Below are 288,358 nucleotides of genomic sequence, written 5' to 3' on the forward strand. Positions count from 1 at the left end.
ACATAATTCTACTATTTGCTGCTACATACATACACATGTTTACATATCTATACATATGCCTCTATACATATACACCCACCCACCACACACAATTCTACTGTTTGCAGCAATGTGTATATGTGTGTATATGCGTTCACGTGTCATGGAATGTGCTCAGCAATGAGGGCAAGAAGCCGCAACCATGACCCCGTGGTCCAGAGACAGATAGGGAAGGACCCGGGGGACCCGGACCATCCACAGCCCATTAGGAACTCAGGAGACCTGAGGCCACATGCTCCGACGGCCACCGCGTGCACGAGCTTGATTTTCAAAGATGTAAGCTTTAAATGCTATTTATCTGATGGTGATAGTTGGTGGTCAACCAGGTCTTGCATGTTTTTTCAGTCATTTTACTTTGACTTTCTCCTTGCTTACGCCAGTGGATTGTCTTATATCTAATCTTGTCAGAAATAATGACTGTAGTTGCTGAAAACAGAATGAAGGGTCTCTGACTTTTGCACAACACCTTATATATTTTAATTGAAATGTCCCCAATGCATGTGTGTATTTTCTTCAGTCCTGTTGGAAAAGCATGCCAGATGTCTTTTGCTTGATAATGAAGTGTTTAAAACTATGCCAGTGCAAAGAACCTTAAATATAAGATATGACTTTGCCATTATTGTGAAAATGTGCAAAATAGTAAAAATATTATTTTATTAAGTGATACTTTTTTAATACCACAAACAGGGCAATTCCACCTCTGCATTTAACCCACCCATGAAGTGAAACAACACATACACACTAGTGAATGCACACACACTAGGGGGCAGTGAGCACACTTGCCCAGAGCAGTGGGCAGCCCTATCCACAGCACCCGGGGAGCAATTGGGGGTTAGGTGTCTTGCTCAAGAATACCTCAGTCATGGACTGTCAGCACTGGGGATCAAACCAGCAACCTTCTGGTTACAGGGCCAATTCCCTAACCTCCAGCCCACGACTGCCCCTGTTGTGTTTCCCAGATTTTTTACATTTAGTGTATATTCAGAAAAAAAATTTAAAATGGCATCTGATAGTCTTCATAACTTAACTATAAGCCTTTTTAACTCAATTAACACAGCACAGTGGACAAAAGTTTATTCTTTACATTTACAGCATTAAGCAGACACTTTTATCCAGAGTGACTCACAAAAGTCAACAGATGTGTGCGCCCAACGAATCTGCCAAGGGTTTAGTTGATCCTAGCACATTTTCTCTATGAGATCTTGTTTAGACTTAAGTAAGCCTTAAGGTCAAATTTATTTCTACCTACATTCTTCACAATAAAGGCTCTTGGCTTCTAGGAAAAAAAAACATCAATGGGAAGATTCCAGGGAGCCAAACTTTCTTCTATGGGTCTTCTAAGATGTTGCTGCAAAGAACACTTCAAGTTTGTAGGTCAAGAGTAGGCATCTAAATCACACCAAATAAGCAATGTTCCTACCCTTCAAAATGGTAGGCTGCATAAGATTTTTTGTTTTGTTTTTTTATCATCATGATATTGGCTTTTTCATAGATCTCTGAAGTGGTGATGTTGTTCTTTAATCTGTATCAGGCCCATATTAAGAACTGATGTCTGGTTTGTCTGAGTGAAAATGAATGGTGTTTTCAAAAATCACTGCTGTTGTGGCCTGTTGTTAAATAAAAAGTCCTCCATCCATCCATTATCTTCCGCTTCTCCGGGGTTCGGGTCGCGGGGGCAGCATCCTAAGCAATGAGGCCCAGACCTCCCTTTCCCCAGCCACTTCCACTAGCTCTCCAAGGGGGATTCCGAGGCGCTCCCAGGCCAGCTGGGTGATATAGTCACGCCAGCGTGTCCTGGGTCTTCCCTGGGGTCTCCTCCCAGGTGGACTTGCCTGTGACACCTCCCGAGGGAGGCGTCCAGGAAGCATCCTAACCAGATGCCTGAACCACCTCGGCTGGCTTCTCTCGACGTGAAGAAGCAGCGGCTCTACTCCGAGTCCCTCCCGGATGACCGAACTTCTCACCCTATCTCTAAGGGAGAGTCCAGACACCCTGCGGAGGAAACTCATTTCGGCCGCTTGTATTCGCGATCTTTCGGTCATTACCCAAAGCTCATGACCATAGGTGGGGGTGGGAATGTAGATCGACCGGTAAATCGAGAGCCTTGCCTTTTGGCTCAGCTCTTTCTTTACCACAACAGACCGGTAAAGAGCCCGCATCACTGCTGACCCAGCACCAATCCGCCTGTCAATCTCCCGCTCCCTTGTACCATCACTCGTGAACAAGACCCTGAGATACTTGAACTCGTCCACTTGAGGCAAGAGCCTATTCCCGACCCAGAGAGGGCTCTCCACCCTTTTCCACCTGAGAACCATGGTCTCGGATTTAGAGGTACTGATTCTCATCCCAATAAAAAGTTCCCAAGTCAATATGGTTTGCCATAGATACATTTTTCCTCTGAGGTTGTTAGGGAGCCAAAATATTGTTACATGCAAGCCAACACCATTGTGTACTGAATTAACATCATAACACCAAAATACCCCACACAAACTTTGTCAAGTGTTGCAGTTAAGCTGCTTTCTGCTTTAATACTAGTAGTTTAAGTAGCTGGTGGTGTTACACAGTCATGCAAAGAAGTAAATACACCCCATTAAAAGTTTTGACTTTTTCAGCATATTTGAACATAGACATCAAGCCTTTATTTAAACAGTGTTTGTAAATAAAGGTGATATAATTTAGAAAGTAGCACCTAAAATTAACATTTTATCTTCCTTTATATAATTGAAATAAACAGAAATGCAGTTTCCTTATGTGGAAAAAGTAAGTACACCCCAACACATCACCTCTTTAAATGAATCACACATAAATCAGGTGCATCCGATCAAGTGGTAATGGTTAGAATGACGTTAGAGAATGTCTTGGAGAAAATTGTCTTATTTAAACCTCAGATATCTGTTCTGGTTTGCTGTTTGCTTACTACAGTGCATGATATCATGTCTAGATCAAAAGAGCTCTCTGAGGCCTTCAGGAAGAACGTTGTAGATGTGTTTGAGTCTGAGAAGGGGTTAAAGAAGATATCCAAAATATTGGAAATCAATCTTTCCACTGTCTAGTAGATTAGCTACAAGTGCAGAAGATTAAAAACACTGCCAACAAGTCCAGGCCAGGCCACCCCAGCAAATTTAACCCAAGTACAGAGTGTGAGATATTAAAAGAAATCTTTAAGAACCCCAAAATTTAATTACAGGATATGCATGTAGCTCTTGCCACTGTGGATATTAAACTGCCTGCATTTACCATTAGAACAAAATTGCAGATATTTGACATACATGTGAGGTACACCAGGAAGAAGCACTTGCTCTCTAAAAAGAGCATCAGGACAAGGCTAAAGTTTGCTAATGAATATCTTGGTAAGCATCAGACCTTCTAAAACATTTCTGCATAAAGGAGTGGGCAAGTGCTTCTCCCAGTAGATGTCAGAAACAGGTAGACAGTTATAGGATGTATGTAGTAATTCATAATTCAGCGATGTTAGGAGGACAATGTATGCTGGATGAAAACATATCAGTTTTGGATCTGATCACTTTGTTTACCACAGAGTTCAATAGAGGTGATTTTCAAAAACAGCATCGATTTTTCTCAAAGAGACAATCTGCTTAGACACATACGTTCATAATAGGGGTAAGACATTGACTACAGAATGACTCACAACTTCAGAGGTCTAATATTGAAGAAGGCTGATGAGCTCTCTAACCAACCACTTAGGGTCAATTTCCCAGGCAGGGATTAAGCCTATTCGTGAACTACAGCACCTTCTGAATCTTCTTCTTCTTTCGGCTGCTCCCTTAAGGGGTCGCCACAGCGGATCATCTGCCTCCAAAACTACAGCACCTTCTGAATGCAGATTCTAAATTGAAAGTGGAATGTAGCCCCAAATTTGCCTTAAATGTTTTATCATGTGCTCGGAGTATTCTGATCAAATCTCAGTCAAGCACCCACTTTACAGTCTGGTGCAGTCCAATCACAAGTTACAGCACATCATTAGGTCTGCAGAAAAGACCATAGGAGTGCATCTAGAAGTATAGTGTGCAAAAAAAATCATTGCTGACCCATCACACCCCCTCTGTCACCTCCTGCCCTTGGGCAGGCGCTTCAGAGTAATGAAGGTTAAAACAACCAGACTTCAGAGATGTTTCTGCCCTCAAACTATTATACTCATGCACAGTTAATGCACACTGGCACTGTATGTGTTAGATTGCTACACCAGAGTGATTTAAAATTTAGTATCACTACCTTTCATGTGGCTTCTATATCACACATTTTATACACATACTCATTTTTACTTTTGACATGTGTCTCAGTGAATGTTTATAAATAGATTTGCATCTGCGCAACAGTTTGTTTATTTGAAAAAGACTGGGCACCCCTGGTTAAACAGAGAACACACAAACAGATAATAATACACTATTACTGTGATAAATTTACTTGAAGTCTGGAGAGGCCATGAGCTGTTGCTATAATTTTCTGGATTGTTATCTTGAGATAACAAGATAATAATTTTGTTATCTTGAGATCACAAGATAATTAACTCATTACCTCAAGATAACAACATTGTTATCTTGAGATAACAAGATAAGTAACTTGTTGTTTCAAGATACCAATTTTAACAAGATAATTAACCTTTTATCTCAAAATAACAATCCAGAAAATGATAACATCATGGCCTCTCTGGACTTCTGTATAAATTTCACATATTGGACTCTTCAGTCCGCTGACCACAGAAACAAAGTTTTGCCATGGCCATCCAAGTCCCCTGACCTAAACCCCATAGAAAACTTGTGAGATAAGCTGAAGAAGAGAGTTCACAAGCGTGAAGCTTGGAATCTGAAGGGTCTGGCGAGATTTTCTATGGAGGAATGATCTCGGATCCAGTCTCAATAAGCATTATATGAGAAGACTCAGAACGGTTATCTTTGCAAAGAGAGGCTGCACAAAGTACTAAATTAAGGTGTGCAAACAATTGTGGCACAGAATTTGAGTTGAGAAAAATATTTATTTTAAGATAAGATTTGTTTTTTTGTTTTTTTCCACTCATTGTATTTCAAATAAAAGTCATTTTTTGAATGAGAGATCAATAGAATACGTGATAAAGAATGTTTTTACAACCTGTCTTGCTCAAGTTCACCAGGTGTGCCAATATTTGTGGATGGCACTGTAGCTCACTGTTTTACCAACAGACTTTGGGTAAATGCACTGAAAAGCACAAATTTGGAACCTATTAGTTGTCTTTGGTGATTAATATTGTTGATCAGCTCCATTAATTCAGAGAAGCAGGTTTCCAAATCTGATTAGATGGCATGTGGCAGTAAAGTGCTGCACATGGATTAATACCCAACACCTCTTGAAATAGAAGCAGCTGCTCCAAGCATACAATTGAAAAGAACCAAAAGCATTCTTGATGTCAGATGGTTGGCATCATTGTTTGGAACAGTTCTTTATGCTAGTTTAAAGGCTTTAGATTGACTTTTATCTTTGTTAAAACAGAATCAGAAGATTTTTTGATATATTTTTGATGCCAAAACTGACAATCAAGGGATACTAAAAGCGTCAAAGTAAATAATTTCATTTTAATTAAGCCATCGAGACAGAAACAGAAACAGGCACATTTTCATATCAGTGCTGAGATCTCCATACATTATCACCATATGAACTGAACAATAGTGTTCCTACATTGTTGACATTAGCAGAAAAAACAAGGCTCCAACACCTCCCAATGCCTCATCTCAATGTAACCCAGGAGCTGATAATAGACATTTACAGTTATACATTTTATTGATTCTAATGTCAGTCTTTTGATGAATCAGGGCCACTCAAACAAACAAGTCTTCAATCACGTCACATCAAGGATGCACTAATGTGTAACTCTTATGATCCAAGGGTAATATTGTGGCATTTTTTGGTGTTCTGGTTAATTGCAGTTATAATTACAATTAGATATTACCTACATAACAGGAGTCACACATACCACATGTTATTTTCAGGCTACTCATAAGTTGGATGGCATTAGTTGGTATGTACAGGCTAGCAGAGTTTGGTCACACTTTATTTGGATGGTCCCCTATAGATGCTCTACAGATATCTAAATCACTCACAAACTTTCTGGTGATGTTCAGCTGATTATCAACAACAGTATGGTTAGGGTTAGGAGTAGGTGTAGGTTTTGCCTTGAGGTTAAGGTTAGGGCTAGGTTTAGGGTCAGGAATAGATTTAATAAAATCTTTCATACTGAACTTGAAGTTCAGTTGCAGTCAGTAGATATTTAGTTGAATGTTCAAAGACGTGCTGAGCATTTACAAAGCACCTAGAGTGGACAATCCAAATAAAGTGTTACCCAGAGTTTTTATATCTTTTTGAATTTTGCATCTTTTTAGTAAAAAATCTTGGAACCTTCCAAATTCTTGGAATTTTTGCTCAGACTATCAAAAGATATCAGATATCTTGTCAGAAATGATTAAACTAGATTGTCTATGAACTGAAAATCCAAAACAGTTTGATAGTGATAGCACATTCTGTTGCTTATTACTATGAAGAAATATATGACTAGAATAAATTAGCCATATTTTTATTGTTTTTCTCTCCTATAAGATCCAGGCTAAAACAATGATAGCCAGTTGGATCAGTACTTTTAAAAACATTTTTAAACAGAGATATAATAAAAACAATAAAGAGAGGATTACAAACAAACACTGGATTATGGATTACTGTATTTGCAATATACAGCAATATAATCATAGTATGGAATGTCTTCCATATTGCACAGCCTTACTTTGACTATAACATCCTATACTGGCTTTGCTTTGTCTATGTTCACTCTCACTATGGTGTAACTAGTTTATACTTAATTAATATGTATTTATTCTGCAGTTTATTTCTACTCATTTACTCTTCCAGGGCTTTTAGTAAGCTTAAACAGTGCTCACATCACAGCTGTTTAATCACACATTCGTCTCTGTTTATGTGCCAAAATAACTCAAGCCTTTCTTGTTGGCTGTTGTCAGATCGAAACTGCTTTATCAATAGATAAAAAGAAGCAAAAACAACAGGGCTATTTTGGGATGTGCCCATCACGCCATCATAAAATGCTTCAGTCTTTTCAAAAGCTCAAATTTCTTTCTTATACCACCACAGTAGATTGCTGCTTTGTTATGCAGGGTGCAATCAGAGTTTTATGCAAATATAAAATGTATTTCCAGTTTCTTTAGGGTTTTGTTTTTATCTTTTATTTTTTACAAGACTATGGAATGGCAAAGGCAACCCGTCGTAAAACATTATGTATGACAAACGCAGCAATTCTCTTTCTGCGTCTGTGGTTTCTCCAACAAGGAACTCATCCAAAAATCTGTCCTCCACAGACAATAAGGACTTGATCAACACACAAGAATGCACTGTTGGTGGAATCTTACAGTAATTCTTGGAGCAGATGGGGGAGAGGGGGCGGGATCTGGGATGACACAACCCATCACCCATCTGACAGCACTCTCAACCCATTAGAATCATCCTTCTATCCAGGCAGAGGAATGGATGGAATGGTGGACGGATGGATGGACTGCGTTTATTTTCATTCCAAAAAATTTGAAATATGAGCGCTGAATCCCTCAACGGGACGCTTCATAAAACCTGGAATGTGCTTCAAAGAATGTGCACTATCGGCCCGGCATGAATAAAACAGCTGCCACTTAGCAGTCTGCACAATGCCCAAAGGTTTCACCCAGAGCGTGGTCTGGCTGTAATGGCACACACTCACACAGTTTGCCCAAGCCTTTGTACCACCCTTGTCTCATAAACGCTGTACATTGTACAGCTCAGCTCCATTTTGTAGCTCATTCTGATGGTACAATCCATGATAAAAGAGTGAGCAAGAGAGAGAGAAAGAGAGAGAGAGGCCAACCTTACAATACAAATGAAAGTCATGCACAAAGTGGTCTGTGGCCTGGTGTGGACCCACTGAAAAAGATCACAGAAACAGTGTCAACACTACTCTCAGAGACTGATATGTTCTATAGCAAAACCAGCATCCTAGACAACAAAATATAATATCTTAGCAAGTGAAAACAAATGTAGTCAATATGTCTAATATTTATCTTTATGAGAAGCTTGTGAGAATGTTATGAGCTTATTCTACATATCTCTATATATTTGCTTTTGTTTTAAGTTTTTTTTTAATTTATTTTATCCAGTGAAAGTGTCTAATTCCATATGCAAATCATTTTACTAGTTTTGAAAGCACTGCTTGAAAGTACTAAAAATTATCTGGCAATTGAACAAGATGATTTCATTATGTAAAATAGTTTTTTAAAATGGTAAACCTTATAATATTCGTACAACAATTTCATAATGAGAAATATTAGGTCAACTGGCAAGATTTAAGATGCTTTTACTTGCTAAGATATTTTTGTACCTATATGGTGTCTACACTATGTAAGCTTTAGGGATTTGGAGCCCTCTCTGGTGGAAATCTGTAATTGCAAGCAATGTGCAAGAACATTCAGCAACAATGTTTGTGCTCCCTATTCCTTTTCGTTAGCAGGTGAATCTAATGATTGTGAGCATGTTGAAAGAGTTTTCAAAGAGAACTCAGTCAAAACTTGGTGAAGGACACGTCGTCTGATGTTGTAAGTGAAATATCTACTATTGATGTCATATCTTCTAGATTTTAATGTTGATTTTGCATTTGAGACCTAAACACTGACACTTTTTTCTGAGCCTGTGCATGTGAAGTTAACACACAAAAACATGCAAAAAACCTGACAGCTTTGATTTTTAAATGACTGTTTCAGGTTTTTATGAGGCATCAAAACAAAGAAAGAACTGTGAAATAAGCCAGTGGTGAATGTTTGCTGAGTGACATCTAAGCTGTTTTAGCTTTAAATTCAGTTTCTTATCAGACATGCAGTCTGAAATAATAAAATAAATCTTTGACATCTTGAAATTCTTATTTTTCAAGTTCTTAAAGAGGATTTAAACATTTCAATGATTGAATTGTGCAGAACAATTGTGGGACTTCCCCTTTAAGTCATTGAAGTGATTCCTCACCAGTGAATAGTGGATTGGTACAAATCTGGAAGCGCAAAATCAGTTCTTACATGAAAAACTGAGAATTTTATTTATTTATAGAACAGCTACATTTTTACATGGAAAAATATTTTTTTCACTTAAAATATTTTTTCTTTCACATTTTTTTTTCCTAGTGAATTCTTACTAGTATCATCTGCGACTTTTTTGTCAGATTTACTTCATTTAATATTATTTTCGCTCATTGAAGTAGAACTTCTGGTTTAAAAACTGTAAAATACACATTTTTCACGGTTCCGTAAAACAGACGAGGTAAGTGTAACGTCTTGGTTTCAGGCTCTAACGTCGAGCTGACCGCTTTCTCAGCTCAGAAAATAAGACGATGCTGCCCCCTGGAGTCAGTCTACAGCACAGCTGTTACATCCAGGAGACAATACGAACTGATTGAATGAATGTTTGTATTTTCAAATGTGTGTATTTTCAGAATACCTGAAGCTAGAAGTATCAAATACAAATCTGAGTGAAAATGTTAACAGGCGGTTTGTCAATAACCCCTCTGCGCATCGAGCAGTCGAAATAACGTTACACACCACCTACCGCCTGGAGGCGCTGTTCAAAACCAGCAGCGCCTCAAACCCTAACGTCCCTATTTACGAACCCGAACAAAGACCACAGTGGTCAAGCGCTCTGACCTGTGTGAACCGCCAGGATTTACTGTAAATTATGGGCAAAAAGCATAAAAAACACAAATCAGAGAAACACGCGCACGAAGGTAGGACACAGTTTAGCGTTATTCTGTCTGTTTTATTGTACATTTTGAGCCCTCGTTTCGGGCAGCTGGCTAACTTCAGCTTCTTGCGCGAATATTCGCGTTCCGGCTTAAATGCTGCCGCAGTTTTCATTACAGGATGAAACTACTGAACCATTTAAGGTGGACCGCGAAAATTCGAACAAGAAGTTGGCGAGAAAGAAACCAACCTTTCTCCGTTTACTTAGCCGGGTTTATTTCATTTCTATGTGATTGACGGTTTGCTAGCTTTATAAACAGACTTGCTGGTTAGGTTAGCTAGAGAGGAACTGAAACCAGGCTGTTGTAGACTTCTCACTAGGGTTAGGATAGTGTTAGGTTAGGGTTAGGATAGTGTTAGGTTAGGGTGATATTCCGATTTTTAACGTCACAACAATTTAACTGGAGACTAACTGTGTAATAAACTGTATGATAAGTGTAATGTCGGCTTTATTAGTACTAGCTAGCTAACAAGGGCTGCGTGCTGACACGTTGATGCTCAGTGCAAACTTAACCTTAGTTGTGTAAAACAAGACTGAAAATAAGCTTACAGATTACAGACTTATCGATATAGAAGACCGTTGTCTGTCTGCTGTAGTCTTCTTTAACATGCACTGGTGCACTGGCGTTAACCTCCAGCTTGAAAGGTAGTGTGTAGCCACTGGAGCAGGGGTGCTCCAAAGGAGAGTCTTTACAGGAAAATCAACTGTGGCTTTCACCTTGGCCCACCTTCTTACCAAGATAGGAGACTCTAGCTTTACCAAACTCACATTTGCAAGATGGAGTGTAAGGGAAGCTTTCAGAAAGCGCTCAAACGCATTTCAGAGGGTTGTCAGGTGTTCAGTCCTACACCACATCATCATCTAAATATGCCCTACAGTTGTCCATGTTCACTAGAACTTTCCACAGAAGATGTTGGAAGGTGGCAGGTGCATTTTGTAATCCAAAAGCCATTACCGAATATTGTAGAAAACCATCAGATATAACAAATGCAGACAGTTCAGCAGCAGTAGGGATTAAAGGAACTTGCCAATATGCCATCAACAAGTCAAGCTTGGTTACAAATTTTGCAGAACCCACTTGATCATGGGGGCAGTCATGGGCTGGAGGTTAGGGAACTGGCCCTGTAACCAGAAGGTTGCCGGTTCGATCCCCAGTGCCAACAGTCCATGACTGAGGTGTACTTGAGCAAGACACCTAACCCCCAATTGCTCCCCGGGCGCCATGGATAGGGCTGCCCACCGCTCTGGGCAAGTGTGCTCACTGCCCCCTAGTGTGTGTGTGTGTGTGTGTGTGTGTGTGTGTTCACTAGTGTGTATGTGGTGTTTCACTTCACGGATGGGTTAAATGCAGAGGTGGAATTTCCCTGTTTGTGGGATTAAAAAAGTATCACTTATCAATACAGTCTTCCATTCAGGGCAAGGAATTTACCTTGCGATAATCTGTGCAAAATCTGCTGGTGCCATCAGGCTTCGGTACTACTAAGCAAGGAGAGCTCCATGAACTCTCACTAGGTGTCACTAGACCATGCTTTAAAAGATATGCTACTTTCTCTTGTATGTTCAGGTGTTTTACAGGAGTAACACAATAAGCATTTTGTTTGATGGGGGGAATGGCCCTGCACATCAATATCATGGCTGAGCACATTAGTTTGGGTTGGAACATCAGCAAAGAGTGGTCTATATTCATTTATTAGCATTATCGTATCCTTTTGTTGAGCTGTAGAAAGATGAATCAAGTGATCCTCCAAATCACTCAAAATAGCAGATTTCACCAAGGACTTAACGAAATGTGGTATCATGAAACGTGAGTTCATCATCCACAGCATTGTTCTCTGGCTCTTTGGTCACAGTTACCACTGCCACCGGTTTAATCTCACAAGGGTCATCACCCATTTGCTCGCTTTGCATTTACAATTTCAACATGTTAACAAGACAAATCCATTTTTTTCTCTGGCGATCTGTTGTATTAACTACATAATCTGTTTCACTCACCTTACGTTCAACAGTGTAGGAGCCTGAAAACCTTTTTCCTCGTCCTCAGTAATGAGTTTCTCCCTCAGACATTTTAAGGGGCCTTGGATGCAGTGGTGCAGCTGAAAAATCCTGATTGAGTTTTCCCGTAACCTGACAAACAAGAAACGATTTAAAGTAATCGGCTTTGAGACGGGGCCAAAAGAAAAAAATTCATGATCCAGTGATTTTTCATATACCCGCATGACCAGAGAACACATTGTCATGGGTCAAGCTGAGTACCTGTTTCCAATATTTTGTTGGAATTACTAGTTGACCTGTAGTTACACTCCAATCCACATTAACTGTTTGGAAGTCCATTTTCTCATTAATACGCCCTCTTTGTAAAAATACGTAACCGTGTGCTGAGACATTTCTTCTTCTGTTACTGCAGTTTGCCTACAGTTAGTAAGAGACAGATCCCTACTTTGTCCCTCCATCAGTGTTGCTTTATCAGCTGTCAGTTTTAATGTGGTGCAGTTTTCTACATTTTCAAAATTGGCTTTTGGATAAAAACTCGGAGGGTAAAATTTCACACACGGAGAGCATCTCAGCTTTGGTTTAAAGAAAGCTCAGGAACGTCTCAAAGATCTACTTGTTTAGCAAATTTGTGTGACTGCGCACGAGTTACAGCACATACAGGGAACAGAGTAATCTCTTCACTTGTACAAGAACATTCAGGCACATCTTTTGTCTCAGGTAAATGACTTAATTTACCACCATCTAGATCATTCCTTAATATAAAAAACACCCTTCATGGATAATTGAGGATGAACTCTTACCCTTACAGTACCAGTCACTAAACTTGTCTGAAGATGTACTGAGTGCAGTGGAACTCTGCATACACTCAAGTCCATCCCCTGAATTAGCACATCTGACCTGCAGGCAGTCAAATCAGAAAAGGGTAAGACAGAATCAAGAATAAATGACTGTGCAGCTCCCGTATCCCTCCGTATTTTAACTGGCTTTTGATCTTTTCCCTCTCCAGTGACAGAAACAAAACCATCCAAAGTGAAAGGCTCATAAATTGACTCAGGTACACTCTCGTCAAAGAACCTTTTTTGGGAAGTAACAAAACCAACCGCTTTTGGTGCATTTACGGAAGGTTTTGAGAGAGAGCGGGGAGTCTTTCTTGTAAGGCAGGAGAGGAGGTGATTAAATGATCGGTCTCACAGCTGTAAAAAGAAGCACAAGGACTGCTGGACAAAGACGAAACGCAAGCCGAATTGGAAATTCTATTTGATTGCTGAAAGTTTCTAGAGTAAGTTCATCTGTGCGGGCTAAAATCGCACAGGGGGCGACAAAAAGGCGTTTTAATGGGTCAGAATAAACTCATCAGCAAGAACTGCTGCTTGTGAGAGAAACAAAACCTTTTGCTTATATAAATATACCTCAACACATTCGGGTAGACCGTTTTTAAATTCCTCCAATAACATCAGTTCTTTCAACTGGGCAAAAGTTTCTACTTTGCTGGCGACGCACCATTTATCAAACAGAACATTCTTTTTTTTTCTTGTGAATTCTACAAAGGTGTGATTGGTGGTTTCCACGTGTTTTCTGAACTTTTGACGATATGCTTCAGGTACCAGTTCATATGTACATAATACCCGTTGCTTTAACCTTGTTCTATGTTCTATCGACCGAGAAGCACACAGTTCCTGGGCTATGCAGGCTTTATCCGCTATGCGCTCAAAGGCAGCAAAATATGAGTCGACCTCAGTTTCTCTAAACAGAGGGACAAGATTAATGTACTTGCTCACGTCTAGCCCCGTTGTGAAAGCAGGGGCAGACACAGAAGTTACCACACTAGCGGAGGGACCAGAGGTAACCACAGGAGCCAGAGCAGGTGTTGCAGCTGCAGCAGAGGGTCTACTTGGAGGTAACTGGTCCGTGACCCACCGTCCAGCATTACGCAGGCAGAGTAATTCTGTTTCATGCTCCTGGCGCTTAACCACTAACCTCAGCTCCTATAGTTAAATAGTAAGCCGCAACTGTTCGACAGAAGCCAGAACATTCGGGTCTCTATCCTGAACAGGAGCAGAAGCAGTGTGAGCAGACTGTAAACTGCTAGTAGGGCTGCTAGGAGTAGTCTGAGAAGTTGCTCTCATTTCCAGCAACATATTCTCTCCACCAGAAACACCCAGCTTTACTGACTCGGGGAACACAGGCAAAACTCCCTCATCTGTTTCTGATATGCTGCTTCCCTAATCACACTTTTATGGGCTGAACATGAGACAGTAACACCAAAATAGCCGATTTAACCAAATCATCCTTATGACAATGATAAAGATTTATTGAAGTTGAAACATAAATGAGAAAACCGAACTAAAACAACATAACAAGAAAGGAGGGTAGGAGAAAATAACAAACATAACAAAGCTGTTTTAACTAAGTAACTATCTAAACCTAACTAACAAAAAGAAAAGAAAATACATCAATTTTAACCTAACTCCTTAACTAAAGCAATAACCAGGAGAAAACAGAAACAAAAATGTCCTCCCTCCCTAAATGGAGAAAGTGTCTAGGCCTCACAGACTTTGATGAAGAATATACAAACTTCAAAGGTAACATTCACACCATATGAGCTGGAGCATACGTTAAAGTTTCAACACCATTTGAAACATAGGTTTTACATACCACATTGAAAACCTTAACACCTTGTGAACTGCTAGCTACTCTAATGAAGCATGAGCGTTTCTCAAGTTTGTGGTCAGGGAACCAGGAAGCAACAGTATGCAACTCTCCTGCGTCATGCTTCCACCTTGTTACAGTCCAGCCTTTATAGGTTGAGCCCCCAGCAACATCATGAACCCTGGGGTCGTAACGAGTTTTAGCAAGGCTCCTGGCCTGGCTTAACATAAATGGTCTGTTGTAGTTGTGCAAGACTGGTTGTCTACCTGCTCTTACTCTGAACTCTTAAGTGATACTTTATTAATCCCACAAACGGGAAAATTCCACGTCTGCATTTAACCCATCCATGAAGTGAAACACCACATACACACTAGTGAATACACACACACTAGGGAACATTGAGCACACTTGCCTGGAGCGGTGGGCAGCCCTATCCATGGCGCCCGGAGAGCAACTGGGGGTTAGGTGTCTTGCTCAAGGACACCTCAGTGCCCTGATGGCAACGTTAACTGGCAACGTTCCGGTCACAGGACCAGTTCCCTAACCTCCAGCCCACGACTGCCCCTCAATGATGTTTATTTTCAGACATAATAAACACCTACCTTAGCTACCTTAGCTTAAGCCTGCTATTGGCTATTGATATCAAAAATGTTTGGCATTTTGTTTGGTAACCCTGGAATTGAGGTATATCTTTCTGAACCATGGACTCAGCCATAACATTAAACCTCCTTGTTTTTACAAGCATCATCCATTTTATTAGCTCCATTTAACATTCCATTTAACAACCCTTAGTAGCTCTTCAATTACAGACTGTAGTCCATCTGTTTCTTTGCTTATGTTGTTGGCTCTGTTTCACCCTGGACTTCAGTAGCCAGGACCACCACAGAGCACATATTATTTGGGTGGTGGATCATTCTCAGTACTGCAGTAACACTGACGTGGTGGTGGTGTGTTAGTGTGTGTTGTGCTGGTAAGAGTGGGTTAGACACAGCAGTGCTGCTGGAGTCTTTAAACACCTCAGTTTCACTGCTGGACTGAGAGTAGGCCATCAACTAGAAATGTCCAGCCAAAAGCATCCTGTGACCAATGCTTAAGGACTAGAGGACAACAAACCAAACTGTGCAGCAACAGATGAGCAATTATCTGTGACTTTACATGTATAAGGTGGACCAGTGGATGGGAGTGGATAGTGGATGGACACAGTGTTTAAAAACTTCAGCAGCAGTGCTGTATATGATCCACTTGTAACAGCATAAAACATGCAAACACATTACCACCACCATGTCAGTGTGACTGCAGTGCTGAAAATGATCACCACCCAGTGCCTGCTCTGTAGTGGTTCTGTGGATCTCTTGATCACTGATGAATGGGACACAGGTGGGATAACAAATGATGCAGAGAGACAGATGAACCGTAGTATACACAAATGAGTAAATAAATAAACAAGCACGAATGTTTTGATTGTTGATGGTGGTTTTCATGAAGGAAGGAAAAAGAGAGATGTTTATAAGAGACAGTGGGGTATATTGACAATACAGTTTTAAATTTTAAGAGACTGTTTTGAGCATCGACTTTGATTATTTGATACTGTACTGAAATTGTTATACCCTTTTCAGTTCTAACTTAAGAACTTAAGGTGAGACTGAAGTAAACTAAATGGATACCTGGACATTTGCATGACACATTAAGGCTTAGCTTTACATAAGATTTTCGAATACTTACGGCAGAACTGTGACTGTTTAGACATTTTTCACATCTGTGAGGTGTTTATGTTCGACAAACTGTACTTACATGGTTGTTTCTGGGCCTGTGTTTCTGCAGACTACGTGGAGCGGCCATTAAAGCTTGTTTTAAAGGTGGGGGGTACTGAAGTGACCACCGAGCACGTTGATGACGAGCAGATAGATCACGATAAGCACAAGGATAAGAAAAAGAAGAAGAAAAAGAAAGAAGATAAGGATAGAGAGAGCCCTCCACTCTCCCCAGGGGATGACAAGAAAAAGAAAAAGGCAAGAGAACACATTTTGGATTGGCATTATCCTGTATAAATATGGAAGTTACAGGAATTACAGTAATTTCAACATTTTTGGCTCATTCTTTTGACAAGCTGTTGTCTATATGTAAGTGCAGATGACGAAAAAGAGGAAAGGCCAGGACTCAGCAGACATGGATGTGGATGAACAGAGCAGAACTCCAGTCCGGTCTGATGTATCTCAAGATAAGCCTCTCACACCCTTGCTGGCCAAAACGGAAGGTAGTGTTCATTCAGAGTTACTCTCTGTGATGTTTGACTCTAGAGTTTAAAGAAGGAAGTCTGTTAATTAATTTTTTCCCTCCCAACTAGAAAAGGAGCAGACACCGCTACAGGAAGCACTGAGTCAGTTAATCCGGCAGTTACAGAGGTTTGACCAATTTAAAGATTTATTTATTTATTTATGGGTGATTTTTGGTGAATTATTGATGTCTCGCATGTCTGTCATGCAGTGAACAGATACATTACCTGATACCTGAATTGGACTATCTCTTTTCACCTTTTATAGTTAATGAATGCCCTAGACTCTGGCGATCCTTTTCAACCCCTAGTACAAAATGAAGCTGATAAATGTAGACGGCATGAATATTAAATGTGTAATTGCTTCAGAATTTATGGTGTTTGTTAGACTCTGTTTCTAGAATTATATTCATTGGTGTTGGCATGTGTGGTCTTTTCCAGGAAAGACCCCAGTGCATTTTTCTCTTTCCCTGTAACTGACCTCATCGCTCCTGGATACTCTCTAATCATAAAGAGGCCTATGGATTTCAGCACTATGAAGGAGAAGGTGAAGAGGGAGTGCTACCAGTCTCTGGAGGAACTGAAGGTATCTTACATCCCTACTTGATCCCAACATCACCAAAACCTCTTTCAGCCTGCTTAAACTGCATCAAGGTTGTCATTAGGGTCACGCAGACTAGTCAATGTGGTTTAGGGCACAGTATGACCTACTGTGAACTATAAAATTGAACAACACTGCGAACAGTCACTTTAGATAAGAGAGTCTGTGTTCACAAATGACCTCCTGCTTTATGAATGCTAACTCTGGGGTCGTCTGAACTTGCTGCCCATTTTGTTCATTGTTATAGTTCACAGTAAGTTGTACTGTGCTCTTAACCCCATCAGGAAATCTGTCTGACCTTATTGAAAACATAGACGCGCTTTAAGCAGGTTGAAATAAGTTTGTGGATATTTTTTTACAGAAACAATTTGTTATTTAGAGGGCTTCTGTATTATTGTGTTTAACAGCATAATTCTCTTAACTCCAGTTTTAATTAAGGAAGCTTAACATCTGGGTTAAGTAGAAAATTGAATGCGTTTTTTGCTGAAGCTGCTTTCAGAAGAATAGCAATCTCATGCCACGTTTGTTCTCATCTTAATGGATTTTTTTTGAACAGTTGGATTTCAAGATAATGTGTGAGAATGCTATGGTTTACAACAAACCAGAGACAATTTACTACAAGGCTGCCAAGAAGCTCCTCCACTCTGGCATGAAGATCTTGAGCACAGTGAGTTATGATGGAAGACTGCTGAAATCTTTTTTTACATTCTTAGTGGTTAGTTGCAGTGATGTGAAACAGACACTAGAGGGAACCTGAGTATTGTGTTGAGGGTTTACCCTTAATATAATTGGAGATGATAATGTTATACACAAGTAATCCTGATCAAGATCAGGACAAAACATCTGTAGTACCATTTGCAGTGTGTGTGTGTGTGTGTGTGTGTGTGTGTGTGTGTGTGTGTGTGTGTGTGTGTGTGTGTGTGTGTGCGTATACAGGAAAGGCTTCACAGCCTGAAGCAGAGTATTGAGTTTATGGCAGACTTGAAAACACCAGGCAGCAGGACAGTGGAAGATGGGGAGGAAGAAGGGTCATCAAGTGACCCCCCCAAAGACGGGTCATCACCAATGGATACCAGTGACAACTCTCAGTCGCCCAGGGTGGCGAGTAGAGACACACCCAGGTACAGTCCTGATACCCTAGATATCTGTTCTATGAACAGCACAAAGGCCTTAACTTGCCAAAGAAAAACTCTGGCTTGTCACAATCATGAAATATTGTCTGATGATTAATAGTCATACAAATAAATAAGATAACGTAATAGTGTTCATTTTTGACCACTGTGACCATGGGTTAGGTGCATCCTTGACAAGGCACACATTGCTCATTGAAATGACATGGACAAAGGTTTATCACAGCTAAAAATATGTAGGGCCTAGAATTAGATTAAGCCTGGTCTTGTGCGAAATTGCAGCGACAATGGTGAATCATCCTTGGAATTTATTTTTAGTCTAGGCTTAGGCTTAATATGAGTCTGGGAAACTTGGTCTGTTTTTGGCTGTATTTTGTAGCCAGCAAGTCTACTTAAGATTACTTACCAGCTCAACGTGGTTTGAGGCAAATGTGATTTAGGCATGCAATTTGCACTATGCTAAGTGGTGGGTTTATGTTGTTATTGTTTGTTAGCTACGTTACCTTCATTACAAAAATAGAGAAGCAAACTTTGTACCTAATAACATTGTCAGTTGAAACGTAAACATTGTGGTTGTGAAATTTAAGAACTGGATGGTGATTGTGGTCAGCGCAAATAAATTGCAAGAGGCCTAGAAAACCTGCTCTTAGCCCATCTAACCATTACTTTTGGGCAGCACTTCAGAATTACCTTTTACTTTCAACTTGCTGTAGCCGCACTTGTCTTAAAGAGCGCTTGTCTTGACAGTTCTTCAATTACTGTCCTCTGCCAAAATTGTATATATACATAGTTTTAAGCTAGAAGTAAAAACTCTTATGAGGTTCTGCTTTCTGTTCCTCTCACACAGACTCCCTCTCTATCTCTCTGGGAACATCTTTAGGAGAAGAATGTGTAAAATCATGTTGAGACTTGTATGCCATCTAACGCGCTCGTGCTACCCACGCTTCATGCATCACATGCTGTGCTCACTCCAAACACATGCTTGATGGTTAAATACATGTTTGGGAATTTGAAGGAGCTGCCTCTGCAGGGTGGGGCAGGCTGAAACCTTGCAGTAGAGGAAAAAGCAGTGGGGATAATGGCATTTATGAAAACCACAATCAAATATTTTTGCCATAATATACAATTACTAGTAATTTGTTGGTTGTACTGCTTTTTAACTTTTGTTCTATGCATTTTACTGTTTTCTTAACTTTTGAAAAAATTAAATTAGATTTTTCTTCTTAAGAGGAATTACTTTATGTAACCTGGCTTAAACATTTATACTGGTATAATTTCAGAAGCCAGATGATAATGAGTGGTGTCCATTTTCTAATAGCTTTTATATGTCCTTTTTCCTGTCTCCAGTAAGGACTCTAAAGATGATACTCAGAAGGGTGTGAACCAGGCAGAGAAGGATCTAGAGGAGATAAAAAAGATCATTGCAGAATCTGGAGGTAAACTCTCCAACAGGAGTCTACAGTGCGAGGTAAGATATTATTGGCCAACTGGCCTCACCAGTACGCCTCACCAATATTCCACATTTCTACCACTTAAAAGGCCAGAGTTCTTTTCTGTTGTTTCTCAAAGTTGTGCATCACAGCGCTCTTGGTGTCCTGTCACAAATGTTCATTAATTGATTTAGTGACTGTATCAACAAATAATAAATAAAGGTATTTTTATTCTGCTTTTTGAATTGACTGTCCTGGTACATTCGATGGGTGCAGCATACCTGCCTATATGTTGAGAGATGCTTGAAGGTGCTAAGGTTATTTTGTTTACTGCCAGCTTGATTTTGAGAGGAGAAAGTCTGATGGCACAACCACCCTGGGCTTCTTGAACCCTGCTGACCTGAGCGCTGGAGGTAGGCCCTCTTGAACATAATTAGACCAGGATTGGAATTGGTGCAATTAAATAGTGTTAATCATCAAGGGAAGGTAGTGTTCAGGCCTTAGATGTCAGGATATTACTTCTGTTTTAATATATTGTTCAAATGAAATTGCGTAATTTAATTACTTAGTGAGTTTACATTTACATTCCATTTATATTCTACATTTCCAGCTTTGAGTCTGCATATGCATGAACGTGGCAAGAATGTGATTCTTTTTTTTTTTTTTTTTTTTTTTTTTTTTTCTTGTTGCTGTGAAACAAGACTGTGCTCTCAAAATACTTTAACATTCAGTTCATAATAAATTGCTCCTCTTTGACGTAGAGCTTGCTTTTTCTATCTATCTTTCAAGATGGAAACTGCAACTTCAAAAGGTTAAGCTGAAGCTCTTATTTAATGAAACTCAAAGGCCTGGCAAGTAGTAGTAATTTTGTTATTTTTACTTCGTCTCATCCTCTAAAAGCTAAGCCCCATTATGTTTGATATGTGTGGTTATCAGATCCTGGGTACTGTCCGGTGAAGCTGGGGATGATGGGAGGCAGGCTGCAGACAGGCATAAATACCTTGCAGGGCTTTAAAGAAGATAAGAGGAACAGAGTCACTCCAGGTAATATAATATTACATTTCAGTCCTGTTTGAGTCACTAGAGACTGTACGATACCACATTAGATTTCTGATACCTGTACTGCAAAGCCCAACTACTGGCTGATACTGATCTGATGTTTTCTACAACTAAATTTTAAAATGAAATATTTTTAAGTGAATAATTGGTGTACATGCCGAAACTGTTCAAATATTTAGAAACTTTAATAAAACGGTAACATGTTACAGAATTGGATAAGCTCAAAATGTCACTTTAAATATTAAATAAATTATTTATCACTCATTTAATCATCAGTATTCATTGCCAGTATTACTGTTGTTGTTATGATTGTTGTTGTTAAAATATACGGTACTGTGCAAAAGTTTTAGGCATCTAAGCAAATTTTTTAACAATTTACCTCAGCAGTGAGTTTATCACAATATACATTAGAATAAAGTCATATTCATAATTTAAATAAACATAAAAACAAAAAAGTAACAAGAATTTCTTGGGTCCATATTTTTCCTTGACACCTTCACAGCCACCACAGAGACTTGTTAATATCATCAGTTACATCATGAGCACAATTTAATAAAGCACTGACTAGTCAAACCAGGAGTCACTTTTTAACTATGTATAATACTGGGCTTCCTCAAGGAGAGGTTTGAAAATGGTTAAACAAACGCACGATCATAAAATCACTATTTATATATATATATATATATATATATATATATATATATATATATATATATATATATATATATATGTATGTGTGTGTGTGTGTGTGTGTGTGTGTGTGTGTGTGTGTGTGTATATATATATATATATATATATATATATATATATATATATATATATATATATATATATATATATATAATATAAATATAAAATGTGTGTGTGTGTGTGTGTATATATATACTCTATAAATTTTGGTCAGTCAAATATTAACACTTTTCTCAGCAAATAAACACACTACACAAATAGATTTTGAAAATATAGTTATAGTCTATAAGTTAAAGGGAAAACATTACAGATAAAGAACTGTCATAGGAGGTAACGTAAAATGCTGTTCGGAGAGATTCAAAATCAAAGAAGTTTGGCCATTTTTTTAAAAACACAACCAAACTTAAGATAAAAGCATAATATTTTTCATGTGCATCAAATTCTTCTTGTTCAAAGTTTCACACTGATGTTACATTCAAAAGTCAATTATATCAGAATGGAAATATCAAACATAAAATAATTTTATTGATTGAATTGGCAGAACCAAAATATGCAAAACATACAGATCATAAAACATACATTTTATTTGGCCTTAGTTATTTTTTACAATTAAAATGCATCACTTGCTTATGCTTTATTATTGAGATTTAACACTGTGCTGTATGAAGTTCAGTTGTTTTGCCAGTTTGGATATGTCAGCACCGTTAGTTTGTAGTGTTCTGTAGGACTGTTTGCACATCGGCTTGCTCATGTCTTTTTGCTTGCCATGCTCATATGCCATGAAGCCAAAGTATGTCTAGACATCACTCCTACTGCTTCTTTGTTGGTCAACAGTGCTCATGAATGGGCTGCAGTTGCCAATTTATCAGAACATACTGCACCATGTGACTGGCCATGGTAGCAGTTGTGTGTATGATAAATGCCATAAATGTAGATGTAGAAATTAGTACCATTTCAGAATAGAAATATATTGATATTTTTGACAACACTACTGACTGCTGCTGGGGTATCACTGCAACTTTTACAGAAAAAGTCTCTTTGACTGGCTTGGGGGAGAAAAATTCCTGTCTGTTTTTATATGACGTACAGGCAGATTATCTTGCTCTTTTTAGATGTGCTGCTACTAGTGATTTGCCAGCATTTAGATCCATAATCAAAACTTTCCTTTCGGAATCCATGTACTGAAGTGTGCGCTTTTATTTAAAAAAAAAAAAAAAACTAGGAACAGTCCCAATTATTCGCTGCAGCCCTAAAAACTACTGATAACTAGATAAAAGCAAACTCTATTATCTGCTAACAGAATTTTACAATTTCTCAGCTGGAATGGGCAGGGTAGACACTATGCTCTTTTATGTTTATCCACTGGGCGAGAGAAAAGCAGAGTTAGTGTTTGTATGTGTAGGAGAGAGGAAAACACGGGCTTGCCTTATAGCTAGTTCTACACTGTCTGAAACAGTTGTTTATATATTTTTGTGCTTGTAGCTTTCATTGATTTGCAGTTGCTCTTGCACTTTTCTCTTTCACTTCTGCAGCTCTTTGCTGAAGGAGTGAAACTAAAGTGCTTTTTTGAGTGTTTTTTTCTGTAAAGGGATAGGTAGGGGGTTAATCTAGCAAAATGTTTCCTGAGATGTGAAACATGACATTCTAGGCATCGCTGGGTCACAAAATTGGACGCTTTAATCATTTGTCAGTAGGTAGTATTGCAGGCTAGGGTTCATGTTTCAGGTGTGTACATGATTCTACCCATTATACTCATTTGTTTTGCATCCTTTGTTAAATCTCCCTGCCTATTGAATGATCATCCTAATTAATAATAGAACTGCAAATGCAATACCAGGAACTCTCTGGGACTGATATTGATACTGAAGTTCTCTACTAGATAATTGTAATAGAGGATTAGTAATGTTGATAATGTTATGCTAATTTGGTGAAACATGATGCATCGAGAACTTTGTGATGTGTGGTGAACTGAAAGTTCCATCACAGCAGTGGCATCAGGAGATTGAATGTGCTGCTCTGTTGTATTACGTAATCATTAGACCATATTGCGTTTGAGATTTGCTTATTGAAAACTGGCCTACTTAACAATTCATGATTGACAACCAAAAATCATGTCACTAAAGCATTCTTAACTAAAACTGTCTCAGTAGACTGCTTTCCAGTCCAAAATTAAGAATCGGTGGCTACAATAATAGAAACGTGTTTATTGTATATACATTGTATTTCTAATTAACAAACATGTTTAAACATCAGAACTGAGCCAACTGTTGAACTGATAAAATAGATGTCTATTAAATACTTCACGTTAGTAAGAACATTGCTGTTGTGGTGAGCATGGTGGTCCTCCTTGACGAGCTGGGTCACCCTTCCGTGATCAGATTTGCATTATGTCATTAGGAGCTGCTTAGCCGCTCGTGGTATAACTACAGTCCATTTTAACACCTTATTTTTTATTTATGACTTGATTTTATTTAAGGCTTATAGTGATGTTAGATGAAACTTTAACCAATCGAATAGCCACTGTGATGCCAGGTAGAAGAGCTCAACAGTAAAGGACCACTACAGTCACCTCAAAGTCTCCCTGGCCATCCCAGGAGTTACAAATTGTGGTTAGTGTTTACAAATGTCTAATTGGTTTTGATTTGTCTGACAAGTTTATTAAAAAGAAAGAAAAAGAGTGCATAAAGTGAAATCTCTGAGGCCAGTGAATTTTGGGGTCACATGCTCTGCACTTGTAGTGGCCAAAGTGTGAAAGGCTGTGGCCAGGGTACTGGGCAGTAGGTTGTGTTTACCTCTGAAGTCGGTTTAATTTTTTTTTACCGTACTAAATGATACCAGCCAATGTTATCTGAATTTCTAGCTTCTTATCAATAATGCTATCTTTTTATGTCGGTTGGCCTCTAATAATTACACACATTATATCCATTGTACATTGGATCTGAGATTGACCTGAATCTATTTATGTATCACTTAGTGAGACAAAGTATCACTTGAGAAGTGCAAAAAATCTACTTTGGCAACCCAAATACACGCTTAACTGAATGCTGAGTTTTATTTCTAGGGCTGTAATGCAGCACAGTGGGTCTCCCGTCAGCATCACTTACTCGGCTGTGAATCTTGGAACAAGTGTTCAGGGTCCATATGGTCATTAAATCATGCTAGGAATGGCAGTACAGAGAACAGAAAAATGGATTGTTATTGCATGGAAAAAGGGTGTTTGTCTTTCCCTGGATTCATGATCTGTTAACAATAGCCAGGAGTTGAATCATTCAGAAAGGATCATTTTGGAGGACACAGTAGACCCTGTTGAAATAATCAGCACATGGAACGTTAAACTGCATTCTGGAAAATGCCTGGCTCTGCCAGCGGTGATGAATCATTGAGAATACAGCAGCATTCTCTGTTTGAAGTGAAGAATTTAATTTCAAAGAGGGAAGTTGATCAGCCCTTATGTATGCTTATCACTTGATGATTCACCGAACAGTGAAGTGCTCAGTTTTATCTACTGAAGCTCCTGTTTCAGTTATGTTATCACAGTGTTAACTTCAAAACAGTCCTGGCTGCGCTGTGGTGTTATACAACAGTTCTAATCATAAAACTCCCTATTTATTTTTATAGATTTGTGTTATGTAATTTGTTAACAAACATTCTGTATGTGTTCCTGGATGCTGCAGTTGATGGCAGATTAAATTAAATTTAATTAAAGATTCTAATATGTAATATTCTGTGTATGTTTGACACTGTTGATGGTTTATCAGATGTTTTTGTGACAGTTTTCTGATGATGGTTCTTGTTTGGGGGATTTTTGGTCATTCATCCTTGCAAAAGGCTTCTAGTTGTGTGAGATTCTTGTGCTGTCTTACATGCACTGCTTTTTGGAGCCACATATTTTTTAACTTTTTTTAAACTTTTTTAAAGGCCATGTCCAAACCAGCTTGCACTTTTTCAAGTAGCTGATTGTGTATTTTGAGGTCTGCTTAAGATCATTATCCTGTTGTAGAAGACATCCTCTTTACATCTTTAGCTTTTTTACAGATGGTGTGTTTGCTTGTTGTCACAGGCTGCAACACCAGTCTGAAGCATGATTGATTCACGCTCATGTTTAACAGTTGGAGAGGTGTTCTTTTAATAATTTGGCCCCCTTTTTTCTCCAAACGTATCTTTGCTCATTGCAACCAAAAGGTTCTATTTTTCTGTTTCATCAGTCCACTGATGCCAGATGCTTCCAAAATGCATCAGACTTGTTTAGATGTGCCTGTGCAAACTACTGATGTTGAATTTTCTGGCAAGGACGCAAAAAAAGTTTTCTTCTGATGACTCTTCGATGAAGTCCATCTTTGTGCAGGTGTCTCTGCACAATAGAACAGTGCACCACCACTCCAGAATCTGCTAAATATCTATTCTGAAGTCAAACAAGGATTTTGATTTGCCTTTCTAGCAGTCCTACGACCAGTTCTCTCTGAAAGTTATCTTGGTCTTCCAGACCTCAGCTTGACCTCTGCCATTCCTGTTAATTTGATATTTGTTAATTATGTTATAAACTGAGGAAATGGCTACCTGAAAACACGTTGCTGTCTTCTTCTAGGTTTCTCCTGCTTTGTGGGCAGCTGCTGATATTGTTGGGAGCTTGAAGAGTCAGTGTATTTATACATCACCTGGCCTTTCCTAATGATGATTGTGAACAAGCTGTAGCCTTAACAAGCTAATGAAGGTCTGAGATCTTGGAAAAGGCATCTCAGAGTCTTTTGGGGTGCCCAAACTTTTGCATAGTGGTCCTTTCATTTTTTTTCACTCAAAAATTGTACAAATTACAAAATAAACTAATCTTGCTTTAAATCTTGTAAGGAGATTTCATGGCATTTGGAAATCTGTTCATCTTCTACTCACTTAACTATTCACAGTAACAGATATTTTGACTGGGGTGTGTAAACTTTTGCATGCCACTGTATATAGGCTTTATTTCATATGTGCAGGATTCTGTGAAATGTATAAAGCAGGTATTATGTGTATGTGCTGTGGCCTGCAGGCCTTGAACATGTGCTTCTCGTGCTTTGGCTCATAATTGATATCTACGTTATATAGCCACGTGAAACAAAAGCTTTTCAAGGAGAGAAAGCCCTGCATTTTCCTTTAGCATCAGGCTTTTATCTTTTCACTGGCAAAACTTGTTTGTGTGAGTGAGAGAAACCTATATGTATGACCTTGTATAACATTTTTCTGTGTCTCTTTTTCCTTCTCCTTTCTTGCTTTTCTTTCAGTGACGTATATGAACTATGGGCCTTTTAGCTCATACGCTCCTACATATGACTCCAGCTTTGCCAATATCAGTAAAGATGATTCAGATCTCATCTACTCTTTCTACGGAGAGGAGTGCAGCCTCCAGGGCTCTGAAAGGTATTTCTGAGAGGAAATATGTTATTTTGGATCTCATAAAGACATGTTGGTGAAATTAGTATTAGAGATGCCACAGATCTGATCAGGTATTAGGTTCAGATCAGTATCAGCAGAAAATGCTGGATCAGATCTGGTGTGGCCAGGGGGTTGGGATGAAAATGAATCCAATCAAATATTGTAAAAACCCTTGATGTGATTTTGTTAGCTGTATATTTCTTTCTCTGGGGTGCCTTTGTGTAGCTGAGTATGAGGTCTTCTTTGTGATGGTCATCTTAAGTAAAGTGCTTTCATTAAAAATAGCTCTTTTCAAAACTTAGTAGTTTTAGATCGGTGTCGGCCAGTGCTGAAGCGTGGGGGCAGGTTGTTAAAAGGAAGAATGATGGGATGTTTTTTAGTATGTAATTAGTGTTTAGAAAGCCTTTAAAACTACAGTGGTCTTCATCCTGATGTGTCCCTCTGAGGCAGGCTGGAAGCCCAACCCTCACTCAATCAATGCCTCTATTCATACTGTCATCACACTCACCTTGAAATATATTGTGTGTGTGTGCGCGTGTGTGTGCGTGTGTGTGCGCTGCAGTACTATTGCAGATTTCCTGGCTAAGTCAGAAGAGCATATGACCAGACTGGCTGATAATATTTTGGATGCGCTGACCAATGGAGAACACTCCAAGCAGCTGAAGGAGAACGAGGCTGTAAGAGTTTTGTGAATTCCCTGTTTGTTTGTTTGTTTACTTGATCCAAAAAAGTTGTTAAAGGATGTGCATAAAAACTGTACTGCTTTTGCTTAAATGGCGGTACAAGATATTAAATATTAAATTAGATATTAAATTCTTTTAATGCTGTTTCTGAAATTGATTTGTGTAACATGTTCCAAAAACACTGGACATGGGCAATTTACAACTAGGCACATTGTGAAATGTTATAAACAAACAAAAATGAACTGGTGATGCAGTCATGCTTCTAAAAGGAGGGTTAAGAGGAACATCCAGTAAATGTCAAATCCGTTATGATTAAGAATATGTTTATACTGCCCACGTTGCAAAAATATAAGCAAATTGCAAATGTGGGAAAGCACTTTTAAGGCTGAAAGATACATAACCATTATGGAGCAACTTGTGTTCCAACAAACCTCCAGCTCACGACTGGGGCAGTCCTGTGACCAGAAGGTTACTGGTTCAAGCCCCTGAACCGACAGTACCTCATTGAGGTGCCCTTGAGCAAGGCACCCCGAGCACTGCGGTAGGGCTGCCCAGTGCTTTGGGCAAGTGTGCTCACTGCCCCCTAGTGTGTGTGCTCACTAGTGTGTATGTGGTGTTTCACTGCACAGATTGGTTAAGCGCAGAGGTGAAATTTCTTATTCTTATTGTCCATAACATGGAAGTACAGCTTTGTTATTCCAGCAAGATAAAACCTGGCTTATTGCAAGGCCTCAGAGTTCTGTGACTCAGGATCAGGTTTTGCTTTTCATATTCTAGTAAATGTGTGGGTATGGACAGAGGGTAGCTTCTTCAGAGTGAACAACTTAATGCTTATTGGCAGTGAGGCAGTATTTATAAAGTACCTCAGTATATGAGATGAGCTGTTTGATCTCAAATCGACACTCCTATTCAGAGATATAACGTATGTTTTTAATGAATAAGTGCATGCTGAAGGCTTCATATACAAAAGTATTAGCACGCTAACACTGTTCGAGAATCTGTTGTCTTCTCACATAAAACTGATGGAATCAAAATAATAATTAGATCATATCTGTTTCTCTTAGAATGCCCAGGAGGTGGAGGAGCCAACAGAAAAGTCAGACAAAGCAGATGACGTTGAGGTAATACAGAAAGAAAGGCATATCAATTTTTTAACAGTACACAAACGCTCTCTAAATGTGTCAGTGACAAAGACATTGTATGAATTGTGGCAGTGGTTGTTGTTTGCCTGACAGTGCAGAGCCTAATGGAGAAATAAAGCAGGCTGAAAGTGGAAATGCATCATTTTTGCACTCGCCACACAACCGGCCAATATATTTTTTTTTGGCTGATCTTTATTGTAATTTTGTGATGTGAATGTGAGGCTGATATTTAAAAGCTGCTGTTAAGCCTGTGGCAAAATGTCATTGCATAATTATGCATGAGTCATTGTGCTAAATACCCAGTTGTCTTATTTTTCATGTAACACTTTATTTGATTCATGTTATTGAAATAGACCATTGATTTGAATAGGCACTTTGGCCCATTAAAGAACAAAATAGTTTTTTTCTAATAGAAAGTTCTGGTAATGTGTTTCATGTGTTAATTGACACCACACAGTGTGAGCTTCAGGTTTAAAAAAAAAAAAAAAAAAACACAGCTAAAAAATCATCCACTGGCTCTGTTGGCTATAAGAAATCAGAATTGGCCATAGAAGTTCATGATTGGTGCATTCCTTACTGAAAATTATGCAATTTGTGTGATCCTCAATGAAACTTTGACTTTTTTCGTAAATGCATGGGCAACGAACGGTGAAGCTTGAACGCATTTGTGACTGTGACTGCAGGACTGAACTGACTTCTCCAGGAAAAAAAAAAGCTATGGAGAACCAGGCCCAGGTTTTAGACTGACGTCTTCCTCTCTCTCTGCTCCAAAGCAGCTGTGTCAACAAAGCCAGTCCACCCTCTCACATGCATACGCACATGGAAAGAACATTTACTTTACCATCTCTCACACACCCTCTCCAACTGACGGAGCAGCAGCCATGAGCGCTTCTGAGCATGCTTGATCCGACAACGGAGCAAAATAATTTCAGTATTGTGTCATTTTATAATCTCAGCGCCATGTCATTTGAAGAGGTCACCCCAGATGCCTTTTTAGAACATAAACAGATGATTTGACCATTATAGTGTACTATAGCCAGTATGATCCTCCATGTGCCTTTGTTGACATAATCAAGTAATAAAAGCACCTGCAATCATGCAGGGTGGAACATGTTCCAACACTTTAAACAATACAGTACAGTCTGTTGACAGTACTGTTCATTTTCCTTGAGTAATTTCTTTGTAGATCTGTTACTAACTAGTGCTCACTACAAAAGTATTCTGGCAGGGCATAATGTATAGTGTGAATCAACAATTACTATTAGATGGAAAGGTTGCATGAATGTGAATGTATGTGTGAATGAGAATGATGAAAGGGTTTTACTGTGCTGTATGTTTTCAGAGAAACTGAAAGGGTACATGTAATACCTCAGCACAATGCAGCTTTTGTCATACTGTGTTTCCAGGTGCATTCCACAGACAGGTTGAGCTGCCATTTAGGTGGACAGCTCTTCATGTAGATACTTTGGCAACTGCTGAGCCATTTAAACACACATTAAAAGCAAAAAATCACATTTACCCAGTTACCCAAGTTGTAGTTGATAAAACATGTAAATGGCTTGAGTCCACATTTTGGGCTGTTTGGGTGACTTAAGTTCTAGTGTCAGCAATTTTAGCCTTGCTGCTTTTTTCTAAACTAAAGAAGATAAATTTGGGCTCCAACCATTTCATGGCTGATGGGCATAAAAAGTTTTCTGTTGAACTATTCCTTTATAGTGACAATGTGTCAAACTTTTTAAAATCCAGTTTTGTGGTGTAATTTCTTACTACTATGACATTATATTATCAGCTTTTTTAGATGCCCTCAAACTTCTCTCACTGTAGGTGGTTGGATCAGAGTCCAGCAGTGGGAACAGCATGACTGCTCTGAGTTCAGTCATGAGTTTGGGTCTGGGTCTTGACATCTTGCCTGAGAGCTTCGATTCAGAGGGTGAGCGTGCACACTTGTTAAAACACACTTTACACATCATGTTTCCAGTCCTTCCTTTGAAGCTCTTTGTGGTTCAGCTTAGATCTGCAGAGTAAGTAAAATTTTGTGTGTCACTAGAATACAGCTGCATGACTCTCACTGTTGGAGAGAGACTTGTACAGAGACTGACATACACATGTCTGTGTCTTTCTCCTTTGCTGTGTCTCAGAAGCAGAACAGTTCCAGAAGAAGCTGGATGAGACCACTTTGCTTCTCAAGGACCTGCAGGAAGCTCAGAGAGAGAGACTAAGCGCCAAACAGCCTCCAAACATCATCTGCCTACTCGCCCCTACTGCTAAAGAGCTACAGCTAGGTACAGTCACTGATGATGTCTACATGCACACCAGTGGTTTGATGATACTCAAGATTGCTGGTCGTAAGATGTTATCATCTGACAGCCAACATAAGTCCAGATAAATTGTGGCCAAAAGTTTGTGACAGATTTGAAAATGTGAACACATTTTTGGCACTTCCTGCAACACCAAAAGAAACATTGAGTGACAAAAGGGTAGTTTGCCTGTGTAGTTAAATTAGACAACGTTCAGAGCATGTCAACAGGACTAAAACAGGCTAATATTTCTACAGCTCTTGTAAACATTGTCAACAGTCGTAAACTTTGTTTCTTAGTTGGGCTATTGTGCTTATGTATAGCTTAATTATATTATCTTATTTAAAAACCAAACCAACTTTGAGTGAAAGTTTGCTTCCTGTTTCTAGTTTACAGCTATGGAAAAAGTTTACACTTAGCGCAGTTGCTGAAAGTGTCTTGTTTCCATGTGTAGCGGAGAAGGTGACCGGGAACCTGGCCCACCTGACTAGTCAGGTGACTCCAGGTGATGTGAGCACTGTGTATGGTATTAGGAAGGCCATGGGCATCTCACTGCCTACCGAACCAGAGGAGACACTCTCACACCTGACTACAGGTAAACCATCCACAAAACCTACAGGTAACATAGTTAACATGCAGTTCTCAAAAAACACATTCATATGAGACTGCAGAAATGAACAAACTCCTTTTAGAAATGTAGACCTTCTTTTTAACCATACACAAATGGAGCTAAAATAAAATAAAAAAAAAAAGATCAAATATTTAAAAAATTCAGGCATATTTTATTTAAACAGCTTTTATAGCTGAGTAAAAGCTTAAAGCAGAGCAAAGTAGTCTCTGTTTTTATTTATATTTTTTTAGCCTATACTTGTAGCACATAGACATTTATAGCCAAGGTGGTAAAATGGACATAAGATGTGGCTCCCAAGATGGTTTGATTTGTTGAAAGGACAAAATTGCTCTTCTTAACATTTGGGTTGTGACCCCTGGTTTAGCTGAATTTGTAGTGAATGTACCTTTTTATTCGGTGTTTGTAAGCATTGTGCCCATCACATTTTCTCTGTCCACAGCAGACATGGATATAATATGTATGGGCTCTGACGTCGTCCCAGCCATTGCAGTCTAGAGAACCCATTCAACTCGAACCGTGCTCGGTACCCAATGGTGCTCTATTTGTTTCATGTTTGTATACATTTCCCTTAATAAAATGTTTTTTTCTGTATTTGGTCATGTTCATTGTCAGCGATAGTGTCAGTTTCTATAGAAAACAGGGTGCTATATCAGGATAATCATATTTAAAATTTTTAAATACTAAACACTTTATAAAAAGCATGGACTCAAAAGCCATCAGCTGTACAGTAAGGGATAATCTTGTGAAACACATGCCACAGCAACTGTTTGTCTCCAGGCACTTTAATATCTCATCCCCCAAGCTTATACTGGTCAATGTTTTGAAAACTTTAGCTGGGATTTTTGAAGATATAGTGATGTCCTCAGTCTCTAAACGGCTTTGAGCCAGGAATGGTCAGGCAAGAGCAGCCAATTAGCTGCTAATTAAAAAGAAATCCTAGAGAATGCTGCCTTAAGCATCAACATTATACAATGGAGCTTCAAACAGTTACTATTGTTGAGTAGTTCATGCTTGTTACATGCACACGAGGCAACGCTTTTGTCGTGTTAAAAGAAAGGCATACCTATTACAACAGCAAGGAAACTGCTGAAATGTGTAAAATTATTTATTCCATTCTTATACTGTACAGCAACTTGAAAGTCAAATAATTTCCTTGTAGACACTCCAAACAGGCAACAGAAAAGGCAGCTCACTAAACAGAGACAGAAAACTTCAGGCTGTTTCAGTTCAATAAAGGTACAGTACAGATACAACACAAGTCCCATGTTATTTTTGCTGTGTGTACTTTACCTGTAGCCAGGCACATGGAACCCAGAAATCAATGTTCCCAATTTTTTTAAACGAGTGATTCCAGCACAGCAAGAACCAGGGCAACAAAGTGATAAGACGGACAGGCAGATGCGTTCAATAACAAGTGCAGCAAGTAGCTTGACCCAACCATCCAAAGGGAGGGGCCAGAGTGGCAGTCAAGATACAAAAATTATTTCAGAAATACTTCTTAAAAGTTTGAAGGTAAGTAGAAAAGTCCTCAAGCCACATCATTCACATTCTTTTTTGCAATTTGAACTGATTGTACTGCAGCATTTTTAGCCATAGAAGACCACATAACGTTTCATCTTTGAATTACCGAATTATGGGAGCCATAAAATACCTGTTTGACTTCATCCCTCAAAACAGAAGCTTCGTTGAGAGGCACTGGCTTAGTAACACCACACCAAAAGGCAGAACACTATGACATGATAGACAAGAGAAAACAGAAAAGAACTTCTAGACAGCATTAACAGCTTAGATTTACATGTCCAAAAACAAGTTCAAGAACAGATTTTCTAGAAACAGAAGGTACTATGTTAGAAACGGTCCTTCAGCAGCAAATCTGTCCAAAACCTCACAAAAGGATTTCAGTCTATTTTTCCAAAGGCTTCATATTATGTGCGAGGAAACCCAGAAAAAAAAAAATCATGTTCATGTGTGCAGTTCAGCTCATCTGCTAGTAATCTCAGACTTAACCAAAAGGATGATGGCTACAAGCACAATATTCAAAGGTCACAGGTAACTGTAGATCAGAACAGTGCAGATGATTTCAAAGTCGGTCACACTAGACTGTTCTGTTGTTCCAGCATCAGGTGGCAAAATTCAGTCCCCACCATTCAAAGTATATGTTTGTGTTCCAAACTGGTTTTTGGTTGAAAGAGTTTTTAGGCATCTGTCCTAATCATCCAACATTCCTTTAAAGAAAAAAAAAAAACACATTTCAAGTGAATCTGGAAAGATGTCAATAGACTGACATGTCCTAAAAGTCCTAAAAAAAAATACCATTAAAAAAAAAAAAAAACCTTCCTGGTGTGGTAGAGTCAATACTAGATGCAGCAGCTTCAGCTGAGAGCCATGCCCTGCTGCTTGTTGCAATCTGTACACACAAAAAAGGTTTTGAGCTCCCCTTTTCCCTTCACGTTTATCAGGCCACGGCACTCGCACGAGTAACCCAGCTTCTGCAGGACATCCGACGTCTCTTCTGTTACCTAGGACATGCACAATTGTCAGTTTACTACAGTGGTGTGAAAAAGAATTCTTATTCTTTTGCATGTTTGTGATACTTAAATGTTTCAGATCAATAAACAAATTTAAATATTAGACAAAGATAACAAGTAAAAATGAAATGCAGTTCATAAATGAAGGTCTTTATTATTAAGGGAAAAAGTGATTGCTCCCTAAACCTAATAAATGGTTGGGCCACCCTTAGCAGCAACAGCTGCAATCAAGTGTTTGCCATAACTGGCAATGAGTCTTTTACAGCGCTGTGGAGGAATTTTGGCCCCACTCATCTTTGCAGAATTGTTGTAATTCAGGCACATTGGAGGGTTTCCGAGCATGAACCGCCTTTTTAAGGTCATGCCACAGCTTCTTAATCGGATTCAGGTCAGGACTTTGACTAGGCCACTCCAAAGTCTTAATTTTTCTTAAGCTAATCAGTGAATTAACTACTATTATCATCATATTTTCATCAGTATAATGCTGATTTTGTGTTTGAGATCTCAACTTACTTTTGAGGCTGTATGTGTAACGTTTATCAATAAAGACGTAGGATGTGGTCTGAAAATCTGGAAATTGGCCTCTGACTTCTAAATTATTACTTTACAAGGTGACTCGTGGCTGCACACTACATTTTAGTGTTTTTTTTCCTCTACTGACTCAGTGATGCTGCCTATTTTAATTAAAACAATGAAAATCTTACATAGCAACGCTTAAAAAAGGTCAATTAGAATGATGAGGTAAGAGGCCCTGCAAAACACAGCTAATGGAAAACTAGTCAGGATTAATCAATTCTGTTCTCTTACTGCATTACAAAGTGATCACACTGATACATTTCTTAATGTCACATCTCTGCACTTGAGATTATCAACTCTACCAACATGTGTGCTTGTCTTTTTAAGTCATTTTCCTACATTGATTTTTTTTGTTGTTGTTGTTGTTTATCACAATGGTTCATAAATGACACCATCTTTTACTTTGTCACTGGCCTTTTACTACATTTTTCAGACTCCAGGACATCTGTATACATCCAGAAAAAGCATGTGTAACCCAATGTTCCCCAATTATAGTCCTAGGGGACCCGTACATTAGGATGGGTCTTAGTCTGATTCATTAGCTAATGACCAAAGCATCTAACATCATTCGAATGTAGACAGAGGGCAACTGATTCCAGTGACGCAACATTAGTAATGCATTTGTTATTAGTGGCAGCGCTGTGACTCCATGTACCATTTTCACCGTTTAAATATCACATATGTGACAGTGATCCTGAGCTGTGTTATTACCTAACCTGGAATCAGACACAGCCCACTTGATAAATTCAGGGTAATAGTCTTTAAGCAACCGCTAGGTTATGTAAGCATACACACGCAAGTGAGTATCGGTGAGGCCCAGCTGGGTGTGTAGCAAGTGTTAAGCAGGGTGCAGTCCAGCAGCTTATGGCAGTTACCTGTATTTTGCCCAGTTCTCCGGTGCTCTCCATTCGGCTGGCGACGTTCACCGTGTTCCCCCAGATGTCGTACTGTGGCTTGCGTGCCCCGATCACCCCTGCTATTACTGGCCCATGGTTTATCCCTAAAAATACACACAATTGATGTCCTAAGAAAACACTTAACAAAAATATTTATGTCCACAGGATGCAAGTTACAGAAACAAGACAAGACATGTTTACGCACCATGGGAATAAACACAATGTCAAAATGTCATCTTGAAATGCTATGGATAAAAGGCAGCAGTGGCATCACTGAGCACACACTCACTTTTACATACTCTGGTATTTGTGACCTAAAGCTTTTAAAGCCTTCCTTTCAACTGCTAATTACTATTTATACCATTACCACAAGGATCCATGAACATACGTGGGTGCTAAATGAAATTAAATTCATTTCCAGACTAAATTCTTTGTCACAAGCACACCACAAGGTGCACAAAGGTCAGAGACTACCTTTTTATCTACTTAATTTTCAGCTGAAATGGCCATTATGTCTAGTTATTTATTTTTCAGTTTAAAAAGGAAAAACAGGAAACATCTTTAACAAGGAATCACCCTAAATCCTTCAACACAAAATATGATATAAAATCTGTCAGTATTAAATTTGTCCACTTTCTACTTTTGCCCATTTTTATGTCCTCCCAGCAAAAGCTGCTCCCGAAGGAGTCACTGACATTATGTTCCTCTTCAGAATGACACTGACATTCACATACTCAAACACACTATAGCTACCTTGCAAATTTCTCTCTCAAGTTCATCTAAAATAAGGAGATTAGATATAAAATAATCCAGTTGTATAAGGATAGGGAAACTCACATGGAAAAAGTTTCCAAAACCGGAGTTCAATTTTTTTTTTAAATATACAGAGAAAATGGGATTCCTAACAGTTGTGCACAACCTACTAGACCACCAAATAAGCAGCACATTACGGTTTTAACTCTGAGAGGAGAAAATCAAGCCCCACTTCATATCTGAAAACATCCACAGGTGTTTTTGTCCATCTTTCCATTGTGAGAAGACAGCTCAACATTAAGTCTCAAAGGATATGTAGCTGTCACTGAGAAAAAGAAATACACAAAAAAGAATTTGGAGTAGGATGTATGGATGTACACCATCAAAGCAATGAAGGACTCTTTGAAAGATGTCTACAACCATCAGTCAAGCACAGTGAATCAGTGGCAGTTTAAGGATGTATAACATCTGGAGTTGATTTGCTTTTTAAGTGAAGGCATAAGAAATTCTGAAAATCTAATTTTAATACACCACACAGTTCCTCTGCAAAACACTGGATTATTAGGAAATTCATCTACAATAAGAAAACAACCCCAACCACTCTGCTGATGAGATCAAGATGTACGTATCAAAAAAGCTGCTGGTGTTCTCAGAACAATGGACTGACCACCCCAGAGTTCAGTTGTCGACATCACAATGTTTTTTGGGATTACTTGGATCGTGAGAAGCAGGAAAAGCAACCAACTATTAAGACTGAACTTTGGAGTTGGGGAAAACTATTCCTGCAGATTTCTTAGAAAATGGAAAGCTATGGCAGCACAGCAGTGATAGTTATCAGCAGTGATATTTATACGTATACACACAGACACACACATGACCCACAGAAATTAATCTGAGGGCATAAAGCAGCTCTTCAGAGAGTTAAAGGCCAGGCCTGCTGCTGGAGCAGCTGAGCACTGGACCATGTGCTTTTAATAAAAACTTTTCTCCTCTTGAACTCCTTGGATTTTTCTTTGTTATTCCAATATTTACTACTAGAGATGTGCATTTTGTAATGTGTATTCTGACGAACTGCCTTCATAAAACAGGTCATGATGAGTGCTGTTAATATTTGAATTCAAATGAAAGTTGACACAGGAACGAACCGGTTAATCGGTTGGCCAGTTATCCAGTGTTTATATTTTATGCATGATATTTAGCAGCGTTAGAGACAAAACACCAAACATACAGATTTCCCAACAAGTATTTAGACATTTCTGTCATACTGAAAATGCATTAATATCACTGTCAAACCAAGTGTCATTTTTTTTAAATATTCCAACACTTTTTTTTGGCAACTCTGCTGGCTTCTGCACATTTGCATCCTAAATCCCTTTGTATACCGAGTTCATGATCCCATCAGTGAACACAAGCTCACCAACACCATTTTAAGAAAAACAAACTTTAATGCTTATACTTCTGTCCTTTACAGTAGCCTTAGTGTGTGCAGTCTGGTTGGAATTCTTCTCTTGGCTTTTTCCACACAGTCTACCGTCAGTCTGATGTACTAAAAAGTGTTTTTCTCTGGAGCAAATACAATTTTGTGAGGTAAAATTCAAGTTCTAAATAGTTTCCAAATACTTTTTTGGGCCACTGTATGCTGCCACAGTCTGTGTACCATCAACAAAGACTCAGGTGATTTTAAGTTGGGTTGTTTATAACAGCATCCCATTCTTAAGATCAAAAAACCTATTTGACTGTTCTAATAGATTATTTAACAAGCTTTGTACTCTGTGCACTGGGAAATGTGAAAGAAATATTAAGCTGAAACGTACCTAGATCTTAAAAACTTGCCTAGTGAACATGATTAGCGAATACAGACATGCAGAACACATGCATGACCATTAAACATTAACAGAAGAGGATGCAGGGGAGACTGAAGTGTTCAATTAAGAATTTATGCAGGCACTGTGTGTGCATGTGTGTGTCTGTTTCCTCTCAGGCCTCCCTGGCCAAATAATCATAATGGTGTGTATCCACAACACTCACCCACGCGTAGTCTAAAACTGTTAAATGAGTGCCTGTTGATGCCGTCCAGTTTTCCCATCATGGCGATGGCAAACTCCACCATAATTCCAATCTGGGCCTGCTGCCTCTCTCGGTCCTGCCAACACACAGCCCTCACACTTACAATATGGATACTGAAGGAGGAGTGTGTAGTACATGGACGAACATTTATGATGATGAATTACGTCACAATACGCTTTCTTCAGCGTACTGTGGATTTTGTAAGTACTGGTCAGAACAACAACAAGTTGTATGAAACAAGTTTTATTACAAAGAAAGTATAATTGAGTTAATGAACCCAAGGGTACAACTCACTAAGTTTTTTGACAGTTGCGATATTTACATTTAAATGCATTCTTTAAGCATTTAACTTCAGATAAAAGCTTAGGATGTTTTATGCAAGCATAACACATAACTTAACCCATGTCGCAGCTCACGCTACTATGCTTTTGCAAATGACACATGCAGTGTTGAAATGTTCATTATTGCAAATACCACATAACACCAGATGAATAATAGACTACAACTTTTATGAGCATCAGGGTTCTAATGTTTAAAATAAATGAAATTTGAATGGACATGAAGGTTTGATGGGTTCTCCTAGCACGTGCAACTACACGGTTTCAGATCAAATCATTTGTATTACTGTCATTTTTCAAAACTGGCTAGCCAGTGAAACTTTAGAGAACAATATTGAATCTTTATAATGAAAACCTAAATAAGCATGTCTGGGGATGTATGACAAGGCCCCCTTTTCTTACCCCCAATTTTCAAAGTTTTTCAAGATTTTCACTTGAATTTCTTTTACGCCTCTCAAAGGCAAACTTCCCCATTGGATTTCCCATTTAATGTAGTTTTAATTTAAATGTACTGTAAAGTAGTTTGAGCTGTATTTTTATATATAAAAGGTGCTACAATCAATATTATTATTATTTGCACATTATTATGATATTGCAACTTGCATTCCACCATAAATATGTGTTGTTAACATATATGACATTTTACTACTTGATGGCTTAGCAGAAATCATTTTCATGATCAAGAAGAGACAACAAATGCAAATCACAGAGTGTGTAATTAGGGGCAGGGGCAGTTTAGTAATCTGAATGGTTCTGTATTTACACATCCAGGTTACATTTGCCCACTGCATAGATGTGGCTTACATCCTACAGTGTACACTATGCAGAGTCATAAATAAGTAGCAATAAACATACACAAATTGTAGGACTAGCAGAGCTGTAATGATTAGTCAACAACGCTGATCTGTTGTTCATGGTAAAAAGATAGCTCTATTATTAGTCCACAAACATGACTTGTGATCCTTCTGATTAATGCAAATATACCACAGGAAGCATGTGGGGCAATGCAACTTCTATTTTTCATTGTACTACAAAGGAAGCAATTGTGTGTCTCACACACAGAATTTTATTTACTTGGCAGTGATGGAAAAAAAGCATGACTGTTTGATTAGCTGATTAATCAAAAAATAGCTGACAGATCAATTGATGGTAGAAGTAAGAATTATTTGCAGCCCCAAATAAAAGAAATAGTAATAATAGTTTAATAATATACACAGTAGTATGCTGATGTGTACATATGGGTCAAAATGTATAGCTCTTTTGTGCAGTTCAATAGTTTACCTGGTGAATCTCCTGTCCAGGTGTTCCACTAAGACCAGCAGCCGCCATGTAAGTGCTGCCAATAGTTTTAATCTTTTCTACTCCGCTGAACTTGGGCTTAGACAGCAACTGCAGAGGGTAAAGAAATAATACAGTTTTAAACACTTTTTCACTGTCGTAAAAATAATTAATAAATAAATAAATAAATAAATAAGCAAGCCTTGACGTTTAGGAACTGATCTGCACAAGGACGACAGAAAGGTGACTCATGAACTACGCATCACAGCCCCAAGCTGCCAGCCCACCTCATCGAAGTCAGCGATGATCTCATTGAGAAGTCTCAGACACTCCAGTCCCTCTTTATTGATGTCACACTCTGTGTAGAACTCCTTAAAGTCAGGAACTGAGGCGAACATCACACACACACAGTCATAGGATTTGTAGTACAGGTCCTGGACAGGAAACATACATGTGGAATTAGTTATTAGATCAATACAGCTAGCCCAGATACAATAATTCAAACTGCAAATACAACATAACCGCAAATGGCAATCTGTGGGTTCAAGCATGCGACAGCACAATGAGCCCATAAGTAGTTTGAGCCAAGGATGTGGTTTGGGCCTTATTTATAGAGAGAGGATGAAAAAAGCAAGGAAGTCAGAGTGTATCAAAAGGCCTTAATTTGTCATAATTGTAGCGCTATGGTCTTTAAATGTGATACATGCTTCATTTCATAAGTACTGATATATTGAGCTTTGTAGATCATTCTAAAGATTGTCAACACAAATGTCAAAAATACATGACTAATGTTAAAATTTGTGACCGTTGTTTTTGCAAAGTGGATTTGTTCCCAAAGTTTAACTCTTTGATATGCATGCCATATGGAAGCCAGTGCTCCCATAATCTAAGTGAAAGGAGTCAGAATTGGTCAAAAGGTCTCTATATGTTATGAGTATTGATCAACAAAGAGGTCCACCAAGTTTTGATCAGAGTGACCTTCTAAACTTTGTATAATACCCTGTAGTCATTGTATGAATTAGTTAAAATACCAAGGACTGCAATTTCTTATATAACATGTAATTACAAAGTTATTCAGGCCACATAACTGGATCAAACAGCACCAAATGTTTATCTGTAGACTACGTGGTAAATCTGTAATGACATTTTTTATGATTTTGTATTTTTGAACGCTAACGCGCCCTCTTATGGCCAATCTGGACCAAAATATACATACATAACTAGAGTGTCAATGTGTTCGACATGTGTTAGAGATAATCAGACCACCTCCTGATGAGTTATAGCAATTTATGTTAGAAATGCAATGGCTGCAATGATTAACTGATAGAGAGATACTATGATGAGTAAGAAAGTCAATATTTTTTATCATTATTACCTAGAGAGGCTGAACAGCTGGGATCAAAACCTAGAAACTAGTTCAGAAAATGCCACTTTCAAAGAGTTAATAGCTGCAAACCAGAGAAGCATTTTAAAATAACTTGCAATTGTTTTGCTGGACCATTGTAGTGCATGGCACTGCATGGTGTACAACCAGCTGTCTGCTGTGACTATATTTATAATATATACTTGATTTTTATAATTAGTGGTCAAATCTTTTGAAATTTCACTGGTTGTTAGGAAATGCCTACACAGACTCACCATACCAGGTTCAGGATGATTGGTCATATTTAAATCTGTCAAATGCCAGCTGAAAGCTAACTGACTGTTGACAGTCAAATTTATGGCTATCAAGTTGCTCTTGGAAATTTACTAATAGTTTGTCTCAGAGATGCTGTTGTAAATTGTTTGATGCCAGTTACATGTGAATTGAGCATAAAAAACCTAGGACTAGTTTGGACTAGTAGGCAGAGCTAAATGGTCCAAACTGTAAATCTTGAACTGCGTGCTTGAAACCTAATGACAACTAGAGCATAGGCATGTGAGAGACTGATAGGTGTATGAAATGACAGCAATGGTTATGGAAATTGGAAACATCAGAGGACCAAGTTGAATGATCCTTATATTTCATAACTTTGACAGGTCTACATTTGAAATTGAAATATGAATAAAAACATTACAACAAAATTAAATGAAATGTGTGACATATGTAGAAGGTGTATGTGAGAAAATATTTAACCAAAAAGGGATATTCATTAAGTAAAAACTAGTAAATGTGACATTGCGGATGAAAAACATACAACAATACCATTGTTTTCCCTCTCAAAATTGTTGCATTCCCTTAAACACTGAATTCCCTTGCCATAATTTTGCATTCTCTCACAAAAGTGTTGCATTCCCATTCACTTACAAGAGAAGGAATGCAAAACATTTGCGAGGGAAAGCAAATTTATTGTAACAGAATGCAAAACGTTTTTCAAGGGAAATTATTGGGAGCTAATGCTGTCATTACCTTTTTTTTTTAAGCGGAATTCAATTCCTTTTTTTTTTTTTTAACTCAAAGTTCAGACATGAAGCATACTACCATAATATGAATGGTTTTTATTAGCGAATGTGGCAACATTATTTGCTCTTTAACAGACTTCTTTTTTAATTGTTGCCAATTTAATAAAATCTAAAAAGGACTTCAATGAGTAAGTGGACTTAATTACACTATGGCATTTGCATATTATACAACAGTGTACCATGCTGAGAAAAACTATTTGCCCCTCACCCAATTTCTTCTATTTTGCTAAATTGTCACATTTAAATTCCATTTGTGGATAATGGCTCTCCCTGTGGCTCCTTGGAGTCCTAGAACCCTTTCCTGGTAGATTTCAATGACTTTGTTTCGCATCATTTGAACATGACTACATACAAAATGATATCTGATCTTGGTCCATTTTGATCCTGCACTGCTAATCTTTTTCCTCATTTATTTAGGTGGAAGAATGTCTATAAATAAGTATTTTCTCATTTAATGATGTGATGAGAACTGAGAAGTGTTTCAGTAATCATGTGATTTGTCAAGCCATTTTAAAGCAAAGTACAACTTTCCTCGAGCACCTTAAATATTACAGATATGTTTCTCAGTTTTTAAATGCTCATGTGAAAGATTAGTGTTATAGTGTTCCCAAGACCACCCTACTAATTCTACTCTGTAGCGTAGGCTTCCTGTCGAGTTTATGATGGTTTTGGGCCAATTCTTGAGAAAATTGGAGCAGCTTGGGGGAAAATGTGCTGGGAACAAGAACATTTCTCGTAATAAACTCATCGACACACTGCCAACATTGTCCTTATAGTGGAGAAAAAAAGAAATCCACAGGCTACAGATGACAAACAGTGAAAAGCTTTTAACAAGAAGCTCACTGAAAACTCTGAAATGCATGACAGGTCCACACAATCTTACAGGAACAGCCAAAGCACTCCTCTAACACACCTGCTCCACCTAATCTAGGTCATCAGAAGCTCACAAATATTTGAGACAGTGCATCTTTAAGTAGACATGCAGATTCTCTAAGGTCTGTCCAGTGTTTCCCCACACATAGACTATATTGAGCAACAAAGTATGTTGATGGCCACCTAAGTATATTTTGACATATTTTAACAATATTCAGTTTCTATTTAGTCCCATTTTTACAATTTACACAGAGAATTTTAAATAAACAAAAGACAGCACACACTGTCATTGATGCAAAGCATCAGGTTTTACCCCTGTGGTCGTTTGCTTACTTGCCCCAAACCTGTAGTAAACAAAAGTAGAGTTTCCTACAAATGCTGCAATATTTGGGCACTGTTTTGATCTCAGAAGAGGAAATGCTGATCTTCTACTTAATTGACTTTTTGCCTGCATTTAAATCTGGTCTCTTATAGCTCCAACTCTTCACATGACATGTTAGCACAAATGCAGTGGTCTACTGCTTTACTAACTGTGTGATGTAAGTTCATATTTGTGGTACAGAATAGTTCTCTGAGTTTTAAAACATTTTATTCACTGCAGGTGCATGCAGGAGGATGACAGTAATGCCATAAACTTGCATCATCAGACAATGTTAGATTAACAAGTCAATTAACTGGAAATATGGATTCCCAGGAGATTCATTTGATGAGACTGCACAAGACACATTTGCTGTGTAGCATTACAGCCCTGGTACTCAACAAGATTGTAATGTATATGCGCCAACACTGCAGAGCACCAACTAATTTTACTAAAGGACTACGCTGCTTAGAGAAGAACTTAACAGACTTCGCCGAAATAGTTATTAATAGAAAAAGACTTGGACTGAAAAGGCTTAATTTGGGATGATGGGTGCATAGGAGGTGGAGAGCAAGGCATGCAATGCTTGATGTGATTGCAACGACAGATCACCATTAATACAATTATTATAATACAATAATTATTATGAACTTAGTTCATAAATAGACTTAGTCTGCATCTATAAAAACCCAACCTTAAAAGATATTTCTCTGAAATTATTCCTGTTCAAACTGGCCTCATGTATGGATTCAGTGTATTGTACTGGATTCAATAAATAAAGCCTAACAAAAGGACATACAAAAGAGAGTTATGAAACATGTGCTTTTTGAAGCTTTGCCTTTCATTATTTAACAATGTCAGAAGTTTAAACTACAGTGGGCAAAAAGCTTACAGAAACATAATTTAAATTTACCTGCTCTGTTAGCAAACCTGAAATAAGCCCATACTATGCTCCTTCTTAAACTGTAAGTAGTGCAAAACATCTTTAAATTAGATGCGTTGCAATGAATTGGTATGATACAGAATGGCATGGTATGAAAGCCTGGGGCAGGTGAAATGGATGACTGGACTGAGAGTCATCTTGAACACACCTGCTTGGTTCCTACCTTGTACTTCTGGTTTAGTAAAGTGTTAGTGGAGAGCAGCCCCACCTCGTTCTTTTTGTTCTCCCCAACGAAGAGAGCGGCCACATGCGCTGGGAGAACATTCTCCAGTAGGAGCCGCGTGAGGTTCTCACACAGCTCAATCTCATCCTTATCTGTGCGGTTCTTGTTCTTCAAGAGGAAGTCCTGACGGCAGCAAAACTCATCCTGGGAGGAAAAAGAAGAGTTTAATTACAGTGGGTCGCATATTGTTGCTGTTGTTTATCTGTAAACCAGTAACATTATAGGAGAACATGGAAGAAATTTATAAAATAAAATTAAATAAATAAATAATTTTTAAAAATAAATAAAATAAATAATAACTGTAAAATCTATTTTCCACTCCAATATCAACCTTGTTTTGTAGAGAACTCTCTTAATATGCTGGATTGTTTTTGTTATTTGGCCTACTTTTTCTTAATTATCATTCCATGTTGTGTTAAATATTGACTTGTGATCCAATTTGATAGACCGATCTGACAATTTGGCTACTAGCTACTTTTTCAATAAAACCACTTCTTTTTTTTTATAAGTAATAGATTCTGATGTACACTAAATGGCTAAAAGTATGTGGACACCTCTCCTAATTTTTGAGTTCAGGTGTTTCAGCTACACTACTTTTCTAACAGGTGTACATATTCAGACAAACATGGGCAGTAGAGCAATTCACACTGAAGAGATTAGTGATTTTATACATGGCACAAAGCAGGACCACACAAACTCACAGAGCCAGGCTGTGAGTGCAAAGCATGTAAAAATGACTTATCTTGTGTAGCTTTACTCACTACAGAATTCCAGACTGCCTCTGGAAGCAACATTAGTACAAGAACTGTGTCGGGAGCTTCATGAAATCGGTCTCCACAGCTGAGCAGCTGAACACAAGCTTGCATATTAATGTTAAGCTTCAGCTGGAGTGGTGTAAAGCATGCCACCACTGGACTCTAGAGCAGCGTAAATGTGTTCTTTGGAGTGATTAACCACCCTTCACTGGCAGCCTGATGAACAAATCTGGGTTTGGCATAAGCCAGGAGGAATGCTACGTACTATCATGCATAGGGGGTTCAAGTTTGGGTTAATCCCTTCACTTTTTGAAGGCTAATGCTAATGATCAGCATATTAAGGCATTTTAGACAATTATATGCTTCCAACCTTGTGGCAACAGTTTGGAAAAGACCCCTTCCAGCGCCCCAGTGCAAAAAGCAAGGTCCACAAAGACATGGTTTGACGATTTTGGTGTGGAGGAAGTGGCTCGCACAGAGCCCTAATGTTAACTGAAGACTTTGGAATAAATTGGAACATCAACTCCAAACCAGTCCTTCTTATCCAACAGCAGTGCCTGACTTCAGGAAAACTCTTGACTGAATAGACACAAATTCCGCTCAGATGCATTCCAAAAATCTTGTGGATACCTTCCCAGAAAAGTAGGGGCTGTTGTGTAAGATGGCCACATTAAGGTCTATGGTTTTGAAATTGTACATCCAGCAAGCAAAGCGAGATGGTAAGGTGTCCACATAATTTAGTGTGACAATTTTCGGGTGGGCTAAAATTTGAAATGTATATCTTTAGTGTATGTAAATCGGCCTGAATAAAGCAGATAACCAGACCATGAATATATACCTAGATCGGTTCCAATCTTTTGGTTCATGCTGATACATTCCCATTGTTTTGCTCTAAAGTCCATCTAGTGTCTTTTTTGCCCCACAGATTCTATATATATCTACATTAATGCCATGTGTAATATTCTATATTTGTGACATAAACAGGGTGTACAATGTGTTGCTTGACAAAGAGAAACAGTGTGGTGTGTGTGTGTACCTGACGTGATATAAGCAGCATGGTAAAGAAAAACAGAGTGATGTAGATGCAGCTCATAGCCTGTGGGTCTTTCAACAGGCCTCCTTTCCTAAGCAACTGCCCAATCTCCTCAGAGCTGTGAGCACACAGACACATAGTTATCAGCACTGCAACTCCATACACTGTAAGCTGCCAACACAGCTATACCTACACAGTTCAAAATGCTATATTTACAAGCATGTGTGTGCAACTCTATACCTAGAGTTTCCAAAGAGCAAGCAGCTGTATTTGTTGAACAGATTGTTCTTGGTGCAGCAGATGATGATATAATAAATTGCACAGGCGATGAAGAGGAAGGCCACTTTCAGCTCGAAACTCACTCTTAAAAACACCCCGCACACTAATAAAGCCAGGATACAGCTGTACACTGAATACTGAGAGAGAAGGAAACAAAATATACAATAAAATAAATTAAGGAATTATGATGCTTTTCAAACAAAACAGGGTCTAGGTAGGTATACTGAATGAAATCTTGTAGTTTTTTTGTGCTTAAGCACTTAGTGCTTAGACTTAACAACAGCTTAGCTTAGACTGAGCAATTGTGCGTATCTGTTGTGTGTCAAAAGATTATAAGAGGGAGAAGTTGTTTGAATTGTGCTTGTTGTGTGTGTACAAATGTACAGTGTTTTGCAAAAGTCAGAGACCACCCTTTAGTACTGCTTATCTGATGTTGACAACTTGGGTGGTCTCGCTCAGTTGGGAAGATGCATATAAAGGCCTTTTTTGAACATTTCTTGAACTTGTGTTTATTATTATTTATTTTCCTTGACTTTCCCTTTCTCCATGTAAGAAGATTATCTTACATCTATTGAAGTCAGAAACATCTCCTGAAATATAATTAAATTGTATTTAATGGCCCCCTGAGACCCTAAAGGAGAAGCGGCTTAGAAAATGTTTGTCTGTGCATGTGTATTTAATGGCCATTTTGACACAAAATTAAATGAATAAAGGGTGGTCCCTGACTTTTGCATAGTACTGTATGTGTAAGTCTGTTTCCATGCATGCACAGACTACTCACAGGCAAGTAGAAGAGGTCTTCATCATTGATGCTTCCATTTTTTGTAAAAGGGCACTTAGTGGAATTGTTTGGCTGTTCAGTACTGTGAAAAACCTGTAAAAAGAGGGAAAAAACAGATTGACAGATGAACAGTGTGATGTAACAAAACTGTTGGGGTATTTTACTCTCCACTACACAATATGTAATTTACCAGGTTAAACAAGGCAATGATGACAATAACCATGGTGGCGATGGTTGCTAGGGGAAGACGCACAAAAGGCCTTTTAACCACTGCCTCTGACATAGCTGTTAACCAGTGACAGGACTCTAACTTCTCTGGGAACATCTTCTGCAAGACAAGAAAAAAGAAAGGGGTACGTGATGAGATTTCTACACATTTTAATATGTACACACATATATTACATTTATTAATGTGTATATACCTGTGCAAGAGAGAGAGAGAATGAGAATAACCTAATCTGTGCACCACAAACATGAGGAAAACATGTCTCAATGATGCAGTTAAAGGGACATTCTGGCAATAAAATAGCATTCACTGTCTTATTTGTCAGATTATGTAATATTCTCTAGTACAGAACTACATTCCTCAGCCTACAGAATTCTCAATTTTCTATCTTTTTGCACTGTTTCACATCCATGTTATCTCACTACAATACCCAGCATGCACTGCACAAATACATCACACAACCACATGCAGTGATAAAGAAATCCATGGGATTTGGGGAGGCTAACAAACACAGACATGATATTAACCTCCTTACAGTGAAGTATCTGGTAACCTTGTGATATCGTATGCAATACAACATCATCTGATTGCGCATCCTAGCCAACACCAATTAACGATGTTATCATATGAGGTGGGGTTAGGTAGCCCAAATCAAAAGAGCCACTTTCGTGTGTCTCCAACACACTGTATGATTTTCAGTGCATACTCTGCACAAATAACAAGACCATAAGTACAGATTGCAGACTGCTCCTCACACTGACCGACTGAAGATCCTCTTAACTGATATCTGCAGTGCCATTCTCCAGTAACTTGTTTCGGTGTGACTATGACACGTTATGTGGTAACACATGATTACTTTGTTGTGCCTGCATAAAGATCTAACTTTAGCTGCTACAAAATGTTGTAAAACCTGACAACAAATCAGGACTGATTCAGGACATGAATGAATGTTTTACATTATAAGAAATATAGATCAATGAAAATAGATTGAGAGATCAACAGAATTACTTTTATGCATCATAAAGGTACGTACAGTGTGATTTCAGACATTTCAATCACCCAACTTGATTGACAATCACTATAGATGCAAACCACTGGTGAGTGACAATACTATCTGCAATTAACAATACTACTGCCAATCAGCTCAAGTCTACTATCTAGCTTCCTTCTTTATTACACAACAATTTTTTTTTTTTTGTAATCGCCCACCATCAAGTATCTTCCCTGAGGCAGTTCTAGTTTTTCAAAACATCCTCCAAAGAAAATCTCACTCTAGAGACTTTTGTGGCACCACTGATGGAGGCAAGTATGTTAAGAACACATGTAGCAATGGTTACATTTTCCATTTCTCCCACTTTCAATTTTAGGCTATAGATTTACTTTTACTGTAACAATGTATGCATATGCACATGCAGAGAGACAGAGACAGACAGACAGAGAGAGAGAGAGAGAGAGAGAGAGAGAGAGAGAGGAGAGAGAGGAGAGAGAGAGAGAGAGAGAGAGAGAGAGAGAGAGAGAGAGAGAGAGAGAGAGAGAGAGAGAGAGAGAGAGGGAGGAAGGAGAGAGAGAGAGAGAGAGAGAGAGAGAGAGAGAGAGAGAGAGAGAGAGAGAGAGAGAGAGGAGAGAGGAGAGAGGAGAGAGGAGAGAGGAGAGAGGAGAGAGGAGAGAGAGAGAGAGAGAGAGAGAGGAGAGAGGAGAGAGGAGAGAGAGAGAGAGAGAGGAGAGAGGAGAGAGGAGAGAGAGAGAGAGAGAGAGAGAGAGAGAGAGAGAGAGAGAGAGAGAGAGAGAGAGAGAGAGAGAGAGAGAGGGGCATACACACGCATATACTATGGCAAATGTAAGTCTGTTTTTAGTGGTCACACATTCCAGACAGTCTTTAGACAATCACATAAAAGTCACATGACATTCTCCACATATAGTACAGTTCAGCACAATATATGTTGTCATCTATGAAACCTCCAAGTCAGGACCTCACATACACATGCACAGACACATTATGTACAAGTACAATTATTATGTACATACATTACGGCAGCTATAAACTACGCTTTATGTATATATTACTGGAGCTAACCACAATGTCATTCGAAACCTCAGTAATCAAAACACAAAAATGTTTGGCTCCTTTTCAACTTTCAAGAGGAAGCTGCTGAATTATGTCTATTTAAAAAAAGCGCTTACCCTCATGGAGACTCAACTCAAATGCCTCAAACAGCAGATTTTGTACTTTCTCCAAGTAGCAAGTAAAACAGGATGAACACACACAAGCCACAAAACATGCAAACCATAATGAGAAAGGGTAAAAATGGCAAATGTCAGCAGCAGTCTAACCTGAACATGACCCGCAAAACAGATGGTGAGGGTCAACAGTAACACACATGCTAACGCTGTAAACGTCACTCCCAGCGGCCTCGGCCTGAAAAACATAGGACATAGACAGCGATATACTCATATGTTAGCAGAATAACACCACAGACATGTAATATGCTAACTGAAGTCCTGTGTGTATTTGTATTTACTCACTGCATGGTGACAGACATCTGAATGATGAAGATGCAAACGAAGATAAAGCTGGCACATCCAATATAGTACTTAAAACTGGGCATTTCTATGGTCCTATACTGAGAGAGACATGACCATTTTAATACTTAATGCATTTTCACATTCGGCTCCATCTGACATGCCTACAAATGCCTACCCTTAACATGAAATCATGAGACAGAATAAAAAAAAAACCTCCTTGTCTTTAAAAAAGGGTGTACTTTAATATATACCATTATACAGTTGGATGCAAGTTTGAAGACTAAAAATGAGTGTGTTCTCCAATTATTTTTACTTTAAAAAAATTAACAAAATAAATCATCTGACCAGGACTGCCAAACTTATGCATATGACTATATATCATCACTGTCATAAGGAAACTTCCTAAATCCAGCAATATGAAAATAACAGCTGCAATGTTTAAAAAAAACTTCACATCGTCAACAAACTGTTGAATGAATAACTTTAAAAGATGACAATGTTTTATTGTTCTCTTATAATATCTCTCATATAGTTTTAAATACATGAGATTTTCTTTTGACAGTGATAATAAATTACACTAGTGCCAAACTAATAACAAATGAAGGTTAACAGATAATAGTAATTACCGAACACAAAATTAAACAGCCAGAAATACAAGTCTCAGAGATGTAAGTTAATAGAACTCAGCTTTTCATTTCACATTGTAATAAGCACAGAAACACATGCACATATTGGTATGAAGAGTGAGCTGCTGATCCAAGATCAGCACTGTGAATGTGAATATGTGATGCTTACCTGTTTCTCTAGCTCTCGCTTTGTGAACCACAAAGTGAGACCTGAGATTTCCTCAGAGTTTTCCCACGGCCTGCAGACAGGAAATAACCATATATGAAGGCCATCTTTCAAGGTAAAGTTTGAAATATCTATTCCAATCCCTGTAGGATTCGACTGTACACGTCAGGTTTGTTTGAGTCTGAGGGATGCACTGCTCTACACATGACAAATAACGATTTTTTAGGTTGGAATGTCCCTTAAACCCTTTAAATCCCAGGCTTATTAGATACTAAGGCTTGTTATTCACTAACTACAGGGACTTCAATGCAAACTTTTAGGTTATAGGGGTGTGTAATAACACTTCATATACATGGTCATGTACTGGCCATATAAGGGGTTAAATTACCTTTTGCTTTTAAATTGTATTTCATGCCCACTGTAGAAACTCATGTTCTTGGGAGTGAGGCATAGGAGACCAGCATGACAACAGCGTATTGTGAAAAGTTGTCTTTTTCAAACACTGGATAATGAATTCATTTGTTAAAGTGGAATTTAAGCCCAATTATGGATATTTAAGTAACACAGTTTTCTTTTGTTAATCATTGATCTGATGATGGCTGCGTTTGTTATCATGATAACTTCATGCTTTTATGAGGAAGATAGAGATTTATTCAGTTGTGCTTGGGTTTGGTTGTGGTTCAGATCAAAACTGGCTGCGCTGCTGTCAGGTTCAGACCTAAATTTCAGACCTAAATTTCAGACCTTTTTAAATCTCTACTTCAAAGATTAAGCCTGGCTTATTGTTGATTATATTTACACCGATGAGCCAAAATATTATTACCAGTCTTTCTAATATTCGGTTGGTCCTCTGCAGGCTGTTAAAATAGCTCAGGCCCGCCAAGGCATAGAACTCTGAAGATGCCCAGAGAGATCTGGCACCAAAACGTTACCAGCTGATCCTTTAAGTCCTGTAAGATGTCAGGTGGAGCTGCAGTGGATTGCACTTGTTGTTCCAGCACGTCCCACAGATAGTTGATTGGACTGCGATCTGGGGAATTTGGAGGCCAGGGCAACACTTTCCTGTTCCCCAAATCATTCCTGAACAATGTCTATAGAGTGGTTGGGAGCATTACCCTGCTGAAAGAGGCCCCTGCCATTGGGGAATATCATTAACCATGTTTACATTCAGCCTAATAATCCATTAATAATCCGACTAATAGCTCAATCGGAATAGAACGTCCATGTATACATCCGGAACAGATTAGTCTGATTGAGGCCATTCGGAATACAATTTCTATCTGATTGAACGAAGTGGGTAATCCTATAAATCATCAGAAGAATAATATCCATGTAAATGGCTGTATCTGATTACATTCCCAATTGGAACCTGTATGTATGTTCTGCACATGTGCGTTCGCTTCATAGCATAAGTTTACAACGTTCAAGATGGCAGGAGCAGAAACTGGTCTGCAGGGGAGACCACGATATCTTCTTCTTGCCACTTCCTTGATACAAATGAAGTATATTTTTCTGAGTCTGCCATAATTTTAAAGCAATTAAAAACTTGTCTCACTCTGACTGGACCTCACATGATGCTCATTGTCATTGTAACAGTTAAGTGGTTCTCTACACAAGCATGTAATTTCGGATCTGATTACTTGTCTGCAGATTGGCAAAAATCTTCGCATGTGAACAGCCACTGCCAAGAAGAAGAATGCCCCTCATGCTGCTGGTTTGTCCCTTGTCAGACCACTCTTAGCAGGTTCTCACCACTGCCCGCCCATTTCTCTCACAAACCAACTGTTCACTTACAGACTAATACATCCCAGACCTTGGCATGCGCCGCTGATCTATCGTCAATCTAAGTGTTACTTACTTCATCTGTGAGTAGCCATATGTTTTGGCTCACTGGTGAATGTGAACAGAAAACATGAAAATGTTCTGCTTTGAGAAGAAACAGAAATGGGAAAGTGAGAGAGACTCACTTGCTGGAGCTCAGCTCATCTATGGTGGTGATCATCTCATTGTGCAATTCTTCATCAAACTTGCTCTTCTGGGACTTATTCCTGCAGAAGTCATTGGGAATTTAGATACACACCCAACCATGCACACACACACACACACACACACACACACACACACACACACACACACACACACACACACACACACACACACACAGAGAGAGAGAGAGAGAGAGAGAGAGAGAGAGAGAGAGAGAGAGAAAGAAAGAAAGAAAGAAAGAAAGAAAGAAAGAAAGAAAGAAAGAAAGAAAGAAAGAAAGAAAAGACAGAGAGAGAGAGAGAAAGTCAGAGAGAGACAGGAGTGCGTGCAGTGGAGAAGGCGTGAGTGGTGGGACAGGGCCAGGGGTCACAGCTATCATCATGCTTGTTATGGAACTCTTCAGGCCAAACTGTCGGTGTGAAAAGGGAGTACGGAGTGGTTTTGTGTGTGTGTGTGTGTGTGTGTGTGAGTAAGTGTGGCATGCAGGATGCCATGTGTTAGTTTAAACCCCTGAGGAAAAAATGTGCATTGATACAGCCTAGGAAGGAAAAGAGCCATTTCCTTACACACAGACACGCGCAGACAAACAGACACATGGACACACACACTTTCTCCAGTCAGTGGTACAGTCTTAACTAGCGATGTGTAGTATCTGGGATAGAAGGCACACTCTCCAGCATGTGAGTGGCTGTTAGGGGTTATGCTGAAGGTCCAGGAGCAGAAACCCAGGGAGTGTTAGTGAAACTGTGGCCCAGGAAAACTGGCTGAGCCAACACGGATCCACACTCACTTATTGGTGCTGAATGGAGGGGCGGGCAATGAAAATGGCTCCTCAAGAGATTCATCAAAACTGGAACCAACAGTGAGAGAGACAACTTTAACTTCGTAACTTTATATTTAAAGTGAGAGAGAGAAAAACTGATAAAGGGGGGGCCTGCTGACAGACAGACAGAGAGAGAGAGAGAGAGAGACAGACAGACAGACAGACAGACAGAGAGACAGAGAGACAGAGAGAGAGAGAGAGAGAGAGAGAGAGAGAGAGAGAGAGAGAGAGAGAGAGAGAGAGAGAGAATACTTCTTAACAGAAAAAGTGAAAGAGCTCAAATATTCTACTCACCTCTCTGGGATTTTTGGTGCTGATCTCAGAGGGATGTCCTAAATAAACATAAAGCACATAAATTCTCATGAACAGTGATTACTGTACTGTAGCAAACACCATACAAATCTTGAACTACTAACTGGCATTACACACACACACACACACACACACACACACACACACACACACACGTACATATGCTCATCTACTATATGTGCGTGTGTACCTTGCAGCGGTTTTTGCCATTGACTACTGCATCAGTGAGGAAGCCCTCTCTGCTCTGCAGGTGGGCGAAAGGTTTAACTGCACCCCAGGACTCCAAATAACGCGTCATTCTGACAGATGCTCTCATCTTCAAACCGTCACTCACACGATGCTTAGGAACACTGCGGCTGGTCTGCGATGGGTCCTTAGACTGTACACGTACACATATTGAAGGAGTTTTAGATTAATAATCAAGAGAACATTAACGATCAACAGTGCAATATGGTTTAATCTAAGCTATTTTTGTCTGATGAATCTTTACCAAACATCTTAAAGTAACTTCTGTACAAGACAAACGCTCATCAGAGGCGTTCAAACAAGAGGTGTGCCACAATGACGTACTGCTTAGGGGTAAGTGAATGCATTTGACTGACAAGAAGGTAAACACAAGAGTGAATTGAGAGAAGATCTTAAACATTTCAAAACTGACATAATGTAATATTAGACCGAACATGTACAGTGCTGTAAAAAAATATTTGCCCCTCACCAAATTTGTTGCATTTTTGCTAATTTGTGACATTTCAATGTTTCAGATCATCCAACTAATATTAATATAAGATAAAGGCAACACAGGTAAACACAAAATGAAGCTTTAAAAATGCATTTCATTTATTGAAGATAAAGATTTATTTAAAACTTTTACCTCCCATGTGAAAAGGTAATTGCCCCCCTGTACCTAATAACCTGGTTGTGCCACCCCTTGGCAGTAACAACTGCAATCAAACATTTCTGATAACCTGCAATGAGTCTTCTACATTGCTGTGGAGGAATGTTGGCCCACTCTTCTTTGTGGAATTGTTTTAATTCAGCTACACTGGAGGTTTTTTAAGCATAAATTGCCCATTTAAGGTTTTGCCACAGCATCTCAAGGGAATTCAAGTCAGGGCTTTGACTTGGCCACTTTAACACACTAACTTTGTTTCTTCTGAGCCATGGAGAGGTGGACTTGCTTGTGAGCTTCAGATCATTCTCCCACAACCCAAATGAGCTTGAGCTTTAGTTCATGAACTGACAGTCTGACCACAGAATATTATTATATCTAGATGACCCCCAAACATCTTGTGGGTCATCTAGATATATTTTGGCAAACGTGAGACACGAAATTTTGTTCTTTTTGGTCAGTAGTGGTCTGCAGCTTGAAACTCTCCCATGGATGCCATTTTTGCCCTTTGTCTTTCTTATTGTGGAATCGTGTGCATTGACCTTAAGAGACAAGTAAGGCCTGCAGCTCTTTAGATATTCATCTGGGCTCTTCTGTGATTAGTTGTTGATGCTCTTTTGGTGAAATTTGGTAGGTTAGCCAGTTCTGGGAAGGTTCATTACTGTTTCTTATCTTCATTTGTGAATAATACACTATATTCCCAAAAGTATTTGCTCGTCTGCCTTCACATGCATATGAAATTGAGTGAGATCCCATTCTTAATCCATAGGGTTTAATATGATGTCGATCAACTCTTCCTAGAAGGCTTTACACAAGGCTTGCAGACTCCGCACAAATTCATCCCAAAGGTGTTCCATCAGGTTCCAGGAGGTCAGGACTCTGTGCAGGCCAGTCAGATTCTTCCACAACAAACTCACTCATCTATGTCTTTATGGACCTTGCTTTGTGCACTTGTGTAATGCACAGTCATGTTGGAATAGGAAAGGGCCATCTACAAACTGTTCCCATAAAGTTGGGAGCATGAAATTGTCTAAAATCTCTTGGTCTGCTGAAGCATTAAGAGTTCCTCTCACTGAAACCAAGGGGCCAAGCCCAACTCCTGAAAAACAACCCCACACCATAACCCCCCTCCACCAAACTTTACACTTGGCACAATGCAGTCAGACAAGTACTGTTCTCCTGGCAACCGCCAAACCCAGAGTCATTGCCAGAGAAATGTGATTAGTCACTCCAGAGCCCAGTGGCAACACTTTACACCACTGCATTCGACGCTTTGCATTGCACTTGGTGATGTAAGGATTGGATGCAGCTGTTTGGCCTTGGAAACTCATTCCATGAAGCTCTCTAAGCTGTTCTTGAGCTAATATGAAGGTCACATGAAGTTTGGAGGTCTGTAGCGATTGACTCTGCAGAAAGTTGCCGACCTTTGCTTCACTATGTGCCTCAGTAACCACTGAGTCCACTGACTCCACGCTGTAGTTTTATGTGGCCTACCACTTCGTGGCTGAGTTGCTGTCATTCCCAATCACTTCCAAGTTGTTTTAATACCACTGACAGTTGACTGTTTAATATTTAGTAGTGATGAAATTTCACAACTGGACTTGTTGCACAGGTGGCATTCTATCACTGTACCATGCTGGAATTCACTGAGCTCCTGAGAGTGACCCATTCTTTCACAAATGTTTGTAGAAGCAGTCTGCAAGCCTAGCTGCTTGGTTTTACACATCTATGGCCATGGAAGTGATTGGAACAACAGAATTCAATGATTTGGATGGATGAGTGAATACTTTTGGAAATATAGTGTAGCTCTCAATGTGGCTCCTTGGAGCCTTAGCAACGACTTTGCAAAACTTTCTAGATTGGTAGATTTCAATTACTTTGTTTCACATCTGTATAGCTGTATATATACACATCACATGCTGCCAGACAGGTTCTGTTTAAGTGATGTTTAAATTCAACAGGCCTGGCAGTAGTCATGTCTGAGAGTGGCTAATGAGATTGAACCTAAACTGAATTTGGTTAACTAGTTGATTTAGTAGCTAAGGGGGCCATCACAGGGTGAGGTAGGGCTGAAGAGCATTTTTCTTATAATAAATGAAATCTTAAAAAATGAAATTTAATTTTTGTGTCTTTGTGCTTCTTTGGTTTACTTTTGTCTAATATTTAAAACAGATCTGAAACATTCAGGTGTGACATGCAAAAACAGAAGAAGAAGAAACTGTGCAGATATACAAAGAAAGAAAGCCAGAATACAATTCTGTGAGTTCAGCAACAGCTAAAACTAGCTTTTCCTTCATGTTGGTTGAGTCTCTTAAAGCATCCTCAGTATTTCATGATGCTCGATGCAAAAAAAATTTCAATTTAAATTTGGCAAAATGCATTTCACAGGCTAGATTAGTGCTTTTCAGTGCATTGGGTGTTACTCCATAGACAATAATAAAATGAAGAAAAACAAGAACATGCTTCACAGAGTTTAAAGGCGTCACATTTTTGAAAGTGAACATTACACTTTATTAGAAACACTTTCTAAACTGATTGTCCATCCTATCAGGTCCACTTATCAAGCACAGGACCACCACCAAGCAGGTAGTATGTGGGTGACGGGTCAGGGCTAGGCACTGTAGTACACGTACACGTGTGTGTGTGTGTGTGTGTGTGTGTGTGTGTGTGTGTGTGTGTGTGTGTGTGCGCGTGTATGCCTGTTGGAGAGTTGCTCTCACACATAGCTCAATGTCACTCCTGTCCACCAACCAAAGGTATCCCGTCAATGGCCAAAGGAAGAAACCAAAGGAGGACTAGAGGATGACTAATCCAAACTTTGCAGAAACAGATGAGCTATTGACTTTGACTTTACATATTCAACCATCAATATAGGAGTGTCTAATGGACTGGAGTGGACACAGTGGTCAAAAACTCCAGCAGCACTACTCATACCAGCGCAAGACATATTACCATGCCACCACCATGTGAGAGTCACTACAGTGCAGAGAATGATCCACCACCCAAATAATACCTGCTGTGTGGTGGTCATGTAAGGAGTAAAATGGGGGCAAACAAATTCTGCTGAGAAAAAGATGAACTACAAAATATAATTACAGAACTACAAAATGCATCTGTATGCTAAATGTAGCTGATAAAATGAATAAGAGCTGCTGCTACAATATAGGCCTGCATAATGAAGTGACCACAGAGTGAATATATTTCCATTTATTCATTTTACACATTCTACAAATGAAAAAACAAAAGTCACACACAGCAAAACATACAGCGTACTCACTCGAGGGTCAATGACCAGGTAGGTCTTGATGTTGAGCTCTTTCAGGTAGGTGTCTCTCAGATGACCATTTCCTTCCTCCACTTCATATGCCTTATTGAGGTGCTTCAGGGTGGCTTCAGTGATATGCACCCGGCTACACCCAACCAGACAGAGTAAACATGAATGAGAAACTTATACTTACACAGCAGATATAATGTCAGTTATTTATTTAACTTTTTCTAATATTGCTTTGACCTTGAAAGTCCTTTTTTTTATATAATTAATATAACTAATATTTATCTACAATGACTAAAAGAGTGGTTGGATAGCAAAGTGCTATTACTATATCAATAAGTGTGATGTGATGGAGTCCCTTTATATACATATGTACATGTGCTGAAACATTAATTATTGATCTAAAATTCAGGTCTTTAATGGCTTTTTATGGCTTTATGGTTCTAAAAGCTTTAATCCAATCTAAGAAACCAATGTATGCATGCTTACATGACCACTTCAATAATCAGAAAACTGCTAAAAACAGATAAAAACTGTATGCATGTAAATGCACCCAAGCCGCTATGGTTAGTGAGTATAAAACAGATTTAACAAGACAAATCAATTGGCAACCACAACCTTCACCTGGTCAGTCTAATTCAAGGAAAGAGAAAGCAAGTAATGTTTTGTACACTCTGAGTGACGCATTCTGAACTGGAACCAAGAGGACCGGTTCTCATGAGGTTACACTTTAAGGAAGCATGTGTGTCACAAACACAAATCAAGCGTTTTAAAATACTAACTGAACTGACTAATGGAGCAGAGACCTTACTTGACTATCCAAATACAGCTCTGGTAAGGTTAGTGTGAGCATGCATATGTTATGTGCTTCTTGGACATACCCTGGCAACCCTCCAGACTCCATGTGGTTGGCTAAGGTGACATCATGTGACCAGACATCAAACTGCCATTTGCGTAGGCCAATCACACCGCAGAGCACATTTCCAGAGTGCACGCCAACTCGCATATTAATGTCCACACCTGTTGCCTCCCGAACAAGCCTGCAAAATGTAATGGGAAAATGTATTCATGTTTTTTTTTATTCAGCCAATAAGTGTGTGTGTGTATATACATATATGTACATGCACTTACTTAATAGCTTCACACATGTCTAAACCCATTTTAACGCAGTTCTTGGCATGTTTTGGTAGTGAGACGGGAAGGCCAGACACACAGTAATAACAATCACCCAGGATCTTTATCCTCATACACTCGTTCTCCTATAGGAACACATGCACACACACAGAAAAAGACAAACAGAAGAGAAAGAAGAGAAAGACACAAACAGAAGAAAACATCACAGTTCTATAGGAGTTTGAAATAAACAGTTGCAGTTAACAGGGAATTCCAAACATTTTTACAAATTTGTGCATCATAAATTGGTTACACCACTACAGCTGACGCTTGGCATTGTACTTATCAATCTTAAGCTTGCATGCTGGTGCTCAGCCATAGAACCCTATTTCAGGAAGTTCCTGATGCACAGGTCTTGTGCTTAATGTTACCTCCAGATGCAGTGTGAGAGGCAACAGAGCATTGGAGAGTTACATGTGCTATACACTCCAACACACAGTGGTCCTACTCTGAGTTTTGTATGGTGTTTACGCTGTCGTTGCTCCTAGATACTTTCATGAAAATAGGATGTGGCAAAGGCAGCATCCTATGACAATGCCACATTTAAAGTGATTGAGCTCGTCGGAACGACCTTCCAATATTTGTCTGTGTATTCTGTGTGACTATATGCTTGATTTTATACACCTGTGGGTGTGGCTGAAACTCAATAATTGTCGATGAGGTGTGTCCACATACTTTTGGTCATACAGAGCTTCATTAACTGAACTAGCAGAGATTTTAAAAGACCCATATGAATTCTCTTTTAAGAGTCAGGTATTGATACTGGTTCATTTCATTTTAGCACATATATATACACATAAAAAGAGTGACAGAAAAACTTTCACTTACTTTGGCAATCTGGTCAAACTTTCCAAAGAGCTCATTCAGCATTATCACCAACTCTTTAGGAGAACAGTCGCTGGCTAAACGTGTGAAACCAACAATATCTGCATACAGGATACTGAAAGAGAATTGCAATGTTTTAAAATCAGATTAATGAGAACATTTAAAAATCTTCCATTTTTTCAATGCAGTGAAGTTCAGAGTTGAGAGCGAAACATTTGCCAGCTGCCAACAACACAAAGGTTTGGACTATTATCTACGACTGGCTCAAGTTTGTTTCTTCAGTAATCTTGGAACCTATGTCAGCACCGATAACTAGCCCCAAGACACTACAAAGAAAATTTACAGCAGAGAAGAAGTTACAGAAGAAAAAAGAACTCCTGATTCATGTAATCCCTCACACTGACAGTGGAAATGATCACATTATTGTGATACATTGATACATTATTTTCCCTCACCTGAAGATTTTCATCATGAAGCTTCATTTAACAATTCTTCATGACTTTCTCAATACCTCAATACATTTTGTACTCCACAACACTTTGCAATTGCATTCTCAGGTCACCTGCATCATCTACTGGCTGTCTGTCAGCGATTGGTGCGTTAATTCTTGGCCTGAATGTCCATGCATGAATCAATAGCTGGCACTTCAAGACCAATTTTGTATTGTATGAAAAGACTCAGACATGCTGTGTGATGTTCAGAAACCCCTAAGCAACATTTTCATTAAAGAAATTTGACGCAGGTCATTTTAAAGCAGCTCTTTATCTCATAAGGTGTACGTGTAAAAGAGAAACCATGGCCTGTAGGTTAATAACGCAAAACGTTGCACCTGATATTTAGAAATTGCTGACAGCGGGACACTTAAAACCCATAAGAGACTGAACACTGCTTTGTGTGTGGTATTTTTGATTTGGGTACTGTTGTCTTCTTGACAACAGAACAAAAATATCACATGCAGGTTTTAGGGAGCTGCGTTCTGTGTGCTTGATAAAATCAGGTTTGATAAATGTTACTGACCTCACTAATTAATTTGTCTTTCATTAGAGGAGAAATTATTTGAATAGCAAAAAAAGTTTTTGTAGAATCAAACTACCTCCGCAATGGTACCTGGACTACCATGCAAAATTCCTTCATGCGTTGATCTTTTACGTTTTTTAAAGGCAGTGCAGAAGATCTGTTGTTTAAACAGACTTCACTAAACCGGCTTTTAGTGTAAAGTTTAAATTTGTACTAAAGAAATAATATCTAAACTCTTAAGAATCCAAAATATTGTCACTCAAATGTCAATAAATAATATACATATATATACATATATATATATATATATATATATATATATATACACACACACATATATATATATATATATATATATACATACACATATATATATACATATATATATATATATATATATATATATATATATATACACACACACACACACACACACACACACACACACACACACACACACACACACACACACACTCACTATATATATATATATATACACACATACACATACATACATACATACATACATACATACATACATACATACACACACACACACACACACACCTCTCCATGGAGACACACCTCCCTTATCGTGGTGGAGAGGTTTGTGTGCTTGAAGGACCCTAGGAGCTATGTTGTCTGGAGCAAAAGCTCCTGGTAGGGTCTCCCATGGCAAACTGGTCCTAGGTGACAGGCCAGACAAAGTGTGATCCATAACCACCCCTATGAGGACAACAAAGCAGGACTTGTGTACCCTGCCCGGATCAGGGTTACCGGGGCCCCACCCTGGAGCCAGGCCTGGGGGAGGTGCTCGCCAGCGAGCGTCTGGTGGCCAGGCATTCACTCATGGTGCCCGGCCAGGCCCAGCCCGAAGGAGCTACGAGTCCCCCCTCCCATCGACCCACCACCGATGGGAGGGGCAGTAGTAGGGGTACGGTGCATTGTGGACCGGGCAGTGTCCGAAGGCGTGGGCCTTGGCGTTCTGATCCTCGGTTGCTGAAACTGGCTTTTGGAACTTGGAACGTTACCTCACTGGCGGGGAAGGAGCCTGAGTTGGTGCGCGAGGTTGAGAGATACCGGCTATATATAGTCGGGCTCACCTCAACACACAGCTTGGGCTCTGGGTCCAATCTCCTTGAGAGGGGCTGGACTTTTTTCTTTTCTGGAGTTGCCCATGTTGAGAGGCGGCGGGCAGGTGTGGGCTTTCTCATAGCCCCTCGACTCGGCGCCTGTATGTTGGGGTTTTCCCCGGTGGACGAGAGGGTAGCTTCCCTACGCCTTCGGGTTGGGGAACGGGTCCTGACTGTTGTCTGTGCTTATGCACCGAACAGCAGTTCAGAATACCAAGCCTTCATAGAGTCCTTGGAAGGGGTGCTTGAAAGTGCTCCTCCTGGAGACTCGATTGTCCTACTGGGGGACTTCAACGCTCACGTGGGCAATGACAGTAAGACCTGGAGGGGTGTGATTGGGAGGAATGGCCTCTCTGATCTGAACCCGAGTGGTGTTCAGTTTTTGGACTTCTGTGCAAACCACAGTTTGTCCATAACGAACACGTTTGAACACAAGGATGTCCATAAGTGCACATGGCACCAGGACACCCCAGGCCGCAGTTCAGTTGCGGCCATGTGTACTGGACACTCGGGTAAAGAGGGGAGCTGAGCTGTCAACTGATCACCACCTGGTGGTGAGTTGGATCAGGTGGTGGGGGAAGATGCCAGTCAGACCAGGCAAACCCAAACGTATAGTGAGGGTTTGCTGGGAACGTCTGGCAGAAGAACCTGTCAGATTGATCTTCAACTCACACCTCCGTCAGAACTTTGACCAGATATCGGGGGAGGTGGGGGACATTGACTCAGAATGGGCCATGTTCCGTTCCTCCATTGCTGAAGCGGCTGACTGTAGCTGTGGCCGTAAGGTAGTTGGTGCCTGTCGGGGCGGTAATCCTCGAACCCGGTGGTGGACACCCCAGGTGAGAGATGCCGTCAAGCTGAAGAAGGAGTCCTACCGGGCATGGTTGGCCTGTAGGACACCAGAGGCAGCTGGCAGGTATCGACAGGCCAAGCGATCTGCGGCTTCAGTCGTTGCCAAGGCAAAAACCCGGGTGTGGGAAGAGTTCGGTGAGGCCTTGGAAAGTGACTAAGTCGGCTCCGAAAAGATTCTGGCAAACCGTCAGGCGACTCAGAAGGAGAAAGCAGTGTGCCACTAGCACTGTATATAGTGGAGATGGTGTGCTGCTGACTTCGACTGAAGACGTCATTGGGCGGTGGAAGGAATACTTTGAGGACCTTCTCAATCCCACCAACACGCTCTCCAGTGAGGAGGCAGAGTCTGGGGACACGGGAATAGGCTTGTCCATTACTGAGGCCGAAGTCGCTAAGGTAGTTAAAAAGCTCCTTGGCGGCAGGGCTGCAGGGGTGGATGAGATCCGTCCCGAGTTCCTCAAGGCTCTGGATGTTGGGGGGCTGTCTTGGCTGACACGCCTTTTCAACATTGCGTGGACATCGGGGGTGGTGCCACTGGATTGGCAGACTGGGGTGGTGGTGCCTCTTTTTAAAAAGGGGGACCGGAGGGTGTGTTCCAACTACAGGGGAATCACACTCCTCAGCCTCCCTGGTAAGGTCTATGCAGGGGTATTGGAGAAGAGAGTCCGGCTTATAGTCGAACCTCGGATTCAGGAGGAGCAGTGCGGGTTCCGCCCTGGTCGTGGAACACTGGACCAACTCTTTACCCTCTCCAGGATTCTGGAGGGTTCAACCAGTCCACATGTGCTTTGTGGATTTGGAGAAGGCATTCGACTGTGTTCCCCGAGGTATTCTGTGGGAGGTGCTTCAGGAGTACGGGGTACATGGCTCTTTGCCACGAGCCATTCAGGCCCTGTACAAACAAAGCAGGAGTTTGGTTCGCATGGCCGGCAGTAAGTCAGACTTTTTCCCAGTGAGAGTTGGACTCCGTCAGGGCTGCCCTTTGTCACCAATTCTATTCATAATTTTTATGGATAGAATTTCTAGGCGCAGTCAGGGGATGGAGGGGGTCCAGTTTGGTGACCTCAGGGTCACATCACTGCTGTTTGCAGATGATGTGGTCCTATTGGGGACATCAGGCCGTGAACTTCAGCTTTCACTGGATCGGTTTGCAGCCGAGTGTGAAGCGGCCGGGATGAGGATCAGTACCTCCAAATCCGAGACCATGGTTCTCAGGCAGAAAAGGGTGGAGAGCCCTTTCTGGGTCGGGGATAGGCTCTTGCCTCAAGTGGAGGAGTTCAAGTATCTCGGGGTCTTGTTCACGAGTGATGGTACAAGGGAGCGGGAGATTGACAGGCGGATTGGTGCTGGGTCAGCAGTGATGCGGGCTCTTTACCGGTCTGTTGTGGTAAAGAAAGAGCTGAGCCATAAGGCAAGGCTCTCGATTTACCGGTCGATCTACGTTCCCACCCTCACCTATGGTCATGAGCTTTGGGTAATGACCGAAAGAACGAGATCGCGAATACAAGCGGAGAAATGAGTTTCCTCCGCAGGGTGGCTGGACTCTCCCTTAGAGATAGGGTGAGAAGTTCGGTCATCCGGGAGGGACTCAGAGTAGAGCCGCTGCTTCTTCACGTCGAGAGGAGCCAGTTTAGGTGGTTCGGGCATCTTGTTAGGATGCCTCCTGGACGCCTCCCTTGGGAGGTGTCACAGGCAAGTCCACTGGGGAGGAGACCCCGGGGAAGACCCAGGACACGCTGGCATGACTATATCGCCCAGCTGGCCTGGGAGCGCCTCGGAATCCCTCCTAGGGAGCTAGTGGAAGTGGCTGGGGAAAGGGAGGTCTGGGCTTCATTGCTCAGGATGCTGCCCCTGCGACCCGAACCCCGGAGAAGCGGAAGATGATGGATGTATGGATGGATATATATATATATATATATATATATATATATATATATATATATATATATATATATATATATATATATATATATATATATATACACACACACATATATTATATTTTTTAATATATATTATTCTGGTTCCTAGCGGAAAAAAAACTTAAAAAGTCAAACGTTTGCTCTCAATAGCTGTGTTCTGTTGCAGCCTTTGTTGAGCTCTGCAATGTGGCAGTGTGTCAGTAGCCCCTACTTTTCTCCTTTTCCTGGGATGATCAAAGAGTGCAGTGGTCGTGAGCATACAAAATCAACATCTAGAAAAAGATCTTTTCTTTATAGAGGGGTAAACATCAGAATCATCATAGCTTGGTCAAGTCAAAATGACCAGCACCCCCTAAAACAAAAAGAAAGTATGTAGAAAAGGTGGCATTATAGCTGGCTGATGGATTTTATTCATTGTTCATTTTAAGGAGTCACAGAATTATTTTACATATTATTTTATCTGATGCCAATTTTGTAATAAAGCCAGAGAACAGTAAAAATACAATACACAATACCTCTTTTCTCAGATATCTACATTAAAACCTTGAGTATCAGCCTTTATCAAGCCAATATTTTAAAGTTACTAAGTCATAATATAAGCTTTTTTCAAATGCAGCATGTCATATTAGATGGCTATTTAAAGGTAACATGCTCAAACACTCTTTTCTAAAAGAAATATATAGCCTAAAGTGCCTAAAAAAATATGACAACACAATACAAAGCAAATTACTGATACACACACACATACATATATACATCTCGTATTGATAGTCATTGAAGTTTTTCTCAGTAGATTTACCTCAGGAAAGTTAAAGTTTAGGGATTTAACAGTTGAAACAAATACAGACCTTTTTTATTATGAAATTTCTTTTTCAATTCTTTAAAAAAAATAAAAATGTAAAGTTAAATACCATCACTTTGAAATAGAAAAATGAATAAGATTCATTTAAAAAAAAACAATTTGCAGTACCTTACAGTGCTCCAATTGATCTATGAAATTATACAAACATTGTTTATCTATGTAATAATTATGTTCCCAAATTTGCATGGACATGGTTTGAGGCAGTTTCGTAAGAATAGCCCTGATACTCGTTCTGACATTACATACTGTGGCTACTGATATCATGTGATGTACTTTACTTAGCTGTAAGCTGCGCCAAAAGGAGTTCTGTGATATTTCAGGCTATATATATTTTTTACACAGTCAGATCAAGATCAACTTATTTGTTTCTTTACTGACTGGTGCTACATTACACTTCCTTATTACACCCTTAAAGTCTGTAATTTACACAACTACAAGAAAAAAAGGACAAAAGTCAACCTTTTGCACTTTTTAAAAGAAATGGAAAAACTACTACTTCTTCAAAAAAAGGAGATACAGCACTGTTGTAGAGACAAACCACGGTATCCATAACAGACAGCTGACGTGTATAGCAATAAAAAGAAAACTTTCAATGACTTTTACTTAAGAGGGTCTATTTCCCCTTAGTATGTCTGCAGTCAGGTCACATATATGGCAGTGATATGAGCAAGGCAAAAAAAACTGCCTTTAATATTTTTACGAGGAGAAAGTAGTAAGAAGTAAGGAGGTGTAAAATAACATGTTTCGTCTCATGGCTTGTGAAAAAGAAGTGTTTGACTTCAAGAAGGCAGAAATATGAGCTTCATAAAAACAGTGTTTATGAAAAAGCTTTCAGAGGTGTACTCACTTCAGGCTTTTGGATTCTCTCACCTCATAAGATAGCTCTTTAATGTGCACACAGATAGGCACACACCCACACCCAAACACAGATGCAGACCTCTGAAATGAGCTTGTAGTCATAAGATCAGAGAACCATCCTCTTTAACAGCAAACAAATCCATGCCATCACTTACAAAATGAGCAGCTCTAAAACAGGGTGTTCTCAGAGCTCAGGGTTGCTAAACTAAATATACTGTATACATCTGAATAGAGAAAGCAGTTGCAAACACCACTGACGCTTGGCATTGGGCATGGTGACCTCAGGGTTATGTGTGGCTGCTCCAGAGCATCTCATTCTATTGGAGATGCTTTACACAAGCTGCATATGTGCAACTGAATGCTTGTGTCAGCAATGAGTGCACCTTAAAGTCATTCATTTCAAGGTGTCTACAAACATTTGGACATAGAGTTAGAGGTGGGTTATACAAAAAAATGATTCATGATTCTTAAAAGCACTTTTTCGTCATACATGATACGTGTCACAATAGTTTTTCTGACATTTAATTTGTTAGAACAGACAAAAGATCCAAATGTGTAATTGGTCAGTATTTAGGTAAAAACCCAATCCAGGATGTGCTCAGAAAACCATACCATTATGTAATGTGATGTAATTTATCACAATAATCCCACTTCTACATAAATTATATATACACATCAATGAGCTAAAGCTTTATGACCACTGACAGATAAGTAAATACTGCTGATTATAACAATGGTGCAGGGCAAGGTCTGGGATTTATTAAACAGTAAGTGAATAGTCAGTTCTAGTAGTCGACATGATGAATGGTGGAAAAATGGGCACAAAAAAAAGAGGCATGAAGACCTAATCAACTATGATGAGCACCAAATTGTTGAGGCCAAAGTCGAAGCATCTCTGAAATGACAAAGCTTGTCGAGTGTTCCTGGTCAGCAGTGGTGAGTACCAATCAACAGTGATCTGAGGAGGGACAAACAATGAACCGGCAACAGAACACTGGATGCAGGCTTTGTTCTAGATACCACAGGGCACCTTTAAAGGTCTTGCAGAGTTCATGTCTTGGCGGGTTAGAGTGGTTTTGGTGGCACACGAGAACCAATAGCATATATAGCAGAATATTTTGGCTCATCAATGTATATAACTATTTAAAAACCACCATATATGCAGAGGTAAGGATTTATTCTTCCCATTTAAAATTCAAATCCACTTAAAATAAAACATTTTCAGTTAAGAATTCATTAAGGAAATTGCAAATTGCTTATTGAATGAGAGAGCTAAAGCCCAGCGAACCCTATACTGTCTCCAATAATCAAGCTGGAAAAATTCACAAAATAGGGTTTGTGAAGATTTCCTAGACAATTATCTCAGGCACCTTAGTGCATGTGTGAACAGTGTAGGTTTAACCTTCTGGGGTCCATGAACTCACCTGTGCATCAATCTCTATGTTTCTAAATAAGTTTCTCTGTTTTTGTGATAATACAGTACAGAAATACAGTTAAAACATTTCCTGAATCTGTAGAGTTGCCTTTTCCATTCCATTTCAACACAAGATGTCATGTAACTCGCATTCAAATGTATGCGGTTATGAAGAGGGGTTGAGATACAGATCATCTGTCTCTCAACATGTGTGGATTTGTGTATCCATCTACAGTTTGTGTTAAACTAACCAACGGACATTCAGGAAATTGTTAAGGCCCCAAATACATCAGAAACCTTTAATATTTTATTCAGTCCACTTTCACATTCATATTTGAAATAGCGTGCCAAAAGTTTACAGCCGCTAAAGTTGCTGCCGCAGTTTTGGAAAGCAGCGAAGAAGATAAGGGAGTATTTTGATATGAAACACACGGGTATCATGTTATATGAAAGTGCCTTTAAAGGCAAATTTAACAATATGCAAACCCCTAGAGGGTTAAATGTTCTGACCACCAGACATTTCAAGCTGAAAGTGAGCTCTGTGTCTAAATATAAAAACTTGCCCGAGAACCAGATATCACAAACATGGGACAGAGGAGAGTAAATAGATATCGAACACCCTCAGGGGTCAGTGGTTTGAAAATTGAATTAATCTGATCACTGTCCACTAATGAGGGTCATGAAGAGTACTTCATGAACAGAGACATTGGGCCAGTCAGAATAAGGAAGTGACTAGGAAGTAAAACTATGAGCGTCAACAAAAGTTCAACTGAGACAAAAATCTGAAAAAAAAAAATACACACAGCTTTCATTTCCTTAAACAAAACAAGCTACTCAGTCTTTCCTCACAGTGCCTGACTGAGACATAAACACATAGTAAAGCCTATGTGTATTGATAGAAATCAAGATAATGAGACAGTGCATGTGGGTTTGTGCGTGTATACATGTTTACCTGACGTTCTCGTGCCTCTTGACGTAGAGACTGTGGAAGTTATTGTCTTTGACCAGTCGCTGCTGTGCCTCCTTATCTTTGCATTTACAGCGCTCCATTATGGCCAACTTCATCTCCATAGAGATATACACCGGCAACACTGACTGCAGCAGATTTTCCTGAGACACACACACACTCCAGTATTAGGCAAAGTGTAACTCTGGGGTACACAGACTACAGAAAGAGTAATGGTCATGTGGTCAGAGAGGACAGCCAGCCTACAACCAAGCCTTAATGTTAGGAGCTAACAAAACTAGATCATTTTTTCAGTTATTTATTTATTTTTAAATTTTAAAAATTATTTATTTATTTTTAAATAAATAAATAATTTGAAAATGGCAGCTTTTCTCTACACTGTAGATTTATTGACAAATTGGCAATAGAAATCAGCCAAAAATTGCATGTAATAAAATGTCTTAACATTTTCTGGTACCACTTTACAATAAGACTATGCATATTAAGGATTTAAAATGAGTTCATTACCACTAAATAACAATAAACTAAAATGTCTAATATGCAGGAATAGCAGAGCAAGCTTGTGGAGACTAAATGCAGTCTAATGTATAGGGTCAAAATAACAGCTAATGGGCTTATGAGGAAGAAACACTAATTTGTGCTTTGTAATATTAATCTCATAACATTGTCAGACTAAAATATGCACCAATGTATTGAAAGCAAGGGAATACTAGATATACAAGTATCATTTCTTCTCAATTTTAACATTTCAAGCATTCAAAGCAGTTAAATTATTGTATCTGCCTTTCTAGAGTTAAAGGTTATTAATTAGGTCATAAACACCTTGCAAATCATTAATGATCATTATAAGTTAAGTGATACTTTTTTTGATCCCACAAACAGGGAAATTCCACCTCCGCATTTAACCCATCCGTGAAGTGAAACACCACATACACACTAGTGAACACACACACACTAGGGGGCAGTGAGCACACTTGCCTGGAGCAGTGGGCAGCCCTATCCACAGCGCCCGGGGAGCAGTTGGGGGTTAGGTGTCTTGCTCAAGGACACCTCAGTCATGGACTGTCGGCCCTGGGGATCGAACCCAACCTTCCGGTCACAGAGCCACAGATCCCTAACCTCCAGCCCACGACTGCCCCAATAACAAATACAAATGACAACAGTATGCTGATATGTCTGATGGACCAAGGACCAAGATGGCGGCGCGTGAACAACTAGAGGCTCAGTGTCTCTTCAGAATCTGCTATTTTTTTTTTATCTACTTTTGACTGGACTATTCATCCCAAATTGCTCGGCGTTGCTGTTCTACAGCAGACAGGAGCTTCTGGACATCAGAACTCAAACCTCTGATAGTTTTATCGGCGTTCTCCGACTCATTCCAGAGATCTCCAGAACACCGGAGGCTGCACTCTTCCCGACTGGGCGGAAGTGCACGCAGATGGCGCCGAGAACGTAAACAAAGGCGGGGTAGACGAGGAGGGCTACGAGCTAAGCTAAAGCTTATACCACACCAGCTGCCCTTAACCAGCATTTTCCTCACCAATGTCCATTCTCTGGCTAACAAAATGGATGAAATGCGGCTCTCCATCACCAACGACAGACGGATTATGGACTCAAACGTCATGATTTTCACCGAAACATGGCTAAACAATGGCTGCCCGGACAACGCTATTGAGTGAGCAGGACGACACACACACCGAGCTGATAGGATAGCAGAGGACTCCGGCAAGACCAGAGGTGGAGGTTTGTGCATTTATATTAACAGAGCTTGGTGCACAGACTCTGCTATTACCGAGAGACAATGCTCACCTAATGTGGAGTTTATAATGGTCAAATGCAGACCTCATTATCTCCCAAGAGAAAAACTTCCATCATACTCACTGTAGTGTATATCCCCCCGGATGCTAATGCTAAGCTGGCTATGAAAGAACTTTATGCAGCCATTAGCAAACACCAGACCAAACACCCTGAGGCTGCTTTTATTGTTGCTGGTGACTTCAACCACTCCAACCTGAAAACAGTCCTTCCCAGATTCCACCAACATGTCTCCTGCCATACCAGAGGGGACAAGACTTTGGACCATGTTTATTCCAACCTGCCTGGGGCATACAAAGCAACACCCCTCCCCCACATTGGACAATCTGACCATCTCTCCCTTTTCCTCACACCTCGATACTCACCACTCATCCAACGTGTGAAACCCACTGTGAGGACAATAAAAGTGTGGCCAGAGGGGACAGACGCTGTGCTCCAGGACCGGTTTAAAAACACTGATTGGAATATGTTCACTCACACAGACTTGGATCAGTACGCCTCATCTGTACTGGACCACATCTCCACCACTATAGACAGTGTCACCACCCAGAAACAGATCACCATGTACCCCAACCAAAAGCCTTGGATGAACCGGGATGTTCGTCTCCTGCTGAAGGCCCGCAACATCGCCTTCAGGTCGGGAGATGCACAGGCCTACAGTGCAGCCAGGGCTGAGCTGAAGAGGGGCATCAAAAACACCAAACACCACTACAAAGGGAAGGTAGAAGAACACTTCTCCAACTCCGACCCCCGACGTATGTGGCAAGGACTCCAGATTATCACAGATTACAAGACCATCAACCTCTCCCCCGCCTCCTCTGATATTTCCTTCCTCAACGAGCTCAACAATTTCTACGCCCATTTTGAGAGAGGGAACCCAACAACTGTAACCAAGGCAGATGTGTCTGCAGACCACCAACCACTGACTCTTTCTCCCACAGATGTAGGAGCAGCGCTGGGCAGGATTAAAGTCCTTAAAAAGAGCATGTTCTGGAGAGCTGGCAGCAGTGCTGACAGACATATTCAACCTGTCCTTGGCCTGTGCTGTGGTACCAAGCTGCTTCAAAACCACCTCCATCGTCCCGATACCCAAAAATTCCAAACCATCACGATTGAATGACTACCGTCCGGTAGCCCTCACCCCCATCATCACAAAGTGCTTTGAGCGACTGGTCCTAGCACAGCTCAAATCCTGCCCCCCCCCAACCCTGAACGCCCACCAATTTGTATACCGCCAGAATAGGAGCACAGAGGATGCAGTCTCCATAGCACTGCACTCTGTCCTCTCACACCTGGACAATAAAAATACCTCCGTCAGGATGCAGTTCGTAGACTTCAGTTCAGCATTCAACACAGTCATCCCCTCAAAACTCATCACAAAACTCGCAGACTTGGGCATTCCCTCATGTGCAAATGGTTACTGGACTTCCTGACCAACCGACCCCAACATGTCCGGTTGGACAACCACTGCTCATCCACCATCACCATAAACACCGGTGTACCACAAGGCTGTGTGATGAGTCCCTTCCTCTACTCCCTCTTCACCCATGACTGCAAGCCTGTCGATGGTTCCAATACCATCATTAAGTTTGCAGATGACATCACGGTGATTGGCCTCATCAAAAACAACGATGAGACAGCCTATAGGGAGGAGGTGGATCGTCTGGCTGAGTGGTGCGACACAAACAACCTTCTGCTCAACGCTGAGAAAACTAAGGAGCTCAGTGTGGACTTCAGCAGGAATGCTGACCCACATCCACCCATCCACATCAAGGGGACGGCAGTGGAGCGTGTGAACAGCTTCAAGTTCATTGGTGTCCACATCTCCGAGGATCTCACCTGGACGACCAGCTGCTCCAAGCTGGTAAAGAAGGCTCACCAGCGCCTCTTCTTTCTGAGGAGTCTGAGGATGAACCACCTGTCCTCAGACATCCTGGTGAACTTTTATCGCTGCACCATTGAGAGCATCCTGACCAACTGCATCACAGTATGGTACGGGTGCTGCTCTGCCTCAGACCGGAAGGCGCTGCAGAGGGTGGTGAAAACTGCCCAGCGCATCATCGGTGCACCACTTCCTGCCATAGAGGACATCTACAGGAAGCGGTGTCTGAAGAGGGCTGGGAAAATCATCAAAGAACCCAGTCACCCAGCACACAGACTCTTCACCCTCCTGCCCTCTGGGAGGCGCTACAGGAGCCTCCGGACTAAGACCACCAGGTACCGGAACAGCTTCTTTCCAACAGCTGTCACACTCCTGAACTCTGCCTCCTGATATGTAAACAAATAACAATGGACTGTACCCTAACACACACCAATAACACACAGACTTAAACACCACTCAACACCACTTACTGGCACTTACATCTGTTGTATATACTGCCCATTATTGTATATACTGTGTAAATATTCTACCTGTTCATAAGTACATACTTATCCCCCTTCATATTTATAACCTGTTCATAGTACTTTATACCCCTTCATATTTATTCATAGTTCATAGTACCTTATACCCCTTCATATTTATAACCTGTATAACCCCCTTCATGTCTATACCCCCTCATATTTTTAACCTGTATATACCATACTTACTGTACATTTGTAACATACATATTTATATTTCTGCTAAGCACTTCTGGATGGATGCAAACTGCATTTCGTTGCTTTGTACTTGTGACATACGCATTGACAATAAAGTTGAATTCTATTCTATTCTAACATAAATATCTTAGTTTCTAAGATAGCATGCCATTTTTTGGTCATATTTTTATAGTTTAGAAGTACCAGTAATAAGTATATTAACAAATGGAGCAATAGAAATTGGTTCAAAATTACCTGCAATAAAACCACATTTTTTGGAAGCACTTTACAATAAGACAGTAAGTGTGTAAAACTCCTTTAGCAACAATACAACTACTACTAGAAAGCCACAGAGGTCAGTCTGACTGAATTTTACACGCTTAATTTTACCACAGCAGAGAATCCTTTTAAAAACAAATGTGTGGGCTGACACACAGCAAGAAGCCAGACTATAGCTGAATCCCAAACTGCATACTACTATATTAAACAGTATGCTAAAAAAATACACCACCATTAGCAAAGCATTCAGTATTATGTACAGAGTAGCTTTATGTGGTTTAAGATGCAGTCTTTAATAATCTGTAAGGTACATTCAACGCTGCTGCCGTTCCACTAAAAACATTGTTGATTGACTTCCTCACAAGGGGCTCAATCATCTTCATTAACTAAAGCGCTCCTAGTCACTAACATTTTCATCATATGTGTTTTTGATTACAGAACTACAGTATACAAGTCAATAATTTCACACGTTATTTTAATTATCTTCTTGGTACCTGCTTTGAAACAGTGAAGTCACAGAAAGAGCTAGTGAGGCTAAAATGTAACCTCCACAAGGCTGTACACATGTCCCTGAATAAACAAAGGGTGTCCATATTCTTATATATATATACCAAGATATTTTTGGACATGTTTTTGCACAGAATATCACCTGGACTGCAAAAACAGAACAATGACCAGTTTTATCACAAAGAGAACATAATTAGTACTTTTTAATTAGATTTAATGCAGTGTATGTGAAACATTCAAGAAAAGCTATTTTATTCATAGTTTTAATAGGTTTTGTTGAGGTGCTACTGGATCTTATTTATTTTAACTCATCAAACCTCAGAACATGAAATATTGTGTAAGTGTGTGTTGGGAAAGTATCATGTATCAAGTATCATGGTGTGATTTTTACCATACCATTCACCTTTTCGCACAAATTCTTTAAAAACATACTACAGATTTCATGTAAATAAAATTGGGAATGGATTTTCATTAGTGAGTTATTTTATTCATGTAGGTTAGAAGCTTTGCCTGGTTTAAGTGCCAAGAATTGTATTAAATTATCTGTGTTTGCACTGCGTTTGATTTTTTTAACCACTGTTACTGTCCCTTTTTGTATGAAAAAGCATTAATCTTTCTTAAATACTTGTAAATGTTGAGCCCCACTGTCTCCTATAGAATTTTTACTCTTCATTAACAAGCCCTTCTAAATCTAATATGTAGTCACAACTGTAGGCTTAGCAAGTAAATGTCATTATTCACAGAACAGATGTTCTTGGAAATTGAGCCTATAGACCCAGTTCCTAGTGACATGATTTGACAGTGTTGGACAGCCTTCATCTTTTTCTTGGAAAAGGCTTTGTTGCTGCTGGCACTGTTGCATCATCTTACAGACTGTAAGCAATCCTTTGTGCCCATTAAACAGCAAAGACAGTGCGTGACCATTCCCCCATCATAGAGACTTAGCAAACTTTCTCTCTCCATATGCGTCATGCATGAAAAGTCCTTTAACACAATGGTGGCGGCTGTGCACGTAACAAGAGACTAGCAGCTCTTATCCTTCGGGAGAACAGAGGTTTTCCTTCACTCTCACTGCGACTTGTTTTCTGAAGACACTGTGTGCGGTTACGCATGCACAAATCTCTGTCTGTAGTAATAATACAATAGAATTTTACCTGTACTAGTGTGCAGAGGGACTGACACAGGGACTTGTAGTCCAAATAAAAGAACCAAAGGCACAGCAGCCTAAATTTGTTAGGTTCCTGGGGATTTTGCTGTCTTTTATTAGAAACATGTCCTTTGGCCAAAAGACACAGACAGAAGGAAGTGTGATATGGCTAGAAATCAAATCAATACATTTTCACTATACACAACACACAAAGTATAACATTATTTAGTTTTTTCGGAGATTTTATAAGTTGGAACATACAAAAAAGCCCCAGTAGCGCTTCAAAAAAATGCTGTCAAAAAAGCTATAATTTCAAACTATGAATACAAAGATTTTTACCCAGTTAAACAGGATTAATTATGCTCTTTTTGTAATGGAAGATGGAATTCAGTGTTCTTCAAGTAATGATGACGTCCACAATAAGCTCAGAAAAGTGTAGTGTGTCATAATTTATCATAATAATATAAAACAAGATGAAATATCATCACATGCCCATCTCTACAGAAGCACACATGGGATCTTCTGAAACAGGCATGTCAAACTAGTGAGCTTTGGGGCCACCGTGTCCTGTGGAGATCAGTGTTTACCCTCATCCATCACGCTGAATTCAGTTCATGAAGGCTTTGCTAATTAGCTGATGAGCTGAGGTGTGCTTAATGAGACAATGTGCTAAAGTCTGCAGTGTTTTGGCCTGTGAGGACTGGAACCTGACAAATGTCTCCTAACTCATTCTGTTCTACTTAGCAAGGTTTCAGTGTCTTCTTTCAGCGATGTCACATATACAGTGACAACAACAAACAAACAAAAGCTTAAGATGCAAATTTATATTTTAAATGAACAGAATCCCATACATCAGCTCCATAACCAGGAAGGCCTAGATGCTAATCAGTTGCACTGAATTAAATAGCAACATCTAAAACAGCATTCAGTGGAAATCAGAGCTGCTGGCCAAAGTTAGAACATCATTAAAAAGCACAACAGAACATACTAATCCGCATGAATGGCCCTTCCTGGCAGTTAAACAGACAAAATCCTGTAATAGACATTAATCTGAAAGGAACAAAAAGAGGCTGGAACTGGCATCCCTGATTCAGTCCTATGACTCAATTATCCTGAATTTGTTTTAAAAGTAAAATACTCAAAGCAAGACAGCAAACAATGCCTATAGTTAGAGCATAAATATTTTTCATTAACAAGGTAAATTCATTTAGAATGCATTATAGCAGCAATTCAACTGAGTTTTTATAGTTTGATACATGAAAATGTAAATTATACACATTTATATATTTTTAATTATTTAATGTATTATGGAAAATACAAAATTTCAGCTATGTTAGAACTTAGCAATCAATACCTTGTGTCCTACTGAACAACAGACAAGTAACTGAACAAAACTTGCACCGAATGCCCCATTTTACCTTAAAACAAAGGTGGTTAAAATAATCCAAAAGAAAAAATTCATACCCGATATCTCCAAACACTACTCTCCAACATAGTTTACACGAAATGACCTTAACATTCTGAAGGATAATGTTTAAAAATCCATCAAAAATACTGTCTTTTGGTTACAAAACATCTGCATGAAAGATGTGAGGAAAAATTCCAATATCAAGCATAAAAAAATTTACTGAAATGGTGGAAAGAGACAGGACTTGTTAAAAGCCTGCAACACTCTGACCATCTAAAAGAGAAAATGCAAAATGTCTGAATGCCTAGACAACTTCAAACTGTCATACCAAACAAGAGATATGCAACAAAGCACTGATCTAAATAAAATACCAAATACTGACTTACCAAAATACATTAATTTTGCTCCACTATTTTTTAAGTACTTATACTTGATTTACCTAAAGCTACAATAGAATGGAAAACTGTATTTACATTGCCATAGTTGGACAGGGAGAGTTCAGTATATGCAACTGGCATGTTGTTGCCTCTTTCAAATAAAAATCCTGTGTTTGCAAAAGAGGGTGGTAAAATGGTCCAATTCCAAAAACTGTTATGTAACAGTCTCAATTCATCAACATTTACCAAAATGTATACACCAGCCCACACTCAAGCCCAGCAGGAAACAGAGCAACAGCAATGAAAAAGGCAGACTATTTGCAAAACTTGTACCGTTCCAGGCTATAAAAGGGATGTCAGCACCTTTCGTGCTCTTCCCAAGGAACCAAACTGTCAACAGGCATGGCTGACATTCCTTTTTAACTGAGACTATTCACCAACTTCTTGACTGAATGTTTCATTCCACTTTAAATGCTAATGAACGTAACTGCAGCACCATTTAAGTTGATAAGAAAATTTGTCCGGTTAAGCAGGTTTCGCTTAGCATTTGAAGAGAGGGGCAGCTCTGTTAGCATCACAACCCCAACAGCAAGTAGCCATGCTGTGTGCTTTAATATGCTTTCTGATGGCTGAAGCCAGATCATTTTAAACTGAAAGTTTCATATGAACCAGTACCTGCTGTCTCTTCTCGATCTCCAGTTTCATTCGGATGCCGAGGCAGCGAAGTGTGTCCTGGAAAGTCTGCCTGAGTGCTTTCTCCATCAGGAACTTATGGAATGCTCCCACTGCACCCCCACACAAAAACACTACAACATTGGAGAAGAGCTAGTGAGGGGGAGAGAGAGAAAGAGAGAGGGAGGCAGAAGGTGAGAGAAAGAGAGATTACTATATGAAATATGTGCCAATACAAATGTATCAATATCCCTGCTGGTTAAACTGGCCAGCTTCTGCAAGATCTGCCATACCTCCTACTCCACTCCCACACTGTACAAATATCTTAAGTATAATATATGTAATTTTTCTCATGAGAGCTTGAAGAACACTGTGGTGATGCTTAGCCTGGCTAGTAGTGTGTTGCTTTATAACTGTGAGCCCCTGCCTGTTAATCTGGCTACTCAATGTCTCTATTTTCTTAGAGTAAATGCTATCTTTGCAAAACCATGTGTTTTTGTGCTGATACATGTCAGCCTGGCCAATGGTAGAATATAAGATTATTAATGCAAAGCATAATAAGATTATTCAACTTACGGTATTTCATGACATTTTACTAGGGACATGCATTCTCACTATTTTTGATATCCAAGTATCCCTAAGAGTTCATGAATGGATACTTAAGCACGGAGAAGGAAAAAGAAAATACGAACATTTTTAGGCAACAGGACTGGTGTTAAGGAGCTAAAGAAAATGATTAGCTTCATATCTAATAAAAATCATAAGAATTTTCTGCTGGATAAGTAACAGAGGCCACTTCTGAGATTTTTTTGGCCAAATTTAGCCAATGTAATGCTGGAAGTGATGAGGACTCTCAGTCTTTGACACAAAGTACCTTCTCCTCAGTGGATGATGTGCTAAAATGTTAGTCTCTCAGAGAAAAATATTTCAATGTTTCTGGACTTAGCTAACATCAGCTGCCCTCCCTCTCAGTCACCTGCTTAACATGTCCTTGTCAATGTGCCACATTCAGGTACATGTTTCACAGCAAAGTGGCAAAGTTTAATATTATAAATATACATGCTCACAATTCCAAAAGTTAAAACATAGAATCTAAGTTTCACAGAATTGTTGGTCTATATATTGTGTCTGTCTTTTTTTCCTCTATGTGTTTCTCTATTTTGTCTCACTTCATTCAACCATGCATAGAAACACGCAACATCTTTTACAAGGTCTTTTACTATTTCATAAGAAATAGATAAATTTCAGATTCTTTCATTTGCCAAGATGTAGTTCCTGCTGTGTGCTCATCTCCAATACCAGCTCTAACAATAAAATAAAAAATCTTTCACAATATATTGTCCCCAAAGTAATTGGTAACAGACAACATCAGATTACCTGACTGATGAGGTAAGGTCTTGGTTGGGCCTTGACCATGCTGATGTGAACTGAAAGAACAATAATATGAGAGACGGAGGAGACGATGCTGAGGATGACAGCGTAACACATCCGGAAAGGCAATAATGTGAACACCGTGATGATGATGAAGAGAAAGAAAGGCACCTAAACAAGAGATGGAGAAAACCACAGTTTCAATTTCAGCCAGTTTTGGTTTAAACAACGTCATCTCTACTGCACAAATGGTGGCAAATCTCCCAATTAAAACTGTATTTTACTCCTGGGCAAGACTTTTTAAGCATGTACATTAAAAGTAGTATTTATATGACATAGGAGTTTTGTGTAAATTTTGAGCATGCATCATAAGTTATGGAACTTGTGCATTTTAACAACATATTTTCTGATTGTGTATTTTTGAACAACATAGCTTTTGAATATCACAATGGCGTGAAGAAAAAAAAAAAACACTCCTGCAGCCACCAAAAGGTTACTGCACACTGGACGAGAAGCACTGCACTGTCAGAGGGTTTCATGCACTAAGAAGCAGACAGTACAATGTGCAATTAAAGCATATAAGAAGCATCGCAAAGAAGCATCAATAAATATCAAGCTCAAGTCCACTCTACAGTCTGCTTCTGGGCTCTTCACTATTGTTTTATGCCGTTAAATCTACTCTTGTAGATTTAACTGAAATAAAACTTTCAACTTCATGGTATTATTCTAGTATTTTATCAAATATGAATGAAATGCCAATATATTCAATATATAGCTCTGCTTAAATGTCAACATTTCACTTTACACAAGATGCACAGTGTAAGCTGCTTGTGTCCTGACATTCTCTTCCTACATTACCTATTTATTCAAAATGATTTGAAATGATAAAAAATAGATTATTAAAAAATAGAAAAAGAATAAAGGTAAACTTACACTCTGATTTGCATGCATTCCAACAACCTCAACCATTAGTCTGTGTGAGAGAGTGTTTGTGCATTACCTGGTCCCAGGGCTGAATGAGTTCAGTGCTATAGATGAAGGTGAAGCCCATACTGAGATGTGTGGCCCACACTACTAGACCCAGGAGCATTGTCCATCTCTGAGTGAATGCCTCTGCACACACCAGCAGAAACACTGCCAGAAACACGCACAGCGCTGCGCTCACCACTCCAACAAATGTAACATGGCCATGCACACTCTGAAAAGACACACAAAGATTGAGTGAATTAACAATGTATCAGTAATTGGGCGTGCATGTGTGTGAAACCAGAAAAAGGACTTTTCACAAAGAAAGCTGAAATTTATCAAACTGGTTTTCCAACAGAAAGGATATTTATAAGTATATGCTAAATGTGCATCACTGTATATGTATATGCTTCAATATCTTAAGAATTTTTCTGTTTGAGCCTGACCCAACTTGATGAGGGTAAAAGCTACACTTTGGAATGGAAATTCCCCAGTTTGACATGTCTGACCCAAAGTGTCAAATAAAACTGACTAGACAGAGCAGTTTAAATTCCCATAGGGACAATAACATACATCAGTAAAATGTAATAAAAAAGAAATAAGATATACTAAAATAATAAGCTACATATTTTTTTTCTATCTATAAATGTGTTAGCCTCCACTGGTTTAATGCTAAAACTTTTTCCGTACATAAAACATAATACATACTGAAAATATAAATGAAATCTTAACATTATTTTGGCTGCATCCAATTCTCGTAAGTCTATTCAACATTTTATTTCCTGAAGAGGAAGAATAAAGTTAGGAGAACACTAAAACAGGAAAAATGTGGCTAAAACCAGGTCAAAGTGAGAGGAGGGCAGCAAGACCCCAAACATGAAATAAGGTCTGAAGGTCTATTAGAACAGTAACTGGTTTAAACCCACACACCATGTTGTTTACACGATTCTTGGTCACACACTGGAGAAAACTTTTTGCCCTCAAATGCACCTACAACAGACCAGCAATGTGCATCAGTATGTTTTCAAACTAATATAGAAATGTCTTGTGAACGTAACCTTAATTTTGCTATTTTTTCTTTGTTGTAACAAAATCTCCCTATCTAACATTATAGGAGATGTAAAAACTTACCTGCATAGAAGAGATTCTATTGCATGTGTGTCAATTAACTCATCACATAATACAAAAGGTAGCTGATGTTTTCAAATGGTACAACAATTAAACAAAAAGGGAGTTACAAGGTTAATATTACAGTAATATTATACAGTAATGTTAATCTTCATACTCCACATATCCTAGTATTTAAATATTGTGTTGTGTGGTGTACTGCTTTCTATACCAGTGGCAAAATAAAAAAATAAAACAATTTGATGTAATGATGTTTTATATTTATGTAGCATTCTGATCTGATACAATGTACAACTGACTAAAGACTAGATATAAAGACCACACATTAGGCTCTGGTTCAAAGCTCTGCCCTTAGTAATTACATATCATTTCACATCTCTTTCTGTAATAAAATTATAGACCACACACTAACAGCAACATCTTCCACCTGAGCATTATTTGCAATGTGTAACAGCGTAGAGGTGGCCCTTATATAAAGCTATGTCAGGCTGCGTCCTAAAACATCCCACTATGTGGGCTCCACTATGCTATGAATCTTAACTGTGCTTTCCATTTATTTAAACACTCCAAGCACTCTCAATATGCTCACTCCCTGAACTCCTGGCTTTTTCCGCAGTGAATTGGATTAACTGAAGAATGGACACATGGTTTATTATACATACAGATTCCTATCCTCCTACAAAGAGCTACTAGTCAGAAGAGCAGTTAAGGGTTTACATAGACCATGAAACACACACACACACACACACACACACACACACACACACACACGATGGCCTGCCTCTTTTCCTCCCACGGCCGATAAGCGTTGAGTAAGACTGGGTTAAGAAAGTTCACACAGACGGTGTATCACTCAACTGGAGAGTGTGAAAGATGAACAAAAAGCATTACACAAGCTGATGCAGTGAAAATATGCAACACTGGGCTTCTGTCCACAGCCTACTGTTTTAGTTTTTTTTTTTTTTTTTTTTAAGTAGAAAGGGAAAGTGGCATGGTTAAAAGCATGCATGCGTATACACACACTGTTTGGACAGTGAGAATGAGAAGGAAAAGGAACACACGACTGAAAACAATAGCAGAAAAATGGCTTTGAAAGACGAAGTGATAGACATGCCAGAACCTGCCAGTGATAATGTTTCAAGTACTATTAATTCCTGTTAAAAGATACGAGCCTTTCCATTAGCCCCCACCCTCCGAAAGTATACACTGTGGAAGAAAAAGCCTGTCACATAACAAAAGCTTGTATCGGCAGCAAGATACACAGTTAATCAGCCTAAAGTTTTAAGCAAGGTCCTCACATTACACATAGATAAAGCCTAAGTTTCACACTTAATGTAGGATAATTAATCAATCATTCTTCATTCAGGCCAGAAACAAACTTGGATGCAGATGTATGTGGATGCAGATGCTTTGAGCTAAGCAGACATGCTTTGTGCGTTTTTGTCTTCTAAAATGTGTAATGATGTAACACCTCATCATTCTGATACAAAAAGTAAAGTAGCATGTTTAGTAGTCAGAACCTGAGCTTTCCTCTATTGTCCCCTTGAGTGAGGAGTGTTTTCACCATCAAAGTAGTGCAAGAACACACAGTTTGTGCAGAAGGACCATGCGTTTGCAATGGCTAAGTATTGTCATTTGCGTCGAGCTGAACATGTTTCTGGCCTAACTCTTATTCTTGATATCTAGTATATATAGCGATGTGCCCATTCAGTTTTGTTGTTTACTTTAATTTAAGTCAATGGAACCAGATATTTTTGCACATCATTTTGGGTTGTTTCATTTGGTCCGTTCATCATGAAATTTACACACAAAGTAAAGGTGAACAGGTGCTTAAAAGACCAACAAGTATTTAAAAAACTGAAAAATGGAGATAAGAGGTTTTGTTCCAACCATTGCCATATCCTACACTGTCCTTAAAGTTTATTTCTCAAATGTCCATTTATGACGTGTGATTTTATGTATCAAAAAGAGTCATAATTAAATGTTACATGACCAGTTTTTCAACACCATTTAATACCTTAGAATTACAAGCTGTTTTTGTTACTAATCCTTTAAGACTGATATATGTACCTCTGTTCTGACTGGCTGACCTGTATTGTGCCTTGTTTAAAAAAATCTACAGTGAAACACTCTTTATAACTTTAGTGTGAATGGGGGGAGCTAAACTGCTGTAGGCTGATGTATGCAAGTACAATGGTTTTTGTCACAATTGTGATGAAAAATCAAATTTTTCTTGACACATGGCTCTTTAAAGTTAGGTTTGGATTGATACTAATTCGATCCATGTTTTGGTATTCACAGATAACTAACACCATTTGGGTAGTATGCTGTAGTCTGGTGATTTATGTGCTGTGCATAATGTGACATTCAGGAATGACATTTAGGTTATGTGCCTGGTGAGGAATAGGGGTGGGAATCTTTAGGCACCTTACGATTTGATTCAATTACAATTCAGAGGGCTGCGATGCTATTATAAAATGATTATCGATTCATCTTGATGCATCTTTTATCATACAGGATTTCTATTTTCCTAATGTCTATCTATGGTAAATGGGGTTGCTGTATCAGTAAAATATTTTTGAGTCTGGATGCTGAACCTCGGCTCCAAAGTGTGCAGCACAGCATTAAAGCCCTGGTTCTCAACGACTGACTATGTGACTGAAGGTCACATAGCAACAAAGTCTTGCCTTGTCTGTAGCTACGAAAAGAGAGATTAAGATGAACATTTGAAGACAAATGGACTTATTTGCATTTAAAAGCACTGCAGTTGTTACCTGGTATGTTAAATCTGCAACAAGAGACTGTCTCGCTCTAAAAAGTTGCGAAGATGAAGTGGCTTCTCTTTCAAATTTTCCCGTTCCACCTTAAAATGACGCAGCAGTCACATTCAGCGCCTCAAGCTAAATTTAAGGTGGCATGGGAAAAATCGAACGAGAAGTGACTTCAGCCTCGTAAATCAGTCGAACACTGAGAGACATTTTACAAGGAACTGCTGTAGTTGCCAGAGACTGTCCGGGCACTGCACTTAGCCACTCCCAAGTTCCGCCTTTTATGTTCCCTCAACATTATGTTAGAAATTAAATATTTAGAAAATCGATTTTTGACATTTTGAGGAATGACAGTTATCACAGTAAAAGCCCCAGTTACAGTAAAAGTTCTGGCACTGTATGCCATTATGTCAGGCAAAGAAAATACAGTGTGTGACACTCACTATTCCATTCTTTCTTACCAGATTAATCTCATTGTGAAATTAAAAATGCTAATGGATAACTTCTACTGAATTGCAATTTTATGTTATTTTACTTGACAAAGATTAGCCAATTCAATATCACTGTTTACTCTAACATGCACTTCAGCCCGTCACAAAGACGAAAGATTAAAAAAAAGACAGACCAAAATAAAGTCTGTAAATGCTTTGTAGACTTAAAATAAGGAAAAAAAATAAACTCACTACAAACACCAAAGCTTACAATCTGTCAGCACCAATGAACTCCAGCACCACTCTTGTCTTAAAGAGAAAATGGAAATAACAGATTTTGGGCAAAAATAATATAGGGCTGCGTGCATATCTTTTTAAATGACTGCACTGGTGTTGCACAAAAATATAAAAGAGGAAAGTTTTATTACTCAAAAGCAGCTGTGGGAAACTGACAGGTTTTGTGTTTTGGATGAATAATGGAGGCTGCCTTGTCAGATAACCTACTGAGCTAACAAAGATAACCAGTGCCATGCTGGATGCTGATGAGGACTTCTTGACAAGATATTTTCACAAGGTATTTTCTCCTTGGTGAATGATGTGCCAACATGTTATTTTCCAGAGAAATATTTTTCATTGTTTCTAGACCTAGCTAATATCAGCTAAAGTATTAAGCCAAGTGTGATACATCTATGCTATCGCTGCCTTCCTACTCTCTACAATGTGTCCTTGTCAATGCAGGTACTTGTGCTTTGGAGTAGCAAAGTATAACATGGTACACTGACTTGCAAATATGAGTAAAACCTATAAATATATAAAACTTCACAAAATTGTGGGCCTGTATATTTTCTCTATGTGATGAAACTTACCTGTACAGTGATTTTAGTACCATTATTAATACTGGCTCCTTAGATGGTTAACAGAGTACTCGAGTACACAGACAAACATATACAAATTGTAAACAAATACAGACGCACTGAAATACAAATGAGGTTTTATAATTAAATTGGCTATAACTTCCTTATCACGCAAATTTCCAATTTTCTCCAATTTCTTTTTTTATTAAAAAAAATAAACAGATTTCTTTATTTGAACAATTTGTTTCCAAATATATTCTGTAGCGCTAAAAATAAAAAGAATACATCAGTAACTAGGATGCATGGACACATTGTTTGCATGGCAACTTGTTTGCTGCTTTTACTCTTTTTTTTTTTTTTTTTTATGAGTGCGCTGCTTGGGGTAGCAGCAGAAAATGTATTAGATCTGCACCTAGTGTTAAAGACTGACAGCAGCTTAACAAGAGCATTAGTAGAAAAGAGTCACACATTGGCAAACTTATTAACAGGTGAATTATTTCCTAGCCACAAACACATGTAAACCCCCAAAACACAGCAAGTAAGGTGGAACTACAAATGTGCATTTATTCAAAGTTACAGTATAACTGCAGTTCATATAAACTTAAGACACCCTGCATATGTTATAAAATGTATTAAGCTTAATACAAAATCAGGGAAAACCAGTCATGCCAACAAGTTCTGTGAGTTTTAACAACAAGGCCATGTCTATACATAAACACTGCACTTGAATAAAAAACATTAAAAATGAAAAAGAAGCAAATTCCAATAGGTCCTGTTAGATGTTCACATCCAACTATACAAATTTTATCAGTTTAGACCCATCAGAATAAGTAACATTTTTCCTTATTATACTCAATGTAATTATGGGCATAAATAGGTTAACCTAACTATAATTGAAGTCAGGATGTATGATTTTTCTCTCTTTTCAGACAAGAATTTATGTTAAAAGTTATTCGTTTATGGCTTAGCCATAAATCGACTGAAAGAAATGTAATTATTTTCCATTCCTTCTTAGAACCCAATGAAGGCCATGAGTTCCGTCCTTCATGCCTCAATATAGACCATTTCAGGGTGATGCTGACTGACCTTGCTTGAACTGTAGCATGGTGTAAATGTACCTCGAGGCTCCAGACTGAACTGATAAAGGTTTATTGCTGTAGTCTACTTAAAAGGCAAAGAATTTTTTCTCCTGTGTCCTTACCCACAGGGTAGGGAACTAAACAAGTGTGGACAAAGCATGTGGCTTTCTTAAAGAAATGGCACAACTCTGAAAATATCTTAGGACAAGACTAGCTAAAGACTAGTCTGAATATCTGGAAAACTGGTTATCATTTTATCATTTTGTAAAAACAATGTAGCACAATGCTTCAAATCATTTACAATAATCCAAATTTCGGGACTATTCAAATTATTTGGACTACACATGTTATCCTTTTTTAAGTTGGTATTTGGTTCTATATTCTTTTTTTAAGCCAAAAATTGCAGCCAAAAATAAATTTCATCTGCGCACGTAGACTGAAAACTTGTTAATAATTCAGGCTACAATAGAGATTGCTCTTGTGAAAACTGCACTCTTTCAAATTGCAATTTTAATATACAAAAACGATTCATTTTTCGGCACTACCTCAAAGTACAGTCATGTGGGAGCATTTTAAATTATTCGATGGTGAAAAATGCTCAGTGGAAGATGTGAAAGAAGTGTCTGGTATAGCGTGGAGGCATGACATCTTTGATGAATTCTCATATACATAACTATAGTGATCCTGTAACACTTTCTATGAACTTTGTGTGATTACCAAAAAAAAAAAAAAAATGCTCAAATGCTGCTTCATTTCTTCAAGTTGGTAACAACTGTTGTGACAGGTTCTGTTATAATTCATGTATTAAACCCTGCTGTAGAGTGCATTCCAAACCAATATTTACAGCATCAGATATTATAATGCATTATGACACCTAACACTGTAGTCATTCTCTTGCTTTATAAAATGTTTTATAAAAAAAAACCTATAACTACTTATAATTAACTATACACGCTCATTACATGCATTATAAAGTACTATGCATGCCATATAACACCTTTTTTTAATATATAAGGATTGTGAACATAGAATTCATACAAAGTGTTACTAGTGATCCTTATTTGACTACCACTGTGTGTCCTATCCACACTGCCTCCAACTCTACACTGTCACATTGCTGCTTTAGGTACAGTTTTACAGCAGTTTTAATACCCGACAGCTCAAATTGCAGATCTGTTTATTGTGACATTCCCAATCTCAAGCGGTCACTGCATCAGAGAAAAGTCTTCAACACACAGTTAGTACAGCGCAGGAGCTGCTATTCAACAACCATACCAGCAAGATCAACAAATTTTTAGTAACTTAGTATTGTAAACAGAGTTCACACAGCCATAGAAGTGTGGAATTTTCATGGATTTCTATGGAGTTTATGCTATACTCAAGCTAAAGTGGAAAAATAAATGTGACCGGTCACAGCGAGTGCAGACTGAAACACTAATACAAATGGAACCATAGCAGGTTTGTTTGATGGATGACTAAAACCATAGCAGGTTTGTTTGATGGATGACTAAAAATGCTTCAAACTACGGGTGGGCAACATGATAAAAATATAACACCACATAACTTAAATACATTTTCAAGATCAAAAATGAATGAGTACAATGATTATCATATTTTACATAATGCACTGCTCTAAATCCAATTAAACAAGACTAATTTTGCTGTCTTTATAATGGAAAAGTCAGTTTTACAGTGTTTTCTAAGTTCTGCCGATACCATAACATGCTCAGAAAAGCATACTATAACATCATGCATCAATTTAAAAATGTTGTATTACTCACCCCTACCTCAAACACTATCGTGTTATCATGAGTATTTCAATACTCCTTTGGAAGATCAACAAATATTCGAAGTCTTCAAAACGCTGTTTATGCTGATCCAGCTAAACTGAAAAGCAACTGTAGTGACACATAAGTGAGAGTGGGATATGTAAGTGAATGCATGTGAATGTCTCACCAGTTGCAGGCCAAAGAACAGCACTAGCAGGGTGGCACAGGTGAGAGCACTCAGTCCGAGCAGCAAGACCAGAGGCTGGTACTGGCTAATGCAAGAGAACTTCCTATAGAGTGCTTCTTGTTTCACCTTCTGCTCATTCAACAGGTACTTCCCTTTAGCTGGCATCCTGACCAATCACAACACAGCAATCAATCGGCGCAGAAAAACACAGCCTGTCCTCAGCAAGGGTGCGGATATGCAATTATCGCCATAGAAACTCTGTGCATGCGTGAGCGAGTGCCTACAAGGTTCCAGTGCACAACATCAGAGTTCTCCCTTTCCCTCTCTGAGGCATTGCACATGCTACTCTCAGTCTCTCTTCTTTTCTGCTTTTTTGCTTTTGTCTTTGGTTTTTTTCTTTCCTCTCTCGTTTGGTGATAGTGATCAGAGAGCTGAGTCCTTCCCAGGGCGAGTTCTGGAGGTTGTAATGTTGCTGGCGGGAACAGTGAAGGATGAGGAAAGTCAGGATGGTTGTCAAGGATACCTCCAGGATTCAAAAATTCCTGAAAGAGAAAGAGGAGAATGAATCAGTGTAATGTCAGAGGCGGAGCAATGGCGCTTTCTTCTCTGCCTTTGAGCACTTGCTTTTGTCAGTATGTCGTAAAAGTTCTCCATCTCCTTCTGCCTCTCTGCCACCCTTGTTTCCCCTTGATCTTATACACACACTCAAGCACATAAACACACAAGACGGTTGAGGAAAAAAAAAAAAATACTCAAATAAGTAGTACATAGAGCAAAAGGATTTACACTGAAAGGAACTTCTTCACTCAACACTGCTTCCTACAGGCAGTTTAACACTATGAAAGTAGTGTTATTTTGATTCTGCACTACTTTTATAGCACTCAATTACAAATCAATGTGAAAAGGAAACCTACAAACTGTACCACATGTAACAGTTCCCACGCTGACTGCTTGTGTGATTTTGTTAATAGTGAAATGTTGCTGAGATTTGGCAGAAGCAGTTATGGACAACAGCCATGAACATAGTCAGATTGACTAATTAGAACAGGATCCAAACAAATGGCCTAACGGTAAACACACACACACACACACACACACACACACACACACACACACACACACACACACACACACACACACACACAGAGAGAGAGAGAGAGAGAGAGAGAGAAAGAGAGAGAGAGAGAGAGAGAAATTAAAAGGGAAGAAGAGAGGGGGGAGAGCAGGGATGAGAGGAGGCAAAAGAATAACAGAGTTCAAAAGAGGCAGAAAGGAAGAGAGAGAACAAGAAATAAAGGAGAAAGGGAGAAAAGAGGCAGAAAACAGCGTGCAACAGAAAAAGAAAAAAAGAGAGATGGAGGAAAAGAGATTTAGGAGAGGAGGGGGAAACACAAATCAGAAAAGAGAGATGGGGCAGAGAGGGAAGACCATGAAACAGAAGAGAGGGAAAGGTAGACAGAAAGAGTGCAAGAAAGAAAATGGGGGAAGGGAGAAAAAGAGGGGGGAGAGAGAAAGATGGAAAAAGAGAGACAGAGAGCAATCAACAGTATATGAGGGAAAATGAAGAGAATGAGAGAGAGAGGGGAAGACAGAAAGAGGGAGTGCAAGAGAGCAAGAGGGCAAGAGAGACAGACAGAGAGAGAGGCCCTAGGGACACACAATAGCCTGCCAGCTCTTTCAGTACAGTGCTTGCTATAAGAACTCAAGCCAAGTCTATATCAGTCTGATACGCTGAGCAGCACATGCACGTACAAACACACCCCTCTTCTTATGTAACGCCATCCAAATCCAACACAATCACAATCAGTCAGCACACAGAGAAGGAAGTATAATGATACACATGGTAAAATGGATTAAGAATGATTGTTTATCATCAGTAATTGGATATCGTCTGCACCGAGACACAGAGAGAGATGTTCTAAAAAAATGTTAAAAGTAAATGAGAGAAAGAGAAGGAAGAGTCCACACCCTCTCAGAACCAACAAACTTTATCTTGTTCACTGAAGGAGAACCAACAGCCAAAGAATCAACATCTTAATCCACACTAGAACTGTAAAACATGCACAGAATATCATATGATAGAGTCATAAATGTAAACACATTTCAGGACACCCACTCTGAGAATGTTTTGCAGTCAGAATGAGCGGTAAAATGCTATGATACTGTTATCACAAGAAATTACGTCACAATTAATATGTAGTAGGTCTGTGCTTTCACTATACTGACCTACTGCATGTTTCACTGAAAAAACAAAATTTAGTCGTGGCTCTCAAGTGGTATAGTTATCTAAAGCTAAAGTTACAGTGCAATGATTCTCAAACGGACTGAGTCCATGCTGACTGGCTCTGGTCTGCATTAGGCCTGTCGCGATAATTACATTATCGACTTATCGTACGATAATTTTTTTAACCGCTATCATTTTTGCCTATGTCGATAATTGGCCATTGGGTTTCCGCGCAAATTTGTTTACATGAGAATTAACCGCAACTACGTTAGATTTCAGAAAGTCACGCAGTGCTGCTCTCTCGAAACCCTCTCGAAACAGCTCCAGCAAGAACGTTTAGAGTCGTCCAGGCCAGATGGACTTTGTTTCAAAGCCACATTCCACAGCTCCGGTGTATTTTGGCTTTAAGCCAAATGAGCGTGGAGAACCCATCAATGTGAACGAGCCAGTATGTCGACTTTGTTTCAAAACTGTGTCAACGAAAGCTGGAAATACAACTAACCTGAGGTCACATTTAAAGCACAACCATCCAGCTCAGTTTTCCGAGCTGAAAACAAAAACTTCAGCTGGAGAGGGGTCTTCCCGAGCTGGAGAGGGGTCTTCCCGTCAGGTGGCTATTACGGATGCCTTTGCTCGGCAGTGTAAATACAAACGCGATAGCGCAAAATGGCGCACACTCACAGATAGTGTAACTCGCTATATAGCCAAAGAGATGCTGCCGTTAAATCCGGTCGAAAAGCAAACATTTATAAACTTTTTGTGAATTTGTGATTCGTATCACTGTGATTTATAGCATATACATATATGGTCAGATAAGAGAGACTCCAAGTACCTTTGTGATTTGTTCAGAGTTTAAAAAAGTTGAATTAATGTAAATGTTACTTTAATATTTATGTTGTTACTTAATGTTACAATGCCATTCTTTTGCACTTTTTGTTAAAGAGTTTATTTTGTTATAAAGGTCTGTTTAATATTTTGTGCAATTTTCTCAGAATCCACAGAGCCCAAGTGTGGTTGTATTTTATTTGTTTTATTTATTTGGGATATTAAAATATTTTCATATTGGAAGCCAAATGTCTGTTCTTAATAATAAAAAAGTTCATTTCACGTTAAAGTGGTGTAATTGTACTATTATGCTACTATATTATTATTGTGGCACATTGTCTTAAAGCTCCTTTGGGGAGCCCAGAAGCAAGAAAAAATTCAATAATGGCACTTTAAAATGACAATTTTATCGTTTATCGCAATAATTTCTGGGACAATATATCGTTCTGAAAATTTTGTTATCGTGACAGGCCTAGTCTGCATGTTTGGGGCAGTCAACAGAAATGAGTAGTGTGCATCAACCTGGTCTCAACCTGTCCCAGACTGGGAAATTGGGAGAGTCCAGAGAATTCACAGCGGGCAGGTAGCACTTTGGCCTGGTTAATGAGAGTCAATGTATAAGCTCACATATAAGAACAAGTACAGTCAGATAAAATATGAATGTTACATCTTGGTGCATATCTGTAGCAATTTAGGGGTTAAACCTGCTGCCTCCACCTCAAATGGTGCAGCCCAAATTTGCTAATTGTAATTGAGCCTTGTATAGTGACAGACAGATTAAGCTGAAGTTAGCTTGTTATTCTCATTTCCTATTCCACCTTAAATGATATAGCAGTAATATGCAGATGCCTGTACAGGTGCTTGACTAGTACAGTATTTAAGGTGGAAAGGGAATTGGAATAAGAAGCATCATATATCATCATATATTACAGACAGCAAGGAAATAAATAAATAAATAGATGGCACAGAGAAGAAAAGCATGAAAAGTCTACTTAAGGAGCATAAGGAAAGATCCAAGCAGGAGGGCAGTGAGAAATTGCTAGTATTAGTTTGTAGCATATTGACCATCATGATAATGTCACGATTAAAAATGCGATAGAATGAAAAACTGTATTTATGTTGGCATAACTGAATAAGGAGAGTTCGGTCCATTGAAATAGCATACCGTGAACCTCAAACACTGACCTTAAAGTCAGTTAACTTCTGTTCCATCAACTCATAGCAGACCATCAACAGCCAATGAAAACTGATAGCGTGAGAAATACAGCAGATAAAGAAAAAACATTCACATGATGAGTTCAATCAAGCATCTGTACAACAGTCCAAAGCTACCACACACACACACACACACACACACACACACACACAGATCATATCTCAAACACTGTATTGTACACTGTATTAGCTACTCTCAATGAAAAGATGAATGTTAACTATGGGCAGGATAAGGTACACACAAACCTTTCTGTGGCCTGTCTGTGTGAAAATGTGTGTGTGTGTGTGTGTGTCTGTGTCTGTGTCTGTATATATGTGTGTGCGGCTCTGGTGCTGCAACAGATGTGAACAGCCACAAAGCCCTCATTGACACAGCAAAGGGAAGAGTCCCGCTAGGAGAATAGAAATGGGGGTCTCAATTGAGTCTTCTGCTAGTATTTCACTCTGGCAGCAGGTGCAGTGGAACGTCTTACCAAACAGCTTCACCATGCAAGCAACATTAAAAAATTCAATTATTTTTCTATGGCCAGATAGGAGTTTCACCACTGATGAATCGAACACATCTACTGCTAACATGTATTATACATTAATGTCACAGGCGAATGTGAAGGTAAATGCACATATAACTGCCAAAATGAAACTTCATGGCAAGAGATTTGCAGTCTACATTTTAAACACACTTTCAATCTCTTGTCATACAGAGCCCAATTTTGAACATAAACAAATGGAGCCAATGTGAAATGTAGCTTGTTAGTCGTCATTACAATTGTAAACAAAGGCTCAGGACATTTGTGTTAATTTGATCATTTATATGAAGTAATTTCTCTCCAAATGATCCTGTTACCAGCATATGATGTTGTATATTCAATACTAGGATATGCTCGGGTTCCTATTCCTTTTACAAGACAAATTTCAGGACAATTTTAATAACTGTTTTCATTTTAATGACACGGAAGGTCATCTTAACATGACACAACTAATGACATTCTTAACATTAAAGTCAACAATACCATCCCTAATGACCACTGACTGACCAAAGAATGGTTTATGTGAGAGTGTCAGGCAGTCAATCAATCATCTGATCACAAGCCCCACTAAAGAAGCTGGTGCATTAAAAGTAGCCTAACTCTTCAAGGCATTCCATACACAACACTGTAGCATTACAAACTACAATAGGTATGCTTGGACATTCTAATAGTGCATTAGCAGCTCCAAATATGCAGAAACAAAAATATGCTAAAATATGTTATTGCTTTCACAGTGGCATGAAGGCCCAACTTCATGTTTTTCCAGGATTTCATTAATATTTCCAAAACATTTTTCCAGCACATGCGGCAACATTGATGCTGCATCACCAGAGGCAGAACAACTCTATTTTTGAAGAAGAGGGGTGTTTTCAAAGTACAGCTATGTCAGTTTAAAAGAAAAAAAAGAAATTAAAAGAACCCTTTTTGATGCTTTACAGAACCCTTTTCAAAAAGGTTCTATATAGAACCATATACAAGACATTCTCCATGAAGGAAACAATCCATGAATACAATAAGATATTTCGCCCAAATCCTTCAGCCCTAATGGCTAGCGACAATGCTAGCTGGACAGGGTCAACTGTCACTGTGAAAAATACACAAGTGCAGCACCTCGATGATCCACAAACATTTAAAATGCTAGACAGATTAATCAATTAAATGGAAAAAGTCGATTATATAAATAAGTTGTAGCCCAAGACAGGTTCTTTTATTCTGTATCATGTTTGCTAGCAATAAATTTCAGACATCACTAGCATCATGTGGTCAGGCGACCTTGAATAAATCATCACAATAAAAAAAATAGACCACACTCTTACCATCTTTTAGACATAAAAATATTAATAAACAAACTTAATAAGCATGTACCATTTTCAACAGTACATTAAAAGAAAATACACAAAACACTCAAGCTACAGTGCATGACCTGTGTTCAGAAACGAACATTATTCGCCATTTCAGTGACCCGAATAACCTACTTCATCACAAGACTACATGCTTATTCGAATGGGTGAGCACAGTCAACAACATAAAGTGAGAGAAACAGAGAGGGAGGGAAAGAGGGAAAGAGGGAGGGAAAGAGCAAAAGCAAGCAAGAGAGCGAGAGCGAAAGAAAGAGAGAAAAAGAAAGAGAAAGAGAGAAAGAAATGGAGAGAGAAAGAATGTGAATGAGGAGGGAGAGAGGACAGAAGAGGAGGGGGTTCAAAGGTCTCTCTCTCATTGCTGGATATTAAAGTCTGAAAGGCAGATGCAGATTATCAGTGGAGTGTAAACAGAGGCTCATGCCAGAGAGAGCAAACACCACATACACATCACCTGAGATGCTCACCAGAGCACCACCCAGAAGGATCAACAGAATCCCTGAGGTTTTCTCAGTATCTCTTGGAGGGATCTAAAGTGAAACTCTAAGGAGCTGTAGCATTTCCTGTTGTGATTTTGTATCTGTGCACAAAGTTTTGGAATATGACTCAAAGCCACAAAATGTCACAGACAGCAGAGTACGGACGAAAGAAGCTATTTCAAGTGTAATTTTACTGTGTGCTCTCTGAGCTTTTCAATACTGAGCTGACTACGAGTTTTAAACAACTAAACCCGACAGACACTCTTAGAAAAGACCACACCACGACTGAGAGCACTCTGCCAGGAGAGAAAAACGGAGAGGGGGAGTGAGGGGGCGAGGGGGAGTGAGGGGGAGTGGGCAAAAAAGAGAAAAGGAAAGGAGAAAGATAGGGAGAGAAAGAGCAAGGGACAAGGGATGAGAGAGAGAGAGAGAGAGAGAGAGAGAGAGAGAGAGAGAGAGAGAGAGAGAGAGAGAGAGAGAGAGAGAGAGAGAGAGAGAGAGAGAGAGAGAGAGAGAGAGGAGGAAGATTGAGAGAGTGAGAGAGAAAGAAGGGGATATGAGAAAGATCAGGAAAGAGAGAGAGCAAGAGAGAAAGAGAAAAGAGAAAGTTTGGGGGGCTAGAGGGAGTGAAAGAAGAAAGACAGGGAGAGAAAGAGATGTAGATGGTCATATACAGCAAGTGCACTGGCATTTTGTGGCTGCTAGACTACACAAAGCTTTCACAGCACCGATGCCAACGAGCCGCTTTTATACTCCTATTCTAAAGTTACTATGGCAAAGGAAGAAGCCAGTGGACGAGAGTGAGAGAGAGAGCGAGAGAGCACGCAAGAAAGAGGGCGCGCACGAGCGAGAGAGCGCGCGCAAGAAAGAGAGCGCGCACGAGCGACACAGAGACAGAGACAGAGACAGAGAGAGAGAGAGAGAGAGAGAGAGAGAGAGAGAGAGAGAGAGAGAGAGAGAGAGAGAGAGAGAGAGAGAGAGAGAATAGAGTAGTCTCTCCACACACAGCTGAATAGCAGTAACTGCACTGCTTTGTCTGAATGGCCTTTCCATTTGAATGCAAAGCAATCAACCGGGAAGGAAAAAAAAAAAAGAAGAAGAAATCCTGGCCCATGTTTACTGGCTACTGCCGTCATCGATTCCTGGTATCTTTCAACACAATACACTCAAGCTCCACTAAACCATGAACAATACAGAGTTATGTGGCACGAAACACAAAATGACACGCTAAAAAGCAACGTGTAACAGTGCACATCATCGCTGTCCAAAGAAACACCAGTATCTCCAAAATAGTAACTTTACAGGAGAGGGCAAAAACATTCTTTATTTCAATGTAAGTCAATGGAAAGAGCAGTGTTTTTCACTGGAGAGCAGCGATATGCATAATTTTAGTTACAGCAATTATTTGCAAATATCACTCAAATATAACTGGTTAGAAAGCCAAAAAACTGACCCGTACATCACTAGGTCACAGGTGTGTTAACTACTCAAGGTGCCAAGTCAAATACAGTAATCACTATTTGAATATTTATTGCACTGCATCACAGGAAAGTGGAGAAAATACTTATATTCCAACATTGTTAAGGATATGACTGAGAAGTGATAGCAAGGCTTATATCACTAAATAAGCTAGGCTGACATTAACTTAAGATAATTTATCTATTAGCATGCAGTGCTGTTCCAGTTGCTGTAGTTTTAGCTCATTATCTAAAACTGTGGTAGTCTCCATTACACTACTCATCCAACACAAAACCCTACCAATGTCCCTTGGCTATTTTGGAATATAAAGTATGTTTTGAAATGTGATGTTATAATTTTGTGCTCATAAAATTCAGGCAAAATCCATTCTCTCTTTTTTGGCTGCTGTTTCTTTTGTTCTCTTAAGAATAGTATCAAAGCTAACAATGAATAGGCCATTTTGTTAACAGCTCAATTTCATTAGCTCAATTTCTTTCTCTCTCACACACACACACACACTCTCTCACTGTATCACTCTCACTCACACACATATACACATATACATATATACACAGTGTGTTTTGTGTAGTTGTCATGCTGAAATGTCCACTGAGAAAGCTGAGAGATAGTTTTTTCAACAATGATGCCTTTTTTGTACATCTTATCTTCTGGGACATGCCGGTCTCAAAAAAAAAAAAACTGCTGGTTGAATAAAAGTCAAACTTTAAGTCAAAATTTGTCAGCGGTATGAATAATTTCAGGCCTCACTGTGTGTATATATATATATATATATATATATATATATATATATATATATATATATATATATATATATATATATATATATATATATATATATAAATATATAAATATATAAATATATACACACACACATACACAGTGAGGCCCGAAAATACCACTTGTGTGTGTGTGTGTGTGTGAGAGAAAACTCTTCTACACATGAGCAACCCACCCTTTAACCTGGCTGAACAAATGGTGCCATCATGGTCAGCGAGACATCTGTGATTCTGTGGGTCAGTAATACAGTAATAAACTACAGCTCGGCTCAACGCTAAGCAATGCCATTCATTCTTATAGAAATAAACCAGCCTGTTTCCACACTTGCAGTTTGTGGTGTTGTTTAAAGATGAAAAATTATCTATCAGAATTTCTAATAAAACAAATAAACCAGTGAGAATTTTTCCTGTTGGCCATTTCCTCCACTACCACCATCTAGCTCATATTTCAAAATTGCTTTGAATATTTGGTTTGATTCAGTTTGCTGTTCTCAGGCACTAATGTGAATAAACTGAACAGCAGTTAACAGGAGATCTTTACATTTAAGAGTTGCATTTAAGAGAATTTTTATTCAACTTGTATTTGTCACCAAATCTTTCAAACACTTTTTTTCTTAAGAAAATCTTTTGTGAATCCAACCTATGGTCTCCAACCAGCAGATATAGTAGTTGCCTCTCTATTGAGTGCTTGCCGTGCATCACTCAACTCTGCATTGTTTATCTGTAAGCAGTTAAGCGTTAGATGAAAAGCACTTTTAGGTCAGGTCAGGCAAATCAATTGAGTACCAAAAGTTAAATTATACATGTACTAGTATTCTAATGTCTCACCTAATGTTTTTGTATCCTTGTTGCATTATTTTAAAAGAAAGAACGGACTGCTTTCTCACATCTACAAAGTGTCACCACAAAAAAGTCAAAAAAACAACAGCTTTTCCATTTTCCACTGAATCAAAACAAAAAAGATCACTAAAATTTATCTACCTCAAACTTATATTCAAGTTATATTTGGGCTGGATTATTCTCTAATAAAGGGGAAGCTAGGTAAAGTAATTTGTAAGAGATTTGACTGGTGATTCAATTTGTACAGGATAAAGCATCTGTCTAATTCCCCCAAACTGCCTCAGATGGCCTGGAGTAAAACATCATAAATGTTAAGATTAGAATAAAATAGATCCAATCAATCAACAAAAACATAAAATAGTTCTGTCTTGCGACAGTTACCTTCAGATATTTAATTTCATTCTCCCAAAATCAAAAATGTTTTAGATTACAGCAGATGTTGTTTTGAACATGGAACAGTGCGAAGTCAAGCTCTATTTTAAGAGTTCACCTTGTGTTCTGCTTGAGGTGTCATAGTCTATTATCGGATTTTGTTATATTACTGTGAGGTTGATTCAAATGGGGCTACCATCATAAAAAATCTTTGTTTGAAGAATTATAGGAGGTAATTCACTTGGTAATTATTACACAAACATGCAAAAACTATGGACAGATTTGTACTGGAACAAAATCACTGATGTCCACAGCACCTCCCTAGATTAAACTAATCCAGCTCAAATATGGCTTTAAATTCTAAAAATGATTGTGATACACCAATTACAACCAAATGCTTTAAATGAATGTCATATAAAAGCACTAATGCTGCAAACAATGAATAAAAGCAAGAATGAGCCACTTCTATTATGTAAAGGTAATTTACTATGGGGGCCATGTTAGCATTTCTTAATAAAGTATGATCTACTTTGGTCTTCTGCTCCTTGAAGCACTATATAGCATCAATTAAATTCAGAAGACCATTTATCAACGTTATTTTCATGGATTAGCAGTGCTCATGCCCTGTACAACATATTCGCTGTGAGTGGTCATAACAGGCTCATACATTCATATGTGTGGTATGAAAATGCGTATGAGCAATTGAGTCCATGTGACATGGCTAAAAGATGAGCAATTTGATTAAAATAACTGTACACTGGTCTAAGTTCATGAATGTATGTGATTCATCATGCTTACAGAACACTTGTTTGCAATATTCAAGATTGCTCAGCATGGCCACAGGATGTTCACTGAAAATATCTGTACTTCTAGATGAATAGTGCTATTGTAACTTGGAACACTAACATTTCAGGTTTGCCCATAAAAAGAAAGCAATACCAAAAGCCTTGGGTGATCACCAAAAGTTAACAATACAATACAACAAATATATTGTCCAGCTTTACTGCATTAAGGCAGACTAACAGAATGGTGCTATATTTTTTTTTTTCAAAGCAGCAGTCAGTGATTGAAAAATCACATAATCTGATACAGCCCACCCACAGTATTCAAGTCTACTCAAGTGATGTGGTCACTGAGTACAAGGACAACAGATAGCAAGACAGAAACTGAACTGCAATGCAGAAACGTGCAGAAGTCCCACAAGACTTAATTCTGAATTTTCCATGTGATGCCATAGTGTTGCCCGTTGCTAAATGCTCACCAGTGGCGTGTCAGCGTTCTGGCACAAAGGCTCAATTCTCTATATAATCTGATAACGACAAATTAAAGATTCACAATTTACACTTGTTAACTTTGTGCTCTTTCATCTCCCTTCACTCCGGTGAAATGGACTAATTCGCCCCACATCACACCCCTCCCTCAGAGCCCCAAGCGTGGTAATGATGCCTCATAGATTAATCCAGCTCTTTGATGTCTTTATTGGGATAATCGGATCGCCAACTTCAGACAACGCCCAGACAGCCAACACACAGCTGCATATTACGCTAACACGTTCCTCCTACTGCTCTCAGTTCAGGCTTATAATAGAAGGATGGTGTGCTATAATCAACAATGTCTGACTGATGCTCTGACAGCAAAGAATGACTGTTTTCCCTCAAGTACTTTGCAGCATTGATAACTGAGACTATCACAGTACCTTCCCGTATCAGTTACTGAACTGGGCATTCAGAGGCTGAATGAATCCATGCTTCCTGAGCTCTGCTATGCTAAGCTAAGCAATGTCTTAAAAACCTGACAATGCTTGTTTTGATTGGACTGTTTTGTTCCACTCTAATTATCTTAAATTACATCAGTGACAAGCTTGCACATATTGTAAACTGTGCAATTTCCAGGAAAGAAGCTTACTATTTATTTAGTTTTATGTATTTTGAACTTAAATTTCTGAAACAATCAGAAGCACCCACTGGTGGTAACTAAGCGTTTTAAACTCTAACCATAATAAACAACTAACAAAAACAAGTAAATATATTACAGGTTTTTGAAAAGACAGACGCATTTTTATTTCTACCATAATAACATAGCACTGATCTTTCACGTAAGTGTAAAGCCCACTCACAACAATATTTCATGAAAAGAAAGAGCACAGAGCTTCAGAGAACAAATTCGATTAGCGAAACACTAGCTGAGACAAATCGCTTCTCTTGTTTATCAAACACAGGAAGTGTGGCTGTAAGCTGCTAGTGGCGCGTACCTTGTCGGAAATGTCCCCTCATGCACTTGCCAGAAGTATGCACCCCTACACACACACACACACACACACACACACACACACACACACACACACACACACACACACACACACACACACACACACACACACACACTTTATTTGGTTCAACACAGAAGATAATTTAATCAAATGTATATAAAGAGTCCAGTATGACAACACAGTTCATTAGTCTATGACTAATGTTCCATTTCACAGAAGGAAGTATTGCGTCAGTCATTTTCCCTGTGATGCAAGATGTTTGGCCTTGAAGAGCCTTACAGATCTGCAGTCCAAGCCTACAGATATCTCAAAGGATGCCAATGATTAAAACAATGAGCTGTTATTTACAATATGAACAAAATACTGTATGACACTTACCAATACACTGCTCTATACTGTGATTACAGTGTACCTGCCAATTTACTGAAAATAAATGAAGATGAACCTTTGGTCTGTGCTGGTTCTGATTGTGTTATTTTTAATGAATTGCACAAAGGCTACCAAGTAAGCTGACCAGGATCCTAAAAAGAGATCAAGGTTTTGGTTTAGACACGTGTCGATATTGTTATTAAGGACACTTTAAAATAGTTACTACATTTTAGTCATGCAAGTTCCAGATTTTTTTTTAAACATGCTGAGTAGCTCTGGTTTCACGAGCTACACTGTCACACTATGATCCCATGCATTTGATGTTTGCACAGCTGTTTTACATTGTTATAAGTCCAAGCCCATTTACAGCTCATGTCTTTGGTTTTTGGGGAAATTCAATTAAATTCTACATGGAGTCAAAGATAAATGCCAAAATGTATAATCAACATATTTCCACTAATAATTGTCATTCAGAACACTACACGAATATACTTTATTGTTTTATACATGTGCTGTGTCCTTTTTTGAAATGCAAAATTGTGGTATTGTAAAAAATGAAAATATGTTGGGTAACAATCAACATAAAATTTTTATATCAGCACATGCCTACTCCACACAGACACACACAAACATTAACTATATATTCATTATATCATGTCAGAAAATTTGCCCAATCAGTTATGTCTTTTTCTCTGTTTAACATCTATTTACATGTTTTGGTTAATGTCAAATATATGAGCATGTATGCTAAACAACCTCTAAAACACTAAAAAACACTCTAAAGCACTAAAACACAACAATGTGGCATTTTCTGCTTTGGTCCAGACAAAGGGAACAGCATTACAGACAGAAACAAACCCTAGAAACTCTGTTAAAGGACTGACAGTTTACTGGGCCTCCAGTAAAAGAAGCAACTGTTGAAGGCAAATGTAATGCATCAAAAATCTCCCCGTTATACTCGAAATAGCATATATACTTGAGGTGCATCACAATATTTCTGAGCATTTGGGAAGCTTAAACAGATAATATACACCAGCAAAATGAAGAAATACTAAATTTAAAGGTTATGAAAAAAAAAAATAATGGCATTAGGTTAACATCCAATCCTTGATACTACACAGTTTATGTTGTTTGTACACAGTTGTTTACAGGCTGTCTACACTTGGTCTCTTTTATAATCTCTTTTACAATACATGCAGTCATTTAGTTTTGTATGACATCCATAAAATGTCATCAGAAAAGCTTCCACAATAACAATAAAATTCATTCATATTGACCCCTACTTTTAACTGTTGAACACAAAGTAAAAATATGAGAAAAATGCACAAGAAAAACAGCACAAGAGTTAATTCAGGGTATAAGAAGGAGGAAGAACCATCTCTCATCATGAGGCCAGACCACATCCCTCCCTCACTCCCACTCTCTCCCTCCCTCTCCCAACATCAAAACAGAGCTGCTGTGGACCACAGCTGTGACTGCGTGCCCCAGTGTAACCACACAGGGCAATCACAGAGCCAAAACGGCCACCAATCAGCACAGTGGAAAAAATACTTAACCACAGCAGACATGAGAGGCATATAAAAGCTCATTCCTAACATTCAGACTAGCACAGATTTTGCTGCTTTCTCCGCCGCTGTTTATAACTTTGTTGCCTCTGAAGGGCCATAGACAAGGCTTACAGTTTTTAAATATAAACTGTTAGTTACAGTTCAAGAACTACATTGAAATCAAGGTGTATTATAAAGTAAACAGTGAATGCTTTATCAGGCACTCAGGCCCGGCATAAGGCTTATACTTATTATGAAACCCAATATAAGTTGTTTCTTCAGAATTTAGATAATTTAGTTTCCCCTTTAACTACCCCTGTATCTATTAAAATATCTTCATGAATCTAAATTCATGAATTCATGATTAGCTGGCCATCCACAATCTGATCTCTCCAACAGTTTAAAAAAAAAACAGAAGAGTACATACATTTCAGTCTTTGCATAACTTTTTAAAGAAAAACTGAAGCTTTTGAAATCTGATATCAGTGATGACTGACAAACAACCCGATGACAATGCTTCAGAGCTATTAATAAGTGGTTTGGGAAAAAGAAATAGTGTGCACCAATTTATTTTTAAACAGTTCACTAAATGCAACCCCAATTGGGACGCTGTGTAAAATGTAAAAGCATATGGTATTTTTTACAATAATAATAATAATTTTCATATTATATATATTTTTAGACACTGCCCATGCCGAATGTTTATTGTCCTGCCTTTTGAAAAACTTCTAAAATATTCAATTAAATAACAAAATAACCAAAAGATTACTTGATCACTAACAGTGGACAACACTTTTCTAAGTAGTGCCCTCCTAAAAGCTGTCAGTCCCACTTGATAGTTGAAAAAGATGCCATCTAGTGTAAAAAACAAAAAAAAAAAAAAAAAAAAAAAAAAAAAAACAAAGAAAAAGACATTGATACTATTATGATGCACTAATGCATTATAATCTGAGTGACACACTTGTCAGATTACACTGTGTGGGAGGGTGCGTGTACACGTGTTAGTGTCAGAGAGATATTGAGTTAGCTTGTTGGGGCTGAATGTCCACTTGAGCAATAACATAGGATCTACAGTGTGATACTGTTTGCTCACTAAAACAGCAGACCATCTGCTCTGTGTGTATAGATCAGTCAATCTCCACCTCTCCCTCTTTCTGCATCCTTCTCTCTTCACCTCTCTCCATATCGTCCTGCAATCTTCACACAGCCCTCACTGCAGCTGATAATAGCTGTTTTCATACAGAGGAAAATATGCGCTCTTGAAAGCATGCTGTGTAAGTGCCAGCTGGAGACATAATGAAAAAGACATATTGGAATAAATGTGATATTACATTGTGCTGTAGCTGAAGTTAAATCTTCTTCTTCTTTTGGCTGCTCCCTTTAGGGGTCGCCACAGCGGATCATCTGCCTCCATTTTGCCCTATCCACTGCCTCCTCTACTTTTACACCAACCACGTTTACACATGTTTACAATTGCACTTTACTACTCATTTCTGCTGCAGATAATCATGTTCCCAGCAAGGCACAGCACTATCCATCCATACCACTGTAATTTATACATTGCACTGTTTCTTGATTAATATATATGGTTGTATATATCCCCTTTTGTATTTTTAATGTTATATCTGGCATTCTTAGCAAGGAGCAAAGTAAGCTTTTCATTGTATATAAGGAAACCTGTTTCCTCTGTACATATGACAATAAACACTTTGAACTTGAACATCTCCATGTCCAGCTTCACTACATTGTAGCTTAAGTTAAATAAAATCACATTATCAACAGTTCAAAGTAATCAGTTGTCTACACAGCACAGCTTCCTAAAGGGCCCATGACTTGGGCAAATAAATAAATAAATAAACAAATAAATGAATTTGAATATCTCTCTACTCCCTGAGTAAGTCTCGATGGCTTTGGGGATCAGTGTGAATCAAAACTCGAGTAAGCAGAGTAATTCCAAGTATATTCCAGTGAAATATGTATAAGGTGTAACAAGCAGCACAAGGCTTTCTTAAAACCTACCAGAAGCTGAAACAGGAAGAAAATGTGACTCCAAACGTAAATGTCTGAAATATGGTAGGGGAAGAAAAATTATTAAAACAATCTACATCAAACAAATTTTCTGTCAACTTACTATTACTTGTGAATACTCTGTTCTGTGTTGAAAAACAGCATTTTAAATCAATAGCTGCCAGTGTCTCCTTACAGAGATCTTGTTTTGTAATATTGCAAGCAAAAATGTCCTTCAGGTTCAGCATGGACAGGTTGCTCTAAGCTTGATATTAAGGATTCCATTAAATGAGCCACACTCTTCTGTCCCTTACTGTACGTGCCTGTCTGTCCTTGGCTTGCCATCTTCTTCTGTGGCACCAGTGCATTAAAAAATATATACAATTTCCATCCACACTGCACTTTAAAACTAGCCAGATTCGTTGAGAAAACTGTGAACCTAGCAACCCTGAGTCACGGGAAAAGAAAACAGCACAGTTTTTCTGGTTGCTGTAATGCAGCTGCATGTGTGTAATCATACTGTAAATTGCAGTTTCACTATAGCAGCTGTTTTCACATTGTTTTGTGCAGTTTCACTACACTGGCTTCCCTCCTTGTGTGCTGTCCACTGCCCTTAGTTTTGGAGAGGCGAACACCACAAATCCACCCAAACAAGGCACCCATGTACATATACATATTTACATATATCATTCAGCCTGTAGCAGTTTAGATCCACCCATACACAATAAAAGTTATGAAAGACTTGAAAGAATGAGGAACAATACAAGGCAGCCAATCAGAAGAAAGGTCATTTACATATCAGTCTTAAATATATAATAACAAAAACAAGCTGTTTTATTTAATTTAATTTTAAGAACTAAAGAGATGTTGGATGTTCATGTAAAAATGTACATTGTAAACCCACAAAACATCAGTAGACCTCATGGAAAGAAAAAAAAAAAGAAAGAAAAATTTAGCATATGGTTCCCTTAAAAGCAAAATCTCAAAGGTCATTGCTATTTTGTAATGACTGGGTCTTTTATCATGTAGTCAGCTTCATTTTCCTTTTGCTCCTACATGACTGTCACTTTGAAGAAATCAAAAAAAGGATGTTACAGCTCCCTGCAGAGAGAGAGAGAAAAACTCATTGCTGAATCACCCTCATAAAAAGACACCACTGTTATCCTTAGGAAATAAAGACAATAGCCACATTACTGCACCACAGCGGGGTCATTTTACAGGGGAACTCCCAGCAGTGTAGAGTAGGTGGAGGAAGACAGAGTGTTTCTTTGTGTGTGAGTGACAGAGAAACAAGAAGACAAAGAAAACTGCCACACTAACTGACTTATCAATACTACTTACATTGATATAACCTACAGCACCAAACTTCTCAAAAAAAAGAAAAACAAAAGATGGCAAATCTTCACTGTTCTGTGAAACTTCCAATTGGATGTAACGTATGATGAAGTGAAACAAACTGATTTGCTAATGGCAAAAGAGCAAGTGTGACTGGATTACAATTTAACCCACAAATTAAAAGGTTTAAGAAAATCTGAGAAAATGTGGATGGTTAGTGCTTCAAATGAAATTATTCAAATGCTTTAAATAACACTGCCCCATACTTGAACAAAACGTGCAAACAGCAATTTATTTGTTGGATTTTTAAATCAATAAAGTGGCCTCTGAATACATTTATTAAAAAATAATTCAAAACATTTCACTTATCATTAAATAAAAGCAAGGCTATATATTTTTCATAAAAGTATATTCCAAAAGATTTCCCCACATATCACAACAAAGCTTAACAATATTCAAATTAGGTCCCACACAAATAGAGGAGTTACTTCCATAACGAAACACTGCAAAGGCATGAATGCTGGAATACTCCACACAACAGAGTTAGTTGGTGTCACTGCATGAGAGTTTAACTTTTTTTTTTTTTTTCTAAATACTAAGCTGCAAGTTACAAAATAAACCTGAATCCACACTTAAGTCTGCTGGAAATAGGCAAATACATCCACCTTATTAAAAACATGAACCTTATGCTTCTCCTCACTTTAGGAGTTCCATCTACCATACACTCCTTCTAAAATTACAATTACAGACTGTAGCTCATCTGTTTCACTTGACAGCTTGTCAGTCACACACTCTCCCATTCATTTTTGACCATAGGATCTCTGTTGACCAGGTATTATCTGGGTGGTGGACAAATTCAACGAGAGCAGTACCTCTGACATGTTAGTGGAATGGTAGTGTATGTTTTGCTACTAAGAGTTCACAAAGTACAGCAGTGTTGTCGGAGTTTTAACTTGGTCAGAAACTGGCCACTGATTAAGGGCTAATTGATGACTAATGCAAATGGTCAGTGGTGAACTCTTATTATAGGAGCCAATCCTTCAGTTCACGTAATAACTGACAAAAGCCACAACAACAATAATGCTAATTTGGACTTTCCAACTAGTAGGTTAGCGCTAAGCTAATGCTGGGGCACATAAAAATTGTAGCAATTTTAGATTTAACACGAGACATTTAAAGTTAGCAAAGAACACGTTTCATTTGAAAGTTACAACAGGCATCAGCGGAAGGGAACCTCATCTCTCTATAAAACTACCTCTGCATAAGAAGCAAAAAGTTCTTAAAATAAAAAAAAACTTCTAATGTCACAACTTTTTGTTCCGTCATGACCTTTTGACCTTTTTTTGATCCATTTGTGATTAAATCTGTACACAGTATAAACAGCATCTGGCATTTCCAAACTGTGTAAAAACAAAAAATATATCCAAGAAGTAACTAAAAACAACTAAATTGAGGTTTTGGTTTGACACAGTATATTTTGATCTGCATGTTGCAGCCGTATAGCGCCCAGACAGAGTGCTGCAACTCATTCTCAAAAGGTGATGAGCGTACGACTTTCAGAAAGCCTAGAGGGACATTTTTTACTCATGAAATTGCTTCCACCTATTGCAAATCAAAATGCCACTGGTTGATTCCTCTATCAAAGCCTAAATGCCTTGCTACTCTGCTATCAGTGATCTAGACAGTGACATTCATAGGAAATTTTTCTGCTCTAGAATGTCTCTACGTCCATAACCATCATTTTCCAGTGTACCAGCTTCATAGTGTATTTACCAGTTTTGTTTTGTTTTTTTAATTCTCACAATCTCCACAAAAAAAGCAAATACACAAATATATCCATTCAAACAGACAGTACCGCTATTTAGAAGACATGATGCCCTGATGATCAGCTGTTCTAAATTTACAGACCAGATGCCCCCAATAACCTCTAAGCATATGGAGATCAGATTACTCTGTTTATGTGTGGTGTGTGTATGCATGTTATTATAGTTAACGTATTTTGGTGAACGCATGGACTCATTCAGCCATTATGGTCTATCATCAGCAGTAATTGGATGACTCATCCACATTAGTCTGTGAATCTCTCCCGCTCTCCCTCTCCCCCTCTCTCCCTCTCCCAGCCATTGTCTCTTTAAATCATTTTTTTAATTTTTCAAGTTATTTTCTTTGAAATGTTAAGCCCCGTTTCTCATGTCTGGTTCATATAACCAGAGCCAAGCTTCGCTGATTATCTTGAGCTTAAGTTAGTTATAAACTTAGTCATGTAGAGTTGCTGCAATTCGTCAATGTTATTGACTATATCAACACTGTAAAAACATATCTGTTTGTGTATTCATGGTCAAACTGTTTGAGTATATTTTCTGTGTACATAGAAAGGTGCCTCAAAGTAAGCTCTCCTAACATTAGTATTGTTTATTATAACATAACTGAAATCTAACCACTGTTAAATGACTGTAGTCATTTTAAGTAACTGCAATCAATTCAAATAACTGAGTAATTATAAAATAATTTCGACAAGTCCACTGTCATTCAGTATTCACACCTTTCTCCAATATCTGTTTTAGCACGGAAGGGCATGTTTGGCATGTTTCTATTAAGAAATTCATTACATTAAATTCCGTCTCTTTTTGTTTAGAATAATAAAAATCTCATATCATGTTCACATCATGCATGAAATGCTACAGCACAGCTTTCTAAGATCAGCAGTTGAAAATCCCACTTGTTTTAATGAATTGTTGGAACTTTGTATTATCCAGTAGTTTTTTTATTTTGAGAATGAATCTTTAGACTACCTAATGTATGGAAATAAACTACACTACAGATTAACTGACTGCTAAACAATTGTTACCAGCAGTCCGAATGTAGACACTAAAGTCTGATCCTAGTTAGCTCTAGTTAACGTATTCTCACAAGAGCTCTGAGAGAGGGCATCATGTTGAGCATGGGTCAGCGAGTTTAGGTCAGTGTCCAAATATGTGTAAGTGTTTTCTTCGTATCTAAAGTGAAGAGTCAGAAAGTTACAAAAAAAAAAAAAAAGAAAAAAAAAAGAAAAAACACAAAATGCAATACAGCTCTAGGCAGGTATAAACCAATACGAATCATTCCACTTAGGCTTGATCCTTTTCCAGACCTTGGAAATACTACACAAGGAGATACGAGTGATGTTAAAAGCAATGCTTAACCATTTCTTATGACACTTTTCACAGGCAAAGTTCACAGCGACATATTGAATGAAATTGATTAGGGCTGTGTTTAAATGATATATTGTATACATAATATGCGCACTAACAGAGTGACAGCTACATTAATACTTATTAATTTACTTTTGCTTTAACATGTAATATAATGACATGCATAAGGCATAATTTAATAATATGCGCAATGTATAATTCAGTCACTGTGATGTAAACAAAGCTATTCAGACTGGTTTGATGTGAAGCAATGCATTGTAGAGAAACATACCTACTCAGATCCTCTTTACCATGGCATTGATAGGAACCAGCTGTTGCAATGTCTACATTAATACAGCCATTTTATTTACAATTTATTTGCTAAAATGACCAGTGTTGTTATATAATGGTAAAAAAGAGGTGAATTTAAAACCAAATGTTTTCTATGGGAACTTATTTTGCCTTATAATGCCCTGCAAGCATCTCTCTGCCATTAAAGTATAACAAAAGAGAGTTCAGGTCAAAAACAATGTATCAGACATCAAGTAAAGTATTCTTAACCATTTCGTGTGATAACTTTCTGTGAGTGAGCTTTTAGAGGCACTAAACACTTCAGAAGCCCAGATCACCACTGCAGCAAACGATTCTCTAGAACTGAGTATTTCATGTGTAACTTTTCACTTTTAATAAAATAATAAAATAATAATCATTTTTGCACATGACTGTTCATTGTGTTGTACCACTGATAAAAACTAAACAAAATGATGTTGCTGTGCTGTATGATCTGTAGCCCCTATTAGTTGAACATTTAATTTATTTTTTTATTTCCTCTTTCAAACATGCATATATTCCAAAATACTGACTACTGATTCATGGCTGCTGCTGCTGTGATTAAAAGTGAAGAAAGTTTACTTTTGAGCTTCTCTGTGCTCTAACCATCACCTCAGAGTGAATCCCACCGATTATATATATATAGTTCTTCAAAGCTACCCCAGCAGCATTTCTTTGTACTTGTACTTACCTTATACATTTCAGATAAGCACTGATTTAAAAAAAAAAAAAAAAACTAGTCACTAGCAATAATCGGCTCTAGTACCAACAGTGAATGAATGAATGTATAATTAAATAATCTACCCTTACATCAAATCATTCATGTTGGACTTGTGCATTTCAAGATATCTGACCAGACAGAGTTAAAATGAATGTTTGTAACTTCCCCTTAAGCCACTGATGACTTAAGCTACCATGTTTCTGGGCAAAGACTAAGCCAAGTCCTAGTCCCAACAGTGTTGTCACAGTTACTGGCCACTAAAACTTTAAAATAAGATTAGGTCTAATCTACACCTAGAAAACAAATGTCTATTCTAATCCTACTCACTTCTCCTGGACCTCTCCTTCTTACCTTTTCTCTCTCCCTCTCAACTATCAACTGCCCCCATCCTCCACACCCCCGTCTCTGTGATCTCAAAGCACTCGTTGTGCTTTGAGTGTTCGGGTGCCTGAGTGTTCAATTACGCTGTTTCAGCTGTGTGTATGTGTGTGTGTGTGTGTGGAGAGACACCGGGCAAGCAGAGTGTATCCCATATGCTGAGTTACACACTCGTTCCTGTCTCTGTGGCTATGAGAGAGGAATGCAGAGCCAAAGGCTCACATCTCACAACCACTACACATGAAAAACGTGCTACACTGCTCCCTGTAAGGACACACAGAGCTGCACCTAAATGACCACAATGGAAGTGCTCCAATCTCAAAGTAAAGCGTTAAAACTTTTTAAAGTTGCATGCAAAAGTTCAGTGCATCATAAAACGCCCCACCACTGGCTTTTTAAATATACAGATTAAAATGCATTTCTATCTGTTCCCATCTAAGTTATGGAACCAAAAACAAGTGGTTCACCACCTATTTTAGCAACAACTTCCTCCCTCTCCCTCAAACACTCTAGAGTGGCCTCTTTACACTAGACTGGCTCTTCACATTTCGCCATGTGCCGGGGACATAGACTTCTTTGGTAGATTGGCTCTGCAGTCCACGTCTGTTGTAAACACATGATGCATCACTAGGTAGTATATCATGTACAGCAGCTACCAAATACAGCATTATTTGCGATAAATAAAGCAAACTTTGAGCTGAGAAATAGCTGTCAGATGTCTGCAGTCATTCTAAATGAAGCGACATGTGTACTTTATAAGCATACAGTATATTTTTCTGTAGTTAGCTAAAATTCACAGAACCTTCGATATACACTTTTAAAATGAACTGCTTGCCTCAGAGCTGCATACTGCAGGCCAGGTGCACTGGTAAAAGAGACTCACTTGCCACTTTTTGTGGTTTATATTGCCAATAGGATATCACTAGACTGGGAATATTAACATAAAAGCAATTTTCATAAACACATTATGAAATAATCTGTTTTTTTTCTGCCACTATCTGTAAGTCTCCAGTTCTCAGTAAACCCGTCAAAATTCCGTCTCAATTATGAGGTTTATCAGAACCAATATAATGGTATGCCACAAATAACTATAGACAACACAATAGAAACAGCACAAGCCACAATAATGTTAGTTCCTTCAACTGTGTGGCTGTGAGTCCGAGAAGATTGTCATGTTTTAAAAGAAAATGAAGCATCCCTCGATATCCTCCCGCTGTTCATTTTTTAATTGCATCTGAAGCAGTCCACTTTCTTTTCAAAGCAGCTGACATAAAGGAATCTCCAGGCTTTTGGAGTTCACTTTAGCATAACACAGACCAGGCCAATGAGGCCTGGCTGAGGAACTGTCCAACTTTGTCAGGTGCATCACACAGCATCACAGTCTCCCAGCCTTGTCCACGCAACAAGCTATTAGCTTGAATATAGTGTGACTGCAATATTTGGCAAATTTCAGCAATGTCTGACATACAGAAGGCACAAGTACATGGGATGCATGTATGAGAAATTTGATTAAGCTGAAGTAGGCTCTTTATTTGACATTACCGATTCACCTTAAATGGTGCAACAGTTACATCCAGGTGTCTGTACAGGTGAATGCAACTGCTGATCTATTTGGGCTGTTTTGCAATACTGACATAGGTTTATCTATATATTATTCAGTTTTGCTTTTACCATCTTGCAAAACAAACATATTTAATGTTTACTTTGTTGTTAAGTGGTTCCCACAATATGCCACAGTTTACCTACAAAAATGTAAAGGTAAATTGAAAAAAGGTATCCATTTAAAAATATGCATATACTGTAACAGATTTATACTGTAAAACTGTCACATTTTTGATCGGTTGTTTTTTAGTTTTAAAGGCCATTTGCCACAAATGAAACAAACTGTGGGTGTGCTTGAGGGGGTGGATGGTGGTGTTTGCTGATGTTTAAAGGTTCTATCAGAAGAGAGAAAAATAAAGATGACATTTGTAAAAGGCTGTAAAAGGATTAAATTAATAAGGAGGCACTATCACAGGAGACCCTTTCTCTCACACACACACGCACACACACGTCAAGAAGTCCATTAGTTGATTCTTCCTTTCACTGACTTCCTGCAACCTACAGAAATTTATACAGACTTTCACTCCCTTCTCTCTCTTTATCTGTACCTACCATTTTCTCTCAAAAACGACAATCTGAAAGCAACCTTGAGATATTCACAAGTGCGCGCGCACGCACACACACACACACACACGTGTGTGTAGGTGTGAGAATAGAAGGAGAGATGTGGTATTAAGCAGCCCATTTGTCTTTTCTTACCCTCTTGGCCCAACATTGTAACTTTGCCTGCTGAGTGTGAGACTGTATATGTATGTATGTGTGTGTGTGTGTGAGGGCTGTATGTTGATTATTAGCTTAGCTGTAATGACAGTGCTGAAACAGATCATTAGTCACCCACCTCTAACACACACACACACACACACACACACACACACACACACACACACACACACACACACACACACACACACACACTTGCTGCTCTCTGCAAGACCAGAGATCTTGCCAAGCTCTATAAAATAAAACCAAATCTTGATACTACACAAGACAGATGGCTTCCCCACCTCTCTCACAAACACACATACACTCTTATTGTAAACCAACTCCCACCTGCTGGGACAGAATCTGCTTGTTTTGCTTATTTAGAAACTTATTAGCTCACGTGGCATTATTTCCAGATTTCTTGAAGTATTTTAAGAAACGATCATATAAACACGCAGAGAGAAATGCTACATTTTTCTTGATTGAATCAAACACAGTTTACATTTCCACTTTTCTCCTGAAGGATGGATGTGACTTTCTACTTCTATTCCTACTTATGTGCATTCTTGTTAAAAAATGGTAATTTGTGACAAACTAAATAAAAATCTTTGAATTTTTTTCTTTGTTAGACAATATGTTTTAAATATCACATGCATGCAATAACAGCATTTAGAAATTGCATCAATAAAGGAAAAGAGTAGATAATGCAGCAGCCACTTTTCTGCAATAGCCTTACACATGAACATTCTACTACCACACAGGATAAATACAGAGCTAAAAACATAACAACTAACAATACACACAGTGTGAGTGTGTGCCATTTGAGGCAAGACTTTTTTTAACAGGACTGAATCAGATTGATTCTGTTTTTCTATTTCCAATCCAGAATACTCTGCTGATAGCGGACCAATATTGATATCCAGGAATAGCAGTATGCCACCTCTAGCATCTGCTGTAATGCTTTCAAAGCTTAAAGCGTATTAATAATAAGGACCAGTAGGGCTGGTGTCAAAGTTCAATGCTTTTATGGTACCAAACAAGTTACTGAATACTACAGAGTATTGAAAAATTCATCCAATACTATATTTCATAACTCAAGCAGTTGATCTCATCATCAGCATCAATGAGCTAAATAAGCACAGTTTTTCATAGATTGCTGATTGGCTGTGTAAATTATTGCTTAGTCTACAAGCCCTTGCAGTTAGTAAATATGCTCACTTATTGCATTTCTCTGGTTTAAACTGCACTTACTTTTGGCTTGTCATTGAAGTGCCATACTGAAGTATCAGTATTGGAGTCCAAGTATCGGTATTGGTATCTGCATTAAAATGATACCCAGTCCTAGGGACAAGTTATGTACATTAACATGTAAATTAATATGTAATATGTTAGTCACTGCCTGTCATTTCCAAATCTGAATAAGGTCATTACATGCATGTGATTAGACAAGTTAAGTACAAGTTGGCATGTACAGACAGGACACTCAAAGCCAAGGCCTGCATGTGCAATTTCCTCCACTCCCTACTTTCACCATACCTTGTGTGAACAGCTTTCAAAATAGACCAAGTCACGCTTTCCTTTTGTTTCTTTTGTTTGAGTTTGGGAATCTGGTACGCTTTGGTGAACAAAGTACAGTGGCTAAGACACCTACATCTCTAGCCTAACTGCGGGCAATATAACTGTGGTTTATGCTTAACATGACAAACAATGTTACAATACATAACTATAGTAGTTAAAGAAAACTGACCATCCACATATTTCATTGCATAAGAGCATAATTAGTCTATATCAATTAGATTTAGAGCTGTGCATGGAACTGATGTTTTAACTTAGACTCCAAGTTTTACTGCAGAAAACCCAATTATCGTGAATTGTATAGTGTATCAGGATCTCTCTTCATCTCTTCAATCATAACTTTATATTTTTGTGTTGTCACCCTCTCCTAGTCTAGCCTAAGCAGTTTGTAACATTTCATGCATCCTACAGTTAAACAGCATTCAGTTAACAATTTTCAAAGCAATATAGCCCCAGCAAAAAACATGGAGAAAGCCGCTCACAAAACACAGTCCTCCTGAATGTTAAAATCAGAAGAGTAATGTTCTAGGCCCTAGTCAACTTTTTTTTTCCAAAGAACTGTTAAGCAAAGTTAATCATTCTAACACAGAGCACGAAGGAACACACAGTGTTTACACTAATGTCTCCTTCAGTCTGAATGAATAGCTTTAACTGAATGATTCTATTGCATCACTTTACCAGCATCTAGATGTTGCTCAACTGGAATTTTTGATATGCAATTCCCAGCTTCTTGTTTAATAACACTGATTATTGCAGGTAAAACAACTGCTGCAATGCAAGGAATGTTTTGGTTCACAAACTACTAATCACATTACCTCAGCATATTCATTGGAGAAGAGTAAGTACTGCCATTTGGGCTTGCAAGTGCCAGACAGGCTGGTGGAAGAAAGGAGGGAAGAAAAGTTGTGTGCAGTGTTTTCATTCTTCATTCAAAGGACAACACAGAAAATAGCATCTTTCAAGACCCTGGACCTCACACTCAACCCTGAACAGGCATACCTTGCACTACTGAGGAATTCTGTCAATAGGAGAGCATTTAGAGTTTAGATGTGATTTGAACAGTAGTACAACTGTGAGTCTTGGTCATTGCTTTTGCCTTTTTTTTGTAACTACCTAATGTGTGTTTATTACTATATGCATCAAACCTAGATAAAGTAAACACTAAATAGCTGACAAATAACTTGGTCCAATTTTTCCAGTACATCTTGAGATTTTTTTTGGCAAATGTTCTCTGTAAAGCAAAATACATTGAGATAATCTAATTTCTCACTGTGGAAAAAAGACAGAAAGCTAAAAGAGTAGTCCACATAACCAAAACATACTTTATTTAAGAAATGTAACACTTTCTAAAGCGTGGACAGTATGCTTATTAAGCTATTTACAAAGTCTGTCAGATAAAGTGTATACACTGAATATATTACACATGCTGAGATTTACAATGATTCCATTCTAGACAGTGAGTGCACGTACAAGTAAAAAAGTAATGTTAGTAAAAGGTAACATAAAATTCAACCTATTAGCAGTGGCTTGGTGGGGTTTTACATTATATATTCATTTCATTGATTTAATCAATAGATCAAGCAATTAGGCTTATTGAATTTACAGCGTACTGCAGCCCTTAACAGACCCAGTAAGTAATAAGGACTGAGAGCATTCACATAAAAGCAGAAGGTGGAACAGGCCATTTTCTGTGAGCAGACACTTGTATCAAGGCCAGTCGGAGACTTCTGCACAACCTAACCACACACCGTCCCATTTCCTTAGCAACCGTGACTCATTTCCCTAACAACACAGCAGAGAGAGAGAGAGAGAGAGAGAGAGAGAGAGAGAGAGAGAGAGAGAGAGAGAGAGAGAGAGAGAGAGAGAGAGAGAGAGAGAGCGAGAGAGCGAGAGCGAGAGAGCGAGAGCGAGAGCGAGAGCACACAAGTACATGAACAAGAAAGCAAGAGAGAAATGTGATGTTAGATAACTCTGAATAAATGATTTCTTTCCTGTGGATTGTAGATTTTGCCCATATTGCAAATCATAGAATTAAATCCCAGAGCAACTCATCTTCACAATGCAGACACTCAGACACTCACTGGCTTTCAGAGAAGTGCAGTTATTATGTCACAGTCATCAAGGTTTACTGTTGCAAACATGTCCGTTTACACTCTGCTACTGTCAGAAAAAACACTGAGGATCCAAAGGGAGGCACCTTCACACCAAGTTCTGCTACTTCACCACTGAAGCTTATAAATAAAACAAAACAAAAAAAAAAAAAAAACTGCTGCTGCTCTTTTGCATCATGAAATGAACCCAGCATTTCAGTTTTGGCTGCTCTCTTCATTTCTCCAACAAGTCCGTTCTCAACTTTTCATCACCACACAATTCCTTGGAAACAGAAACTCATTACAGGTGATTACACTCTCACATACAGAAGCATAATTCACACATAGAAATGCACACACGTGCGCATGCACGCACGCATGCACGCACACACACACACACACACACACACAAACCAGAGACAAAGAAGAATATTCAATCCACACTTAACTGTGAAGGCTCACACAGTTACTGATAGGTCAGTGTTGTGACAGTGGTGCCCTGGTGAGTAGAGATTTCAATACAGTATCACAAAAGCAAACAACTATGTGTAATCCACTGATTCTTCTACCTTGCTACCTTTCTATCTCTGCGTTATTAAATCTTTAACACAAATACAGCAATTCCTAGTGGTTTGAGGTGAAATGTTATGTTCTACATAAACTAACCAAAACAAAGCTTACACTGGGTTTTCTGCACATGGACAGAGAACTCTCTTCAAATAAAGACATCATTCCTGAAAACCCTGCTCTCCTAAACTCTCCTTTACTGGAACAGAAAAAGATTTGACACTACAGAACCTTATTACAAGAAATTACTACAAATGCCTTATGCCTGGAGATTGTTTAACAACAGTATTATGTTTTGACAGAAAATGTTCTAAAATACATACAAGAAAGGTACATACAGGGTGCTGTAATGTACTGTACTGTAATTATTTTACCATTCAATGTATTACATATAAAAAGTCAAAACACATGTAGGTATCACTGGCTATTTTGCATTTACTAATCTGAGCCAAAACGATTTGCACATTTTTCTCCCACCCAGTACACACACAAACAAAAATGATCTGTTCCATACATGTTCCATACATGATTCAACTGAATTACATCTGTTACCCTGCTAGTAGCACTAGTTTCGCTGGCACACACAGACACATATGCACACACACAGACACACACGCACACACACAGACAATTCACATATTCTTAGCACAACAGCATTAGTAATATGCAAGAACTTGAAAGAATTGCAACAATGACTGTTTACTATGTAAACTTGCACACACATTGAATAAATACAGCACAATGACAATGAATATCTCTGCTTTTTAAACGGGGGAGTAGTCTAGATGGAATCAGATACCTAGCATCTGCAGTTTTGAATATACATAGCCAGAGTGAGTCAGTGAGCTAGTGAGTGAGTGGGTCAGTTAGAGAGATAGGAAAAGAGACAGTAAGAGAAGCAGAGGGGCAGAGAGAGACACAGGCAGGATCAGAAAGTGTAAGCGTGTCTTTCTATTGTATTTTTGCAAAAGGAAATCATACAACACATGCAACTCTAAACGGTGTGTGCGAGAGTGTGTGTATGTGAGTGTTTTGGCTTGTGATGACTTTGATGAGGGCTTTTCAGAAGGGCTGTGGGAGGGGAGGGGCAAAGAGGAAATGAAATAATGAAATGAACACAGAAGTGAAGAGCCTCTTCAAGCCCGAGAGAGAGAGAGAGAGAGAGAGAGAGAGAGAGAGAGAGAGAGAGAGAGAGAGAGAGAGAGAGAGAGAGAGAGAGAGAGAGAGAGAGAGAGAGAGAGAGAGAGAGAGAGAGAAAGAAATAGATAACAGATCCTGTTCAATCCTGCTTCATTAAGATGATGAGCTAAATATCCAGAGCTACAGGACTATGCAGTCTAATTTTGGTGTTTTCTCCAGCAACTTAGGCATACAGATAATGGTATAAAACTACGTCACTGGCCTCGACACACAAAACCCTCAGAGTAAAATCAGGCACAAGAATGTCAGACCATTAAGATAAATCCATAAAACCTTTTTGTTTTAAGCTCCTTACATAACCTGCCATGACCATCTGATTCTCTCCCCTTTTCAAGAGTACAAACATTTTTGCTCTGCATGGCTTGTTTAAAGGTGAGGAGTGAACATACATTCTCTCTAAAGTTCAGCACGCGCACACACACACACACACACACAAAGTAAAAGAGTGACACAGGGAAACATTCTACATGTGGCATAAGCCTGCACGCCTCAGTGTGGTTCTGTAGTTGCTGCTTTGCATTTTGCTTTGCACACTCCTGATCAGAATTGTAAATGAATAACTGTTCGACCGTTCACCAACAAATAAACAACTGCTCTAACAAGGCCATCAGTGGAAAAAAAAAGCTACAGTTTATTTTGTTTCCGATTAACAACAGCTCCTATATGAATGGGCTGGTTCACCATTCAAGAACATTCTGATACACAGGCTTACTAAAAAAGTGCATGGCTTAAAACAGTATTGTTTAGGATTACTATTCGAGAGGATGATAGTGACGGATATTGTTAGGATTTTACAGATAGTAATATCTCTGTAGATACTGCTTCTGAAACCAATACTTATTGATACTCATTGATACTTTACTCCACAATTTGGTGCAAAAAATACAGAGATGGCATGAAAAGACGTAAAAACATTCAAAAAATTCCAAATAAATGGATGCAAAATGGCTGTGATCAGAAAATACTAGCAATCAACCATAAGACAATACAAAATTAGTTACTTCTGGTTGTCAGAACAGCTCACACTAAGCTCAAGCTTAGCCTAGCAGTTACCCATTTATACTATGCTAGTTATCCAATTTTAATTCAGTACAGACTCAGCTTAATGTTATTACTTCCCCCAACAAGCTAATTTAGGCTATCAAAACAGTCTAATTATTAATTAATGCTGGAAACATTTTTTGATACCTGTAGCTTTAACACAATTTAAATTAACATTACATAAACACCAATAGCAGCATCATTTATCCAATAATTTATTGATATTTTGGTGTTGACCAGGCAGGAACACCTTATACCCATCCTTTGAGAGCAAAATTATGATTTCATATTTAAGAAGAACTTTGTGATCTATAGAATTTTTTGCTTTAGTAATGTAGAGCTCCATCTTTCAACATGTGCTATGGTACACCATTTTGACAAGGTAGCATAATTCACCAGAACAAGTTCCATACCAAAAATATGCTTAATTATCAATGATAATCATTAATTGTCATTAATTCCCAATGATAACTTTGGGACTGACACTATCTTTTTGCTGTCTTACACTGATAATGATGAGACTGTTTGGACTAGTGGACAACAGCCATGAATACTATAAAATCTACTTTTCTGACCTAAAATCAAATGGTGTTGTGTTACCTTGTTTTTGGAACGTAGCCAGGTAACCGTGCACATGTATGTGATCATGTGCATGTACAGCGGTAAAAGGGAGGGGTGACTGGTAGGAAGAGATGCTAGAGATAAACATGTTGTTTAAGTTAATATGAGAAGTAAAGATATTTTCAGCTCTTTTTGAAACTGTGCTGGACAAATTAGACTATGGTGGAATACCACAGTCTAGGTAACTAAAAGGAAACTGACTCTACCATACTGAAAGTAAACATTCTCTGGCAGCAAGACAGAAAGCTAATTTGACCATGTTCTCCAAAAGAAAGTTTTAGGAAGTCACAAATGAGAGTGTAAACTTATAGAGATGGTAGTGGTGGACAGCTTTCTAGAGCCACTGAGGTACAATGAGCCAAAGCCAGCCCAAGTAATGGCATTTGTTTATAGTAACTTGGGATAGTGATGAGCAGTAAATATAACTTTGGAACTTTAGAACATAAAACTTTCAGTAGCTCATCATCATATATTCCAGTCAAAACAGATATTTTACATTGGATTTGTTTAATATAGTTTCCCCATTTACTTGAATACAAATCCCATTTACTTCATATATACCTGACTCCACCTACCAGAAATACACCCCTTTATATTTATACACTTTTTAATATCTCAACGCATTTACACAGAACTTAAATGATGTGTGCGCTCATGTGTGTGCCTATATCATTCACTTTACAATGGCTTTCAGCTTAGCTCAGCCAGTTAGCTTTTAAATGTGCAAGTGTCTGGTTTAGAACTGATCGCAGTTAGTTTTGACTTCACAGTGTGTTCAGCTGAGTGGCACTCTGAGTGCCAACAGCTCCTAACAAAGGCACTCCAACTTATTCGCTTGTAACCTAGCAACAACTATCATCCATTAAAATAAAGTACCAGTCACGACTTTATTACAAGTAACAAGCACGGGGGGGGGGGGTTGGGGGGGGGGGGGACTATAACGTCAGCAAGCGACCCAAGCGAGTGACAGCCAAAAAACCTGAAGCTCCCATCGTAATCAAAGTTGTTTACACAGCTTCATTTTTAACGGATACCTGTTAAAAATGAATGCAAGTTGTTGATGTTCCACCTTAAACACTGCTGTTGAGCCAGTTGCCTTTAACTAAAACACAGTTAAATTAGCCAACATGGATAAGGAGAAACTAATCCATGAGGTAGAGAAAGGTGAGCAATATGAATATGTAAAGTGTGTAGCTAGGTCTCTCAACTATTAATAGATAAGGTATTTTATTTATTTTTTTGCATGAGCAGGCTTGACAGTTCCAGTGATGACATCCTGAAGTTTTTGCGTGCTAATACTTAATTGAGAAGTCTTCCAGCAGCACTAAGTCTGAGCCTGTCTTATAATAAAATGTATATAAACTTTGAGTAATTTGTTTTTGTGTCATAATTGCCCCAAAATATAATAACAAAAAATGGATAATTGGTATAAATCAGTGGTGTGTAACAGCATAACATACAAATTTGCGCTTTAAAACCATAGCGCAGTGATGGCAATACATCACAGTACAGCACTCCCTCTCATGTATTACGGAGTAATTTTAATGAGTAGAATTCTGAATTTTAGGCTTGTCGGTTAACAAATGATCACTGATGAGAGTCCATTATTGGTCAAAAGAATCTGCCAAATTACCTCTGCTGCTGATTACTCTTTTCTATGCTGTAGTGTCCTTCACAAAAGAGAACTTTGTCCATGATGAGAAAACTGTCATCACTCCTGCCGGCATTACAGATTATTAAATGTGGTGAAAGCTAACGGTGCTGGTGCTTTGGCCCCTGATAAATCTGAAACACACAGACTGCAGAAGTGAGTCATATGAAAGAGGCATTACAGCCCATAATCATAATTACAGCACGTATGTGTATCAGGACCTACGTCTAATAATTCCAGGCTGGAAAAGACAGCTGCATGACGACAGATATTGTTATGTCAACACTCATGAATGCAGGCTTTGATCTCATGTTTATTAATTTGGGATTTTTCCTTTTATTGATAACAGTAGCTTCCTGATAAAACAGCCTATGAAATATTACACTACTGATAATGGCATGTAATATAATGAGAGCTCTGGGAAACATCAGATCTGGATTGATAATGTGTCTGTCTGCAAAGCAAACGATGCAGACGACCCAATTAAGAGATGACATACAATCAGAGAGCAGCTCTCTCAGCAGATGTGCGTTACTCTGAGGACACTGCAGCATCTCTGAGGCTTTTGGATAAAATTCAATAGGCCAGTTACGGATTACTGAAAAATTATTCAATGTATGAATAAGTCTTTACATAAACCAACCCTTCAGTAATAAGCTCGATATACATATATACTGAGATATATACACCACAATATTCATCACACTATCAATACACATCCAATATCATTTTAGACATACAAATTGCTTTTTTAAATATGACACAGCTCTGGTTTACTGAGCTCCCACTACAGTGTTATGAATCCATTCATTTAACATTATACACACTATACCATGCTAAATCCAAATTTGAAGTAATTACACTCAGTAATCAAACATGCTGTTTTTTTTAGTACTGGTGATATCCATGAAATGAAACATGTGACTGTGAGGTAATTTATCAAGATAAAAACAAATATTGCCCAGCTCTAGAGGTTACACTGTGATCTAATGCTTTATTTGATGTTTGTACTGCTGTTTTTGTGTTTTATTGATCTGAGCACCTTTACAGCTTACAGGAAATGCTGCAATGCTATGCTTCACTGTTCTTATGTATTTACTAGAGTACCAAGAGCCTGTCTTTACTTTGTGTGCCTTCAAGGTACTGATCTTTTTTAAATCCTGAAATCAACAAAATGAATAACTACAAACGTATTATTGCTATGAGAAAAACACTCATACACTTATTGTGAACACTGAAAGGTTAAGTAATTATTGTGACACTGAATATTGGCACAAGCTTAGTTATTTAGCTTTCTGGACTGAGATTAAGACATTAAAATAAAAACTTCCAGAATACAGATACTGTAGGAAGTCCCACTTCACCCTAGTGTCTCCTTGCGACTCCTTTTAAAAAGGGGTCGTTTCCTGTCTTTATGTTAAACAATACAGAAAGGCATTCAAAGGAAGGTAAGGGTGGTCTTCCACAAAGTGCTCATACACACACCCACACTTGGCCCTCATAATACTGAACTTATGAAAAAAGACAAAATTTTCTTCTCCATTTATCACATAATACCTCAAAGAGCTGCCAAACATGCAATCAGATGACAGGAGAGGAGCCTAAAGCCATCCTTGTGTAAAAGCACTGATAATACAATACTGACGTAAGCAGTAGTAAAACACCACCAAACACTACTTGACGGAGACTTAAAAAAAAAAGAAAAAAAAAAAAAGTATGAGGTCACAAGAACTCCAATTACTGAGTTCCACATAGTGGAAGAGGAATTTCTTCATGCATCAGTATCAGAACTGAAGTTCGAACTATCCTTCTCTTTTTGGGATCTTTAATTGAAAATAAAATGCTAAAACTGCAAAGTGACATGCATGAACAGAATGACGTTTTTGTACAGGAGCCCCAACTGACAACAGATGCAGCTTAAACTCAAATAAAAAAAAAACATTACTGAAGTCTGCTCACTAAATGTCTAATAGCATCATGTCAGAAGTTAAAACTTTTGTTGTTTTCATAAGTCCCGTGACGTGTCTCAATACATTTGCTTTCTCCATCATCAGCATCATCATCATCATCATCATTATCACCGCCTAATCCAGATAGGGTTGTGATAGCAGTTGGGAGAGCAGAGAATCCCAGATGACCCTGTCCCCCACAACTTCCTCCAGCTCATTCCCAGGGACCCCAAGCCGTTCCCAGGCCAACTTGAAGATGTAATCCCTCCAGGGCATCCTAGGACAACCCCGCGGTCTTATCCCGGCAGGCCGTGCCTGGTACACCCCCACCGGAAGGCGTCCACAGGGCATCCAAATCAGATTCCCAAACCACCTCAGCTGGCTCCTCTCAATACGGAGGAGTAGCAGGTCTATTCCAAGCTCCTCCCAGATGGCCGAGCTCCTCACCCTATCAAATATAGTGTAGCCTGCCACCCTGCGAAGAAAGCTAATTTCTGACGCTTGTATTCCCGATCTCGTCCTTTCGGTCATTACTAACATTCGGTCATTGCTCATGACCATAGGTGAGGGTCCCGATGTAGACTGACCAGTAAACAGAGAGTTTTGCCTTATGGCTCAGCTTCCTCTTCACCACTACAGTCCGGTACAGTGACTGCATTTCTGCTGCCGCCTGTCCCAGCCTGCGGCCGGTCTCACGATCCCTCTTCCCATCACTCATGAACAACACCCTGAGATACTTAAACTCCTTCACCTTGGGCAAGCCCTTTCCCCTTACCTGGAGTGGGCATGCCATACTTTTCCGGGCTAAGACCATGGATTCAGATTTGGAGGTGCTGATCCGCATACCAACCGCTTCACACTCAGCTGCAAACCGCTCCAGTGAGCACTGGAGGCATCCATGTGATTCAGCCAAAAGAACAACATTGTCTGCAAATAGAGACACCAACCTCCGACCTCCACACATAACGCCCTCCTGACCTTGGCTACGCCTTGACACCCTGTCCATGAATATCACGAACAGGAGTGGAGACAGGGCACAACCCTGGCGGAGTCCAACGCTAACACTGAAAGGGTCCAACTTAATGCTGAGTATACAAGCACAGCTCTCACTCTGGGAGTACAGAGATCGAATGGCCCGAAGTAGTAGCTCCGGTACCCCATACTCCTGGAGGACCTCACACAAGACATTTCGGGGAATATCAGTCATAAGCCTTCTTCTCCAAATCCACAAAACACATGTAGACTGGGTTGGCAAACTCTAATGCCCCCTGGACCAGGTGAAAAGCTGGTCCATTTGCTTTCTGCTTTTCTTTATTTATGTTTATTTGCTGCGACCCAATTGATTAAAAGGCACCCAATTCATGATCTTTATATATCCGTATAAAAGATATGACTGTGAAAGATAACAGTTATATGCAGCTGAAATAACTGCAGTCAACTCAAATAACTGCAATCAGGCAATTAAGCAATATTAATCAATTACATAACTACTCACCCTGTCTGGTTGTCGGAAAATGTTTATCAAGTTTCAGTTTAGTGGCACAATGAATTATCCCAAGTTGTTTTATGCAATGAAAAACTATTAAATGTACACATAATGAAAAAGGTGAAAAACTGATTTAGATTCTTGTTTTGATTCGTTCCTTCCGACAAACCTGGAGCTGAATGTTTTAGAAGCAGTGCTTTGCACTGCATTCTAGAACTTCAAGAGCTAGAACTCTTCAGAACAGCAAAATGCTCAGTTGCGCAACACCAAGACTTTAAATATGACGACAGGGCAGGCCAAGCCACACATCTAAAATAGCCTTGCACGTCTAACAATAGGGAGCAGAGTGCAAGACGGCCACAACTACAAAGGCTGAGCAGCTGAGGAAGGCGGCAAAACCAACCTTGCGATTGGCAGCTGGAGTCCTTTTGTTCTAGCAGCAATCAAGCTGCACTTAATCAACTGTCTAATAACTCAACACATTCGACCCCTCTCTCACTAAGTGTAATGCTTTTGCTGCAAGAGTGGCATGTTAAGAGCACAACAACCTTCACAGGACACACACTGCATAGAAACTCAATCCTTCTCTCTCAGCCATGGGGGGAAGCAGGTAAAGTCATGGGAATCAGAAGGAAAAGTCACTCACACATCAAATGCCCCAAGACCCAGAATAATAAAGAGTAAGTGAATCTGACTAAATCTATGAAAAGCAATAATGGCACCACTCCCAGTCATTTTATTATTGCATGCTTTGGTTTTATGTTGGTTGGCTATACAATAAGGCAGGAATGACGTTAAATCAGAAACACATTTACGTTGTTTTCATTTCAGAGGAAACGTCTTCATTACTGACAAATTGTTAGAAAATCATAAAAGCAGTAAGGGAATGAATTTAACCCCTGAAACACCAATAGCTGCAAACACATCACTCAAGCTATACTTAATTCTAACTGAACTGCAGCAAAAGACAGCACACTCTAAACTTTGTACTTTTCTGCATTGTCCTTCACACCAATTTTATTCTAAATTTCAAATGAAACGTTCAACATAAATACCCTAATTTTTGACTCTAATAAAGGTCCAACATACAAGAGAAGGTCCAATGCCTAAGTTTTAACATTTTATAAAATGCTGAGGTGCATATTGTTAGTAAAACCCTGTTCTGAAGCACATGTAAGTGTTGAGTAGGGCTGAACAATCTAGTGAAAATATCTAATTGTGATTGTTGTGACCAATATTGCCATTGTGATTTAAATGCAATTCATGTCTTTATATGACCAAAACTTCCAGTACATCCTTTTTATGGACACTAAACATACTGTGACAAAATGCTAGTTCCTAATCTTAGGTTAAACATAATTTATTTAAACTTAAAACTTAGGACAATGTTGAATAATGTGATTTAATAGAAATTGCAGCATTTGTTCACTTTTATATTGCAATTTTGATATAAAAACAATGAATCCTTCAACCCTGGTGTTGAGTCATCAGTGCCTAATGCTGTGTTGATTTAGTGGTAAGAGCTGTTGCCAAAAAGCTTGTCGCTGAAAGCTTACAACATTTTTCCAAAATGTGCAAACATGTACATAAGTACCTACTGTTCAGAACTCTGCTAAAAGTAGACTGTGAGGGTGGACCAAACTATGACAGAATGTGTTAGGCATAGTTTTTTTTTATACACATGTGGAACATGCCATCAAGTGTTTATGTAGACGTCCATCTCTGACAGTCACTGAACTTCAAGTATCAAAAAAACCCCAACAGACTTTAAAGAGGCAAGCATCCTAATGACGTACTAACTACATCTTACAAGTATCCAAATACACACATACGCACATTATGTATATATTGTCTAATTATAGTCTTGGATGGACAGACATGATCTCGTAACGAGAACATCTGGGGAAAATCATGAGAAATTTTGGGCTAAAAATGCATGGAAACATACACTTATTAGGGTGTGGACAAACCAGCTATGAAATTTCTAAACCAATCCAATCCCTTGTGAAGGCACAGCTCAAAGTAGGATGCAATAGTGTAATCGTGCACTTGATGCAAAACAAATCTGACGTTGTAATCAAGACCCATCAGAAGATCCAAACAGGTTTGTGTTGTATTCTGTATATGAGCCCATCTCTACATCTCCACATAATGAGTTATATTTTCATCTGAAGATAAAAAAAAAAGAAAAAATGAGTAGTGCTCTGAGAACACTAGGGATTTCTAGCATGCATCATATGAAATGTGTCAACTAGCTACTCTTTCTGTAAAAGCACTGCATTGCCGTTAACATAGAAGGTAAAGCAATCAACAGTGGGAAGCCACAACGTAGTGTAGTTTATGGAGGTTTTTACATTGCATGGTTATGGTCATGAGCTTTCAAGATTTCAACTTCAGGAGACTCCAATTTATCCCTAGAGTGACCTCTAAGGTTTTACACACACACACACACCACATGATGCAGTATCAGTCACATGGAATAGTAAGGCACAGCAGAGTTGGATTATGAAGCGTGGTAACATGTGTCAGCCTGTTATTACAGACAATTGCATCACAATATACCTTTCTGAGTATATCACAGGTACTGTCAGAACAACTTGTAAAATAAAGACTTTCAAGATTTCAGCCAATCCACCATTTGCTAAATAATGATTCACACACCTGTCACAATCATCTCTAAGCACAACTTCTTCCATCTAGCGAAGAAAGACTTTGCAAGAGTCTGTCTCAGCTTTATGTAATTGGTTGGAAAGTCTGAACCAATCAAAAAAAAAAGTTTTATCATACCACAAACAAACCAAATCATGGTTGAGTTCGATCTGGACCAAGACCACCTCTTTTGGTTGGACCAAATTTCAGTCCTTTGGTCCAACCATGGCACCTTTCACACCTGCTTTTTTGGTAAAGACCAAACTAAAAAGTTTGAAGATCCAGACCAAAGAAGGTATGTGTGAAAGCACCCTATGACTACATGTTTTTGCCCTGTCTAAGGTGAAATCTCCACACAAGTGGACTGCCCTGTCACACAAGCGTGGGAAAGTCAAGCAGACCAAAGCAGAGAGTCCATAACAGTGGCTTCTCACACAGAGTGTCTAAACCAAAACTGCGGGACACGTGCGAGAGACTGGAGGCAGCAATGATAGCAGGAAGTAAAATAAAAATTAATTCCATTTATGTGTGTGCGTGTGTGTGTGTAAGGGGTGTGAAAATATCCCACAAGACAGGGAGGAAGGAAGCGTTTAACAAGGGAGAGGGAGATATGGAAGGGAAAAAATTCCTCTACAGACATCAAAGAGTCAAAACCATCACGAAGTATGGATCTACACCCACAGCATTGTACACCTGAACACAGTATGCTCTGTAGCAGGGATGCACCAAGGGTGTCTGAGCCTGTTGTTGTGATTATACATTTTTTTAAATATAAAAATGTAAGGGAAAAAATGACATAGCTGTCAAAAGTGTCAGTATCAGTTTGGAATGATGTGCATATCTGCCAATTCCGATACATAAACTTTAGTAAAATGTAGGCATTGTGACTATGTCTACCTAGATTAGCAACACAATAGAACAACTACCTCTACAGAGTTACAGCCCCAATTCCAATGAATTTGGGACGCTGTGTAAAACAAATAAATTCTCCAGATTCTCTGAATCTTTTGATGATATTATGGACTGTAGATGATGAAATCCCTAAATTCCTTGCAATTGCATGTTGAGAAACATTGTTCTTAAACTTTTGGACTATTTGCTCACGCAGTTGTTCACAAAGTGGTGAACTTCGCATCATCCTGGCTTGTGAATGACTGAGCCTTTCAGGGATGTTCCCTTTATACCCAATCATGATACTCACCTGTTTCCAATTAACCTGTTCACCTGTGGAATGTTCCAAACAGGTGGATTTTGAGCATTCCTCAACTTTCCCCAGTCTTTTGTTGCCCCCATCCCAACTTCTTTGGACATGTTGCAGGCATCAAATTCAAAATGAGTGAATATTTGCAAAAAACAATAAAGTTTAGCTGTTTGAACATTAAATATCTTGTCTTTGTAGTGTATTCAATTGAATATAGGTTGAAAAGGACTTGCAAATCATCATATTCTGTTTTTATTTATGTTTTACACAACGTCCCAACTTCAATGGACTTGGGTTTGTACAAATGCAGTGAAACGAATAAAATGCAGTCATTTAATAGCAGTAACAAAGCATTACCTAAATAGTTTGCAATCTAAAACACCTGTTCAAAGGCATTTTCTTTAAGTTATTATCTTTTGATACCGATATCATTCTACCTCCCATTTACATCTTATGTATTTCATTAAGCAGCCTTAGAGATAAAAATACATTGAAAACTGTGTTTTCCTCTTTACTCTGAGCAAAAGACATAATATCTGGACCTCAAGGGAAAATATTAAATCCAAAAAATTATGAGCCTTTTTAGAGATAAGGACTTCAGCAACCCTGAACTGGTTAAGGGACAGGCAACAAGGGTGTGCATGTAAAGTGAGGTGAATCTGGCTGAGGTAGAAGCGTGCGTCAGCAGATTTGCTGCATAATAATAGATTCATCCTTCTTCAAAGGCTTCAGCAAACACACAGCTATGTCCACACAACGTAGTCTTATGATGAAGTTCGGCTGTTTTCACACCTGGTTCTGCTGGAGCCAAATTTCTGGAATTTTCTCTGCTCTTTTAACAAAAAAAAATCTAAATGAACAGAGTACTTCTGTAAGCTGTACGGAAGCACCTGCAGAGTTTGCTGCTGGCAAAAATAAAGTACAAAATCTAAAAGTAAACTCCATGTTGAATCTACTTCGTATGGGTCTCCTTTGAAGCTGCACATTACACTGATCCAGGAACAGCCTTCCCTACATATAACTAAGCCTTGCGTACATTAAATCTGGTCACAGATCAGCAGAAAGAAGCACTTTCGAGAAACAAATGGCTCTATGTCTGGAGCCATAACACTGTGAAATCAGTCAACTCACTGTCGTAATAAAACTACACACCACATTTGCCTGCTCATTAATTCCTATGTGCTGTGTCTCAATGCCTGCATCCTGGTTCTCGCAGATGCTCCAAGAAGAAAGGGAAAAACTAAAACTAATAAAAGATATGCAGGTTTGGCATAACCCCACACACAAGCACACACTTTAGTGTATGCTTGGAGTGCACAAGAACAAATATATAGGAAAAAAAACAAGCAGATTAGGCATCTGTCTGAAAACTGTTGTGACCCACTTACTTTATTAAGTTACACCACATTCATGGAGTTTAGGTTTCATTTTCAACCCATAATAACACTCAGTCTTCATCTATCACTTAGCTATCGCCCTGTCTCGTCTGTTAATGAGAGATTTCACCTCTCCAAGAGCCTAGAGGCAATGTTGCCTAAATCATTTCTGCAGTTTCTTCATTTTCATTGTAATAATTAATAGTCCATTTAATATGTCGTCTAATGTTCCCTTATCCTACTAAGTCTTGCTGCATTTGTTTTTTTTTCTCTGCTTTGGCGAGGTCAGATATAGAGGGTGAGACTCTTTGACCAGCTTCAGGCCTCAAAAAGACAACAGGCTTCCCCTACTAAATGAAAAACAACAGATCTAAACCACAAAAAGACCTGAATTTATTTTAATACACAGCAACAGACGTATCTGTCCAAACTACAGCCTAAAGGCATCAAACCTTCTTTTCTCCCTGCCAGACGCTGACTTCCTCCTTGTTTTCTCACTGCATGCACTGCATTAGAGATTTCTTCAGTGCATGTGTCCCAGTAAGATGTATTCACCCGTTCTGCCAAAGCTGATAGATTCATCACAGGACAGACACTCCACTAACGATTTCAGTTTCACTCCAGCTTCTTCACACCCACTACTGCATCAACAGTCATCCAAAATCAGAACACAGTGGCATGTAGTTATATGAAGACAGTTAACCAATCTTCCTGCATGGGCATCTCAAAATTTGTATTTGAACTTATACTTTGTTTCTGGATAATCTTCTGATTTATTTTGCTGGATTTGCATGACAGATCATGTTCGGACAGATTTCACAGCTTATATTTCAACATTTATTTTGATGCCTTAATGAAGAGCTGAATGCAGTTTGAAAAGAGTTATACAGATTTAGATTTGTGAATACTGACATCTTGAATTTGTTAGCAATGTTAGCTTTGTAGCTGCAGTCCTAATTTAAAGAAGCAAAATTTGAACACCAAACATGTCTTGGCTGATCGGCTACATCTGGAATAAGTGGAAAGCCGTTTAAATTAGATTTTCTGCTCAACCACTACAGTACCTGTACTTGTACTAGTATACTTCTAGATTCTGAGTAATATTAAGAACTATTAGTTATTAACTTTGTTTTTTTGTATCCCTACTATAATGTAAAGCCAGTGGTGGACAGTAACAAGGTAAATGTAATTCGTTACTGTACTTAAATAGTTTTTGTGTATCTGTACTTTACAGAAGTATTTCTATTTTGGGTGACTTTTTACTTTCACTCCACTACATTTCAAAGTATCTTGTTACTCCACGACATTATGCAAAATCCATTGTTCCTTTTGGTTTATGAGTGCCTAAATACCTAATATGTCAAAATGAAAGAAGCGTGAAGCAAGAACATCAATCAGGGCACAGTGCACTTTGTTTTGAGTTTGTTTTGCCCTTTTGGACAAACTGACCCAGTGCAGCACACGGTTCAACATCAGTGCAGCAATGTAAAATTTTGACAGTGTCTCTTCCAACATAAATGATGGAACTAACCTAACTTTGTCCAAACAGACAATACATACGAATACAGACGATACAGAAATCTGTACACATATGCAGTCGTTACTGACGTGTCTTTTTTCTGAATTTACACAAACACTTTCGTTTTATAGTCAATTTATTTTGGCTAGTTTATGTATATGAACAGAGACCTACAGATGCATTACAGTAAAGGAAAACTCATTTGTGAACCTGTGATTAAAGCAAGTTATTATTAAACTTAAACTTGTAATTAAGTTATAAATAAACCTTAAACTGAAACTTTGCTTGTTTGCAAAAAGTTATATCATAGCCACTCAGTTCTAACTAACGGAAATTGTTTGCCTTCAGTGTTTTGTGCTTATGATCATTTTAATAGACGTCAGTGTCAGACTAATTAATGACATTCTATTACCAAGAGTGACACTGGACTATTTCCGCCTAAAATGAGTTAATGAAGCAAGACTCTTGTTACAAACAGTAACAGAACATCAAAGTCATGCTTAATCTTTTAGTACTTTTACTTTTGATACTTAAGTACATTTGAAGGCAAATACTTTTGTACTTTTACTCAAGTGGAGGACTTCTTCTTTTACTGGATTGATATTTTATCTTGGGTATCTCTACTTTTAACTCAAACACATGACTTGCGTACTTCGCCCACCACTGTGTAAATCTAGAACACTAACCTACATAGATAGCTATCCATCACCAAACTACAATTTCAAGCCACTTTTACAATTTTACAAGCATTCTTTCAAAACAGTTCTCATATTTCTGCATTTGATGAGTAAATGGAAAGACTCCTAGATCCTCATTTGAGGATATATAAAAGTTTGTGAAGCTGGTTGAGAGCCTGCTGTTCACAAGATCTACAGGCTTTTATGTTTTCTTATTATGTGTCTGAGGAGACATCTTTGAGCCTCAGCTTGCTTGGCGCACACAGCTGAAGATAAGACGACCATGCTCTAAGATTTCCCCTAGCCTGCATTCTCACTAAAATACCCATTTCCTGTGCTGAAGCTAACAAGGGAAATATTAGTTTAGACAGAAGACAGGCCACAGTTATTGACGTTCAGTGATATCATAGCTTGCCTTGGCTCGGTGGCACAGAAGAAACTCAGAGCTTTTCCAAGTGATTTCAATACTCAGAGCTTTTCCAAGTGATTTCAATACTCAGAGCTTTTCCAAGTGATTTCAATACTCAGAGATTTTCCAAGTGATTTCAATACTCAGAGCTTTTCCAAGTGATTTCAGCGCAGAATGTGAATCATTGAATAAAAATAGCTGTATGGTTTTTGATGTCAACACTACTTTTTTATTGTCTGTCCAAACTTATAAAACCTCAGCAAAAAAAAATAAAAAATACTGTAATGAATATTGTGCAATGTGAAAATGTTTTGAAGCATCACGTTTTTTGCATAATCTGCATGCATAGTGCATCCTATATATTCTGACAATGCATAGCTCAGTAGCAGTGTTTTATACATCACTACTTTGCAATCTTTTGTTTTAAGATAAACATGTGTGTAAATACATATCAGTCCATAAAAATCTTTTTTTAAATAATCAAAAATCAGACTGATTCTCTAAATCCAAATTCTTATCCAACATCAGAATGAGTATCGTTACACCCCTGATGAACAACATGGTCTGCAGGTAAGAAGACAATCATAGCTATTAGCAAATTTAAAATTATTCTACCATTCACTTTTGACACTTAACATTTAGTCTGTGGTCAAAAAAATGCTCAACTGGTCACTGTTTATATATTTAAGTGTTAATGGGGTGTGTAAAAAAATATTCAAATGTACTGTTAACTACCCAGTCCACATATAAAAAACCAAGCTACAACCCCAGCCCATCACAAACACCAACCTAAATTTACAAATATCCATCTCCCACAGCAGTTCAGTCAAGCTACACCTAGTCAAGCTGCAGTTATGAGGAGAGTTTGAATGTGGCGCAACACAGAGCAGCCAATCATCAGCCAGACATTTGCATATATGAGTCTTCATGTAACACTAACAAAAATAGTCGGTTTAATTCTAAAAGACAGAGACAGACAGGAAAATGTAAAGTCATTATAAATATGCAGGGTCATCATAAACATTCACTAACGCTATAAGTGGATAAGAGTGGATAAGAGTGCAAAAAATGTATGACATGCTCCCTTTAATCACCATGTTACGCCGCTGCTTCGACAGAAGAGGCTGAAGAGGACAGTTAACTAACTTTGGGCTGAAGGAGTAAGCAGGAGAAAAGGGGAACCGCTCGGGTTTCATCGCCCTTGTGGTGAGGAAGCCATAGTGTTCGCAAAAAAACTAAGAAAAACCTCAGTTTTCCAAGCAAATGTAGGAAAATGAACCTACTTTATCTCGACCCGCTCTGCACTCAGACTACACTCTCACTCTCACTCTCTCTCATACTCTGAGAATGCGAGCGAGTCAAGGCTGAAGTCAGCAGCTTATTCGGAAGCTCGTGGCGCTAATGTTCCCGTTCCACCTTAAACGGAGTAGCAGCCACACTCTAAACGGAAAACTGGAAGACGCTCGCGGCTGAACTGCAGCTTCGTGTGAGTGAGTGAGCGAGTGAGCGAATGAGCTCACCTGAAGGCTCGAGCCGTAGACGGAGAGAGTAAAACAGCTCCTTCTTCTTCTTCTTCTCTACATTTCTTCAGTCTCTCCTTCACTCGAAGTCTTCCAGCCGGTTCGGTTCCTCACAGAAACATGTTTTTTTCCAGCTCTTGCTCTCACATTAGCTCCTCTTCACGCGCTCACAGTTCCGCTCGGCGAGCTCTGCGCGCGCAAACCAACAGGCAGCTGAACTGACTGTGACCGTGCAGCATCCGCGCGTGCTCGCGCGCGCTCGACCCCGCACGCTGGAGGCGCGTTCACGTCAGAACAAACTGTCAGCCCTGTGAGGTCTTATCGCGGCAGAGGCGTGTTCTGTGTAATCCCTCTGGTTGTAATGTTTTGATTGCTGTATTGACGCGTGTCGACTGTACGGAGCGAACGGCCTGTTAACCGAGTTCAGCTGAGCTGGTGTTCTGTGAGGAAGCGGACCAGCAGTCCTGTTCACGCGCTGTAGAGCTGGATGTGTATTGTTCCATCGGCTGATGCTTTTCCTTCTGCTCAGTAATATTCGTGCAAAAAGGGAATCTAATGTCCACCCTGTTGTGTTTAGTCGAAGGTTCATTTGATTTCTTTCTGTTACCGGTCGGCAGTTTTCTCTGTGGAATTTGTCCGTTAATGCTTCATGAGAAATTGGCTTCATAACGTGACAGTACAACATTCTCAACATCACTCTGGCCAGAGGTGGACGAAGGACACACATCATGTACTTGAGTTAAAGTAGAGACACCCAAGGTAAAATATTACTCCAGTAAAAGTAGAAGTCCTTACTCTGGACCTCAACTTGAGTAAAAGTACTAAAGTATTTGGCGTCAAATGTACTTAAGTATCAAAAGTAAAAGTACTAAAAGAGTAATTATGGCTCTGATGTCCTGTTACTAATTTCAGGTGAAAATCCTCCAGCGTCTCTCTTGGTAAACCAGTCTTTTAATAGAACGTCATTAATTAGTGACGCTGATGTCTATTAAAATGATCATAAGCACAAAACACTGAAGGCAAACAGTTTCCATCAGGGAGAACCGAGTGGCTCTGAAATCACTTTTACAAACAAGCAAAGTTTCACTTTAAGATTACTCTGGAAATTAGTGACAAGTTGAATAAAAACTGGCTTTAAACTCAGGATCACAAATGAGCTCTTTTACTGTATTTACTGTGTTGATCTGTAGGTCTCTGTTCATAAATATAAACTAACTGAAATTAATTTACTATAAAATGAAAGTTTGTATGAATTCAGAAAAAGAAACACACCAGTCACGACTGCATATGTGGACATATTTCTATTTTGTGGTCTATTTACACAAAGTTAGGTTAGTTCATCATTTATGTGACGTATGTGCTCCCAAATTTTTACGCTGCTGCACTGACGTTGAACCGTGTGCTGCACTGGGTCGGTATGACCAACAGGTCAAAACAAGCTCAGAACAAAGTGACCGCTGGGCCCTGATTGGTGCTCTGGCTTTGCGTTTCTTTTGACATGTTACGTTTTTATACACACAGAAACCAAAAGGAACGACAGATTTCTCAAAATGTAGTGGAGTTAAAAAGTCCGATATTAGACTCTGAAATGTAGTGGAGTGAAAGTAAAAAGTCGCCCAAAATGGAAATACTTAAGTACAGATACATGAAAAAACTACTCAAGTAGAGTAACGAATTACATTTACTTAGTTACTGTCCACCACTGCACTTTGGCTCTCATCACCTGCTTCAGTCCCACTGCCCCTTGAATCCAACTAGCATCTCACAAAATAAGCAAACATTTCGCCATATCCCAAAACGACTAGGAACTGAGTACTTGTGTGACGTATGTAACTTGCCACAAGACTCGAGTTAATGCCTGATCGTTACACTGGTTCATCAGTCTACTCAGGCTTTAGCAGGAGCATTAATGGTGTTTCTTTTAAAGATGGTATACATTTTTAAATTTAGTGGTAAGATGGTTCTTTGAGGGTTCTTTGGTAAAGAAACTGGTTCTGTATAGAACCATAAACAGTCAAAGAACTCTGCACAATCAAGGAGTTCTTTGCATCATGAAAAGGTTCTTCAGATTGACCAAGAATGTGCTGCAGATGGTTCAATATAGAACCTTTTTGAAAAGGGTTCTATATATCACCAAAAATGATCTTCTACTATTACAATGTCAAGCTTGTGAGAAATGTAAGAACCTTTTTGGTGCGATATAGAACCATAGACAACACACTCCCCATCAATTTGAAGAATTCAGATGCAGAAGACCCTTTGATCTTACAAAGGGTTCTTTGAGCATTTTCAGTACTAAAGAACCCTTGCAGAACCATATTTATAAAGGGTGTTTTCTAAGAATACTCTCCTAAAAATGTAAAAAGGTAATTGTTCTCAATACTGCCTTTCCAAATCTTAGACTGAGTACAGATTTTGAACATGGTCCCATGGTCCATTCTTTATGAAATTTACACACAGTGTAAAAAGGCAACAAGCATTTTTTTAATTGTTAAAAACTGGAAAACAACAAAAATGGAGATTCAAGTTTGCTTTTGTTTTTTTTGTTAGTTTTTTCGACAGCAGCGATGTTTGGTCTGTATATCTTTTGTTCGGTTTAATTTCACTCTGTTCAGTTGGTTCGGCTCCTTGTACTGATTTGCTTACGATCACAACTTTTGCTTCTGAGCTTTAGCATTTTATTTTACAGCAAAACGATCCAAAATGAGCAACTTCAGTTCCTACACTGGCAGATGGTAAGAAGATTCACTGCAGTCCTACAGGGACTTTTTGGACCTTTAAACATGCTTTTACTTCTAGATTAGTCATTAATTTATTAAATAATACTTCTCTTAAGCATGGTTTTAGACTGTCAACCTCTGAAATTACTACAAAACTCTAAAGCACTGTAAATTAAGCAGTCTCTCAAAATTTGATGAAAACACGTGCCTTCCTGAAGAACTGTAAGAACTCTCATTTCTCCATAGTTTTAACATTTTTGATGTATCTACAGTTGTATTTGCTAGTCATATAATAGATCTCTGACATACAGGATTGTGCTAACTGAAGTCTGGGTACTTGCAGCTTTTTACAGCTTTTGATACATAGATATCACTGATCTCTGCACATTTAGGGGTCTAAACTCATTTTTAGTTTAATTTTGTGACCTTAAGCATAATAATAAATACTTTTTCAGAAAGAGATCCCAGGATAAACTCCATCAGTTTTTGTACCAATCACAACTGTAGCACAGCATTAGTAACTACGGTGAAATATTCACACACACACACACACACACACACACACACACACACACACACACACACCACTTGACCTGCATAGCAATGTTTCTCAGAAAATTCAAACAGACCTCTTTCCCCTGAACAACTGAGTTAACCTGGAAAACATGGCAAAAGACCTTTTTAGTAATGCCAAAAAATGCTGGTACTGTTTTTGTTTTGATACATAGTCAGACTCGTGTGGAGGTGGGTGGCTTATCTACATACCAGTGTACACTGGGCCAAAATAATAGGAATCATGTTGTCTTCACCATTCCACTCGTTACAGGGCCCACTTCCTACATTTGACTTATTTATTCTTGCCTCAAGTTCACCTATAAACTTTGTGTGAGGTTACGTAGTATTTCTTTCTTCATCATTTAGAATTACACAGCCTGTATTTTTTACTGCATGTTCTCGATTTATGTAGATGACCTCTGTTCTGACTTGCTGCAATCTATGATCTCTCATTCAAAAAAAATAAAAAATAAAAAATCAGTCCAGGCTGAAACACTCCTTGTAACTTCAGCATAAATGGACTAAACTGCTATAGGAAAAGGCAAATAAGTAAATGCATTTCTCTGTGACATCAGAAAAACAATTCATTCAGAAATTCCCCATTACCATGTATGGATTGCAGATATATATATATATATAAAGAAAAACTCAGTTACATCGCTAATTTTAACAGATGAAATGAAGTGACACTCAAACTGCTACTTAACAAAAGGTCCAAGACAGCAGTTTTCCATTACGTCCAATATTTTTACATAGATAAGACAAACATGGTACTTTTGTTTTTGATAATTGTGCTGTGGTTTTTATTGCATGGGTTATTATGAATACATTTCAGCCGAAACCATGAATATTGGCATTGGATTGGTGTGTATAAAGATTTCTACACCGATTACCCTTAAAATGCTTTTTCTGCCTCCTTCAGAGGTTTCAAATCTTCTGCCATGTGATGGTACCAACTACGTCAGCTTCATCTGAGGGCATATTTGTGAACATCAAGCTAAATTATTCATATGGATGAACAATCAAATCAAAACAGGTATTACATTTGAATCTGGAACCTCTGCAAAAATAAAAAATTGGGTTGCACCACCACCTAGGGGTCAGCTGATGTACTGCAGTGATAATTCAGTTTACTAGGACAGGAGTCTTAAGCAGGACTTTGATGGAAAAAAGAATTTAAATAATAATATAAAAAAAATAATAAAATCACCAAAAAAAAAAAAACACTACTCTCCCTTTTTTTTTTAAAGTAAGTAGACCAGCCACATATTAAAATAACTTTGCTATCTGACTATTAAAATGGTCTCTCTCAACTTTTACAAAGTAACTTGGTCACTCAATATTCCTTGAAAGCAGAAAAAGGAGGCATTTAAATTCTCAGTGACTCGGCACAGGACCAAATATACCAAAACCAAACGGCCCACAGAGACATACGTGGCCTCTAAGTTCTACCGTCACATTGAAACCGTTTCTGATTGTTAAGTCTTTCATAAAAAGAAATACACTCACAATTACAAATGACCTGGGGGACAGCCACTCAAAGTACAGAAGTACAGCTGGGAAAATGATTTCTAAAATATTCTCTCTCTATTAGTGCACGTAGGCCATGGAAACGGTCGAGATAGTTGCTGTTGTACACCAGTGCGACTATTCTGTCAACAGCCAGTGGAAAAAATAGCATATATATGTATATGTAAGGCTGTCTATGCATGTGTGTGAGTGAGTGTGCATAAGACTGGCCTGCTCACACAAGCCATCTCAAACACCATCATATATACGGACTCTCATGCACCACATAAACATAAATCACAAATGTAAATTCATTTAGAAAGAGACTGCTTTACAAACACATTAATACAGAATTCAGACACATGCAAACGCAAAAACAAACATATACACGCAACTCACACACACACACACACACACACACACACACACTCACACACAAACAAGCTCCCCAGGCAAAACAATTGTTGCATGAATCATTTCTTGGTTAAATATCCATTTACCTTAAAAAGTGTTTTTTCATTAGAATTAGACCAGCACATTTTAGCCCACTCTTCCATTAATTTTGTGCTTCATGTCTGAGCAGAACACAACATTGACATTAGGGATGAACAATGAAGCATTTTTACATCTAATCTGCAATTTGAAAGTTTTTTTTTTTTACAATTCGCAAGAGCTGCAATTTTAACTCCATCCTACACTGATCAACATTCAAGTTGCAACTGGGGAAATTTAACTTAACACAGCGTTTGAGAACAGAAAGTCTGGTATATGGCCCTCAAGATTTAAGCATGAGTCTGAAAAAATGAATGTGCTGGTCTTCTTGGCCAAAAAAGAAGTTTTGGCCAGAGTTTACTGTACAGAAGAGGGGAAAAAAATTCACATTTTAACTGCAATATCAATTTTCCCCCAAATTATTTACCCCTAAACGACACTCCCACATTATAAGATGGCAACTACAGGGTGTCTGTATCTGCCTGGTTCAGAAGATATTGCAATGCTGGAACAGTTTGACTGAGCAGCAAAATCACCAGACTTTAAAGACAACTGTCAGTTATTAGGGCAAGAAGACATGTAATAAAGTATAATAAATGATTCATGTCACTTTTAATTTGTCCTGTGAGCTTATTTGATGATGCTGATGATGAATGTTGGCAACAGAACCTAACTCCTAGCTTGGCTTTGTGAAATTGTAGTTAGTGCGCGTGCGTCTACGCAGTGTCAAAATCTTGATGATCCTGTAAAAATTCATATGAAAATTTCCTTATATTTTAGAGGCTTTTATCCATTTTTGAATGTTTTTTTTCTTACTTATGTTGTTTTTTTTCTCTATAAATCCATCGAATCAGCACACGACAAAAGATTTCCACTCATCAATAAGGAAAAAAGGCAACAAAAAACCTTCATGCATAATTCCTGTCCTGAAACTCACTGCATTTTTTTTGTTTTTTTATATGCATCTTTATCATTTTAAAAATCTCATTTACCTTAATATAACTTTTTTTTATTTGAGTCTTTTATATATTTTTTTCTTTTAATTTTCCTTAGTGAGGCGTTAAGTCCAGGGCTTCAAGGTGTTGCTCCTTGAGTCGCCATCTCTCCAAGTCCTTGGTCCTCCACACCACTTGGGGGTTCTGCAGGGAAAAGGACAGGCACAGTTCCACCACAGGTAGAAGAAGCAGTACAGAAGCCAGTGGTGGAGGAAATTAAACCTCTCCTGCATGATTTAAGCCACTGGAACTCCACCCCATTTGATTTTTTTTTTTTTTGTTCTTTTGCTTTTTTTGAACTGCTTTAAAAAAAAAAAAAAAAAAAAAAAAAAAAAATCGCATATCCCTCAGACAGGGGTAAAGAGTACCACTGCCAGCGCCCCCCTGTGGCTGTGGAAGAACTCGCTTGTGTGAGTCTGGAAAAACAGCACCCCCTATCTGCACAAGTCATCATGCACCGCCTCCCGCTGAGGTTTCCTCCTTTTGTTGTTGCCTTGGTGATGGCCCTTGCTGCTTTGGTGGCTTTTGTTGTTGATGCTCTGCTGACCTTGAGAGCTTTTGCTTGGCCGAAACTGCCGGCTCTGCTGGAGGAGAAGGGTAAAAAAAAATATATATATATACATATTAATACGATGTGCCTTCACAACTGATGTCTGTAAGATCTTGTAGACTTTAACCTAGTACATCAAACCCTTTAAACTAGGAGTTAGGAGTCTGGGAGGTCTGGATTCCTGCACAGTTTGGTATTGTCCTGGTCAAACACACCTGATTAGAACTTGCCATTTAATTTTCACGTTTAACTATTGTCTCCAAGCTGTGCTGGATTCTGGCTCTCCCCACCCCTGCCTATTACACAGCTTTTAAACACTTGATTAGTTAGTCACTGCATTCATTTACACAATAATAAACACAAACTCAAATACAGCACAAATTAATATAGATTTTTTTCCTAACAGGTTAATTTCAGATAAATTCTTCAAGGCAGTCCGTTCATGACAGGTCATGGAAGCCCTCTTCTCTAATTCCCTATGCAGCTCCATTAACTGCTGCACATTCTTCAGTGTGTTTAACTTTGTTATGGTCTTGTTGTAGGTTTTATTTTATCAGTCCTGCTCAAGCCGTTCATAAATGGCCAGTTTCTAATGACAGATCCACTGTCAGCTGAATAGTTTGAGAGAGAGATATATATATATATATATATATATATATATATATATATATATATATATATAAATAAAACCTTTTTAAAATCAATCTTAAGACTAAAAAATCTTATGAAGGATCTGCTAGAACCCTGTGTACAGTGTGCACTTTTTGAGGTAAATGTATGATGACCTGCAGTTCAGGGGATACTAACTGGCAAGCTTTCACTGCTCCTCTCCTTGCTCCAGTGCTAAACTATAGAAACTTGTCTTGGCTGATCGCCTACAGTTTGGGGTAAGGGGAAATTGTGCAAATTCCAGTCTGTTTAGACTACCACTTTAACAACTAAACCTCAGGAAGCAAAATCTGATACCACTATATCCAAACACTTTTATTTCATTTTTTATTTTAAGAGAATTTTAAATGTATAATATTGCTGTCGACTTAATTTGCAGTTTTGTGTTGCTTTGCAGTTGTGCCAGGTTTCTGCTGTGATTCTACCTTGCTGCCTTTGAGGCTGGTAGTGGGTGCAGTCATGGAGTGATTCTGTGCTCTGTGATTGGTCAGATGCCTTTCAGGGTTGTCTCTGTGAGCACTGGAGCCCCGCACGGCCAGCTGTTTCACTGTCTTACAGGGTGTTCCATCAGAATCCTATAGACAGAACACAGGCTGGTCAGAGGAACTGCAAAACATTTGGCAAACCATAAGCCTTCATTTGGTTATTTGGTGGTGTGTGTACTCACCGCATCACTGGACGCTGTAGAGGAAGGAGAGGGTGATGATGATGATGAAGATGGCGATGAAGGTGAGGAGGGAGGAGGGGAGGAAGAGTTGGAGGATGCTTTGCTCCTAGGGGCAGGAGGAAGGACCACAACCTCGTCAGATAGGTTGTTATTACACTCATCAAGCTCCTGAGGCTCCACGAGGAGGGTGACATCATTTCCTAAAAGGGCACAGAAAAGGCACAAAAAGCATTACAGCCTGCCTTAAATCTGAGAAGTACAATTAAGAGAAAAAGGAAAAACACATTCATTTAAAAACCCATTCTCTCTCTGCAGTCAAAATGTACCCTTACTCACAATCCAAACAGTTTTGCCCACATCTAAACAATTAAAAAAAATTAAAAAAGGAAAGGTATCACATGCTCTTTATAGGAAAACCATATCACTGGGTATTTATCTGACAGATGGCTTTGGCTGTTGGTGCATAAGATACAAGATCATACCATTGCAGTTGAGGGCAGGCTCACTTTGAGACTGCCCGCCCCATTGCTCTGTGATCCAATCACGGTACTCTGCTACTTCCCGAGTGACGCGGATTATACGGCCCAGAATGCTGTGGGGCACAGAAGGAAAGACAGACAGGTATGGTTCATATTATAATAACTATTGTGAGTTCAGATGACTACATGCATGTGTGTCTATTGTCATCTTTCTGAATTCTTGTGCATTTGTTTCAAAATCTTGCTAGAACTGTGTGTGTTCGTGAATTCTCACCTCTCAGACTTGTTGTTAGGGTAGTACTTGGCAATAGGAGAGACAGCATGGCTCAGAACAACGTATGCATAATCAAATGCTTGTTTCACCTGCATGGCCCCATATGAACTCCTGCCAACGTCATTTCCTGCTCACACAGAAAAAGCAACTTCAACAAAAGAATTAAAAATACCAGGAAAGCTATTTGCTTGCATTATGCTTTTCCAGAGAGGAGTGACTGAGTGAGTGTGTTTACCTGGCTGCAACGGATCCTCGATGTACAGCATGGATGGCCTATATCCATCCTGCAAGCCTTTCAGCACTTCATCTTTGGCCACATATGAGCCGCCATCTTTTATCCGGATGCCTGTCTTCAGGTAGTTAAAGTGCCGGCCATATAGCTCAAAAAACTCTATTAGCAGGACGCCCATATTGGAATTCGGACTACATGCGTCCTCTCTGTAGTGCAGCTAGACAACACACATACAGTCAATGAGTTTCTACCAGTGTCAAATTGTGATTAGTGCACATCACTACATTCAAAAACTAACAACCTAAACGTTTGTTTCGCTAGACTACTTGGATCAGCAGCTTGTGCTTGTGTGTGTGTGCTTTGGGGTTTGGGTGAGAGTCACAGGCACTTCTGTCTGTGTTTGTGTTACATACTTGTAGGAAACTAACAGCCATGAGAAACAGGCTGTAGGATCCAATTCCTCCAGTGAAGACCTCATTCAGTTCTCTCTGCAGTAGGAACTGTTTTAGCACCAGCACCAAATATGGCAGCACAGGGAATTTCTGGAATGCAAAAAACACACATAGAACTGAAAATGAGCAACTTCATAAAATAGGGCTGCACATAAGGGCCCTGACACACCAAGCAGACTGTCGGCCATAGGATGGCATCAGGCAAACAGTGAGTGTCCATGGCTGACCATCGCTCATCATTTTGCAGCGTGTTCTTCACCACTGGCTCTAGTCAGTTCTTGTCAGCACTGTTTCAGCCAATTGAATGGGCATCTGCAGTTGGCCAAGTTGTGAACCAGCGCAGAATAAATAAAAGAGAGCAAACCAAGCAATGATGCTCCCTAGAGGACACCCAGTGAATAGACTAATTCAACAACCCCAGAGCAGGTAGGATCACTAATTTTAAATGAACAGTATTTGCCAAACACCTTATTCCCAAAAAGAAAATACATAATACAGTTATGAGTGCACCGAGACATATTCTCAAAGTGCTCTGATAACACACTAACGTTAAACAAAGCATGGGATACTGACTTGTTTCATGGACTTTTTTTTTTTTACTTTTTGTAATACGACTGGGAGGATGTGCCAACCACACCGTTTATTTCACTGTTTAATGTACAAACTTTTAGGCAGTACTAGTAGTAACAGTATTTTTAATTTACTACTTTTAAGTACCCTTTTTCACTCACCCAGTCCAAGTGCACTTTCACATGTACTCACTTGGTTTAGCTTAAACATGGACATATGAAGCTTCTTAGATATCCAAGTAATTTAACCTTTTCTTTTTATTTTGCAGTTTTTCTGTCTTGCAGGCTATAGCTCGCTCCTACTACAGAGAGTTGTGCTCTTTCAAGTAGGCGAATTAAGTAGGTCTGGGACAGCTGTAGTCTTTGTGGTGTGTTTGAGTGCAAATTTTCACAGCAGATGAGAGGCAATGCTGAGATGACAGAAGGGGATCATCACTTGGCCTTAGTACTAGTTCCTCTTTGTCAGCTTGGTGTGTTTGGGCCCTAGGGCTACTATTACATTACAAAGTAGATCAGATTTTTTTTCCTCAAATGCATGACAGCTCAGATATTTCTGAGCAGTGTGAACATAAAAATCTGACCTTTTCTAACAAAATTTGAGCCACCTTCATATGTGGTTCTATACATGATATGTAGTTTATTTGTGACCATACAACCATGATAAAAACAGTCAGATTGGAATTAAAGTTTCTGTTATTTTCTCCTCAGCCATATTTTAACTCTGTGTGCATATCACATGTCAGCAGTGGCTAACCTCCCAAAACATCCCAAACAGCAAGAAAATAAGCAAAACATCAATGGGTGAAAAATTTCCAAATATAGAACAAGAATGTGTGTGGATAAATTCACGTGCATACACAAACACAGCATCACATACCTTTTTGAAGTCTTTGATAAGATTGGCAGCCTTCACTCCACTGCGCACGTTAAAGCTGATGTCCACTTTGACCTCAGTGTGTGAGTCAGTCAGTTTGATAATGGGAACCTGCATGGATGGACACACACACACACACACACACACACACACACACACACACACGTCACCTTTGGTACACTCCGCTGTGAGTCTTGCATGTTAAGCAGATTCCAGATGTGACTACACAACCAGATCCATGCACATGCACTATACATACCGTTGCTTTATCAAGCACTTTCACAGAGTTCTCATCTGCGACATTCCTTTTACGTAGTGCCTCCTCCAGTGTCCACAGAGGAAGTGTCTCCCAGTGTCCAAACACCACCAGGTCTATATCACTGAAACACAGAAAGAGTATGACATGCATGCCTCTATATTACTACTGTACAAACCATAAAGCATTAGGGACATCATTCACCAAATTTTAGCTAATTCTTTTATCTGTGATTAATTCTGAAGCTTATTGGCTGGGCTATGTTTGACCACTGTAAAATACCTGACACACAAACCTACAAAAGGGCACATACATTAAATGAACGGTTTAATGCAGTGAAATATTAAGAAGTGTTTCATTTATGGACCATGGATCACAGCACTGATAGTGCAACCAGGTATAATAACCAGGGGCAATTGTCACTGGGGCTTGCTTTAGTTCAGTGTTCCTCAGCACCTCTCAGAAGTCATCTGTATTCCCCATGCCCTTCTCTATAATGTGATGCATATATATATATATATATATATATATATATATATATATATATATATATATATATATATATATATATATATATATATATATACATATACATATACATACACATACATACATACGCAAAATCCAATTTAATTTTTTTTAATATAGCACTATTTTGTTAGAAAAAATAAATACTGAGAGATACTGTACATCTTGAAAACTTTAAAGATCATTACATTTTTGCCCACCTCTATACCTCTACATGTGTGGTTTTCCCACACTTTTTCCTCAGAGAATATATGAAACAGTCTTGTCTTATCACTTGCAGATGTTTGCTTTTGATATGGTACTCTGCTGTAGTTATCACTCTCTCAAAAAGCCTTCCTGAACACCACTAATTTTTGCTGTGCGCTTTCATTTTTGTAGACTCATCTAGCAAAAAACAACTGCCTATCGCACCCTCCACCTATTCAACAATAAACCTACTTGCTCATTTTTAACAAGTGAAATAAAATATATATTTTTCTTAACCAATAGCACTGATCAAACAATTGTTTCTTGGTTATCAGTTAATTATTTACATTCCTACGTTGTTCTCAATTGTGGCTAGGAGCAAGTAACTTATTTGTCATTATATACTTCATATATACATTATATATCATTGTCTTGTTGCTGCTTGTGTAGACTGTGTAGATCATTCTTGTATAAAAAAGCCTCAAATGTAATGTAAAAAAAAAAAAATATGCAAACATCAAGCATCACGCTTCTGCTCTTGATCTTAGTTTTCAGCTGGACTTTCATGCCTCAGTTATAAAAAATGATTGTTTCTCTGTATTACATCAGGCTCGTTACTCTTGGAGAGTCACCAAGTCTCTGTCTGTGTGTAAAAATACACACATTTTCTGGGTAACCCTGTAATTAGCATCCCAGGTAAGCAGTTTAGTGGTCTGTCAGATGAGCGAATTAATGATTTAAATGATTCTATACCCAGAAACACAAATACTACAAAAAATTAAGCACTGTTTCTATTTGTGCACGAAGCAATGCTCCTGGCCACAGACAAAAACAAAGGCTGATTTATTCCACTAATCCAGATTTAGTAATCCAGGTGACGTATAAATATAGTAAAACTGTGACGTGACCCTGGCAACAATGCACAGGATCAGCACAGATAAAAGAATTTAATCCTCAATATTTGGCACAGTGAATAAGTCACACACCATTCTTTCTTTTATTTAATTTCAAATTATTTATTTTCCAGAATTAGGATAAAAAAAAAAAACAAAAAAAAAACACATGCTTAACCAAAAATTGCCCAGAAGTCTTAACAACTAAATACCATATTAACAAGTGTGTCACAAGTGTGCTCACCCTTCACAACAGCTTCTTTCTTTTTCAGAGACTTACATTCAGTTTTTCAAAAATATTTTCATATCCCCAAGATATTAAATTATGCTGAGTTTTTGTTGTGCATCTACTTTTCAGAGTAATGGCTTCCTGACAGCTACACATCCTTTCAGACTCATAGTGATCAGTTGTCTTCTCACAGTGGAAGGATGCACAGAAACACCGGTGGATTTATTCTAGTCTGAAGCAAGAATGGATTAATTTTCTCCTCTCTCTCCAAGTATAAACCTGTAAGAACTTTGTGCTTAAGCACTTTAAGTTCTTTTTATCTAAAGGGGCAGTCTTGATGGTCGACCAGGTCTAGTGTTGTTGTTGGATGTCCCATTTCCTTTTTTATTTTATTTAATTTTTTCAAATCCAGTTTTGGAAACTCCCGTTTTTCCTTTGATTTGCCCCATCCTTATACATGCATAGTATATTATATGTAAACTTCTCAGAAATATCTTCTGAAAAGAAATTAACTTTACTTGTATTTAATGGTCATTTTGACTGGAGATTAAATTAATAAAATGCAGTCTCTATCTGCAAAGTACTGTACATAATTATGTACAAACATCAACCTACAAAACCAAACACCACTCTTTAACCTACAGTTTGTAGCAGTCTAACACTGATTTAAAAACACAACCATTCAACAACAGACCAAAACTCTACTAAACTGTGTGCATGTGTATATTCAGATCACACAGTCACACACATAGTGAGTGTTTTCATAAGATACAGCACATTATTCACTGCATGCCCGAGGTCCAGACATAAGAACCAATGTTATAATTAATTAATTAATTAGAGAGCGAGAGAGAGCGAGAGAGAGCGAGAGCGAGAGTGAGAGAGAGAGAGAGAGAGAGAGAGAGAGAGAGAGAGAGAGAGAGAGAGAGGGGAACCTTACCTTGTAGGCAAATACAGGCCAGTGCTGAAACTGCCAAACACCTGGACCTGTCAAGAGCAGCAACAAAAACATCACAAACAGGTTACCATCAAGCATTAATACAGGCCTACAAATGCTCCACCCTAGTGATTTAGACATGTATACAGATATTATATTAAACCATTAGACCTGGCACTGATACTGAAACCGATCAAAAGAAAATTTTTTGAAAAACTATGCTCTAAAATGAGCTCTTTAAACTGAAGTTCATTATAGTGCCAGAAAAACACTATATTAGCATAATAACAACAACAACGTTTACCAGGGGTGTCCAAGATTATTGACAAAGGGTTTATCCACAAACTGGCTGCAAGTTTCTACCTGATTCTACTTGTTTAATAAAATGGTCTCGAATCCAACTGATAATGTGTTAAACCAACTGCCAAGACTGAACATTACAGGTGTTTACAATAAGCAAGGGAAATGTCCCTGTAAGAGTATGTTTCAGAAACTGAAAAAAAAAAACTGAATAAATGAAAGGTCAACCACTGACATTTGCGCAGGACTGTTCTTACTTGAAATTCTAAAATAATACTTCTTGTTCATGTGTTAATGTCCGGCCACATGTCGCTACTGTTGTCATCAAGTAATCAATTATTGTTATTCGGTGATAAAAGCAATTCTGTGATTTCAGATTTAATTTGTTAAAAAATTACATAAGATTAATTCTTTTATCCAATGCAGCACTCTGCTGGAATCAGCTTGAATCCACTGCTGAGTTTAGGACCAATGCCATTTAAGTCTTGTCCTCACAAGGTGTGTCAACATGCACAGCAGGCCTGACTTTCATTTCCAGAGAGTGTCTGAAAAGGCTTATAGACTTTTGGATTTTAATTGCTATAAGCCAACATTCACATAAAAGCATGCGAATAAATGAGGGAGTATATGTTATGTGAGCACATTCGTGTCTAGTTTCAGAAGTCTATCTTCCACAGTTAAGACAAAACGTACTTTTACACAAATATCCTGATTCATAACCTCTGTGCTTTAAAGAGGCTTTGTGACGCATGTTTGTGTGTTTGGTAGAGTCAGAAATAGAAGTTAAAGCCTTTATTCACCCTCTGCTCTATTTACACAGTTAAACCCTCAATCTTCTTATATATACACACACAGGAGTGGATTGTGATGTGCTAGCAACTACTGTTGGCCTCAGCACTGAGTTGAACATGCTCATGCTCCAGAAGGCTCTAAATATCTCACTCTTACTTATAAACAAACAAACACCCACACACCCCCACACCCACACACACCCCTCATATATAAGCAGGTAAGAATGGAACTGCCTGAAGGTAAAATGTAACCTGAGAGCACTAATAGCAACCAGGTTAAGGCTCAGCAATGTGACTACAGGTTATCATTGTGATATATTTTAGAAAATAAAATATCAGGGGGAAGTTGTTATGGCAAATGACATCACAGCTGCGAATTTGGTCACAGGCATGAGCCAAAGACAAGTACCAGATATTAAAATGCAAGACCTCGAGTGTTCCATTTATACAAAAGTTCTGGAAGAAAAACCTAAGCAAAGAAGCCATGAACATTGCATCAAATGTGCTTTAGTATAGTATTGCCATAGATTTCTGTCTCAATGTGTCCCATACAGTCTTACTTTCATCTACGTGCGTCAGATACTGCTGGAGTAAATACTACAGTCATTCTGCTCTTAGTAGCAGCTGTTCAGGCAGAAATTTTCAGGTTGATGCAATGCCCCAAGACAGCACTGTTGTCTGACTAATGGAGGAACACTTCAGGCAGCACTAGAGGACAGTGCTAGCTGGTTGCTATGCTAAAGGGGTATTGTTACCCTAGGCTAAACGCTACAACCTGTACTGATATTACCTCAGAGAGCAACAAGCTATACTGCGGGAGATGTGTGCTTGCTGAAGAACAGACTCAGTTATTCAGCTAAAGGGGGTAACTTTAATATACATTTGCTTCACATGGTTTGCACATTGCATTATCTGCACTTATCTGTGCCATATCTTGGTATGAAGATTACAACATAAGCAATATCTTACAAAGAATTATCCACCCACTACTGTTGCTTCCCCTCAAATTACTGCCATTACAAATTTTGCAATAAGCATTTTTACTACTGCGCTCTCAATTGTAAAATAATCCACTGCCGACATTCAACAACGCATGTTCCTTGCTTTGGTTACGGTCCATCTAATACCACACATGCACGCATTACTCAGGGGCATGTATGCAAATCAGGGATTGCCTCAGGGTACTGGTTTCCTCTATGGCCAATACGGATAACGTATGTGAGTGCCAGGCACAACTTTACTGTTAGTTCTTTTTTGCAAACAATGAATATACAATGAATAAACAAACAAACAAATAACTAAATACAAATAATAATAATAATAATAATAATAAATGTTAGAATAAATAATTAATAGCCTTTCTGAAACACTGCTATTTTCCAGGCATATTTTGTGCAAGAACTTCACAAAAACACATTCATGACATATTGTATATTGCATAAATTTCTTCAAGTATTGTGAAGTTATATTTTTGCTATATTTGCCTAAGTCTATGTTCTTTTTCAAATTATGGTCTTTGAGGCCCAATTACAGTCCTAGAGTACAGTGGTCTCTTTGGGCTACTGACCTCTTAAAAATATCACAGGACTGTCATGTGGTACGAAGCCCACAGTAGAAAACCTTTAGAAAGACAGAAGCACATTTGCACAAAAGGATGTGAAAGCTACCGTTTGATGAGTATTTACAATAGGCCATGTTTTAAAACAGATTTTGTGTGGGAGAGCTGAAGTGAATGAGTTGGTCTGTATGTTTACAAAATAGTCCAGTGGGAGAGCAAGACTGTTCTACTGTACTCCAAACGCAAAAAATATAAACTAAACCATATAAACACTGTCAAACAAGGCATTTAAACAACATTTTCCCTCTCAGGTTAGAAAAACAAGTGAGCGCGCTCAGTGACTGGAAGTGGAGTTGTAAATTAATTTTAAGCAGTACTGACAGATAGCAAAAACTAGGTAAACTGCAATGGACGTTATTCGTTGGGTGGTGCAGACTGTTTTGAAAGAACAGTTCAAAACCACATAACCATCACATTAAAACAAAAAATTAGTAATCTTCGTTTCTGTAAATATGGATGCTGTCTGTTTAATATTTAAAGTCCTGTGCCACAGGCTTCCCTCAACTGTCATTTTAAAGAAAGAAAACAGAACATGAGAACAGTCCAATGAAAACAAGCAATATCAGGTTTGTAAGACAGGAAAACAGGGGTTACAACATCTATGATATCTGGTATGCACCTCTTCACCATAAATGTTTTAAATTGCCAAAATCTCATCTCAAATGCACTGCTCAAAAAATAAAGGGAACAGTTAAACAACACAATATATCTCCAAGTAAATCAAACTTCTGTGAAATCAAACTGTCCACTTAGGAAGCAACACTGATTGACAATCAATTTCACAGCTGTTGTGCAAATGGAATAGACAACAGGTGGAAATTATTGGCAATTAGCAAGACACACTCAATAAAGGAGTGGTTCTGCAGGTGGGGACCACAGACCACTTCTCAGTACCTGTGCTTTCTGGATGACGTTTTGGTCACTTTTGAATGTTGGTGGTGCTTTCACACTTGTGGTAGCAACACTACCAGGAGACAGGCCAGTACACCGGGAGACGTGGAGGAGGCTGTAGGAGGGCAACAACCCAGCAGCAGGACCGCTACCCCACGCCTTTGTGCAAGGAGGAACAGGAGGAGCACTGCCAGAGCCCTGCAAAATGACCTCCATCAGGCCACAAATGTGCATATGTCTGCACAAACGGTTAGAAACCGACTCCATGGGGATGGTATGAGGGCCCAACGTCCACAGATGGGGGTTGTGCTCGCAGCCCAACACCGTGCAGGACACTTGGCATTTGCCAGAGAACACCAGGATCGACAAATTCGCCACTGGCGCCCTGTGCTCTTCACAGATGAAAGCAAATTCACACTGAGCACATGTGACAAATGTGACAGAGTCTGGAGACGCCGTGGAGAGCGATCTGCTGCCTGCAACATCCTTCAGTATGACCGGTTTGGCAGTGGGTCAGTAATGGTGTGGAGTGGCATTTCTTTGGAGGGCCGCACAGCCCTCCGTGTGCTCGCCAGAGGTGGCCTGACTGCCATTAGGTACAGAGATGAGATCCTCAGACCCCTTGTGAGACCATATGCTGGTGCGGTTGGCCCTGGGTTCCTCCTAATGCAGGACAATGCTAGACCTCATGTGGCTGGAGTGTGTCAGCAGTTCCTGCAAGATGAAGGCATTGAAGCTATGGACTGGCCCGCCCGTTCCCCAGACCTGAATCCGATTGAGCACATCTGGGACATCATGTCTCGCTCCATCCACGCCACCTTGCACCACAGACTGTCCAGGAGTTGGTAGATGCTTTAGTCCAGGTCTGGGAGGAGATCCCTCAGGAGACCATCCACCACCTCATCAGGAGCATGCCCAGGCGTTGTAGGGAGGTCATACAGGCACGTGGAGGCCACATACAATACTGAGCCTCATTTTGACTTGTTTTAAGGACATTACATCAAAGTTGGATCAGCCTGTCGTGTGTTTTTCCACTTTAATTTTGTGTGTGACTCCAAATCCAGGCCTCTATTGGTTAATAAATTTGATTTCCATTGATGATTTTGTGTGATTTTGTTGTCAGCACATTCAACTTTGTACAGAACAAAGTATTCAATCAGAATATTTCATTCATTCAGATTTAGGATGTGTTATTTGAGTGTTCCCTTTATTTTTTTGAGCATTTATATAAGTTCAGACATCAGACAAAATAGTCATATTCAATTGACAACATATTCATATTTATATATGAACATATTTAGTTAAAAATAAATTTCCTTTTAAAGCTACCATGTCGTGTGTACCCATGTGAAAAAAGAGACACATACATCTGCACTGGGCCACAGGTCCTTGATGACTCTCTGGATTCTGTCGACAACCTCCAGCCTCATCCGCTCTTCCTCTGGCCGAGGAGACATGTACTCATAGAAGTCTTTTATCTCCTCATGGAGCCTACACACAGACAGGGAAATAAAGAGCAAAAGAGTTGATGAAGTCTTCAGAAAATGAGAAAATTAGAATGAGCCAGCTTTGTAGAATAACCTCTAAATGCTTTGTCTTAATGGTGGTGCCAAAGGGAAGGGAGAAAAAAAAACAGGTTGATCCATTTACACTTGTCAATCACGCATTCAATCTGCAATGTTCTCACAGGTATTACAGCTTGACAGAGACAAACTGCAAATCTGACACACCCTGTTAAGTAACACACTGATCTAACACAGATGGGGATTTAAACAAGGTAACAGAATAAATAAATCTATTTTATTTGGATAGACTATTTACAAACTGTATGATTCTCAACAGCATTACTGTTAGGATTTGGACCACAATTAGAGTTAGGAGCAAGGTTGCAGTGAGGATATGGTTTTGGGTTGAGGTTAAGGTTTAGGATTAGTGAAAATGTAATGTAATGTTAATTGTCGGTAAACATCTACAAAGCATATTGAAACAAGGCAACAACAGGAGCTGTGTGTGCACTGCAAGGGGGGCCATACAGGTCCTAACTATTACACAAAGACAGGAGCAACATTTAATTCCCAGAATGCAGAGTCCATTTCAAACCTGCAGGCTACATTCCACTACTGGCAACCACACAGTGCTGCCCGGAAGTAACTGGATAGTGAACATTTTTGTTGCTTTGGTATTCCAGCACACTCAATTTGAAATTAAACAGAAAGTCAACTTTCATTTTGAGAGAAATTAAGCTTCCATCTTCTGACCTGAGGATGGTCAGCTCCCTCCATTGTTTGTCCTATCTGCTGATTTGAGGTGGTCAACTCCCTGCATTGTTGGTATGGCCCTTTGATTGTCGACCATAAGGTCACACAATAACCCTCCAGGATGGCAACCATCAGGGAGTGTTGATGTTCGCCATCCTTGCAGGGAGTCGGCACCTCTGTCCTTTTGATAAGGTAATCATCCCCCTGCTTAACCCCCTCTTCTTTATCACCCTCATCCCCCTCGCTTACCACCCGGCTGCAACCGACTAAGCTGTACCCACATTTCCTGTGTGTCAATAAAGTCAAGTCTACGCTGAAGGTCTCCTGAGTTCTGAATCCTGAAAGCTGAATTTCTAACAATTTGAAGGTATGTTTGTCTATATAGATGCAAATATTGATCTGAACCATTTAAGTACCACACAGTTCACCGCTTTAGCCAGATACTTCAATGTCACTGTAATAAAGCACAGACCTAAAACATCAACTGTGCACCACCATAACAAACACAGGATATAGCGCATTCCTTTTTTATGTCCCACTTCTGTTACCAGAATGCACTATAGGTATGACCAATAAAACTTCAATTTCAGGCTCTTCATCAGAACCAAACTGTGCACTGTCATTTGAAACAAGACTGTGGTGGTCTGTGGTGAAAAGACACTGCTTTACAAACCTCAGTGTTGAAAATAGGGAATGGCCAATGATTATGAGGATATCCAATATAATATAGAAATTGGGATACTTGGATTAACATAACAGTGAAATAAAACTTATAAAAAAATAAAAATCAAATCAATTTGTGTGTGTCATGATATACTGAATTGGAGGTTGCAAGATGTTGCACACTGTCAAAAACACTTTGATTTCATGCTCTAAGATGATACTGGGAATGGTTTCTGTAGTTCTATTTAACACAATGCATAAAAACTCTAGAAGTAATAAACCCAAACTAAAAGATACTGCTGCACAACAAACTGGACAAAACAAATTTGGATGAAGATGAAGCCGAAGTCAGCTTCTTATTAGTCAACCTTTTTCCCCAAATACTCCACTCCAACTTCAGTGGTGCAGCAGTTACACTCCACTGGCAGCTGAGAAAAATTTGAACACAAAGCTGGTGAGTAAGAAGCTAACTTCAGCTCTGTCTACCTTGCATGGCTGATTAACCAATATGAAATGGTGAGAACTTCATCAGATGGGTAACCAGAGCAAGCAACTATTTCTTCACATAGGATTTAAGCAGCTGCCAAAGAGCCAGTTATAGACAGACATTGACTTACATTAAAAGTAAAGGATTTTTTTCTTCGCCTGTAAAGTTACCATTTTGGAGATACAAGGTTTTGTTCTGACAGCAGTGATCTGCATCATCTCCTGATGTAAATACAACAGTACATATTGTTGTGTGAAATTTGTGTATCATTAAACCTCTACCAGAAACAGTAAAAATGTATTTTGCTGACAAACTAACATGATGGCACATCGTCCACACATGCGCAAAAAACTTGAAGATGACGAATCTCAATCAGCACCCAGTGTTGTGCCAACTTTTTTTTTTTTTTTTGTGAACAAGGGTGTCAGTAATTCCAGACTCTACTGACTCAGGGATACAACACACACAGGCATGCACATGTACAAAGACACACCCACATCCACACTCTCATGGTAGAGTTGTTTAGGAAAATTGATGTAAATGAAGTCCCTTGGAACTAAAGCCAGCTTTGTTGTGCATGTGCATTAACTGTCCAGGTTTCTGTGCCCCAGTTTTTTTCTCTCTCTCTCTCTCTCTCTCTCTCTCTCTCTCTCTCTCTCTCTCTCTCTCTCTCTCACACACGCAAACTACTACTATCACCTTTTTCTTTCAAATGAATGGCAGCCAACACCATTTGGCAGGTCATCTAACGCACAGACAAATGCAATTTGTTAGCATGGGCTTTAGATGTTGAACACTGTTCAACTGGCTGTGTGCAGAAAGTATTATTTTACATAAACTAGTTAGCAGTTCAGTGAAGCTAGACAAAGCACAGGTAATATATAAATACAGTGAAAACAATGAAATAAACATGATTTCAATGCTGATAAAACTGTGCGTTTATGTATATACTACAGTTCAGACACACAAGTGACCTTGCCCTGTCCACTCACATACACAACAAGGCCAGTCAGTGCCTGGGCAAGAGTCCAGCGGTTTGACCTTATGTTTGACTTTTCCTGAGACAGAAATTATTTAAAATTTTAATTATAGGGATTGTAACTGAAGCTCTAATGATCAACAAACACCTGCGCTTTCTCCTCTAGAGTGAAGAGATCCCATGACGGGCAAAAATAAACAAGGGCAATTATGTTGAGCATTTTTCCAAAAACTGGCCTTTAAAAAAAAGTGTATAATTTTTAATCCTGCCTCATAACTGGTAACTGCTGTCAGGCAGTGTGAACACTTATCTTAGATTAATATCATCCAACAAGCAGGTATGAAGGAGACACACCCTTGAGAAACGCCTAGAAAAGCCAAAGCCAAAATATTCTGCCCACTGTCATGTTTGTACTTAGTTAGCTTAAGCTGTTTATATAACCCAAAATATTGTAGCTCTCTTGTCTTGTACAAGCCTACAATTCACAGTATTCCAAGTATAATTAAAAATGTAATCAGGGTCGAGTTCAGAACAAACATCACAACTGGAGCCACTTCTAAGCAAAACAGGTGCATTTTTTCACCAATAAGCACTAGGAAAAAGGGCACTGGATGCAGTTCACATTTAGAGTTTTTAAAGTAGAGGACAAGAAATTGATTATTTTGGATCAATGTTTCTCTCTCTCTCTCTCTTTTTTTTTAATCTAAGGGCAGATCTCAGCAACTGTGGCTGTCCTGTCTGAATATGCTGGTCAATCACAAAATCAGAACATCCTAAGGTGCACATACTTAAATGCACACACAGAACAGAAGTAGCCTGACAGCATTCATGAGTACAGCATTCATTACTGTCACATGAATTCAGTCACCAAGAAACAAATAACCTACAGATACACAGCGAGAGAGAGCGAGAGAGAGAGAGAGAGAGAGAGAGAGAGAGAGAGAGAGAGAGAGAGAGAGAGAGAGAGAGAGAGAGAGAGAGAGAGAGAGAGAGAGAGAGAGAAACACTGCCATACAGAAAAGTAGGACACAAATATATGGGTTAAAGAACCAAAGGGGTGGAGGGACAGAGGAACAAAAGCAGACAAATCAAACCAGTGGTCTAACAGACAGAGATCCTAAATATAAATAGGCACAATTACTTCTTTTCCTGAATATGCTTGACTTAATATGTGCCATAACAACCTGGATCCAGATCCAGAACTTCTTATTCCTGACAGTGGATCACCTTGTTCACATATGAAAACACACGTAACACAATCTACAATTAGATTTCACTAAAAATATCACTCATACCACATGGGTCAGTTTCACAGACAAGGATCAAGTCTAGTGTTGGACTATATTTTCATTTTAATGTCAAATTTTCATTCAAAATGAAGTGCAGCCCAGGAATGGGTTTAATCCCTGTCCAAGAAACTGATCTGGTATGTTGCAAATTTAGAGTGTTTGTTTGCTTCTGTACAGCTATAAGTAAAGCGCATTTCATAGTTTTGACCCCTGCTCCTTATTAGTCCTTTACAACATCAGTCGCTTTAGCACAGTGACAGCAGAAACCACATCCATGGCTAATGCATCCGGGACTAATCTGAGAAGCATGTCTTCTTGGAGTCTTTTGGTTTGTGTGTTTAGCTGAAGTTAAATGTCCTCTAAAGCCAGACATTTTAGAAATTTTGTTTTTTATTGACACACAACTGAATAATTGTGTATGGACAAAGTCTACTATTTATGTACTTAAACTGTGCGAAAACGCTCTGCCCACGCTACATGAAAAGTAGCCTCTACAGACAGCTCTGTCTATTGACAATTTCAAATAAAGCTATTTCATTCAAAATAAACACAAAGTGCCCAGCGTATTGAGCAGAAATGCTGAGGGGTAGAATGGATCCAAACAAATATAGCCTGAAAAATCATGCATTTGTATTGTGTTCTTAGGCTCTAGATTTCTTCCTGTGGGGTGGTAGACTGCTCAAGTAGCTTAAGCAGGGCTGCTTACTTTTAAAAGCTCATCTTCTGTGAAGTTCTTCAATTTAAAATGATTTTAATTAAAGAAGCTATTAAAGAAGAAATATGGTATCAGCAAACACTTAAAAGTCCTGTTTAGACCTTGCATCAACATTGGACAGGACGTGCAAATTTCATGTGAATGCCTGAAAAGTGTAAACAGACCCAGGATCTATATTCTGATCAGGTCCCTCAAGTACATTTGGACCTTGACAACATTTATCAAGTGCAAGTATAAACGGAATGCATTTTTTTAACTGTGTACAATTACGTCACGTCTCTTGTGCACTTCATCACTATTCAACATTCTAGAACCTCATAATTTGGAAATTAAGCATTGCACACCACACACTGAAGTGGAGCGTTCGCATATCAAAGCAATTAGTACAAAGCACAGCAATACCACACAGTGAGAGTATCCATAAACATCAAGGGAATAGATGTGAAAAGACCAGGCTAGTAGTGTTGGCTGAGGTGACAGACCATTTAGCAAATATCTGTACATCTTAAAGAGTAGAGACTGAATGTAGACTCCTGGTAGAAATTTAAAGGTGTCTAAATGCAGTCTCTATCTGCAAAGTACTGTACATAATTATGTACAAACATCAACCTACAAAACCAAACACCACTCTTTAACCTACAGTTTGTAGCAGTCTAACACTGATTTAAAAACACAACCATTCAACAACAGACCAAAACTCTACTAAACTGTGTGCATGTGTATATTCAGACCACACAGTCACACACATAGTGAGTGTTTTCATAAGATACAGCACATTATTCACTGCATGCCCGAGGTCCAGACATAAGAACCGATGTTAAAATTAATTAATTAATTAGAGACAGACAGACGGAGAGAGAGAGAGAGAGAGAGAGAGAGAGAGAGAGAGAGAGAGAGAGAGAGAGAGAGAGAGAGAGAGAGAGAGAGATCAAAAATTTGACCTACATCCTCAGCAAATAATAAGCACAAGCTTTATAAGGACATTTGCAGAGCTTAAAAACAACCCACCGACACTCAGGTGAAAACCTCTATGCCACTAGATCAGAGAGAATTCTAGAACTTTGTGTAATTCTAGTATTATCCACCACTTATTGATTAACGCCCAGCTTGGGCTGAGCAGAGGCTGGGTTTCTTCAGCTTGACTGCAACATTGGAGGTCGATTCTTGTGGCCGCCAGAGCCACCTTCAGCACAGTGACACACTGTGCCAATTTCAGACAGAGCTAAATTTGTCATACCAGACTACATCTAATCTGAGATGAGCTAGTATTTAAGTGTATTAGCACATGACTACTCTATTAATAGCATCTCAAGAGATCTTAACCATTCTATTAATGGGGTACATTTCAGCGCTCCATATTTCTTTTCCAATTTTCTGAAGTTTCTCCAGCAGCGGCTATGCTGACAAAATTAGACCCAAAAAACAGCACAGTCATAAGGCCACAAATTGCTAAAAAACATGATTAAAACTGCTTACAGTTAAAGATCATCACTTACTTCAAGCAAAAAGGCATATGCTCCTCGTTATATGACATTTTGCCCTCTCAAATGCACTGTGACTGAACTGTACTATAGTAAATGCATCCATAAAAGATCAAAAACTGAGAACATGTACCAAAGTTGTACCTATTTTTTTTCAGTAATTAATTCGTTTGAAAGACTTTACTAAATCATTGTCTCGCTCATGTATGTGTGCTTGTTAGTCAACCCAGACAAAATGACCTCAATGATCCATGACAAATGTATATCACACATACTGTTACATTTGTGGTTCTGGGTTTAATGCAGTAACGGCAACATGCTAAATGGTACATCGTGGCACTCAAAGATTCTGAACAGTGCAGGAAGTTGCTGGCTGAACTTCAGAGCACATTCCCATCGGCCATAAAAACCATTAAACTGTTAAAAACAATGGATTCATGTTTTGGACACTGCACACCAAATGCCCCTTTGAATAACGGACAACATACAAGTAGGCCTGGGCAACGTAATCACGGAGAGAACGAAAGTAGTGATGCTAGCGTCCCCAATATCTCTGCTGCGCTTGAAAAAAAAAAAAAAAACTTAAGTATTTTCTAGTACAGCTTAAGTGTTCGAGTGTTTAGTTATAAATAATGAAAGTGCTATGAAATAATAACATATTAAATAATACGTATATGTACAGTTTTTGAACATGGCTTTGGAAACTGCTTGCAGTCTGATGTTTCTCCAGCACTATGAGCATGCAAGTCACTACAAATCTTCACCAGAAGAAGCTCATGAACGCAAGTGTGTACTGTAATATCATAATGGCAGTAGTTTTTTTTTTAAGAATGGGGTTTTATTATATTCAGTATTATATTATTTGATAAAATTTAAATATTTTCATTAAAGCTGTTCATGGTAAAAAAAAAAAAAAAAAGAATAATAATAATACAATAAATATAAAATAGAAAGTAGCTCAAAACTACAGAACACTGTGGAAAGTATATATTCAATAATCACAATATTTTAACTAGAAAATATTGTGCAAATTATTTTTAGACATTTTCCAAGCCTTCCAAGCCAAGCATTTGTTTTGCTGATGTAAGACATAAGATGTAAGTTTCACTTCTAAGTATACCTGACAGTTTCATTTCAGTCAACACAATGGAAATACAAATACAAACTGCAAACAAAAAGGCCAGTTTAATACACCAATTCAGAGTCCATAAGCCAAGTCCCCTTTACTTATTACACCACTTCACAGCAAATCTGCCTTCATACAGGTACCAAGCTCTAATGGACCAAAAGTTAAATCTTTACACTCCAACACTTCAAAGGCAGCAGGGTTATGTGGAAAGGCAATGCTGCCTGCATAGCTAGGCCATCAGTTTCGTTTCAACAGTGTGCTACTGTGTGACTCAGTTTCATTTCCTCAGAAGAGCCCCCTTGCTACTCCAATTACACAGGGCAGGGGAGCTTTCCTCTTTGTAGCAGCCAATCAGTGAGTCAGTCCCGTCACCATGGTTTTACAGCCATGTGACAAACATGCTCTTACACAGTGGCTGTCTTGTAAGGGCAGACTTAGATCACAATCCAACACACGCATGCACAGATTCTTGCTCTGGCTCGTTACATAATGCACTTGTTTTTATCATATGGAAGTTACACAAGACTGCCAAAGCCCCTTCACACATACAAACAGAGAAACAGACACACAGATTCGCAAACCATTTCATTCCAGGACTCACACGTAGAGAAAGTGTTTGTCCAGAGACCCAACCAACAGTTCCTGAAGAGAAAGGAGACCAACTCATTTTCCCATTACAGTCAATCAGTCCTATTTCACTTAATATAACATTCTTTCAGGCAACAAGTGCAACAGCATGTTTGTATTCATAAGCTCATAGCGCTCAACTTACTACCCGTTTAAGTGGAAAGTCCTACACTTCAATAAGAGGAATATGAATGAAATATGCATTGTATTCCATGACCCACTCACCCCCACATTGTGATCTACCTGTGGGACACAACACAACCACCACTGTCTGAGAGGAAGTCAGATGGGAACGGATGTTTCAGGAAGGGTGAAGAAGAGCCTTAAACTCTGTGCTGGCAAAACAGTGTTCGCGTTACCAGAGACCAAAATAGTTTGAACAGTTAATTTAGCTACACCTAAAAACAAACTCACAACATCTAGCAACCAGCTAACAACTAGGCTAGTTACATACACACACTCACACAATCTATGCTGCTCATCCTTCTGAGTCATGGGGGTGCTGGAGGCAATCCCATCTCTACTTTGGCATAAAGGAAGAAACACCCTGGACAGGTTTGGTTAGGTAAGTTCACATATAGGTGATACCCGTCTCTTCATTTGCCCGTAAAGTGACCCATGTGGTTAGAAATTAAGTATATTACAGTTCTAGTAAACTACAGTACCAATCAATATCACCCAATGTTAATATTAGTACAGATTCCTGCCAATAACACACTAATACTTACAAACAGGTCTGTAATGAACAGAAAGGTCTAAAATGAGAAACATAGTTCCATGCCTTATACCAGCCATTACAGTGAGCTAGCAAAACCCTACTGCTCAGCTTTTTTTTTAAACAGCAATACAGGCTGAATGTACCCAAACACAACCTTTTGCATGAGAACAACAAGCTACAACACAACCGTTTCTGTAGAGAACTAATAAAAAAGAGCCAATTAACAGAAACCTACAACAGTGCTTAGAATGCTGTGAAGATCCCTACCCCTGTTACACATTTATTATTTTAGAGATTAAGAGTTATTGCTACTTATATGAATCCAAGAAATGTACCACCTGAGAACTGAATCATCAGATAATTTACAGCTAACAAAAATATAAATCATATCAAGCAGTTAAGCACTGTCAAGAAAAACTCTTGGATCTCTTTCATTTTTACTCTATTGCATCAAATCCCTGGAGATCATCAGTTATCTAAATTTTTAGCTACCTAAAATTCATTAGTTGGGGTCTAGCTCAGAGTTTGGTGGTGTCTAAGTACTTGCACACATGCTAGCTAAAGACAAACTTTCAGATTCTCCTGTTACAAAGTAGGACTTGGTGCTTTCCTCTTTAAATGACTTACCCAGTACCCAGCAGGAAAAGTAACTCCTAAAAGACCAAATTACGACTTTAAGACCTTCAGTTCAACTTTGGTCATTCTTTCACCTGTCCACTCTGCCCGATCCTGTCCTGACTTTAGCAATACTAACATTGCTAACATGTATATGGCTACTAGTGAGCAATAATCATTTAGCTGAAATGGACCCTTCTGGGATAACATAAGTCATAACATCTTAAACATCACAAAAAACATTTGAATATTTCTTGAATAGCAAAAAGTCAGCTTAAATAACCACATTTGGTCTTTTTTCGTCTTTCACAAACGTATCATTTAAAAAAAAAAATCAATATAGTGATGTTTTAATGCACATTACAAAACAAAAAGCTCTAGAAAAACATGTAAATGTTTGAGGGAAAATTGGATACAAAACACAAGATGGACTGAAACCACTTTGAAACTAGACTTCAGAAGTGTCCATCATTGAAAAAGGCCTATTAACAAAAGCCATAAAAGTTGACAAAAGGGCTGTCAATGCCTGCACTTTACAACAAACCACATAGCCATTGCCAAGATTTGTAATTCCTTGTTATATAATAAGCTAAGCGAAGCCATGTGAACATGTTGAAAAATGAGAAGAGCCACTTCAAGTGCTTATAACAGTCTAAGAATCAAGACGGCACAGCAGGGATTCACCTGGATGAAAAAAGCTGCTTATATGTGGGTGTGAAAGAATCTGGCTAGCACATATTAAAGTCAGGAAAGGATTATGCACATACAGAGTCATCAGCAGGGAAAGGATAAGGCAGTAACTAAGAAGGTATAACAGCTCATGTACTGAAGCTACAGATTATTTATTTATTTTATTATTGACCAGTGGAAATAAGGGTTAAGGCAGAAATTGAGAGAAACACATAACATTAAAAGAGGCTTTTCATGTGATACTTTCAACACTAAATGCAGCCTGTAGCTCTTTATTCAGTTCATTTCTTACAACACTTTGACCATGTAATAAACTGACTATGATGTCTGAGCTGTACTTATGAGATAGCAAATAAATCAGAACACAACAAACATAAAACCAGTGACCAGTAATGCTGATTCTTGGTGATCTGAATGAACCCTTTGACATAAGCAAAAACACCATGATTCCACTGACCTATATTAGCTAATATACTATGTGATAGCTTAACCATGTATCTCCAATAATCTGACAAACAAAATGATCCCCATGACCTAAATTAGCTAATATCCCAGTCGCAGTAAATTATCTTTTCCCCACATGACTAAGTGAATAACCTTTCCTACTTATCATGGCCTGTATGAGTTACGTTTTTCCCACTGCCTTCAGGCCAGGCAGCTAAAGAAGGAATGAGCGCATGCTGGCCTAAGAGAGTCTGACTGGAACCTGACACATCATCTTCAGAGCCAAAATGTGTGGGGATCCCTCAGACACCCGGCAAAGGAATGCATGTCCCCGTATCTCTCCATCCTGCTGCATTGCTTCATCTTTATCCATCTCCTCCTCCTGCTATACCTCTTCCATGTCCAGTCAAAACCACAAACCACATCAAGAGCCCTCTCAACCACAAAAAAGGACTGCTGCATGTCTGCTCCAGAGGCTTTCCCCTGTCTTTTTTTCCCCACAACAGCAGTGCTACTGCGAGAAACATGCAGAAGATGGAACTCCCTCACTCCACAGTGTCTGATTGGCCAGAGGCTTTGTGACATCACAGAGGCAGGAGTCAGGTAACTGAGCAGAAGGAGGCGGGGTTTGTTATGGATGGCAGAGACTCGCTCAATGTGCTGCGAATATAAACAATGGCAAATTCCCCACCACCCAGCCTATGGGCCACGCCACACATGCATGTGTACAGAGCTCACTTTAGCAAACGACTCACCCAAGAAACAAGCTGCCTCATTTTTCTTTTCTCATCCCTTCCTGGCAGCAAGGGTCATGACAACAGCGCTGAAAAATCAGCATGTGACGGACATGCAGCAACATAAAGAATGGCCCTGCTTTGAAGAACAGGTTTAAGAGAAGTAATGTTGCAAGGGGTCTTGCATGAAAGACTTTAACTTCAAGTGGGATAAATGCCTTTAAGAGGTATCTTGGACTTCATCAATACTGGAATACTCTGGAAATGTATCTGTATAAATATTAGTTGTGCATGTTCACCATAAATCAGTAAGAACCAGCACACAAGACTGCACTCAATGAAACACGTGGCAAAATGAAATGGAAACAGTGAGAGGAAGACTGGTGAAAAGTAAGGTATGGTAAAGGTTAAAGCATTAGGACTAAGCACTAAGGAATGCTCTATTGCAAACACTGTGCTTCAATATTAGCCGACAGAAGGACTGTCCTTTCCTGCAGTGTACTTTGCTCCAGGCCTCGCAAGCTGTTACGCATATCACTCTTGCTGGAAAGAAGCAAGTGAACACATCTGCGCTTTAAAAACCTACCTAGTGCCACATCAACTTAAAACGCTCTCAAGCATCCAACCATTATCTGCAAATTACACTTAAAAAGTAACAGCATTATTTGAGGAGAGAGTTCAATGACTCCATAGTGTATTGGCAATAAAAACTTCATGGCTCATCTTAAATAAACAAAATAAATAAATAAATAAAACCACAAAAATAAAATGTCACAGCTTTGGAGGACTGATAAGACTATTTCAAGCTTGTTATGTATGTTATGTTATCTTATTTAACAAGTGAAAAAGAAGGCAAATAAAGTATAAAAGTATTTGCTTAAAGTCAAGTTGGCTGTCTTATAATGACGGATACACCAGAAAACAGTGAATGATGTGTTAATAGTTAGCCAACAACAACAGTAATACACATAAGTAAAAAAGGAGCTGCTATCCTGATATGGATTAAGCGCAGTCTTGGAATAAAGTGCAATGCCACTAGTGAAAAAATACTTTTTAGTCTAAGCTTAATCTTGTTCTGGCAAACCTGCTCATACTACATACTGTACATTGGCAATGTCACAGACATGCCACACTCCTATCGTAGACCATTTTTTTGTTGAAAAGAACCACTCTTTGATCTTAAATGAACTTTCAAATGGATGAACAAATCGATTGAATTGTCTTAAGCCATCTTTCACCTTTAAGACACACAAATTAACCATTTGTTTCAGGACATTAATTTTGATGTCCCAAGACAAAGACAGTGCCTTCACTCATATGTCTTAAGATTTCTTGAGATGTCTTGACATAATATAATGTCTCAAGACATCCTGTCTAAGACTGTCAAAATATCTTAATGCTCAATGACAGCTGGGTGTGTAGGGACTAATAAAAAATAAAGATAAAAGAATTACTAAATCAAAAAGTCCTCTAAGTGGGAAACGGGATATTCTAAACTAGGAAAACTCGTTGCTGGTTTTCCAGATACAGGGGAAATCTCTAAATTCCACAGACCTGGATTTCACTTCATCTATAGTAAATCAAACCTAACGATTCTATTAAAAACCTCTGAACACCAGAAGTTGGCAATCGTGCAAGGAACGTGAGGGCCGTTACACCAGCAGGCAGCAGTAGCCCGACACGATGGGTGGTTTACCGCTATAACAATTTTGACTTTTAAAACACATCTTTACTGCACACTGTCTCCCCTTCCTTCACCCATTCAGCACCACAGAAGCGAGCTCAAGCTCTATCCACTAGTTATACAGCTAGCTTAGCTGGAGAAAACTGCACGTATGCGTTGCTATGGATGCTAACGAAGCACGGCAATGTCAGCTGAGCTAAGATAAGCTAAGATAGCATAGCAACACTCGGGACATTTAAAATGAGTGATTACACAGTAAGCCCACCAAATATGGTGAAGAACGGTCTCAGGCGTCAAACTAGTGACAAAATTTCGAGAACTTGAAAAAAAACTCCCCAAGTAATTTAAGGTGGTGCCTCAGTTTCAAATACCGAGTGTTAACACTACTAACGTTACAGACGAATAACTGACAGATTAACGGACTAGTTAATAACCAAACTTCTGCCATTTGGCACAGAAATGTGATGGCAAACTAGGATATCGCTGTTCAAGCACTGTTGAGCCCAATAGTGAGGCTTGTCTTTTCACTGGTAACAGGAGGCGTTAAGTTATAGGCTTTAATGAAATTTATCAAAGCTAGCTAGCTAGGTTAGCTCGCTAAGCTCACTCAGGCTTCCCCCGCTCACTTACCCCACGATGCCCTCCGTGTAGTTTCTGGTCTTCCACGGCGTGCCCGTGTATGCCTCGTCCTCCGGCCCGCAGCCATGCAGGAGCAGGCTCCTGTTGAAGCCGAACGTGCTCGCCTTGTTCTCTCTTTTCCTCTTGTTACGGTGAGCCGCCGCAGTGACCCCAGCTGTGACCAGCTGCCCTGCGGCTCCTCCGCCGCCGCCGACGCCGCCCCTGCCCGCGGTTCGCCCGTTGTTCTGGTTGTTGTTTGTCTCCAGAGGTAAAAAGTCCCGTTGCTCCGCGACGTCGCTGTCGGCCCTGGAGCCGGACATGCCCTGCGCCTTCACCTCACTGCTCTTGCCGTCCGCCGCGATTCCGCCGCTCGATGAGCCGCCACCGTCGCCGTTCACTTTCGGGCTTGGTGTGGCCGGACCCGCGCCGTAGTTGTTGTTGCTGCTGCTGCTGTTGTTGAAGTACAAGTTGCCGAGGCCCTGCGTGGTCTCCCAAATCTGCATCCACAAGCTGTTGGCGGGTCCGCGCTGTTCTGGCTGAAACCAGGCGATTCGAGGATCCATCAAACGGAAAGCTGGCTGCTGCCCCCTCAGAGCAGAGCAAACAGCTCGGTTCGCGTTCAGCTGAGCCAGTTAACGCCCGCTAACGCCACACCACTCCGAGCTCAGGCAGCGCAGCCAGCTAGCCACTAGCTCGCTAGCTAGCTTGCTAAGGTTCACTTCACCCCCAGCAGCCCCTTTTTGTTTCGCTACAAAAATATCCGTATGTCACCGTAAAATGCCATTAACGCAGCTGAGGGGAGGAAAGACGTACCGACATGACCAGGTTAAAACTGAATTAACAGACCGCGAATAGAGACGTTTCCAGAAGGAAAAGCCCGTCCACAGTCAAAGTTGAGTGTAAGCGAAGTGAAAAAACGTGCGAGCGTTGCCTGTCGAGGTGAAGCTAAGCTAACTAACCCTCTCTCTACCCACGGCGGAACTGCGCCCACTGGCGGAGGGACTGAGAAATGGAACCGTTACGCAAGAGCACAGCACTAATTTTTCCACTTACGTAACACTGAAGCGCCGATGTTGTAATTTGAACCGTAACAATCATTTACACTCAGAACACAGGTAATAAAACATCTCGCTCCATGACAGTCAGCCTATAAAGACCAAAGAGCAGTCATTCTGCAACAAACACCAACACTCCACTCTCCCATACGGAAAATAGATATATGGCCATAAATCCACAAATTTCATAAGGCAAAATATATGCCTGATCCAGGTAGTGGACATATATGCAAGTATTATATATATATATATATATATATATATATATATATATATATATATATATATATATAATCTGTATATATATCTATATCTATATCTATATATATATATATATATATATATATATATATATATATATGTGTGTGTGTGTGTGTGTGTGTTTGTGTGTGTGTACATGTATGATATGTGATATGGTTTATACATTATACTGTATGTCTGATGTACAGATCATATCTGATACAAACACTGGAAGATGTTGTAAAGCAAAAAAATCAAAATGAAATGCAAAAAAAGCTTATATAACATGAAGCTAGCATATATGAGTAATATATTCCATCCATATCTGAAGTGTTTTCTACTACATATTTTTAAATATGAGTGTTATACGTACATGTATTATATGCTGATGTATGGCTGAAATATATCTCCCATATTCAAAAACAGCCCATTTCAAATAAGTTGGCCTATATGTCACATATGTTCGTATGTGATAAATATAGTTTGGATATGAGGGAAATCCATGTGTGCTATGTACTGCCATGTATCAGATTTCCATGTGGGATTAGCAGTCTTAAATAAGATTTCCACCCAATTCTCAAAGTTTCTACATAATGAAATATTTGAGATGTGAACAAGGTCGCTCAGAGTGGGTTCACATCGAACTTACCCAGTCAGAATTCATCACAGTGGTGGTGATAAGAACCATACGCATGAAGAGTCTAAAAAGCTCCCTCACAGAAAGCTAAGGAATGAGTACACTGTCTGAGGACTGTGAATGGGCATATTTGTGTTGCAGACATTGCAAAAATCCAGTTCCTGTCATCACAACAGTAAAGAAATCAGAGTTAAGAGGTTTCTCTATACTGAAGCATCTCACATCAAGCCATTCTGAATGAATCTCTTTATGAATAATTTTGGCAGACAAAGCTATCGATTTCCCCTTTAAGAATGGGGGAAGAGAATATTAATAATTTTCCCTGCATTTAAACACAGATATGGCGCACAAAGTGCTTGTTAGTACCAGTGTTTCCTCTGTCAGTGTATTCTGGCCTCTGTGTGCTATAAAGTAAAAGGATTACAACAAAGAACTCCAACTACAAAATTATATTATATCCCCTCCCATTTAAACAGCTATAAAGCAAAAATACCTACACTTGTTGTAAAAAAGGCTTTTAGACACAAACCCTGTTTCACACACCCATTTGAGGGACAAGCAGCTATTTCACTGGTGTCCTGTCATGAAAAACAGACATTTTAAAGAATCTACTAGTCACTTATATCTTATATCCACTTCTTCCACTTTTTGACAGAAATGCTAGTTGGGTACTTGGTTGATAAGCTAAAAGGACAAAAGAGATGAACAAATAATGTGTTAGAATTCATGCTGAAATGTTCATAAGGTGAAGGCCTGCACAAGAAACAAGTAAACCTGCCAGTGTCTAGTTATGTATTATGTAACTAGGAATGTGTGGAAGGCCACACATGTGAGCGGTAACTATTTGCTCAGTTCCACAGACCTTTGTATGAGTATTTTTAAATGATGATTCCTGTCAGAGGTGCATTTGAGATGAAAGGAATCCAACCTACCTTTTCTCCAGTTTCAGCCATTTACATTTTATTTTCAATACCTTTTCTGCATTTAGAGTACTTGCGAATGTGAATGTCAGAGGCCACCATTTTTATTTCATTTCCAGTCAAACAGCACAACACTGCAAAAAAAAAAGCATAGACCAGCATTGTTGGTTATCATGTTTATTATGTTTCAGTCAAACCTCAAGGCCACACTGGTGTTGTTGTTGGTTAATTTACTACAGTAAGATTGAAATAAAAATTTTGAAATGTATGAAAGACATCCAATCATATTTTCTGTAAGGCAATACACCCCAAAACTAAAAAGAAAAGACCAAACACTGGATTTTGAAGTAAAATAGACTATAAAATTTAATAAGAAAAACATTCAGGATTACAGGAAAAGGAATACAGGAAAAATACAATTAAAAGAATTGCATTGATAAAAATAATCTTAACACATAACCTCACACATAAAAGCTTAAAGAAAGAAAAAAAGAAATCAGCGAGAGAGAGAGAGAAAGAGAGGGAGAGACAGAGAGGTGGGTGGTGAGAGCTTGCCAATCTCACTCAGACTCGAACAAAGCAGTTACATCTTTTATGCAAATTATATGTAAAATAGACAACTTACATATACAAATCCTGCTGTGATGCAGACTTAGATGGGACAGAAACAAACTGTACACAATATCACCGGTGAGATTAAGAGGTCCCACCTCCGCATTTAACCCATCCGTGAAGTGAAACACCACACACACTAGGGGGCAGTGAGCACACTTACCTGGAGCAGTTTGGGGTTAGGTGTCTTGCTCAAGGAAACCTCAGTCATGTCCTGTCAGCTCTGGGGATCGAACCGGCAACCTTCCGGTCACGAGGTTGGTTCCCTAACCTCCACCCCATGACTGCCCCCCAAAAAAAATCGTTTCACTGAGGCCCAGAGCATGTAGCACACTCTGGCCCCACCCACAGGGATAAATTTGAGCCCATTAGCCCCTGCCCCAAGTAGGATCAGGCATGCCTACAGAGGAGCTCCCTTCTGGCCCTGCCTAAAGATGGGTTGGGTTTGAGGGAACCCAGAGGCACATTTGCCCAAATTTTCAAGCCTGAAAATCTGGACAGCACCAAACCCCACCACACTGGGAAGAGCTCGGGGCAAACTGGACAGGCCCAAATCCAGTCAACAGGCCCAGATTCAGTCAACAGAGATTGTGTCCTTCCTAATGACGTCTGCAAGAGTCACTCTCAGTTTCCAAACTGGTCACATTTTACCCAATTATCTGATAATGGAACTACTCAGTACTACACACTGTAATTGCACTAACTTAATTTCAATAATGCATATTATTTCTTCTGTATTTTTGAGTTACTACAGTAAATCTAGTTAGATCAGTTAATTTGGTGAAGCTTTCTAGTATTCTTAGTGGTTTTGTTGGTTTCTGTTTATTAACTTTTCTTTTTCTAATTTATACATAAAATTCTCTTTGAAAAATGTTATTTTTGTCAAAGCAAACTTTCACGTTAAATGTGAATGCATTTTACATGTTTACATTTATGGCATTTGGCTGATGCTCTTATCCAGAGCGACTTACAATTTGATCATTTTACACAGGCAGGCCAAGGCAGTGTTAGGAGTCTTGCCCAAGGACTCTTATTGGTATAGTGTAGGGTGTTTGCCCAGGTGGGGATTGAACCCAGTCTACAGTGTAGAAGGCAGAGGTGTTAACCACTACACTATCCCAACCACATGTTGCTGTTATTCTGACCATGATGGTGTTTTGTGTTCAGGTTTATCAGTTCAGCCTACGACCAGTGATGCTATCAGACTGGCAAATATGCATTTAGTTACTATAGTCCTCAGAAACGCGTGATTATAATTACTTATGCTGTTTATTTCTTATTATACAGAACAGTTCATTTTATGTAGTGGGGTTGTTGTAATTGATGACAATATGTTACACAAGAAATATGGATGTAGTGAAGGTGGACATGGAGATGGTTGGTGTGAAAGTAGAGGAGGCAATGGATAGGGCAAGATGGAGGCAGATGATCCGCTGTGGCGACCCCTAAACGGAGCAGCTGAAAGAATAAGATGTTACACAAGAAAATGTTTGATTTAAGTTAATGTAATTCAACAGTAAGCAGGACTTTTAGAAAACCAGTCCAGAACTCAACATCACCGAAAGCAATTAAAGCTGTTTTATTAAAATAAACTACAATAAACTGCTGCACTATGATATCTAGAACCACGCTGGAAGAATCAAAGTGTTGATGGCACCAAAGAAAAGAAAACTAAACCTAACCACACTTGCCTACTCTGGAACAAAAAGTACACCGCTAAACCACAAAAAGCAACAAAAGCTAACTACTCGACGCTTCCCTGGCCAGTAATCAACAGTACAAGTGACAACACATGATTAAAGAGAACACTAAAACACAGCACACACGTGATCAGTGTCCTCTCTTCAGCCATCTTGAAGGCTTGTTTTTAGGGCTTAGGCTCCTCCCTCCCAACTACACCAGCCAAGCCTTTGAGGTTCTCCTCACATAACTGATAGCAAAGCAGGTACACGTGTGAATGGAGAGACCAGGAGAGAGAAAGAGATACAGAAACAAAAACCCCCCAAAATACATGCTTTATGTAAACTACAAACCATACTTGTACGGTAACGAAACTTCATGTGATATGTGGTTGTGAACAAGATTGTTTTGCTGACCGTTGTCACTTTATTTTTTACCTTTTGTTCAGTTAAATGTTATCAGACCTGGAGGAAAACTTTCACCTTGGACAACACACGTAAATGTGACTTGCCCACCACACCCATGTTACTACTGTCTTCATCTGGCCTCCTGATTGTGAAATTATGCAACATAATCAATGTCTGACAACGAATATTGCCAGTATAAGGACAATGTATAGTCTGTTAGGCTAGATGTAGATGTGACTTTTTTAACTGCCATTTCTTGAAATCTCAAAATCGATTTAAGACTTTAGTTTCTTTTTTTTATTTCATTATCTTTCATTGGTGACAGCACATGTACTAACAGCCTCCACTTCCTATGCAGGTGTTTTTTTGTTTTTTTTTTCAGGAAAAGTGTCTTTACTTTTAGTCATTATTGGACTGATTTAGGCTAACTCTGTGAGGATCTGTTAACAGTCACAAGGGCATTAGTGAGGTTGGGTACTCATCCCAAAGATACTGGATAGAGCTCCATCACTCCAGAGATCTCTGTTCCACTTAGCACAGCCAAACGCTGGATCACTTTATGTCCTTCTAGCTGACACTTGGCTTTGGGCATGGAGACTAAGGCCCAATCCCATTTTACCCCTTGCCCCTACCACTTAGCCCTTAGCCCTCCATTGTTCACGTCTACGATAAGGGTGTCCCAATTTTTGTTAAGATAGAGGGATAGGGTGAAATGTTAGAGCTACATGACCCTCCAAACAGAGGTTTTACAGAGGCTCATTCCAAACGGAGTGTTATCAGAAAAAAAGAAAAGATGGCTGTGCAACCAACAAAAGTAACCCACAAGTATAAGCACACTGCTCAAAAAAATAAAGGGAACACTCAAATAACACATCCTAGATCTGAATAAATGAAATACTAATTGAATACTTTGTTCTGTACAAAGTTGAATGTGCCGACAAGAAAATCACACAAATCAATGGAAATCAAATTTATTAACCAATGGAGGCCTGGATTTGGAGTCACACACAAAATTAAAGTGGAAAAACACACGACAGGCTGATCCAACTTTGATGTAATGTCCTTAAAACAAGTCAAAATGAGGCTCAGTATTGTGTGTGGCCTCTATGTGCCTGTATGACCTCCCTACAACGCCTGGGCATGCTCCTGATGAGGTGGCGCATGGTCTCAGGAGGGATCTCCTCCCAGACCTGGACTAAAGCATCCGCCAACTCCTGGACAGTCTGTGATGCAACGTGATGTTGGTGGATGGAGCGAGACATGATGTCCCAGATGTGCTCAATCGGATTCAGGTCTGGGGAACGGGTGGGCCAGTCCATAGCTTCAATGCCTTCATCTTGCAGGAACTGCTGACACACTCCAGCCACATGAGGTCTAGCATTGTCCTGCATTACAAGGAACCCAGGGCCAACCGCACCAGCATATGGTCTCACAAGGGGTCTGAGGATCTCATCTCTGTACCTAATGGCAGTCAGGCTACCTCTGGCGAGCACACGGAGGGCTGTGCGGCCCTCCAAAGAAATGCCACCCCACACCATTACTGACCCACTGCCAAACCGGTCATGCTGAAGGATGTTGCAGGCAGCAGATCGCTCTCCACGGCGTCTCCAGACTCTGCCACGTCTGTCACATGTGCTCAGTGTGAACCTGCTTTCATCTGTGAAGAGCACAGGGCGCAAGTGGCGAATTTGCCAATCCTATTGTTCTCTGGCAAATGCCAAGCATCCTGCACGGTGTTGGGCTGTGAGCACAACCCCCATCTGTGGACGTTGGGTCCTCATACCATCCTCATGGAGTCGGTTTCTAACCGTTTGTGCAGATACATGCACATTTGTGGCCTGCTGGAGGTCATTTTGTAGGGCTCTGGCAGTGCTCCTCCTGTTCCTCCTTGCACAAAGGCGGAGGTAGCGGTCCGGCTGCTGGGTTGTTGCCCTCCTACGGCCTCCTCCGCGTCTCCTGGTAGCGCCTCCAGCCTCTGGACACTACGCTGACAGACACAGCAAACCTTCTTGCCACAGCTTGCATTGATGTGCCATCCTGGATGAGCTGCACTACCTGAGCCACTTGTGTGGGTTGTAGAGTCCGTCTCATGCTACCACGAGTGTGAAAGCACCACCAACATTCAAAAGTGACCAAAACATCAGCCAGAAAGCACAGGTACTGAGAAGTGGTCAGATTTAAAATACTAATGCTTGCTGACAAAGCCAAAAATGGACCAGCCCCTACCTACTTGATGGCAATGGTGAAATCTCGATCTGTCCCACGAGCCCTTGGAGCTTTGAGTACAGCTCGGCCTGGCGGCATCCTTCAAGGCACATGGAAGACACGCATCAAGAATGTTCTCCGTACTGGCACCCAAGTGGTGGAACGAACTCCCACTGGCTGTCCATACAGCAGAGTCTCTTACTGTCTCAGGACTGTCCTTTTTTCTAAGCTATTGGTAACTAGCAAAAATACTTTCTCTAGATAGACAAAGCACTTCTTGTAAATCGCTCTGGATAAGAACATCTGCTAAATGTTGTAAATGTAAATGTAGCTAGCTAAGTTCCCCGTCTAGCAGTATTGACGCCTCAAGCGCCAGAATGTAACTGCTGCAAGTATATGCTCACCAGCCACTTTACAAGGTACACCTTGCTAGTAAAAGGTTGGACCTACTTTTGCCTTCAGAACTGCCTTAATTCTTAGTGGCATACTTTCAACAAGGTGTTGGAAACATTCCTCAGAGATTTTGTTTATTTATTTAAGTTACTGTTGCCTTTCTATCCTCTCGCACCAGTCTGCCCATTCTGACCTCTCACATCAACAAGGCATTTTTGTCCAATAAAGTGGCAGGCGAGTATGTATGTTTGCAGCCCAGGGAACCAGTGGGTGTAACGAATGGGCGGAGACACTGTCAATCATTTCTTGCATTGGCCAATCATATAACAGATGGACTGTCAATCAAAACTTGAATTGGCCAATCACAAGTGTGAGTAAACCGTCTCATTTTTATGCTTCAGCCAATGGTTTGAAGGTGTCACATATTGTTCAGGCACGCAGAAGTGGGAAGTTTGATGTTGCCTTAAATATCACCTAATTTCTTATTTCAGATCAATACATTATTATAGCTATTGTTTCACATGTGTGTGTATGTATATGTATGTACGTACAATAATTTGTTAACACATAGCTAATCAGCCAATCACATGGCCACAACTCAATGGATTTAGGCATGTAGAGGTGGTCAAGACAACTTGCTGAAGTGTAGACCGAGCATCAAAATGGGGAAGAAAGGGGATTTAAGTGACTTTGAACGTGGCGTGGTTGTTGGTGCCAGACAGGCTGATCTGAGAATTTCAGAAACTGCTGATCTACTGGGATTTTCACGCACAACCATCTCTAAGGTTTACAGAGAACGGTCCAAAAAAGAGAAAATGCCTTGTTGATGTGAGAGGTCAGAGGAGAATGGGCAGACTGGTTCAAGATGATAGAAAGACAACAGTAACTCAAACAACCACTTGTTACAACCAAGGAATGCTGAACACCATCTCTGAACGCACAACACATCGAACCTTGAAGAAGATGGGCTACAGCAGCAGCAGAAGACCACACTGGGTGCCACTCCTGTCAGCTAAGAACAGGAAACTGAGACTACAATTCGCACGGGCTCACCAAAATTGGACAATAGAAGATTGGAAAAATGTTGCCTGACAAGTCTTGATTTCAGCTACAACATTCAGATGGTAGGGTCAGAATTTGACGTAAACCACATGAAACATGTTTGACACTGTAGTCAGAAATTTGTAGTTGTTAGAAACATTTATGGGTGCAGTCATGGGCTGGAGGTTAGGGAACTGGCCCTGTGACCGAAAGGTTGCCGGTTTGATCCCCAGTGCCGACAGTCCATGACTGAGGTGTCCTTGAGCAAGACGCCAAACCCCCAATTGCTCCCTGGGCGCCGTGGATAGGGCTGCCCACTGCTCTGGGCAAGTGTGCTCACTGCCCCCTAGTGTGTGTTCATTCACTAGTGTGTATGTGGCATTTCACATCACGGATGGGTTAAATGCGGAGGTGGAATTTCCCCAGTTGTGGGATTAAAAAAGTATAACCTGAAAGCATGGATCCATCCTGCATTGTATCATGGTTCAGGCTGGTGGTGATGGTGTGGGGAATATTTTCTTGGCACACTTTTGAGCATCGTTTCATTGCCGCAGCCTACCTCAGTATTGTTGCTGACCATGTCCATCCCTTTATGACCACAGTGTACCCATCTTCTGATGGATACTTCCAGCAGGATAATGCACCATGTCACAAATGTCATAACATCTCAAACTGGTTTCTTGAACATGACAATGAGTTCACTGTACTCCAATGGTCTCCACAGTCACCAGAACTTAATCCAAAAGAGCACCTTTGGGATGTGGTGGAATGGGAGATTTGCATCATTGATGTGCAGCCAACAAATCTCCAGTAACTGCATGATGCTATCATGACAGTATGGACCAAAATCCAACACCTTGTTCAAAGTATGCCACAAAGAATTAAGGCAGTTCTGAAGGCAAAAGGGGGGTCCAACTTCTTACTAGCAAGGTGTGTACACACACACACACTCAATTCGTTACTGTACTTAATTAGTTTTTTCATGCATCTTTACTGAAGTATTACTATTTCGGGAGATTTTTTCTCCACTACTTTTCAAAGTCAGGCTTTATTTTTTCCTCCACTACATTGTGTGAAATTTAGCCTCCCTTTTACTTTGTGTACATGCTTATATGTACATGTTTAGGTCTCTTTGGCAGGTAAAGCAGGATGGAGTTCATGCAAACACTGCCTGACCATCACACATAATTTAGAACCATTTTTGCCAACTGTGTTTGCACACTGTGGAATTAGACCTCTGCATTTAACCCATCTGTGCAGTGAAATACCCACACTAGGGAGCAGCCCTATCCACGGCACGCGGGGAGCAACTGGGGATTAGGCACCTTGCTCAAGGGCACTTCAGTCATGGACTGTCAGCCCAGGGGATCGAACAGGGCTAGTTCCCTAACCTCCAACCCATGACTGCCCTAATTATTGGCATTAGTGAACTGATGGAACATGTTCTTCCTGACTTTGTGGGTAAATACATAAACACAATATAGAAATATGTGCACATGTGCAGTTCTGACCAGCATGTGTTTTTCTGAGTTTATACAAACAGTAGCATTTCCACCTAAACTTTGCTTGTTCACAAAAAGTTACTCCATAGCCACTTGGTTCCTGATGGAAACTGTGTGCCTTCAGTGTTTTGTGCTTATGATCATTTTAGTGTAAGGGTTTCAAATAATTTAATTAGGTGTTCTGGCCCTGATTCCCACATACAGTTGTTCGTTCTCTAATGGTCTCTATCGGTAACCTTCAGCCAATTCCTGTTAGGAAGCAAAAGCATCAGGTTTTATTCCTGTTTTGATCATCTTCAGCATGGCTTTCATTAGTTTCAACAGTAGTCTGTTTTTCTGCGAATGAACCCGACATTGTTTCATCGTCGTGGTTTTATTTTGAAACTTTCCATATTAAACTACCTTATAATTAGCCTGACAACATTAATATACATTCAATGTAATTGTTGTTGTCCAGCAGTATGTGGTTTGCTGTTTTTCCTCATAAAACCAACAAAAACCCTGTGCTGTCAGAGAGGATTTGACATCGTTAACAGGCTGGCGTTCTGGTCAGACTGAGAGTGCAGGTCTGCAGAATGACCTTCAGATTGGCTAATGCAAAAAAATGACGGACAGCTCCTTCTAATCTGCGGTTGACCAATGCAAAATGCGACTGACGGCTAGTTATTTGTTTGATACAAAAATGATTGCCTCTCCCCTTTAGAGCTTCGGTCTGCAGCATTCCCCTTCTCAACTGTTGCACCATTTAAGGTGGAACAGGAAAATTCGAACAAGTAGCTGGCGCATAGATTCAGCTTCGTCTCACCAAAGAATTAGGAGTGGGTAATAATAAATAATTGTCTTAAACCCCCTCTTTGAAAGCACATGGTGTCCTAAATGTAACTAAAGCCCAGCAGGTTGCTGAACTTTTCCCTTCTCTGCTATCGCTGAAGACGGGCAGGGTTGTCTAGAGAGTAGAATAATAACAATGTTTTTTTTTTGTTTTTTTTTGAGGGTCGTCCCATTTTGTAGGGCAAGATTTCAACCACTACCCCTTGTAACTCTGGTCCAAAGGGTTAGGGTGATACTAGAAAACAAGGGTTAAGGGCAAAAAGAAGAAATGGGATTGGGCCTTAGGCTCATGCTACTCATGGAGATTATACACAACTGAATATCTGTGTCAGCAATGATGCTGAATTCTATAATTGGAAAAAGGGATAATTTTGCAGTGTATCTTTCAAGAATTGGTTTCCAAGTCATGTTGGTCTCAGAAAATCTTAAATACCCAGCCCCAAATCAGCGGGATGACAACATAGCCACTAACAGGAACAAAGAAATTGTAAAGCAAGACCACAATCTCCACTGCTATACAAATCTATTGCATACTTTATATATAATGATGTGAAGTGTTAATTCTGAGATTTTGCTGCAGTACATCCACCAACTCATCTCAGACACTCATCACAAAAGGCTCACACTTTAATCGTTTAAAGCATCAGCTGCAAGCATTTTCACTCCAAACGTCTCACAAAAACGCTTTCAGAAATGAAAAAGCTTATAGAGAAAACGAATCCAAATAATTTCCACTCCATCCTCTTTCCTACTATATGCTCATCACTTTAGTCCTCATTGATTTGAGTACAGTAAGTGGAAAATAAATCAAACATGTAAAATTAAAAGGGATGCTTTGCAGAGTAACACACAAACCAGAAAACAAGTCCTACCTCACTTTCCCTACACACTTCAACATGGAGAAAGCTATGGTGTATGGGTGTGCAGTTACCTTTTAAAAATGCAGCTTCTTATAATTGCAAATAATATCTTTCAACTCTTAACAACTGATCACCAAGAGCACTTAGAAAATGCTCAGAATTTGACTCACAAAAACACTTTTCCCCCCCCAAGTGGTCGATATAACAGCGGCAAAAAGGACTCGGCGAGGAGGGGCTTAGTTTTCTCTCTTAACCACGTCTTATAAATAAATGTTCAGCCTGAGACATTCCCATCAGGCATTTCATAGCTAACCGCTCAAGTCATTGAGCCCCACAGCAGCACATTCCCTGAACTTGGAGTACACAGACATCCCTCGTCGAGACAAGACTCATCCTGAAATTCACCCTTACCATAGTGGAAGATTCACTTTTATACTTTCAATACTGCCATTTGTCCTTCAAGCCCCAATCAGGAACTGCCAAAACAGTGTCACAGCTGCACCAGGGCTACTAAACAGAACTAAAGCAAACCCCAACCAAAAAGAGGTTAACATTTTCAAATCATGTCAGACAAAAACTTGGGAGGAAAAGCCATTTTTTGTCAGTATTAAATATTTTGGACCATTTGGTTTCCATTCATCATACATTTTTTACATGACAAAGGGCAGCTAGCCAAACAGTGTTTAAACAAACAAAAAAAAGTTTAAGATGATTTGGGTCCATCTGAACCTGATCTGAATTGATTAACTCGATCTCTACTTTTTTTTCCACTTAACTTCCTACTGCCCTCTAGTGGTGATTAATCTGGCCAGACTTTAAACAACATTGTCTTACAATAAAACTATTGACTGAAAGCAATATATCAAAAATGCATGATAAATTTGTATAATATATACAAATGCATTGCATCTGTAAGAATAGTTTAAAAATAATAATTTTATCATTTGAACTGTATTGAACTGCACCCCCCTGACAGACTTATACCCAACACATGCACACATGTGTGGTTCTGAAATGAATTATTCATTTAGTTGTTTTAGATATGGCTATGAAGTATATTTAGTGGTGCCGGTTAAACGCCTGTGTTAAAGTAACAAAAACTGGCCTGCCAGTTTCAGCGATTCCTGATTGGTGCTTAAACTATAAACATTTAAACTGGAGGTCCCTCAGCCCTAGTCTGCGGCCAAGAAACCATAACTACAAGTGCAGGAGCGCACAGGCTTAGAGCTCCACACAGAGGAATGGCATCAATCACATGCTCATTTCTTCTGCAGTGTGTCCAAGTAGCCGATGAACCTCCGCAGGTTAATTCTGATGTTGTCCAGAACACAAAGCTGATCAGGGCCGTACTTCCCTCGTCCTTCCTTCCGGATCTGTTGCGCGCACATCCATACACACACACACACACACACACACACACACACACACACACACACACACACACAAATATTCAACCTGATTATGATTCTGTAGAAATTAATCTGTGCATCATTCCCCATGATTTGATTTAATTGGTCTGGTATGTTTAAGCAGCAATTAAAAAAAAAAATTAACGTATGACTGGAAAAAATGTGATTACTCAAAAGTGGAACTCAAGTTTTTCTATGTTACCTATTCCTAAGAATAACCTAAGAATTTTACTTTAATTAAGACGTTCTTTTACGAAATATTTCTGTAATGAGCATTTTTAAAGGATTAGGTATCTGCTATTTTAAGCCTTGGGATTGTTTTAGTTTATTTCCTGGTTTTCCTTTTATCCTATTCCAAATTTGCAGTGTTGCATTTTTTAATGCAATATTTTTATAATTTTTGATGCAGTTGAAATGAAATAGCCATGTTGAGGCATCACAATGCATAAATGTATCTAAACACATCTAGGTGCAAGTGTGCCTCCCTGCTGGTACCTTGGCTTTGAACACAGGTTGTAGTGCTTTGAGAGCTGAGAACAGGCTGATGTTCTGCGCAGCTCTCTCTGCCTCCTCTCCATCAGCAAACACATCAAAGAGAGCATCCAGTGCCTCTCCACAAACCACCAGGTTGGAGTCCTTAGATGCCACATTCAATAATGCATTCCCTATCAGCTGAAAGAGGAAAAATAATGAATATAATGTATGGCCAGAGCATGTATTTTTGAATTCAACATATAGAAAGAACATGCATGGATCTACATATGGGGTCATCCCTAAACCCTTGGCGTTTTTCCTTTACAGTCTTACAATCGCCAAGTTTGAACTATTTTGACAAGTACTTTGTTCTGTTTCTACGACAGAATTAGACTACTGTATGTAATCTGTTACAAACACATTCACCCATGAAAATAACCTAATATGACAATTTGAATCAAGCAGTAGTAACTTCTAACTACTTTGTTATCTGTGATGTTATTACCTGCAATGTGTCAACAGAGCCTTTTTCTTTGGCCAGCGTGCTTCCTGTGATGCCCAGAATGGCCAGAGCGTTCACTCTTACACTGACCAGATCACACTGTGTAGCTGCCTCACACATACTCATCAGCTGCTGAGGGCTCATACACTGTAGTGTTAAAATATATATAAGTTAAAATATATACAAACCTCAATTCCAAAAAAGATACAATGAATGCAAATAAAAAGGTAAATAATGATTAATAAATCTACTTTAACCTTTATGTACAATCCATACACAAGATACTTTGTTTAACCATATCAACTTTTTTTAAACTAAAGCCTGTGGTACAATTTAAGAGTAGGCATATTGTTAAATGTTCAAAAACATCTTAGAGGTGATTCAATGATACTTGGGTATAAGGGAGTACCTAGGTAAGGCCTAGTCCTATGAATGAGGATGAGCAGAAGCTCGCCACTTTATCAAAAACTACGTCAATGAATAATCCAGTAGTTTATGACCACAATTCCTCAACAAGCATAAAGGGCAAAGCCAAAAAACTACAACTGAATGCCCATGACCTTCAATCCCCCAGATGGCACTGCATTAAAAACCAGCATGCTTCTGTGACGTATATCACCACAGACTCACTAAGCATTGTTCATTGCTGCATCCACAAGTTAAAACTGTACTATGCACAGTGGAAGCCAAATGTAAAGTTCAAAAGCCCCCTGCTATGTCATGGTATGGAGGTGTTTTAGTGCCCATGGCACCAGTAACTTCCACATATGTGAAGGCACCAGTAACAATGAAAGAGACTGTTTGCTGCAACATGCTGTCTTCTAGATGATGCCAAGCCAAATAAGTGCAAAATATTTTTTTTTGCATTGTGTAAATAAACAAACTTGTGTCCCCAGTCTCCAAACTATTAGTGGCGCTAAAAGGAAAGAATGCATCTCAGTGGCAAACACACTATTCCAACTTTTTTGGAACGTTTTGTAGGTAACTATTAAAACCCTAATATGTCAATATTACATATATTTAAATATTGAAATATCTACAGAGGAAGTGCGTGCTCTAACCTGAGGGATGTTTTTGGAAGCCAGTATTTGTAGCAGAGAGCGTATGGCACTGGTCACTGCCTCCAAAAACTCCTCATCCTTCATGACGTCTGAAACATCAAATCACATGCTCAAAAAACCTAAATAAAAATGACATTTATTCATACTAATACACTCCGAGTGTATGAAAGAGTGAGGCATGGCCTGTTGGTACTTTCTCGACCCTGCCATGGCATTGATGACTGTTCTAACCTTCTGAGCCAAAGACCAGAGAGGAGAGATGCTGAGCGACGACCTGAAGTCCCTCAGCCCCACCCAGGCACTCCGGATCCATCACAGACAGGATGTTATGGAGACACGTTAATGCCCGGCACTGCACCCGCTGCATTCTAGGAACATAATGGTATGGTTTTGTCCTTTTTCAAGATTTTAAGACCTGAGGGGGCAATGTGTATATCAACTGTGAGGTAAACAATTATGTTACTTTTTGATGAGGCATCTCCACGCTGGGTCTTTGTTGCATATCTCAAGTGCAACACGGCTGGGAAAATCTGCCTTCTTCAGGACCTGAAGAAAGAAAGAAAAAGAGAGAGAGACCTTTAATTGAACATTTTGTTTAGTACAGCTCAGGTCCAGACATCAAATATCTGTACAGATTTTTCACCACCACAGCACGGATTAATTAAGACCCTGCATACCATTTATAATTTTATAAAACTGGAAAACTCACTCTGGTCATAGCTAGTTTGTTAAAAACCCAGATCGTGACCTTTCTTTCAAAGTACAAATAAAAGAAAAAGAAGGAAAAAAAAAGTAAAATTAAAGTCACTCTCCCACAGCTTAGTGTGGTTTCTCCCTGTAGCTCAGAAAACCAACAAACCAGCATGAACTCAAGCTTTTCTCAAAGTCCCTGAAGAACAACTTAAACAGTGGTTGAAGTCTTGAAACCAAAACACGAAACCACTGTAGTATGGGTTCTCTGGAACTTTAGAAAATATCCATTACTTGAAATGGGATCCTGCACTGCTATAAACAAAAGCACTAAGTGAAACATTACTCTCCACTGAAGATTTTAGTGAAATTAATATTGGGGGGGAAAAAATGTCTGGGCAATTTTCCCTAAAGAAAACTATATGGAGCAATACATGATGGGTTGTAGAGAGAACAGCACAAAGGTCAACAATTAAGCACCTGAAACATTTTATTTTTCTTTAATAAAACTTAAAGATTTACCTGAACGGAGAGAGAGAGAGAAAGAGCAAGAGAGAGAATAATATTATCATATTAAGATGGCCCAAGCAGGCCTGACAGTAGGGCCATATAACAATACAAGGTACTGTATTGTAGCAAACTGTAGCAAGCATTTCATACTGTATCACATCATAGTAGCATAAGTAGCAGTAGTTTGTTGTTCCTGAGTTATACTGGTGATCACATTAGCTTGTGGCTAGAGCATGGCAAAGACTGACAAACTACAAAGCACACCATTTCTTTAATGTATTGCACTTTTATAAAGCTGATGTTCTGACAAACTAAAAATTAAACATTAAGAAATTAAGGCACATTTTCAGCTACTCCTTATTTTAGCTTTATTGAATTGAGACACTGCTGTGTTCATCCAAATTCTGAATTTTACACCCCTCGTTTAGTAGCTTCCAACTGAAGAAATTAAGTTTTTTCAACTAATTAAGTTTTATTTGTTGCAACAAAAATACAATGGTGAAAGCAAACAACTGTGAAAAACAAATGGCAGTCAGCTGAAATAAATGTGATCAGGAGCTCTAATAACTGAGATCAGGTGATAATGTAGTAAGTGTGATGTTTACATTTACGGCATTTGGCAGACGCTCTTATCCAGAGCGACTTACAGTTTGATCATTTTACACAGGTAGGCGAAGGCGGTGTTAGGAGTCTTGCCCAAGGACTCTTATTGGTGTAGTGTAGGGAGCTTACCCAGATGGGGATTGAACCCCAGTCTACAGCGTAGAAGGCAGAAGTGTTACCCACTACACTAACCAGTGTAACACTTTACAGACCCAAACCATGGACACATGTAAATATCTGGTTTAGCAGGGCTGGAAAAGAATCAGGGAAGAGTATTAGTAACAGGCAAGTGCGTGTGTGAGCGTACCTGTTGGGGTATGCTGTGATTGAGTAGCGTTGTGTGTAGCTCAGCAGAAAGGCAGAGAGGTGAGAGCATACTGTTGTTCCCATCAGGGCAGTCAGCAAACATCTCACTCTCATCACTGCTCGACATCTCCTCCCATTCATCATCAGAGGGGTCTACATTGACATGAACACAAAATCAATCCTCTTCAATTCATCACTTCAGTATTCGCTTCTCATCATATAATTTAGATGCATCCCCATCCTCCCTTTCATACACCAACACCAGCTACAGCTACTACTATGCAACAGCTACTATCATGACTGATCTACTGGTATGAATATAAACCTTGTTGGTAAAGCACTGGAATTAAGTGCTTTGTTTTTTGCACAGAAACAGAACAGAAAGCCATCAACACTTTAACAGTTACTACTAAGCTGATATTCATCACCTGCTTTTATGTTATCACAGCAAGCAAGACCAAACATCTTTACGCAATACTTGTTCCCAACAGCACCCTACTAAGACAATAGTATTTACACTAGGTAATCAACCTTTAACAAATATTCACATGTTTATACATCATTATTTAGGATGAACATCCCAAAAACGCTGGAAGACAGATGAGCCAGACTGGATTTTTGCTTACTAAGATGGCGGAGATGAGACAGTTTAGCTCAAGAAGTAAACCTTTGTTTAATTATGTGTTTTCATATTCAGTTTAATTAGTTTACTGAATGGAAGGCCAAGTTCATATTCCACTGCTAACTTAGTGGTCCAAGATAAATTCTATTACAAGTGATTTAACTTTGATAGGTGAACATCGCTTTCAGGATGAGAACATGGCAAGTTGTTGCAAGATTTCACAATAAATTCATCCAAATTGGCAGCAGATTATATATTTTATGGATCAGCAAAAACAATTAGTTAGCCTGCTATTTCTGTCTTTGGTCCTTCGCTCCATGGCAGCTAACTGTGTGACTAAGAACACACTCTGCTTCTTAACCTGAATGTTGTTCAACAGTCAAAATGAGAGACAAAGAAATGAAGATGTATTTGGATATTTCACTTGTTTGAACATTGCCATTTTAATGTCCCCTCTGCAGCGTCACACAGACAAGCCTGATAGACAAACACGCAAACATGCACATACCGTCTGAACAGCACATGTTGACAATGATCTCCAGTGATGTTTGCTGCGCTGTCAGCAGTGCTATGGCCTCCCTCAACTCCAGTCTGTTCCTCTGGGGTCACAGACACAGACAGACACACACATACACACACAGGGAGAGAAAGTAAAAGGATCAGTAACATTAGCTGAGGGGCTCAGTGGTGTCCGAGAACCACATGAACACAGCATTCAAGCACACGAAATTCAAGTCAGGTCGTCAGTTCATGTCTAGGTCTAGTAGATGCGCTTGTTGAAATAAACCCCAGGACTTTGGACCTAGCTTTTTAAGTCACAGCGCTTGGTTATTGCAGAAATATGTAATTGCATGCAACACATGAGGGGAAAAAAAAAAGTAATGTTGTTGTCAGTTGTCAGGGGTTGTCACGCGAAAAACAAAACGGGCATTGAAAGGTAGCCAGTAACCCTAGTTATTATTACATTAGCATTATACATCATGCTGACTGGTGGCATCTAGCTTTCTTCTTTAGTATTCTGCTCACAAAAGCAGTGGCATATACATGTTCCAATTCTGATATACATATATAAGGCTGTATTTGGACAACTGTAAAAGACTCATCAGTATCATACTGTATCCCCACCAGTAGGGCTGAACAAAAACACATTACAAACACATTACAAAATACGTAGTATTTACAAACTAAATACTATGATCACAATATGACTTGACAGTACTTCATAACACACTGATGAACCCCTGATGTGATTAAAGGCTGGCCTGCATTATGTTGGACAAAATTTGTTACAGTCGTCGAAATACGTGAATAACTTGGTTCATCAAAAAACCCTCAGAATCTTGTCTGAATTATTACAAAATTATATATGGCATTATAAATGGTTATAAAATTCTAAATTAATAAATCATTCAATATACATTATTTTAAAATTAAATTGTGTTTTGCTGCATGTAACACTATGATTACAGCATTGCACAGGACACAGATGCCACAATACATAACAAATGATACACTATTAGTCCAAAAATTTCTACTTAACACCTCATCCAAATTTTTCTGAAACCAAGTGTTTTAATAGGAAGTTTGTCCTGCATTTGACACTACATATTATTAAATTGCTGTGAGGATCTGACTGCATTCAGCTACAGCAGCATTAGTGATGTCAGCTGGTGATGTTTTTTTTTTGGATCAAAAATCCAATCTAACACATCTCAAAGATACTGAATGGAGCTTCATCACTAAAGAGAATGCAGTTCCACCGCTCTAGAAACCAATGCTAAGGGGCTTTATTTTCCTCTTGGTGAGAGCTGGCATCAGACATGGTGACGTTAGGCTCATAAAGTTGCTAAATTAACTAATTCAGAAGAGATGTCTTCATACTTCTGGAGATATAGGACTCAGGGACACATGACTATCCTGGGGGTAAAAGTTACAGCATAAGGTTTAGAGGGTAAAACAAGTATCTTGTTCTCCGCTGGCTTATAGATGTCATTGTGAATTAGGAGCAAAATAAGAGTGGCCTGGCCCGAGGTGAGAGAGAGGTTATCGCTCTGATGGAGATACAGGGAACAGGGGCTACATGAGGATAAAGAAAGAGCACAGCGAGAGAAATAAGGGCTGTGACTGGCCTTTTTTCACTTCACACATTAAACATGTACATAGGGCTGGACGATATGACAAAAATGTATATCACGATATATTTCTTAATTTCGGTCGATACGATATAATTCCGATATCGATATGAACTACATAAAACCACAGAAAACTGCCAAGAACATCCACAACGAATGTCTGTACCTACAAACTTCTGAAAAATAAATTTGCCAAGTCTATGAACCCTCCTCCCATGTAAGCTTTTAGAAATACAAATGGTACAAATGAAACAGTGTTCACCTTTTATTTGTATTCAGCCGAACAAGAAACATGACATTGCCTTCAAATAAACATAAACTTCTTGGCTTTGTCAATATTAATATCTTCAAACTACAACGTGGGCTGATTATCTTATTCTTATGTACATATAATGAAACAAAAGTGCTTCATCCAAGATAAGGAATATGAAAAGCGCTCAGAGTTTCTGCAGAATACAGAAAAATGAGCGGGCAACAATAAAAACACATGTACGGTTCGGAGGTTCGGCTTGACCACAGGTAAGCTGTGGTCGCAAAATACGACGCCGACTTCAGCTGCTCCGCCACCCTTTCCCTAACTTCACCATAAAGCTTGGGTATAGCTGTGCGTGAAAAATACCGGCGGCCAGGGAGTTCGTATCTGGGGTCGATGACTGAAATCATTTTCCTGAAGCCTACATTTTCCACTGTAGTAAACGGCATCATGTCCTTAGCCAAGAAGTTTGTTACAGCTTTAGTGATGTCTTTATGACGCTTGGCCTGTTTGTCATATGGCATGAACGCAGCTATCCATGTTTGCTGCGTGGGGTTCCCTTTGCTTAACACACCTGCTGGTGCTGGTGAGGGTGCTGGTGATGTCTCAGGGACAGGTTGGCTTAAACTTTTATGGTGCTTCATCTTCACACTCTCAGAATATTCTGTTGAGTGGAACTGCTTCAGATGGAACATATTTGATGTGTTCCCGCTGCTAGTCGGCACCACTCTACGGCACATTTTGCAGCACACTGAAACCTGAAGTTTATCAGATCTTCGATAGCCGAACCACTTCCACACCACTGAATTTGTCTTTCCTCTCTTATCAACTATTTCGTCTGCTTTATTATCACTCGTGGAAGCTCGTTCAGTCACATTTGTATTGCGGTCAGCGGTACTCATTTTACAGCTAGACCGTGCCGCGTTGGAGCCGAACCGAACCTAGCCTAGCCTGCTATTGCTGAGCAGTGGCTGCGTGCCTGTGGTGTATGTCATCAATCACTGTGCGTTGCTTTTTTAGTTCGGCTTGAATGTAATGAACTGGTGGCAGCGCCCTGTAATGAACGCCAGCGCAGATGTTGTAAATAATATTTATCGAAATATTGGAAATGTGCCTAAAAATCATATCACTGTTATTGAAATATTTTCTATCGCGATATATATTGATATTGAGTTATTGTCCAGCCCTACATGTACATACAGATGAGTACCTTAGAGGTGCAATGATCCCACAATCACTCAGAGAAGACAATGATGACATCATGGCTACAGTATGGCATTTGGGTTTTAAAAGTCAGTCATAGTTAAATCCACATGCAGTTATTATCCATATTGTACAGCTTTATAATAACCTGCAAATCTCCTGTTTATAATTCAAACTGGACAATTATCTTGTAAATTTTAATCCACTATTTTTTTTAATCAAGTAATTGTGATAGCCCTATACACAAAATTAATATCCAGAATTGTCTAGTATTTCATATTCTCAAACCTATCAAATTATTGCACATAATTAGAGGACACAATCATTTAACAACATTTATTTTTTTCTAATACCTGAATATTATGTAAAATATTTAATAATACCTCTTGGTGTCTAGGTTACACTTCCAAAAATCTAATAGTGGACATTGTTATTAAAGGTAACAATATTATGATAAGGGATTCCAAACTGATGACTGGTAGCGTAAGAAATTTAATAATAAAAAATTTTTTTCCAAACTTACAGGCATAAAGTCTGAGATATCTTTATCTATCTTTGCCTTTTTTCCATTCCTCTTTCCTCCATTCATCTTCACTTCTACATCTCCCTCCTCCATCTCCTCCTCTTCCTCCATAGCACCCCCTGCTGGCTGCTTGTCTTTACATGCTGAAGCTGGCTCTGTTGTGCTGTTAGATAGCCGGGTTGCCTGGGCCTGCCACAGCTCAGGAAGCATCGCTCCAGCATCTAGACTGAGGCAGTGGGCTAGAGTGGTTACCACTGCCATCAGGGCATCAGCCTGACGTGTGGAGGAGAAACAGCCCTTCAGGTTCCACACTGATCCTGGGCGAACAGAGGGAAAGCCATCAGTTACATCAGCAGGACACATCAGCCTTTTGCTCTTGTGGTTCTTTAGTTCACTAACCTGCCTGTGAAGTGCACGGCTGCATGACAACATGGTGGTGGCCCATTCTGACCAATTGAACTTTTGACAAACTCACAGAAGCTGACATTTATTGCTGCCTTTTTGCCACAAGATTAATTTCCTGTACATAACTATTTTTATGTAAACGGTAGATAGTTACAAAAAGAATAATGTTTGCCTTAAATCTGCATTCTGAATTGACTCAATCTAGACTGGACATATGATTTTTTTTTTCCAGATTTGTTTTGATGTTAACAAATGTCAAAAAAAAAAATTTAATGGCTTTTCTTTCTGCAAAAAAAGATCGCATACACAATAATTCTTCATCCAATTTAAAGGGGAATTCAAATAATTTTTCAGATTTTCTGCATATTTCAATTGCCAAGATTCAGAGTGCTTTGATATGCAATGGTTTCACTAAAGATAAACTTACTGACTTCAATTTCTTTACAGTGGTAATGACAGCAGCTAGGGGTGTACAATGCAGATAGAGCCATTTTATTTACTAAGAAAAATGTCCAGTGAACGTACAAATCTTCAAAGATATATAGGTTTTGCTGCTAATGGTAAAATAGGGGTCTTTTATTCATGTAGTATTTTGATATACAAAGCCCTGCATATACACCTCTACCACAACTGGCTGTTGAAAGTATTGTAGTAATTAGGCAACACATTTGTAACCATTTAATGTAATGTCTGTGAGGTAGCTTCGCATATCTGGTTCCTATCAATTCTTGACTGGTAGTCTTCACATTTCATACCAAACCTGAATTATTTTGTTTACATATTAAAGATGTTATATAGAAACTTGGAAAATCTGTAAAATCTTTTATTTAAAAAATTATATTTATAATATATCTCTACTCTTTCAATTCAATCTCTCTAGTTTTATGCTACGAGCAAGAAATAATTAAAACATTTAAGAAGTGTTTCAAGGCATTTCATGAAGGATTCAAACAGGTTTGAGATGTATGAAACACTTTTTCATATAAAAACAAATTCAATAAGGAGAACAGAACTATTTTATCAGCTGTACCTGCAGCTAATATGCGCAGGAGGGCATGTTCCATGCTGGACTGAGTGGAGAGCAGCACGTTTTCCAGAGCAGCCAAAACGGCTTCACTTACAGTTCCAGTCAGCTCTGGGTTCTCCTCGGTCACTGTGTGCAGGCAGTGGGCTGCACATACATATATACAGAAAAAGCATTTAGTCACTCACAGCAAACATACATGCATACATACAATAAGGCCGTCACAGTGGACTAACAGGTCTCATCTATTTTTGGAAATGCAGTTCACTGATGCTTTAGTGATTAAGGGACTGTAAAAATGTATAACATTCAAGTGATATTTTTAAGGCATTTAGCCACAAGAAGGCATAAAATCAATTATAGTATGCTTACAGAAATCACTCTCTTGGCTACAAATGATTTTTTAATACTTTACCAGTTATGTGATTTTGCCTTATTTTTGTTAAATGCACGTGAAATATATTTTGCACTGTCGAGATGGTCCTTAACAACTAAAGCATTTGTAATCTGACTTTTGGATCAATTACATTCAGTGAAATTTACAGACAAAAACGGTTAGAAAATGCTTGTTTGTGGTTAGTTTACTGTCTACTCAGGAGTGAGAGAATATAGGTTTGATCATAAATTAAACATCCAGAACAAACTATGAGAAATTAAGGAGAAGTAGTTGCATATCCAGCAAATGTCCAACAAATCCAGATTTACTGCCCAACTTTTTTCAGGCAAAAGAAGTGGCAACATTTAAGCACATCTGAAAAAAATATTTTGGGCTTCATTGCTTTATGCTTTTATTCATTTTGCAGAAGTGTTGTTCAAAGGCAAGAGAATACTCAAGGCTATGCGTCATCACACTCCCTTCTCTTGTTCTAATGCTTAAACTGGTCACTCATAGTATGCATGTATGTGTATCGGTCACCTGCTGATAAAGCGAGCTGAATGTTGTGTGGATGTCTCTCGAGGCATGGCAGCAGAGCATCCAGAAGTCCGGCTCTGTTAAACACTGACACTGCTGCACTGCTGCTCTCACTACACACACACACAAACATCAATTAAATAACAATCTGAATATACACATTTCAACATCTTACACAATACTTGAACACTAGATCCAGTGATGCTAAACAGCAGACAGCCTTGAAGGGAGCATTTGAGGGCTGCATGCTGGCCTGCACCTTCACAGTTGGTAATGTCAGTATTGTGAAAAGCCCTGTCCAGAACCAAACTGATCAAGATTTGGTGAAAACATACTAAAAACTGTTCCAGAAAATCCAGGATGTTGTTATTATGCAAACCCTGTTGGCATCTAGCATTGGCAACATGTGAATTTGAAAGTAAAATAAGGGTGCGTACCAGAGGTTCCACAGTAAGTTCACAGCTTCATTTGCCACATCGTCCACGGTGTGCTTCTCTTCCTTTTTCACTGGGCTGGAATTCACCTGGAACCCTAAAGAACACTGCCGGAATACAAAGCCATCTATTATTAATTATTTAAACACCACTTTAACTAATCACATATACTCGTTAAAAAGGAGGTTCACTGAGGCCAGTGGTGTGAAGAGTCAGTCTTTATTAAATCTGGGCTAGTTTTCAGAAACTATCATGTACAATCAAACTCAATATAAGTAACTGATTAGGGTGAGGAAGAACAGATCCTCTGTGCAATCACTGTACTGGAAAATACAGCACAAAGGAACATCTCTCACTACCAGTATAGAGTACATCAAAATACAGTTATCTGCACTTTTTATTATAGGACGCCATGCATTACTGCTGTGCACATATACATTGAAAAAGTATGTTTTTTTTTTCAATACAAAGTGTGTTCTGAGAAGACTTAAAAAATAATGAGCTCTTGTACTTCAGAAAACCTCCATTTTGCACCATTTTTCAAACAGACAGCCTACGCCATCTTCCAAATATTTTTATTCTCAATAATGTGACATTATTGAAGCTACTAGATGTGGGTGATAGGCAAATATACACATCAACATATTACTTCAAGATGTTTTCACAATACTCAAAATAGATCACATTATTTTTCATTCATATGATGGAAAAAGTTGGAACAGACAACAAGCACCAGTCATACCAAATAAGTGAAATTGTTTATAACAAACATCAGAAAAAAGTACATTGTTGACTACACTGTTTTTAACCATATCTAATAAAACCTGACTAATTGTGCTATGTAGTGTGATAATATATTTATATGAATAGTTTATAAAGATGTAATCAAGTAATTGTTAAGTGCTCTTTCTGTACTGATGATATCCATAAAATACTTATAAAAGCTTATAGTGAAAATCTATCATATTACACAATAAAATCTCCAGATACTGCCAACTTTCAACCACAACTTAACTACCTTTAAGAAATCTTGATATAAATCAAATAAACTGGTTGTTATAAACTTTTTCAACTGCTCCACAAATAGCTTTAAGCGGTGATCTGATAATCACACCACAGCACATAGTGACTCTCTCTTGTGACAATAGATGCTCTCACCTCCTTCAGTAGGGCAGTCAGAGGGGTCAGGACATCCTGACGCACCATGTCTTCACAGACATTTGGACCTCCACATGCACTCAGGTTTCTGTGAAACACAGACATTATTCTTTAGGCAACCATCCATTACATTTTGGTGGTCCCTGGCTTTCTTTCGAAACTACATAACTTTGATAGAACTTCACTGTAATAGCCAAACAATTCAAAGCAACAACTGAATAATAAACTTAAGCCAGAAATCAGTACAGACTTAGCATAGTCTTTCTCAGTGACAATATTTTGCCATAAAGTATTATTAATCTCTGAAGTGTTTTCATCGTCATGTTTATGACCTGACATCTCTAGCTGTTGTATGCATTTACATGGTTTACCTGAGCGCCCCCGTAGCAGTCTCTCTGACCGCAAGGCTGCTGTCCAGCAGCAGTGGGCCCAACCTCCTCACTGCATCCCTCTGCAGGAAACCTGGGATGTTCTGGCTCTGTTGCACAACACGTGAGATGCTCGCACATGCATACTCACGTATGTCTGCACACGGACTCTGCAACTGAAAAAACGGCAACAATCAGTCAAAAAAGACAGTAAGTCAGTTAGGCAGTGTCAGTAACACAGACAGACAGACAGACACCTACGTCTAAAGTAGATGGAAGTTCACTCTCATTCTATTGGTGGTGAACTGAACTAAAGCTTACCAATCAACCACAACATTAAAACGACCTCCTTGTTTCTTGCTTGTCTACTTGTTCAGCAAAACTTACCATACAGGCGCACCTTGTAGTTGTACAATTACAGCCTGTAGTTCATGTGTGCTGAGAATGATTCATACCCAAATAAGACCTGCTCTGTGAGGGTCCTATGGGGGTCCTGACCATTGAAGAACAGGGTGAATGGGGGTTAACAAATGCTGGAGCCTATCCCAGCAGTCACCGGGCGGAATACACCCTGGACAAGTCTACACTATGAACAAACCTAACTAAATGAAGCAAAACTAACTAAACCTAGCTAGTTAAATGTCTCATCTGGCCGTACCAGACCGTAAATAACTAAATGTCTAATAATGTCATGACAAAAAATAACGCTAGAAAGCGAACACACGGACAGGCATGACCCGAGTCAAACTCAGGAGTCTCGCAACCTCAGACTCTGACACCTTAAAAAAGCACAGCTCAGCGTATCTTAGGCGCATTTTCATTGCGTGGTTTTAAGAGAATACGTGGTGAAAGGCAGCAGAAGACGACAGTAGCGCCGCTCCTGTTACTGAAGAGAACCCGGTTAGTTAGCATTAGCGCTTAGCCCTGCCGGTTAACGTTACCTTTTCCAATAAATCCACAGCAGGAGATTCCTCCGCCTCTGCCTCCTCCTCCACAGCGTCCTTAACGGCACCTACGGAGAGCCCGGCCGGCGTGAACTGTGGCCGTTTGAATCTGGTATTCTTGGTCTTTCCCATCGTGCTCTGTTTCAAAGCGTTCAGAGCGAAACGTGATTCAGACGAATTGCTTTCACTGCCATGTGGACGTTGGCAGCCTTACCAAAACCATAGCAACGCGCCGCAAAGCAACAAGAACTGTCGCACGTAGTCGCAAAGCAAAATTCCCCAAGGCAAAAGCATAATTGCTCAACGCCAGAGGGCGCCCGCGAGCGAGTCCTCAATGAATGGCGTTTAAATGGCTTTAAAACGAAAACTTAAAATAGTTTTTTAAAATCAGTCCAGGACCTTCTTAAGGATGTATTTCACTACAAAACAATGAAAACCTATACGTTTCCCTTTTTCGCAGCAAACAAGTTTTGTGCAGTACGCTAATTGGTTAGCACTACTGCTACTGTACCATATGGCTGAGTACTGATTGGCCAGCATTATCGCTACTGAGTGCTGACTGGTTACTGCTACTCTTTGCTGACTGGTGAGCATTACTGGTATTAATGCTACTGAGTGCTGATTGGTTAGCATTGCTAGTACTGCTTGCTGATTGGCTAGAATTACTGCTACTGAGTCTTGATTGGTTGGCAAGCAGAGCAGCTCATTGGCTGAGTGAAGCGGTTCGCCCTCACTGGAGTTCAAAAGCTCTCAAAAATATAACAGTGGCGTTAAAATGTTTTATGCTGTCCTGGGTTAAGGAAACAAATGTAGTGTTCTATATAAAATATTTAAACATTTACAAACTACGATTTTGCTCAAATGCTCCGTTTTAAGCCTTTAGTTTTGGACTTGTTTGGGAGCGCCCTCTAGCGTCTGACTAACCCAGAAGACATTACAGAGTGGCCATTCTTCTCTCTACAAGTTTTCTCTTCTTTTGTGGCACTAAAAAGTGTGGCAGTGCATTTCAAAGAGAAGACAAGATGTCTGAGCCATTAGTCCCCAAGGCTGGACACGGAGTAACAATCGAGCAGCAAGACATAGCAGTGCCTGCTGATCTGTTTTCCTGATCTTTGGGGTAACTGTTCTAATCATCAAGAAAAAAAAGCAAAAGATGATATTCAATCTTACTGCAGGCGAGCAACAAAGAATGCACACGTGTCCATGTCTAATCCCTAACAGCATTAAAGTGAATCCTCCCCCAGGCTGGCAAGGTGGAGCACCCCTTCAAAAGTCCCTGAAGGACTTTTTGACCCTAAAATATGTAACTGAAGAGACATGTTGTTGCACCATTTTTCAGAAAAGGCCAATATTTTAGAAAACCCAATGTTCCTCTGTTGTTTTGGAATAAAAGAGTTCTATGTGGTATGTACACATTGTTAATGTTTCAAGAAAGGCCATTCACTTTGGGCCGAGACCCAATAATGCCAAAAAGGTAGGTAATTTTTTAAAAATAGATTTTATGACATTATGAAATTACTTTGAAAAAGAATAATTTGATATGTTATAAACAACATAAAAACATGCTGCCTCATTAGGCGAGGGGGCTGGGTTAGGATAACTTGGCCTCTTTTAACCAGCTTTAATCCACTGGCCAAGCTTTGGGCAGCCTTGGTCTGTACAGAAAAAAAGAAAAATGTAACTAACAGTGGCAGTAACTAATATCTGTTAACTACAGAACTTTTACCAATACTGTGATACTGATTGCATTGGTCATTTATGGCGTCCTTTGGATGCACTGTACAAAAAAGGGAAAAAACAGGGTAGTGAGGGAGCAGTAACTAGCTGGAGTTGAGCGCTGCCCCCTGCCCCCTGCCCACTGCCCCCACTACCTCCCGTTCGTCCACTAAAGAGATCTATCTTCGCACTGCGCTTGGCAACCCACCTCAGAAACTGTCTGGGGAAAGAACTTGAGAGCAGGTCAGGGACCAAACTTTACCAGAAATCTCTATTTCAAAATCATGCACACACGCCACGCGAATGCTGCCATGCACGCTGAGGGAGTGTTAGGACAAGAAGTGAAGTAAACTTTAAGACATTAAATTATATTGGGGACGATTTCAACATTAGATGCATCACTTTGAGTGAAACACACATACATAACACCAACTCAGCAAATTATCTCTGAGCCCACATCCATCCGGCAGTCAATGCAGTACAGTGAATGAGATCATTATTGCTCTGACTACACTATACATATGAATATGGATCATTCAACTGGTTCAAAGTCAGACTTGAAAACTCATTTTGGACTTGTAACTGACTGGGACCTGAGACTAAAATCCTTTAGCTTTGTTTGATCCTATCCCTTAGTAATGACTACTTTATTAAAACAAATAATTGTACATTTCATTACGTCACTACCAATACAAGCATAAGATTACATAAACTTTCAGTAGTGACTGTTTCAGTCATAACAATTTTAGTTCATTTTGAGCAGAACTCAAAAATGAAAGCCAGTACAGCTTTGAACAGTTGTATACACATAAAAACACATTTGTACTATAACACAAAAAGTTTACGTAACTGGAGAAAATATGTGTTTCAGTAGTGACAATTCTTAATGTTACACACTGATTTTTTAGACTTAGGGACTCATTTACTTCAAACCAGTGGGAGCTAACTGCTCACCATGTGGCCATGAGGGACAGGGATGCAGTCTCACTTAATGCTGTAAAATGCAGGGATGTGGCAACAATAAGACTCCACCTACATACTAAAACTGTATTTTGCTAATGACATGAAAACATAGGTCATAATTTTCAAGGTTTTTGTGTGTGTGTGTGTGTGTGTGTGTGTGTGTGTGTGTGTGTGTGTGTGTGTGTGTTTAGAAATTAAACTAATGATAAAAGAAATAAATAATAAAAAATACAAAAAAAGTTGTGTGTTTTTTTCACAAGTTGACATTTAGGACAACCACTTCCCAATTGAACGTACCCTATACATGATTGTTTTATATATGTTTCACTCATTACTGTCTTTAATAATGCTTTGATTTAAGAAGACCATAACATAATACTTGTTAAAATGTAAGGTCTGAATATTTAATATTTTAAAATATTTTATTAAAATATATTATTTATTCAGTAGAGTAGTCCATATATAGCACACATGTACTATATATCTGTGGAGTTCATATGCAATTTGAGGCTTTGTGAAGAATTCTCTCATAAACGTGGAACCACATATGCAAACATAATGCAAACTTTCTAGAAGAACACACATATACATTTATTTGAAAGAATGCTCTGTTTTATTTGCAGTGAGAGCATGACCACCTGATTTTGCAGACATTGAGACATTTTGCAAATCTGTTGCCAGTGTATTCCAACTTTTTAAAATTGCATCCTTTATTTTTTATTGCCAAAACCCAGCTGTTATACTACTGTGTTCAATTAGTAGAGATTCTGATTTACAATGCAAATGTTTAAATATTTAGATTAGATGAAATGAGATTAGATTAGATTAGTTTAGATTAGATTAGGATTCTTTATTGTCCTTTGTTATCACAGTCTCTGCCCTTCATACATTGTACTGGTACATGAAGAAAACAGACATTAGAAATTCCATACATTCATATAGACACAAAAACATAAGTACAGGCAACCCCACACATAAAGCACCAATATAAGGCTCAGCATTCAGTCTGACTACACCATTGATATTTGTTGATAACTGCATTTCTATATTCTTTAAATCTCAGGCGGTGATCGAGCTGATTCTTGCACTGTAGTTTCACAGCTTTCGAATCCGAATGATCGGCCCCTGCATTACTACATTTCATCACTAGATGGCAACATTGACCCATACTGGAGGCCCCCAGTGCAATTTTTCAAAACTTTGCTGAACAATTTCACACTAATTCAGAGTGTTTTAGGATGATGAAATACATGCACTGGTTCAAATATTCATCAGCACTAGAGCATGCAGAGACTTGGATTTAAAGCATTTCTGAAAGACTGCTTGAGTCATGGACCACTCCATCCCCACTGAAGCGCTGCTGGATCGCGCCTCTGCTTGTACGTGCACCTGAACAGCCTTCTTTTCTATAAAGAAAAATAAGTAAAATACTCTTCCAGTCTAAAAACCCTGTAGATATTGTTTCCTCAGTCTAACATTTGCAAGGCTAACACTATGGTTCCTATAGGGCTAAAGTCATGCTTCTATAGCAAACAACTGCAAGTGATTATTGTAAAGCATAAACGTGAGCCTTATTTTTCTCTGTGCCCCCAATTGACCCCCTCCACATGCCATTTTTTCAGTGAAGTGAATTGAAGGAGACATGTTTGTTGTATTGGTTGGCAGGAGGCCTGAGCATTCTTGAGGATCTCAACCACAGTGCTTTGCTGCAGACAGAGAGCAAAGGGCAAAAGAACACATTCCTGCTGCTTTTTCTTCTTTTTTTTTCTCTCCTTTTTCACGCCTATTCTCATTCACAAATGAGGATAAGGGTCCCTGAACATCTTCAGCTGCTGAATTCCTGCTGCTGAGTTGGAATTATCATTGTTATAAGCATGAAGGTAACTGCTTCACAGAGAAGAATGTGGTCCATAGGTACACAGTTACCTTGTGTGTTAGTAGAACAGGCTTAATAGATTGCTCCAGCACCTTTCAACCTGACCTCTATCACAGACCATTATAGTGAAGTGTCCAGGAACCTTGTTGTACACTCTTGTATTAAAAGCCAATGGGCAGCTGCTGAAACCTGTAAGTAACTGTTTATATGAATTCTTCAGTGACAGGTATTTGCAATGCTTTCTTTCAAAGATGAGAAAGAATTTTGGTTTCCATCATAGTGGACTAGGTTAGGTTTTCACAGGCTGCTTACATTTGGATTATGATTTTTTTTTTTACTGTGTTGCTTGGGTTTCCAAAAGTAGGATATAACAGCTTTGGTAAGACATTGTCTCATGGCTGTTTCACCCTAAGACCAGCATTGTTAGAAAGTGTAACGCGTGTAGTTCTGAATTTGTGTTATATAATCAGCAGCCGCCCGGTGGCTTCTACTGTTGTGAGTTTGAAGTTGATGCATTTTTTGATGTTTTCATGAATCAAAACGATTCTCTACTGTTATCAATGATAAGATGCCGCAGAGCTTCAAACACGCTGGAGCACTATTTAAGAATTAGTTTTGGTTGCATTTCTCCATTCAAGGCATCTGGGTCAACGGCCCAAACTTCCCCACCATCATCCTAATTCCTGTTTCCCAATCCAGCCCCCTCTCCGCCAAGCTCCGAGTCCATTTTCACTCGTTAAAAACTCTTAAAAGTGTGCTCCAAGCGCGTACGCCCCTTCAGATCTCTCTCCCTCTCTGTTTTGGCAATCTGTGGTACCTGTGGGACCGCTCTGCTTGCTTTTTTCACCTGATGGCTCTTTTTTACTTATTCACTGTTTGATTTTATTTGTGTTTAAGGTTTATGTGATTAACAATCATTCTGATGATCTTTTTCCTGTGCTGAAGGGCATTTCATTGAAAAGAGACAGAGGAAATAGAGAGAGAAAGAGAGAGAGAGAGAGAGAGAGAGACAGAGAGAGAGAGAGAAAGGAGAGAAATCAAGGAAAGAGAAAGATAGAGAAGAGAGAGACAGAGAGAGAGAGAGAGAGTAGAGAAATTGAGGAAAGAGAACGATAGAGAAGAGAGAGGGGGAGAGAGAGAGAGAGAGAGAGAGAGAGAGAGAAAGGGAAAGTGAGAGAAGCGAGCAAGAGCAAAGCTCCATAAACTCAGTAGGAGTTTTCCTCAGGGATTTGGACTCATGGCCTAAGTGAAATGTTCTGGCTGCTCTGCAGACTTTTTTGGAAGTGTTCGCGCGCCTCTTCTTGTGTCCCAATAACAGCGGGCCAACAGCGGGCCTGCGCTGTGCTTTATGGGCTGGAATGCTGTGGTGACCTCCTCGCTAATCCAGCATCATCCCCACTGTGCCCACACAGGCACAAAGAAGAAAGAACAGCGTCCAAATGCACTGAGGGGTCCCACAAGGCATACAATCTCTCTACTGCAATAGAGGGGGCCTATCTGGGGGAGGGGGGTGGGGGGGCGTTAAAGTGAGAGAAGAGAGGGAGAGGGGAAAAAAGAAAGAGAGAGAGTGAGAATGAGAGAGAGAGACAGAGAGAGAGAGAGGAGAAAGAATGAGAATGAGAGACAGTGAGAATGAGACACAGAGAGAATAAGAGACAGAGAGAGAGAAGAGAAAGAAAGAATGAGAATGAGAGAAGACATGGTGAGAGAGAGAAAAGCAGAGGGAGAGACAGGGGAGAGTGGGGGGGCAAAGAGGGGAGAAGGAAAGAGTGAGAATGAGAGACAGAGAGGGAGGAACAAAGAGAGAGAGGGGGAGAAAGTGCAAAGGGGAAGAAAGAGGTAGAGAGAAAAAGAGAAAGGAAGAGAGAAAAAAACAGAAATGAGGGAGGGTGAGAAAAAGAAAGAGGAGGGAGGATGAGAGTAAGAAGCGAGAGATAGGAAAGAGATATAAGTGAAAGAAAGATAGGGAGAAAGAAAAAGAAAGTAAGAGAATGAGTGAGAAAGAAAAAGAGAGCAAGAGAGAAGAGAGAAAGGAAAAGGGAGAGGGAGTGAGAAAAAGAAGGAGAGAGAAAGAGACTGAAAAGGAGAGATTTGAGAGAAGACAGAGGGAGAGAGAGAGACAGAGAGAGAGAGAGAGAGAGAGAGGAGCATGCTAGCTTGCAGATTGCTGACTCAGCTAATAGACAGCTGTCACAGGTAATGGTTAAACAGGACTAATGGGGTCGTACTTACTCCAGTGTATTTATGTACTGCGATTTCCCTTGAAGCACATAGTCATCCCTCATGCAAAAAAAAAAATAAAAAGCTGAAAAAGAAACAGAGAAGTAGAATAAAAACCAATGTTACTTTTTTCATTGTAGATTTTTTTTATAGAGTGAGAAGACAGAGCGACCCGCACATGTATAAGGGGTCGTTATATAACAGTGAGGGAGGGCGTACACACTGCAGGTCAGAAAACACATAACTAATATTTGTCCTTGGTATCATGGTAACCCTGAAATGAGACCTCATGAAAATGGACATGGCCCTTTCAAGAGGATTATGGCATAGGATTTCTCCTTATCTAATGAATGCCTTTACAAAGCACTGAAAAAGAACTGTAGTAATCCAATAAGAAACAATAAAAGTGTCATAGTGCTATAATACTTTACATAATGTACAAACTATTCACCTAAATTCAAAGGTATTCATAGGGAGCTTGCCCCCCCCCCCCCCCTTTGTTACGCTTTACATAGATGTAACTATGGATAGATAGACTGCATTTAGCCACAAGAGCATTAGTGAGATTAGCCAATGACATTACTTCTGGATCACAAACTCCAAGGTATTGGATGGAGCTCCATCACTCTAGAGAACAGTTCCACTGCTCAGCAACCCAACGATGCTTGGCTCAATACTCCTCTGAGGCTTGGCATTGGGCATGATGATCTCAGGTTCCTGTGTGGCAGCTTCAGAGCACTGCCTTCGATAGGCAATGTTTTTCTAAAGTGTTATACAGCACTGTGCAAAAGTCAGAGACCAACCTGTGTTTATTTAATTTACAGTTAATAATTTTTCAGGTGATGTTTCTGTGAAAGAACAGGAATCAAGGTTTTGCTTCAATACAAGGATATCCATAGGTGTGTGTGTACATCCTTCCACTGTGAGAGGACAACTCAACACTGAAAGGATGTGTGGCTGTCAAGAAGCTTTTAATGAGAAAAAGAGAGAGAGACAAAAAAAAAGAAAATCTGCAAAATAAACAATGAAGCTGCTGGTGTTTTCAGAACAGTGGACTGACTGAGAGTCCACACCTCAACATCATTAAATATGTTTGAGATTACTTGGATTGTGAGGAGCAGGAAATGCAACCAACATCAAACTAACATCACAACTTTGGAGGTGGGGAAAATTTTCCTTGAAAAACCGTAATTAAAGGTGAGAACACATTAAATAACTAAAGATTTTCTATCGTTTTTAGTTATTGATTCTGTGCATTTTTTTTTTGGCATGATGCTGAAAAATAATGGCTGAAAGTACCCTTGAGAGACCCTTGGTCTCTGGCTTTTGCACAGTGCTGCTCATGTGTAATGTCCTCTGAATAGAATTTACAACCATTTGTCACTGTGTTTGCACACTGTGAAATTAGACCACTGCGTTTAACCCATCCATGCAGTGAAACACCCACATACATGCACACTAGTGAACACACACACACTAGGGGGCAGTGAGCACACTTGCCCAGAGCAGTGGGCAGCCCAGGGAGCAACTGGGGGTTAGGCTGCTCAAGGGTATTTCAGTCATGGACAATCCCCTTGGACTGTCAGCCAAGGGGATCAAACCAGCAACCTTCTGGCCCATGACTGCCCCCAAACACTTGCCCGGAGTGGTGGGCAGCCCAATCCACAGCGCCCACGTTAGGTGTTCAAGGACACCTCAGTCATGTGTTGTCGGTTCTGGGGATCGAACCGGCGACCTTCCGGTCACAAGTTTGGTTGCCTAACCTCCAGCCCATGACTGTCCCCAGTAATGGATGCAACTTAAAAGTAGATGAATTCACGTATTAGAAGGGATGTCTGGATACTTTTGGGCATACATTGTCTTCTTCTTCTTCTTCTTCTTCTTCTTCTTTCGGCTACTCCCTTTAGGGGTCGCCACAGCGGATCATCTGCCTCCATCTTGCCCTATCTACTGCCTCCTCTACTTTTACACCATACCATGTATTACATGGGCATACAGTGTATAGCGCTTTGACCCCCACATAATATTTCTGTTGTGCAGTCCTATAGCGATTATTAACATATAGAAACCTTTAGTAAACCTTTTGGCCTAATTTATTATAAGATTTTTATCCAAACCCTATAGAAATTCCTGAAGTATTACTATCGTTCCCTTTTCATTTCAGAAATGCACACACGCACACGCACACACACACACACACACACACACACACACACACACACACACAGTGTGCATGCAGCATGTAGGCTATAAACACCCACCCACACATACTCACATGCTTTAACAGAACTAGACAAAATGTTTCCAAAAATTCTTGTCTCTTTTTTAGTACAGGAAGCAAAGCATGCCAGATAATTAAGAAAAAAAACTGTGCTATCATTAAGAGGAAAAACAGCATGTAATGGCTGGATAAATAAAAGACAGCAAAGTGCTCAACTGTTGTTAGATTGAATGGTGAAAAGGTAACAAAGTAAGAAAGTAAAGCTACAGAGCAAATGAAGGATAATTGTTTTTAATTTGTCCTGCAATTTTTACATGTCAAATATACATCAGCTGTAATCCCAGGGACCACACACACACACACACACACACACACACACACACACACACACACACACACACAAACACATGCCTGAGTGAGCTGCATGGCCGTTGTGTTGTAAAAGCATTAATCAGAGTCAATTAGCATGCCTTGGTATGATTTTACTTCCTGTTGATAGTCTTGGATTGTAAAAATGATATAACAATGAACAAAGGTGAATCACTTACATTTGTTTGGAACTTGATGAATGTAGAAGGTAAACCACTGCATCGATTTAGAAATAATGACACTCATTTCTGATGTTCCTTTTAAAATTTCAATTTGCATATACTTTCCAACATGGCCTGGGGGCCCTGCTCTGTGTTATCAGGGTCTATTACCTTGTGGCTGAGCTCTTGATGATACTTTTCATTGCATAATAGCAGTGCTTACAGTTGACTGGGACAGATCTACCAGGGCAGAAATTTCAAGAACTGGCTTGTGGCACAGGTGGCATCCTGTTACAGTGACACATTTGAAATCATAGAGCTCTTCAGTACTTTGTACTGTCAACATTTGTCCATTGAGATTTCACACCTATGTACTTCATTTTGTATACCTGTTAGCACTGGATTTAACTGAAAATTCCATAATTAGGAGGGGTGTCAGCATAATTTTGGCCATATAGTACACATTGTTACTGTTTCTGACACTTTATGACATATTGGTATACATAAAATGGAAAGAGATACAGTACTATGCCAAAGACAGGGCACACAGAAAACAGAAAAGTAAACAGAAACCTAAACGCTAAATATAATAAAATTTTTTCAGTACTTAATGTGTCCACCCTTTGTCTTTATTACTACTTACATTATTTTTAAAAGACTTGCCTTCAGTTTTTCAAAGGAATCTGCAGGGATATTTTTACGCAACTCCAGAGTTCAGTCTTGTAAATTGGTTGGATTTTCTGCATCTCACAATCCAAGAAATCCCAAATGATGTTGACGTTTGGGCTCTGGGGTAGTCAGTTCATTGTTCTGTGAACACCAGTAGCTTCTTTGTTTGATATATGAATTTTAATTATAAATACCTTTGGGATGAGTTGGAGTGGCATTTGTGATAGAGCTCCATCACTCCAGGGATCACAATTATACCTCTCCACAGCCTAATGCTGGGCAGGCTTTGTACCCCTTCAACTGACGTTTGGTGATCTTAGGCTCACATTTGGCTGCACAGACCATCCCATTCCATCAGTAATGGCCCCAAAGGCACAACTAGATACACAAAGTTGGTCCTGGGACTTGAACACACTGGCACACCACATATTTACATATGTTCTAAAATACTTTTTTAAAAACTCTATTTGAAACCTTCCAACCCTGTTTATTTCTATATTATTTTGTCTTTTTGGTCCTTGGCCAACAACAACGCACTTTGGCTGTTTTTAATCAAGTCTTAATTGAAAGGGGGGGGCACAAAAATGTATTTACTTCTATTATGATGGATAAAAATGTATTTTGAACTACAACTCCATTTCTAAAAAAGTGATGCTGTGCAAAATGTAAATAAAAACAAAATGCAATGATGTGAAAAACATTTAAACCCACTATTTTATTGAATATAGTACAAAAACAACGTTGAAATTTTATATATATATATATATATATATATATATATATATATATATATATATATATATATATGCCCATTTTGAATTTGATGCCAACGACGCATTCCGATGACCACTGGGATAGGCTCCAGCACCCCCCCGCGACCCTGACGGAGAAGCGGCTTAGAAAATGGATGGATGGATGGATGGGGCAGCAAAAGGCTGGTAAATTTGTGTAATGCTTTTATGTAGAGAAACAACATTCTTGAATTGTTGCAACATTTGATTGTGCAGTCTTTCACTGAGTGGTGAATCCTCCTTATCTTAACTTTTGAAAGACTCAGCCTCTCTGAGATGCTCTTGTTCACTCATGTTACTGACCTGTCGCCAATTAACTACCAGGTGTTTTTTTTACACAACTTTTACACAACTTTACCAACCTTTTGCACCCAACCCAACTTTTTTGGAACGTGTTATTAGTATCAAATTCAAAAAGGCCAAATATTTGTCAATAATCAATAACATTTCACAGTTTCATCATTTGACATGTTGTCTTTGTAATACTTTCCTTTAAAAATATGGTTTACATGATTTGCATGTTATTACATCCTATGTTATTTACAGTATGCACAGCGTCCCAACTTTTTGGGAAATGGGGTTGTTTGATATGAGAATGCCTATGGCCTGGTATACACCCCAAATGTCATCCTGTACATAAGTCTGCAAATAAATCATACTGGCTATTTTGTTTCAAGTCCAGAGAGTTACAGTACTTTCTATTTACCGATTATACATTCAACTCCCCCACAAACACATTATTCATAAGTCTACAGCCACATGACAGTCACAGATTAGCATTAGCTCTGTTTTTTCCTATGGAAATAGGATTTAAAAACCCAGGCCCTTGAACTTGTAGCATTGGTCCTTAGTCTAAGCACACATTAGGCAGCAGTTAAGGGTGAATTTTCTTACACCATTGACACACTGAACTACTAAAACATGGCTTTCCAGACTTCTGCAGTGAGACATTAATGTGAAAGACTTCTACAATTCATTTGATTTCCCCATCTAAAGTAATAGTTGAGGAAGCTTTAGTTTAGCATGGTAATTGGCTTAAGAGGATATGAGTGTGTATGACTGTGTGTTGGGGTGGGTGTGCACATGTTTTGAGAGCGTGTGAAAATGTACTTCTGTATGTGATTTCTTTGTCACTCTGACCTTGAACAAGGCTGATTAATGACATGGATTCCAGGTTAGGGAATTATGAAATTCCTATACGTTTGACTGAAGCTGCACAGGCCACCAGAGTGTAATGATTAAGATTTAGGCATCTTGAGATTTGGATGGAAATACCAGTACGTCATGATTTCTCGTGGCAACCACCATGGAAAAAGTACCTGGTGGCAGGGTGTTAGTTGTCACGGTTCCAGAGGGTGCGTCTGCACTTCACTGAGCATAAACTATGGAGCACCGGTAACTGTCAGCTATGACAGAACATTATAATAGTAGCAGTGAAAGAAACCATCCTTCAAGAATGATTGTCGAAAAACATGCTGTCATGCTTTCTACCACACAACTTTTTTTCCATTCAAATATGACAGTTTTTCTATTCACACATCAGAGTTTTACACACAACACACAAAAATAATACTAAACTTTTGGAAGCAGCATGTACTGAAAGAAGGGTGAAAAAGAACTGAATAGGAAGAAACAAGAGCAGCATTTTAAGTGATCAGCTTATTACAAAATAAACCATGTTTTCCACTTCGAAAACTCAAACCCAAATGGTCCTGAACCAATAGCTCTCTCCACAAGCCAAAGATTGTGTTTCCACTTATCGGGCCACAGTTCATGGACTGAGTAATTACAATGCCATTTTCTCTGCCAAATCAAATCTGAGCACTCTGCTTTAATGCCAGCATGCAATACTATCATTTTGGAATTTCTATGATTAAATGTGACACTTGTTGACATATATTGTTGATATTTCTTGAATATGAGGAAATATCTAGACACGATATGGCCAAAAATATGTAGACACGCCTTCTAATTAATGAATTTAGCAAGTGCATCCATTGCTAACAGACTTTCAATAGCACACGCACCTTGTATAATCTTCATAGAAAAGCATTGCAAATAGAACTCCATGGTCTGGATGCACATGCGCCTAAGGTCACCATGCCCAAAACAAAGTGTCATGTAGAGGGGTATAAAGCCCCCTAGCATTGAGCTGTGGAGCAGTGCAACTGCAAGCAAATCCTCACAGCAGTGTTCTAAGGCTTTCTGCAGGAGAAACGCCCTATTAATACCTTTGATTTTAGAAGAAACACAGGATGAGAATGTGTCTGCAAACATTTTGGCATATAGTGTACATATGGTTTTCTTGCTTATAAATTTTTATCTTATCTTTTATCTGAGAATTTTGGTGCTAAGGCATCCCAGACAGAGACACATTAAGCCATTCTGTGGCCCTAAGTTATGGAAAAATATAAAGACCCAGGGAACCTAAATCTTTGTTTTCTTTCTGATTAGCTTTATGCTGTTTTTGCAGCCAAGCAGTAAAAATGTACTAAATATACTCTTTGAATAATGTTCCATTGACTAAAAAGTGACCAATATATTCCACCACATTTCTCTCTTATCAATGTAAAGGTCCTAATCTTGGGTGACGCCTCCATAGATATCCCCCTTACCAATTACAAGGCTGAAATCTTTTGCTTCGCCCCACAAAACAGTTTCAGAGTCAGAGAAACTTAGTGAGCTAAAGCTAACCCAGTATAACCCAAAAGCTAGCAAGCTCTACCACCTGTCTGCAGCTGAATGTTGCCCGTTCACTTATTTATCCATAAATGAACTGTCTTTTTGTTTTTTTCTTTATCCATTTACTGTCACATAAAAGCTGGATAATGATTTTGATCTGTATTAGAGGTGGAGCAGTCTAAGAGTGTTGGACAGAGCTGTCAGTCAAGCTGCTTATTAAAAATGATGACAACATAAATTTTCTAACAGGTGACTGCTGATATGAACATGTTTTATACCCCAGCAGATTAGTTTAAACTTGTGTTACCACTTGTAAGGTTCTTATTGGCAAAGTGGGCCGAAAGGTAAAGTGGAACACTTAAGCCTGATCCTCTATATATTTATGCATTTATACTTCAGTAATCAACTGCTGTTTTGTTTTGTTCATTATATATGTACATGTCAACAATAATGATTACAATTATCAATACTAAGTACTAACAGAATAGAGGTTTTCCAATCTGTCAGAAGGAGATCCAGATTTTTGGATCTTGATTCTTCTGAAATAAGCAGCTTTTTTGGCATTTCAAAAACTAAAACACAAAATTTAGACACCCAATAATTTCAGACACCCAAATTTCAGTCATAAACATAACCTTCATGCATATTATATGCAAAATTTATAATTTTAATATGTTCTTTAATATGTTCTTAAGTTTCACATACTGTGCAGTTTGAGTGTAAAGAAATAAAGTATCCAATTTTGACAGTATCACATGAAAAATGCTAGGGTCTGGTAACATTGGCGAACGCTAAGTATAGAATGTGCATTTTCACCTTTTTGTGAACTCAGCAAAGCTAAAACAAACAGAGCAGTGTACTGCTGGGACCTTGACCAGGCAGTTGAGGGGCAATGGCTGCAATAATCAAACATTGGCTGGTCAGCCGTTGTCACCTGTAGACGAGTGGCAGGGCTTCTGGCACAGAATCTTTGGCTTGGCTGCAAGTGCATGTGTGTGTGTGTGTGTGTGTGTGTGTGTATGGCTTGGGTTGGAACAGCAAATAAAGAAATGCTGTTTCTTCTATCAGTTAATTGAGACCAGCAATAGAGATTTCGAGGAACAAGTAATGAATGTGCCAACCCCTTCAGTACTCTACAGATTTTTTTGTGATTGAACTCTATTAAGACCTCTTTTTTCATGCAGAATCATTGAGATAAAACACACATGAAGCATGTGCATTGTGGACTGGAGGTTAGGGAACAAGCTTTGTGACTGGAAAGGTGCCAGTACAATTCCTTTGGCCGACAGCACGTGACTGAAGTACCCTTGAGCAAGGCACCTAATCCCCAACCTCTCTCCGGGCACTGTGGATAGGGCTGCCCACTGCTCCAAGCAAGTGTGCTCACTGCCCCCTAGTGTGTGTCTTCACAAGTGTGCATGTATGTAGGTGTTTATGGGTTAAATGCAAAGGTCTCAATTCCTCTGTGTGCAGATTCAATTGGCTAATGGTTCACTTCAGTTTCATGAATTTCCTGTGTTCTTGTGTATCTCTGCATCTAATAAAGTTACAGCAGTAATGTATTGACATTATACCGTTAGATTGCACCTGCCTTAAGCACCCCTCCCACTACAGACCAGCTGAAGTACAATTGGAGGCTAACAAATAACAAGGATTACAACAAGTTGTCTAAAACATATATTTTTATAAATGACCAATTTGTGAATTACTGATAAGTGGATGCTAATGAACCTGGTTAGGTAAGATTCAATTTAAATTACAGACAACCCTCAGCAATCTCTCTCCAGAGGTCTGTCTCAGATAGCAGAATTTCTTGCTTACTCTGCTAACTTTAAGCTCAAATTTCTTGGTGGATCACTTTTTAGGGGGGTTACATCACTTACCTGCTCTAGCGCAGTAAGCACTAATAGAGAGGCAGTGGCGACAGCATTGCTTTTTACTGTTATACTTTACTGTTTCTATATACCATTATGTTATACTTTAGTTGGGATTGCAGATGGGATTTTAGATAGAGAAGTGGAGTAATGTAATTTTGCTAAAGGATGTCTGTAATGTTTATGATTGATGCACATGGGATAAGAAATCCTGGCTTAAATTACAGAGATGAGAGTGGCTAGTTAACTTACACACTGCTGTTGCACCAAAAAATGTTCCTTATAGAATACACTCAATTGCTCCCAAGTAGAATAGATAATACTTTTATTTTATTGTAATGCATGCTTACCATCTACCTGCCTTCAGTGAATGCTATGTATTATTAAGTGTTACTGCATAAAGTCAAACATTATACAAACATTTTTTACAAAACAAATTTTTTTTTAATGTTCAGAGTCACATATTTGATGTAAGGCGGTAGAATACACTGAATCAAGGGTTAGTAGATATAAGTAGTTGTTATTCCATGGTCTGGTTCACCCACCACATTATTGTTTTTTAAATCAATACAGCCATAACAATTTATGTAAAAATACAAGATGTTTAAAATATCACAAGTGGCTGGTGTAGGGTTCTCCTTTAGCAGCTGTAGCCAATCAGCAGCCTGCACACGTTGTCCACGCTCACACACATGGACACACATATACAAACACACACACACACACACACACACACACACACACACACACACACACACACCCCCACACTAACAGCAGGAGAACAGAGTAAAGGGACACCGTACCTCCACACTTTTATTCCCTGCAGGTTCATTCAACAGCACATGAAATATAAATGTGCAGAGCATGAACAGTGAAAACACTGAAAATGTGTTATTTTATACGTTCTTCACAGAAAATGAGCAAAAGCCAAGGAATCTGAGGTTAAAATAATAATAAATCACATCATTGTTTATTTTGGTAAACACTGAAATTGGGTCCCACAAATCTGAGCACCACACAAGGGTTAACCAAAAAGCAAAAATCTCCTTTTCTACAGGTCATGGCAGGGATTATTACCACAGCTTGTTTTATACAAGATAAAAGCCGCTGGAATTTATACTGACGTAAGAGCACAGTCAATAAAAATCAATGACATGGCAGACTCAAGCTGGTTTAATTTTACCTGGTGAGGTGCTGTAATCTGAGTGATTACTGATGAGATGACCTTAATCCATTGTGCATCTGCAATGTCTATAGTCTGATAAGTAATACTTCTGGAGCAAATTAGCTTCTATACTTTACCCTTCCTGAGGCTTTTTCGGTAATAACAGCCCTGTTTAAAAGTATACATAAATCACAGTTTTGTAATCACAAATACTGGTAACAGACATTAGCTCCTAGATTTTGGCAAGCAGGAGATGAGGCTAACCATGAAACTGGAGCTCAATTTTGCACCTCATCCTCAAAGTCAAACAGGACAACTGTAATCTAAAAGATTTTTGTTGATGGGCTAGTTAGAAGGAGAATGAAATGAAACCTCTGAAGTTACCTTATGCAGGGCAGAGCAATTTCTGTGTTATTTGGGGGCATATGTTAAATGGGAACAGTGATTTTTCAAATGTTTTGCATAAAAAAGGCTTGAGATGTGCAGCCCCATGTCCAAAAAAAGTTGGGTGCAGAATGTATATAAAAATACAAAGCAATTATATGCAAATCATGTAAACCATATTTGAAAAGGAAAATACTACAAAGACAACATATCAAATGTTGAAACTGAGAAATGTTTTTTTTTTTTAATATATGGCCAAAAAAGATGAGACACGGGCATGTTTACCACTGTGTTTTGTCACCTTCTCTTTTAACAACACTCTGTAAGTGTTTGGGAACTGAAGAGAGTGACTGCTGTAGTTTTGAAAGTGAAAAGTTTTCCCATTTTTATTTGATACAGTATTTCAGTTGCTCAACAGATCAGGGTCTCCTTTGTCAGAGTTTTCATTTCATAATGCACCAATTTTTTTCAGTTGTGACAGGTCTGGACAGCAACAAGGCCAGTTTAGCACCCAGACTCTTTTAATATGGAGCTATGCTGTTGTATTACATGCAGAATGTGGCCTGACATTGTCTAGCTGAAATAATCGAAGCTTTCCCTGAAAAAGATGTTATCTGGATGTCAGCATATGTTGCCAAAACACGTATATATCTTTCAACATTAATGGTGCCTTCACGGATGTATATGTCACCCATGCCAGGTACACTAATACACCCCCATACCATCATGAATACTAGCTTTTGAACTGTGCACTAATAACAAGCTGAGTGGTCTCAGGTAGCTCAAAGAACATAGTGTCCCTGATTTCCCTCACCCATTTTAAATGAGCTCAGGCCCAGAGAAGGTGGCAGCATTTCTGGATCCTGTTCATGTACGGTTTCTTCTTTGTGTTTTCGAGATTTAACCAGCATTTGTGAATTCAGTGATGAGTGTCCACAGACCGTGGTTTTCAGAAGTGTTTCTGAGGTCATACAGTGATTTTCACTACAGAATCATATCTGTTTTAATGGAGTGGCACTTGAGGGCCCAAAGATCACAGCCAGCAAATACTTTTTTTTTGTCCTTGTCCCTTGCATACAGAGATTTCTCCAGAATCTCTGAATCATTTAATGATTATATACCTTAGATGATGAAAAGCAAAAGTTCAGTGCTATTTTATGTCGAGAAACATTATTCTTGAATTATTGCACTATTTGATCATTCAGTCTTTCACAGAGTGGTGAACTCCTCCTCATCTTTAATTCTGAAAGACTCAGCCTCTCTGAGATGCTCTTTTTATACCCAATGATGTTACTGACTTGTTACCAAATAACCACCAGGTGTCTTTTAGCTTTACACAATCTTACCAGCCTTTTGTTGCTCCTGTCTCAACTTTTTTTTTTAAATGTGTTGTTGGCATCAAATTCAAAAAGGGCAAATATTTTTCAAAAAGCAATAGAATTTTTCAGTTTCAACTTTAATATGTTGTCTTTGTTGTATTTTCAATTACATATGGGGCTTAAATGATGTGCACATCATTGAATTTTGTTTTTATTTACATTTTGCAAAGCATCCCAACTTTTTTAGAAATGGGGTTGTAAAACAAAGGTGTCCAGAGTGGTTTGGTGTAAAATGCTCTGTTGTAGAGAAACATACAGAGCCAAAATTGTTCACTGTGGTGTTGATGTGAACCAGATGTCTGAAGAGTTTAATGCCTCTGAAAGCTCCCTTAAAGAAATGGTTAAATATATGCTGCTTGATGTCTGACACTTTGTTTTATGATAATTTTGTAATAAAAAACATAAAATGTGTTTTAATCCAGTTATTTGATCCATTCATGGCAGAGGGGTACATTCAATATGTTGTAAGGCAAAATAGTCTCCATAGAAAACTTATTCTATTTTTCTATCATTAACATTTACATATAAAAACTCAGAAGACATGGGTAGGTTCACTGGTGGATTTGGGTAGTAAGTAAAATGGCTATGTTTGTGTTGTAGACATTGGTTCCTCTCACCAGCACTGTACAGAAATGTGAAATTTCCCTATTATGGACAATTTCACATCAAATCAATCAATCAATCAATCAAATCAATCAGAATGACTGACTTTACATCTCAAAACCCAAATAGAGCCTTCTGTCTTGTATCACAGCACCACAGTCTCTGAGTATTGTTTTGGAAGCTGATGCATATCCTTTCACAGTTGCACCTCAGCTCTGTTCTTGCCATATCAGTCTCTCTAAGGCCACAACATGTGTGCATGATCTTTGCTGAGCTCTTTCAATGAGACCATAATGTATTTGCTCCGAACGAAGTGAAAGAGAAAGACATAGATTAACTATCGAAACATAAAACAGTCCTTCTGATCCTTCTGTGCGCCAAACCAAAAGGTCAAACAAGAGCAAACAGCTAATCCGGTGACTTCTAGTGACCCTGTAGTTTTGCTCTGGGTTGACCAGAGGGTGGGAGGTCAAGGTTGGGTGGGGTGTTAGCCCCATGTGTTTGCTCATTGGCTAAGGGGCTGCAGTCAGCTCGCCTATCGTGTGAGCTCTCTGGGCAAGCATCCAGCGCTGGCCTCTGCAGGGACCTCTGATATATACTGGCTGGAGACCAGCTAGTGTTCAGCACATGGATCCCAAACACACATCTGAGATCAGCACACGGCCGCACCACCTGATAGGAGGATGGGGGTACTCAGGGTGAACGGCCTAAGTTGGTAAAGGCCCACCTGGCTGGTGCAACAGAAATTTAGCCAAAACTGACTAGACATGACTGTTCACTCAGACATCATTTCTCAAATATTGGCTTGGGTCAGGTCCAAATTTCATGTTCAGGTTACCACATTTAGAGGGCCCATATCCTAAATTTTTCTTAGATTTCATATTTTCCCACTTATTACATTTGAGTGAATTTATAAACATAAATATAAATTTTACAATTTGTTTCAGCCTGTCTTTAGCAATTTCAATTGAACAAGCTTTTTTGTTGCCATTAAGAAAGATGTATGTAAATAACATCTGTTTTGGTTGGCTGGCTTTTATTGCACTTCACTCAAAAAGCAGTCTGGTCTGAAACTCTCCTCATAACTTAAGTATGGGGAGCTAACGTGCTATAGGCCAAATAGCTGGATATGTGCTGTGCAAAAAGTCTTAGGCACCTGTGCAATGAATGTTTTTTGGAAGTAAAAGCTCCATATATTAGTATACATAGTATTATAATTGGAATAATTGCCTAAGATCACAGTACTGTATAGAAACATTTTTTTTGTGATTTCACAAAAAACAACTAATACAAACAATGATTTTATTGCTAGGTTTGCATGGACAATATGGACTGGGGAATGAATGGTACATTTTGAAATTTCACGCATGTTTACATACTACATCAGAAAAATTCAACTTTTTCTGATGTGAGCTCTTTAATGAAGTGTGCCCTCCATTTCCCCTGCTTTAGTTTGATTTATTCTTTTTCCCTACTCATATTACCCTAAACAAGTTTTAATATGACATGCTGGAGTCTGTCGTGTCATCCACCAAGGTCCACCGAGGGCCATGAGGCCAGCATGAGAGCAGCACATTATGTAAAGTTCATTCAGAAAAAATTTGGGATGATGTTCAAGGGCATTGATTGATGAACAGATATGTTGATAGTGGAATTCGAACTCAGACAGCTGGTAGTTAGGCTATGAATTTTTAAATCATTGCTGTTACAAGATAACAGGCACTATTAATGAGAATGTAGATTTTTATTCAGATGGTAGTGGTCAAGTGGTCGGTTATGGAAAGAATTTTGTCAGGTTATAGTTGGCTTCAGGCAGAATTCTGTCATGATGGTTTTGGTTTTGGGCAGCAATATTTGGGTTTAGACAGATTTATTTCCAGGGTGTATTTGGGTTTGGACAGAATTTTCATAAGCTATACATAGGTTTGACAGGACTTTTACCAGGCTATATTTGAGTTTGGACAGATTCTTGATGGACTATATTTGGATTTGTACAGATTCTTGATGGACTATATTTGGGTTTGTACAGATTCTTGATGGCCATTTTTTACTGGATCAAAATATAAGGCTAGGACAAAATTTAAATAGCTGGACTGTATATGTAATATTTACATTTCCCACATTAATAGTGAGGGTGAATTCTTTAATTAATGAAACATTCTATTTTTAAATCTGTAAATTTAAAAACAAATTCTTTGAAAAGATTCTGAAAAGTTAATGTTGTTGCTCAGTATACATAAACTGACACACTCTCCAAAACAGGATGATGACTACTTCACGTGGATCAGGTGATATACCAACTCAGATGGTTGATAAAATGATTGTGCGGCTGGTTACATTATTGATAAGATTACTGATTAGACAGACGATATAAAAAGATAAGAGCTGTGTACACTGGGTAACAGTAGTGCAATAGCCTGTAATAGAAGAATGACTTTGTATTTTAACTACTTGAACTTTCTCATACTACAATATTTACACACAAGTTTCATAGTAGTTACCAAAGAAGTTCTAGTAGCTATTGAATACCTAGTTTTAAAGGGGAATTCAACTGAGTTTTAACATTTCTGCATAATTCAATTGTTGTGAAATTGGTCATTGTAGTGAAATTTACCAACTTGGTTTTTTTTTACAGTAGAAGTGATAGGAACCAGGGGTTGTGATGTCAACATTACAAATAGAGTCAAATTAGTGAACGTTCATGTGCCTTCTGACTTTTTTGTGTAAGGTTGATAAAATGGTAAAATAGTGGTAAATTTGAAAACATAAGGTGTCATTTTGGCTTGTTTCTCTTACACCACCTTTCAAGTACGTCTCTGTCATGAATTAATTAATAAAAAATTTTGGGTTTTTTTTGGTAAAAATCCTCTCAACATTATCATAAAATCAAGTGCCAGGCAGAGTTCATAACTATTTCATGTAATAGGTTTCTGTGATGTAGCTTTTAGAGGCATTAAACTCCTTTGATATCTGGTTCCCATCACCACCACTGTGAACAATTCTGACTCAGTAGGTTTCTGTAAAAATTATACATTTCACATCAAACCACTCTGAATGACTTCTCCTTTAACCTTAATAAGATGCAATGAGTTCAAATGTGTACATGATTTCATGAATGAAATACATATCAACATTATTATGGTCAAAACTGAAAGACAACAATGTGTCGATGTAATAAATCTTATTCATGTGGAACTGATGGACACCATCACTTTATTGTGTGAATAATACACCAGCACTTTAAAGGGCTGATACACATACACACACACACACACACACACACACACACACATTTTCTAATCTGCTTATCATTCTGGGTTCGGTGAGGGTGCTGGAGCCTATCCCAGTGGTCGTTTGGTGGAACGCAGGAAACAGGGTGGACAGGTCACCAGTCCATTGCAGGGCAGACACATTTTTGCAAATATTTTATTATATCTTTTCATGGGACAACACTACAGAAATAAAACTTGGATATAACTTAAAGTAGTCAGTGTACAGCTTGTATAGCAGAATAGATTTAACTTCCTCTGAAAATAATTCAACACACAGCCATTAATGCCTCGCAGTGAACATGTCCAAATTGTGCTCAAAGTGTCAATATTTTGGGTGACCACCATTATCTAGCACTGCCTTAGTCCTCTTGGGCATGGAATTCATCAGGGCTGCACAGGTCGCTGCTGGAATCCTCTTCCACTCCTCCATTATGACATCACAGACTTTAGAATGTCACAGTACATTTTGGAATTCATGTTCCCTCAATGAACCGCAGCTCTCCATTGCCGAAAGCACTCATGCAGCCCCAGACCATGATGCTACCACCACCATGCTTGACTGTAGGCAAGAGACAGTTGTCTTGGTAGTCCTCACCAGGGCACCACCACACATGCTGGACACCATCTAAGCCAAACAAGTTTATCCACAAATCATGGTTCCAGTAATCCATGTTCTTGGACTGTTTGTCTTCAGCAAACTGTTTGCGGGATTTCTTGTGCATCAGCTTCAGAAGAGGCTTCCTTCTGGGACAACAGCCATGCAGGCCGAGTTGATGCATTGTGCTATGTATGGTCTGAGCACTGACAGGCTGACTTCCCACTGCTTCAACCTCTGCAGCAATGCTTGCAGCACTCATGTGTCTATTTTTTGAAGCTAACTTTTGGATATGACGCTGAACACGTGACTCAACTTTTTTGGTCAACCCTGGCGAAGACCGCTGTATGACCTTAGCCACCGTACTACAGCTCAGTTTCAGAGTGTTAGAAATCTTCTTATGGCTTAAGCCATCTTTGTGGAGAGCAACAATTCTATTTCTCACATCCTCAGAGAGTTCTTTGCCATGAGATGCCATGTTGAATATTCAGTGGCCAGTGTGAGAGAATTGTACCAAAAACACCAAATTTAACAGCCCTGCTCCCCATTCATACCTGGAACCTTGTAACTCTAATGAGTCACATGACACCAGGGAGGAACAACGACACAATTAGGCACCATTATGCACAATTTGGACATGTTCACTGTGAGGTGTACTCACTTGTGTGGCCAGCTATTTAGACATTAATGTGTTTTGAGTTATTTTCAGATGACAGCAAATTTATACTTTTATACAAGCTGTACACTGACTACCTTAAGTTATATCCAAGTTTCATTTCTGTAGTGATGTCCCATGAAAAGATATAATAAAATATTTGCAGAAATGTGAGGAGTGCACTTACTGTTGTCAGATACTGTAAATATTGGATCAGGCATAACATTATGCCCACCTCCTCGGTTCTACACTCATTGTCCATTGTATCAGCTCCACTTTGTAGTTCATCTTTGTAGTCCATCTGGTTCTCTGCATACTTTGTTAGCCCCCTTTTACCCTGTTCTTCAGTGGTTAGGATCCCCATGGACCCTCACAGAGCAGGTACTATTTGGGTGGTGGATCATTATCAGCACTGCAGAACACTGAAGTGGTGGTGGTGTATTAGTGTGTGTTGTGCTGGTCTGAGTGGATCAGACACAGCAGTGCTGCTGGATATTTTAAACACCTCAGTGTCACTGCTGGACTGAGAATAGTGCACCAACCAAAAATATCCAGCCAACAACATCTTGTAGACACTGTCCTGTAACCACTGATGAAGGGCTGGAAGATGACCAACACAAACTATACAGCAGCAGATGAGCTGTCGTCTCTGACTTTACATCTACTAGGTGGATTGACAAGCTAGGAGTGTCTAATAGAGTGGACAGTGAGTGGACACACCTATATATTACGTGGAGCTGATAAAATGGACAATGAGCATAGGCATAATGTTATGCCTGATCGGTGTATATAAGATTATTATGTAATGATATATACATTAGCATGCAGGTATTATTCTTTTAGTGTTCTTGATTTACCATTAGTAGCTCAACATACATCAGACTCAGATGACTCAGATGACCAATGTATCCTACATCACAGTTAATACTTTTTTTTGTTTTGCTTTTCTAATGCAGAAGCCCTCAGCGACATGGAGGCCCCATTCTACCAATAGCTGGATACACAGCCGATGGGTAGTTTACATACAATCAGCATTCTTTCACTGAAAAACATGACATGGGTCAAAGCTTCTGTTCCCATACAGTAGGACAAACTTTCATTTTACTCATGATTAGTCACAAAAATGTTGGCCATAATGTAAGCATCATTTCACAACATCGAGACAATAGCACTTAGGAAAGTATCGATACACTAACATTATAGTTTCTGTGGCTTTTCAATGAAATCTTGACATGTGTATTACAGAGTAGTCCCTCAGTGCTTAGTTCCCGACCGCCTTAAATCATACAGTAATTTAAAGAGAGACTTTTTTTCAAGCTCTCTTTCGTTCTCAGCTGTGGTTTGAGCCGTTAGTCAGAGGAATATTCCATCAGCGTCTCTCCAGGCAGGCCTCAGACCGGTGTGGGTTTACTTCCTTCATTTGCATGGGCAAAAGCTCTGAGTTCACTGACCTTTTCTGTATAGTTATGCAAAAAACTCTGTCTTCAGCTGCTGAACATCGCTCAGTGATCATTACTATGATGTAACTTTTAATTAACAGCTTTGGAAAAGCAAAATATGTTATATAATTTTTTATTTTTTTGCTGAACTTGTTGACTTTGTTAAACACACCAGCTTTGTGATCCTTAAACAGGCACTCTTGCAGGAGTTTGTGTTTATTTGTTTTCTTTCTTTTCTCGATTTCTTTATGTCGAAGCTTGATTTTTTCCATCTGTCAGCAGAAAGCAATAGACTCTCGGGACTTTAAAGCTCACAATCTAGACATGGTGAATGTATCACTGTAATTAGCGTTGTTCCTCACAGTGGTCCTTCCAATGAACTTCAAAGGCTGTGTGCTAAAACGTGAAGCAAACAGAACCAGATGACCCAGGTCGGCCTGATGGCTGTTTTGGCTGTGTGGTTGGGAGATAAAACAGCATGCTGATCAGAGCATTTCGATGAAGTCATTTTTTTCCTCCATCCATTGGTCCCTTACAATAACCCTGTTACGCCTGATGAGGCACATTATGGAGGGCACAGTAATAATGCTATTCTTTATTTTGTTGAGTTAAAACAATGTAAACCGCTTAAAGGGAGAATGTCATGGAAAACCAAATTTTACATATTTTTTAAATAAAGTTGTGTGATGTGATTAGTGTAAACATTATTAATTACAAAATGTAAATACTCCCCAGTCTGTACAGTACATATATGGAGATGAAGCTGCAAATTTTGAATTCACTGCTTCTGTGATGTCACAAAAACAAACACACATACACCCTGCATATCAACCTACTCTTATAGGTACAGAATATACATATTAGTTTAACAGTACACGGTTAGTACAAGTGGAAAGTCCTGCGCTTGTTATAGTGCAGTACACTTTTGTAATGCTTTTTTTATTGTAAGTCAATAAAAGTAAATGTACTATTACTAGAATTTATTTCCAGTAAGGTATTACATTTAAGAATTGTAATTTTCAACAACCATGCAGAGCAAATAAAATAACTTTGCAAATTTGATCTCTGGTGCTGCCAGCCATGACTATCCATAGAGACATAGTAGACCTTACTCTCACTGGGTGGATTGGATGGTTCTTTCTCTCCCCCATCACTCACTGAGCACTGTCCAATGACGCTGTGTTAGCAGCAGTTTAAAGAGATACAATGCTTCTTATTATTTTATTTAATTTTATTTATAACAACATGTATAACCCAAAGTAATTACTTAATTTTCCAATAAACAACTCATTCAGTCTTACTTCAGTAAATTTCTTTATTGAAACTTTTACTTGAATTTAAGTGAAGTAGCAGTAGGGCCTTTCTCAAGTGTACTTTCAGTACTCTTTCCAGGTAATTATTGGATAGTGAGTTATGGACCAGAATCATATAAAACAGAATGTTCTTCACATTTTAGAAAGCTTGGTGTATTATGCTAATACTAAAATTTTATTATGTACCACTCTCTACAAAGTCAATACAGTTCATATGTGAAAAATAAACTGCAAAAGCAGTTTCATTTACAGATAGCTTTCTATTCAGCCTACAACAGTTTAGCTCCACCCATTCATTCTGAAGTTCTAAAGAATGTTCCAGCCTGAATTGCTTTGCGAATGAAGCACAATACAAGGCAGCCAATCAGCCAAACAGCCAGATCACTCTGAGGGAGAAAGAGAGGATGGAAAATGGTCACGTAAAAAGAAATTATGACTGTTTTGAGTACATAAACCAGATATATCATAAGTGGACCTCAGGCAAAAATAGAATGGAAGAAAAACGTGGGGTTTAGGCGCCTTAAAAAGTGGGAGACGAACTGTGAGAAAACTGAATGTGGAAATCTGAACCTGACTCAAAGCCTGAGAAATGAGGTCCGAACTCACGATTGGGTCTGGACAAATAATTCAAGCTCTAATAGGACATACATGATCTCTCAGCCAAAAAATATAGGATGAGAACATTAAGGGTGAATAAATGATCCCGTTCACTTCAACATTGCAACTTTGTGTTAATTCAGAGTTTGAACAGAACCATGGTCTTGCATTTCAGCAGAAAACGTGCTGTTTATGTTGCTATGCATTCTCTTTTGACCTTGATTGCATTTTCTGCATATCACTTTAAATACTGTAGGGCAAAGCAATGTTTGAAAGAGTAAAATGGTCAGCATTTACCCTCTTCCCACTTTCACTGAGTCAGCAATTTCTGAGCTTGCCCACTTAACCCCCGCCACCCAGCCCCCCAATTTCTCTCTCTTACTTCTTCTTTCTCTCTCTGCCAAAAGTGAAGTCTGCTCCTCACATGGTCTGGATCATGAGCCTGTCCCAGTGTTTGTCCCATACAGGGCCTCATTGTAGGAAGCCTCCCATCGCTCCCTAATGGACCTTATCATAGAAGGGCCAGGGGGGCGCTCGAGCCTCCCCAACTTGCTGTCATAGAAACAGAATTGCAGCTGCTGGTGTGTGTGTGTTTGCTTGTGTATGAGCTAGGGGCCTTCATGGGGCAAGGACAAGCAAAGGCACACTGTAATGTCAAAAACATATTTATCAAAAATTAATCAGTCTTATAATGCTCCCTAAGAATAAAACAACACTGAGAAGCCATTAACATTACAACATTGCTAGAGAAGCACACTATTTTTCAGAAAGGTCAGCATCAGAATAAATAGTAGCCTAAGTGCCTATCCATTATATTCCCATAAGCAATATTGCACAGATTAAACCTAATCTTGTGGCTCTGGTTTCACAGTGGAAAAGTTTGAGAGTTCGGCTGGCATCATATGTCATGTCAGTATGCGTACCTTTATGAACAAAGTCAAATGTTAAAGTATGTGCTGATCTACAGAAAGTCCTTCTTACGCAAATACCTAATACCACAAGGGATTTTACAGTAATCTACACAGAACAAGCTGCCTGAGATGCCATCATTTATCACTGTCTGAGGAAAAAAGTGGTGAAATGTAGCAACTGTGCTACTGTACTTTATCCACTGTCATGTTTACAAAATTCCACTGAAAACTTATTGAAAGCGTACTGTTTTTGGTCATTCCCTATAAGGGTCCCACAGTAAAAAAAATGGATTCAGATTTTAAGATATTTACAAGGATTTTGTTACAGTCTTGTAAAATCCAGGGCATTAATTGTGGTAGTAAAATATATACAAAATCGTATATATATACTAAATATATATAAAATGATCATTTAGGGTAGTTTTTATTGGGAGGTGTTTCAATGTTGTTTTTTTAAAAGATCAATTTGGCTTCTTTTAAAGTGAAGTTGAAAGATTTAGATCATGAACTGTTTAGTTTTTTATGTCATTACCTTAACAAAAAGGGCTTTATTCTTCAACTGATCTTAATAAGAAATTTCTTCTTAAAACCCACTTACATAGCTTTTATGAAGACATTCACTAATGTTTTCTTATTTGGGATTTGTTCTTTGGTAAAAAGCCTTATTTTAGCCACACCCCTGCATTTTAGAGCAGGAAGCAAGACTGCATCCCTGCCACATGGTGAGCAGTTAGATCTCACTGTTTTAAAGTAAATGTGTCCCAACTTCTAAAAATCCGTGTGTAACACTAAGAATTGTTACTAATGAAACATTTAAGTAAACATTTTTCGGTTTTAATGAAAACTGAATTTATTCGATTTATTGTGTGTACAGTTGTTCAAAGCTGTGTTTGCTGGTCAGTTCCTGGCTGGCATTTGTGAGCTTAAAATTACCTGAAATTATCTCTAGCGAAACAATCACTACTGAAACATCGGCAAAGCTTTAATAGTGTTATTACTGTTTTGGCAGTAACAGAAGGGAATGTTCAATCATTACATTTAATAAAATGAGTATAGTTAAGGTATAGAGTCTCTAAAAGGACTTGTTAAATAGAGTTTTAAAACTCTTTTAAACTGAGTTTTAAACACTGACATTGAATATGGTAGAATGATATATAACCATATATCCTTAAATATGCAAATGTTTAAATGTTTAACATATTATCTGGTGAAGCTGACGATTAGCAGTACTAGGGTTTGAATTAGGTTTAAAACCAGGATTAGGGTTAGCATTATGTTTAGAAGTCCAGTGACTTTTCACTGTCAATTTAAATCAGCTATTGAGATGTAAGTGAAGTCAAAGAGGTTTGATTTGAAATAATTTATTCTAGAGAAACTTACTGACTCAGATTTCTTTTCAGTGGTGATAATAGGAATCAGGGGTCATAATGTCTACAAGACAAACATAGCCTTTTTATTTATTATCCAAAATGACCAGTGGCCCTACATGTGTCTTCAGAGTTCTTATATGTAACATGTTATGGTAAAATAGTGATGAATCTGACAAAAACATTTTGTTTGTATATTATTTTACCCTATGGCTTACAATGGGCCATCAAAAATGTATACTTATTTATCATTATGATAATTATTCATAATTTCTCATTTATCATTAAGATGGTTGCTACTTTTACAGCATAGAGAACAATTTGATTCTCTGGAAAGTCAGAACAGATTGTATTGTTTGCAGCGTAAGACTCTGCCACTGACTGCTCTGGACAGAACAGCCTGCCTCGAAAACCTCAAACACCACACTTATTTTAAAGTAGAAATCCCAGCCGCTCCCAGCATCCTTTGTGCACTTTTGTCTGTGTAACAAATAAATAATCTGTGATTTTCTGTTTAGAGTACAATCAGATTCTCCACAAATAACACCATAAGCAGAAGTGAATTGACCTTTGTGTGTTTTCTGGTGGCTCTTTTTGTTTGCCCTCCGACCCACAAACACTGAGCCGTTGTTGTGAAGGCTCAAGCAGTGATCAGCCAAAGATCCTGCATTTTAAAACGCATGCTGAGAGCGACGCAGCAAGTGATTATAATTTGTTAGCAAGCTCAGCCACTCAGTCAGACCTTTTATGTAACACAGATTGTTACTAATAAGCCTGCAAACAACACAAGCAGAGTGTTACTGTACACAGTGATGCCAAAGCACATGAGCCGTAAGAGGATAATGCCTGCACACACACACACACACACACACATATATACACACACACACACACACACACTCATACACACACACACACACACACACACACACATACACACACACACACACACATTTGCTTTTTTTTTTTTTTCAGATTGTCAAGATTTCAAGTTGTGCGTACACCTTTATTAGGTGTACAGCCATGTATCCACACTCATTGTCCATTTTATCAGATTCTGTGTGGTTCCTGGCCATTAATGAATAGACTAATAAAGTAGGCAGAGAAACCGATAAACTGTAATTGTAAAACTACAATCAGAAAAAAGAAGGAAACATTTAATAGATAGTTACACAGAAGCAACAATAACTAAATATCAAACTTTTCAGTTTTCATTGTTTCCACCCTTTGTCTTTGTTACATTTCTTATGGGAGACTTTCAGTTTTCCAAAGGAATCTACAGGTTTTCCTGGTTCTCTGGTTCTCACAATCCATGTATTCCCAAACGCACTCACTGAAATTGAGGTCTGAGCTCTGGAGTGGTCGGTCCACCAGCAGTTTGTTTGATTTGAAAATATTCCTTTTTGTCTGTTTTCTTTTCTCAGTACCAGCTTCTTTGTTTTCAGATCTGAAGAAAGAATGGAGCTTGATTTTCTCCACTGTCTGAAATTCGAAAGGGTGCTGTTAATTGCTGTTTATCTGATGGTGACAGTTTTGATGGTCTCCCAGGTCTTGCATGGTAGTTGTGAATCCCATTTTCTTTATATCTTTTAATACTTTTTTGAACTTCGGCTATTTTCCTTTGACTTTCCTCCTCTTTATGTAAGTGTATTGTCTTCTATTTTATCTCCTTAGAAATACCTCAATAATTTGTACTTAACGGCTGTCTGAACTAGAAGTGAAATAAATGAAGGTTGGTCTCTGACTTTCACACACAACTGTACATGGTAAGTGGACCCGATTATACAGACAAGGGCATAGTTAATAAAGTGGCCAGTGAATACAGACTTGAACTCTACACTAAAAAAATTCTTGTTTTTTTTCCCACTTTTTCCTGTATGGTGAGGACATTTTTTGTCCTTAAAATGTACAAAAACAAATGTGCACACTGAGTGGCATGGTGCCATCTTTTGATGGATCAAGTATTGGCAGAAATAAAGGGTATACACTCTCCCCTACATGCACTAGTTTGATCATGAGACTGTCTCTTTCCCTCCCTCCCTCCTTCCCTCCCTCCCTCTTTCTGCAGTAGCCATGAAAAGAGGAACTTGTTGACCACTTCCCACTGAGGCAGGCTATGTTGTGCTGATGTGCTGATTCACATGTGCTCAGTGCACCAAAAAAAAAACTTCTCCACCCACGAATGCTTGCATGAGAAAAACATCAAAAACAATGAAAAAACCATATGCATTTCTTTAGGTCATAATGTGATGGTACTAAACAATATTCCATAACCTGGTGCATAAGATCAGTTTGATAGAATAAATCCACCACACAAGCAAATACACTTGAATCTTGCACAGCCCCCCACCCTCCCCCTTACAAGTTCTAATTTAATTGCAACTATAATACATACAAAAATAAAATAAAATACAAAATGTACCATGACTTTTGCACAGGCCATGTTTTTTTTACCAATATGTCAAATTCAGCAAATGAACCAACAAGATGTACGGGAGTGTGTGCCCATTTACACTTAGAAAATCAACAAACCATGTCACTTGACCAGGCTGCCCAAACATTTGCAAAAGATTGAATCTCTTCACCTAGTGGTGACAAGTAAAAATGTTCAGATGTTCAGTTGTGACCACTGGTTTACTGTAGACTCAAGCATTATGAAGGATTCCAACAGCAAAACAGAAGGCCAAGTGCTGTTCACATCATTATTCAACAAGTCAAGACTGAATATGAACACAAAGATCCCATTAAAACTACCTGGTGTGATGCACGGCCCAGAAACAAGAAGCAACCTGCTGGTACTGTATAGTACAATATGTACATTCCTGGTGGAGAAAAGAGAGCACATGGGAGGACAGGCTGGAAGAATTGTCTGGGCCTGTTTGTCGTAAGGCCATGGGCCCTAAATCTGCAATCTGATAGGACGAGCTCAAACGGATTGTGGAGAGATCAGACTAACAGAATATTGTCTGTTTAGTTAGGAAACCTAATCTTATGTCTGCTCTCTTGCTGACTTCCAGAACTGTGTTCTTCATGGTGATGAATGATAGGAGAATATGTCCAGGAATCACCAAACATCCAGTGCTCAAACTAACAGTAAACAGATTTATTTTCTTTGATCAAAAGGTAAAAGGTACAGCAAGATTCTTCTTTTGTTTTACTGCTGGTGATTATTAAACACCTGATTCTGACATTCAAACACTCCTGACGCCATGATGAACTGAAACAGGTGCTTGTAAATCAAGACTGTTATACAGTACTGTAAAAAGTGAGAAACTATCCCTTTGTTCATTTTTCTGTGTCATAAAAAAGCAGGAACCTTAAATATAAAAATATACAATGAAGGAAATGGACATTAAAAACACTAGAACACCAACACTGGACATGGAGTAAGGTTTTATGGACGGAGGAGTCTAAATTTGTAAGAAGCAGAAAATGCAACTGTTTGTTTTTCACTGACAACAAAACTGTCAGTGAAATTTGCCCCATTTTATGTTCAGGTTTGACCATGTGCAGTTTTGCGAAACAAGGGTGATTCAGTCTGACCTGGGTACAGGAATGTTCAAGATAGAACCTGTCACCAACATGGTCATGGGAGTCCAGATCTTTCTGTCTCTCGATGTGTGAGTGTTTTGTTAGTCTGGAAATGTTTTTACATGAGTTTCTCTTTTTTTCTATAACATTGCACTTTTTCATTGTTAATGCTTTGAAAAAATTCTAATCCCTGGACTCCCGGCATTAGAGAGTGCTGCTTTATCTGGGATTATTCTAAATATGGGTTATTTTCACACGTTTTGACCTCCATGGATTGTCTCTAAAGATTATCCTACTGTTCTTCTGTGCACTGGCAATTCAAAAGAACCAAATTTGCTCGCACTGTGACAGTCAGAGAATGTTCTTTAGCATTCCTTTACAGATCCAGGCCCAACTCTTCCTAATAATGACTGTGAAATTATAAAGATTAGTGGGCTACTCCTAAAATCTACTTTTAAAATACAGGTGTGCTACCTGTATGCTCTTTATGAGGCACTGTAAACAGTTATAACGCCCCCAAAAGCAGCTCAGCTTTATATGAGAACAAAGGCCTTATCAGCCATCTGCTGTGTGTCTGTCAGTAGAGTCCTAAAGCTGTCCATGTTTTCTTGAATGCTGCACATTACTGATTTGAATGACTGTATGACAAATCGGTGGTTTCTAACATCAGCTTGATTTATGCAACAAGCACAACAAAAATGCTTTGGTCGAACCATAATTGAAGACCATTCGAGCCTGTTTAAAAACAAATAATTCCAGACAGATCTTAGAACCATGCCTCCAAGCTCTAGCCATCTTACTAAACGTCTCTCAAAGTGACAACAACAAAAAAAAGAGCATACATAATGTACTACCGCAGTTATACAGTAACCAGCAACACACTGATGTCAAACAGCATCTTGTTATTATGCTGTCAAAACATGAAGATGAATGTGAGCTTTATTGGCTTACCATTTTAATTAAAATGTGGGTGTTGGCAGTAAAGCTGAAGTAGCTGATATTAAATACCACTATAGGGAAGAGAAACCCTCATTTAAGCACCTGTGAGGTCATTACAGTCATGCCTTGCAGGAAGTTCAATAAGACAGCCTTGATGCATTCACATTGCTAAAGAAGTTGCACCATGCTAATGCTGCTTGTCAAGGATGCTACTGTTGTTGTGAGGTCATTGTTAGTGTGAGCTCTTGTAAATGTCTTGCTAGCTACTAGGTGTGTTTACAAGAGATACAGCAATGTCAATATTTTCCATTTAGGGCTCAAAGCCTCTTTATATGGAACTGCCTATGTCTTGTTAATGTGAGCACACTAGAAGTTCGGTGGTGATGTACCGGTCACAAGTTTGGACACACCTGGTTGAATGTATGTTTCCATAATCTTAGAATCTTTAATCTAGTTTTAGTTGACTATGCTGACAGAAATCCTCTCCATGCCTAGGTTAGCAATATGAACATACTGTACGTCATCAAGAAGATGAAGAATACTTAAGAATACTCGGCATGCAGCGTGTTATTTTGAAAGAAACAGCTTTATTTGAAATTGTCCATAGACAGAGCTGTCTGCAGAAGTTGTTGTACATGTTGCATAGACAGAGCATTTTCGTACAGTGTGATTACATAAATTGTATGCTTTGTACGTACAAGATGGTCTGTTCAAATGTACAGTGTTTGAGGAGCAAAACTATAGCTGTATAGGCAAGACCTGCTTTTCTGACATGGAGCAAAATGATCTCTTCTCCACTGCGGTGCTACTCAATTCAAGGTAGCATTAAATAATATAGTGTAGCAAACTAGTAACTCAGCATCAGGTTCAGAATCATGGAGTACTATGAAATATGTACTCATACTCAGTCTAAAGAAAAAGGTACGGATGCATCCCTCAAAATGTGTATGATTTACATAAACTGGAACCTGATCTGGATTTTTGTTTTTTGTAGGGGAAGTACACACACATACACACACACACGCACACACACACACACACACACACACACACACACAGACACATTTTCTAAGCTGGGTGGGGGGGGTGCTATTAGGGGAAGATTTTATTTATAATTATATTCATCTAATTCATTTAATAAAATGATCATTTCCATGCTGCCAAGCAGAATGACCACAAGGAAGCCTGCACAAAGAGGCTAAAGAAGACAATGTAATTTACTTGTTTACTCGCTATTATGTCTCAAACCTGTCAATGATCATGATAATTACATGTGCTATTTTGTAGTTTTCTGATGAAACCATTGGCCAAATTAGGTCACACAGATTCCTAAGAACCTGTGCTGTACAATATACATTTTTGATAAAATGCATGTTATTTGTTATGTATTTAATTTAATTATTTTAAGAATCTTTTCAGATTTTATAATAGTGCAGAACTTATCATATTACAGGTTATGAAAGATCCATTTGAAACTGGTTACCAAGAGGGAGGTGCATTATGAAGATGGCAGGGCTGTTCTGTGGTGGAGCTAAATGTTATGTGATTAAAAAATTGGATGTTAAGTCTCTATATGAATGAGGCCCAAAAAAATCCCAGTTATTGCATTGCCATTACTCCTCATGAAACTGCATGAGGGATTACAAAGAGTAGGGATGGCAAACTCTAGTCCTGTAGGGCCAAATTCCTGCATATTTTGGTGGTTTTCCTACTCAAATATACCTAATTCAACTCAGCAGCTAACTGCCAGTTTTAGCTGGTGTGTTAAAAAATTATCACATCATCAAAATCACACTGTGCTGGACTCCAGCCCTCCAGGAGTGCAATTAGTCACTCCTGGCCTGGAGTTTATAAAACAGGGGTGACTTTGAAGAATGTGAATACTTTGTAAGAGTTGATTTGTCACAGATTTTTGGTCTGCATACTACTTGTGTGTCATTTCATATTCAGTAAGTCTTTATTATTTCTAAAAAAACAATACATAAGATATATTTAAGATATATCTTGTACATATATATATATAGTATATATATATATATATATAATAATATATATATATGCAGACACAAAAACCTGCTGCTTTAATGCTGCAGTATGTAACCTACATAAAAATGTCATGGTAGAGTATACAACTGAGCTGTATGCAACCGATTGTTTTTTTTTCCAATTCTGCCAAACGACACAGTCTCACACTTGAAGATCCTGTCCTTGTTGTGATTAGGAAATGTTGCCTTTGGCAGAGCTCATTAATTCACTTGTTTTTTTCTCAGATGAAACTAGCACTTACTGAGAGAACTGGATTAAGTCAAACCTGTTGGTATAAGACAACACTTTTCTCTTTGGTTAAGGCTTTTTTTGTGTGAATGTTCCAGGCTGATTATTTGAGTGACTCAGGATCCATTCGCAAGACACTTGTACACTTTTATAACACAAACATATAAAACACCAGCAACCTCTAAAAAAATAAAACCTAAACCAAATTGGTCTGCAGGCTTTCGTTGACACTGGGACACTCCAGATTAGAAAAAACAAGGTACCTGATCATGTGAAGCTGGCTAACAATTTGTGATTTTTTGCAACACAACCAATGGCAACTGTCTTTGTGTGTTGAAACTTTGATATGTTGACACTCTCTGCCTAACGTGATTTGGAAACCTGGTCGAAAACTGACACTTGGGTATTGATGTTTGTGGTTTTGAAGATCTGCAAAAGAGAAGTGTCATTTACGGTATGGCAGAAGGTGACAAACTTTCAGACAACAGGAACATCTGAACTGACAGATGAACGGCCTGCTTAGTGTTTCCACACGTCGATGTCCAAACACCTACTTTAGATGTTTATCTATGACAAATGTCATATCTAGACCATTTCTCTCTACTAAGAACTCTCCCTAACTGATAATCCTCCATGACATATATGCCTGGAAACACCTCTTACATTTCAATTGATACCATGTTTACATTGGCATGTCAAAAAAAGGTAAATGGTTTATTTATTGATTTTCTGAAAGAAGTAATCACATCCTCCAGAGAGCAGCAAATTAAATATCATGCAAATATTTGGGTGTACCTATTTATTCAGTTTAACATAACGGGAAATATAAATATAATTATATATAATAAAATATGATTTTTTTTACAATATGTTAAATTCAGCAAATAAACTAATTGTGCATTAAAATGTGCAGAAGTGTGCTCTCTGTAGAGGGTGTGTTAACTCATTGCACTTAGAAAATCAACAAATCATGTCATTTGACCAGAGGTGCACACACCTTTGCATAAGACAGTATGCTCATAAGTAGAAGAGGAGATTTTAATGGTTTGAATTTGATTGAATGTAAAAATTGTGTATATAGTTGTTTTCAAGGTAAAGAAATTTTTGGGGAAAGAAAAATCAATCTTTATATTTTTCCAATGTTTTGTCACTTATTGAAATGAACAATGTAATGAATAGCAAATATATAGCAAAACTCTAGACAGCTAGGGGTTAGTTAAATACCTGTTTGGGAAGGATGAATACAGGCTTTAGAAAGTGAGTTTTGAAAAGTTCCTAGAGATTGTTTGATAAAGAAAATGTCTGTCACAATAATGTAATACATTTCAGGACATGGTCAGTGATATGCACATCTTAAGCTGTTTTTGCTAAAATTCTATGTACCTCAAACTTGTTGAGTAATGTGTGATGCTGTGAACCCTTATTTTGCTCATAAGACACTGCGTGACATATAGTTCATGTGCAGTGGATAGAGCATGTTAACACACACACACACACACACACACACACACACACACACATATATATATATATATATATATATATATATATACAATTAAAAACAAAAAACTGGAGTGGCAACTACAGAATGTTGCTCTTAGTTTTTAGTTGCTGTATAATGGGAAAATATATAGATTGAAAATAGAAAATACATTTTTATTTCTCTAGTAAAGGTAATAGGGAGCCTTCCTAATGTTGCCTTAACTACTACTTTGAAAATGTATCATGCTACAGTAATGTAATAAAAACAAATAAGGAAATATAGTTTGAAATACACAAATAAATCATGTATTTAGAAAACTGGCCAAATTTAAGTGAAGCAATATGAGGGAATATTTCAAACATGAAGATGACAAATTTGCAATGTAACTTATATGAGCTTAGACATTCATACTTGAACAGAAGTCAAAACCAGGAGATCATTTCACAAAGTAATTGTTGTTTCCTGGAATTTGTTTTATTTGAAAGAAATCTGTTTACCATACCAGTCAAAAGATCAGATCAATTTGTGTAGAATTTGGAAGACATCTTTTTTGAGACCCTTCATCCACAAGTATTATGAACATGATTTGTATTTATCTACGAAAAGGTTTAAACTGACTCATGAGGCTTCACACCAGTGAATGCTGCTTGCAGTGTAATTTGTAGACATAGTTCTCAGCGGTTACAGTGGTCCACAAAAATCAACAGGTTCTATGAGTTTTAAAAGGCAATGGTTGCACACACAAACTACAAAGCAGCTGGCTTTCTTTATGGATTTTGATCATCTACAACATAGTCCAACTTGGTAGCGTTTAATTTTAAACTGAAAGCGCAATATATAAAGTGAGTTGTACAGTTTCTTATTAGGTTGAATGAAATATTTGCCAGCGTAAATCAAAGCTTGTCTAATGCCACAACAGTTGCAATGAAAGTGTTTTTTGTGGGTGGAGCATGTATGGGTCAACTGAGTTTGATTTAGTTGCCAATTCAAGGCTGGAGGTTTTTACAGTGCTGCTGGATAGAGACTGGTTATTTTCTTTTCAAGCTAATACACAAATTCTCAAAAGTGTTCAAAATAGTTAAAGCCAGAGTTTTGTGCAATAAACACTCATCATCTTTCTCTGCCAAGTTTTAAATATTCCAGTGAATTTGCAGAAACTCTGGAAGAATTAGACTGATTTGTCTCTGTAGAAGTTAATTCAATGCTGGAAGCTTGTGCTGCTGGACAGAGCTCGGCCCTCCTGCAGTTGGAGGTTGCCTACCAGTCATAGAGAAACAATTTCGTCATTCTTCGCCCAGCTCAAAAACAGTGGATCGCTGCACAGAGCCGAGTTACGTCACAGAGTTGTACTGTACCAAACTGGCCTTTAAATCTTCAGAGTTAGCTTGAAATCTCTAATGCTCTTAGCCTCCATGCATGCTGGACAGGGCCCACCCTGTGCCATGTGCTGGGCTGGAATGCTAGGCAGCAGTGGGGGTCAGGGGGGAAGAGGTGGGGCTAGGGATCAGGTACCATTAGCAGGCAGAGGTACAGCATGGCCTGGGCTTGAACTTTGTCCTCCACACCCTCGCGCGTCAGAAAAGAAGGCAGAATCCAGCTCCACATCAACAACATTCCATATCAATCCAATATTGTTGTGGGCATGATGAAGGAAAATGAAAACAAAACTGAAAAAAAGCACATCAGATATCCTTCCCAGATAAACAGCTTTAAAAACTGAAAGTGTGTTCTGACAGGTTGGCATGCTGGCAAGGCTTGCGGCTTTCGGCTTGAAATGTTTATATATGTGGCAAAGAAGCAGGCCTGAACGATACTGGGAAAGGTTGCATTGAGATATTTCAGGTTTTTGAAATATATACTGCTAACTGATTGGTGATCGAAAAATGGGACCTTTGGAAAGGGTGTGTTTAGTGTGGGGATTAAGACTGTAGTTCATTACTCTGATTCAGGCTGCACAATATGAACAAAATACCAGTTCACTAGATTGTTATATTGCTTCATATTCTGTTTATGATACACTGAAAAGTCATTCCATAAGAGAGTGCCATGCGAGTCCACATCTGATGCATTGTATAAGTGAAAAGATCTGCTAATAAGTTCAAATAAATAAGCTTAAATACGACCTCTGTAGGAAAAAAATATTTTAAACATCAATGCATATTTATTTCATATTTGATTGACTGAAAAAATAAAATAGTAATTGTGGCATATGCAGAGGTTCCCTTCTAGTACCCTACTAGGTCAGTTCTTAACAACTTTGGAACAAAATCTCATATGTTCATTTTTGTCATTTTTTCAGTTCTTGACCTAATTTGAAAAGACCTGTTGTCCTTTTGTGAGTACATTTCATGATGAATGGACCAACAAATATGTCCCAAAATGGCTTGGAAAAAAGACTGATCCCAGTGACTTACATTAAAAGTAAAGTATGTTTTTTCCGTCTCCTGTAAAGTTCTTCTGACAGTCATAAAATCTATTCTTGTTTTAGGATTTTTCACCCACTCTTCCCTGTCCAATGCTTCTGTGATATTCTTGGGCCATGCACAGCATGTTTAAGATCTAACCACAGATATTCAATGATGTTCAGGTCAAGAGACTGTGAAGGCCATTCTAAAATCCTTACCTTGTGTTTCTTGAAAATGTGAATATTAAGACATATTTTGTTTCGGTTTCTTGATTGATTGTGTCACATCTGCTTGGAGAATTTGCTGATATTTAGGGAAATCTGTTATTCACATCAAACACATAATAGATTCACCACCTTGCTTAACAATAGGGCAAGGTGTTCTTTTCATCAAATGCTGCACCTTTTGCTCCAAGCAATGTTCACATCAACTTATTTAGCCATTTAACTTATCATCACACCAGCTTATTTATCCATACAATAAATAATGCTCTGTCACATTAAATGAGGATGAAGGGTAAGTGACACCATTTAAGTCTTTAGTGGAGCGAAGTTTTAAAATGGTAGGATTTGCTTTTATTGACAGGGTCTGTCAAATGTAGCATGTTCAGCCAGTCACAATTTAACTATTAATTGTTGAAAAAGTGACATTAGAAGATCTGAGATTGATAACAGGGAGCATTGTGGTCAACTTGGCATGAAGTATTCTTCCTTGTCATACTCTGTTCTGGTACAAGCTGAATGTGATGCGGTTATGCCTATCAGTGTTACTCAGTGTATAATAAAAATTGTTTGTAAGGTGAGAAAAAAAATCTTGAAAAAAAGAAACAGTGTGTAACAATCTATAGAGGTTCTTCACATTCAAAATTAGTGGGTCTTTCAGCACATGATATATCTAAACTTATATAATAATTAGCACAGTATTTTCTTGTTTATAACCCAGCATTATCACTTTTATAGTACTGGGCAAAAGGCACCTGGGAAAATAATATTTTATCTGGGAAGTAAGTGTTTATCAGAAAAAACATTAATACAATAAACATGGAAAATACCCCATAATGAATTAAGTACAGAGATGTCAACGTTTTTCTTTAACCATTTCAAAACACCTCTTTGAGGTATTAATAGAGCAATGCAAAAATCTGAAACCAAACATTGCTCCTCTAAGTAGCTTACAAGAAACCACATGCTTAAAAAAATAGGGTAACACTTTATTTGGAATGGTCCTAAGTGAATGATTAATAAACTCTAATTAGAGTAATTAACTATATAGACTAATTAACAGATTATCAGTAACACACCAACAACATTTTAGTGAAGTAGCAGTGATTAGGCATCTAAATACACTGAAGGAAATCTTGAAGATGTTCTGTTATATGTACATTTATGGCATTTGGTTGATGCTCTTATCCAGAGCGACTTACAATTTGACTGTTTTACTCTGGTAGGCGAAGGTATTGTTAGGAGTCTTGCCCAAGCACTCTTATTGGTATAGTGTAGGGTGCTTGTCCAATCAGAGGATTGAACTCCAGTCTACAGCATAGAAGGCAGAGGTGTTACCCACTACATTATACCAACCACATGTATTTGTTGATACATTACTTACATTAAGTGGATGTATAGTTACTTGTATGTTACATCCATCACACAAAATCTAACCCTAACCCTGGTCCTACTCCTAACTCTAACCTCAAACCAAAACCATGTTACTGAGAATCTGTTCATTGTTTGTTTCATCTAAAAAAAGACCACTCAAAATAAAATGTCACCAAAAATTTAACTTTTACATACAAAGCAATGATGACATATAACTGGCTCTACAGATTTTGCTTAGGTGCCTAAGATTTAGTTAAGATGTCCTGGAACATAACATCATGTTTTTGTACAAACATCATGAGTTTGTAGCTCACATTTAACTGATGAACATTTAGAATTTAGAATTTAGGGAACTGCATAATAAAGTGTTGCCTGTGGTTGAATTTGCATGAGTTTGTGATTGCTAATTCATGGATGTACTAAGAAGGCTTTCAACAATTCAGTTTAAGTTGTGGGTCTGTGTATGTGTGTGTGTGTGTTTGTGTGTGTATGTGTGTGTGTGTATTCTCACTCTTCTCCTTAGTAAGGAAAAGCCAAAGCTGAGTAGGGATTACTGTAGTCAGGTGTACTGTTACCACCTTCTGGACTGAGAATCTGTAAGCATCCCAGAGTTGGAAACTGAGTGTTGGAGTTTTGTTTTTCTGCTTAGGGAATGATAAATCAGCTCAGATCGACCTGTTTGACGGCCCATGATGGGTTTGAGTAATCCAGATTAGCTCAGTCTAGAGGGAGGAACACTGCAGTACAGAGTACCCTTTAATGGCTCAGAGCATCCACAAACACACACACACACACACACACACACACACACACACACACACACACACACACACACACACACACACACACACAGAGAGAGAGAGAGAGAGAAAAACACATTGTTAGATCACTTTCTGTCTCTTTCGGGAGTGATTATAACCCCCTCTGGTCATCTGCCCCAACTCTCTGCCTCCTGCCTGCATGTGTGTGTGTAAGGCGTGTACTGCTGTGTATTTGTGTGTGAGTGTGAGTGTGTGGCGAGAAGCCAGTGTTTCTGCATATGTTTCCCATTCAGTGTGAGAAGTTTAGTAGTGCTGGCTAACTCAGATACACCACAGAGAGCTCAATAAGTCATTTCCGCCAAGCATCCTTACTCGCCAAACACAAGGCCCACAATGACCCCTCTTTCCCTCTCTTTCCCCCACTTTTTATCCTCTTCTTCTCTCTCTCTACCTCATGGTGCCACTTTATTTATTTCTCTCCCCCATTCTCTTTCCTCTCTCTTTCTTCTCTGTCTTTCCCTTTTGTCTCTATTCCACTTCCCTGTCCTTCTCTCTCTTTACCTCTATCCCCACTCTTTTCCCAATCTTTCCCCACTCGTTCCCTAGTCTTTCTCTGTCCTTCTCTTTCTCTCCTTTTATATCTGTTCCTTTCCTCTCCTCTCTTTCTCTCATACCTCCCCTCTCTTTCCTCTCACTCCACCTCCTTCTCTCACTCTTTCCCTCTCTCTGTCTCTCCCTGCCTCTTCCTTTTAGTCTATCCTCCCCCTTATCTCTCACACACATGGTCAGTTTTATTATTTTTCTGTGTGTGATATTGTCTTATGATGGTGCATTTTTATTGTTTACTGTTATGCTTGACATCAGTCAGGAGTAATTCCATAAGTAATGTGATATGTGTTGTTGTGGTGAAACGTGTTGTGGTGGTGATATGTAGTGTTGTGGTGTGGAGTGTGTGTGTGTATGTGTGTGTGTGTGGGAGGGGTGGTGGGAGGTGCTGTGTATGTCCAATTATGTTGCATTTAAGCCATTTCAGAATTACTGTATTTCTGAGAATCCAACTGGCATCAGCTTCTCGAGTGTCTAAACTTCAAATTGTAAATAGCTGGAAACAGGAAACTGGGAACACCAGGGAAAAAAAACTTGAACAGAGCCTTGCCTGCACTCATTTGCTCATCATTTCACTGTCTTTTTCTTTTTTTTTTTGTATCAGAGAGAAACGCTGAGAGTTGATGATGTTCACCAGTAGTTTCACACACTCCCATAGAGTGATGAGGAAAGTGGAGACTGGAGAGACTTCCAAATATGCTCTTAACTAGATAAAGTAGCTCCCAGCTCCCCGCAGAGAGTGAGAGTGAGAGATTTATGACACAGATTGATTTGCCCTGGAGGAGACATGACGCACAGAGGAATACGGAGAGCTGGGAACAATAAGAGATGCACAGATATACACACGCAGATATACTGCAGGCCAAAAGCATGGAAGCAAGTAGGAGTGAAATGATAACTGATAATTCAGTCTGATATGTTACATTGGTGTCTCCATTCAATAAATTTTGATACAGCAAAAAATAGTACCTCAAAATGGGATTTATGGGATTTTTAGTTTATTTTCATTGTACAACAGTTAGTTCCCGCCACACAAGCTGATTGGTTGAAAAGCTTTCTAACCGTTCTGATATGTTGTCATAACATCACAGATTTTTCACAAACACTATCACTCCACTGAGACGCTGTTACTAAGCAACAACTTTTACAGGTGACGCTCAAACCATTTGAATGTTTTTATTTCTTACTTTGTGCACAAAAAGAAAATGGACACTTTGAAGATCACAATTGACTGACAGCAGATTTGGTCAGACCCTGAGACATTAATTTCCCAAACTGTCACTTGGTCTGTGTAAGGAGCTGGAGAACGAATTGCTGGCTGGGCAGCGAGTGAGTTGAACTCATTGCTCTGTTGTAGTAACAAGCTGCTTGCTATGGAACTATTATTTGTCAGAAGGAACTGCGGACATTAAAACATATTAAACAACGTGTTCACAGCCCAATTTATTTGTCTCTTACTCTATTTATTTAACTATTGTATAAAAGCAATGATGATCTATGGTGCTCGCCTTATGGCTCGTGCCTGTGACCAAATCACAGCCGTGATGTTATTTTGTGATAACACACTCCCTCTCCTGTTCTATTGCTTAAATATAATGCAATGCTATGTTCAAGAAATGTGTTATCATGTTGATTCTGGGTTGTAGCTATACAGTAGTTATTCTCTGGGTTTATTCTGACAAGGACTCTTATTGTAAAGGTGGGGCTAGCCTTCCTTCACTGTGTTTATGCATTAGAACAGGAAAAACTCATCAGTCAGAGCTTGGAAGTGAGCGAGTACAGACGTGAGCTAATGCTAGAGTGAGCTGTTAGCTTTACTTATTATATAGTGTGGCTTTGACCGACCATTAATAGAGCAAAAAACTTAAGCTGTTTATAAGCTGCATCTCTTTCCTACTGGTTAACGCTACAGTATGATATTGTTGCAGCTAGGCAATGAAGAACCAGTGGGAAACATTGCACATGCAGCTAAAATGCTCTTTTGTTGAACAGGCAGCAAGGGGGAACTATTACGGGAGGCAAAACCAGCCAAAAAAGAAATGAAAATGAAAACAATAAAATGTAAATGCAAACCTCTTTTTGCCATTTCTTTTTCCAGACATCTGAGCAAATATCCTGCCAAAATTGAAAATGAAATGAAATACTTACATTTGCAATTTAGGTTTTCAGATGAGAACGAGTGGTTTGTGACAAAAATAAAAGTAAATTGAAAACAGCTATTTTTCATTTCATTTGAGTCATTATTCAGATTTTTTATGGCCAAATCTAAAATGAAAAGTTAACAGAGAAAAGAAAATACAAGCTTTATTTTGGCTTTGGCTTTTTTTTGTGAAATGCAGGATACGTTTAAAAAAAAAAAAATAAAAATAAAAATAAAAATATCAAAATGCAGTGTTTACTGTCTTATTTCTTTTTCATGGCGATCGGCTACAAATCTGACAAAATTAAAATGAAAATGCAAAATGGATAAATCAACAGCAAAGTGACAGTCTGTGATTCAGTTTTCGGTGCTGACGCGCTTTAACTGTCAGAATGAAAAGGCAAATGTAAACAAACATCAGCGCCACCTGCTGGAGACTCACTTTTCATTTTCCGCTTTTCAATTTTTCGATTACTTTTTCTATCTGACTAACATGCAAATATATGTTAATTAGCACTAGGCGGGGCTATGGGGTACATTTTAGGACATCCCCAGCCTTCCGCGTCAGAATCGCCATCATTCCTCAAGACAAAAAAATCTGGTGAAAATGAACATCAGACCGAATGCTGTCAGACCAAACGACCTCAGAGAAACGGCATTCAGTTTTCGGCGCTGACGCGCTTTAAGTTTCGGAATGAAAGGGCAAATGTAAATGAACATCAGCGCCACCTGCTGGAGATTCACTTTTCATTTTCTACTTTTCATTTTCGTTTTCAAACTGACCAACATGCAAATATATGTTAATTAGCGCTAAGCAGGGTACATTTTATCCTCAGATGTTGGAGCAAAAACACTGTCATGTCTCATATGTGGTGACCAAACGGCCTCAGAGAAAAGGCATCAGACCAAACAGCCTCAGAAAAAACTGTGAAAATGTTACACTGGCATTATCCGAACCAGTATACACTCGAATAGGCCTGTGTTTGGTCTGATACCTTTTCTCTGAGGCCGTTTCGTCTGACAGCATTCGGTTTGATGTTCAGTTTCACCAGATTTCTCAAGACTCTGTCTTGAGGAATGATGGCGATTCTGACGCGGAAGACTGAGCATGTCCTAAAATGTACCCCGTAGCCCCACCTAGTGCTATTTAACATATATTTGCATGTTGGTCAGATAGAAAAAGAAATCGAAAACTGGAAAATGAAAAGCGGAAAATGAAAAGTGAATCTCCAGCAGGTGGCGCTGATGTTCGTTTACATTTGCCTTTTCATTCTGACAGTTAAAGCGCGTCAGCACCAAAAACTGAATCACAGACTGTCACTTTGCTGTTGATTTATCCATTTTGCATTTTCATTTTAATTTTGTCAGATTTGTAGCCGATCGCCATGAAAAAGAAATAAGACAGTAAACACTGCATTTTGATATTAGTTTTGAAACGTATTCTGCATTTCACAAAGAAAAGCCAAAGCCAGAGTGAAGGTTGTATTTTCTTTTCTCTGTTAGCTTTTTCATTTTAGATTTGGCCATGAAAAACCAGAATAACAAATAAAATGAAATGACAAATTTTCAATTTACTTTTATTTTTGTCACAAACGACTCGTGCTCATGTGAAAACCTAAATTGCAAATAGGTAGGTATTTCATTTCATTTTCAATTTTGGCAGGATATTTGCTCAGATGTTTGGAAAGTGATTTCATGGATAATCAACAACTAATTCAGTTTTCCCCCAATTAATATGTGCATTGGTGTTTAGCTCAACCAAGTTATTCTAAAAAAAACATTCTACTAGTTTCTTTCTAAATATATGTGAAAAGCCTTCATGTTCCTTTTTCATTACATTTCGAAATTAATTAACAAAACAGTCTGTCATTAAGGCTCTATGAGAATATTTTGATGAATGTATAACTTAAGCCAAAACAAACCAAGAATCAATTGCACACTACTGTGGCATTTATTCATATAGTTTAGCTCTATGTCAGTGGTTCTCAGCCCTTGTGCTGGAGGACCCCCTGCCCTACACATGCGTTTCTATGCCAGAACACACCCACCTCAACTCAGGAAGGGTTTGTTAATTAGCAAATTAGTTTGATCAGGTTTGCTTCTTTTCTTTTACTGAGTAAATGGAAACATCAATATCATTGTCTGAGGTAATCAGTTGTATGCTACAGATGCACCCGATGGAGAATAGATTGAAAAACAGTGTAGTATTTCTTTAAAAAACATGTTACTATTTGTTGAGCCCTCAAAAAGATTCATGATTATGTTTACAAAGTTAGTCTCACTTCCAAACCAGGGGGAACATGCAGACTCATGAAGATCAGCGTGTAGATATAGTATGCAGTATTGTTGATGCTGAACTCATGATACAGTCACAACTCATGGCCTGCTGACATCATAGAGTCATCCTCTGCTCGAGTGAAGCTCTTCCTGTGACACATACTCACACACTCCAGTGACGTGGTGTGTGTCTGTGTGTGTAGTTCGCAGGTCAACTCTTAGAAATGCTTCTTTACCTTTGTACCTACTGAAGCTTTAATATTGCCTGCAGTTCATAATTTCATAATCAGCACATCTTTATTTTACGAACCCATCAAACTAAACTGCAGTGGAAGATTTGATCATGAGATCATGAAACTGATAGTTAAAGACATTCTCTGCTCACTGAGTGAACATGCGCACACACACACACACACACACACACACACACACACACACACACACACACACACACACATACACACACAGAGGGAGTGAAAGCTTTCAGAGGTGGAAATAATTTATGTGAATTTATTACATTCCTCCTGACCACACTACACAATAACAAAAACACTGCCAGAATAGAGAGAGGGGGGTGGGGGCAGGTGGAGAGATAGAGAGAGAGATAGAGAGAGAGAGATTATCAGAGAAAAAGATCTGAAAGATTGTTTGAAGGCATTTAATAAATCTTTTGGTAGGTTTTGTCTTCAGCTTAACCCGTGCTGTGTAATTATATCAGAGGGGCCTTCTATGTCTATGATACCACTTCCATTTTATGTATTTTATGACATACATTATTGAGAGTGGAGATCTTAGTGCTGTAATTATATATCATGAACATTCATTTTAATACAAAAATAAATGTGTTCTTTTCAAAAACTCATTATATCCAAAACTTTCAATGGGAGGGGCCACTTTTGTGAAAAAAAAAATTCTAGGCCTACTGGAAGTCCTAAATATGCCCCTGACTGCCAGTACACATGATAGTCTGACCAATACATTTCAGTCATATGTTTCAGCTTTGACATTTATGGCCTGAACTGTAGGACCTACACAAGTTCACAGATGGCCACAGATTTACATGTACACCTTGCTGGTGTACAGTTAGAAACTGGATATTTCTTTGGTGAAGGGTCAATTAGATATGCTGCTATTAAGTAATTTGATGAAGTGTGATATTCATCATACACAGTTATGATATCATAAATCACTTTTGAATGTCACAGAATTTAGTCCAACAAGTAGATACGTAGTGTAGCTCTAGTTTCACAAGGTTCCGCTATGGTGTCACATTCTGTATTACGTATTAGATTACTGCCCAGTTGAATGATGTAAACTAATAATAAAATACTCTTCATTTAAAGTCAACAATACAATTTAACCTCATGAGCAATGTACACTTCCATATTCAATGTCCTAGAGTGCCAGGGGTCAGCAACTTGGACTGAAAACAAAATCTACAGAAAACACACTTATTTAGCATATTTTACAACCAAAAAACATGATGCCAGTTAAGACTGTATAAAACAAGCATTCCTGAAGTTAATGAAAACTGTTGTGCCACTATTGCCATGATTTTTTTGTTTGTTTGTTTGTTTTTACAGACAGGAAATGCACAAAATGTGCATTGCTATTAAAAATGACAACAATTCAGTTGGTACTGTGTGGACATTTAAAGATGAAAAGACCAAAGAAATGTTCTTAAATGACTAAAATCATATTACATTAATGCCTTTAAAAGTCAGAGGCATTGAGTCGGACTGCATGGAAGTTTTCTGAACTACGCAATACGTCTTTATGTATTAATATCATACACACAGGCTTCAAAAGAAGGTCTGGCTTGATGTTTAGGTGTTTACTGCAAAATCAACATTATACTGATGAAGATATGATAACAATAGATTATTTACATCGGAAGACACATCCTTCAGCAAATTTTGACTGAGCTCTATTTGAATGCTGCTTCAACATGCTCACAGTCATCAGATTCACTGACTACTTTAAGTTCTATAGTGTTGTCCCATGAAAAGATATAATACAATATTTGCAGAAATGTGAGAGGTGTACTCATTATTGTGAGATACTGTACATCCACACACAATCACACTTCGGGGCAATGTACCATGTCCAATTGGCCTGATTGCATGTCACCCAGAGGAAACCCACGCAGACATGGGGAGAACATGCAAAATCCACACAGAAAGGACGCTGGTTGCACAGCTGGGAATCAAACCCAGGCCCTTCTTGCTGTGCGCAGCTACCCACCATGTCACTGCAAAGCACAACCCACATTACAAAATGTTGTTCCACATGTTGTGTGCATTAGATTTTTCATTAAAATGTAAAATATTTTTTCCCTTCCCATTTAATGTATTTTTTTTAATATAACGTCTTATGACTCTATGATATTGTAACGGGGAGCAAGGAGGTGGACGCATATGTGGAGGTAAGCAAGATTTAGTAAGGGCAAATCCAGGGTTATAGTCCAAACGGTCCAGGGTAATAGAACCAACAAGGATTGATCGGGGGACAGACATGACAAAACAGAACAAACAACTGTACAAAGACCAGTCCAAACAACAGTACAATGACCAATACAAACACCACCAGTACCACCAACAAAGACAAGCAAACACAAGGGGCAAACACAGGGCTTAAATACAACAGGGCTGATGAGGGACAGGTGGAAACAATCAGGGGTGGAGTCATGAAACAAGGGGGCTGGACCAAAACAAAACTCACAAGGAAGATCAAAACAAAGCACATGGAGTGGGAGGAGCCAATCGTGACAGATATGAGTTTCATCAGACTGCTAAATAAGAGTTTACACATTGGTCAGCATCCAAAATAAGTAGCAAAATATGATACTGCCAGTACATCATCTGAGAGGTTATCACACCATACCACAGTGATGACAGAGCAAAATTTTCACAAAATACTGGCCCCTGCTCTCCACCTTCTCCCAAAAGGGGAAAGTTGATGTTGCTTTGTAATACTTCTGCTAATCGCTTGAAAATTCCACTAACACACTAAGAATAGGTGGAGGACACAGTAAATATCTCTCCATTCCTTGTCATAAGAGTCATACGAGTGCCCTTAGCTACACTCCTATGACTAATTCTGAGATGTCCTGAAAAACTCCTACCACTTCTTGTGAAACTACTTCTTGTGTAAGCTTGATTAATGGAGTGACTCTTGCGTGCATGTGTGTGATTACTGGCCCATGAGCATACTGTACTTATCATGATGTGTACAATTGATCTGCCAGTCAAACTTCTCAACCATAACACTAAAAGCAGCATTACTTCAGTAGAGCGTTTACTAGCATTTATGAATTATGATTGATGATATCACCCTCATAAGAATGGCACCAGAAGATGATCTTAGAAACTGTCCTGTTTGATTCTTACAATTGATTTTCACATTTTCTCAATATTTCCCTTTCCAAAATGTTGGACTATGTTGGTTCGCAGGAGTTCCTCAGGAGGTTCCTCTGTTAAAAATGACCCTTCATTTTGTGTGTAAAAAACAATATCAAAAGGATGAAGTAAAATTTTTAAGAAATAAAAATGGAATTCTATGCTTTTGTCACTACAGAAGCAAAAGATGACCAGATATCAAAAAGGTACAGCAATGTGCAAAAGTCAGAGAACACCCTTTTGTTTATTTAATTTCTATACAAACTAAACCAAAGTACGTATAGCTGTTAAGAAGCAGTACAGACAAAAGGAAATAGACAAAAAAAATCTGCACTTAATGTGTACTTAAATTTGCATTTGGCTCATGAGAAGCAGAAAAAGTAACTAACTTCTAAAACTGAACTTCAGAGGTATAGAAAATTCTTGCAGATAACAAACCTCCTGAAAAGAAAGGCAGCTGTAATCAAAGCAAACATTGGAAACACTAATACAAAAAAAAAATAAAAATGCTGAAAAATAAATAACAGCTTGTTATTTCACTTGACTGGAAATTAAATAAATGCATGGACAGTCACTGACTTTTGCACAGTACTGTAAATAAGCGAACATCATATGATGAATTAAAAGATGGTTAAAACAGTTTTACTGTGAAAGTTTGAGAGAGAGAGAGAGAGAGAGAGAGAGAGAGTGAGAGAGAGAGAGAGAGAGAGAGAGAGAGAGAGAGAGAGAGAGGTTGAACCACATGTGTATTTGTGTCAATGGATATTTTGGTGTCAAATGACTTCACATCAGTCTGTCACATGAGGAACACACACTCTCTCACACACACACACACACACACACACACACACACACACACACACACACACCTACACACACACACACACACACACACACACACACACACACACAAATATTTTGCATCTCTGTTATGTAATAACCCCTGAGACTTGTGTGTGTGTGTGTGTGTGTGTGTGATTGGGGTTATGTACTAATTCAGAGCAGATGCGAGTGCTCAAACCCCCAACACACTGTACTACACTGCCAAACATGTAACCTCTACTTAAAACACCTTCCAGTGTGGTCATAAGCTCACCACTATATGCCAACTGCTGTATCACTGAAGTCCAGTCCAACAATACAAACAAGCAATAAACATGTATTACATTAAAAACTCACACTGCCTATTGAGCCCCCCCAGCAGTGGTGTAATCAGGCCTGTAAGCACATACATATAGATCACATATTGCCTGTTTTTTACCAGGCAGTTTCCATATACTCACTTCTACTTTTTCATTCCAGGATGCCTTACAAGCCAGGGAGAAGACAAACATCACATGAGAGGTTTATGGAGCACAATGTGATTGGTGAATTCCATGATTGATAAACAATTTTGACCTGATACCTCCATGGAGTATTGCTGTGCTGAGTCTCCAGCAGGCACAGATAGGTCAATATGATTCAAGGTAAAAACAGACACACTGTGAGCGAAAACTCCTTGTGATAGCCTAGCACACTAGTAGCTTGACAAATTAACTAATGTTTGGTAAGGTTTGCAAATGTCAGCTCTGTAAAACAAAGAGCTAAATATAGCAATTTAGACAGTCTATAATGTCAAAAAGTCCACAAAATATCTGTTGCCAAGTCTTCTCTTCCAAAGAGAGACAGTGTGAGGGTATGTTTCCACTATGCACATTTAAAAATAAGAAGTGACCCAGATGGGAACCAAAAGAACTAGTTCTAGTTCATTTTCCACCTACTTGAGAAACAACTGAAAGCTGAAAACACTCATGATTAATGATTTTAGGTCATTGTGTCACATTAAAGTAAAGTATCTACTTAAAGTAGGTGCGTTGCTTGCTAGTTGTAGTTAGCTTAGCTTATTACATGAAAGGATGTGCTGCACTGTTCTGCTCTCACACGGTTACACAGAATCATGTGCAGAGTGTGTGTGTGAGAGAGAGAGAAAGAGAGAAAGTGTGTGAGAGAGAGAGAAAGAGGGAAAGAAAAAAAGAAAGAAATGCTGAAATCATGCATTCAGCATAAACTGTCGCAAATGCCGACACAGATTAAGCCAAATTTAATCAAATTTCAAAACATAACTATAATAATTGAAAGCCAAAGTTAAACAATGTCAAAACATTACCTAAATATATGCTGCATCGCTGACTGAATAGCCAGTTGCTAATGTTTTTTGGCATGACCAAATTAAAATGCATACAGAGATTATTTATGTTACTGAATCATTGATTCCAATAAACAAAGATTTGTTTCTCAGGTCTATTTATGGAATTTCTGAATGAAAATAATATAGAATATTTATTGTAAATCACAGCCTATTACTGCTTTTAAATGCCCTAAATTGTTTTCTTCTTTCCTTAAACTGAAAGAATCATTTGTATTTGAGAATTTAGTTAAGTTACATCATTTCTTTACATCCCCAAACATTGTCAACCCTGCTAAGAAGCTTGTGAGAATTTTGTACATTTCACATTTTCCTCATGATCATCTAACAGCTTTCAACAGAACTGGACCAATGGTTGACTTAATCTGCAAACCTAACTCTGTTACCACTGTCCACTTTTTGTAGAATGACCCAGCTACATGTCTATGTCAGTACTATACTTAATGTTATTAGTATTATACTGCTATTAATGGCATTGGAATCAAATCTAATCAAATCAAATTAAAAAAGAAATTGCAATAAAAAGTGAAAGCCAAAGTATTATCTAAAATGATGCTGGCTTGGTGATTAATTTATTAACTGGTTTACTAATACAATACTAATACAAACATTACACAAATAGCTAATATATAAAGTTTACTAATAGCATAGCTACATTATTACTGAAATAATGGCTAATGTAATGCTATGTCTACATACCATACTACTATACTGCCAACAACCTATTTGAATTTAGCACAGAGCTGGAGAAGTAATTAAGTAAGTTTGTTTCAAAGGTATTACTCGTCCAAATATCAGCTACCATTGTATGTATAAAGTCATAATTTAGTTTTACACACATCATCCACTAACGTCATTATAGAAAGAATTACCCCTTACTTACCTGATACTTTCCCCCTAGTATCAAGGTTACGTATCAATGATAGAGAGAAGTTTCTACAGTTGCAAATCAGTAGTTTGGTGGCTTTACTTGCTTATGACTTGTAGACAGTGATTTAATTGTGGTTGCACATTTGAACAAGTTAAAACAGTGGCCAGCATTTCTGAAGTAGATTTCAGAAATTGTACTTTTTTTTTTTACAGTTATGATGTTGTAGTTACACTTAAAACATCCAGGGGAAAAACCTGGAAAAAAGACAAAACAAATAACATCGAACATGTTTTGAGAATTAGTCACGCTGCCCACTCTCAGATGCTGCTGAACAGGCCCGAGTTTCCTGAAATGTCTAAGCTTATGAAGAAAAATGTCACCACGCTTTTTCTGAAAAGCAAACAACCCACAGGCTAAACTCGCTGCAGTTTAAGATGTGCCACGTTTCATGACCTGAGCTCTGAACTAGCTTTATGAAGTTTTCTAAGAACGTATCTCACACTCTTCCACAAGTTAATGCTTTAAGAGCATTAAAATGGTTTATGTAGACCAGACACAGTTACAGGACCAATGAAAGTGATGATGAAAGCAATGAATACCTGTGTGAAGTGATGATGAGGGAAAATCTGATGAGCTGGTTTCTAAAGAGAAGGTAGTCCACCACAGGACAGCAGGAGAGGAGTGGACAGGTGGATGGTCACTCTGAATCTCTCTTATTTACCCATCTGAGCTGGACTGTTGCAGGTAATCAAATCTAGGCAGGTTGGAAATGCTAACTTAGTTATATGACAATCTGGTCTATTATTACCTATTATTTATTCATTCATATGAAATTAATTTCACTTGAAATTAGAAATGTGTCCTAAAATCGGTGTTTTGACAAAGTATAGCACTGTATAAGTGTCTTAGACATTTGTAAATTATGCTTAAAAACGATTTATTTGGTCAGTTCTTGTTGCTCAAAAATCACTGGTCAGAATTAATTTAAATAGCATGTGGCAGCCCAGTATTAACTGTAATTATCATCCAATAACTGGTTTGGCTAATCAGTCCTTCTTTTTTTAAGGGTGCTGGTGATGGAGTGTAACAACTTACGTGGGTGTTGGGTGGCACCGGAGGGAAATCTTTTAAAAAAAAAACCTGTGCTCTTATAACCAGCTCATTACTTTTTTAAAAAAACAAGAAGTGTTTGTTACTTTCTTGTTTGTTTGCATTTATCCTAATGGTACACAGTGTTTTTACACAAAAAACACAACATTTAAATGATATTAACCAGTTTGCATAGGCATCTAAGACTTTTGTACAGCACTGTATATAATTTGATATATTTATAACAACCATGACAAAATCTACTTAAGCCATAAGCTAGGCTTTCGGTGCAGGAGCTATGAGGACCTGGCCCTGGTCCTTAAATATGACCTTCAATCAGCATATGTGTGATGTGGGAATCAGAGTAAAATACTTCAATATGTTCTGGATTTATAGTGATATTTAGCATTTGAACACCAATTACTTTTACTTTCAATACCAAATAAATTCAAGATGAGTTTTTTTTTCTTTTTTTCACCTTACTTTCAGCTGAAACATGGCTAAAAAATACTGTACTTTTCAGTGGTTTTCCCCACCAATTCCAGTGGCCAAAACCATAGCATAGTCACCATAAGCTAGTAATATAGTGAACATTCATAATGATCCTCAATGTACATGCTAATTATGATTCAGTGAGAGACAGAGAGTGAGGCAGTGTGAGTGTTAGTTCTTACTAAGAGATAAAAAGGACAAGTCAAACTCAAACTGAACACTATGTTGTGTAAATGATACATTAACAAAAGGCAAGAAAAGATATGGTAAAATATAATGAACTAAACTGTTTATTATAGGACTATTAAAAGATTAATAATGCGCTAACACCATTAGAGAGACTAACACAGTGATAACATGTTAACATGCTATATCATTAAAATCATTATTATTTTTTTTTTCCTAGTTTTACTATTCAAACTATCTGTAGTTCCATTCTGAAGCCTTAGGCGTCATGTTTAAATAGTTTGAGTTCATGTTTTGAATCCTAAAAACAAACTTTACTTGATTTCTACATCTAAAATGGATTGTTTTTTTACATGCCAGTTTGGATTTAACCAACCGGGTCACTGCTGCCTTGTCATCATAAATATGTTCTGCAGACCATGTGATTGTAACATGCTGATATGTAGACAATGTGGACCATTGTGTAAAACATATCAATGTTGTCAGAAGAAAACCTCATATCTCCAAAATGGTAACTTTACAGGAGAAGGAAAAAACTTACATTACTTTTAATGTCAGTCAATGGAACCAGACGTTTTTCCAAGTGATTTTGGGTCATTTCTGTTGGTCCATTCATCATGAAATAGACATAAAATATATAGGACCATGGGTACTTTCAAATTATGTCAAAAACTGAAAAATGACAAAAATGGAGATACGAGGTTTTGTTCTGACACCAACGATATGTTTCACCCAGCAGTGAACTGAACCAAGGTTAACTTCTAGTGGATTAAGAGCTTGGCAGATCATCTTGTTTAGTGCGGACCCAAGTAAGGGTGCAACATTTGCAACTATCAAAAACACATGCAGCCTGGACCTGCTACTTGAGTGCTGCTGAATTGTGGCTACGAGGCTGCCTGAACCAGGGACCTGATCGATGCTAAATTGCAGCTATGTGGCTGCTTGGATGATGCTGCACTGCAGCTGTTTAGCTGCCTGGACCTGTAGTTTTTGGCTGCAAGAGCTATGCTACACCGCAGCCACAAGGCCTCTTGGGCCAACTGCCTAAGTGACGCTACATTACAGCTATGTGGCGCCAGGACCGGCCATTTCGGTGGCGCTGCATTGCAGCTATGAGGCTGCCTGGACTGGTGGTGTTCAGCTACAGGAAAATGCTATGCCTTCGTGGCTAAGGACATTTTTGGCCTTTGAGGCTTCCAGGGCCGACTGCCTGTGTGATGCACCATAGTTGCGGAGTGAGACTTTGCCCTGTGGCTGAGGACTTTTCCAGGCTAAGTGACTTTATACCGTGGTCAGTGGAATCCCCTGCACTAGTGGGAATTGTGGAGTTGTGTGTTGTCTTACTAGTTTTTGATTATGTATTTGGTTACTTACTGATTGTAAAGTGTCCTTGAGAATGGGAAAGGCACAGTAAATAAAAGTGAGGAAGTTGATAATTAATAGAAGCAACAGCAAAGTTCCCCTTGAAGGAAGATATTACATAATGGCATGAGAGCAAGAGGCCACAATGTAGCCACTCATTATCTCACTGGATGTCAGTAGTAAAAACTAGAAACTGCATACCCTGCGTTTACACAATGAAAACAATGTCACTGAATTATTGATAGTGATAAATATATTCTGATGAAGGTTATTTTGTCTGTTTATATAGCAATAAGAAATATGCACTTTAAGTGTTGCTTAATGTGGTAAAAAAATTGTTTTTGGGTTATGTTTGAGCAAATAAGGCCATTAATTGCGATTAACTATACAAAAGAAAGCAATAAATCACAACCAATTATTTTACATATTTGACAGCCCTAGTTTATTTTAGTTACAAAAGATTATCAAAAAATATTGGAAAGCTTAAACAGTGTGGTTGTATTGATATATGAAAATGAATTAATAGCAGTGCTTTGCTCAAAGCAATAAGCCAAGAGAAGCTGTGCATTACCATAATTTTATCACAGGGAAGGGTGTTATGAGGCACAATGCAAAATGGACAACATAGAATATGATAAAATACACAATTATTGTAGTCATTAATTTAATGTTAATAATAATCAAAATAAACAAGTACCACACCAAGAAATATAGCTCCTTTAGAGTACAGTATTGTTGTATTGCATTTTACAAGTGTGATCTAATAAGTGCCTTCATAAACACTCACAGATCTATCATATGTTTTTATCAAAACCTGTCTGGACAGATTTGAAGACTTTATAATTTCTCTGGTGTTAAACACCGTGGGCCAAGTCTATGAACAGACCACAGCTGTTATAAGGTCAGCTGAGAACTGATTGGGCAGTTTTGGTATGAACGCTTTCCTGCATATTTTCCTGCATATTATTCCTGCATATAATGTGGCATTATCAAGATGTTGCAGCTTTTTTGAAGCTCTTTTTTGAGAGTAAATCTAAGTCAATAAGATTCTCCATGCATCATTTTACATGAGACTTCTCTGAATGAAATTTATATATGTATATATATATATATATATATATATATATATATATATATATATATATATACACTGCTCAAAAAAATAAAGGGAACACTTAAACAACTCAATATGACTCCAAGTAAATCAAACTTCTGTGAAATCAAACTGTCCACTTAGGAAGCAACACTGATTGACAATCAATTTCACATTTGTTGTGCAAATGGAATAGACAACAGGTGGAAATCACTGGCGATTAGCAAGACACACTCAATAAAGGAGTGGTTCTGCAGGTGGGACCACAGACCACTTCTCAGTGCCTTTCTGCTTTCTGGCTGATGTTTTGGTCAGTTTTGAATGTTGGTGGTGCTTTCACACTCGTGGTAGCATGAGACGGACTCTAGAACCCACACAAGTGGCTCAGGTAGTGCAGCTCATCCAGGATGGCACATCAATGCGAGCTGTGGCAAGAAGGTTTGCTGTGTCTGTCAGCGTAGTGTCCAGAGGCTGGAGGAGCTACCAGGAGACGGGCCAGTACACCAGGAGACGTGGAGGAGGCTGTAGGAGGGCAACAACCCAGCAGCAGGACTGCTATCTCCGCCTTTGTGCAAGGAGGAACAGGAGGAGCACTGCCAGAGCCCTGCAAAATGACCTCCAGCAGGCCATAAATGTGCATGTGTCTGCACAAACGGTTAGAAACCGACTCCATGAGGATGGTATGAGGACCCGTCGTCCACAGATGGGGGTTGTGCTCGCAGCCCAACACCGTGCAGGACGCTTGGCATTTGCCAGAGAACACCTGGATTGGCAAATTCACCACTGGCGCCCTGTGCTCTTCACAGATGAAAGCAGGTTCACACTGAGCGCATGTGACAGACGTGACAGAGTCTGGAGATGCCGTGGAGAGCGATCTGCTGCCTGCAACATCCTTCAGCATGACCGGTTTGGCAGTGGGTCAGTAATGGTGTGGGGTGGCTTTTCTTTGGAGGGGCGCACAGCCCTCCATGTGCTCGCCAGGGGTAGCCTGACTGCCATTAGGTACCGAGATGAGATCCTCAGACCTCTTTTGAGACCATATGCTGGTGCCGTTGGCCCTGGGTTCCTCCTAATGCAGGACAATGCTAGACCTCATGTGGCTGGAGTGTGTCAGCAGTTTCTGCAAGATGAAGGCATTGAAGCTATGGACTGGCCCGCCCGTTCCCCAGACCTGAATCCGAGTGAGCACATCTGGGACATCATGTCTCGCTCCATCCACCAACACAGACTGTCCAGGAGTTGGTAGATGCTTTAGTCCAGGTCTGGGAGGAGATCCCTCAGGAGACCATCCGCCACCTCATCAGGAGCATGCCCAGGCATTGTAGGGAGGTCATACAGGCACGTGGAGGCCACACACAATACTGAGCCTCATTTTGACTTGTTTTAAGGACATTACATCAAAGTTGGATTAGCCTGTAGTGTGTTTTTCCACTTTAATTTTGTGTGTGACTCCAAATCCAGGCCTCCATTGGTTAATACATTTGATTTCCATTGATTATTTTTGTGTGATTTTGTTGTCAGCACATTCAACTTTGTACAGAACAAAGTATTTAATGAGAATATTTCATTCATTCAGATCTAGGATGTGTTATTTGAGTGTTCTCTTTATTTTTTTGAGCAGTGTGTATGTATGTATATATATGTATATATATATATATATATATATATATATATATATATATATATATAATTTATGATCTGTATATACATTTCCAGAAAAAAGTTGCTTTTGAAAATGTGCTCCAAAGTTCTCCCAGACCTGAAGCTGTGCACGCAGTCATCAACACTGAGGCACACTTACACACGTCATAACTGACCACAGCATCACACATCTGTTTGCACTGGGTGTGAGTGTAAGTGACCACAACCTAAAACAAAATCAAACCATGTCTAAGGAAAGAGTGTGAATCTGGCATTTGTGTCTGAAAGCTTTAAACTGTTGAATTGCACAACAAATGTCAAATTATTTTGTGTGTATGTGTGAGTGTTTTGCAAGAAATGTTGCATCATCAAAAATTCATAGGAATTCTTATAAGCAGGAACGCATGTCAGGTCAGTTTTGCGGTTTTTGCAAGGAAAATTTGTTAACATCTAAACAGCATTCTGTCTCAACAATTAATTAATCACTTCACATCATCTACAGGGAACATGCAGACCACATTTTGTTAATTTTATGGGTTTTTTTTTTTGCTGTTTTTTTACCAATATGTTAACTTCAGCAAATAAACAGTAATGCTTTACAATGTGTTACAGTACTGCATGTCCAGAAGTACATTCTCTTAGAAAATCAACAAAATATATAATTAATAGAGGGATGCCCAAATTTTTGCAAATGACTATTTAAGACAAGTCCATTTGCATCTTAAAATTCATCACTTTAGACCAATCAGAACATGTTCTGTGTTTTTCCTGCCATGGTTTACCTTTCCATACCAATTTCTCACAATCTTTCATATAACACACTGATCAGCAGTCAATATCCATATGCTGAAAGAACAGGCAGATAGCAGTCTGTGTGTGTGTGTGAGTGTGTGTGTGTGTGTGTGTGTGTGTGTGTGGCACTGATTTGAGTAATGCTGTGATGGTTTTGGCCCAGTGGAGAGATACCTAGCTTCCCACAGCGAGCTCCCAGTCCCAGAGCTCCAGAGATGGCTTCGGCTAGAAAAACAATAGCTGGTGTTTGCAAATGCTTTGCCTTCAAATTTATGTCTTTTTCCTCAAAACAGCATTTGCTGATGTGAGCGAACAGCACAGGAGGGAAGGATGACTCATTTTAAGCTCGAATCCCACAGCCAGAGCAAGCAATTGCAGGGCAGATTTGAGGCAAATTCTGAAAAGTTCCGTCAGGTTTAGCTCTAGACATCTTACTCTGGAACAAAGTTTGAATTTAAATAGGTGATTTTGTTGTGTTTCGTTCTGTATAGTTAATTAATTAAAATAAAATGAAATGAAAGGAGTACATAACAACCATAGATGGATAAGCAAAGAATTTGTTAAAAAAAATAAATAAACTGACCATTGGCATAAAGCCTTGTTTGAGCTCAATTACATTATGCAGAATTATTTGATAATGCAATTCTGTGTGTGATTTAACTGGTCGATTTTCTACATTCTACATCGAAAATTTCTACATTTGCCACAAATTACATCAGATGTCCCGCATTGAAACATCGTCACATGGATGCTTGTCAGTAGTGCCTGCTCTACCTAATAAACACATAAGCAGCTTTTTAGTGCCCTGTGGCTGCCTGAGGGCCCCCAACAACAAAGTAACCTGTTAAGTATATCTCAAAAAAGAACACCTGTATGTGGAGCTGAAAAACTAAGAAAAAAAGAGAAGAAGAGAAGAAAAAAAGCTTAAAGACAAAAGTGTGTTTTGGTTTCTGTGGGGTTACTGTAATGCTGTCTCCCAGATGTACACAACATTCACATAGGCACCCAGGTAAGTGTACACATCTCACAACATACATGTAGACTTTGCAATGTGATTTCAACCTTTCTTTAACCCTCTGAGGTCTCTTTTCTTGATTTTTGTTTATTTCAATTCAATTCGTTTATTTGTATAGTGCTTTTTACAATGATGCTGTCACAAAGCACCTTTAGAGAAGTTTGAAAACATACAGTTACAACATATAATCCCCCAGTGAGCAAGCCACAGGCAATGGTGGCAAGGAAAAACTCCCTCAGACTGGAGAAAGAAACCTTGGGAGGAACCAAGACTCACAAGGGGAGACCCATCCTCCTCTGTTCAAACAGTATTTACAATTTAATAAGCTAAATACCAAATAGAAGCTAAGAGCATCTCTGTTTGAAGATTGGATGGTAAAGCTTTAGAAACTGCACTGGTAGAGGCAGTTTCTGACTGAGTCTTTATGAAAAGTGGGAGTGAGCTGAAACAGTCTCATCCTATCTCAATGCTGGTACATCTGGATGGCACAGTGATGTAATTGAGGGTGTTGCAGTTGGCACAAATGAACAGGAGAGCGGGTTGGTGATGGTGAGAAGGAGGCCCTGATTGTCAGTCTTCCATCAGCGTTCGGCAGGATGCGAGGGCAGTCATTATCTCAGGAAGAGTAAAGAGAAAAAATTAGTTCTGCTCAGGAATATGATTGTAATAAATTGATTTCCCCCAGAGTGTGACTGGTGACTCTGGCAGATCTAACTATATCAGCAAGGAGAGAACCAGAAGGTAACATAGATATGAGAGTACCCTGGGACACTGGGATCCCCCCTCTCCACCATCAACATACCTGTGTGATCGTGTGAAGTGATGGGTCAACTGCACCAACATCTCAGTTTACCATAAGCTTCTGTGTCCACGAACCCCTGGATCTCCTGCCTTTATCTAAAGGGAAGGCTAAATTATCAAAAGCTAAACTAAACAAGTATGTTTTCAGTCTAGACTTAAAGGTTGAGACTGTGTCAGAGTCCCGAACATTAACTGGAGATTATTCCACAATTTGGGGGCTTTGTATCTTGTTGTATCTTGTTAAATTCTCCTTTAAAGACACTGGTATATACCCATATATTTCATATTAGAATGCTCTGCTATGTTCATCACTACTTTCCAAAACTGCTGAAGCCACTTAAGGAGCTGTAAACTTTTTCACACAAGTCTCTGATGTCAGTTGAACGAAGAATGAAAGGTTTCCAATGTTAAGGGTCAGTCCTTAGAGTGTCCATTGGTCAATGGTTTCACATAAAATGTAGACGGATACATGACTTTACCAGTTACACGTGGTGAGAGGCAGATGACGTGTTTCTCAGCTTCATAGCTTTAGATCTCTGAATGTGAGTCATATATGATCTTATGATAAAAAGAATGGAATGGAAAGGGCACCTCTACAGATTCAGGAAATGTATCTGCGTTGTATTAGAGAAACATATAGAAAAATCAGATTTGACTCCCAGGTACGTTCGTGGAACCCAGAGGGTTAAGGTCTACAGGTTTGATGCATACAGTTCATGCAAAACAGACAAGCATTAGGCTGGTAAAGTGAATTCATTCAACTTATGAAATGTTGCCCATAAAGAGAGACACTACATCAATTTCTGTAGTCTTGTCATGAACTTGAGGATGAAGGAGTAAACTCAAAACAAGCTGCATTTTACAGTCAAAAAGAAAAAAGTGAAGGCACCATTTTCTATTAGTAGAAAGGGTAAGTAGGGTTTGTTCTAACATTACTACTGTTAGTGAGGGAGCTCAGAGTTTGGTGGATTTAAAGAGGGGTAACTTACTTACTTACTATTATAAAAGTATGGATATTATTCCTTGGCAGGCTTGTAAAACTACAAACATGGCAGATTTGAACTGGATTAAAATCACAGATAGTCTTATTCAATCACTCAAATTACAGCACCTCCTCTGGTAAAACTAATTCACCTTGATTAATGCACATATTCGGCAGTTGGACTAAAATGAACCTCACTTAAATTTGCATATTAATTACAGCTGTAACCTTGCTAGCAAGCAACAAACAGACTGATGTTTGCACTTTACTGACTGGACCTGTAAAACTAGTCAGATCAGAGAGAGATCGGGTGGGGGAGAGAGAGAGAGAGAGAGAGAGAGCGAGAGAGAGAGAGAGAGAGAGAGAGAGAGAGAGAGAGAGAGAGAGAGAGAGCAGGATTAGCAGGCGACTTGTCAACTTTACTCTCACAAGGTCAGACACGCACACACGCGCACACACACACACACACACACACACACACACACACACACACACAGACACACACACACACACACACACACTTCCCACATCCTGTCACAGTGAGCATTACTGGCAATTCATAGCAAGTCTGACTGGTTCTATGTTTTGCATGAGTACTCAAAAAATACAGAGAAAAAGGAGGGACATCCGGTACTTCCTTTAGTCATCGTATTCCACTGAATAACACTCCAACAGTAGTTCTCATCCTTATAATAAACATCAGTACTGCTGTCAGAATTCCATATAGCAGTCCAGAAAGTTCCCATCATTCTAAACCTTTAAGGAACAACATGAGCCGACTAAACTTAGCCGACTAAACTTAGGTGGGGTTTAGTGACAGTAACTTATCTTGCAACTTCATTAGATTGAAATCCACACTGAATTTTAATGTGCACACTCAGAAAAATGGTACTAGCTGTAATTTTTAAGCATACTTTATTCTGATACAATTCTTAGTTTTTACATCCTGTCCTGACTCCAATGTGTCTCTTAGCTATTTAAAACAGCTCTGAAAAGGCATTTACATACCTGTAAATACAGAAGCTGTCAAACAATTCAAATAATCAGGAGTAATCACGTTACTTTGTGTCGCTAATCATGATTGTCACTCCTCTGGGTTTTTCTCCTGCTTCTGTCAACCCCACAAACTACAACTCTCATGACTGTTTGGACTCTCACATCACAGACTTAACCAATCATGAACCACTTCCCAGATCCACGTCACCTATTGTACTCTTTACACCTGTTCTTTGTTACACCTATCTGTAACAAATTAGTGGTGGACAATGTTTTAAAGATTTTATTAACGTGTTAATAAAACAGTGGACGACATGACACAGGGGAGAACATGACAAACAAACATGTATAAATACATGTTTGTTTGTCATGCTGATTGCAAAGTATTGCCAACCTTACTCATTACATACCACACACTCAATTTCCTGTTTCAATGATATCTATGTTTAAGATGTTTTGCTTCATTCTCATTTCTCATTCTTGGATTCCACTTATTGGTACTGTGGTTTGGTCTGTTTGTTGTACTGGCTTTGACTCATGCCTGTTTTTGACCAACTCTCTTTGTATACATCAAACTTTTAGGACCGCGAGTGTCTGTTACAGTGACAAATCACACTTGCCTTATTTTCTTTATTTTCATTTCACTTATTTGCTTTAATTTGGCTGCATTAACATCAACACGTACAGTATAATTAGTTTTTTGTATTTTCATTGGGCTCTTTGCATGGTGCTAAGACCACCCCTGGTTCCAACTCCTCCTCCTCTTCTCATATGACTATGTTTGTATGGTTTGAAGGGAAGTGTAGCTTTTCACTTTGCTGTTGCTTTAGCTAGTTTGTGGGTTGTTGATTTATCTGCAGTTCTTCTATGAGCACTGTCCTTAGAAAACTTTGTGGTAAACAAATTCATGATAAGGCCGTAGATGGAAACAGCTATTATCAAAAAAGACATCAATGAAACTTTCCACTGGAATGAGCAGCCCACAGTTTCACAACTGTAACAGTGCATAAGCAGCTGGACTTCAGGTGTCTCAACTACGGTTGGTTGGAAGGGTCAAACTAGAAAAAGAATGTTTTAAAGGTGTTATTAACATGTTAATTTTGACACCAACACAAGATACATTAAGGATTTTAAGGATCCTAAGTTCAAACTCATAATTGCTTGGTGGAAGAATTGTAAGTAATAAATAAAACCTTCCATCAAATTGTGTTTTGTTGTTCTTTTATAAAAGAAATTGAGGATGTGTGCTAAAGTGCTTTATGTTTGAACTCCATTGTGCCCTAAAACACCTCATAATTTCCATCAAATCACTATGTAATCAGGCCTCCTGTAGCTTAATGCATTTGTTCTACTTAATTTAACAGTGAAGATTGAATGGAAAACTTCATAAGGATACAAAATGTTCCTGCCTTTTGACATGCATAAACAGAGCCACTTATTCGTTTACTCATTGCTGACGAATCACTCTTTTACACTCTCACACATACACACACACACACACACACACACACACACACACACACACACACATACACACAGACACATAAAAACAGTCACTCTTGCTCACTCACTCGAAAATGTTTTCTTTCATGAAAGGGAAACCAGCCATGCACAGAGAAGTTTGAAATTGCTGCTCATGTCCATGCTGGTTCTAACCCATTCACTGACAGCATGTCATGATAACAGGATCGTCACCGCAATCAAACAGGAATCCACAGTCCCATTATCTCCAGCCAAAGCACACACTATGTCAAACTAAAGCACTTCTCAGCTGTGCCATAACTGCAGATAATAAAGTTATCCAGTCCTGAATGCGCTGCACGTCTTTACAAGGAGAGCAGCATAAATCCTATTTGTTGGCTCGAGCTGTATTATGATGAGGAGGGAGATGGACATAAATCTGCACCAGGTGAAAGGTGTGCAAACATGTAAGTGTATATGTGTGTGTGTGCATGTGTGTGTGTGTGTGTGTGTGTTTGGACATGGGCGTGTTTATAAGAGTGGAAGAATGTGTCTGTTTAAAAATGAGTGAAGAGTGAAGCTACAAATGAAATATTGGTGTTGGCCATGTTAGCCACCTCACAGCAGGGGTGAACTGTGCCCAGGGCACCCCACCCCCCCCTTTCTTTCTCTCTCTTTCTCTCTCTCTCTCTCTCTCTCTAGCCAAGTGTACACATTGTGTTTCAAATTTCACTGACATTTTATACATAACGTTTTATTAAGCCTCAAAGCTACCTGGCTCCATAAGTCATTGTGTTTTGCCTTAATGTTGTTGTATTCTGGCCTAATGCTGTTGGGTTCTACCTTAATATTGTTGCATTCTGCCTAAATGCCATTGTGCTAGGCCTTAACGCTAATGCGTTAGGCCTTAACGCTGTTGTGTAAGGCCTTAACGCTGTTGTATTAGGCCTTAATACTGTTGTGCTAGGCCTTTATGCTGTTGTGCTCGGCCTTAATACTGTTGTATTCTGCCTTATTGCTCTTGTGTTAAGCCTTAATGCTGTTGTGCTCGGCCTTAATACTGTTGTATTCTGCCTTAATGCTCTTGTGTAAAGCCTTAATGCTCTTGTGTAAAGCCTTAATGCTCTTGTGTTAAGCCTTAATGCTCTTGTGTTAAGCCTTAATGCTCTTGTGTTAAGCCTTAATGCTGTTGTGTTCTGCCTTAATGCCATTGTGTTAGGCCTTAATGATGTTGTGTTCTGCCTTAATGTTGCTATGTTCGGCCTTAATGTCATTGTTTTCTGACCTAATACTGTTGTTTGAGGCCCTAATACTGTTGTGTTCTGCCTTAATGCCAGTGTGTTTAGCATTAATGGTATTGTGTTAGGCCTTAATTCTGTTGTGTTCTTCTTAATGTTATTCTGTTCTGTCTTAATATTGTTGCGCTCTGCCTTAATGCTGTTGTGTTAGGCCCTAATGCTCTTCTGTTCCGTCTTAATGTTTTTCTGTTCTGCCTTAGTATTATTGTGCTCTGCCTTAATATTGTTGTGCTAGGCCTTGATGCTGTTGTGTTCTACCATAATGCTATAGTGTTCTGCCTTGTTGTTCTCTGCCTTAATGTTCTTGTGCTCTGCCATAATGTTTTTGTGTTCTGTTGTGATATTTTTATGCTCTGCCTTAATGTTTTGTTCCACTTTAATGTCTTTGTGTTCTGCCTTAATGCTGTTCAGTTTTCTGTTACTGTATTTGTGTTCTGCCTTAATGTTGTGCTCTCAACTTTTGTTTCCTTCTTAAATGCTGTGGTGTTTTGACCCTTTGGGCCACTGTATGTTTTGCAGGAACATGCACAAACATTTTGAGGTGCTGGGGCTCAAGTGAAAAAATGGCAACATGAAAATGAACATTTTTGACATGCAGAGAAAGTTATCTAAAGCAGATTTTTATTTCACTTGTGTCACAAACTACCTTTTTGAATAAGAAATTGCATGACTTGGAATGTTATGCATCACAGTGACCAATACATGCTGATATCTGAGATTATTCTGCCCTCAAGTAGTGAACCCTGATTTTTGACTAGCAATGCTGTCTTTACACATCAAATACAAAGAACAACAGCATTGATAAATCACATTTATGGAGAAGATCAGGTTTAGTGGCAAATATTAAAGTCACTATTTATGTCTGTAAAGGTTCATAAAGTGCGAAAATTGTCCTTGTGTGCTGTAAACAACTTGAACATGTGCTTTGACAAACCAAGTCAGTTCAGTCTTTGCTCATTATTGTACCTCAGACAGTGGCACCTCAGTGGTGCTACATGTTTGTGAAAATGCACATTTGCAGTAACAGTAATAAAACATTGCTACAAAATCTTTTGGCCAAACATTGCATTTTCTTCTATATTTAACTGTTGCATTTGACACTGTACTGTACATCATAGAGCTTTTCTTTGCTTGAGAACTTGGTTGCTCTCTTTGGAACTGTACTAACTGCAACTAGGCATGCAGACTTCTTCTGCAGATATTTGTGAAAGAGTGGGTCGCTCTCAGGAGCTCAGTGAATTCCAGCGTGGTACTGAGATAGGATGCCTCCTGTGCAACAAATCCAGTTGTGAAATTTACTTGCTACTAAATATTCCACAGTCAACTGTCAGTGGTATTGTAACAAAGTGGAAGTGATTGGGAATGACAGCAACTCGGTCAGGAAGTAGAAATGACAGAGCCTGGTCAACGCATGCTGGGGTGGATAGTGCGAAGAGGTCGCCAACTTTCTGCAGAGTCAATCACCACACACCTCCAAACTTCATGTGGCTTTCAGATGAGCTCAAGAACAGCGTAGAAAACTTCATGGAATAGGTTTCCATAGTCGAGCAGCTGCATCCATGCCTTACATCACCAAACGCAATGCAAAGTGTCTAGTGCAGTGGTGTAAAGTGCCGCCACTTGTCTCTAGAGCAATGGAGATGTGCTCTCTGGAGTGATGAATTCATGCTTGTCCATCTGGGTTTGGCGGTTGCCAGGAGAACAGTATTTGTCTGACTGCATTGTGCCAAGTGTAAAGTTTGGTGGAGGGGGGGTTATGGTGTGGGGTTGTTTTTCAGGAGTTGGGCTTGGCCCCTTGGTTCCAGGCAAAGGAACTCTTAATGCTTCAGCAGACAAAAAGATTTTCATGCTCCCAAATTTGTGGGAACAGTTTGGGGATGGCCCCTTCCTGTTCCAATATGACTGCGCACCAGTGCACAAAGCAAGGTCCATAAAGACATGGATGAGTGAATTTGGTGTGGAAGAACTTGACTGGCCTGCACAGAGTCCTGACCTCAACCTGATAGAGCACCTTTGGGATGAATAAGAGCGGAGATTGTGAGCCAGACCTTCTCGTCCAACATCAGTGTCTGACCTCACAAATGTGCTTCAGGAGGACTTATCAAAAATTCTCATAAACATACTCCTAAACCGGGCGACACGGTGGCGTGGTGGGTAGCGCTGTCGCCTCACAGCAAGGAGGGCCTGGGTTCGATTCCCCGGCCGGGCGACCAGGGTCCTCTCTGTGTGGAGTTTGCATGTTCTCCCCGTGTCTGCGTGGGTTTCCTCCGGTTTCCTCCTACAGTCCAAAGACATGCAGTCAGGCCAATTGGACATGCTACATTGCCCCGGGGTGTGAGTGTCTGTCTGTCTGCCCTGCGATGGACTGGCGACCTGTCCAGGGTGTATCCTGCCTCCTGCCCGAAGACTGCTGGGATAGGCTCCACCACCCCCACGTGACCCTGACGGAGAAGCGGCTTAGAAAATGGATGGATCACATGCGTGTGAAGGCAGATGACCAAATACTTTTGGCAATATTGTCTATGCATATCCATTAGTTGTGCATTGTTTGGAGTCTTTTTAATTTTTAATTGCATTAAATCAGCCATCATTATTAGTTATTGGAAGTTTTAGCTCCTTAAAATAGGTATCAATAACAAAATGTTCATGATGTTAAGACCACAAAAAATAATAATTCCAATGTAGATTTGCCAGTTGTCCTTATGATTCTTGTATTTCCCCTTTGGTTGGTGTCATTTTTCACATTTGTAATTTTCCTCAGCTCCTGAAAGATACTTTTTTTCATCATGTCCTAGGAGAAGAAAGCAGAACAATCTTCTATTCTCAAGGTCAATTTCACAGAAATGACGCCTCTGCTTCTTCTATTTTCTCAGTGCATTATTCCGCTAATATAAAAGCCTGTCCTAAAAATTTTGTTTTAGTTTACATTGCAGTGCTTGGAGGAATACCTGAAAAATCCACAAACTATTTGATTAGTATTTGAGAAGTTTGCTGGCATTTTAGATGCCTCAATAAAAAATATTCCACTGCAAACTAGTGTACTCAAGTCCAGGCTGGATCTCAACTCTGTCTCTTAATAGTATGTACAATGAATGTACAATTAACTACAACAGAATTTAATTTTTTATCCCTTTATTCTTTTTTTATTTTTATGTTCTGAAAAAATCTTAATTTGGTTTTGACTCAGATTTGGCTCTTGTGGTCTTGACTACAACACTGTGACAAAGAGTTATTACAACCCAATTCCAATGAAGTAAAACATAAATAAAAACAGAATGCGATGATTTGCAAATCCTTTTCAACCTATATTCAATTGAATACACTACAAAGACAAGATATTTAATGTTCAAACAGATAAACTTTATTGTTGCAAATATTCACTCATTTTGAATTTGATGCCTGCAACACGTTCCAAAGAGTTGGGAACAAAACACTGGGAAAGTTGAGGAATGCTCAAAAAACACCTGTTTGGAACATTCCACAGGTGAACAGGTTAATTGGAACCGCTGAGTTCATGATTGGGTATCAAGGGAGCATCCCTGAAAGGCTCAGTCGTTCAGGTTCACCACTTTGTGAACAACTGCTTGAGCAAATAGTCCAACAGTTTAAGAACGTTTCTTTACGTGCAATTGCAAGGAATTTAGGGATTTCATCATACAGTCCATAATATCATCAAAAGATTCAGGGAATCTGAAGAAATCTGCAAGTAAGCAGCAAGGCAGAAAACCAACATTGAATGCCCGTGACTTTTGATCCCTCAGGCGGCACTGCATTAAAAACCGACATCATTCTGTAATGGATATTACCACATGGGCTTAGAAACACTTCAGAAAACCACTGTCAGTGAACACAGTTCGTCGCTCCATCTACAAGTGCAAGTTAAAACTCTGCCATGCAAAGTGAAAGCCAAATATCAACAACATACAGAAACGCCTGGGCCCGAGCTCTGTGGTCTGATGAGTCCACATTTCAAATTGTTTTTGGAAATCATGGATATCGTGTCCTCCGGGCCAAAGTGGAAAAGGACTGTCCGGATTGTTTTCAGCGCAAACTTCAAAAGCCAGCATCTCTGATGGTGTGGGGGTGTGTTAGTGCCCATGGCATGGGTAACTTGCACATCTGTGAAGGCGCCATTAATGCTGAAAGGTACATACAGGTTTTGGAGCAACATATGCTGCCATCCAAGCAACGTCTTTTTCAGGGACTTCCCTGCTTATTTCAGCAAGACAATGCCAAGCCACATTCTGCACGTTACAACAGCGTGGCTTCATAGTAAAAGAGTGTGGGTACTAGACTGGCCTGCCTGCAGTCCAGACCTGTTTCCCACTGAAAATGTGTGGCGCATTATTCATTCATTCATTTTCTAAGCCGCTTCTCATTCTGCTGGAGTCTTTTCCAGCAGTCATCAGGCAGAAGGCAGGATACACCCTGGACAGGTCACCAGTCCATCGCAGGGCAGACAGACAGACACAATCACATGCACACTCATACCTAGGGGCAATGTAGCATACCCAACTGGCCTGACTGCATGTCTTGGACTGTGGGAGGAAACCGGAGAACCCGCAGGAAACCCACGCAGACACGGGGAGAACATGCAAACTCCACACAGAGAGGACCCTGGCCGGGGAATCAAACCCAGGCCCTCCTTGTTATGAGGTGACAGCACTACCCACCGTGTGTGGCGCATTATGAAGCGCAAAATACGACAACGGAGACCCCGGACTGTTGAGCAACTGAAGTTGTACATCAAGCAAGAATGGGAAAGAATTCCACCTACAAAGCCTCAACAATTAGTGTCCTCAGTCCTTTCCAAACGCTTATTGAGAGCTGTTAAAAGGAAAGGTGATGTAACACAGCGGTAAACATGCCCCTGTCCCAACTTCTTTGGAATGTGTTGCAGGCATCAAATTCAAAATGAGTGAATATTTGCAACGAACAATAAAGTTTATCCGTCTGAACATTAAATATCTTGTCTTTGTAGTGTATTCAATTGAATATAGGTTGAAAAGGATTTGCAAGTCATCGTATTCTGTTTTTATTTATGTTTTACACAACGTCCCAACTTCATTGGAATTGGGGTTGTAAATCAACACAATTCAGTGACCAAACTGTGTTGAGGTCATTATATTGGTGTGGAAATGATATACATTTGCATCTAGTAAATTTGTTACATTACTTTTTTTAGTATTTTGTACTTCTCTCTCTCTCACAGACTGTCTCTCCCTCTCTCTACTTAATCATTTACTTGCTATTATCTTAATCACACAACTACAGTGATATGCTGTTGGAGGATTTTAAGGGTTTTACTAACCAAGATAGTGAACAGATAGAGAAAAGAAAGAGAGACAGAGAGAGCAGGTGGGGAGGAGGACACAGTGACAGAGTCCAAAGGTAGTGTGCGTAAGATAAATGCCAACACAAAGAGTTACTCTTGGAGATGACACTCTGAACACGTCAGTTGGTGAGGTCACACACACTCCCACAACGTTCCACCAGTAACCTTTCAGCTCACTGCAGCCTTTAACAAGGCAAATATGTGAACAACAATAACACAGGCACTGACAGCACTGATGGTCATGAATGACACAAATACAGATGTGACTTTTGGCCTTTGGAACAGCTTCAGTGCATTTCTATTCTAAAGATTTAGAGTTGTATTGTAAACTCCTGAAACTGCAAGCTTACTATTTGATTATTAATATTAAGACTTGCTACTCTGTAACAATCAATTCTTTGATTAAACTATAAAATCATGTAAGTATGAGAGAGCAGGACAGTAGAAAATGCATAAAACATCTTAAGTTGAATTTTCTCTTAAGATTTTTTTCCGAAGTATTCCTTAAGATTAAGTGTGACAAAGTCAAGCTTGTAACAATAGCAGAACCCTTTTTGGTGCTATATAGAAAACTTTTCAAAAAGGTTCTATATAGAACTATATCCAACACAGCTAACCTGGTAGCTAGTGTCAGCTTATGGGTTTAAAGATTCTGTCCAACCAATCAAAAGTAGTAGCAGTTTTACATCACCTTTTGGTATTGGCTCAGCTTTCCTGGAAAATTGACGGAGGTGGTAGCATAGATGACAGAGGCGGGTAGCATAGATGGAGGTGGTAGTACAGATGGAGACAGAAATAGTACCTGGTACCCTAGTGGTAAACCAAAAAAAACAAAAAAAACAAGAAGAGTTGGGTCGAGTCTATACCATGCAGTGGAAAAGTGGCTTTAGCTTCAATGTTTAGCCTGTTTAGTTGCTAATCATGAGTTCCCTTAATGGCAAAATGCTGTCACAGATACAGTGGAGTTTTTCTACATCTAAACCTCAGTCACTGTAGTGAACCTTTTAGCTAAGAGAAATGTCTGAGGGGTTTTATGCAACATCCTTAAGACTTAAGAGAAACAAACCAAGATGTATCAACCAACCACAAATGTATTATTTCATAGCGACTGTTGGACAACTTTTATAGATCAGGGGTAAAAATCCCACTCAACTTAATGAATTCAGATTGGAGTTAGAGTCACAACATAAGTTTCCAGCTTAAAGTGCTATAGTAATGAGCTGGACTGTGGTATAGTAACTAATTGAAACTAGAAAGGTTGGCAACAACATTGAATTCACTACATAATACTGTGACTTTTCGCCCAAATGCAAAATTAACAATCTAAAACAAATAACACACTCAAAAGTCCCATATTTTGACAAAAACTGAGCTGTGCTCAACAATTTCTCATTAGATGCAATGATATTTCTATCAGCATGCTATAAAAGTTTCCAACCTCGAAACAGCTGCTACAAAGCAATGCATTGGAGGCCGGAGTGTGGACAGGTCAATTGAAGTGTTGACCTACATACAAGCATTATGGGGTTTAAAGGGTTTGTGCAGCAATAGTCTCCAAGTTATGCAGTCTGTCTACAGTAAAGTTATAAAGTGGAGCTGTAAAGTAATTGGACTTTAAAAGGAGGAGTCAGTGGAAGTCAGTGGAAGGTAATAAAAGGATGATATGTTAGAAAAAATGGCATCTTGTATCAAATGAAAACATCCCAAATCTAGTCAGTAATCAAGATTATTCAACACATTTTTTAGATGTTTATTTATTGCCACATTCTGTTAATCATTTTGCTTCTTTCATGAATGAATGCTTAAACAAGCAGATTTATCTGCCAGCAGAATAAGATAATTTCACTAGATTCACTAGATATTTAAAACAAATATCTAGAAATAAGTTAATTGTAATTGTATTTATGGTCCCAAAATGATGAATATTAGATACATTGACTAGATTTAGAAATATTTCACTTGCCTAGATAGTGTGGGTTAAATAAATTTTAAAGTTGTCCCCTGGCCCAGGTTTTAAATTGTGTCTTACAGCAGTAGGTGAAGCAACTGCGCATTGACTGCTACTATTGGTGTATTTTGACCCAACAGGATTTCTGTTGTTGAACTAAGTACAAGTGTTCACATCAATATCATTGCCTATGGTAACTGACAGTATGATATGGATGCAGCAAATACAGATTAGGTTAAAAAATGCTAGAATATTGCATTAACTGCTGCTAAATGTTAGGCATGTAACAAAAATGTGTCTTATTGGACGTAAAGGGGTCACTTTAGTCCAGGAATAATGTCAACCTCAGTATGTGACTATTCCTCCTCTTTCCAAGTATAACTTTCCCTGTTTGACACAATGCTATCATGATCATGATATTTCCCTTGACATATTACAAAACGTTGCTGTTTTCACTGATGCACAATTTTCCTTGCAAACGACCTTGATCTTTAGCAAAATATCCCTCCTGTTTCAGAAATGTATTACTAACCTCAAAGTGATCAGTGTGTGACGACAGTAAAGTGATTGGGTTATCTGATGGGTAGACCACAGGTCATCACTATGCAACAATGTGAACACTCCTGGTAAAATTTTTTTGATTTGACGTGAAAAAAGGAAACATCCTGTACAGGCAACAAACTTTGTCCTTTTGTGTAAATTTAAACACATAATTTGCTGTATAACATAACAATCAACTAAACTGAATTTCATCGGAATGCCCAAACTTTTGCATATGGCTGCAAATACACTACTCCAGCATTTTTCAACCTAATCTTTATTTGCTACATCCGTAATGTATCAGTCATTACCACAGATACCTATTTTGTGGTAATTAGATAAGAACAGAAACCCCACTAACTCAAAACGCTCTGAGCATCTGGCTTTATAAGTGTGTGTTATTTCACACTTATGGAAATGCTTTGAAATTACAGACAGAGATCAGACAGAAAAATTTTATTTACCTAACTTTAATCTCACAAACCAAAAGCTTGTCTTTGATTTATATATTTTTTTCTAATAAAGCTGCATATTTCATATAAAAGCATTCCAACCTAACATGACCACAGTGTCAAAAAGTTCATCCCACAGAGTTAAATACACACATCCACACACACCTGCAGAAAAATTCAAAAGCAAATAATCACAAATATTTAACTGCACATGTATGTGGGGACAATAAAGCTATTGCAGTTGTTTTTCTCTGTTTTTGGACAGAGAGTAGTTAGTTGGTGTTAATAGCGTACTGTAAAACTCATCTTCATCTTCACTGAGGTGTCTAATAGGCAAATTAAATGTAAAATGTAAATGATTGATGTTCAGCCAAATGAAGGAACCCTGAAGCATTGTGTGTGTGTGTGTGTGTGTGTGTGTGTGTGTGTGTGTGTGAGAGTTTTCATCAGGCAGTGCAGAGTTTAATCAGCGACATCTTAGAAATAATATAACTCACACAGTGGCATGACAGAGCATGAACGAGCAGAATGCTTCTCTCTCACACACACACACACACACACACACACACACACACCACACACACACAAAAATTTTTTGTATTGTTATTATTGTATTGTTGCTGTGTTGTTACTATTATTATCATGAATAGTAGCAATAGTATTATATATCCAAACAAAACAGTCATTAAGTACAAGTCAATACATTCAGAAGCAGAAACTAAAAAAATACACAGAATCCTCAACAAACACATTTCAGTAAGAATTTCATAATTATTTTTTTTTTTTGTATTTAGTGTGTCCACACTTTGCCTTTGTTACAGCTACCATTCTTATCTGGACACTGTTATACATTTTGTTGGTCTACCAGCTTTTGCCTTGTTGTTTTTCTGTTTCTTTGAGTAATTTTTAAAAATCCAGTTTTGAAAACTCTTGAAAAATGTATTAAAAGCCATTTTGACAGATGGTCTCTGAAATCTACACAGTATATGCACACTTTGTTCAAGAGTTTGGAATCAATATTTTAAAATCTAAATTGAATTTGGTTGCAGACAATTGTGTTACTGTGTCACTTCATACCTTTCAAATAAGTACTAGGAAACTAGAATGTTGTAAATAAAAAATGAAGAAGACTAGATGTGTCCAGAATGATGAATTGAGCTGTGCAAGATTCTATAAAGACTAAGATAGCTATATATAATTGAGCATAAGGTTATAACATTCATATTTAAACTAATGCTGTTTCAAAACTGAAGCAAATATCCTGGCAAAACGTTAATGTAAACAGGCAATAACAGTACATTATTTATCACTTAAAAACTTCTTTTTACCATATTTTTAAAATATTGAGTAAAACATGACAAAAGCATGCTATTTTTGTATGTGTGTGTATATTTATAAGTCTGGAAAAAAACACACAATGAAAATAAACACACAACTAATATCATCACCTCCTCTATGTTTTATGGAAAATGCACTGCATTCCATGTAACAGTCTTTAGTTTATTATAGTCCCCCACACTCACAGCTCTGTAAACTACAGCACTGCTGGGTAACAATAAATCAATCAGTATGCATCATGGGTAGAAGAAAAACACACTAACAGAGAGAATCTGCATCGTAATTTTCTAGTTAGGAGGCAAAAAGATATGAAAATACCAGATCTTATTAACTCATATACATATCAAACAGCTCTGTGTTAGCGAATATCAAAAAAACAAAGCGTTCAGCTGATTACAATAACAGCCATTATTCATCCCATGTTAATTTGTGGCTTTTGGCACAAGGTCAAAAATGTTCCAGATTTTTTTTTCAGATGTAGACGCCTCTTCTAAGAAAACCACAAAACCAGGCCTCTCTCTGCGTTTTCTCTGCTGTCACCAACAGATACCAACATTTCAAATCAGCCCTGACAAACCACTCTGAGTAACAAGATACCCACAGCTTATTTCACTCTTTCTCTCTTTTTCTTCTCCTCCTCCCCTTTCAACTAACCACAGCGCACCACCTCACTCTATCTTGCTCTGTTTATCTCTATCTCTCTCGCTCTCTCTGACCTGTCCTGTCATATCCTGTGTACTTCTGAGTCATTCTCCAATGGAGCCTCATTTCGTTCATCCCATTTAAACTCTGGTCTTTGGCCTGTGCACAGGTGCATTGACCCAGAGCAAAGGTCAAAAATTATATTTTCCAATTCCTTTTTTCTTCCTTTCAGCAAACAGTGTGCTGAGTAAATCATTGTCGGAGCCATTTATAGGAACACCCTGACACCTCACCACTCACAACCAAAGACACCATTTCTATAAAGTGTAAAGAGGCCTAGTCCTCTTTATGAAAGTCTCCAATAGCCTTAGAATAAACAGCTTTTTGTTTTTAAATCTCATGATCATTGCTCTAAGATTCACTGGTGTTACATCACTGTCACTCTCACATTTTTCTTTTTCAATTTTTATTTTTACATGACTAGAAAATGTCAGCTGCTCTGTACATTGTGTGGATAATTCACAGTCAATGGACCAACAGAGATAGACCAAAAGTATTTAAATAAATAAAATCTTGTTACAATAAAGTACATTAAAGAAAAGTTTTCATCCTTCTGTAAAGTTACTGTTTCAAGGTTTTTGAATGGCATTTATCACTCAAGGTTTTGTTTTGTTTCCACAGCAATAGAGAAGGAAAAAGTACAGAAAAACTGCGCTTAAATGAAAGTGTGAGCATTTGTATAAAGTGGAAGTTTCAAAGCCAAAAACAGACCTGCATAAAAGTAAGTATCAATGTTGAAACACGGAAATGGTTTAACAACTAAAAAAACAACTCTTTACTTGGTGGCATGTGTTGCGGTGACCAGTTGGCAGTCCTGGTCATTACACAAGGGCAAACCAGCATTCAAGTGATAAAAATTTGGCTAGGCGTTTTGATGAAAACAATTCAGTCAAATCCATAAGATCTACAGTGAATGTGTTTACATGCACCCAGTGATCATAATGAGATTTTTGCAGTTATCTGATTACATCTGATTAGGGGCAGTCGTGGGCTGGAGGTTAGGGAATTGGCCATGTGACTGGAAGGTTGCCGGTTCGATCCCCAGTGCCGACGGCACATGACTGAGGTATCCTTAAGCAAGACACCTAACCCCCAATTGCTCCCCGGGCGCCGTGGATAGGGCTGCCCACCGCTCCGGGCAAGTGTGCTCACTAGTGTGCATGTGGTGTTTCACTTCACGGATGGGTTAAATGCGGAGGTGGAGTTTCCCCGTTTGTGGGATTAAAAAAGTATCACTTATCGTAAACAGCATACTCTGATTTCTTAGATCAAAGTAAGGCCTAGAAATCTGATGAAGAAATCCGATAAAGAGAGCTGAATTTTAGCTCAGTTATCAGATTTCTCAGTGCATGTAACTCTTACTATTTTTTCTTTCAGATTTTTCAGTCTGTGCATGTGCAAAACATACCATGGTACTGGAAATAATCAACCAGCATTGTCGTGAGATGCCAGCAAAACACTTTTGGAGCAACGCTGATACCATCTACATTCTCAATAAAATAAAGGATTTAAATATTCTTCATTTTCTGGATAATGTATGATCATATTTTCAGGTAAAGAGGAGCGATGTTTTAAAAAACACATGTTTGAACCTTACATTATGTTAAGGTAAGGTAAGGTAAGGTCTTCTGCTGTGAGTTTATTGGCCGGTTGCAAAGTTGATATTGGATTACTGCTTGAGTCATGAAGGTCATGGAGTTTCCCCATTATCTGATAACCACAGTGGATCTAAACACATTGATCAGATTACTGACCAAATCTGATTTTCTGCATCTATATGATTATTATGTGCATGTAAATGCACTGACTAATTATGAAGAGAAAAAAAGATAAATCGTCTAGCTTTTGACATTTGTAACAACTACTTTAAAGGACTAAATTAAAATATAAGGAGAAGAAAGTATTCTCTGGGGAATGTAATTGAATAAAATGACAATCTTTCTATTTCAATACTTGGAAACATACAAATCAAAAATATAAACTTAAGTAAATATTTTCCATCCCTCTCATATACTGTGAACATGACAGAGACACCTAAACATGGCGGCATGGTGGCGTGGTGGGTAGCGCTGTCGCCTCACAGCAAGGAGGGCCTGGGTTTGATTCCCCGACCAGGGTCCTCTCTGTGTGGAGTTTGCATGTTCTCCCCGTGTCTGCGTGGGTTTCCTCCGGGTTCTCCGGTTTCCTCCCACAGTCCAAAGACTTGCAGTCAGGCCGATTGTGTAAAAATGATCAAATTGTAAGTCGCTCTGGATAAGAGCGTCAGCCAAATGCCGTAAATGTAAATGTAAACAAAATTGGGCAGTAAGTGTGATTTTGCTTATATAAATACAAATAAATAATATATAATATAATAAATAATATATAAATAATAATGAGCAAGAATTTCTTTTTTAAAGAGGAAGTGGTATTTTAGAATTGGTTACAGATTTTTTTCTCAATGTCCTCAACCATTACACGATGTATTCAATTTTATCACCAGCACACCTAATTAGATTTAACTTATAGAACTTATTAGTGCTACAAGGCACTGGATGATAACTACAGGTAACTTGAAGCATAATAGAAGAATGGTTTGCAAATGGTTAATTGAACCCACTGACATACATAAAATCACTGCTTACTGTAATGTTAGTGTTATTCTGAGGAAATAAACTATAAATAATATACCAGAAATAAATCATATCAGGTGCTCACAAAAAAAAAAATCAGGTGAGATGTTGACAGTCAGTGACTTGGAATGAATGCCAAAGAACATAGGGACCCGCGGCATTGTTTGACCATTAAATGTATGAGGCTGCACCACACCGAGCATGCCAATGCATGACCTCTACTGTAAAAATAAATGGAGGATGACCATATGCATATCAAAAAAGACTATTTTAGCATGTTTTCATAGCATTTTGTGTATGTATTTGTTACACATTATGAGGACTATTTTTAATTCATTAACTAATTTATTTTAGAAACATTTGTTTTCCTTCACTTTACTACAACTAGGACATCACAAGTGAGTATGTTTCACTAAATAATGGCAAACGAAACCTACCTAATCCGGAATCTTGCACGCCCAAGCCTACTGTATTACTGTGGACAATGATTTCTCTGTTCTGAAAACTGAGGATTAAACTTTGAATGCTTATGAGTCATTAAAATTGACGTGTTAGCATGCAGAACATTGTTATTGAATCAAAATGCACTGGTATTCTGTCATGAGTGAATATTTATATTGTAACGATATGTATGAGTAAAGTCCTGGGATGTGCTATTTACTGAGGCAGATATTTTTTAATGATGTTCCAGGATTAGTGACACACAATGAAGAGATAAGATGACATATAGTGCCCTAACACAAGGCCATCCCCAAGACTGGTTAATTATTGTAGTGGAATTTTCCAACCTAACCAGAAAGGTCTACACAGACACACATACAAACGCACCTCATAAGGGCCAAAGGTCATTCTCTGGAGGTCACCTCATATTTATACACGGTGTCTCTTAGGGTTAAAGGTGAACTTGGGCCTAAAGATTTTTTTCTCTTATTGTGCTTTTTATGCTTTATTATGTGCCACAAGAAACTTTACGGACTTGTCCATGCTTTGGCCACAAATGTGTTTTTGGATTCACTGATTGAACAGTGTTTATAGGAAATTGGATAAAAAAAATCATTCAATATAATGAGAAAGTGCACCACCCAATATAAAATATGTAAATTTAGAGTATGTTTTTAATTTTAAATTTATTTTGTATGCACATGAAAAGGTCAGATGAATTTGGATATATGTAGTTTTTGTGTCATGTAATCATTTTTTTAGGAATAAATACATAACTGTAATTATTTACTTGGTCATTTTTATTTAATATTATGATCACCCTTATTGTATTTCAACACTGCAAGAAGTTTTGAAAACAAAAGGGTTACAATCTTAAAATATACAAGAGAAAAAGGTCGAATTTGGATTTTTTCCTCCATGTGCTATCTAAGTAAAGTGAAGCTACACTGAAGACCTAACATGTCAGATTAAACATCAACATAATTGGGAAGTGACAATGGAATAAAGAAGTCATGTTTGCCAGTCATTAATTTCCAATGGACGGGACCAATTTGGTGAGAAAAAATTTAACTCTAGGCCCAGATATGTTACTGAACACAAGCCATTGTCTAACCAGGTTTCTGTCAGTTATTAGAAATGGAAAACAGCAGCAGCGCTATGGCAAAGCTGGTATGTATAAGGTAAAATACAGATTTATGTCTGTTACAAGCTTTAATGTTTTTCATAGGTTTCAAATATCTATGTTTAATTTAGAATGGAAATTAAACTAAAAAGGAAATCCCGTAGAGGAGCTAGCATAAAATCTAATTATCCTAGAGATGTATTTTTAGCTGAAGGCCTAGCTCTAAAAGTGACTATTTAACATTTGATGAATATAAAGGCCAACACAAAGTTTACCACCTAGCTAAGGTAATGGATTGAGATCACTCACATGTCTGAACAGGCTGTGCTGGGACATCAAAGCTTACTGATGTAAGCAGTAGAACACATTTAAATCTTGTATTAAAATTAAAATAAAATTTACACTTCATTACATTTCATTAAAAACTCTGCTGCTGCAGCATCTTGCCACTTGCACCTGTTCCTGCCATTTATTAAATTGTTTTGAACAGTCTTGAAGGATACACCTGTGTTTGTGAGAAACTGAAGGACAAATTATCGCCACCCTATCTGGACTAAACGGTTGACAACGATGATGATGGACAAATTTCTCTGCTACATTCGAAGGACCCTACAAATGAACAGCCTTCAGTGACATAAAAGCCTAAACTTTGGAACACAGCTGACAAAAGACCACCTTTGTCTTTTGAAAATCAATTTTCAAAATCTAGAAAAGAGTCTGGAACAGTGTGACTCCTAGTTGTGCTAGGCTAAGAACCCTGGGGGAAGTGACAGAGTAAAAGAGAGAAGAGAGAAGGCCCAGCAGCAACTCACACATTCCTTACATGTTCAGGTTTTCTACTTGTGTGGTTTAGGTGTTTTCACCCTGAGGGCTGTGATGCACACACACAAGGATGACACCTTTCTGAGGAAGATGTTTCTACTAGAGCCCACTCAACTGATCTAATTATAAGCCCCTGGGCACAAGTGTTTGGTGGGTCCCTACCTGGCCCCAGTTTTTGGTGGACAGGAAAAATATGACATCACAACAGGCTACATGAGGGCTGTGCAACTCCAGCATGCCAGCATACTAAACATAGTGTTGGGCCGCATCACAGAAACTGAACAGAATCTTACATTTTTTCACCAGGCTGCAATCTATTTGTATCATCTATCCCCAAGCTTCTCTGACACTGCCTCCTATTCTATATTCTAATTGAACTTGGTTCTCTAAACAAGCCTCTTGAACATTTCTTTTTAATCTAACCTAATGTAAGTGTTAAATTAAATGTAAAGTATTTATTGACTATTAAAAATGATGGCTAATAAATGCAGAAATCAAAATCCTCCTAAACAGGTTACACCAAACCTCACTGAAAGTATACTGATGTAACATTATTAATACTGTTATTATATGGTCAATCATTTTGTCCAGAAGGAAATGTGTTGACCTGCCCTTGCCACATAAAAGCAATAACAAGTTTCTAGACAACTTATTTTTCAAACACACTGTGTCCCAGTATGGCATGATATGCTACAGCCTATTACTGAGAAAAATGTGAATTCACTGTCATATATAGGCTCTACAGTACAAAATAGCAGAACTACACATCAGCAAAAATACAGATTAACGTGAACCCAACCATAAATGCAACATCTCTATATATCTATACAGTGTGTGTCCTCTTGTGACAAGCACATTTACTCCAATGAAGACATAAGTGCCTGAGACACAGTAAAAGTACTACTGAGTCCAGGGCAAAAAAATAAAAAAATTTAAAAAGCATCATGATGGTTAAATGTCAAATGAAGCCATACCTAATATTTATCTTGAGAATATCATTGGTAACACAAACTACATGTTTAAATAAGAGACACCAAAATTGCAAATAATCCTGGGTAGCTCCTCTTCTGTGCTACAATATTTATACAGTTATACAGTCAGAAAAGAAATGTGCTTTATAATGCAGTTATTCTTTATTTGCTGAATTTAACATATTTGGGAAAAATGTGGCTTGTAGAAAAGTTATGGCATATTTTATTGAATTATTATTTTTTTTTATTTGCTCAACTCTAAAACTCTAAATAAATAGAAACACTATTGTGCACTAAAATGTGCAGAATTATGCCATATTTATGCCATATTTGTGCTAAATTATTTTCACTTAAGAAAGCAAATAATTTGACTGGAGATGTTCAAACATTTGCATGCAAATGCTGTATTACAGGAGACTGAATTTTATGCTGTTTATTTAAGTATGAAAATTGAGAACTGACAAGCTTATCTATCAGTATAGCAGTGTTTAACTAAGTCCGTTGGAGTACACAATTAAAATATGAAATCAAAATATAAAATTTTTAGCCCATTCAAATTGGCTGTACTTGGAGGTGGCAGCAAAGGCCTCATAAAGGCAGCAAAGGCCTCAGAAAACAAAAAAAAAAACATAAAGCAGAAGAAAAAATGTAGATGTCATATGTTATTCAACGTTTTCCTCTATCTCTCTCTCCCGCACTTGATCTGTGATGAGGTGGGGCAGATGGCTCACTTTTTTCTTACATTTGATTGTGAACTAAGATAACTCAGTCTACACTGTCATCTTTCTCTGTACTACCAACAGTTCTTGGTCACACACTACAGTCATAAAGTCACGTCTGATGCTGTGATCTATCGCTTAAAACCTCCTCCCTCATACTCTTTCTTTTGAACAATGACTCTGACAAGAGATGACAAGCTGCAGATTGTCATCTCAAACTGCACAGTTCTCACATACTTTCTGACTACTGCAACCTAGGAAAATCTTTGGCTAGGTTTAAGACAAAGGCTTGTATCAAATCCTTAGTGTGTCCGACATGTTAAAATAGCCACGACGGGCCATTGGTTACAGTGCTTTTACCATATGGAGAAAGAGAGCAAGGAGGTGTGGAGAAAATGTATTCTGCTCTTCAAGATCATGTATATTTTTTTCCCATTCACTACTTTTATTATTTTTCACCAGCTACAGATGTGAAAGGTCAGGTTATATGTCACATCTCACAAACTTGTGTATCATCTAGAATCTGTAGTTTCTCCATTTTGTAAATAGGACTTTCTCAGCTGTTCAATCCAATCTACAAGTAGAAAAAATGGAATTTCCCAGTTTCCAACACCACTTGAATGCAGCATGAGACAATGAAAATGCCTTCTGTGTGCTGCAGTGGCATAACAAGTTCTCCCAGGCTTGTATGCAGAGCTTTTAGGCCTACACCCCCACTCCCTTCCCCTTAATATAAGACATAAATCACAAGGAAAGTCAAGCTAGAACTGGTATAATAGCACAAAGTCTTCATAGAGCCATGATCACTCAAGTTATAATGATGGAAAACAAATGTATAAACCACAAGCATTTTTCCAATCTGACTTAAACAACTGTCAAATGAAAAGAAAAGTGAAGTGGTACTGGAATGGTGGGTGAACAACGTTAAAACTTCTTACAGTTATAAGAGAATGTTGAATTTACCAATGACATGTAGCATAAAACATGTTAGGCTTAAACGTTGCATTCACAAGTCAGCTTCATACTTTATAGTCTGAGACTGGATCATGTAGAGTTTTTAGAGAGATTTTGAATTTCCTTCTATTATCAATTCAAAATCATTTGGCCTGCCACAAAATGCAAGAGGCTGTTAAAAAGTGACAACAGCAGTAAAGTGAAACATAATACAAGTACCCTTAAAAAACAAACTTCACTCCAACTATGAATTAATAGCTTACCTTTCAGCAAACAAGTTCAGCGGATGGAAATCACAGGGAAACATCACAGGGAGACGAATCCAAAGCTGAAGCCATTTTTATCTGGTTTAGGCTTTAGACATGGGTAGAAAACAAAAAAGTTCACTCTGTCGTGATAAAAGTCTCTTATGACCAGATCTGGAAAACAGTGGCGTGCTGTAAACTAAAATCTAAACAAAAAGTAAAAGTAATGGTGGAAAGTAAAGGCTGCTGCACAATGATTTGGGCTACTATACATCAGACTAGAAGCTCCGCCACGCAAAGCGTTGCAGAAAAGTACTGACTAAATCAAGCTCAGCCGCATTTTACATTTACTTAGCTGTCGCTCTTATCTAGAGTGACTTACAATTTGATCATTATTACACAGGTAGGCGAAGGTGTTAGGAGTCTTGCCCAAGGTCTCTTATTGGTATAGTGTATGGTGCTTGTCCAGGCAAGGGATTGAACCCCAGTCTACAGCATAGAAGGCAGAGGTGTTACCCACTATACCAATCTTACCCTCTACGTATGTAGATATCATCAAATAAAACCTTAAACATGTAAAGAATTTGTCACGTTTGATTCCAGCAAACTAGTTTTATGGTAGTTGTTAGGCTAACAACATTAGCTGAGGTCATTGATGACTAGCATTTGTCTGTTTACTTGAAGACCAGGGTACAGGGTCTGAGTGAATCATAACACAGAAGTGCTGCTGGAGGTTTTAAACACCTCAGTGTCACCACTGGACTGAGAATAGTCCACATACCAGAAATATCAGGCCAACAGCGTCCTGTGTTTCAAAACTCAAGCAGCACTGCTGTCTGATCCACTCATACCAGCACAAGACACACTAACACACCACCACCACATCAATATTACTGCCGTGCTGAGAATGATCAACCACCCAAATAGTACCTACTCTTTGAGGGTCCATGGGGGTCCTGACCACTGAAGAACAGGGTAAATGGGGGCTAACAAAGTATGCAGAGAAACAGATGGACTACAGTCTATAATTATATGTATGTATGTATGTAAGTAAACACTGCATTAGTGTATTTAACAAACAATTTCAGTTTTATCCATTGAGATTTACACTAGTAGCCAAGTGTAGCATTACAAGTCATGCTAAAGTTCTTACAACTTACAATGATAACTTTTAGCAGCAGTGTTTCTGTCTGAATGGGGAAATTAATCCCTCTGTATGGGGTGGTGTGTTGTCCTCTATGCTGTTAAAGTCTTAAAATTAGCTGGACTACTGCAAACATTTGCTGATTTCACTGTTTTCCAGAAGCAAGATCCGCTTTCCTTTGATCAGATGGTCATTAACCCTTTGAAATTCCAGATATTTTACATTCTAAGCCTCATTGCTTTTAGTAACCACATTGACTGTAATGCAAACTGAGCTATTCTATAAAAGTGTTTGATAAAAGTTTAGACATGTTGGCAGGTCCTGGCCATCTAAGGGATTAATGTAGATGCTACACTATTTGACTGAATCAGAAAAAGCTAAGCAACATCAAAGATCATCTGTTTATTTTTAATAACTTATGACATTAGCACAGAATTTGTTTGTCACTTTTGTGTGTAATGAATTTGTGCAATGGCTTTCAATGCTCAGTGAATCAGATTTTTGAACCAGAACTATTTGTGACTATACATCATATACATGTACATAAAAAATTTAGAAAATCACTAAAGTTGAGTATTGGATTGTTAAAAATAATAACAGTAATATAAACTATACTAAAGAATAACTCCTACACTGGAGCATTGTATTAGAAATAAGCCCCTTGAAACTATGAAATACAGTCAAGCCTTTTAGTGGGTGATCTAAACCTCTTAGAGAAGGCACAGTAAGTTTTAGTTTTGCTTGGATTGACTTGCCAGAGCACCAATGTAGAAATATGAGGCCTACCGTTAAAAAAAACAGAAAGCAAAACTGAAATCAGATGAACACATACAGTTTCAGTCTCTGATCACGCTTCTTACGAAACACTAAAAGAGCAATCTGACATAACTTTTGGCTTCGCAAGAATAACATCAAAGCAAAGTAAACCAGATGTAAACTTTAAGCTGGCTCTGACATGGAAAAATAATCTACTGTGTTACAGCAAACTGGCCAAAAGATTCAGACCATGCACAGCATTTATGTATGAGCATGACTTTAATATGAGCTTAAAGATCAATGAAGTGCTGTAATGGTGTGACTTTCATTTATGCTTAAACAATGAAGTGAAGATTTGAAACTATATTGTTTTCATTATCTGGCATCTTGTAATGTGAGATGAAAATTGGATTGGAAATGAGCAGCAACCTTTGCAGTCTAGTGTAGCTCAGGCCTCTGACCACAACTGTTTATTTCTACACAAAGTACAGTACCTATGGTATACCTGATATCAAACAATGAGCTACTATCAGAACCCACAGTTGTTTTGAAACTTTACTGAACACTTCTGAGTCAATTCTTGATGAATAAAAGCGAGGCTATGTAAATCATTACCAAGGAGACAATGCAGCAACAATAGAGTTTCATGCGTTTAACAACTGGCAGAGTTTTCTGGTTAGAGTTTCTTCTTCTCTTTGTCTTCAGAGGCTACATATTTCACCTGTTCATTGTGGAATACTGTGGAATACATTCACTTTTCAAGGACTGCCTTGAAAAATAAATAGAAAAGTTGACTTTCAAAGCTAGGGTTGCTAGCACAGATATTAGTGAGCATGATGATTAGCATTCCTATGTTTTGTCAGTTCAGTTGACTGATTTGCTCTATATGTAAGGCAGGAGTTCTAACCTTTTTAACAGTGCAGACAGAACTGCAGCCCACAGTTCTGTTTTGATGCATGGGTAGATAAAGTTGAGGGGGGCAGGTTGTGTGACACACATGATTAGACTATGATTTGCTACCATTGTCGAGAAATGTTTTGTCTCCTAAAGGTAAAGTAACTGGATGGCTTCATAGCCTGGTTTGCTGACTTCTCCCCACACACCATTAGTGTCTTCAGTAGCAAAGAATATGTATTTTACATAGCCATCAACATATTTCCCGTACCGCTAGCATATATAGGTCCACAGGTTTGATGAGGTCAGGCCTAATATAAAATTTTTTTATAGAAAATGCTCTTGCTGACACTGTGCTACATTAAATTAATTTACTAATTTACAAAGTATAAGCAAGGAAAGGAAGGAGGGAAAAGTGTGTTAATTGGACTGTGAGTGGATATATGATAAATAGAGCTTTGTCTAATCCTCTGCTTAAACACCAGAGGGCTGTCAAGAAAACACCAGTGGACCGCCAGCTTTGAAATTAGTGGGCCAACAGTGGGAGTTAAGCCTTACATAAGTAAATAATATACAAATATTAAATACATTAAAAATACCAAAATAGAGATTTCAGCAGTTAGACTACTAACTTCCCCTTGCTCACTGCAGGATTATTCCAGTATCAAACAATCCATTGCCAGGTATCAAACAGTTCACAGCTCAAAATCAAACAATTCAGACCCTGGTATCAACAATCCAAAAGCCCAGTATCAAACAATTCAATGTCTGCAATCTAACAATTCACAGCCCAGTATCAAGCAATCCACCGCCCATCATCAAATAATTCACAGCCCGGTATCAAACAATCCGCTGCCTGATATCAAACAATTCACAGCCTGGTATAAAATAACTTATGGCCTGGTATCAAACAAGTAATACCCTGGTATTAAACAATCCAAAGCCTGGCATCAAACAATCCAAAGCCTGGCATCAAACAATTCACAGTCCAGTATCAAACAATTCATGGCACGTTGCCAGTCCATGGCCTCATGGTTGGGAAACTCTGGGTTAAGACATAAGGATGGGTGGGACTGCTAGACGGAGCTCATATCTCAAAAAACTAATGAGTGAGGCAGCCAAAACTCTCACAACAATAATATCCTGGACTATAACTAACTGACCTGATCTTTCGCTTTCAAAATCAGGCTTGGTGGTTTGAAGGTTGTTTAACAAATGTAGGAAGAGCAAGAGAGAGACAGACAGACCAAATGAGTTTCCCCTTTTGTATGATTCGCTTTGTGTCAACCAGGAAAATCTCATGAGTGTGGTAATGTCAGTGTGAACTGGAAATTATACTATATTTTCCTTCTACACTGCAACATATTTCACATACTACCGTGGCATAATACACAGACTGTGTGGGGTCTCTGAGCTAACAGATGAACATAAGCTAAACATATTCATTTGATGATGGGTGGGAGTGGTGGGATGAGGGAGGTGAAACATGACATTGGTTAATAATATTTTCCCTGACCGCTGGTGTGCAGTGACAGAAATCAGATGTTTTTGAGGCAAAAGTTGTTATATTTTTCATGGAATATCACAAGAAAACAATGATATGAAATGATGAATCATGCTTAGTATGAATGATGAATTAACAAAGTACACACACATTATCTAAACCGCTTATCCTTCTGGTTCGTGCACAGCAGGGGGGGGGGGTGTTGCTTTAGCCTATCCCAGTGCTCATAGGGTGGAAGGCAGGAAACACTATAAACAGGTTGCCAGTCCATCATAGGGCAGACACTAGCAAAGTAAACAGGGTCAATTTTGATCTCAGGTTAACTTTAACATTCACTTGTTAATGTTTTGTGACTGACATCTAAGCATATTAGTATGTGATACCATAGTATCTAAATTAAGAAAGATTGGGAATATGAGACATACTGCACATTATTGAGAACAAGCTTTCTAATAATCACCATTAACAGACCTACCAAAACATGCTGACATTAGTGAGAGGAAGAAAACAAGACATGTGCACGCAGACACCCACAGTAAAAAACAGAAGTTGCTGATGGTGGTTAAGAGATAAGAGCAGGCGCGTGATTTGCGTGGATGGATGGGACAGCAGGGTGGGAGGTGAGAAAAGGAGTTCTCTCTTTCTCTTGCCCTAATTTAAACTCAACAGGAAGGCCTGAGCTAGGCCTGCTGTAGCTGTCAGCCCTTTTCGCTTCCCTTTTTCCTCAACAGGGAGACAGCAGCAGCCTCCATGTTGCAGGCGCGGCCCCTGCATCTGCTCTGAGTCACGCAGGGTGGACTCCTGACCTCTTCCTTGCTCCTCTTCTTTATTTTCTTTCTTTTACCTTTTTTCTCTCTTATTTTGCCATTTGGCTACCAGAACCTACAGTTGCTTAGTACCAGAACCCACTATTTTCCTATAGTCCCTTACAACAACCTAGTTTTCCTGTAGTCCCTTGGTACCAAAACATACAGTTTTCCTACTGTCCCTTAGTACCAGAACCTACAGTTTTCCTACGGTCCCTTGGTACACAAAACATACAGTTTTCCTACTGTCCCTTAGTACCAGAACCTAGTTTTCCTATGGTCCCTTGATACCAAAACATACAGTTTTCCTACTGTCCCTTAGTCCCAGAACCTACAGTTTTCCTACGGTCCCTTGATACCAGAACCTACAGTTTTCTTACAGTCCCTTAGTACCAGAACCTACAGTTTTCCTACGGTCCCTTGATACCAGAACCTACAGTTTTCTTACAGTCCCTTGCAAGAACCTACAGTTTTCCTGCATTCTTTGTACCAGAACCTAGGGTTTTCCTGCAGTGTCTTACATGAACCTAGTTTTTCAGCAGTCCCATAGTGCCAGAAGCAGCAGTTTTCCAACAGTTGCCTAGCACCAGAACCTACAGGTTCCCTACAGTTGCTTAGTACCACAACCTGCACTTTTCCTATGGTCACTTAGTACAAGAACCTACAGTTTTCCTAAAGTCAGGTTTCCCTAGAGTCCAAACTTAGATATGGTAATTTTCTACAAATTTTAGTGCACATTTTCTATATATTTGCTAAGTTTAAAATTGGGCAAAAAAATGCCTACATTTTTTCACAAGCCACAGTTTTGATTTTCCCCAATGTGTTACATTCAGCAAATAAACAGTTACTATGTCTTAAAATGTGCAGAAGTGTGTTTTCTGTAGAGGGTGTGTGCTTATTTTCACTTAGAGCAACAACAAAACATGTCATTTGACCAATGGTGCTCAAACTTTGAACTTGAACAATGAACTTGACTTTCCAAGTCAGCACAGATTGTGCTTGTCAATATTGTTGCTTCTGTAAGGGTAGTTATTTCTGTCTCTTATCATGTTAGCAACTTTTCACACCTTTCTCCTTATTCTGATTTAGACTCTCTTTAAAAGAATTTTACACAGGGCATTTTATAGAGTTTTTAAATAAGACAGATGGTTCTGGTCCTAACACCTCTTTCCCTGAGCCATGTTCAAAGCCAAGCTCAATATACATAAACCTAAGCTACAGTTTTATTTCTCCCCAATGTGTTATATTGAGCAAATAAACAGTAACTGTGTCTTAATATGTGCAGAAGTGTGTTCTCTGTTCTCTGCAATACTCAACATATCTTACCTGCAATTAACAGTAATGGACTAATGCAGTTCATTGTAAGAACCCGGTTTTGTGGGGCTGACAACTTTACCAAACACTCTTGTATAATATTTATTGAAATGTTCCTAAATGATTTAGTAAAAACTACAAAATAAAAAAATATGATAGTATAGCACAATTTTTGTGGTCTCAACTCCTGCCACTGAAGATGGTCGAGTTAGCTTCACAGGACTTCCACTTCATTTAAAAAGACACTGATGTAGCAAAAATTAAAGCACCCTAAAGGTAGTTTACACACACATTTTAGAGTGGTCACAGGTCATAGCAATATTAACTTACTAGTCATTAAAAGGAAATGAACATAGCCAACTACAAAAGGAAGATCACAGAGCAGCCATGCAGAAGACAGGCAGTAGTGAAGAGCAACTGGAGTGGTCTACAAAACGAAAGTCCAGAGTGTAACGAGTAGACCAGGCACTCACGGTAAAAGCAAAAGTTGGAGACTTCAATGTAAAAAGGATCAAGCAAACACAAAGTAGTAAAACAGGTGAGGTTTTTTCTAGAGCCACTCTGTATACACTAGTACAAACTATGACAATACTTCACAATGGGTGAGCAAACTGAACCAGTCTTTATAGGGTAGAATTGATGACAATATGGGTGCTACCAGTTAGAATGCAGGTGACTGGAATCTGGAGAGTGGTCACTGATTGGCTGATTCAGGTATGGGGAGTGTCACAGGGAGAGGATCCGTGTCTGGAGTGTTAATGACTACAAACCCAGAGGGAGGCGTGACACAGTAATGCACTGAGAAAAAAATAATCAGTTTAAAAAAAAAAAAAAACAGAACAAAATAATGTTACATTTTCTACAACATTCTTTGAAAAATATTCTTTCTTTAATATTACAGCCCTAACATGGAGAATATTTATGAAGAGCTTAGATTTCCATAGT

At 38.8% G+C, this 288,358-nt stretch overlaps 4 protein-coding genes across 8 annotated transcripts; 1 reads left to right on the top strand and 3 right to left on the bottom strand.

Annotated features, from left to right (window-relative positions):
* Positions 1 to 9,686: 9,686 nt before the first annotated feature.
* On the top strand, positions 9,687 to 32,416 carry brd7 (bromodomain containing 7). Of its 2 annotated transcripts, none has more exons than XM_017693234.2 (17): positions 9,687 to 9,823; positions 16,303 to 16,490; positions 16,612 to 16,735; positions 16,826 to 16,883; positions 17,195 to 17,339; positions 17,911 to 18,021; positions 18,291 to 18,475; positions 19,832 to 19,952; positions 20,252 to 20,327; positions 20,851 to 20,958; positions 26,922 to 27,057; positions 27,635 to 27,749; positions 28,820 to 28,876; positions 30,722 to 30,827; positions 31,036 to 31,179; positions 31,649 to 31,789; positions 32,265 to 32,416. In XM_017693234.2, the coding sequence occupies exons 1-17, from the start codon at positions 9,775 to 9,777 to the stop codon at positions 32,318 to 32,320; spliced, it is 1,920 nt and encodes a 639-aa protein (XP_017548723.1). In that variant the 5' UTR covers positions 9,687 to 9,774; the 3' UTR covers positions 32,321 to 32,416. The 2 variants fall into 2 exon arrangements, with proteins under 2 accessions (XP_017548723.1, XP_017548724.1); XM_017693235.2 differs by having other exon boundaries at positions 32,268 to 32,416.
* A 496-nt stretch (positions 32,417 to 32,912) lies between these two features.
* Positions 32,913 to 135,514, bottom strand: adcy7 (adenylate cyclase 7). Of its 3 annotated transcripts, none has more exons than XM_017693231.2 (27): positions 135,185 to 135,514; positions 89,129 to 89,670; positions 80,947 to 81,144; positions 79,953 to 80,117; positions 78,579 to 78,728; positions 69,779 to 69,936; positions 60,772 to 60,883; positions 59,902 to 60,029; positions 59,652 to 59,810; positions 58,777 to 58,909; positions 54,801 to 54,989; positions 54,593 to 54,630; positions 54,266 to 54,325; positions 53,457 to 53,537; positions 51,493 to 51,562; positions 50,698 to 50,795; positions 50,506 to 50,590; positions 48,139 to 48,276; positions 47,949 to 48,041; positions 47,129 to 47,304; positions 46,892 to 47,006; positions 45,041 to 45,244; positions 40,549 to 40,695; positions 40,265 to 40,372; positions 38,607 to 38,721; positions 35,805 to 35,929; positions 32,913 to 34,344 (listed from the first exon to the last, which is right to left on the bottom strand). In XM_017693231.2, exons 2-27 carry the CDS (start codon positions 89,291 to 89,293, stop codon positions 34,198 to 34,200), a joined length of 3,357 nt encoding a protein of 1,118 aa, XP_017548720.1. In that variant the 5' UTR covers positions 89,294 to 89,670; positions 135,185 to 135,514; the 3' UTR covers positions 32,913 to 34,197. The 3 variants fall into 3 exon arrangements, with proteins under 3 accessions (XP_017548720.1, XP_017548721.1, XP_017548722.1); XM_017693232.2 differs by having other exon boundaries at positions 45,086 to 45,244; positions 135,185 to 135,512; XM_017693233.2 differs by lacking the exon at positions 54,266 to 54,325 and having other exon boundaries at positions 135,185 to 135,513.
* Positions 135,515 to 139,233: 3,719 nt separating this feature from the next.
* Positions 139,234 to 168,963, bottom strand: tent4b (terminal nucleotidyltransferase 4B). 2 transcript variants are annotated; one of them, XM_017693238.2, is made up of 12 exons: positions 167,994 to 168,963; positions 154,218 to 154,341; positions 149,254 to 149,300; positions 146,481 to 146,601; positions 146,225 to 146,332; positions 144,740 to 144,868; positions 144,330 to 144,543; positions 144,095 to 144,221; positions 143,824 to 143,933; positions 143,342 to 143,541; positions 143,100 to 143,249; positions 139,234 to 142,036 (listed from the first exon to the last, which is right to left on the bottom strand). In XM_017693238.2, exons 1-12 carry the CDS (start codon positions 168,542 to 168,544, stop codon positions 141,890 to 141,892), a joined length of 2,028 nt encoding a protein of 675 aa, XP_017548727.1. In that variant the 5' UTR covers positions 168,545 to 168,963; the 3' UTR covers positions 139,234 to 141,889. The 2 variants fall into 2 exon arrangements, with proteins under 2 accessions (XP_017548727.1, XP_017548726.1); XM_017693237.2 differs by having other exon boundaries at positions 139,234 to 142,039.
* Positions 168,964 to 180,113: 11,150 nt separating this feature from the next.
* On the bottom strand, positions 180,114 to 196,117 carry heatr3 (HEAT repeat containing 3). The gene is made up of 15 exons (XM_017693239.2): positions 195,896 to 196,117; positions 194,958 to 195,130; positions 194,587 to 194,674; positions 193,432 to 193,535; positions 192,998 to 193,107; positions 192,088 to 192,228; positions 190,653 to 190,969; positions 187,050 to 187,140; positions 185,921 to 186,072; positions 184,274 to 184,356; positions 184,042 to 184,178; positions 183,811 to 183,899; positions 182,753 to 182,896; positions 182,269 to 182,445; positions 180,114 to 181,737 (listed from the first exon to the last, which is right to left on the bottom strand). Exons 1-15 carry the CDS (start codon positions 196,028 to 196,030, stop codon positions 181,624 to 181,626), a joined length of 2,055 nt encoding a protein of 684 aa, XP_017548728.1. The 5' UTR covers positions 196,031 to 196,117; the 3' UTR covers positions 180,114 to 181,623.
* Positions 196,118 to 288,358: the final 92,241 nt, after the last annotated feature.

Source organism: Pygocentrus nattereri, chromosome 25 (assembly GCF_015220715.1).
Source record: "Pygocentrus nattereri isolate fPygNat1 chromosome 25, fPygNat1.pri, whole genome shotgun sequence".
Lineage (NCBI taxonomy): Eukaryota > Metazoa > Chordata > Actinopteri > Characiformes > Serrasalmidae > Pygocentrus > Pygocentrus nattereri.

Bases quoted from the DNA above. Each gene is read 5' to 3' on its own strand.
- heatr3 (XM_017693239.2), bottom strand. From the start codon at position 196,030: ATGGGAAAGACCAAGAATACCAGATTCAAACGGCCACAGTTCACGCCG. The intron at 182,897-183,810 runs GTTAGAGCACGC...TTAACACTACAG, and splicing joins CTTCCAAAAACATCCCTCAG to TGTATGAGCCCTCAGCAGCT. The intron at 181,738-182,268 runs GTACCAGCAGGG...TGCGCGCAACAG, and splicing joins AACCTGTGTTCAAAGCCAAG to ATCCGGAAGGAAGGACGAGG.
- tent4b (XM_017693237.2), bottom strand. From the start codon at position 168,544: ATGGATCCTCGAATCGCCTGGTTTCAGCCAGAACAGCGCGGACCCGCC. The intron at 154,342-167,993 runs GTAAGTGAGCGG...GTCTGTGTGTAG, and splicing joins TACACGGAGGGCATCGTGGG to GCTCCATGAGGAGATAAAAG. The intron at 144,544-144,739 runs GTATGTAACACA...TGTGTTGTCTAG, and splicing joins TGGCTGTTAGTTTCCTACAA to CTGCACTACAGAGAGGACGC.
- adcy7 (XM_017693231.2), bottom strand. From the start codon at position 89,293: ATGCCAGCTAAAGGGAAGTACCTGTTGAATGAGCAGAAGGTGAAACAA. The intron at 81,145-89,128 runs GTGAGACATTCA...GTGTCTTTTCAG, and splicing joins TGTTCTTTGGCCTGCAACTG to AGTGTGCATGGCCATGTTAC. The intron at 34,345-35,804 runs GTAACTGCCATA...TGCATGTCCTAG, and splicing joins GAGAACTGGGCAAAATACAG to GTAACAGAAGAGACGTCGGA.
- brd7 (XM_017693234.2), top strand. From the start codon at position 9,775: ATGGGCAAAAAGCATAAAAAACACAAATCAGAGAAACACGCGCACGAA. The intron at 9,824-16,302 runs GTAGGACACAGT...GTGTTTCTGCAG, and splicing joins AGAGAAACACGCGCACGAAG to ACTACGTGGAGCGGCCATTA. The intron at 31,180-31,648 runs GTACAGTCACTG...TTCCATGTGTAG, and splicing joins TGCTAAAGAGCTACAGCTAG to CGGAGAAGGTGACCGGGAAC.